At 53.6% G+C, this 221,935-nt stretch overlaps 15 protein-coding genes, 1 long non-coding RNA gene and 2 pseudogenes across 51 annotated transcripts; 10 read left to right on the top strand and 8 right to left on the bottom strand.

Moving 5' to 3' along the window:
- Positions 1–17,537: 17,537 nt before the first annotated feature.
- SPACDR (sperm acrosome developmental regulator) lies at positions 17,538–20,489 on the bottom strand. Its single transcript, XM_059037463.2, has 3 exons — positions 20,349–20,489; positions 19,754–20,080; positions 17,538–18,003 (listed from the first exon to the last, which is right to left on the bottom strand). Exons 1-3 carry the CDS (start codon positions 20,400–20,402, stop codon positions 17,770–17,772), a joined length of 615 nt encoding a protein of 204 aa, XP_058893446.1. The 5' UTR covers positions 20,403–20,489; the 3' UTR covers positions 17,538–17,769.
- A 1,112-nt stretch (positions 20,490–21,601) lies between these two features.
- TSC22D4 (TSC22 domain family member 4) lies at positions 21,602–32,323 on the bottom strand. The gene is made up of 5 exons (XM_059037459.2): positions 31,647–32,323; positions 30,175–31,216; positions 27,704–27,870; positions 22,720–22,768; positions 21,602–22,284 (listed from the first exon to the last, which is right to left on the bottom strand). Exons 2-5 carry the CDS (start codon positions 30,934–30,936, stop codon positions 22,075–22,077), a joined length of 1,188 nt encoding a protein of 395 aa, XP_058893442.1. The 5' UTR covers positions 30,937–31,216; positions 31,647–32,323; the 3' UTR covers positions 21,602–22,074.
- Positions 32,324–34,928: 2,605 nt separating this feature from the next.
- NYAP1 (neuronal tyrosine phosphorylated phosphoinositide-3-kinase adaptor 1) lies at positions 34,929–45,856 on the top strand. Of its 4 annotated transcripts, XM_067012546.1 has the most exons (8): positions 35,209–35,320; positions 35,674–35,805; positions 36,337–36,488; positions 38,006–38,361; positions 38,831–40,351; positions 41,199–41,417; positions 41,647–41,756; positions 42,242–45,856. In XM_067012546.1, the coding sequence occupies exons 3-8, from the start codon at positions 36,421–36,423 to the stop codon at positions 42,497–42,499; spliced, it is 2,532 nt and encodes an 843-aa protein (XP_066868647.1). In that variant the 5' UTR covers positions 35,209–35,320; positions 35,674–35,805; positions 36,337–36,420; the 3' UTR covers positions 42,500–45,856. The 4 variants fall into 4 exon arrangements, with proteins under 4 accessions (XP_066868646.1, XP_058892858.1, XP_066868647.1 ...); XM_067012545.1 differs by lacking the exons at positions 35,209–35,320; positions 35,674–35,805 and adding an exon at positions 34,929–35,084; XM_059036875.2 differs by lacking the exons at positions 35,209–35,320; positions 35,674–35,805 and adding an exon at positions 34,929–35,084 and having other exon boundaries at positions 41,202–41,417; positions 42,242–45,855.
- Positions 45,857–86,146: 40,290 nt separating this feature from the next.
- Positions 86,147–110,138, top strand: AGFG2 (ArfGAP with FG repeats 2). Of its 2 annotated transcripts, none has more exons than XM_059036467.2 (13): positions 86,147–86,558; positions 94,944–95,037; positions 95,882–95,997; positions 97,110–97,263; positions 97,830–97,995; positions 98,683–98,808; positions 99,452–99,484; positions 104,271–104,391; positions 104,578–104,660; positions 104,851–104,931; positions 105,781–105,909; positions 106,252–106,337; positions 106,638–110,138. In XM_059036467.2, exons 1-13 carry the CDS (start codon positions 86,338–86,340, stop codon positions 106,695–106,697), a joined length of 1,470 nt encoding a protein of 489 aa, XP_058892450.1. In that variant the 5' UTR covers positions 86,147–86,337; the 3' UTR covers positions 106,698–110,138. The 2 variants fall into 2 exon arrangements, with proteins under 2 accessions (XP_058892450.1, XP_066868247.1); XM_067012146.1 differs by lacking the exon at positions 86,147–86,558 and adding an exon at positions 94,652–94,842.
- On the bottom strand, positions 94,915–108,205 carry LOC131740549 (uncharacterized). The gene is made up of 4 exons (XR_010836332.1): positions 108,077–108,205; positions 104,528–104,720; positions 96,774–99,220; positions 94,915–95,968 (listed from the first exon to the last, which is right to left on the bottom strand). It is a non-coding gene; the product is annotated as an uncharacterized lncRNA (long non-coding RNA).
- A 79-nt stretch (positions 110,139–110,217) lies between the features above and the next one.
- Positions 110,218–114,472, top strand: LOC131740542 (insulin receptor substrate 1-like). The gene is made up of 3 exons (XM_067012140.1): positions 110,218–112,336; positions 112,559–113,697; positions 114,092–114,472. The coding sequence occupies exons 1-3, from the start codon at positions 111,847–111,849 to the stop codon at positions 114,152–114,154; spliced, it is 1,692 nt and encodes a 563-aa protein (XP_066868241.1). The 5' UTR covers positions 110,218–111,846; the 3' UTR covers positions 114,155–114,472.
- A 148-nt stretch (positions 114,473–114,620) lies between these two features.
- SAP25 (Sin3A associated protein 25) lies at positions 114,621–116,384 on the bottom strand. Of its 4 annotated transcripts, none has more exons than XM_067011971.1 (6): positions 115,994–116,384; positions 115,686–115,786; positions 115,489–115,610; positions 115,245–115,389; positions 115,071–115,168; positions 114,621–114,989 (listed from the first exon to the last, which is right to left on the bottom strand). In XM_067011971.1, the coding sequence occupies exons 1-6, from the start codon at positions 116,137–116,139 to the stop codon at positions 114,696–114,698; spliced, it is 906 nt and encodes a 301-aa protein (XP_066868072.1). In that variant the 5' UTR covers positions 116,140–116,384; the 3' UTR covers positions 114,621–114,695. The 4 variants fall into 4 exon arrangements, with proteins under 4 accessions (XP_066868072.1, XP_058892455.1, XP_066868070.1 ...); XM_059036472.2 differs by having other exon boundaries at positions 115,489–115,595; XM_067011969.1 differs by having other exon boundaries at positions 114,621–115,168.
- A 100-nt stretch (positions 116,385–116,484) lies between these two features.
- Positions 116,485–129,323, bottom strand: LRCH4 (leucine rich repeats and calponin homology domain containing 4). 10 transcript variants are annotated; one of them, XM_067011963.1, is made up of 18 exons: positions 128,918–129,323; positions 125,330–125,474; positions 125,048–125,174; positions 124,748–124,853; positions 120,914–121,050; positions 120,679–120,794; positions 120,439–120,538; positions 120,101–120,191; positions 119,930–120,006; positions 119,760–119,821; positions 119,542–119,655; positions 119,362–119,430; positions 119,170–119,273; positions 118,958–119,041; positions 118,650–118,735; positions 118,338–118,475; positions 118,168–118,245; positions 116,485–116,859 (listed from the first exon to the last, which is right to left on the bottom strand). In XM_067011963.1, exons 1-18 carry the CDS (start codon positions 129,135–129,137, stop codon positions 116,755–116,757), a joined length of 1,959 nt encoding a protein of 652 aa, XP_066868064.1. In that variant the 5' UTR covers positions 129,138–129,323; the 3' UTR covers positions 116,485–116,754. The 10 variants fall into 10 exon arrangements, with proteins under 10 accessions (XP_066868064.1, XP_058892442.1, XP_058892443.1 ...); XM_059036459.2 differs by having other exon boundaries at positions 116,485–117,847; positions 128,918–129,319; XM_059036460.2 differs by having other exon boundaries at positions 116,485–117,847; positions 119,170–119,270; positions 128,918–129,316.
- On the top strand, positions 121,593–122,212 carry LOC131740547 (dihydrofolate reductase pseudogene; annotated as a pseudogene).
- Positions 129,324–129,486: 163 nt separating the features above from the next.
- Positions 129,487–138,959, top strand: FBXO24 (F-box protein 24). Of its 2 annotated transcripts, none has more exons than XM_067011968.1 (10): positions 129,487–129,692; positions 131,883–131,981; positions 132,082–132,265; positions 133,244–133,482; positions 133,722–133,956; positions 134,910–135,068; positions 135,338–135,459; positions 135,729–135,860; positions 137,856–138,026; positions 138,349–138,959. In XM_067011968.1, the coding sequence occupies exons 1-10, from the start codon at positions 129,654–129,656 to the stop codon at positions 138,712–138,714; spliced, it is 1,746 nt and encodes a 581-aa protein (XP_066868069.1). In that variant the 5' UTR covers positions 129,487–129,653; the 3' UTR covers positions 138,715–138,959. The 2 variants fall into 2 exon arrangements, with proteins under 2 accessions (XP_066868069.1, XP_058892447.2); XM_059036464.2 differs by lacking the exon at positions 129,487–129,692 and adding an exon at positions 131,560–131,637 and having other exon boundaries at positions 138,349–138,949.
- Positions 138,960–139,760: 801 nt separating this feature from the next.
- Positions 139,761–145,015, top strand: PCOLCE (procollagen C-endopeptidase enhancer). Of its 2 annotated transcripts, XM_067011953.1 has the most exons (10): positions 139,850–140,074; positions 140,948–141,056; positions 141,386–141,644; positions 141,845–141,919; positions 142,537–142,661; positions 143,223–143,359; positions 143,704–143,975; positions 144,255–144,332; positions 144,467–144,637; positions 144,782–145,015. In XM_067011953.1, exons 1-10 carry the CDS (start codon positions 139,977–139,979, stop codon positions 144,943–144,945), a joined length of 1,488 nt encoding a protein of 495 aa, XP_066868054.1. In that variant the 5' UTR covers positions 139,850–139,976; the 3' UTR covers positions 144,946–145,015. The 2 variants fall into 2 exon arrangements, with proteins under 2 accessions (XP_058892449.1, XP_066868054.1); XM_059036466.2 differs by lacking the exon at positions 141,845–141,919 and having other exon boundaries at positions 139,761–140,074.
- Positions 145,016–146,510: 1,495 nt separating this feature from the next.
- On the top strand, positions 146,511–149,713 carry MOSPD3 (motile sperm domain containing 3). Of its 8 annotated transcripts, none has more exons than XM_067011954.1 (6): positions 146,511–146,587; positions 147,092–147,346; positions 147,542–147,617; positions 147,845–148,074; positions 149,201–149,342; positions 149,482–149,713. In XM_067011954.1, exons 2-6 carry the CDS (start codon positions 147,142–147,144, stop codon positions 149,588–149,590), a joined length of 762 nt encoding a protein of 253 aa, XP_066868055.1. In that variant the 5' UTR covers positions 146,511–146,587; positions 147,092–147,141; the 3' UTR covers positions 149,591–149,713. The 8 variants fall into 8 exon arrangements, 7 of the variants coding, with proteins under 7 accessions (XP_066868055.1, XP_058892452.1, XP_066868057.1 ...); XM_059036469.2 differs by having other exon boundaries at positions 149,201–149,365; XM_067011956.1 differs by lacking the exon at positions 146,511–146,587 and adding an exon at positions 146,592–146,678.
- Positions 149,714–153,516: 3,803 nt separating this feature from the next.
- Positions 153,517–166,166, bottom strand: TFR2 (transferrin receptor 2). The gene is made up of 18 exons (XM_059036386.2): positions 166,131–166,166; positions 165,636–165,888; positions 165,349–165,535; positions 162,361–162,501; positions 162,170–162,281; positions 161,944–162,066; positions 161,434–161,550; positions 161,165–161,304; positions 160,644–160,807; positions 159,837–159,956; positions 159,319–159,401; positions 159,176–159,239; positions 159,020–159,087; positions 158,861–158,937; positions 158,683–158,767; positions 158,367–158,594; positions 157,868–158,008; positions 153,517–154,725 (listed from the first exon to the last, which is right to left on the bottom strand). The coding sequence occupies exons 1-18, from the start codon at positions 166,161–166,163 to the stop codon at positions 154,444–154,446; spliced, it is 2,418 nt and encodes an 805-aa protein (XP_058892369.1). The 5' UTR covers positions 166,164–166,166; the 3' UTR covers positions 153,517–154,443.
- Positions 166,167–167,671: 1,505 nt separating this feature from the next.
- On the bottom strand, positions 167,672–180,862 carry ACTL6B (actin like 6B). Of its 2 annotated transcripts, none has more exons than XM_059036387.2 (14): positions 180,722–180,851; positions 180,198–180,274; positions 179,838–180,003; positions 179,433–179,533; positions 174,085–174,182; positions 173,310–173,404; positions 173,138–173,244; positions 172,358–172,447; positions 172,144–172,205; positions 171,910–172,024; positions 171,716–171,796; positions 171,519–171,614; positions 171,223–171,309; positions 167,672–167,853 (listed from the first exon to the last, which is right to left on the bottom strand). In XM_059036387.2, the coding sequence occupies exons 1-14, from the start codon at positions 180,744–180,746 to the stop codon at positions 167,713–167,715; spliced, it is 1,341 nt and encodes a 446-aa protein (XP_058892370.2). In that variant the 5' UTR covers positions 180,747–180,851; the 3' UTR covers positions 167,672–167,712. The 2 variants fall into 2 exon arrangements, with proteins under 2 accessions (XP_058892370.2, XP_058892371.1); XM_059036388.2 differs by having other exon boundaries at positions 167,678–167,957; positions 180,722–180,862.
- Positions 180,863–188,799: 7,937 nt separating this feature from the next.
- GNB2 (G protein subunit beta 2) lies at positions 188,800–194,328 on the top strand. The gene is made up of 10 exons (XM_059036750.2): positions 188,800–189,251; positions 191,511–191,656; positions 191,873–191,911; positions 192,028–192,134; positions 192,445–192,508; positions 192,592–192,754; positions 192,853–192,919; positions 193,261–193,462; positions 193,554–193,770; positions 193,850–194,328. The coding sequence occupies exons 2-10, from the start codon at positions 191,600–191,602 to the stop codon at positions 193,954–193,956; spliced, it is 1,023 nt and encodes a 340-aa protein (XP_058892733.1). The 5' UTR covers positions 188,800–189,251; positions 191,511–191,599; the 3' UTR covers positions 193,957–194,328.
- A 297-nt stretch (positions 194,329–194,625) lies between these two features.
- On the bottom strand, positions 194,626–210,043 carry GIGYF1 (GRB10 interacting GYF protein 1). Of its 9 annotated transcripts, none has more exons than XM_067011943.1 (28): positions 209,966–210,043; positions 206,530–206,663; positions 204,833–205,076; positions 203,949–204,100; positions 203,594–203,703; positions 203,373–203,502; positions 203,177–203,272; positions 202,923–203,034; positions 202,702–202,810; positions 202,316–202,356; positions 201,928–202,098; positions 201,436–201,689; positions 201,197–201,305; positions 200,594–200,731; positions 200,284–200,384; positions 199,897–200,068; positions 199,612–199,778; positions 199,393–199,493; positions 199,193–199,312; positions 198,987–199,087; positions 198,773–198,855; positions 198,525–198,671; positions 198,220–198,447; positions 197,794–197,978; positions 197,538–197,698; positions 197,289–197,452; positions 197,072–197,201; positions 194,626–196,617 (listed from the first exon to the last, which is right to left on the bottom strand). In XM_067011943.1, exons 5-28 carry the CDS (start codon positions 203,626–203,628, stop codon positions 196,499–196,501), a joined length of 3,174 nt encoding a protein of 1,057 aa, XP_066868044.1. In that variant the 5' UTR covers positions 203,629–203,703; positions 203,949–204,100; positions 204,833–205,076; positions 206,530–206,663; positions 209,966–210,043; the 3' UTR covers positions 194,626–196,498. The 9 variants fall into 9 exon arrangements, with proteins under 9 accessions (XP_066868044.1, XP_066868046.1, XP_066868045.1 ...); XM_067011945.1 differs by having other exon boundaries at positions 197,794–197,975; XM_067011944.1 differs by having other exon boundaries at positions 199,193–199,309.
- A 58-nt stretch (positions 210,044–210,101) lies between these two features.
- LOC131740675 (small ribosomal subunit protein uS2 pseudogene) lies at positions 210,102–215,730 on the top strand (annotated as a pseudogene).
- Positions 210,205–220,428, top strand: POP7 (POP7 homolog, ribonuclease P/MRP subunit). Of its 2 annotated transcripts, none has more exons than XM_059036749.2 (2): positions 210,205–210,513; positions 219,745–220,428. In XM_059036749.2, the coding sequence occupies exon 2, from the start codon at positions 219,755–219,757 to the stop codon at positions 220,175–220,177; it is 423 nt and encodes a 140-aa protein (XP_058892732.1). In that variant the 5' UTR covers positions 210,205–210,513; positions 219,745–219,754; the 3' UTR covers positions 220,178–220,428. The 2 variants fall into 2 exon arrangements, with proteins under 2 accessions (XP_058892732.1, XP_066868051.1); XM_067011950.1 differs by lacking the exon at positions 210,205–210,513 and adding an exon at positions 219,221–219,507.
- The last annotated feature ends 1,507 nt before the right edge of the window (positions 220,429–221,935 follow it).

Raw genomic sequence — 221,935 nt, 5'->3', positions numbered from 1 at the left:
GACTCAACTCTCTGCAGTGGTCCCAGGACCATCTGCCAAATGCCAACCCAACAGGAAAAGACAGGGTGGGGGCGGGGGAAGGAGAGGAGGGGGAACGCTGGAAGGGATGGGAAACATAAAGTTTCCAGGTAGGGGTGAGAGGTGCTCTAGGCGAAGAGGAGAGACAGGGGGTCAAGTGGGGCAGAGACAAGGTATTGGGGGCTGGGACATCATTAAGTGACCAAGAGGCAGGGGCCACGTTCCCCAGCCATAAGGTCAGCTTGGGCAGCCGTGCAGAAACTTGAGGAGGGACCAGGGCCGGGGGTAAAAGGGAGAAGGCCTGAGAGGGAACTGAAGCTCTGAGGTCCTGCCTTGGTCCTGAGGCTGCAGGAGGTTCCAAGATGGTGGAGAAGGAACCCTGGCCCAGAGCCCACTGGTGTCCACCGCTGCTGAGGCTATGGGAAGCTTGGGTGGGGCAATAGGACTCTCCTCCCCCAAAACTACTGGGACGGGGGGGTCCCAGCCTCCGCAGACCACCACTCTCCCTTGTCAAAGCCTGACCCAGCCCCCGAAACTCTTCCCCTTTATCTCAACCTGTGTCTCTGCCTCCATATTCTCCCCACCTCCCCTAAGCTGCCCCCAGGAGGTACCCAGGCCCGGACTGAGCCCTCTCCCAGGACCTGCAATGCAGAGGGGATCTTAGAGTCTATGAGAAAACTGGCCCAGGGCCAGCAGCTGGTAGGTGCAGAGCCAGGGCCTGAGCCCAAGGCACCCTCCTCTGTGTGGTGCCCAGCCTTCGTCTCCCCACCCGCCATTTATGCTCAGGCAAGAGGGTGGCCGTGTTCCCCGGAGGCCAGCACAGGCCCACCTCAGAGAAGATAAATATTTGCCAAATAAGAAAAAAGTATTCTTTTCAGGTTTTAAACACTATCCCTGATTCTGACAATTTAGGATTTGACTAATATGATGACTTTTGTTTTAATTGGCCCCAAATTCTTTGACATTCCTTCCACTGAGAGGCGCAGTGTACGTCCCCCTCCCCTGGAATCTGACTCACATGCGCCTTCACTGAAACAACTCTGCTTCCTACACGCCAACCACCGCACTAGCTAGGAACTGGAGCTGGAGGGAGGGCAGGTGAGATGGCCAGCCTGGGGGTAGCCCTGCTGAAGGTCCCCCAAGGAGCCAGGTGGTCTCCTTTTGTTATGTAAATTAAGCAGCTCTCCAAGTAGCCATCACTTTTCCTCCTTTTCTGTGGCTGCCAGGGACCTCAATGCTAAAGTTGGGCCAGATTGCAGTAACTGACATTGGCCTAGGTTTCCAGCACATTTAGCTCTTTTGAGACTTTAAAAAGTAAATGTAACACCTACATCACAGGATTGCTGGGAGGATTACAAGAAGACATTTAACATCTTTCAGAACCCACTGTATGCTAGGGGTTATGCTAACTGCTTGAAACAAAACCCTGGGTGGTATTATCATCCCCATTTTGCAGATGGGGAAATAACATCCGCATATAAAGAGGCCAAGTGATTTGCTCAAAGTCACACAGCAAGTAGGTATAGGAAATGGAACTATACTCTAAGGCTCTTTTCCTAGACCTAAAAAGATAATGCATATGTGAAAGCATCTAAGTCAACAATGGTTTCCTTCCTTCCATCTTTGGGCTCCCTCAGCACATCTGACCAGCCCTCAGCTGGGGCATTTCTCACCCCGCATTGAGACTATCAATTTACCTTCTCTCAGTTGTGTGCTAGGCTGGAGTAAATCACCTTCAAAACTGCCCCAGGCAGTGAATGAAAACCACACCACTTGTATGTATTCCATTATTCATTGTAAAGCTCTTTCATTCATCCCACAAATATGTACTGAGCACCTACTCTGAAAATTTAGGGCTGCAGTTAAGTCCTCTGTGGACACAGCTTTGTTTAATCCTACCAGTCACTGTGTGTTTGCCGTGGGTGCTATCATGTACGTTTTTGAGGGGTCTAAGACAGTGGCTCTCAAACTCCAGCACGCATCAGAATCTCCTGGAGATCTTGTTGAACACAGTGCTAGGCTCCACCATAGAGTTTCTAATTCAGTACGTCTGGAGTGGGGCCCTAGAAATTGTGTTTCTAATAAACCCCCAGGAGATGCTGATGCTGCTGGCCCCTGGCCCACACGTTGAGAACCACAGCTGGTAAGGGGTGAGGTGTCGGTCTACACGCAGGTCTGTGTGACTGTCCAGGCTCTTACCCACAATCCCTAGTGCTTCCTAACCTGAGAGCAGGGCAAGTGGCATGAAGGAGGCCTTTAGGCAAGTTCTGTTTGCACAACTTGGGGAGAAATGCAGCCGCCCTTCTGGTCTTTTGTGCCCCTCATCCCCACCCCCAGGTGAGCCTACCTGGAAGCTACTGAGAGTCTGGCCTAGAGCTGGTCCTGGGTCCTCTCCTCCTTACTTCTCAACTTCTTTCCTGGCTGATTCCCACAACCTGTAGACTAAGCCAGGGCTCCCTAACCCCCAGGCCGCAGACCGGTAACGGAACCGGGCCACACAGCAGGAGGTGAGCGGCGGTTGAGCGAGCAAAGCTTCATCTGCCTCTCCCCATCGTACCCCATCGCTCATGTTACCTCCTGAACCATCCCACCCGCCGCTGGTGGAAAAATCGTCTTCCACGAAACCGGTCTCTGGTGCCAGAAAGGTCGGGGACCGCTGGAGGACTAAACGATCAACACTTACGTGTGTATTTGGCGAAAGGCTGGTGTAATAATTGACCTCTCTAAGATGTCAGGTTCAATCCCAATTACTCTTAAAAGAGGGAGGCAGCAGGACACTTGATACAGAAGAAAAAGAGACAATGTGACAAAGGCAGAGATGGGAGTGACAGCACCCCCACCAGAGGCTGGGAAACAAGGAATGGATTCTCCTTTAGAGCCTCTGGAGGGAGCACAGCTCTGCTCACACCTTGATTTCAACTCAGTGAAACTGATTTTCAACTTCCGGCCCCCACAACCCTGAAAGAATGGATTTCTGTTGATTTAGGCCACCGAGTTGGTGGCAATTTGTTACTGCAGCCTCAGAAAACTAATATAGCTGAAGGAAAGGTCTGGGCTGCACCTCAGGCTCAGGCCACCATGTCCCCCAGGATCTCCCCCACACCTTCACCTTGGCAGCATCCCCATCCTTGGAGGGCTGGGATTGGAGGCCCTGTGGTGGGAAGGATTTGGCCATGAAGGACCATATTTCCTTTGAGGGCTTCTCCAGGCTCCAGAGAGTTGCCAAGGGAAACCAGGGCAAAGGCAGGAGGAGAAAGGGTGGGTGGTGAGAGACAGGTGGAGTGTTGGGGGCGCTGGGGAGGGGAGCCTGGTGTTGGGATTACAGAAGAATGACTGGCCCCCCTGTGGGTCCCTCTGTGCGGGGAGAAGGAAGCAGGAGCCATGACAGCACAGGGGGACAGGTGGCCATGGGGCGGCCTGTTGTGTGGAGAAGTTGATGGGGTAGGTCTACATCCAGCCATGCCCACCCAGGGGCCCCCAAGATCTTAAGCTTCTGGGGGTGGCCACCCAGCGGGTCAGCAATCATGCTCAGCAAGTGTCAGGCTGCCGTGGCAACCAGAAAGGGTACTCAAGAAACTGAAGCCTCAGACACTAAGTTTTAGGAAACGTAGGCTGCTAGCAGAGACCTAGGAATCAGGAACCAGCCCCCTGCCTGCAAGTTACTCCCCACACACATGGTGTCAGCCCTTCAACCTGAGAGAACCCCCAAATGCCTGGTACATTTCCTGCTGGCATCCCAGGCCGAAGAAAGGCTGCTACCCGGGCAACAAAGGGTCGAGGCTGGGTTGATTCTGGGCTGGAGGGACAGAGGAGGCTGCAGGCAGGGACTGGGTAGTCTAGCAGGAAGTGAACTCGGTGGAGAAAGAGGCCTTTTGACACCAATCAGCAGTGTGCTGTGACCGTAGCAGTGAGACCCCATCTACAGTCCCTCCCGGGTCCAAAGTCTGCCCCTGGGGGACAGGGAGAGAAGTAGGAGGGACTCACATCGCACAGAGGACTGGGCCTGGGACCAGAAATCAGAGGATCCCCGGGCCCCCCGCAACACCATCTTTTTCCTCGTTGGGCCTCAGTCTCCTCATCTGAGGGGGGAGATGGAGCTATACTAGTTGATCTCTGAGCACCTTCTGTTCCAGACAATACATCCCCTTCCCCAACAACACACACACACACACACACACACACACACACACACACACACACACACTTATTTCAGTCCTTTGCCACCACCAGGGGCTAGTCCCCTCTCCTTGGCATCTCCTGCAGCCAGCCCCTTCCTCTCTCCTATCCAGGACTTCCACTTCTCCCCAGGACTCCAGCATCCCCCCATTCCCCATTGGCCGAGGCAGCCTCCCCATCCAGCCTCCACCAGCCTCACTCCCAGCAGCAGCAGCTCAGGTTGACTGCAGAGAGAGAGCATGCCCACAACAGCCAGGCCTACCAGACAGAGCAGGAAGCAGCAGGTCTCCTGATACAGCTCAGAAGTGGCAGGTTTGGGGGATGCTGGATGCTGAAGATCAGCTGCTCCTTGGCAGGAGAGAAAACCCTAGAAGCATGAAGTGGGTGCAATGAGAGCTAAAGGGGTGGATGAGGTCAGATCCCCCACCAGGAACAAGTTCTGTGCCAGGGAGAGGAAAAAGAAATGTGGGGAGATGGCTGCAGGGACAGCAGGGCATTCTAGAAGGCTACTCTGTGCAAATGAGAAAAGTGTGCCCCTTCCTCAAAGCTCTTTACTGCCATCTGATGGAAAATTGCCCTAATGGTTCTATACGTCTGTCGACTGTGGAGTTGTGCGGTGTATAACCTACACGATAGCAAGCGGAGGGATGGAGGAGGGGGGCTCCGGGGGAGAGAAGGAGGGACCCCTGGGTCCAATCAGAGAGGTGGGGAAAGCAGTGGTCCATGACAAGGGCACCGGCCTGGCAGACATTTTTTCACTCTCATAGCTGGAAACTTGCCGGAGTTACTGAACCCCTCTAAGCCACAATTTACTGATTTGTCAAATGGGGGTGATGACTTTAGGGCCTAAGGGACGGCCTGCCCTTAGGATTAAATGAGAAGCTGATACAAATCTCGCTCGACATGAAGTAAGTGCCCCGATGGTGGTGTACTTGGCAACAAGAGCAGGACACAGAGAGGGAAAGAGGGAGAGAGAGGCCGGCTGTTCCAGGCCAAAGGACATGGTTTCACTAGCTTGTTGAGGAGTTGTTTTAACTAGAGATTAGCTGTCCCAGGAAACCAGTGTCTCCACTGGCCCGTGTCACCACGGGTGACCCTGAGTGTTTAAGGATAAGGGGTAGGAGCTCCTCCATAATCCTCCATCGGCTAACGCCGTCGGGGCTGCGAGGGGGGCGCCGGCCCCTCGACCGGGGCTCAGGGGCTCACGATGGTACGCCTCGCTGTTCGCGGACACCGCCACGAGGCCACCCGCATCTCCGTCGCCGTCCCCGCAAGGCTGCTGCGAGCTCCCAAACCTGAGGCCCAGTGAGGCGAGGCGAGACGGCCATGGAGCCGACGCGGGAGTAACGGCGTCCGCGCACCGCAGGGCCCCCGGAGCTCAGGACCGCGAGGCAACCGGTCTTCCAGGTGCCCCAGCCTGGCGGCCGCCCCGCTCACCCCTCCGCCCCCACAGGTCCCACCCTGCGCTCGGTGCCCTCGGGCCAGGCCTCTCCCCACCCGCACCCACCTGTCGTGGAGGGAGGTCCGACTAGACCGAGGGCAGAGGTGGGAGAGACCCCACCCCTTCCCAGAGGCCACGCCCCTTCGGACGGAGCGCAAGGGGTCGCGGCTCGTGGGGTGACGTCACGGCGTTGGGCCACGGAGGGCACGCCCTTCCCTCATTGGGCACTACTCCTTCCCGTTCCACAGGGACTTTAGGGTAAAGTCCAAATTCCTCCCTTCTCCAGATTGAAATCCCCTTCTCCACCCTTGGGAAGCCCTCAGCTCCCCAGGCTGGAGCCTTCTATGACTCGAAGTGCCTTCCATGACCTCCCCCCAGGGCAGCCTCTGGAGCAGGGTCCCCCATCAGACTAATCGCAGGTTAAAATATAGATTCCCAGGTCCCATCTCAATCTCTGGCTTTGAGGCCAGGAATCTGTATTTTTAACGAGCTTCCAGGTGGTTCTGATGTCTCCTAGGCTTCAGAATCTCATTGTCCACATTCTCATTCGAAGTGTCAGCAGTTCTCAAACTTCAGTGGGCTTGTTAAAATGGGTTGCTGGGCCCCATCCTCAGAGTTTCTGATTCAGGAGGTGTGGGGTCTGAGGGTCTGCACTTCTACCTGTCTCCGGGGATGCTGATATCGCTGGTCCAGGACCACACTGGGAGAACCGCTTCTTTAATGATACATTTTGGAGAAGAGTTTTCACCTGTTGTCAGTTCACTGGGTACCAAGCCCTGTGCAAGGCGCTTCACATTCATACAGCCATGTGAAATAAATATTTCCCATTTTTCCCGGATACGGAAAGTGAGATTCAGACAAGTTAACTCACTTGCTCAAGGTCACACAGCCGGGAAGGGCAGGATTTTAACCAGGTCTTTCTGAATCCAAAGGCTGGGCTGGCTCAGCCTCCCGTGCACTGCTGAGAAGTGCAGGATGGGGCTCTGAAGCCCCCTCTCCTGCATTGCCTTAGGTTCAGGAGACTGACTTTGCTGGGTACCAGTTTTTCTGCCCAGAGAGTTCTTGAAGAGAAGCCTATTCCTCACGTGGCCCTGACCCCTCGTTCCTTTGCTCCCACTCACGTTGGAGTGGAAGTTGCCCTGACTTCTCTCTGATTGGCTCCAGAGTCTCCTGGTTGGATCACGGGGACTGGGAGAAGGAAGGACACTTGGGTGTTACAGGAAGAGCAGGAGGGAGACAGGACCACGGGGTCCTGAGAGGAAAAGGGGGGGGGGGTGCCACACAGGTGCCCGGGCACCTGGTCACCGCTGCCTGGAGGTTTTGCCCTGACAGGCCCCAGGGGGGAAGCCTTTCCTTGGGGGCAGGGACACACAGGTCAAGCCACAGCTGCTGACGGGGTGGAGAGCTGCATAGCACATCTCAGGGGGCCCTCAGGTGAAGGACAGGGTGGTGAGGAAAGCAACAAATCTAGGTGTGCTGTTAGGGATGAGGGGTCGCACCTGTGACTTCCTACTCCTGTCTGCTTCAGAGGCGGGTTTCTCCTTTGTCATTCCCTAACCCCTACTTCTGCGGACTGGGCCTGACCCAGGGGTCAGCAGCCCTTCGGGACAGTGCTCATTCTCCTCTGCCTCTTCCTCGCAGCCCCCAGCTTGCTGCCTCTCCTCACTGGCCCCTGGGTCTTAAAGGTTCCCTTGGGCAGGGGAGCACAGCCTGGAAAGGGAGCACAGTTGGGGAGCCAGAGACAGGACGCCAAACGGAAGGAGTCTGACCCCATCGGGTGAGCGGACTAGGACCCAGGGGTACATACTACCTACCTGAGTTATCCTTCCTTACCCCGAACCCCATTGCCCTGCGCATGCCCGGCACTGTGCTGGGGTGAGCGCTGGAACACAGCCCTGAACAAAGCCCAGGGGACAGGGGGACAGGAATTCAGGGAAGGCACCTCTCTCTGAGGTAGCTAGAGACTAAATCCGAAGGAGGAATGAGAGCAAGCCAAGTGAAAAATGTGGGGGTACCACTTTCAAAACAGAACAATCAGCATTTGCAAGAGGAAATGAACTGAGACTAGCCAGGCACAGCAGAAGTGACTGCAAAGGGACACCTGGAGAGATGAGGCCAGGCAGGTGGGCAGGGGCCACAGCCAGGCGCTGAGGCAAGCAGTTTGGATTTCATCCTAAATGCGACACGATGCCCTGAAAAGATCTTAAGTGGAGAGAGGACATGCTCCAAGTTACACTGAAATCTCTATCTAACCCCATAAAAATTTTCAAAACTATATCTGTGTGGTAAAAAAATAAAATAAAAGAATGTAAAATAACCTCACCCCTGTTGGAATGGCTATCATCAAAAAGACAAGAAATAACAAGTGTTGGCAAGGACATGGAGAAAACGGAACCCTTGTGCACTGATGAGAATGCAAATTGGTGCAGCCACTGTAGAAAAGAGAGGTTCCTCGAAAAATTAAAAATAGATCTACCAGGGAACTCCCTGGCAGTCCAGCGGTTAAGACTTGGTGCTTTCACTGCCGTGGGCCTGGATTCGATCCCTGGTCAGGAAACTAAGATCCCACAAGCTTCGTGGCGTGGTCAAAAAAATAAAATTTAAAAAAAAATAGAACTACCATATGATCCAACAATCCCACTTCTGGAGATCGGTCCAAAAGAAATAAAAACACTGGGCTTCCCTGGTGGCGCAGTGGTTAATAATCCGCCTGCCAGTGCAGGGGACACGGGTTCGAGCGCTGGTCCGGGAAGATCCCACATGCCGCAGAGCAACTAAGCCCGCGAGCCACAACTACTGAGGCTGCGCGCCTAGAGCCCGTGTTCGGGAACAAGGGAAGCCACCGCAATGAGAAGCCCGTGCGCTGCAACGAAGAGTAGCCCCCGCTCGCCGCAACTAGAGAAAGCCCGCGCGCAGCAACGAAGACCCAATGCGGCCAAAAATAAATAAATAAACAAACAAACAAACCAATGCGGCCAAAAATAAATAAATAAATAAATTGCAGCACTATTTACAATAGCCAAGACATGGAAGCAACCTAAGTGTGTCCATTGATGAATGAATGGATAATGAAAATATGTATATATTATTCAGTCATAAAAAAGAAGGAAATCCTGACATTTGCAGCAACATGGATGGACCTTGAGGGCATTATGCTAAGTGAAATGTCAGACAGAGAAAGACATATACTGTATGATCTCACCTATATGTGGAATTGAAAAAGAAAAATACCAAACTCATAGATACAGAGAACAGATTGGTGGTTGCCAGAGGCAGAGGGGTAGCGGGTGGGCAAACTGAGTGAAGGGGGTCCAAAGGCACAAACTTCAAGTTATAAAACAAGTCCTGGGGATATAATGTACAGCATGGTGCCTATAGTTAATAATACTGTATTGTATATTTGAAAAATAAAATAACAGCTAAAATGAATAAAGTGGGAGGAATCACTCTACCCAGTGTTAGGGCTTACTTCAGTAATCAAGGCAGTGGGGTATTGGCAAGGGACAGACATATGGATCTATGGAACAGAACAGAGAACTCAGAATTAGATCCAGCTGATTTTTGACAAACGGGTGATAGGAATTTAGTGGAGAAAGGATGACCTTTTCAACAAATGGTGCTGGAGCAGTTGCACATCCATAAGCAAAAAAATGAACTTTGCCCTAAACCTCTCACACCTTATACAAAAATTAACTCAAAATGGATCATAGACTTCAATACAAAACTATAAAATATAGGGGAAAAAATAGATGAAAATCTTCAGAACCTACACCTAGGGGAAGAGTTCTTAGACTTGATGCCAAAGGCACAGTCCATAAAAGGAAAACTTGATCAATTGGACCTCATCAAAATTAAAATTTTTTACTTCGTGAAAGACCCTGCTAAGAGGATGAAATGGCAGCTACAGATGGGAGAATATATTTGCAAATAACATCTCCAACAAAGTACATATCTATATAAAGAATATTTTTTTAAACTCTCAAAACTGTAACAAACAAACAAACAAACAATCCAGTTAGAAAATGGGCAAAACACATGAACAGACATTTCACGAAAGAGGCTATATGGGGACTTCCCTGGTGGTCCAGTGGTTAAGACTCCACGCTTCCACTGCAGGGGGCACAGGTTCAAGCCCTGGTCGGGGAACTAAGATCCTGCATGCTGCGTGCCACAGCCAAAAAAAAAAAAAAAAAGAGGCTAAACGGATGGCAATTATTTGAACATAAATGAAAAGATGTTCAACAGCATTAGCCTCTAGGAAAATGAAAATGAAAACCAGAATGAGATATTACTACACACCTGTCAGAATGGCTAAAATTAAAAATAGTGATAAGAGCAAATGCTGGTAAGGATGTGGAGTAACTGGATGACTCACACTGCACCACCCTTCTCTGGATTTCTCTCCTCCCTTCTAAGTTTAAGACCCAGTTGTTTTTCTTATACCGTTTATTATCCATCACACTGGATGGGAATGTAAAATGAAACAGCCACTCTGGAAAAGAGTATGGCAGTTTCTTTTTTTTCTTTTTTATAAATGTATTTATTTATTTTTGGCTGCATCGGGTCTTCGTTGCAGTGCACAGGCTTTCTCTAGTTAAGGTGCGCGGGCTTCTCATCGCAACGGCTTCCCTTGTTGCGGAGCATGGGCTCTAGGCACGCGGGCTTCAGTCAGTTGTGGCACGCGGGTTCAGCAGTTGTGGCTCGTGGGCTCTAGAGCACAGGCTCAGCAGTTGTGGCACACATGCTTAGTTGCTCCGCGGCATGTGGGATCGTCCCCAGCCAGGGCTCGAACCCGTGTCCCCTGTATTGGCAGGCAGATTCTTAACCACACCACCAGGGAAGTGCCTGGCAGTTTCTAACAAAATGAAAAACGCACTTAATTTGTGACCCAGCAATTGCACTCTTGTGCATGAAATGAAAACTTACACCAAAATCCGCATACAAATGTTCGTAGAAGCTTTATTTGGAAGAGCTCCCAACTGGAAAAACCCAAATGTCTTTCAATGGCTGGTTAAACAAACTGTGGAACAACTATACCATGGAATACTAGTCAGCAATAAAAAAGAATATGTTATTGATACATGCACAACTTGAATGAATCTCAAGGGAATTATGTTGCATGAAAAAAAGCCAATCCCAAAAGGCTATGTACTACAGGATTCCATTTATATTATATTCTTGAAATGACAAAATTATACAGAGGGAGAACAGGTTAGTAGTTGCCAAAGGTTAGGGAGGGGAGAGGGAAAGATATGGCTAAGGACATAAGAGGGCAGCACAAGATATCCCTTTGACGGAACTGTTCTGTATCTTGACTGTGGTGGTGGTGGTCACAGGAACCTACATGTCATAAAATTACATGGAACTAAATACACACACACACACACACACATATACAAATAAGTACCTGTAAAATGGGTGCAATCTGAATAAGGTCAGTGGAGTGCATTAATGTCAATTTCCTGGCGGTGATATTGTACTGCAGTTATGCAAGATGTTATCACTGAGTAACATCTAGATGAAGGGTATACAAGAGCTCTATTATTTTTGACGACTGCATATGAATCCACGTTATTTCTAAATCAAAGTTAAAAAAAAAACAGAGGACTGTTAAAATATTTGCAACTCATATCATAAAGGGCCAATGCCTCTCACATTTAGAGTTTCTAGACAAAGAAATAATAACAAAACCAAACATGTATACAGCACATAATATGTAGCAAGTACTGTTCTAAGTTTTTTCGATGCATTCATTCATTAAATTCTCACATCATTCCCAGATCATCTCAATTTTATAGGTGAGGTGACTAAGGCACAGAGAGGTTAAGCACCTTGCCCAAGGCCACAGAGCTAGTGAGTGACAGAGTCACGATTCAAAACCCAGCAGTCTGGCTCCAGAATGCAAACTCTTAAACTCTGTGGGTCTCTAGAAAAGACTAGAAAAATTGTCAGAGCATATAAACGGTAAAAGAAAAACAACTGGGTCTTAAACTTAGAAGGAGGGAGGAGAGAAATCCAGAGAAGGGTGGTGCAGACCTCCCAGCACCCTGGGAACCAACCTTAAGGGCCCCATCTGCCCCAGCTTGGACAAGCCCAGCCCACCACACACCTCATTACACGAGGCACAGACTCCTCCTTCAACACAAAAAGACCAATCCCCACCTTCTAAAACCTGCCCCTCTGCAGCCACCTGCTCCAGGAGGAACTGAGGGAAAGGGAGCCGGGCAGAAGGCCAGGACTCAGCTTTAGCAGGGAGACAGACACGGCATCCCAGGTGAGCTGGGAGACAGGTGTGGGGCAGGTGGGCTCAGCTTTTGAAACAAAGAGGACAGAGAAGGGAAGAAAAGAGCCCCTCCCTTGGAGGTCTTACCAGCCAGTCTACCCTGTCCCCCAAGACTGACCCAGTGAGCAGATAGGCAGCTCCAGTAAGGAGTAGACAGCGCTGGCAAATTGGGCAGCAATGACCCAGGGGACAAAGGACTCAGCATGAGGCCACCACCAGAAACACCTGCTCCCAGGCCTGCAGCCCTCCTGGCCCCCTGGAAGAGCTCCAGCCCTCTGAATCCCAAAGGTGCTCCCCTCTCATCCCCCTCCTCCCTCAAGTCCTGGGGAACCATGTGCCTATTTTGGGGGGAGGGGTAGACAACGGCAGCTAGCCCTACAGCAGTCCTAGAGACTAACATCTCATTTGACAGGTGACATCTTCCCTTAGGTAGAGGGTAGAGAATGCCAGCCCTGCCATCCTACAACCTTTTCCTCTAATCAATCGCAGTCCCGCCACTCCTGAGAGGAAAGAGGAACAAGTTAAAATATAACTACAGAGACCCACAAGTACACAGAGGCACATCCACGTGTGTACCTCCAGCTGTACACACACCCTGCCTGCGTGTCTGAGGCCAAGACCTTCATGCCTTTGTCCAGCCCACAGTGGGGCTCAGGACTGGCTCTCCTCCCCCAGGGCTCAAACACGAACGTGGATGAGGCCGAAGGGGAGGGAAGGACAGGGGTAGAAAGATGATCCGGTGTCCAGGGCTGGGACTTTGTCTCTGGGTTCAAAGGCTTAAACCAAGAATATATTAATTACCCTGGGTCGACTCTCTCTGTGGCAGCTTTGAACTGTTAGCAAGCAGAGCTGAGGGAGCTAGAGGCACCATGTGTCCCCAACCCTGAAGGGCATGCAGCGGATAAAGGGAGCACAGGACCTGACTGGAACCCCCTGGAAGCTGGCTGGGGACAGATCAACCAGTCGCTTCAACCCATCATTTTATCTGAAGAGCTTGAGGCCTCAAGAAGGAGAGGGGTGGGCTTCCCTGGTGGCGCAGTGGTTGAGAGTCCGCCTGCCGATGCAGGGGACGCGGGTTCGTGCCCCGGTCCGGGAGGATACCACGTGCAGCGGAGCGGCTGGGCCCGTGAGCCATGGCCACTGAGCCTGCGCGTCCGGACCCTGTGCTCTGCAACGGGTGAGGCCACAACGGCGAGAGGCCTGCGTACCGCAAAAAAAAAAAAAAAAAAAAAAAGGAGAGGGGTTCACCAGAGTCCCACAGCAAAGTGGCAGCATGACTGAGACCAGGACCAGGATCTCCCGACTCTCTCTCTCAAGTACTCTTCCTGTTCCTCATGGCACACGGCATTCTTTGTCACTTCCAAAACTGGCGTTCCCTCCACCAGAGAGCTGTTTGGAAAGTGCTTCCCACGCACTAGGTGAAGGTTTACTTTCTGATTCATTCAGCACCGTTTTAGGCCACGGAGATAATAATCATAAACCATAGATCATAACCGTTAGCATCATAATAGCACATAACATTTACTGAGCCCTTACGGTGTGTGCCAGTTGTAACCTCCCTGACCCTCATGACAGACCTATGACACCAGTACTACTACCATGTCCCACTTCACAAACGAGGAAACCGAGGCTCAGAGAGGTTAACCAATTTACCCAAGATTACACAGCAAGGAAGTGTTCGCTTAAACCACCTCCCATGCTCTTAACTACTGCATTCCACTGCTGCCACCCAAGTATACTGGTAAACAAATCAGTATGCTAATTTCAGATACTGTTAAGTCCCATGAAAAAATAAAACATGGTGTGAGAGATAGAGGATGACCTTGCCAGTGGCTCTCTCCCAATCTGTAGGTCTGGTGGTCGGGGAAAGAGTCCACAAAGACATAGCGACGTCTGTACAGAATCCAGAGGGGCAAGGAGCCCACCGTGACGAGATCTGAGAGAAGGGCATTTTAAACAAAGGGGACAATTTGGGTTTTTCCCCAAGGGCGATGGAAAGCCATTGGAAGGTTTAAGCCAGGCAGTGACGTGTTTTGCTGTGTGATGAACAGATTGTAGGGGGATCCCAGGGAAAAAGAAGAGATCTGACATTTTCAGGAAATCTGATGATGAAGGGGTGGAGGGGAGATGAGGCAGGACTGAGGACAGAGCAGGGGCATCTGGAACCAGCACTCTCCTTTGCTCCTCACACTTCCAGGGCCCCCTGCCCCATTAGGATGGGTGGGAATTGAAAATCAAGACCCCTGGTCCCAGCTGGGCCCACCTATAGCCCTACCACCTCTGCCTCATGGAGTCCAGCAGCCTTGGGGGAGGGGAAGTGCTTGGGGTCTGATGGGGACAGGAGGGCAAGGTGGGCAAGGTGTCCAAGGCGAGCTTTTTTTTAAAATTAACATCTTTATTGGAGTATAATTGCTTTACAATGTTGTGTTAGTTTCTGCTGTATAACAAAGTGAATCAGCTATACATATACATATATATCCATATCTCCTCTCTCTTGTGCCTCCCTCCCACCCTCCCTATCCCACCCCTTTAGGTGGACATAAAGCACCGAGCTGCCAAGGCGAGACTTTTTTTTTTTGGCTGTACCACGTGGCATGCAGGATCTTAGTTCCCCAACCAGCAGTTCTGCACCGCCAGCAATGGAAACTCGGATTCTTAACCACTGGACCACCAGGGAAGTCCCTTTTTTTCTTTTTTCTCTTTTTCTTTTTTTTTTGGCCAAGGTGGGATTTTTGCTCAAGGCTCTCATCAGGGGACTTCCCTGGTGGCACCGTGGTTAAGAATCCATCTGCCGGGCTTCCCTGGTGGCGCAGTGGTTGAGAGTCCGCCTGCCGATGCAGGTGACACAGGTTCGTGCCCCGGTCCGGGAAGATCCCACATGCCGCGGAGCGGCTGGGCCCGTGAGCCATGGCCACCGAGCCTGCGCGTCCGGAGCCTGTGCTCCACAACGGGAGAGGCCACAACAGTGAGAGGCCCACGTACTGGGAAAAAAAAAAAAAAAAAAAAAAAAAATCCATCTGCCACTGCAGAGTACACAGGTTCAAGCCCTGGTCCAGGAACTTCCCACATGCCGTGGAGCAACTAAGCCATGTGGCACAACTACTGAGCCTGCATGCCACAACTACTGAAACCCTTGCGCCTAGAGCCCATGCTCCGTAACAAGAAAAGCCACCACAATGAGAAGCCCACGCACCGCGACAAAGAGTGGTCCCCGCTCTCCGCAACTAGAGAAAGCCCGCGTGCAGCAACGAAGACATAACGCGGCCAATAAAAAAAAAAAAGACCCATCAGGAGGAAGATTTCCCCAGGGGTCACACTGTCCCCCACTGCTCTCTACCAAGAAAGGGCTGGGTAGGTAAGAATCCCACCCCCCACACAAATCTCCACCCCAGGAGATCCTATATGCTTTCCCCCCAGTTGGGAATTTTGTCCTCACGTCCCAACACGGGCCTTCTCCAGGGCTCTGGACTAGATTACCTGGGATGGGGAGGAAGGAGGCTGCCTGGGTGCACTGGGACATCTAGGAAAAGCAAGTTCTATGGACTTTCCCCCTCCGTCCCGTCGATTTCTCTCCCACGAGTTTGAGTTTCCTGCCCCCACTTGGCCAAGCCCAGACAGGACTCCATCACGTCTGGGGAGGGAGAGATGGTGGAAGGTGCCAGCAGCTCCCCTGGCTGCTGGCTGAACTCACCTTCTTCCTTTCCTCCCCTTACATCCTGAAGACGCTGAAGAAGCCAGAGAAAAATGGGAGGTGTATTCCTTCCCACAAGCCCACAACCTCAAGCCCATTGGCTCCTGGGCCTGTAGCTACTTACAAGGCTATTTACTAGTGACCATCAGGGGCACCCAGCCTTCCTACCCTCCTCTCACTGAAATTTCCTATTAGGTCCCAAATAGGAAGAGGAGCATATCTCTAAGGATTTGGAGGGGCTGATTCTGGACCTTAGACAGTGAGGCACTACTCCAAAACACTGGGACCCCTTAATCCTCCAGGCTTCCTGGGACAGACCCACCATGGCCTGTTCAGCCCCAGAACAGTTCCCGGCACACAATGGAGATGTGGTGAATAATTGGTGATTGAAAGCCCCAGAATTGAGCCACTGTGTATTAAAATGTTTTGAGGGCCTGACTGGCTTCAGGCTAACCTCAGAACTGACTCCTGGAGAAGCCACCACATTCATGTATTGAACACCTGCTATGTAACATGTATGTAACATGTCCTGTGTGAGCTAGACATTCGTTGGATGAATGAAAGCTGCTCGACCTTAAAACATGACTTTTCTGTCCCTCGGTTTTCCTCTCTAAAAAATGGAAGTGATAATACTTCATCAGAAAGCCACTGTAAGAATTACAGTACTTAGAACAAGACATAAAAATAGTCACAGTAGGTGTTTAATAAGTGGTGGGTGGTATTACGAGAGCTGTAAATGTTGGGGTGCGGTGCACAGCTAACAGGCTCAGGGTAGCAGAGCTGTAGGGCATTGGGCAGGGCAGCCGGGGGCTGCTCCAGACTTCTGGGAAAGGTCACTCAAATTCCCAGCAATGGTGTCCAACTTTGCCGGAGCTGCGGGGGGTGGGGTTGGGGGCCAGGAGGAGAGTTTGCCGACTTTTCTAGTGAACTGGGCGCTTCCAGCAAACCATCCCTGCTGCTCCCCACCGGCTCCCAGCTTTGCTCACGCCCACCGCCTCCTGCTCACACCTAACTTCTTGGTGAGCAAGACCCAGTAGCACAGCCGTCCCGCCCCCGCTCCCAGGGCCTCTGCTGCCCCCTAGGCTCGGGCGCGGCTGTCAACCCTTACACCTTTCCCCACCTCCAAGCCCTGTGAATTCTGACATCCCTGAATTTTACCGTCTCGTGAAATATCCCTGCTTTTCCTCGGGGAGCCACCTCTGCGCCCTCGCGTGGCCTGGCAAGAGGGCAGGCTAAGGCGGAGAGGGGACTTGAGGCTCCACGGTCTCCCCTCGTGTTGCCCCCGCCCCCCAACCTCGCACCAGATCGCCACGGTCTCCCGCCGCTGCTCCCGCGGCGCCAGGCAGACACCCTCCCGCGCTCTCCGACCGCGACCCTGCCGGCGCCAGGCCCGGGCCCTCTGCGCCCAGCGGCCCAGCCTCACCGCTGGGAACCCTGGGAGATGTAGTTTTCGGTCGCCCTCGGCAGGGGCGGGGCCCACAGAGCCTGATGCGTGTCCGCGTCCGCCAAGTGAGGGACCCTGACCCTCGCCATGGCCGAGCCCAGGAGCGCCAGAGAGGCAGGGCAGTGGACCAGCTGCGGAGGCGGAATTTCCAGCGAAGTCTCGTTCTCCGTAGGGCCCTGGACAAGTCCCGTAACATCTGCAACAGTCTGTCTTGTAGGATTTCCAGCGAGAGCCCGGGCTCAGCACCTGGTACCCAGCATGTCCTCAATGAACCGGTGCCGATGAGGATGAGACTATCGTTACTGGCCCGGCACAGTTGCCAAAGGCAACGCAGCCCCTAAAAGTGGGGGGTGGGGGACCTGCCCGCCACCACCCCCTGCCCCGTTACTCCCACACATATTTGGGCCGGCGCCCCAGATGCCCCTCCGTATCCCACCCAAGTTCCCCTCAGTACCTCGGGCCATCCACAAACACACTCTACCTCTACTCAGAAATATCCGATATTTATTTCCCAACATTTGGGTAATTTTTTACAAATTGAATAAAAGGAATGAAGGGGAGTACGTGGGACCTCAGGCCAGGCCTTGGGGTCCCGATGAGAGGTGACGGTATGAAAACTCCTCCTCACGCACAACTCCTGGCCTGTTGCCCTAACCTCTCCTATCAACCTTACCTAAGAGTGAGGTGGGGGCTTTCTGAGGATGTGGGGTTCCCCCCTAGAGGGGACTCTGGGAATCCTGTTTCAAGCCCTGAACTGGGTCAGGTTGGGGACAGGTGTGGGCCCGGATATGGTGCCGTCGCCGCCTCTCCTGCCTGCGCGCCAGCTGCCGCAGTTGTTTCCGAACGGCCCACAGCACCAGGTACACTTCCTGCAGTATCTCAGTCCCTCTCGACTCCAAAGGGGACCCGGTCTTCATTTGGGAGGTGACTGAGGTAGAACTCACAGATGACTGTGAAAGAGAGAAGATGAGCACAGATGAACAGCTTGCTCTAGGGGGAAACCACTGGTGGAACCACCTGCAGATAAAACGGCAAAGGCTTGTCTAATTCCACCTGCTCTGTCAAGCCTCAGCTTGGGCAACGCCTCCTCCAGGAAGCCTTCTCGGCCTGTCTCTACTCTTGTGTTCACCCTGTCATACCACATTTTATGCACTATTTGTTCTGCGGACTCATCTGTTTTCAGTACCAGCATGCAAGCTCCTGGAAGACAGGGACCATGTCTGACCCACCTTTGAGTCCCTACTAGGGTTCCATGGAGAGTGCATTAAAATGAAGGCCAGAATGACACCCCCAACTCTGTCTCCAACCCAAAGCTCTCGCCTGACCTCCAGGCCTGTATATCCCACTGCCTCCTAGACGTCTCCCTGCAGATGTCCCTCTGACACTTCAACTCATCCTGTCCCAACGCCCTGAAGTCGTTACTTTCTCCCCTAGGTCGGCTCTCCTTCCAGTGAATGGCTCCAGCCTGTTTTCACGCCTGTCTCTCCCTCGCCCCTCACCATAATGCAATCAACCATTTGGGACAACACTTCTACCTCTTAAATATCACTCCAATCCATTAACTTGTTCTACCTGATGCCTCTCTCCCGGCCCAGAATATTTTATTTTATTTTATTTTTGACCACACCGCGCGGCTTGTGGGATCTCAGTTCCCCGACCAGGGAGTGAACCTGGGCCTCGGCAGTGAGAGAGTCAAGTCCTAACCACTGGACCGCCAAGGAATTCCCCAGGTGAACTTTCAAAAATTATTATTAATGCAGTAATACCTAATTCAAAACCAAAATAAACGGACTTGGTAGTGATCTAGACACTTCCTTCTTTAAATTAAAATTTTGACTAATTGTAGGTTCACATGCACTTGTGAGAAATAATAGAGTACTTATACTCTACCTATTTTCCCCCTATAGTAAAATCTTCCAAAACTCTAGTAGTATCATAGAATATTGACATCAATACAATCCACTGATCTGAATTTATTCATATGTCTCCAGTTTTACTTGTATTCGTGTGTGTGTGTGTGTGTGTGTGTGTGTGTGTGTGTTGAATTCTTCCCAATTTTACATGATATGTGCAGGTTCATGTATCCAACTACCATAGTCAAGATACAGGAGATTTCCATCATCGCAAGGATCCCTCATGTTGCCCTTTTATAACCAACCCACCTCCCCCGTCTCTCCCTCCATGTGCAGCCCCTGGCAACCACTAAACCACTAATTGGATCCCCACTTCTCTAATTTAGTTATTTCTGGAATGGTATATAGTATAAATGGAATTGTACGATATATAACCTTTTGGGATTGGTTGTTTTTCACGCAGCATAATTCCCTTGAGATCCATCCAAGTTGTGCCTGTATCAATCGTTTGTTCCTTTTTATGGCTGAGCAGTATCATTCCACGATACATCACAGTTTAACCACTCACCCATTGAAGGACATTTGGGTTGGTTTGGGCTCTTATGAATAAAGCTGCTATGAATATTCACGTACAGATTTTTGTGTGAACATAAAATTTCATTTATCTGGGATAAATGTCCAGGAGTACAATCACTGGGCCATGTGATAACTGCATGTTTAGTTTTAAAAGAACTGACCACACTGTTTTTCCGGAGTGGCCACACCATTTTACATTCCCACCAGCGTGAATGAGTCATGGGGGATAGGAGGGGGGTGCTGCTGGGGACAAGGGGGACAAGGTGCTGACCTTCCAGCCGCACAGCTGCCAGCCAGACTGCAGGGCGGAGACCATGAGCGTGGAGACAGATCTGACGGCAGTCCGGGGCAGCTGCAACAGCGATCTCTGCCCATGGCCCGCCTCCACTGCAGCCCCATCCGCGGTGGTCTTGGCCAACATGCAGGGGTCAGCCACCCTGGAGGACACATCCATCTTGGAGACCTTAGCCTCCTTGGGGGACTCCACCAACTTGAAAGTCTCAGACACCTTGGAAGTCTTCTCCACCTTCAACTCATTTTTCTTGGAGTCGGTGTGTTCTACGATGGTTGACTTAGCTTTGCGTTTCCAGAAGAAAACCTAAGAACCGAGACAGGGAGAGGAGAGACAGAAGAGAGGGGCAGAGCAAAAGATAACAGTCAGGAGGAGGGAAGGCCCAGAGGAGAAGGGGCCTCCTCCCCAGCTGTCCTGTCCCTCACCACCTCCCTCTCCGTCTTGTTTGGCCACAGGTAGCCAGGAGAGGAGGGAGGCCAGGTGAGGAAGCGCGGGTTTCTGTGACCTGGAGGTCATTGATCAGCACCTCCCACCCCAGCAGGGCAAGAGGAAGGGGCTGATCCCTGAAACTCACCCAGCGACTAATCTTGCGCCAAATCCTTCGGAAGAACCTCACGACCACAACCATTGCTCCCGATACCCAAGCCCCAAGTAGGGGGCAGAACCAGCAGTTATTTCAGTGGGGAGGAGGACAGGCTGCAGGCCAGTGGCCGCCACCTCAGGGGTCTCTGGGGAGCCTCTAGCACAGCAGTGAAGACATAGAGAATCCAGGAGGAAAGATCCCCCCAGTGACTCATCCTAGGCCCTTCCTCCCCTCCCTGGGACAGGGAGAGGAATCAAAGTGGATGAGAACCCAGAGGGAGGGAGAGTTCTAGCCCATTGTGAGAGCCTGCCTGGCCCTGACCCCAACCCCCAAGACCCTTCCAGGGTCCCCGGAGACAATGCCTGCGCCCTCGGCCCTCCTTCCCCCGAATCCAAGGAAGGCAAACTAACATTTATGGAGCGCCTGGTACTCCTTGGGCATTTCCCATGTCTGATGTCATGTAACCCTCCCAGTTGCCCTCCAAGTAGGTATCATTGTCAGTACCATTTTACCCAGGAGGAAGCTGCGATTCAGAAAAACCAAAGAACCTGCCCGAGTCATAAATCTAGGGAGCCACAGGGCGGGGAGTCCAAACCAGGTCAGCCTCCAGGATCCCAGTCTCAGCAGGTCCCCCCTAGTGGGGCCGGGGGTTCTCCTAAAGTGGAGACTGCTGCTTTCCCCGCTTCCCCGCTAGATGGGGTCCGTCTCCCTACCTGCCTCTTCCGCCTGGGCCGGAGCCGAGGCTGTCAGGGAGGGGCCTGCTCACCCACAGAGCCCCGTCCTCAGCCAGCTGGGGGTGGAGGCCACAGAGGCCGGCCAGGCCTGGCGAGGGCACCATGTGCCCAGGGAGCCTGGCCCACACCCAGCGTTGAGACAAGGGGCCCATTCAGGGCCCCCCGCCCCACCCCCAAGCAGCCACCCGGATCTAGCCCGCAGAGGGGACACGCTGGGAAGCTGGGGGTGGATCCTGCACAATCACCAAAGGCTCCATTGTTCTCTTGTCCCCCACCAGCACGTGGGCCCACGGCCCCCGCCCCCGCCACCTTGCCTCGCCTGCCCCTTCGCAGGACCCAGGCCGCTGGCTCGCTTTTCCTTCCGCACCTCCACCCTGAGCCACATTAAACCTCCGCAGTCTGGACAAGTTCTCCAGGGAAGCCCACAGCCTCACGTTTGTCTCCCACAGGTGGAAACTACCGGTGCCCGTCCCGCATCTGGACACAAGCAATGAGATGCCAACCTCCAGATTCAAGTTTCTTCGGATTTTTTAATTATAATTATTATTTTAATAACAACCTGAATCCCAGAACTTGCAGATACTTTCCGTACTCCCTCCCCTGGGCAGAGGAGAGGGGGGCACTCCAGGGAACAAGGTGGGGATGTCTGCCAGGCAGCCTCCAACAACCCCAAGCCACCTATTGCCGGGAGGGGGGGGCGGGTCCCAGAACACTGACCCCTAGGGAGGGAGGAGGGGGGCTCCATCTAACACCCTGTCCTGATGCCCTCCCTCCTCCATCAATGTCTAGGGATGCCCCAGCCCAGTCCCTGGGCACTATGGGGAGATCAAGGAAGGGCGGGGGACAGGCCACTTCTGAGCCTTCAACTCCCATCCCCGGGGATCAGGGGGCATTAAAGCTGCATAGGAAGAGGGGGCAGGCAGCTGGCTCAAGGCCTAGCAGCTGTGGCGGCCCCCAAAGGCACATTGTGAAGGAAGGGAGGCTCAGACTGAGGGCCCATTGGGCGCTGGGGGCCCCAGCCGCGGGACCCCCGAGGAAGGCAGCTGGGCCAGCTGCTCGGGGCTGGCCAAGGCACGCAGCAGTCCATTCTCCTGCTCCAGCGCGGCATTCCGCTCGGCCAGGTCCCGAATCTGCTCCTTCAGCACCTCCACCTCCTCCCGGACCGCAAACATGAGGTGGGACTTCACCAAGTCCTGGGGGTCCAGGGACAGGCAAAGCGTCAGGGGTCCCAGGCCACCCCAACCTCATCCCCTGCCCTGTGCCTTGAGGAGCCAGGCGTGGGAGGTCCTCCTGCTCCCAGAGGACGGGGGACCACTGGGGAAGAAGTCAAACAGGGAGGGTGCAGGGGAGGCGGTATCGGGATGGGCAAGGATGCCGGACAGAGGCAAGGTCAGGGCTCAAAGACAGAGACAGGGGCCAGGGGCAGGCTAGGAAGCAAGGTATGCCAAGGGTTCAGGAGGGGGCCAAGGACCCCAGGGAACCCAGCTGGGAGCAGGTCGAGGAGTGCAAGTCAGTATTCCCTAATAACGAGGACAGCAGGGATGGAGCACTGGGCCGGCCAACGGAGGCAGGGGCCTGGGCATCAGCACATGAGCGGGACCTGCTGGGACCAAGATGGCTTCTCTTACCATGGCTTGTTCGATCTTGTTGTCAATGCCAACCAGGCTTCCGGAGCCACTGGAGAGACACAGGGAGACGAGAGGTAAGGAGGAGGAGCAGGTGCCAAGCCAGGTGTCTGGACACCCCAGCCTGCTGCCTTCCGGGTGCTTCTCAGAGCAGGCTCTGGCCTCCTCCACAAGCCCCATTTGCCGCAGCCTCCCACCCACACCCTGCCTGTACCTGTGACAGTAGAGAATCAGGGAGAGGAGGGTTTTGTCCATCCCCCGGCGGGGTGAGGGCCGCTGCCCGGGCCCTCCCAGGCCCCGGTGGGGTGGGGGTCCAGACGCCCCTCGGATGGGGGATGCTCCCCGAGGGGAACAGGGAGAGGAGACACAGCCCCTCTTCCGGGGAGGCCCCGGAGCCATCCCCACCACTAGGGTCTCATACGAGGACACCAGGGACTTGACTGAGACCCCTGGCTGGGCCATCCCCAAGGGGAAAGGATCCTTGGGCCTCCCCAGAGGGAGAGAGCTGTATCATAAGGACTGCCTGGGGGGCTCAAAGCCCCCCGGGCAGAGCAGAGTCTGGCTGGTGCCAGGCAGGCAGAAAGGAGACAGTGCCTAGGGGGTGCTGGCCTGAAAGCTATATACCACTCCCCAGGGCAAAGCCTGGCTGCTATTGGCTCCTCAGGGACACGGGGACCCCCTCCCGCCGGCTCCATGGTGGGCGGGAATTCCCAGACACGGTCAGCGCCAGTGTCCCCTTCTCACCCTGGCACCAATCCCAGAGCGGAGGGGAGGGGGGCCGGCTGAGGACAGTCAGCTGGGGGGCCGAGTCGGGGAGGGGCTGCAGGGCCAGAGGCCTGGGGCAGGGAAGGGTGTGAAGGGTGAGGGACAGCCTGGCCCCGGGAGCCCTCTTCCCACCTCTGAGCCCATCCTGCCCCCTCTGGGTGAACACTGGCCTCCCTCAAGGCCTCAGCTGCTCTCAGGCGGGAGGTAAGAAAGGGAGTGAAGGCGATGGGGTGGGGTGTGTTCCCTGGATTACGAGCACCTCCCTGAAACACAAAGCCCACATCAGGGATGACCCCTGGGGCCTAGCCAGAGAGTTCCCCTCCTCCCACACGCCGCCGGTGAGGAGGAACGGGAAAGTTACCATGGCAACAGAAACATAGCCTGAAAGACGAGTACAGCCTATGGACCTGGGACCCGAGTCTGGTGTCTGGGATCTTGGAGGGGGCGAGGGCATAAGGACAGGTGAGAAGGTGAGGCTGGAGGTGGGATACTGGGAATAGGTGCAGGCGCTTTGAAGAGTCCTGGGAACGGAAGACAGGGAGGGGAGAGCAGGTCTGGCTGCAGTTTATCAAGTGGCCACCAGAGGTCGACTCAGGCCTGGCTCCAGGGTCCCCAGGCCCAGGCTTTGGGTCCCAGAACCTGCGCCGTCCTTCGTTCGCACCCTGTCCTCTCCTCCAAAGCTCCCTCTCCCCACCACTCAGGCCCCAGGCTCCTGCCTCACCCTGCGGCTCACCAACCACACCTGTCCAGCTTCTGCCTCAGCTGCCTCGGTCCGGTCCCGGGGCCAGCCCTCCACTTACGCCTCCCAGTACCGCAGGATCACCAGTCCTGACCTCCAGCGCCCAGTTTCGCCCCTCTCAGGGAAGATGGCCCCAACATGCCGCCTCCCTCGCCCTTGTGCTCCCTTGGCCAGCCCTCTCTCCTGGTTGTCAGTTCCAACTTGCTTTCCTGTGGGGGGGAATTAGCGCTCAATCCAAGGTGACCCTTGGATGAGGCCCTGCAGCCAGGAAGGGAGCACGAGGGCACTGGGAATTTTCCATTTCCCATCCAAGCTCTGGGTGCAGAAGGCGCTGACAGGTGGAGTAACCGAGAGGGTGACCAGGCCCGAGAGGGCAGGACAGGATGGGCTGGGGGAGGACACCTGGGACTCCTGGGGGTTGGGGGAGGAAACAAGTTTGAGAGCAGAGGGAGGCCAGCCAGCTGGAGCGCCAAAGCAGTTTTCAAGCTATTTCGAACCGAGACACCTGGGTGGAGACTGGGCCACCACAGAACTCTCCCCCCAACCACCGGTACGCACAGGCACACAGAGACCAAAGAGGGGCACATTCACACGAAAAGGGACACTGGCCTTGCCTGGCGAACACTCAGTAAAGATGCCAAGTAAATTGTTCCTTCTTGCCAGAAATAAAGGAATAATACAACAATAAACATTTGTCGGCTGATAGATGATTATCTCCTGTTTGCCTAGCGCTGGAGTTTTTGACGGCACTTTCCACTGGCACATTCTAACATTAACACTTCGAGGGACCAGGACTCTGGCAACCCAGGCCCTCCCTTTGAGAACCCCTGAGAGAAGGACTGGAATCCCTGAGCAGGGTCAGGAGTGGGAAGCTTGGGGTTGACTGGATGGGATCAGCCTTCACCACAAGCCCCCAAAGCAACTTTGTATGAGTCAGAATAAAATTTTCAAGACTTACTGTCATCTTCTCGAAAACTGTCATGACTTCAAGTGTCAACAGTGACTTCAAATGTGAGTGGCGCCCCCTGGAGTTGTGCAGAGCACGACATGCACACCTGGGGACTCCGGCCCTGCAGGACTCTTACGTCCTGGGGCAAGGACGGCTGTAGAGGCTGGCCTTCCTTTTTCAAGGTCAAATGAAACAGCCTCAAACTGAGGATCAGATGAAGAAACAGGACATCTGGGAGAGGTGGGGAGGTTCTGATGCCGGGGACAAGGGCCAGCCCTGCTCCCTCACCGTGTTTTGATGAGCCCCCAGGAGCCTGGCTGCCCCGTCTACACTCCCTCCTGGATCTGTTGAGGGTGGGGGGAGGATGGCTCTTTGCCCAGATTGGGAGAGCTGTCCCTGCCTCTGTCCTGGAGACAAAGGGCATCCCAGAGATGTTTGCTTCCTCCTCTTCTCTTGAGACACAGGCATTCCAGTAGGAGAGGGGAGAGAAAGTGGCTTTGGGGTCCGACCCAGGCTCCAACAGCAGTCCTGCCACTTACTAGCTGGTGACGGTGGGCAAGTTTCTAAAAACCTTCCTCCTCTCTGTTTCTTCATCTGGAAGGTGGGGATCATGGGGTTGCTCTTAGAATTATGTGGGATAAGAGGTAACATCTGACTCCAAGGAAGCACTGGATAAACATATCTTTTCTTTCCTGAGTTCCTGGAATTCATTCCCTGTAATGCCTGAATCCCACATGCTGGCCATCTACCCACCTATGCAACCATCCCCTCATGCATCCATCCATCCACTTATTCAAGTACCTCCCAACTGCCAGGCCCTGTTGGGGGCATGAATTCACCATGTACCCTCTGTTCTCCCATCCCCAGATTTAGGATTGGTCGGGCATCCCCAACTCCCCATCTGGGATCCAGGCACTTAATACCCCAGCCCACTTTCCCTCTCAAAAGGGAGGTCCCATGCCACTCAGACCTTGTTCTGCCAGCTCCCGGCACACCAAGAGAGGTGAGGTGGGGGCTACACGCCCCATTCCAGGGGGCCAAGGAGGTGGCCCAGCCCAAACACGCTGGCCCAGCAGGGTGGAGCACGAGGGGTTGGGCCTGAGCCCCAGAGGCTTGGAGCTCAGCAGAGTAAAGTGGAGGCTGGGAGGTGGACCGGTCAGACTGGGGTGTTTGAGGGGGTGAGACAGAGGGAGGAGGAGAAGGAGGGGACAAGCCAAAAGAATAGAGTTCAGGAGGCTTCTAGAGGCAGAACTCTCTAAGAGAAAGCTGGAAGCTGGCCTCTCAAATCAACAGGGGTTGGGGAGGGACAGGGAGCCCTCCCTGCCAGGGAACCTCCCAAGTGGGAGGGGGAGCAGGTGGGAAGCGCTGAGAATAGCAGCGATGGGGGCAGGTGACTCTCCCGGGCCTGGCCGACCTCACACCTCACACATTCCTTAGAGCAGAGAGCTCAGATGCGGCCCTGCCCACCCCTGCTCTGTCCCTCATTCTCCAAGTGCCTCCACCAGGCCCCTCGGCCCTCCATCCCACCGACCCCTATCCCCCCTTCTCTTTCCTCTCTGGCCACCCCCAAGGCCTCAGTGCCTGACTGGAGATGGGGGGGGGAGTCGCCACGTGACTGGAAGGCAGGAAGGAGAGACTCCGCTGAAATAAGTCCCCCTCTTCCCACTAAGCCCCGCCCCCTAGTGCTTTCCAAACAGGAAGTCCCTCCCCCCCCAGGCTTCGAACCGGAAGTCCCACTCCTCCCTCCAAAATAAAAGTGGCGACTCCCTGGTCCCTCTCCTGGTCCCTCTCCTACGTTCCTATCAGTCCACAGCCAGAAGGGAGCAGCTTGGCCATCTGACTCGCGATTTTGTTCCTCCCCTTTCAGCTCGCTGACTTTGCTACACTGAAATCTGGCCCTCAAAACAGGAAGTTCTGCCCACGGTGCCATGAACAGGGCATTCTCCCCTGAAGGGCAAACCCCAGGAGATCCTGCTCTCCTGTGCCTTCCCTGTGACCAACAGCCAGCCTCTCCACGGCTTTGGCTTGGCCTTGGCCTCCAGGGAGTGCTCAGCCCCCATGGTGATCCTAGCACAGAGAACCGAACCTTAAGGACATGCTTTCTTGGTACCAGAGGTCCCGGGATCCTAAAGTAGTCTGCGTGGACTCTGCAGGAGTCCCATTCCCCTCAGTAGGGAGAGGGAGAACTGGGAGGAGACCAACTCCCTATTCTGGTCTCCTGAACATTTGCCAGTAAATTCTTAGAGTTGGCCAGATGATCGCTAAATCTGCAAGAGCTCTGGAATTTGACAACAATGACTCCCTTCAAACTCTAAAAAAGTCTACCATTTGACAGTCCTAAGCCAGGGAGTCCCACCCAGCTCTCTCCACAGAGAGGGAGTAGGTCTCAAATCAGCTTTGCCCAGTGTGTTATACCCAGGCCAGGCTTCTCAGCTTAAGAGATCCTCCCCAAGTTCACGTAGGGGGAAGGACACCTACCAGGCAGTTTCACTCAGCTTTCCCAGGTGCAGGGTGGGGAACCGGAGCCCACCTACCTATCGTCATCACTGTCCAGGTGGCCACTGATGGCCAGCATGGAGCGGGCGAAGCTGAGGCTCTGGGCAGCCGCTGTTCCAAAGGGGTCTGGAGACTTGTGAACCAGACTGGCATCGGGGAAGAAGTAGAGGGCTGGGGAGCTGGGGCGAGAGTCGAGTGGGGTCACCTGGAGACAGACAGGTGGGAACTGTCACACTGAGTGAGAGAAAGGATCCAGCCACCTTACAACTTGCCTAGCAGTCTTCCTCCCTCCCCCACTCTCCCCACACACCCCCTGTCTTCTGAAGACAAGGGACCCAGGCATCCTGCCCCCGCAGCCCCTCTTTCCCCCGGCTCTGGGAAAGGAGGTACTAGAGACAAGGGAAACAGCACCCATCCTGAGAACTGGGTGAGTGGCTTCCAAAAAGTGGCTCATGGGGTATCGGAGAGGAGCTCTGGTCTGCACTCCAGTACCCTTTCACCACCTGAACTAGGACCCCTAGTCAGAGGCCAGTCAGAGACTGTGCCTTCTGTTACCTGACTTCTTAAGGCGACTCAAATGTCACTTCCTCAGAGAGGCATCTCTCCATCCTGTGACTCGTGAATTCCACTGAACTGTTCTATTTTTTTTTATAGCCCCTAATATTATCTGAAATTAAAGTATTTTTGCCTCCCTGCTGCTGGAAGGTAAGCTCCAGAGGGCAGAGCTTGTAGTTTGTTCAATAGACATTTGTAAAATGAATGAATCCTCAGAAACTGGTCCTCCACCTCCTCCCCCCTCCTCCCTCCTCTACCCATTCTAGCCTCTCCTCTCAAACTTCTAGGGACTCAGGTGAAGTTCTGCTCCTGAGCTTGGCTCTTGGGAGTTGGGGACCGGGGAGCAGTTACGGAGATGGAGAGAGACGGAGCCTGGGCGTGGACCCACACAGCCCAACAGGCGCTGGGGGTGGCTGCAAAAGGGCGGGGGCCACAGGAACAAGACGCCTCTGTGAGGCCCCAGGAGGCCCCAGCTTCTCGGAAAAAGCCAAGAACAGAGAGTCCAGGGTGGCTGACGGGACAGAACAGAGGAAGGGGGCCCAGGTGGTGCCCCCGGCCCTCCTCCAGGCCCCTGACAGAGGCAACCCGGGGAGAAGTGGCATGGGGGAGTGTAGGAGGAAGACAAACTTTGCGGCAGGGAAACAGCAGCACAGAGGTAGGGGCACAGGAAGGAATCAGGATGTGGGGGAAGGAAAGGGAACTAGGGGCACAGAGGGGAGAGGGGCAGGGTCTGTGGGCCTAAGGGAAGCTCAGGCAGGGCTTAAGGATAGAGAGAGCTGAGGCTGGGAGCAAAGGGAGCTTGCTTTGGAAGAATGTGTGGACAGGGACCAGTAAAGGAAACGCATCTTCTCCCCTGGGGTAGGAACTGAATGAAAGAACTCAAGAAAAGTGGGGGGTGGCATGAGAGATGTGAGTTTGAGGCCAGGAGGGGGTGAGGGGAGCCGGTCCTGACCGGTCCTGACAAGGCCCAGACACACAGTCTCAGGTTATTTTTATACTGTGGTTTGTGCCCAAGGCCAGGAAGGGGAAAACTTCTCACCCTCACACTACCTGCCTTCCCTCCTGCATCCAACGTGTTATTTTCTCCTTCAGGACAGACACATCCAACATCCCTTGCTGCCCACCCCCCACCCCAAGGACCCAGGCATCCTGCCCCCCAGGCCAGACTTGTTCCTCTTTTGGAGGCAGGAAGCAGAATGAGCAAAGGATTTAACTCTTTCTCGGCTGCTCCCCACCTCTCTCCCACTGCATGGTGGCCACCCCCAGTGACTGATCCTGGAGAGACCCAGCCGCAGGGAACTGAGACTGACAACTGGGGGTAGAAAGGACAAACCAGCCAATGTCCCGTCCTTGTAATGGGTTCCCTCACCCCCACCCAATTCTTCAATGTCTTGGAGAAGTTTGTCTTGGGACAAAGCTGGAGGTGGGGCTGGGGGGGTGGTGAGTGGAAAGAAGACCCCCCCACACACCCCAACTGGAGACGGGACTGCAAAGGAGAGATTTACAGTGGAATGCCTGCTTTTTGTCCTTCCCTCCCAACCCCAGCAGGCCCAACTACCCCAGCCCGGCCTGGGGCCTCCACCCTCATGCGTGAAGAAGCGAGACCAAGACAGAAGGTGAAGGCCAAAGTGAGGAGGTCTCATCTCCATGATGGAGAGACAGGACTGGGCCACCTGGAGATGGAGGCTCGGGCCAAAGGCAACAAATGAAAGAGCAAAGAGAAAGAAAGTGCAGAACGTGGGGAAGAGGGGGCTAAGAGAGAAAACAAGGGCCATGTGAGGACCAGGAATGGACTTCCAAGTGAGAGGGCAGGAAGAAAAAAGACGGGGCTGTCTGATGCGACGGACAGGTGACAATGGAGTGGGGAGAGGTCAGTATGGAAGTGGGGGCCAAGGTCGAAATGGACAAGCACCACCCCTCAGTTGTCTCCCCCAACCCTGAACCCAGCTCTTACCTGCCCCATCTCCTCTGGAGCAACCAACTCCATCCTCAGCCGCAGAGCTCCATCCTTCGCACGCGACAGTGGAGGGGTCCCCGCTGTTGAGCCCCCTGCCTCCACTTCTACCCTCAAAGAGGGCAGGGGCGTGGGAGCCCGGGAAATGCCCGCGCTATCCCCCGTCCCGGCCTCTGGGGGGCGCTGCTGGGGCAGGGAGGCTGACAGGGGGGCTGTCTCCAACTTGGCCTTGCCGGGCACTGCCAGCTGGCCCAGCCCCCCGGTGAAGGAGCGGGCCTGAGGTCCAGGGGAGGTGGGGGGCGGGCGGAGCCAGGAGGTGGGGCCCTGAGACAGGCCTGACTGTGGGGTAGGGGCGGCCAGGCCCAAGCTGGCCAGCTCCAACCTGGAATCCAAAGACCTGCCCCCGTTGCCCCCTGAGGCCCCTCGAATCCCTTCCAGGAGCCGGCCAAAGCTAGGAGGCTCCAGGTCTCTCTCGTAAACATCCACACATGTCCAACGGCCTCGGCGATAAGGCTCTCCCAGGCCTTGGGGCAGCTTCACCACCCGGAAACGGGAGGCGGGGGCCCCAGGCGGTGGGGAGCCATTCCGGGGGGTGCCCTTGCCCCCTGGCTCGGGGTTGGGCTCCTCATTTGGCAGGCGGGGCGGGGGCCCAGTGGGGGCCGGCAGGGCAGGGGTATCTGGACCCCCTGGGCTCCCCGGACCCTCGTAGTCCGTGGTGACGCTGGTGATTTGGAAACTACTCTTCTTCTTGCCCCCACTCATGGTCCCTGGGGCTCAGGACTGGGCCAAGGTGGGCAGGGGGGCGGTGGTGGCTCTTCGAGGGGCTCAGGCACCCCTGGAACAGGGGGGCCACATGGTGGGGACATCAGGGCCCCTGGGAATGTCTGGGTCCGACATGGCAGAAAGGCCTTACGGGAACTGGGGGTGCCTGGCTGGTGAAGGGAGAACAGGGTAGGGGAGGCGGCGGGAGCTGGGGGGTCAGGGGCAGGTTTTCCCTGCTGCTGTCGCTGCCACCGCCGAACTCCAGAGCTGAGTTTGCAAACTGGAAAGAGAGAGAGACAGAGAGAGACAGAGAGAGAATGTGTGAGAAAGCAGTGGGCAGGCCACCTCCGGGGCTTCCTCTCTGGGGAGCGGAATGGGGGGAGGAAGGGGAAACCGCCAGAGACAAAGAGACAGAAATGACAGAGACCAGAGCAGAGGGCACAGATCCGGGCGGGCGCAGAGAGCAGGAAGAGGCGGCCCAGACCCAAAGTTGGGCATTTCTCGCAGGGATTCAAACTCACGGGACCCAAGTCGTCCCAAGTGCAACGGCTCCAAGGCCTGGGTGAACAGGAGTGAAGCCGCTCCTCAGCCCGGCCAGGCCGCCGGGAGGCCTGTGCTGGGCCACCGAGGCCCCCCGCACCCCAGCTCCCCCATCCCTGAGGCAGGCCCTGCCCCGCAGCCCCGGCGCTCCGCCCAACCCAGAGCCCTACCTCTCGGCCGCGGCCACCGAGCTGGGCCGGGGGTCCCGGCCGCCTAAGATGTTGGGTTGTCCCTTCCCCGGGGCCTCCTGGCCCCAGCAGCTCGCGGGCGCAGGAGGCAATTAGAGGCTGGCCGGTCCTCTTCGGGGGCCGCACCTCGCCCCGCAAGGCATCTCCGCGGAAAGTTTGCTGTCCAGAAAAGAAGGAACCCCCGCCTCCTTGGCGGAGCCCAGGCGCGGCCTCCGAAGCCCCAAGGGTCTGCGGACCGATGCGGGAGGGAGCGGCTTAGACCCCGAGCCTGCAGGTGGAGCCGCCTCGGTGGTCGTCGCGGCGAGTGGCTCTCCCAAGTCTCCTCCCGCGTGGCACCGCTGGGTCTCTCTCCGCTCCTCTCGGTCTTTCTCTTTCGGGGCTGTTGACAACCCCCACGCCAGGAAGTCCTGCCTCCTCGGGCCTGCTGACTGCTCCTCTCCTCCTCCTCCTCCTCCTCTTTCCCCTCTTCCTCCCCTTCCTCCGCCCTTTCTCGCTCCTGGGGCTCCCAGCCAGCTGGCCCGGGGCCACGTCTGCCCCCGCCACTGCTCGTGCAGTTGCCGCTGCCGCTGCTCTTCCAGGGGCCCGGGACAGGCCGCCTTAACCCCACACCTGCTGGGCCCCAGCCCAGCTCTTCCTCGGAGGGAGGGGCCGCGGAGGGCGGAGAGAAAGGGGAGGAGTTTGCGGGGAGGCCCGGGATTCCCTTACTTGTAAGCACTTGCTGCCATTGGCCTACAGACGCACGGAAGAGTGGGGAGGAACTTACCAGGAGCCCGCTGGGTGCCTGCCACTCCATAAGCGCCCAGTAAATTGTTCTGGTGCCGCTGCAGCTGTTATTGTCATATCGTCGCTGGTTTTCACAGCAACCGTACGAGGAAGATACTGTTTTTCTCCCCGGTCCTTATTTTTTCAAGTGGATCCTTATGACACTTTTCAAACATGCCCCAAACTAGAGAGAATGGTAAAATGAACCCCTAGGGACCCAGCAAGGGGTTTCAACAATTGTCAACTCACAATTGAAACTCAATCTTGTTTCGTCTATACCCCAAATATCTTTTGTTGTAGTGTGCTGGAGTATTTGAATCAAACCCCAAACATCCTCTTGTTAAATGTGGAAATTGAGACCCAGGACGTTCAGAAAGGCTATCAGTGGTAGAGCAGGGACATTTCTCACACTCAGGTGTGTCCTCGTCTGGCTCCCTAGATCGGGATAGAGAAATAACAGAGACACACTTAGGAAGGTGCTGACTTGCATTTTTCTCTCCAACCGCGGGTCACACACAGGCACCCGTACAGATGTGCCCGCCGGAGGAGGAGACTGGCTGGCCACAAGCCTGGACCCTTCCCCACACACCCACCTCTCACCCTTCCCACCTCTCCATCCCATCCCCTGCTCACTGTGGAGAATCCATACACACTCTTAAAGGGCCTACTATGTGCTCGGCATGAAAGAATAAAGCTCCAACTGCCATTTTCTCTTTTTTGTGCCCCCCAACAACATTCTGAAAAGAATTACTTTGGCAAAAGCAGCGTCTAACGATCGTATCTGCCTTCACTCCCAGGTTCAGAAGGAAATGGATTCTAATTAATTTGGGTCATATGGAACTCTTTTCAAGCATATTAAAATTCTTCATATTTGTCCACCCTACATAATTATCTCATGGATTCTCAAAACAGCCTGGGCAGAAATGGGGTGGGTTTTGAGCTCCAGTGTCTCTGCTAAGGAAACTGAGGCTTGGGTTACTTGCCCAAAGCCTCAGAGCTAGCATTTGATGGCACTGAGACTAGCTCTGGGCTGTCTGACACATCCTTCCTTCCTCAGCTTTAGCTCATGGAAATTTTTAACCATTCTTTAGGATTAGACAAAAACAAAATAATGCAAACCCCCTTGCCCCCAGTTTATATACTTCCTTTTTATCTCGTTGTTAAAATGCATCTGCACTCCTGTCTCTATCCCTTCAAATGGTAACAATGACTACCGCAGCCAAATCCTGAGGCCTCCCAAGTGATGAGGTACAGGAGCCCCACCCCCAGCCCCTCTCCCCTCTGGCAATATTCAGAACACAGCCCCGCTGCTCCGCCCCCAGATCCTCCTTCCCTCGGGGATAGCTCGCTACAAACTTTGTGTGTGTGTGGTACGGGGGCCTCTCACTGTTGTGGCCTCTCCCATTGCAGAGCACAGGCTCTGGACGCGCAGGCTCAGCGGCCATGGCTCACGGGCCCAGCCGCTCCGCGGCACGTGGGATCTTCCCGGACCGGGGCACGAACCTGTGTCCCCTGCATCGGCAGGCGGACTCTCAACCACTGCGCCACCAGGGAAGCCCCAAACTATTCAAACTTATCTTTGCATCCTCCCCTTCCCACCAACTCAGACAATCAACATCAACTTGGACTCCTCCGTGTCTACAGTCCCAGGGACATTGTTGGTCTCTGTGGAAATGTTTGTTGGATGAATAAATAAAAGTTCATTCACACTGTGTAAATGTGAAAGGACAGTTATGTATTTTAATGTGTTAACTCTCCCAGGGGCATTTATAATAGCCTTTTAATATATGGGGCCATTTATGACTTATTCTTTATATTCATTATTTTGCGGAGTCAAAGGTTACTGGGAGGATGACTTGGGCCGCGGCGGCGAACGGGCAAAAGATTCTGAGCCCTGGCGGTGAAACAGGTCTGGACCCCCCGGGAACCTGCAGGGATTGGCAACGAGCACCAAGAGAGCCAGCTCCGGTGCCCTCCCTGTACCTGGGGGGCGGCTGGAAGACGGGGCGCGGCCCAGGGAGCTCGCCCCCTGCTGGACAAAGACCCGGATGGTCCAGCTCCCGACTCTCAGAGCCCCTCAGCCCGGAAACCGGCCCCCCCTGCCGGCGTCGCCGCCTCACTGCACCCCGGGCCCCGCAGCCGCAACCTCGCCCGGGCCGGACGTGGTGTGCGCACCCGGGGAGCGCCGGCTGCACGGGGTACGCGCGTGGGTGCAGGCCCCGGGTCGCCGCTGGGGGGCGCCGCTGCGCGCTGCGCCCAGCTTCGCTCCGCCGGGGCCTTGGACACCAAACCCAGCACGGCCCTGCCGGGCAGGGGTGAAGGGCTGCAAGGAGCGGACGCCCCAAAGCGGGGGCGGGCTGGCGCCGGGTCCCCTGCACCCCACGACGTTTCTCCTAGTCCCCCCGCCGGCTCCGCTAGCCCGGTGCCCCCACCCCAGCCTAGCGGCGCGGCGCAGCACGGCCACTCCCGCTCCGTCCTTGGAGGGTGTGGAAGGGTGGGTTTGGGGCCGGGGGCGGGTCTGGGGGCGGACCCGGAGGCGGGGCTGTCTCTGCGGCAGGGCCCTGTTCGGCTCCCCCCCGGTCTCTCTCTGTCTCTCCTCCTCCCTCCTCCTGCTCCGGGCGGAGCCCGGCATGGGGGGGCCGGCGCCCGGCAGGCCAGGTACGGTGATGTAGAAATTGGGGAGGCTTGGTGCTGGGAGGTGGGATGGGGGGACAAGGGGTAGGGAGGATTGGCGGGGCGAGAGACGGAGAAACCCAGGGTAGCAGGACAAGGGGAAGGGGAGGGGTGCCCGGGAACCTGGGGCCTTTGGATGGAGAGGGGGATGAAGCCGGCCAGGTTTGGAACAAACAGGGAAGGGAGCGGACGGCAGTGAGGAGGGGCGCCTAGAAGGAGAGGTGAGGCAGAAAGCGCAAAGGAGAGTGTGTTTGGGGGAAGGGAAACCAGGGCAGGTATGGAGGCCGCAGCTCAGAAGGTAGCTATGAGGCCAGACTGGAGACCCCCGGGTGGGATGGAGGGGCGGGGACTGCAAGAGGGAAGCCGGGAGCCTCCCAGATCCCGGAGGAGGAAGGTGATTTGGGCCCTCAGCGAGGGAGGCGGAGACCATCGCTGAGGGGCCAGGGTGCAGGAATAGGGGTGGACGGAAGCCCGGGCCCAGGAGAAGGGCTGGTGAGGGGGTCGGCAGGGAATGGAGAGATGGATGGGTGGTCTTGTAGCTGCCCATCTCAGAATGCCCCCACCCTTTCTCCAGCATCCCCGCCCTGACCTCATGACACCCCCCAGCCTCAGGCCCCAAAAGGGGGTGGGGAGTCTGACTGTCTCCCCCTTCCCCAGCGGGGTGCAGTGTAGGCAAGTAGACCCCGGCATAACTCCTTGTCTATAGGTACGTCCAGCTCGGTGCAGCCGATTTGTGTGTGTCTGGAGGTCTGTGTGTGCTGTGGGTGTGTCGGGGTGTTTATGTCTGTGTGTCTGGCTGTTCCTAGGTTGTGTTTACCTATGCCAATCAGTGTGTCTGGTCCTCTGTTGGTAGATATGGGTCTGTGGCCCGGTGGTTTGTGGGTCTGAATGTGTGTTTGTGTGGCTGCAGGGTTGCTGTAGGTTGGTGGGGCCTGTCTGTGTGGTGGATCAGGATGTATTTACAGGATGGGATTCTGTGTCTGTCTGATCTCTCCAGAGTGTGTATCTGTGGCTCTGAACACCTTTGTCAGAGTGTGTGACTCTGGATACATGTCCGTCTGTGTCTGTACGTGTGTGGGTCCTGGAGGCGGTGTTGGGTTTTCTTTGCCTCCATCTGTTTTCGTCTCTCTGAGGACCCGAGTCACATCTCTGCTCCTTTCTCTCTCTTTCTCATTCATTCCTGGCCCCGACCACCCCACATCTTTCTTTTTTTTCCTTTCCGTTCCCCCCCACCAAGTGGATCCGGGACCCAGGGAGGCTCGCCCCCCGGGCCTGGTGGTGCTGAGCAGGAATCCCCAGCACCTGCCTCCTGCCCCACGACATGAACCTCCTCTACCGAAAAACCAAGCTGGAGTGGAGGCAGCACAAGGAAGAGGAGGCCAAGAGGAGGTAAGGCCGCAGTCCCCGACTGCCCCCTCGCCTGTCCCACCTCTGCTTCCCTCATGGTGGGGCCACATCCCTCCGCCTTCCTGACTCCAACAGCCTGGTCATCAGTCTGATCTCAGAGCCCGTGCTCAGTACAGAACTGCTGGAATTGCACACGCCCTGTCCCTGCCCGGCTCCTGGCTCCTGGCTCCAGCCCCTGCCCTGGCCTCTCAGGGGTCTTCCAGCCCAGGGACACCCTGTTGGCTCTTCCCCTTCCCCAGAGGCCCAAGACACTCCTTCCCGACTCACCTCTGGCCTGTGATGTCCTCCTCTCTGTCAGAGTGGGCCTGGCTCCTGGTTCCCCTGTCACCTGACCTTGGAAGGGGCAGGCCCTGCTGCCTTCATGGTCCAGGGATGGGTCATTTGAGGGGTGCCAGAGACAATCCATGTGGCCCCCTCCCAGTGACGGGGCTGTATGTGTATGTGTGCGGTGGGGGACAGGCAGGCTGGCCCTGCAGAGGAGCCAGGGATGGGAACCACCACCACCACCACCACCACCACCACCACCACCCCACACACACGGCTTGCCCCCTCTCCTTGCCCTCCCGGGGACCTGGCACCTGGCCTCTTCCATCTTCCTCCCTTCTCTTCTTCATTCCCACTGACGGCACAGCCGCTTGGAGCCTGAGTCAGAGCCACCTCCCTGCTCCCTTTTCCCTCCTCAAAACTGTGGAGTTTAATTCTTGTTAATTAGATTAATCAGAGCTATTACTGCACTGATCTCTCCCTAATGAAGGGTTAGTGGACTGGGCCTTAATGAGAGCCCACCCCCCAGCAGCTCTCCCCTCTTCTCTGCCAGCCGCGCCCCCCCTTCACTCACACAGAAGCTCAGAGACAGTGAAGGGGAATGGGGGGCGAGCCTGGGAGGGTGACAGAGAGAGGACAGCGCCGAGGGAGAGGGAGAGAGAGGGAAAGAAAGAAAGAGAGAGAGAGAGGCAGGGAGGACGAAGGATCAGCCGGGGGAGGCTGCTCTGAGGATGCGGCGGTACAGGCTGGGTCTGGGAAAGGAGGCGGTGTGGGAGTGGAGGCCACAGCAGCCAGCCATGAAGGGAGGCCAGAGGCCAGGTGTGGGCCAGCGTGAGAGAGAAAATGAGCAGAGCTAGGGTGGCAGGAGCATGTGCCAGGCGGGGCTGCGCTGCCTGGGTTTGCATCTCTATGTACGAAGTTGTCCGCACGTGTGTGTGCACCAGAGATGCCCAGCCTGGGGTCGGCCAGCTCCAGCAATGCTCCCTTGCACACAGGCTCGCCCCTTCTCTCATCTCTGCCCTCCATATCCTTGCCTTTTTCAAAACCTAGAAATTCAGTCTGAAGCTTCTACTTTAGTGCTGTGGACCCTCAGCCTCCCCCCACCTCCACCCCGGCCCCCCTCCTCCTACCTGGGAGGCCACAGGGTTGCAAACCCCTCTTGGGGTATGGGAGCGGGGGGGGGGGGCCCAGGCCTGAGGCCCGACCTCTGCTCCATCTGGCCCTTCTCTCCCCAGCTCCAGTAAGGAGGGGGCTCCCGCAGGCTCCGCGGGGCCCGGGGCCGGCCCAGGGCCGGGGGTCCGCGTGCGGGACGTCGCCTCGCTGCGCCGCTCGCTCAGGATGGGCTTCATGACGATGCCCGCCTCCCAAGAGCACACCCCCCACCCCTGCCGCAGCGCCATGGCCCCACGCTCCCTCTCCTGCCACTCGGTGGGCAGCATGGACAGCGTGGGGGGCGGGCCTGGGGGGGGCGGGGGGGGTCTCACAGAGGACGGCAGCATCCGAAGACCCCCGGCCAAGCCCCGGAGACACCCCAGCACCAAGCTCAGCATGGCAGGGCCGGGGGCAGAGACGCCCCCCAGCAAGAAAGCAGGTGAGACACCAGCACCCCTGCCCAGAAGGAGCCGGGAGCCGGGAGGATCCATTCGAGGCCAGGGGAGGCCTGCCGGGAGGGTTCATTCAGGGAAGAACCAAGGAAGTGGAAGGTTCCATTCTCAGAAGGAGTGGGGGGTGTTCCTTTTTGGAAGGGCCTGAGATGAACCATTCAAGGGCAGGGGAAGCTCTTTGAAAAGTTCATTCTCGGGAAAGGGGTGGCCTTGGAGGGCCTTGAGGGTCGGGGAGAGTTGAGGGTGGGAGCTGCGGATTCTGGCGCGTTCATTAGAAGGATGGGAGGCAGACCGGTAGGAAAAGAACCCACTGGGGCTGTAAGTTGAGGGACGCGGGGGGGAAAATGAAGAGGCAGAAATGTCCTTGCCGGGGAGTCAAGAGGTCACAGTGGGTCTCCGCACTTCCTTCCCCAACTTAGAGCCCGGTTTCTTTCTCTCTTTCCCACTCCTGCCCAGGCTCACAGAAGCCAACCCCCGAGGGCCGCGAGTCCAGCCGGAAGGTTCCTCCACAGAAGCCCAGGCGAAGTCCCAACACCCACCTCTCTGTCTCCTTTGATGAGTCCTGTCCCCCAGCCACCTCTCCTCGAGGGGGGAACCCGCCCCTTCAGCGCCTCAGTAGGGGGTCCTTTGCAGCTGGGGACCCTGAGGTGGGTGGCCAGGAAGAAGAGCCGGTGTACATCGAGATGGTGGGGGATGTCTTCAGGGGAGGAGGGCGGAGTGGAGGGGGACTGACTGGGCCCCCTCTTGGGGGTGGGGTGGGGCCGACCCCAATGGCTGGCGCTGACTCGGACTCAGAAGAGAGCGAGGCCATATACGAGGAGATGAAGTACCCGCTGCCCGAGGAGGCCGGGGAAGGCCGCGCCAACGGGGCCCCTCCGTTGACGGCAAGCTCCGCACCGCACCAGCCTCACGCCCTTCAGCTCCACACCCAGCGCCGTCCAGCTTCTGCCCTCCCGAGCCGGAGGGAGGGGACGCCCACCAAGACCACTCCTTGTGAAATCCCGCCACCCTTCCCCAACCTCCTCCAGCACCGTCCTCCACTCCTGGCCTTCCCCCAGGCCAAGCCTGCGTCCCGAGCCCCTGGCGATGGGGTCTCGCGGCTACCAGTCCTCTGCCACTCCAAAGAGCCAGCCGGCTCCACCCCAGCTCCCCAAGTGCCTCCCCGGGAGCGGGAGACGCCTCCCCCGCCGCCCCCGCCTCCGGCTGCCAACCTGCTGCTGCTGGGACCCTCGGGCCGAGCCCGGAGCCACTCGACACCGTTGCCGCCCCAGGGCTCTGGCCAGCCCCGGGGGGAGAGGGAGCTCCCCAATTCCCACAGCATGATCTGCCCCAAGGCGGCAGGGGTGCCGGCAGCCCCTCTTGCCCCGGCTGCCTTGCTCCCCGGCCCCCCCAAGGACAAGGCCGTGTCTTACACCATGGTGTACTCAGCAGTCAAGGTGACCACGCACTCCGTCCTGCCCACCGGTCCGCCCCTGGGTGCTGGGGAGCCAAAGACGGAGAAGGAGATCTCAGTCCTGCACGGGATGCTATGCACCCGCGCGAGGCCCCCCGTGCCTGGGAAGTCCAGCCCCCATGGCGGGGCTATGGGCGCAACAGCTGGGGTTCTCCACCACCGCGCCTGCCTGGCCTCCCCACACAGCCTTCCGGACCCAACTGCAGTCCCCCTGACCCCTCTCTGGACCTACCCAGCTGCGGCAGCTGGGCTCAAGAGACCCCCTGCCTATGAGAGCCTCAAGGCTGGGGGGGTGCTGAATAAGGGCTGTGGAATGGGGGCTCCAGCCCCCATGGTCAAGATCCAGCTGCAGGAGCAAGGGACCGACGGGGGGGCCTTTGCCAGCCTCTCCTGTGCCCACGTCATCGCCAGCGCGGGGACACCAGAGGAGGAAGAAGAGGAGATGGGCGCCTCGACGTTTGGGGCAGGCTGGGCTCTGCAGAGGAAGGTCCTGTATGGCGGGAGGAAGGCGAAAGAGCTGGACAGTGAGTGAGGAGGGGGTGAGGGGAGGCGGACCAGGGATGTCCGTGATGATTTGGGGGAGGTGTTGAAGGGCATACTTGGAAGCCACAGCCCATTGTCCTGAACTGGGAACTTTTCTGGGAGACCAGAGGGATGGGGGCATGCAGCAGACTGAAGGGATGGGGTCCCCGTGTGTGCTCTGGAGGGGCAGGAAGACCTGGGATGGGGATGGGGTAGAATCTGGTCTCCTCCTCCTGCCCTGTCCCGCCCTACTCCCTGCCCCTCCCTTCGCTGGGCTGCAGGGGTGTGTGTTTGTGAGTGTGCGCACACTAGGAGCTAAACACAGCTGCCTCCCAGCCGTTACCATGGCAAACCATCCAGACAGGAGGGAGAGGAGAGGGAGGCCTCTACCGTTGCTTGGCAACGCAATGCTCTGCCAGGCTTACTCTCGGAGATGAGCTTAGTTCACATGCAGCCCTTCCCCCAATGCCCCCCTTCTCACTTCCCGGCTTTGGGAATTCTCCTCCTAGGGAACAGCCCCCCTGGTCTCTGTTTCAGACAGTGTTTATTCTGGCACTGTCTGGGGCTGGAGGGGCTCTGAAGTTAAACTGGGGTAGGGGAGACCCCTCTGAACAGGGAAAAGAGTTTGGCAGCAGTAAATATCTATGATTCTCAGCCGGGGGGTGGTGCCAGGACTGGCGGCCCTCCTTCTGTGTATGTTCTGTGTGAAGCAGGGCCCCTCCCTTCCCAGCTGTGACCTGGAACGGGGCACGTTACTTCTCCTGGTCCACCCAGGCCGCGGTGTGTGTAGCTGGGGGGACAGCAAGACCCTTCCCATTGTACAGTCGCAGAGCTCTCCTTGTCACCCAGCAGAGGTCGAGGACAGTGTCCAGGCCTGGAATGGCAGTGCCGAGGGTCCAGGCAAGGTGGAGCATGAGGACAAAGGCTCTATGGCATCAGGGATCCCAGTGAGGAGCCAGGGGGCAGAGGGCCTGCTGGCCAGGATCCACCACGTAGGGGACCGAGGAGGAAGCCGCACCGCGCTGCCCATACCCTGCCAGACCTTCCCCGCCTGCCACCGCAACGGAGGTGACACGCTCTGCCCTCGTACACCAGCACACAGATGGGCGGGCTGGGGGGAATCTCCCAGGGTCCTCATCCTGGGCCCTACATTCTAATACCACGTCTCCAACCCCTTTCCTCCTCTAATGAGGCTGACGGGGGGGGGGGGGCGGCCTGGCAGGGGCTGTCCTCAGGGAACTGGGAGAGGGGGACGTGGAGGCCCCCTCCCTTCTCACCCCTCCATCTCCTGCCTCAGACTTCACAGGAGGCTACCGCCTGGGGCGCTCCGCCTCCACCTCGGGAGTCCGGCAGGCCGCGCTCCACACCCCTCGGCCCTGCAGCCAGCCCAGGGATGCCCCGAGCCAGGTGAGGAGAGCGACGGGGTTGGGCGTTTTATTTGTGAAGGAACAGGTAGGCAAGAAGGCCCAGGTGAGGGAAGAAAGGCAAGACTTCAGGCTGGGGGCTGCCACAGGCTAACGGGGACGGCTGGAGAGCGAGGGGGGGTGGGGGAGATCCTGGGTAGCCAGCCAGGGCCGCCACTGGCCGACGTGCGCCTTTGTGCGTTGCGTTTAGAGAGAGACATCCCCTCTGGGTGGAAAAATGCATCCCGCTGGGAAGACGGCTTTGAAAAGGCGCCCCTTCCTGGGGTGAGACACGCCCCGCCTGGCACCGGGGCGCAGGGAGAGAGGACGGAGGCCTTGGGGGCAAGAGAGGACTTGTTTCTGGGCGACGCATTGGCCTCGGCGCTCGTGGGTAGGGACAGGGCCGGGTGACTCTGAGGTCCTTGACCCCCTTATTCCTCCCTCCCCCCCCATCCCCGTCGGGGCCGGCGGCGGGAGGAAGGGGCCCAGACCCAGCCTGCGCTGCCGCCGCCGCTGCCCCTGCCGCCCCAGGCCGCCCGCGAGCGCGACGGCAAGCTGCTGGAGGTGATCGAGCGCAAGCGCTGCGTGTGCAAGGAGATCAAGGCGCGCCACCGGCCCGACCGCGGCCTCTGCAAGCAGGAGAGCATGCCCATCCTCCCCAGCTGGCGGCGCGGGCCTGAGCCCCGCAAGTCCGGCACCCCGCCCTGCCGCCGGCAGCACACAGTCCTCTGGGACACCGCCATCTGAGGAGGCCGGGGCGCCGGGACCGGGGAGCGGGGCGGGGGAGACCGGCCTCGAAAGAGGGACGCTTGAAGGACCAGGTGAGAGAGAGCCCGGGAGAACACCTGCTCTCCACCCTAGCCCCCGAGACGGGGAGTCGGCCGGGCCCATCGGGCTCGGGGCGCCAAGCCACACCCCCAGAAACTTGGGGGAGGGTTGGCTTGAGGTTGGGAGTAAGGCCCCCCGCCGCTCTTCCCATTGGGCCAAGCAGACCCCTCCTCTTGAGAGGTCGAAGGCCAAGCGCAGGTCAGCGTGGGGGAGGAGGGAAGGGTCAGGGAGGAAGAAGGGGGGGCGGGTCAGCGAGGGACAGGGACCCAAGAGTGAGAGGTAGAGGGGCGCTTTTAGAGAGTGGGGAGTGGGGGAGGTGCTGTTTATTTTGTTATTTATTTTGGGCTGGGGGGCAATTCTTGGCCCTTCTGGCCTACTCCTGAACAGGGAGTGGGGAATCGCAGGCAAGTAAAGGGAACCAAGCTGGCACTGTCCCCAACGTCTGAGGGCCCTGCCATCCCGCCAAAGCTAGGGACAGGTCTGGAGTGGGGAGCGGAGCAGGAGAAGGGAGGCGGGGGGCCAGAGGGCTCATTTACAGTATTTACAAGTCGCCAGTATTTGGTAGTGAGCTTGGCCTGCTCTGAAACAGGCATCTTAACTTAGCTCCGGGGTGAGGGTCTGGCACCTGGGATGGGGGGGATGAGGGGGAAGGAGGGAAATTTTCGCGGGTGGGGGGCGGGCAGGGTATTTATTTAAATTAAAAAGCAAAAAAACAAAAAACCCAGAAGAGATGTCAGGAACTTTTTTTTAATTCCTTTCTTTTCAGAATAATATATTAAAAGACTAACGATCCTAGAACTGGCTTCTTAGTTTCAGCGCGCTCCGCCTTTCTTATACCTTTCCCGTTTTCACTCTTGCCCCTGGTTGGTGGGAGCCGGAGGTTGTGCAGGGCGGGTTACTATGGCACGTGAGAGGGAGAGGTGGAGTTGGAGGAAAGTCTTTGGGAACGCCACCGTGCAGTGACTCAGCAAACCCTAAGTGAGCATCTGATGTGTGCGTGGCCGTGCGCCGATGCGGAAGGAACGTTGCGACCGAAGCCTGCCCTCAAACGGCTTGTAGTCTGTTCAGGGAGGTGAGATACCTGAGCCGACACCAGGCAGTGCTCCAGGAGTAGGAGAGGGAGAGAGCTGGACTCCTCCGACAAGGCACAGTGAGCCTAAAAGTACAGGTAAGGTTTGGATGAACTGGGGGAAGGTCCCAAGCTCGTGTCATGATTATCTGCCGTGGTGGGATGGGCACAGCTACTGTGTGTAACTAATGCTGAGGGCAGTGAGTCAACCCTGATGAAGCTGGTGCAGGAGGAGGGGCCTCAAAGCAAGAGGCTGGTCCTCAAGAAGGAATCCTGGGAGGAGGATAAAAAGAGTGTCTGGGAGAATGGAGGGTAAAGGGACAGTTTGCAAGATGCAGCTGAAAGAAAACATCCTCCGACGGGGGTGAAGGAGCCAAAGCGCCCAAGTTTGGCGCTCAGGTGACTGAGGAAATGACCAGCCTGACATAGCACGGAAAGTGGGGTTGAGAGGGGCTTTGAGGGAGGCATGTTGACTCTGAAGCAATGGTGCATATTCAGGTTTGTTAGCAGCTAGACCAGAGATTCAGAAATGCAATGGATGATACCGGAGATGTCTTTTAGTGGTATGAAGAACATTTTTTAAAAGCTTTAATAGTTTTGTGTTTATATTCATGCATATTAGAGAAATTATGATCAGCACATCAGAATACTACTTGTTATTTCATGGCAATTCCTGCACAAGATAAGGCTAAATTTATTTTTAATGAATTGGTTTAAAGAAAAACAGTAAGCAAATAACAGTACAGGTGGAATACAGGATATGAAAAATTATGACAGTGGTGTGAGAATTTTTGAAATGTAGGAAATACCAAGTTAGAGGTAAGACGATGCTGGTTTGGGAGAGCCGACCACACTGTGGATGTTAGGAGTCAGCAACGTAGAGATGGTACTCAAGGCCAAGACTGAGCTCCATAGAGAGGGTGTGGACAGAGATAAGAGTTAAGAACAAGGAATAGCTTCTAAATTATTTATGTTTTTTGAAAATGTCACTATACATATATAGTGAAATGGTCACCCTGGTAAGTTTACTTGACATCCACTACCACAAATAATCACAATTTTTTTTCTTGTGATGAGAACTTTTAAGATGTACCCTCTTAGCAACTTTCAAACATAGAATATAGTATTGTTAATTATAGTTACCATGCTGTACATGACCTCCCCAGGACTGACTTACCTTATAACTGGAAGTTTGTACCTTTTGACCACCTTCTCCCATTTTTCCCCACCTCCCACCTCCCACCTCTGGCAACCAATCTCTCTGTATCTATGAGTTTGGTTTTCTTTCTTTTTTACTTTTCAGATTCCACATATAAATGAGATCATACAGTATTTGCCTTTCTCTGTCTGACTCATTTCACTTAGCATCATGCCTTCAAGGTCTATCCATGTTGTCGAAAATGGCAGGATTTCCAATAGCTTTTTAATAATTAGTTAGGGAATTAATGGAAGGAAATATCTCATTTATAAGAGCAACAAGAATCATAAAATATCTAAGAGTACTTTAACAAGAAAAGAATAGGACCTCTATTCGATTAATCAATAAAACGAAAGGACTTTGAGTTACTCAACCAAGGAAGACTTGAATAAGCAGGGTAATAACCAGTTCTTAAATAAGAAGACCGTAATGTAAAAGATGTAAGTCTTCCCTAAATCAGTAAATTCAATGAAGTCTCTAAATCTCAAAAGGATAATTTGGGAAACTTGACAAAACAATTCAAAAGTTCATCCGGAATGATAATGAGGAAAACCAGAACATTCTGAAACAGATGAGTAAGGGGGGGAACCTGGCCTATCAAATATTGGAAGCACAGTGAGCTGGGATTGGCACAGGGATGGCGCAATCTATCAGAACAGAGTCCAGAAATAGCAGCAAATGCACATGGGACTTTGGCACGTACACGATAAAGGTGGCACTTGAATACTGGGGAAAAGATTATTTGATAATTGTTTCTTGAACAGTTAGCTAGTCAACGGAGAGTGTGGGAAGCTGGATTTCTATTTCATTCATTCCACTGAAAGATTTAAATGTAAAAACAAAATATTAAAAGGGAGAAGTGGGTGAACATTCTTATAACCTTGGGAGGGAGGAGGCCCTTCTAAAATGATATGAAAACCAGTAACATGTAAATCAACTATACTCCAATAAAAATTAGAAAAAAAAAAAAAACTAACAAATAAACCAAAAGGCATTTAAATTTGATCTCATTCACAGCTAAAACTTCTATATGGCAAAGCCAAACGAGAAACATTAAACTAGGGAACCATTTCTAACACCTATTAAAAAGATTGATACAATATATAAGAAAGATGTGTGAGTTGATAAGAAAAAGAAAAAACCCCAGCAAATGCAAACAAAGGACATGAACAGACAATGCACCAAAGAAAGAAATTACCAACGAACGTATGTGCCCAACCTTAACAATAAGTAATGCAAAATAAAACCATAATAAAACGCTTTTCACCCATCAGACAAAACTGAAAAAAATTCGTAACGTGAGTCTGGCCAGTATGTGCAGAAGATAGGCATTCATTGTGTAAATGTAAATTAATACAGGCTCTCTGGAGGGCGGTTTAAAAATATTTATGAAAATCTTAAATGTGCATGGTTTTGACTCAGAAATTCCATTTCCAGGAATGGATCCTCTGGAAATAGTTACACAGGTGTGCAAAGCTAAAGGCACAAGGGTGCTCATTGCAGCACTGTTTGAAATAATGAAAAATTGGAAACAACCCCAAAGTTCATCAGTATGGCACCGACTAAATAATTACGGTAACAATGGAAAACTAAAACTGTTAAACAGAATGCAGGAAATATAGATGTTCCAAACACAAGAAGCAGTTCCCCACAAATTAATAAGTGAATAAAGCAAGGTGCAGAAAAGGACATACAGAGAAAGCCCATTTTTAGAAAAATTAGTTACTCATAGATGTTTATGTAGGTCTGGAAGGAAATACACCAAATAGTTGATGGTGATGATTTTGAGGTCTGAGAAGAGAGGGGACTTAAGTTTACTTTTAAAAAAATAGTAAAATTTATAGTGCTTGAATTTTTATGTGTATGTCTTCATTCTGAAATCAGAAAGTAGCTATTCTTTTCTAAAAAAGACAAATAAGCAGTGCTCAGTGACGAGAAGCAGAGGCGGGCGCGAGGTGTCAGGGACTGGAGCTGGCGTGTGTGGGTTCAAGTCCCAGATCAGCACTAACAGCTAAGTTTCTCACTTTCCTTATCTATAAAATGGCAATAATTCGAGGGTCGTTGAGGAGATTGAATAAGATAGCACAGTGCCTCCTTTGAGGCTGAAGAGAGATGGGTAGGGATAGAGACCAAGATGGGGGAGATGAGAAAGAGACCAGAACCTCAGCAGAGCTGGAGTGACAGAGTCAGGGTAGGAGGGGCTCAGGCAAAGCCAGGCAGCTGAGGCTGCCATGAGTCAGAGGTACACAGCCCTGCTAGGTGTACAAGATCAAAGGCCTGAGAAGAGTTAGAAGTTGAAAGAACAGGGTGTGCTGGAATAATAGACCTCACATAGCATCTGGAGGGGTAAGCATCCCCTGGGAAGTCAGCCTGGACCCAGCCCGGCCTGTCTGACACCTGGTAAAACTCGCCTGGGACTCCACATCCCTTCCTTGGGGTCACCAATTACTTCCAACGCTGACTTTCTACTTTTTGAAACCCCAGCAAAGCAGGGAACTCTAGGGCAGCACAGCCAGAGGTGAGAGGGCCCTGGAACGTTCAAGTCAAGAGGGAGACAGGAGCTGGGTCGGGGAGACCTTTACTGGGGAGGGAATGCTTTTCGAACCAAAGGGGAGAGAAAAAAAAAAGACCTCAGAAATAACACCTGCCTTATCTTTCATGGCCCATTTTACCCATTGAGATCATGTTTCAGCTCTGATGAGAGATTTCTATCAAAGATTACTAGGATCACATCAAAAAGACTCAGGAGCAAATGTGAAGAGACTCCCAGTGGCCAAAGGATGGGATCATTGGAGCGGCAGGAAGGGTAAGAACTGCAATGGACTGAGTTAAATTCATGAGTTCATAATGGCTGAAAAACTGCTCGCCTTTGGAGGATGCCAGAGAATCACTTCATTATTTTGAAAACTCGTAAGTAAAGGGAAAAATCAAGCATCTGTCTGCCTTTATCAGATCACCGATGAAGGGAAGTTTTTCTTTATAGAACTCTTCCAGCTAATGAACAAAGATAGAATTTTAGAATTCGAGCATCACCCTGAAGGAATGGATCCAGGTATTGAGTTGCAACAGCAGCTGACATCACATATCACATTATAAGAGACAACCAGACATTCTATGCCTCCTGATGGAAGAACGCACCACCACCTATGAAGTGTTCTTGCCCCCTAAAAATCCAACCTAGGAATATGCTCAAGCCTCTAGATGCCACTACCAATTACAGGAAATACAGAGGAGAGGAGAACACACTGAACACCAGCAAAATTAGGACTGTGGGAAACACCTCAGGGCAAACCACCTGGATTCCTCCACAAATATATCACCAGGGAAAATAGAGGTGGAGCAACAACCCATAGATTAAAAGAGACTGCAAACGACATATCATGCACTGTGATTTATGGACCTTATTTAGATCCTGATTCAACCAAATAAACTGACTTCTTACATTTATGAGACAATTGGGATTATGGCTACTGGCTGGATATTTGATGATATTAAGGAATTATTATTAATTTTTTAGGCATGATAATGTATTGTGGTTGTGTATTTTTGAGTCCTTAAAGAGATAGTACTGAAATATTAATGGGATCAATTATGTGAGGTCTGGGATTCACTTCAGAATAAAAAGGAAAGGGAGAAAGTGCATTGCGTCGGGAGGGGAGGGGGGATGAAACAAGAATGGCCATGAGTTGATCATTGTTGAGGCTGGTAGAATGTTTTGTCTACGCTTGGGTCCGTTTGAAATTTTCCACAATAAAAAGGGTTGTTGTTTTTTTAAAGGTCAGTGTGATGAATCAAAAATTTTCCTCCTTTGAAAAAAAATGAGGGTTGGGATCAAACAATCTACGAAGCCCCTCCCAGACCACACTCCCTCTCTAATTAAAAATAACCTTTTATTTTTACAAAGCAATATATATGCATTGTAGAAAGTCATCAAATATTGAAAAGAAAAAAATAAACACCATATTTCCACCACCCAGAGGTTACCATTTCACAGCTTACTGTATAACATTACAGGACTTTTCCTATGCATATATATTTTTTTTAACAAAATGAGATTATCTTGCACATGCTGTTTTGAAAGCCACTATTCTCCGTTAATGGTGTCTACTTCCCCATGTCAATAGATTTTCTTTTGTTGTTTTTTAAATAAATTATTTATTTTGAGGGGGGCTGCTTTGGGTCTTTGTTGCTGTGCACGGGCTTTCTCTAGTTGCGGCGAGCAGGGGCTACTCCTCGTTGCAGTGCGAGGGCTTCTCATTGCGGTGGCTTCTCTTTGTTGAGGAGCACGGGCTCTAGGCGTGTGGGCTTCAGTAGTTGTGGTGTGTGGGCTCAGTAGTTGTGGCATGTGGGCTTAGTAGTTGGGGCGTGCGGGCTTAGTTGCTCCGTGGCTTGTGGGATCTTCCTGGGCCTGGGCTCGAACCCATGTCCCCTGAGCTGTCAGGCGGATTCTTAATCACTGTGCCACCAGGGAAGTCCCAATAGATTTTCATTTTATCTAATATCCAGACTGTATATACATTTCCCTAATTGTGCCCCAAAGTGTCCTGGTGTCTTAATCAGCATGGGCTGCCATAACAAAATACCATAGAGTGGGTGGCTTAAACAACAGACGTTTATTTCTCACAGTTTTGGAGGCTGGGAAGTCCAAGATCAAGGTGCCGGCCAATTCCGTTCCTGGTGAGAGGTCTCTTTCTGGTTTGCAGCCAGCTAGCCACCTTCTTATTGTGTCTTCACATGGTGGAGAGAGCGGCTCTAGTCTTTCTTTCTCTTCAGAGGACACTAATCCTCTTAAGGATTAGGGCCCCACCCCCATGACCTCAGGTAAACCTAATCACCTCTCAAAGATCTCCCTCCCAAATGCTATCACACTGGAGCATATTCAACATATGATTTTCAGACTGGGATTCTATCCAGAACCAGGCATTGCAACTGGTGGTTATTTCTTTGTCTCATCTAATTTGACACATTATCTTTGCTTCCTTTGTTCCCATAACTCACACTCCCTGCACTGTGCTTGGTTGTTTCCTCAGGGTGCCTCTAAGGTTTATAGGCACAAAGAGTTAGAGTCGCTTGCTATTCAGACTCAGGTGCCTTTAATAGATGCACCTTTAGAGAGGCAGCCTGTTCTGAGGGTCCAGCTTCCATTCTTGCTTGCTCCTCTGCCACGTCCAAACTGCCCCCAGGATGAAGTGCGGAGCATTGTTGGCTGGGGACTCATCCAGGCCACCCACTGGCCTCTACCACCACCCCAGGGCAATCTTTTGCCACCAAAAATGGCTGGGAGCCAGAAACCGCAGGCTGGAGGCACCAGAGATTGGTGTCACCACCATTTCAAAAAATTTCCACTGACCAACTGATGACCTTATGCCGATTGTGTTTGACATTCCTGCCTTAAAGCCCAGGGATGGGTGGAACGTGAGATGTACACATTCCAGAAATTTCAGAGTCATGAGGGGAGACTTTCTGGAAAAATTAGCAACCAGAGGGAAAATTTTAAATATATATATTACTTATTTCACTGCCCATTCAGATCTGAAGTCACTTTGCTCGTTTAGTAACATAAAATGCATCCTTGCATTTGGGTCATAAAACCGTCATGGTTGGTCTACTTAGAGATAAGGAAATCTAAAAAAATGGAGGACACCTCCCCCCTCGATTTTGAGGTTGGGGTGGGTGAGTGGAAAGGTCTATGGGGAAAAGTTCCCCTCCTCTCCTTGTTTTTCTTTCTTCCTTTCCCACCTAGCAGGTCCTAAGGCAAGAGAAAGAAGACGGCTCCTAATAGGAACTTCTTATAGAGGCAAAGCCATACACCCGGGGAGGGAAGGGCCCCTGACCACAGAACAGACCTGAACAGGGAGAGTCGGCTTCTAGAATTCCCTGCTGGGGTGGGGGTTATCCACATCCTTCCCAAGAAGAGAACAGATGGCTGCCTACCCGACACTGCTGCCCTCAATCATTGCTTTGAATGAGGCCTGCCCCCAGCCCACCCTTCCCATGGTGGATGGAGGATTGCCTTTCCATTGCCATTCTGAAGTGCAGGGGTGCCTCTCTGGGAGAAGGGGCATTGCCCCGTCCACCAACAGACCACTGCTCTTTACACCCTGGAAGGGGAGTCCACTTGGGCTTTACAGTGTATGCAGTGGGGACAGGTACAAGGGGACAGCAGCGAGGCCAGCCATTGCTGGTGCAGATGAAGAAACAGCATCGAACCACCAGATCAATTCAGGGAGAGGATGGACGGGGTGCAGCTGTAGAGGCATCCAGCCAAGGAGGCAAGCAACAGCCGTCCCTCCCAGAAGGGTGAATGGGATGAGCTCAGGTGGCCAGAAAAGTGACTGGGGCGCCCTGGGTAGGCCCAGTGGACAAGAGTCCCTGACTCTGGTGGTACTGCGGCCCAAGAGGAGACTCTACCACCCAGGTGATGTGCTAATTGCATGGTTCTCAACTGGGTGCTTTTGCCCCCCCAGGGGACGTCTGGCAATACGGTTGGTTGTCTCAACTGAAAATGCAGCTGCTCCTGGCATCTAGCAGGTAGAGGCCAGACGGGCTTACCTAAATATCCTACGATGCACAGGACAGTCCCCCTACCAGCACCTGGTCTGAAAGAAGCTTCTGGTCTGAAATGTCAACAGCATTGAGGTCAAGAAACCTTGTGTCTTGGGACTCCCCTGGTGGTGCAGTGGTTAAGAATCCGCCTGCCAATGCAGGGGACCCGGGTTCGAGCCCTGGTTCGGGAAGATCCCACATGCTGCAGAGCAACTAAGCCCATGCGCCACAACAACCGAGCCTGCGCTCTAGGGCCCGCGAGCCACAACTACTGAAGCCCGCGTGCCTAGAGCCCGTGCTCCCCAACAAGAGAAGCCACTGAAATGAGAAGCCCACGCACCGCAACGAAGAGTAGCCCCCGCTCGCCGCAACTAGAGAAAGCCCGCGTGCAGCAACGAAGACCCAACACAGCCAAAAATAAGTAAATTAAATAAAAAAAACAAAAACCTTGTGTCTTGTGGTTAAGAAGCCCTGAGTTAGAGGATCTTAACCTTTAGAATGTGGTACCTGGAGATTCCTGTGGTAAAACCTAACAACTTTATTTCATCCACCAGTTTCTGTATGTTTTTGAGTGTGCCAGTAAGACTTCTTATTTCTAACTCAGATTGGGTGGGGGTGGGGAATTGCACAAAATCTTCCTTGAGTTCTAACCTTTATCACTTGCTAACACTTTATGTTTATATTCTGTTCTGTTAACAACTGGTTATTGACCCCTGATGCATGCCCAATGAAAGCTCTGAAATCACATTTCTATTTTTTTTTTTTTTTTTTTTTTTTTTTTGCGGTATGCGGGCCTCTCACTGTTGTGGCCTCTCCCGTTGCGGAGCACAGGCTCCGGACGCACAGGCTCAGCGGCCATGGCTCACGGGCTTAGTTGCTCCGCGGCATGTGGGATCTTCCCGGACCGGGGCACGAACCCGTGTCTCCTGCATCGGCAGGCGGATTCTCAACCACTGCGCCACCAGGGAAGCCCACATTTCTATTTTTTTAGATCAGTTTTATCGAGGTATAAGTTACATATAACAAAAGGTACCCATTTCAAGCCTACAGTTTGATGAGTGTTGACAACTCTATATGCCTGCATCCACAAGTTTAAAAAAAAAAAACACCAAAACTATGTTTAGATTTATGGAGTAAGAATTAAAAATGTGGACTTTGAAGTCAATCAGACCTCAGTTCAAACCCAGCTCTGCCATCCACTAAGCCTGTTTTCTCGTCGGTAAAATTGGATTAATGATATCCACCAAAGGGGTTATCCTGAGAATTAAACTGACTCACTTGAAGCATTTAGCTCAGAGCCTGCCCGGCTCATGGCGAAGGGCTTCGGCAGTGGTCATACTAAGCATGGTCATTAGCATCCTCACCGTTTCATGATATACTTGGCTAATAGAGTCTCTTTCTTCTGCATCCACGTGTCTTCCCAGAATGATCACGCCCTTTCCAAGATGACAGGAATCATATACAAACATGTGATTCCCAAACCGGTATTTCCAACCTCTCTCCTGAGCTCCGAGAGAACAGGTCAGTTTCCTGCACTCGTTATCCGCCCCCCAAGCCACCTGTGGTGTCTTAGGCTGCCGGCTCAACAGCATCCCATCCAGTCTCCCGACGCAGATCCACTGGCATCCTTTCTCTCTCTCACACACCCTTTATTCATTAGGATATCAATTTAACTGCTTCAAAATAGACCCAAACAACAATGGTTTAAATCTTTTTTTTTTTTTTTTTTTTTTTGCGGTATGCGGGCCTCTTACTGTTGTGGCCTCTCCCGCTGTGGAACACAGGCTCCGGACGCGCAGGCCCAGCGGCCATAGCTCACGGGCTCAGTCGCTCCGCGGCACGTGGGATCCTCCCGGACCAGGGCACGAACCCGCGTCCCCTGCATCGGCAGGCGGACTCCCAACCACTGCGCCACCAGGGAAGCCCACAACAGTGGTTTAATTTCTTGCTCATATACGCATCTAGACATAAGCAGTCCATAGCAGATCTGAAGGCTGCAGGATATCCAAGGCCAGGCTCTTGCTCTTTCTGCTTGGTTGCTCTGCATTCCAAGGGTGGTGCCTTTGTTCCACAAGGTCTGAGTGTCTTACTACCAGGTCCACATTTCGTGCAGCAGGGTGGTGCTTGCTTACGATTCAACAGGCACTGCATTTTTTTTTTTTTTTTTTTGCGGTATGCGGGCCTCTCCCGTTGCGGAGCACAGGCTCTGGACGCGCAGGCTCAGCGGCCACGGCTCACGGGCCCAGCCGCTCCCCGGCATGTGGGATCTTCCCGGACCGGGGCACGAACCCGTGTCCCCTGCGTCGGCAGGCGGACTCTCAACCGCTGCGCCACCAGGAAAGCCGTACAGGGACTGTATTTAATCCACATACCACCAAGAGGCTGTAGTTCTATTAGGTTGAACCATATAAAATTGCCATTTTTGTTGGTCAACTATGGTAGAATATTGGCAAGATAGTATAATTTAACCCCATACTAGCTCTACTTTACAGATTTAGGACCCTGACGCACAGTGAAGTCGAGTAACTTGCCCCAAGTCACACGGCAAGTGAATGGCAGAGAAGGTATTCCAATTCAAAGCCTCCCTGGGAGCTGGGCCTGTGGCAGATTCCTCAGTGAGTAAGGATTGGCTCCTCTGTCCGCCATATGCTTATACCCAAGTTGAAGAGCAACATGTGAACATTGGAAAGCTAAACAGCAACAGCTTAATCTAGCTATGTTACAATGTCACAAGGCCATCTATGATGTTTTTCCCCCAAGTGAGTGGTAAGGCAAGACCTTCTTTCTCTAGAAGTTGAGGAGACAGAATAGTGGCTCCAGACGGGTGTGGCCCGGAAGCCTCCCAAGAAGAGGACTCCTCAGCTGAGTCTTGAAAGTGGAGGAGTTTCAGTTTCATGGTGGTGGTGGAAGTGATATTTAGTGGTAATAATCTAATTCTGTGCCATTTAACAAAAGCTTGAGATGTTACCTGTGAAGACTTGGGTTTCTGTCCTTACTCGGTTGTGTGCTCACATGCGGGGTATACACTCCAGTAGCGTACTTGTGGATTTCCTCCTGCTGTACCTCTTCATGGTTCTCGCTTGTGTATGTGCATCTGGGTATATCTTTCTGTGTCTTAGCATTTGTTTCTCTCTCACCCTCCCCTTCCTTCCTTTCTTTCTTTCTCTGTCACTTGCTCTCTCTCATCATCTGTCTCTCCTCATCTTTGCTCTATAATTGGTCCCATATAAATCCTATCTTTTATTCTGCATTGCACATATTATATAGTTTGATGTGCCCTGCCCCTACTTTAAAATGCAAAGGGACAGAATGTTCCATGGCTCCACCTAAATCTTTCATTTTATTGCTCCTTCCCCTGGCCTTTGATTTAATTAATTTGTTTTTATTTTTATCAAGTTAGACACATACATCATTTTAAAAGTCAAATACCCAAATACAAAGTCAAAGACTAATCCCGAAGAAAAACAACCCCAGGGAACTCCCTGGCAGTCCAGTGGTTAGGACTCTGCTCTTTCACTGCTGAGGGCCTGGGTTCGATCCCTGGTGGGGGAACTAAGATCCCACAAGCCGCGACCAAAAATAAATAAATAAAGGCAACCTCACCTCATTACACTCTTCACCTGCTTCTCAGATTCAGTCATTTTCAAGTCTTTCAGCTGTTCCTTCTGATATGTACCTCCCTGTTTCTAAACAGCGTGCTTGTGAAGCTATTTCTCCATTTTGTTCAGTTTTAGATATGATTTCTTTTTTTTTTTTTTTTTTTTTTATATGTCCCTGCCACTCCCCCACTTCATCACAGCCCACCCCTCCCCCTAGATATGATTTCTTAACACAGAAAATGAGAGCTTAACTCTGACACCTGAATCCACACATATACACAACTCTTCCCCTTCCCTCATCCTCCCTGAAAAAAAATATATCCTAATTTTTGGTCAGAGCAGAATACAGTGTTTATAACATTATTATTATTATACAAATATTATTTACAGCTGAGCCATGTGATAGACTATGATTGTATTTTCTTTCTTGGAGTTTTCTTCCTCTGGAGTTAATTGTCAAATTAACAAGTTTTTGTTTGTCTAGTTTTCCAGGTACCTATCGCAAAGGTGAGCGATCAGCCTAATCTTTTTTTTTTTAATTTTTATTTTTGGCTGCATTGGGCCTTCGTTGCTGCACGCGGGCTTTCTCTAGTTGCAGCGAGCGAGAGCTACCCTTCGTTGTGGTGCGTGGGCTTCTCATTGCGGTGGCTTCTTGTTGCAGAGCATGGGCTCTCGGTCTGCGGCCTTCAGTAGTTGTGGCACATGGGCCGAGTCGTTCCGAGACATGTGGGGTCTTCCCAGACCAGGGCTCGAACCCGTGTCCCCTGCATTGGCAGGCAGACTCTTAACCACTGCGCCACCAGGGAAGCCCCAGGTCATTTTTTTTTCTCTCTGTTGCTTTGGTTTCTGTCTTTTATGGTCAGAGGCTGGTGTGACCTTCAGCTCTCCATTTATATGTCAGTATCCGAAGGTCTTTCTCTTGAGCCATCAGTTAATCCAGAAAGGACTCCACAGATCATCAGTGGGGGTGTGGGAGTGGGAACAGAGGTCATAATCTTAGCTTCTAGCACTAAGAAATGTGAATGAAGGGACAGGGGCTGCTGGAGGTCTCGCTGGCCCTGTTAAGACCCCCTGCCCTCAGCTGGCCCAGAGTTCCTCTTGCTTAACCTCTTCAGAGAGTCAGCATCACATCTTCACCCTCGATTGGAGGAGGGACCGCCATCTTGTTCAGGGTGAAGAAGGGGAGCTAAGAATCTGTTTCTTTATCAACTTAATTTCAATTGGGTAAAATACACTTAACAAAAAATTTATCATCTTAACCACCTTAACCAGCATACAGTTCAGTAGTGAAAAGTCCATTCACACTGTTGTGCAACCCATGCCAGCTTTCTACTGAGCTCCCCCATTGCTAGCTTAGGTCTTAGCTTTCTTTGGTCTGCTGTGAGTCACTTGCCGTGGTCCATCTGCTTTTCAATTTCAAAACATTTTGTTATCATTTTCTCCTTTTTGTCTTCTTTATCCACGAGGGTTCATATCTTAAAAGAAATTTTTAAACTATTTTTTCAGTGGGGTTTCAGGAAGGAGAAGAGGTAAATGTGAGTGTACCTCCATACTTAGTCTCTAAATTGTGTTACTTCTGAGTGATATAATTTCTGATTATTTTTCCCCTTGTGGGTAAGTGGCTTTCAATCTTTAAAAAAGTGTTATTTCCTCAATGTAAAAATATACATGATTATGAAAAAAAAAGTTTGACAGTTCCTCAAAAAGTTAAACAGAGTTATCATATCACCTAGCAATTCCACTCCCAGATGTATACGCAAGAGAATTATAAACATATGTCCAGGGAATTCCCTGGCGGTCCAGTGGTTAGGACTCCGCATGCACTTTCACTGCCAAGGGCCCGGGTTCACTCCCTGGTCAGGAATCTAGGATCCCGTAAGCAAATAAAAAGAAATAAACATATGTCCACACTAAAACGTATACATGAATGTTCATTGCAGCATTATTCATAATAGCCAAAAAGTGGAAACAATTCAAATGTTCATCAGCAGATGAGTGGATAAACAAAGTGTGGTTTATCTATACAGTGGAATATCATTTAGCCATAAAAATGAAGTACTGAGGGCTTCCCTGGTGGCGCAGTGGCTGAGAGTCTGCCTGCCGATGCAGAGGACATGGGTTCGTGCCCCGGTCCGGGAAGATCCCACATGCCGCGGAGCGGCTGGGCCCATGAGCCATGGTCGCTGAGCCTGCGCGTCTGGAGCCTGTGCTCTGCAACAGGAGAGGCCACAACAGTAAGAGGCCTGCGTACAGCAAAAAATAAAAAAAGAAGTACTGACACACACAACACAGATGAACCCTAAAAACACGGTGCTAAGTGAAAGAATTCAGACACAAAAAGGTTACGTATTGTATGAGTCCATTTATATGAATATGCTAGAAACCACCAAACTGTATACTTCAAGATGGTGAATTTTGTGGTATAGGAATTACATCTCAATTTTTTTTTTCCGGGCCCCGCTGCGAGGCTTGTGGGATCTTAGTTCCCAGATCAGAGATTGAACCAGATCCTCGGCAGTGAGAGCAAGGAGTCCTAACCACTGGGCCATCAGGGAACGCCCTCAATTTTTAAAATCTGTGGCCGAGAGGAAGAGTGAAAGCTAGGACACCAAAACAAAATTTTTTTTCTTTTTTTTTGGCTGTGCCGCGCGGCATGTGGGATCTTAGTTCCCCGACCAGGGATCAAACCCATGTCCCCTGCAGTGGAAACGAGGAGCCCTAACCACTTACCAGGGACAAAAAAATTTAAAGTAAGAGACCTAAAAATTTAATAGTATATCAAATTCTCTTTTTGTTATGGATTGTGGAGAGGCAGAATCACGTGAATATCAAGATCTACCTTGTGGGCTAAACCTCTGACGCTCACACAATATTTAACACACAGCTGGGTTGGCCATGATGCTGAGAAAGGAAGAAACTCTGGTGACAGCAGAGGAAGATGGCAGCAAGATCACAAACAAATGAAAAGCCAGGATTCGAGTCTCAACTCCGTCCCTGAGTCTTTTTTTCTTATCTGTAAAGTGAGAAGTTTGGATTAAATCCTGAGCCCTACCCAGATAAGATTTAGCAGCTCTGGGCTGAGGCCCAGAAATCTGATTTTTTAAAAGTTCCCACGTGATTCTGATGCTTGTCTAGGTTCAGAAACCTCTTTTGAGAAAATGAAGTATCCCAATGGTAAAAAAAAAAAAAAATTATGTCAAACTGTGTATAGTCTGAGACTCTTGAACTTCAGAAATTCTTTGTATGAAAGGTCAACAGATTTAAAAGGTCAGAGCCCCAATCGTATGCTAAGTATATTTGCCAATAGGAAACTTGTAACAAATACAGTTATTCTAGAGCAGAACCAGGTATCAAGCCCATCCATTTGGGACCCTATTCGAAGGGGGTAAGTTATGTAGCCCAGCCCCACGCTCCATTCCTTTAAGCCTCCCTGGCCTTTACATGTCCTGTCCCCCTATGCCTGAATACCCTTCCAATCTTTCTGGACAATTCTTATGCACCCTCCAAGACTCAGTGCAAATTTCCTTCCCTTCAGAAAGCCTCCTTGACCTCCCTTCCCATTCTGTGTGTTCCCTTAGTGTTCTGTGTGTCCACCTGCCATCATTGTATATGAGCTATAACAAATTACCTCAAAACATAGTGGCCTGAAACAATTATAATTTATTATCTCCCAGTGTCTGTGGGTCAGGAATTCAGGACATGGCTTGTCTCTGCCCCACAGTGTCTGGGCCTCAGCTGGAAGACTAGAAGAGAAGCCTGGAGGGCTGAAGTCACCTGCAGGCTTGACTGAGGCTGGAGAATTCATTTCCCAGATGGGTCACGGCCCATGGCAGGCGAGCTGGTGCTAGCTATCAGCAGAGGTCTCAGATCCGCCCTGTGCGGGCCTCTCTGCAGTCTGCTTGGATGGCCCCCGGATAGGGCAGCTGCCTTCCCCCAGAATGGGTGGTGCAAGAGACAGCAAGGAAGCCCAGAGTCTCTTATGACCCAGACTCAGAAGTCACATACTATCTTTCCATCACATTCTATCTGTTGGGAGTGAGTCCCTAAGGCTAGCAAACCTTCAAGGGGAGGGCAATTAGATTCTACTTTTGGGAGGGAGGAGCATCACAGAATATGTGGACATATTTTAGGACCACCACAACCATTTCGCAGTACGTAATATTTAATTACACGTTTCTCTGTGGGCACCCCCGTAACAGGGCTCTGACACAGGGCCTGGCACCAAGGGAGCACTCAGAAGATATTTAGCTATTGCTTGGATATCAGAGAATTTAATCACCCCGATGACAGAGCAGTTGAACCTTCTCTGGCTTCTGAGAATGGACTCAAGAAACTTGGATTCAGTGGTCCAGGCTGTCTGACGTGTCCTCCAAGTGCCCTCCACACTCTCCTAGCAAATCCCTCAGGCTTGGCTAGGATGTTCCAAGGTTTAGGGTGGGATATGAGTACAATGCTATAGAGCTTAAAATATAACGTGCGTGTTCTAGAGGCATGTGTGCCTGTCTCTCTCCCAAACCTGCCGCTCCCCTCGTGTCATCATTCCAGTGAAGGACACCAAAAGCCTGGGCACCATCCTGTATTTCCATCTCGGCTTTTTCCCCCCCAACCACTCAGATGTCAAGTCCTACAATGAGGGGCAAGGACCCAGGGGGAAACACTCAGTTAGTGCAGGGGGGGGTGTTTGGATCCACATGTACACTGAGTATCGTCTATGGATTGGGGAAATGATACCTCATTTATACATAGTTTCAAATTTAAGTAACATGTTAAAGTACAAATTCACCTGAAAGCATCCCTGGGCTGCCCTGGTGGCACAGTGGTTGAGAGTCCGCCTGCCGGTGCAGGGGACGCGGGTTCGTGCCCCGGTCCAGGAAGATCCCACATGCCGCGGAGCGGCTGGGCCCGTGAGCCATGGCCGCTGAGCCTGCGCGTCCGGAGCCTGCGCTCCGCAACGGGAGAGGCCACTGCAGTGAGAGGCCCGCGTAGCACACACACACACACACAAAAAAAAAAAAAACTAAAGTATTCCTGAATTCAGAGCAGTCTTTGGTAATACGTTTTTTTTTTTTTTCCATCAACAGGTATCTTCGTAGGGATCCATGAAACTTTTTGGTGTTAAAGAGAGATCCCTAAAATTAGTGCCACAGATATACTTGTACCTGTGAAAAATGTAAATGAATTATGGAATAACCAGACAATGGAATACTAGATAGCCATGAAAAAGAATGAATAAGTACTTTAGGAACCGATACGGGATGACCTCTAAGAGATATTGTTAACTGGAAAAAGCAAATTGCAAAAGCAGCGGGCTACAAGTTGTATACATGCCCTTAACAGCACTGGGGACTCTGGTACACATGGTTTCCCCCAGAGAAGAAAGATGGAAGCAGAGCTGTAGACCACACAGACTGGAGATGAGGGCTAGGCAGAGACATTTTTCACAATGTACCCTCCGCATCTTTTGTATTTTGAATGGTGTGACCGGGTTGCTTTTCCTCTTTTTTTAAAAAAAAAATATTTATTTATCTGACTGCTCCAGGTCTTAGTTGCGGCATGTGGGATCTTTAGTTGCGGCATGCAGGATCTAGTTCCCTAACCAGGGATCGAACCGGGCCCCCTGCATTGGGAGCGTGGAGTCTTAGCCACTGGACCACCAGGGAAGTTCCTTGCTTATTCTTCAAAACCAAATGGAATTGAAATTTTAAGAAAGGAGAGTCCTCCAAATAGGTTGGCATCGATGGATTTAGATTCCATCTCCTTAACAATCACTCACAGGCATCAAAACTTCTCTCACAAAATCCTTGAGCAGCTCCTCACTGCTTTTTGCATCAATTTCAAATTCATCAACACAGCATTCACAGCCCTTGTGATCCGGTCCTTTTCAGCTCTCTCTCTCTCTCTCTCTCTCTCTCTTTCTCTCTCTCTCTCTCTCTCTCTCTCTCTCTCTCTCTCTTGCCTTCTCTTCCAAAATCTCTGGTTCAGAACTGTGAGAAATAAATGTCTGTTGTTTATAAGTCTCCCCAGTCCAAGATATCCTGTTATAACAGCACGAACAAACTAAGACACCTCCCATTCCATCCATCTTCTAAACCACCACCATAGTTTCCTTCCTAAAATTCAGACCTAACTGTGTCACTTACTTTCTCACAATCTTTCAGATAATCTGAAGCCAGTTTACCTCTGGTTCAGGACTGCTGGCCTCCTTCCAATTCCCCGAGGGGGCTGGGTCTCTCATACCTCCATGCCCTGTCACGTTTCCTCTACTTGGACCCCCCTTCCTCCCTTAACCTCCGGGGGCTCATCTCCACCCACATTCCAGGATCCAACCCATGTGTTACCTCTTCTAGGAAGTACTTCCTGCTCCCTCTCCAAGGGGAGTTAGACAATCCTTCTCATTCATTCAGCCCTCTGTAAACATTTCTTGTCACCAGTAGCCTAGGACCCCTACTAGATGCTGTAGGTACGGAAATTAAAAACGCAGCCCTTATAGAGATTATCATACTAAGTGAAGTAAGTCAGAAAGAGAAAGACAGACACCATATGATATCACTTATATGTGGAATCTAAAATATGGCACAAATGAACCTATCTACAAAACAGAAACAGACTCACAGACATAGAGATCAGGCTTGTGGTTGCCAAGGGGGAGGGGGGAAGTGAGAGGGATGGAGTGGGAGTCTGGGGTTGGTAGATGCAAACTATTACATGTAGAATGGATAAACAACAAGGTCCTACTGTAGAGCACAGGGAACTGTATCCCATCTCCTGGGATAAACCATAATGGAAAAGAATATTAAAAAAATGAATGTGTATACGTATATAACTGAGTCATTTTGCTGTACAGCAGAGATTGGCACACCATTGTAAGTCAACTATACTTCAATAATAATAATAATAATTTTTAAAAACATCGGCCTTACTCTTAAGAAAATAGCAGATTAGTGGCAAGGTATCCATTAGGATTAAGTCAATGCCTCCTCACCGAGTTCTCAGCCCTTGGACTGGGAAGTCAACTTGAGTGTGGAATTTTCAGTCTTTCAGCAGATGGAACAGTTTCTGCCCTCCTCCCCTGTCCTCCTAAGACACATTGCTCACAGCCAGAGTCTTATCGCCTGGTAATACAGAACTCAATTGTCTCCTTTATCTCCTCTACCAGATTGTGTGCTCCAAGAGCAGGGAGTAAAATGAAAAAAAAAAAAAAAAGTTACATGAAGGTGGTGTAATTATAACCAGGCCTTGAAGAATGGAGAGCATTTCCACCCTTGCTGTAGATGTGGAAGCAGAAGAACATTCCTACTCGAGGGAACTGGGGGAGCAGAGGAGGGATGTGCCAACATCAAAGAAGTCACGTGGCTCGCTGTGGCTGTAATGAAAGACGCGTGCACGGCAGGGGAGGGGAGGTTGTGGGAGAGCTGTGTGAGATAAACTGGGTACAGGTTACTTGAAAGATTCTGAGAAAGTGTTATAGTTAGATTTGAGTTTTAGGAAGGAAACTCTGGTTTAGAAGATGGATTGCATGGGGAGGGGGTATCCCTTAAGGTCTGTCCCTTATATTATAACGGAATCCCATAGAGAGGAAATTTATTTCTCACATTTCAGGAGACTGGAAGTCCAAGATCAAGGCGCTGGCAGATTCGGCGTCAGGTGAGGGTCTGCTTCCTGGCTCGTAGACAGCTGTCTTCTCACCGTGTCCTCATAGAAGGGGCAAGGGAGTGCTCTCATAAGGGAACTATCACGTCGATGAGGGCTCATGCCAAAAGGCCCACCTCCCAAAGGCCCCGTCTCCAAGTGCTATCACACTGCAGGTTAGGATTTCACTGTATGAATACTGGGGGGACACGACATCCAGTCAACTGCAGGGGGAGAGGGAGGCAACAGGGACATCTGTTGGGAGCCAGCAGGACAGGGTAACTAATCGAGCGTGGAGAGTGAACAAGATTCTTACTGGACCAGTTCCTTTTCTCAGTCCCCACGTGCATCAAATCACCACGTTGATGGTAGCACGTTCATTGCTAAGGCCTCAGCTCAGTCTTCCCCGTCCTGGTCTCTTGCCTGGGGCAGGCTGTAAACCTTCATGATACCTTCCAGTTACACTGCTCCCCGCTGCTAAAGAAAAGCAGCCTTGGGCTTCCCTGGTGGCGCAGTGGTTGAGAATCCGCCTGCCGATGCAGGAGACACGGGTTCGTGCCCTGGTCCGGGAAGATCCCACATGCCGCGGAGCAACTAAGCCCGTGAGCCATGGCCGCTGAGCCTGTGCGTCCGGAGCCTGTGCTCCGCAACGGGAGAGGCCACAACAGTGAGAGGCCCGCATACCGCAAAAAAAAAAAAAAAGAAAAGCAGCTTTGCTTCTCAGTCGTTTTTAGGGTATTCACAAAGTTGTGCAACCAGCAATTTTAGAACATTTTTATAATCCCCCAAAGAAACCCCATACCCTTCTCTGTCACTCCTCAATGCCTCCATCCCCTCCCAGTCCTGTACAACCACTAATTCACTTTATGTCTCTATACGCTTGTTTATTCTGACATGTCATATAAATGAAATCATACAATGTGTGGTCTTTTTTGTGTCTGGCTTTCTTCTCTTAGCATGATGTGGTTTTTTAAAATTAATTAATTTATTTATTTTTGGCTGTGTTGGGTCTTCGCTTCTGTGCGCGGGCTTTCTCTAGAAGCGGCGAGTGGGGGCCACTCTTCATCGTGGTGCGCGGGCCTCTCACTGTTGTGGCCCCTCCCGCTGCGGAGCACAGGCTCCGGACGCGCAGGCTCAGCGGCCATGGCTCACGGGCCCAGCCGCTCCGCGGCACGTGGGATCTTCCCGGACCGGGGCACGAACCCGTGTCCCCTGCATCGGCAGGCGGACTCTCAACCACCGCGCCGCCAGGGCAGCCCTGGGAAGCCCCTCTTAGCATAATGTTTTCAACCATCATCCATGTGGTAACGTGTATCAGTACTTCATTCCTTTTTATTGTCAAATAATATTTCATTGTTTGGCTGCCCCACATTTTGTTTATTCATTCATCAGTTGATGGACATCTGGACTGTTACCACTTTTTGACCGTTGTAACTCTTTGACTAACTTCCAGACTCTTTTCCAAAGCATTTTACATTCCCATCAGCAGTGTATGAGAGTTCCAATTTCTCTACATACTTACTGATACTTCTTTTTTTACTATAGCCATCCTACTGGGTGTGAAATGGTATCTCATTGATTTGCAGTTTTAATTTGCATTTCCCTAATGACTAATGATGTTGAACATGTTTTCGTGTGCTTATTGGCCATTTGTATATCTTCTTTAGGGAAATGTCTTTTCAGGTCCTTTTCCCGTTTTTAATTAGGTTATTAGTCTTATTAACATTGAGTTGTAATACTTCTTTATATATTCTAGATACAAACCTTTTATCCTTTGAAAAATATATGATTTGCAAAAATATTCTCTCATTCTATCCTGTGTGTTGCCTTTTTGCTTTTTGATGATGTCCTTTGAAACAAAGAAATTTTTAATTTTGATGAAGTCTAATTTGTTTATTTTTTCTTTGGTTGTTAATGCTTGTGGTGTCTGTCATATCTAAGAAATTTTGCTGAATACAAGGTCACAAAGATTTATGCCTATATTTTCTTCTAAGAGTTTTATAGCTTTAGCTTTTACATTTCTGTCTTTGTTCCATTTTGAATTAATTTTTGTATACAGTATGAGTTAGGAGTCCAACTTCATTCTTTTACATGTAGTTATCCAGTTGTCCCATTACTGTTTGTTGAAAAGTCTATTCTTTCCCCATATAGTTTTCTTGGCACCCTTATCAAAAATCAATTTACCAGGGCTTCCCTGGCGGTGCAGTGATTGCGAGTCCGCCTGACGATGCAGGGGACACGGGTTCGTGCCCCGGTCCGGGAAGATCCCACGTGCTGCGGAGCGGCTGGGCCCGTGAGCCATGGCCGCTGAGCCTGCGCGTCCGGAGCCTGTGCTCCGCAGCAGGAGAGGCCACAACGGTGAGAGGCCCGCGTACCGCAAAAAAAAAAAAAAAAAAAAAATCAATTTACCAAAAATGTAGAGTTTATTTCTGGACTTTCAATTCTGTTCCATTGAACTGTATGTCTAATCCTTATGTTAGTACCACATTGTATTGGTTACAGTACCTTTGTCACAATTTTTTTTTTTTAACCTTTTAGGCCACACCGTGCAGTATGCGGGATCTTAGCTCCCCAACCAGGGATTGAAACCGCGTCCCCTGCATTGGGAGCGTGGAGTCTTAACCACCGGACCGCCAGGAAAGTCCCTGTCGCAATTTTTGAAATCAGAAAGTGTGAGTCTTCCAACTTTGTTCTTCTTTTCCAAGATTGTTTCGGCTCTTCCGAGTCCCTTGAATTTCCATATGAATTTTAGAATCAGGTTGTCAAATTCTGCAAAGAAGCTACCTGGAATTTTGATAGGGATTGTATTGAATCTGAAGATCAATTGGGGAAGTATTGCCATCTTAATATTAAGTCTTCCAACCCATGAATAGAGAATGTCTTTCCACTTATTTCATTCTTTTTAAAATTTCTTTCAACAATGTTTTGTAAGTTTCAGAGTATATGAAACTTACACTTCCTTTGTTAAATTCATTCCTAAGTATTTTATTCTTTTTGATGCTATTGTAAATTGAGTTGTTTTCTTAATTTCACTTTCAGACTGTTCATTGCTATTGTATATAAATAGTTCTTTATATAGTCTAGATTTTTGTTTATTGGTCTTGTATCCTTTAACCTTGATGAACTCATTTATTAGTTCTAATAGTTTTTTAGTGGATTCCTAAGGACTGTCGATATACAAGATCATGCCATCTGTGAACAGAGATAGCTTTACTTCTTCTTTTCCAGTCTAGATGACTCTTATTTCACTTTCTTGCCCAATTGCCCTGGCTAGACCTCCAGTATAATGTTTAACAAAAGTGGTGAGATAGGACATCTTTGTTTTGTTCCTGATCTTAGGGGGAAGCATTCAGTCTTTCACTATTAAGCGTGATCCTAGCTGTAGGTTTTTTTGCAGATTTCCTTTATCAGATTGAAGAAGTTCCCTTCAATCCTAGTTTGTTTAGTGCTTTTATAATGAAGGAGTGTTGGATTTTATCAAATGCTTTTTCTGCATCTACTGAGATGGTCATATTTTAGTTTGGGGTTTTATCCTACTGATACGGTGTATTCCATTAATTGGGTTTTGGATGTTAAACTGATCTAGCGTTCCAGAGATAAATCCCCCTTAGCCATGCTGTATAATCCTTTCTATATGTTTCTGGATTTAGTTTGCTCATATTTTGTTGACGATTTTTGTGTCCATATTCATAGTGGTCTATAGTTTTCTTTTCTTTGATGTCTTTGCCTGGTTTTAGTATCAGGGTAATACTGGTCTCGTGGAATGACTTGGAAAGCATTCCTTCCTATTCTATTTTTCTGAAGAGTCTGTGAATAATTGGTATTAATCCTCTTGTCTATATGGGTAGAATTCACCAGTGAGGACATAGGGACCTGGGCTTTTCTTTGTGTGTAGTTTGTTTTGCTTTGTAATTCAATCTCTTGTTACAGGTCTTCTGAGACACAGAAGAGACAGTAACCAGACCCCAGCCCAACCTCAGATTCTGGGTAGATTTCCAGTTCCAGCCCACCTATATCCTCACAGTATACGCACACACTCTTTTTTCCTAAAATTTTCAGAGTTAGCCCTATTTCTTGCAAACAAAATACCAAACTACCCTAACAAACATAGAAGTTTATTCCAGGAGTGGAGTTGCAAGCAACAGAATCTCGGAAGAGCTATGGAATCTTCTGTAGCAATATAGTGGAGGAAGAGACAGAGACAATTTCTACATCCCTGAATGGGAAGTTACAAGTCCATAGATTAATAAAACAGTTAATGAAGTCTTGATAGTCAGATATTATGTCCACTGGAAGTAAAGCTTTGGTGGACGTTATGGCCGATCCTTTAAAGCACATTAGATCACCGAAAGTATTTTTAAAAGCATGGGTGCCTGAGTTACATCCATAGATATTCTGATTTAATTGTTCTGGGGCAGGGGCAGGGCATCAAGACTTTTCAGATCTCCCCAACTGATCCTAAAGTACATCAGAGTTTAAGAACCACAGCTTGAGAGACATTCTAAGGGAATAAGGAGTGTAAGGACTGTCGGGACATTTTTCACAGCATTAGGTGATTTGAATCAAGAAGCAACAAATTTTAGACCCAGGGTACCTGGATAGAACCATATAACAATATTCAAGGCTACTTTGTGGCCCTGTAACGAGAAGCCATTTTACTATTGGAAACCACTGAAAATTAAATTTCAGTGAATTTTTATCATATTCTCCCTAAAGTGAATATTGATCATATTCTATTTTTCAGCTTGAGTGGCAGGTTTACCAGTGTTCATTTATTTTAATGCATCCTAGATAATATGTGTAATATGTATTCTTTGCATATTTTCAAATATGTTATCATGAAATTTTCCTGCCAAATATTTTACAGTAAAAAAAGATATTGTAAATTGCCAAAGTACAGCATTTGCTAAGTTCACAACTGTCCTGGGTCTCTGTGGTTAAAATTAAGGTCTTGATTATCAAAGATTGAAATCCTGGCCGTTGGAATCGCAATATCTTAAGGGATGGAACTCCCCAGTCTCCTGGGCCCCTCCAAATAATTTCTACTGCATTCGCCACGATTGCCAAGCAAATGTGATGAGTCACCTCTTAATGAGGAACATCTGGTCATAGGAGTTTGGAAATACTGCGAAACCAAGGATGGTGTGCAAAATCTGAGGAGGAAAAAGAGGAATTACAGGCAAAATGAATTGTAGAAATTTTCTAGGGCGTTGTTGCAGGAGTGACTGTGTGGAATTGAATTCTAAGGGCTCATAATCAAGAAAGATGGAATAAAGGAGGCTAGACTATGACTTCATTCCCTTCCTGCCTCCTTCCTCCCTTTATTTCTGTCTCTGTCTCGGTTCCCTCCTCCCCACCCCGCCCCCATTTCCCTTCTCTTCCTGCACAGAGTTTGGCTGATGATACTTTGTTGAGTTGACACTGAAGAGCTTGGGGGTTCTTGGTACACCATCCTAGATGAAAAAAATACCAAGACTGAAGGAGAAGGAGTGACAATATGTCACCAGTGACCTGCTGATGGCTACTTCCCTCCCTCCCCACAACACACAAACCTCGTCTTCTTCAGAAAAAGTCACCACTGATGAAAACACGAATTAGTACAGCCTCTCTGTTGGGGGGGGGGGTCAGGGTGGCACACCAGAAGAGCTGTCCCAGCCAGGAACCTGGAAGGACAGTGATTAACCACAGTGAAAGCACTGAGAAAGCACCTCTTGTCTCATGGAGTCAATTTCCAAGATGTCATCTTTCCAGACACTCAAGAGAACAGAAGGATGTCCTCCAGCCTCTTCCAGTTTTCAAACTGTTCCCAAGGGCAGCAACTGGCAACTTTCTCCAGAGACTGGGAGGTCCAGGAAGACACTAGGACCATGACAGATTTATTGAGACGTCGCCTTAGGAGCCTCTGGGGAAAGGCTTACAAAGAACCCGGAAGTCTGATGCCTGGGTGGAGGATTCACTTTCTGTGCTGGAGACTCTTATGGATGGGCTGTCACTAAAAACGAACTCTTAATTTGCTTCATAGAACGCAATGGTTTCTCATGCAGAGTGAATGCCAGGCCGAGTCCCACTTGTGTGGGGTCTGCCTTCTCCATGTGGCACTTTTACAGCAGCTTTCTCCCCGCGGAGAGCCAGCGTTGGGTTCTGTTTTGCATGATGCCTCCTTCTAGCAGGAAATTCCCACACTGGTAGCATCCAGGAGTCAGTGACTCAGGATCACAGGAGAAAAGCAGCACTAACAATAAGCAACAGACCACTGCCTGGTTTATATTCGTAGACTACGGTGGCTGATCGCTTGATTTTACTAAGATAAACTGGTAAGAGTCAACACCATTGGAGTTTAATAAAAAGAGAGTATATTTGCAAAAAAAAAAAAAAGGGGGGGGGGAGGCAGACTCAAAGGGAGGCAGGTGTAAAAAGCAAAGTGAGGGGCTTCCCTGGTGGCGCAGTGGTTAAGAATCCGCCTGCCAGTGCAGGGGACACGGGTTCGAGCCCTGGTCCGGGAAGATCCCACGTGCCGCGGAGCAACTAAGCCTGTGCTCCACAATTATTGAGCCTGCGCTCTAGAGCCGCGAGCCACAACTACTGAGCCCACGTGCCGCAACTACGGAAGCCCGCGCGCTTAGAGCCCTTGCTCCGCAACAGAAGCCGCCGCGGTGAGAAGCCCGCGCACCGCAATCATAAATAAATAAATAAATAAGTAGCAAAGTCAGTGGCCCATCCAGTCTCTGTTCTCTGCTGAGGCCAGGCTGACCCTCTGCCTGTGGCCACACTCGTTGCTGATGGATTGAAATGCTCTCCCATCAGTTGGGAAGTTGCAGCCTCGAGTCCCCTGATGCCTCACCCCCATCTACCTGCCTCTAGGCCACTGGACCTCCCTCTGATCTTGCTTCTAAAGGGTTAACACCCAGCACAGCTCTTGGCCTCCTGGAATCTATCTCCGAGCTAAAGTCAGTATCTATTCTAATTGGCTGGTGGCCATGTGGTAACCAGCTGCTAAATATGTTGAATATCACCCCTGGCTGTGGCCACAAAAAAAGGCCAAAGCCAAGTAGGTGTGGTACGTTTGCTTTAAGAAATGGCCTAACTCACTGAGTTGAGGTTTTGGCTTCTGCTTGAGGCATGGGAAGGAACAGGACAGATGGGCAGGTCTGGGTTCTGCTTGATTTGTACAGCAAACTAATTCCTTAGTTTAACAAACAAAGATGTAACTCAAGCCAGCACACTGCACAGTCACATGCCCTCTGACCATAAACATCCCTGAGTCACTTATTGACCTAGAGCTTGGGAACCTTGGAGGAAGGCTGCTAAAGCATAATTCCATTCTCCAGGCTGGTTGGTACCAAAGGTTGACAGGACTTGAAAAATAATGGAGGGTTACCTCAAGCTTAATTAGGTGGGTACTTGATAGATGATAAAAAAAATTTTTTCCTGATCTCTTTATCCATACCAGCAGAAGCTGTTTCTCTTCCACTGGCAGGTAGAACAGCATATCTTCACAGGGACCTAGTCCACCTTACCAAAGATGACCAACTATCAGGTTTGCCCAGGACTGTCTGAAAGTTCTGCATCCCAGGAAACCCCTGGGTCCCTAGCAAACAGGGATGCTTGATCACACTAATTTGCTCTTCCATGAATGTCACCTTAATCTGCTACGTTGATGATATCATGCTGATTGGCCTGGGACATTACGAAGGAACAAGCGTCTTTGCTGTCTTCTTGAGACATGAATGTAATGGGGGTGTGAGGGAAAATTTGCAGAAATAAAAGGACCTGACACATCAGTGAAGTTCTTAGGAGGTCAAAGTATAACGGAATCTCTCCTTCAAAATGAAGGGGCAGGGGGAGACCATGAAGGACAAGTTGCTACGTTTTATCCCCTTTCATCTAATAGGGAGTTTTGGAAGCAGCGCATATCTCTATTTTAGCAGGGCTTTTTTTCATTGCAAGAAACAAAAGTTCACAAAGCTGAAATAAGGGAAATATTGATGAGAGAGACAAAGTCTCCCAGATCTGAGGCTCTAGTGGGATCAGGCTTCATATAAATTGAAACCCAAGGAAGCGTGGAGTCCAGGAGAACTCTGGGAATAGGAATTTGTGGATTTTCTTCTAACCCAGATTGTTTGTGTGGCTTAGCCACTGTCTACCACTCCTGTTAGTGTTTGTCTCCTACCATCTGATTCCACATTTCTCACCTGAAGAGCCCGAGAAAGAGAATCTGATTACCTTTTCTTTTTAAAAATTTATGTTTTATGTTTAATAAAGTTTGGCGTGTACATAATTTAAAGAGTTATATACTTCCAAAGGCTTGTTAGAAAAAAAATGGAAGAATCCTTTCAACCCTTCTTTATTTCCAGCTCTCCGGAAGTAAGCACTTTTTCAGTTCTTTAGCTGATTATTTTGGTACTTGGTATTTATCTCCATATTTCTAAATAATACGGTTATATTTAGAATTCTTGATTTTTCCAGTTTTAACCATTATCTATTGACTTACCACTGTGGGACAGTGAGATCTAGCTCTCTTCCATTACCCAGTCTCCACGCCCACACACCCCCCCCACACACCCCATGTCACCATGCTCCAAATATACATTTGTGATTTTAGTTAGAAAGATATTTAGGATTATAACTTTATAGCTATGTAAATGCTATTCACAACTGAGCCATATGTTATAATGTTATTACTTTCCCACATGTTTGCCTTGGAGTTCATTGCCTTGGAGTTCATAACTGCCTCATCTTTTTGTTTGCCTAGTTTTCTAAGCATTTATTCCTAATTGAACCCCGGATACATACATGTCTTCTCATGATATTCAAACATATGGAGTAGGCTGTCACGGAAGTAAAGGTATGTTGCTGTGCCTGCCAGGTGAAAGTTAATTATGAGGTCGTCTGTCAGTTTCATCTTCTTACAGAAATCCCTACTAGAACCATCTGACCTTCTTTTTTTTTTTTTTTTTTTTTTGCGGCACGCGGGCCTCTCACCGCTGTGGCTTCTCCCGTTGCAGAGCACAGGCTCCAGACGCGCAGGCTCAGCGGCCACGGCTCACGGGCCCAGCCGCTCCGCGGCACGTGGGATCTTCCCGGACCGGGGCACGAACCCGCGTCCCCTGAATCGGCAGGCGGACTCTCAACCCCTGCGCCACCAGGGAAGCCCCATCTGACCTTCTTTACTCTGGGCTGGCTGCCATTTAGGCCTGTAGCTCAGCTGTCATCTTGAAATCTCCTTTGGTCAACACCCAGGGGAGCCCCTTTATCTTTCTGGTTTTGGACCCTCACTCATGGATCCCAAGTCTTCCTCTTTCTCGCTTTAGCCCTTCACTTTGGTCAGTTGACCCTGTACAGAACCCACGGATATGGAGGGCCAACAATACTATGCCATTTTATATAAGGAAATTGAGCATCATGGATTTTTGGTAGGGACGGTTCTGGACTGAATCCCCTGCAGATACTGAGGGACGACTGTATACCAGTAACTTCTGAAAAAGAGTGCTCAGGAAATGTTCAAGACTGTGTAGCAGAGATTGCTACTTATTCCACACGTCCGTCTTCTGTTTTTCCTTAGTAATAGAGTTTTTAGCTGGGCACAAGATCATCCAAAATCAAGTCTTTATTTCTACATTCCCAGCCTCCCTTGCAGCTTCGTGTGGCCACGTGGCCAAATTCTGACCAATGGGATGTAAGCAGAAGTGTTATTTAGCAGCGTCTGAGAAACCTCCTAAAGACATAGCTGGCAAATGCCCCTTGCTCCTTCTTCATCATCCCTTTCTCCATCTGGTGGCTGGTACTCAGATGCTACCATCCTGGACCAGGAGGATGAAGCCCACACTCTGGGCATGGCAGAGTGAGGGCTGGAATGACCCTGAGTTGCTGAGAGTGTCATGGAACAGAGCCACTCTAGTGACCTGGATTTTTATGTGAGAAAGAAAGAAAATTGTAACCATTGTTTCGGGGTTTTCTGTCACTTGCATCCTAACCTTGAATTAATGAATATGCCTTTATTCCAGAGTAATTCATAATTGCAGGTTAGCTGTGTATGGAATTACAGGTTGGAAATTATTTTCCGACATAATTTTTAATGCATTGCTCCTTTGCCTTCTAGCTTCCAGAGTTGCTATTATAAATACTAATTTGGACCATTTGTTAGTATCTTTAGAAATATATATGTATTAAATACATATATTTAATCTCCACTATTTTCAGTTTCACAAGGATGAGCCTTGGTGAGGTTCTTGGTTTTTCTCAGTTGTGTTGGGACACTTGATAGGCCCTTTGTATCTAGAAACTCATGCCCTTCTATTCTGGGAAATTTCTTAAATTTTTTCAGTTACACTTTTCCCTCCGTTTCTTTCTCTTCTCATGGTTTTTCGTACTTTCAATTTCCAACATTTCTTTCTCATTCTCTATGCTTTTTTAAAAAGCGTCTTATTTTTGTTTCATGAAAGTAGTATCTTATCTCTCTAAGGATATTCATTATGGTGGGGTGTTTTGTAAAATCTTCTCTCCGCGTTGTAGCTGTTTCTTTCAGGTTGCTTATTTCTGTTTTTGGTTTTGGTTTTTTGGTTGTTTTTGTTTTTGTATCTATGCCTTTCATACAAGGGGTTTCCCTCAGAAATACCGGCGATCCTTAGCAGGGCACCACAGTGAGTACTACGAGGTGTCTGGCAGCTCTGTGTGCCTGGGTGGAGCTTTGTGCCTGTGGGGTTCAGTGCAGGATGACCCACGTCAAGCATTTCCATGGAGAAACTCCAAACGCAGTGTCTTTCAGTCTATTCTCTTTGGCTAGTCATATTTCAGAAAATATTTCTTTTAGGCTAGTCATATTTCAAAATACACTTTTAAGCTTCTACCTGGAGGAGAAAGGCTGGCTACCAGCATTTTGGGAGCTGAGGTCGGGAGCAGAGGTGGGTTTGGTGTCCCAGCATTTGGTGCACTTTAGCTTTCTTTAAATCCCCGTATTTTCAATAAGGTACTTTCACCTTCAACTGGGCTTGGATCCCACAGTCCAGAAACCTTCTGTTTTACCTCCTCCAGGAATAAACTTCCAGTGTTCTTTCGTGGTAGAGAAGGGGCAGTCACCTACCTGTGTGGGGGCCCTAAAGGGGAAGGGAACCTAGTTTGTCTAATGTCTTTTTTATGAATTGAGGTGAACTTCACATAACATACAACTAACCATTATAAAGTATACAATGCAGGGGCATTTAGTACATTCACAGTGTCTATCTAGTTCTAAAGCATTTTCCTCACCCGCAAAGAAAGCCTCACAGACCTTAAGCAATCACTCCTCATTCCCCTCTCCCCCAGACCCAGGCAACCACCAACATGCTTTCTGTCTCTATGGATTTACCTATTCTGGATATTTCCAATAAATGGAATCATACAACTTGTGCCCTTTTGTATCTGAATTCTTTTACTTAGCATAATGTTTTTGAGATTTCTCTACACTGTCACATGTGACGGCACTTCATTCCTTTTTATGGCTGAACAATATTCCATCGTATGTACCACAATTTCTTTCTCCATTCAACCACTGATGGACATTTGGGTTGTTTCCACCTTTTGGCTATTGTGAATAATGCTGCTATGAACATTTGTGTACAAGTATTTGTCTGAGTACCTGCTTTCAATCCTTTTGGGTGTATACAGGCATACCTCATTTTACCGCACTTCACAGATACGGGATTTTTTTTGTTTTGTTCTATTTTGTTTTACAAATTGAAGGTTTGTGGTAACCCTGCACTGAGCAAGTCTATCTGCATCATTCTTCCAACAGCATTTGCTCACGTCATGTCTCTGTGTTACTCTAAACTCGAAATTACAGGTTAGTAATTCTCTAAATATTTCAAGCTTTTTCATTATTATTATATTTGTTACAGTGTTGTGTGATCAGTGATCTTTGATGTTACTATTGTAATTGTTTTAGGGCACCACAAACTGCGCTCATGTAAGACAACAAACGTAAGCAATAAATGTTGTGTGTGTTCTGACTTCTCCACTGACTGGCTATTCCCCCACCTTTCTCCCTCTTTGGGGGCCCCTCTATTCCGTAAGACAACAATATTGAAATTAGGCTAATTAATAACCCTACAATGGCCTCTGAGTGTTCAAGTGAAAGGAAGAGTCACATGTCTCTCACTTTAAATCAAACGCTAGAAATGATTCAGCTTAATGAGGAAGGCATGCTGAAAGTCAAGACAGACCAAAAGCTAGGCCACTTGCATCAGTTAGCCAAGTTGTAAATGCAAAGGAAAAGTTCTGGAAGGAAATTAAAAGTGCTAGGTCAGTGAACACACGAATGATAAGAAAGCAAAACAGCCTTACTGCTGTTATGGAGAAAGTTTTATGATCTGCATAGAAGATCAAACCAGCCACAACATTCCCTTAAGCCAAAGCCTAATTCAGAGCAAAGCCCCAACTCTCTTCAATTCTGTGAAGGCTGAGAAAGGCTAAGAAGCTGCAGAAGAAAAATCTGAATTTAGCAGAGGTTGGTTCAGGACATTGAAGGAAAAAATTGTCTCCATGGGCTTCCCTGGTGGCACAGTGGTTAAGAATCAGCCTGCCAACGCAAGGGATACGGGTTCGATCCCTGGTCCGGGAAGATCCCACATGCCGCAGAGCAACTAAGCCCGTGCGCCACAACTACTAAGCCTGTGCTCCGGAGCCCACGAGCCACAACTACTGAAGCCCGCGCGCCTAGAGCCTGCACTCCGCAACAAGACAAGCCACCGCGTTGAGAAGCCCGCGCACCACAACGAAGAGCAGCCCCCGCTCGCCGCAACCCGAGAAAGCCCACGTGCAGCAACGAAGACCCAATGCAGCCAAAATAAATAAATAATAAAAATAAATAAAGAATTAGGCTAAATCTACTCGGCTCTATAAATGGAACAACAAAGCCTGCATGACAGCACATCCGTTTACAACAAGGTTTACTGAATATTTAAGCCCACTGTTGAGAACTACTGCTCAGAAAAAAAGATTTCTTTTAAAATATTACTGCTCATTGACAATGTACCTGGTCACCCAAGAGCTCTGATGGAGCTGGACCGCAGATTCATGTTTTCATGCCTGCTAACATAACATCCAGCCCATGGTTCAAGGAGTCATTTTGACTTTCAAGTCTTATTTTCTTCCCTTTGCTTTCTTTTTTTTAAAAATTTTATTGAAGTATCGTTGATTTACAATGTTGTGTTAGTCTCAGGGGTATAGCACAGTGATTCAGATATATATCTTCTTTTTCAGATTCTTTTCCCTTATCGGTTATTACAAAATATTGAGTAGAGTTCCCTGTGCTATACAGTAGGTCCTTGTTGGTTATCTATTTTATATATAGTAGTAAAGTCTTATTATTTAAGAAATACATTTCTTAAGGTTATAGCTGTCACAGATAGTGATTCTTCTGATGGATCTTGGCAGTTGAAAACCTTCTGGAAAGGATTCACCATGAAGAACATTCATGATTCATTAGAAGAGGTCAAAATACCAACATTAACAGGAGTTTGGAAGAAGTAGATTCCAACCCTCATGGACGACTCAAGACTTCAGTGGAGGAAGTAACTGCAGATGTGATGGAAACAGCAAGAGAACTAGATTTAGAAGGGGAGCCTGAAGATGGGACCAAATCGCTACAATCTCATGATAAAACTTTCATGGACGCGGCGCCTTCTCTTCCGGATGAGCAAAGAAAGTGGTTTCTTGAGATGGAAACTACGCCTGGTACAGATGCTGTGAAGACTATTGAAATGACAACAAAGGATTTAGACTATTACACAAACTTGGTTGATAAAGCAGCGGCAGGGTTTGAAAGGATTGACTCCAATTTTGAAAGAAGTTCTCCTCTGGGTAAAATGCTATCAAACAGCATCGCAGGCTACAAAAAAAAATCATTTGTGGAAGGAAGTGTCAATCAGTGTGGCAAACGTCACTGCTGTCTTACTTTAAGCGACTGCCACGGCCACCCCAGCCTTCAGTAACCAACACCCTGATCAGTCAGCAGCCATCCACACTGAGGCAAGACCCTCCACCAGCAAAAAGATTATGACTTGCTGAGGGCTCAGATGATGGTTACCATTTTCAGCAATAAAGTATTTTTTTAAATGTTGCTCACCCCCTTTTTTTTTTTTTTTTTTTTTTGTGGTACGAGGGCCTCTCACTGTTGTGGCCTCTCCCATTGCGGAGCACAGGCTCCGGACGCGCAGGCTCAGCGGCCATGGCTCACGGGCCCAGCTGCTCCGCGGCACGTGGGATCCTCCCAGACCGGGGCACGAACCCGCGTCCCCTGCACCGGCAGGCGGACTCTCAACCACTGTACCACCAGGGAAGCCCTCACCCCCTCTTTTTAAAAAAAATATTTATTTGGCTGCGCCAAGCGAGTCTTAGTTGCAGCATGTGGGCTCTTTAGTTGCAGCATGCAAACTCTTAGTTGTGTCACGTGGAATCTAGTTCCCTGACCAGGGGTCGAATCCAGGCCCCCTGCATTGGGAGCGCGGAGTCTTAGCCACTGGACCACCAGGGAAGTCTCAGCAATAAAGTATTTTTAAATTAAAGTATATACATTGTTTTTTAGACATAATGCTATTGCACACTTAAGAGACTACAGTATAGTATAAACATAACTTTTATATGCACTGGGAAACCAAAAAATTTGTGGACTCACTTTACTGTGATATTCGCTTTATTTCGGTGGTCCAGAACCAAACCCACAATATCTCCAAGGTACGCCTGTACCTAGGAGTGGAACTACTGAGTCGTATGGTAATTCTATATTTACCTTTGTGAGGAACTGTCAAACTGTTCTCCACAGTGGCTGCCCATCAGCACTGTACAAGGGATCCAATTTCTACATATCCTCTCTGACAACTGTCACTTTTATTTTTCCTTTTTTTGAAAAATTATAGTCATCCTAGTGGGGGTGAAGTGGTTTTGATTTGCATTTACTAATGACTAATGATATAATGACCATCTTTTCATGTACTTATGGCTTTTCATATATCTTCTTTGGAGAAATGTCTAATCAAGTCCTTTGTCCATCTTTTTAATTGGGTGGTTTTTCTTTTTGCTGTTGAGTCTAATGCCTTTGTAAACTGACTTTGAATTAAATCTCACATCTTATTTTTAGTCTCTATATTAACCCCACTTCCAGAGGTACCTGCTGCCACCAGTTCCTGAGGGGTGCCCTTGAAATTGTGCCACAGCTTACTGGGGTTCTGTTTGTTTGTGGGTTTTTTCCCATCATTTTTCCCCCCCAAATTTCATTTTCAGTAGTTTCTATTGGTATGACTTCAAGTTCATAATCTTTTCTTCTGTAGTGTCTAGTCCACTGTTTACCCCATTCACCATACTTTTCATCTCAGATATTTTATTTGTCATTTCTAGAACTTAGAGTTGGGCCTCTTTATATCCTCTTTATCTCCTTTTATCATGCTCATACTTTCCTCTACCTTCTTCAACATAAGATATATATTTTTAACTGCTGTTTTGCTGTCCTTGTCTACTAATTCTATCATCTGTGTCATTTCTGGGTCTGTCTCTATTGTTTGATTTTCTTGCCTCACTGTGGGTTGTTTTCTTGCTTTTTTTTGGGGGGGGTGGGTTTTTTTGTTTTGTTTTGTTTCCGGTATGCGGGCCTCTCACTGTTGTGGCCTCTCGCGTTGTGGAGCACAGGCTGCGGACGTTCAAGCTCAGCGGCCAAGGCTCATGGGCCCAGCCGCTCCGCAGCATGTGGGATCTTCCCAGACCGGGGCACGAACCCATGTCCCCTACATCGGCAGGCGGACTCTCAAACACTGCGCCACCAGGGAAGCCCTTTCCTGCTTTTTTGAATCACTGATTCCTTTTTTTTTTCTTCTTCGACGCTTCATGGCTTGTGGGACCTTAGTTCCCTGACCAGGGATCGAACCCACACCCTTGGCAGTGAACGCGTGGAGTCCTAACCACTGGACCGCCAGAGAATTCACATCTGATTCTTTTTATATTAGATGCCAGACACTGTGAATTTTACATCTGGGTGCTGAATTTCTTTGTATTCCTTTAATTATTTTTGGCTTCTCTGTTGGGATGCAGCTAAGCTATTTGAAAATAGTTTGTAATTGTTTTTCAAGGCTTGCTTTTAAGTTTTGTCAGTGGAGACCTAAGCAGCCTTTAGTCTAGGGCTAATTTGGCTACAGTACTATTTAGCAAATACCTTTCAGAGTACTCTCAATGCCTTGTGTATTACGAGGTTTTCCATTCTGGCTGTTAGGAATGTGAAAATTCCTAGACTTGCGCGCTCTCTAGAAAGTGTTCCACCTGTTCCTTTCTGGTGGTTCATTATCCAGCCTTGAGTAGTTTCTTCATCCACATGTGATGATAAGTACTCAGCCAAAGACTCAAGAGGAACCCTCTGAAGATTTCAGGACCTCGTTCTGTCTCTGTGCGGCTCTCCTTCCAATACTTTGCCCTGTAAACTCAAGCTCTCTTGGCCTAAGCTCTATGTCCTCAACTCAGGGAACCCAGTGGGCTGTGTGTCAGGTCCCCCTTCTTGCACTGCAGCCTGGGAACTCTACCCAGACAGCAAGCTGGGGCAATGATAGGGCTGACCTCGTTCTTTTCCCTTTTCTCGGGTATCAATGTCCTGTGCTGCCCATTGTCCAATATCTGAAAACAATTGTGTTATATACTTTGCCCCCCCTCCTTTTTTTTTTCTTCAATTTGGCTGCACCGCGCAGCTTGAGGGATCTTAGTTCCCAGACCAGGGATTGAACCCGAACCCTCAGCAGTGAGAGTGCGGAGTCCTAACCGCTGAACTGCCAGGGAATTCCCCTTTGCCCATTCTTAAGTCATTTAAAGTGGGAGGGTGAATGCAGTCCCTGTTACTCCATCATGGGCAGAGCTGAAGTGTCCTCGCCTGTCTCATCACAGGAGACAACTTTAAAGGCCGCAGGTCATGGTATGATTTGTCTGTCTTAGGATCATGGGTCTTCCCACCCTTCCCATCAGTTGCGGTCAGTGACCCTAAGTACAAAATTCTCCTGCTACAGTGGGCTGCCCACTCAGTGTGGGCCATGGGAAGACGGGGCTGATTTCCTTAAAAGAATCTGTGAGCCCGGATACGCCCATGGCCAACTTGCATAGAGTGAGCCTGCTTAGGACACCTTCTTTGACTCATTTACTCGTTGCCTAAAAATATGTCCATTCGAGGGAGGAGAGGACAAAAAAGGAAGTTTTGAAGCTAGTCCAGGCTGCAGAGCAAAATGCCCTTACGGCCTTGCCAACCGTAGTGCTGGAGGTGTCTAGTCCACTGAGCTTTGGCATGGCCAACAGAGCATCACAGTGGGGCTCCTGCGGGTTTGAAGCAAGATGACATTTCAGCAGATAACTATTCTCCTTTCAGGAAACATCTTCTGTTGTGCTCCTGAAGCCTGGTGTAAATATCAGGGATAGAAATTTACCGGGAAACCTGAACTGAGCATTGTTTATCCATCTCGCCTCAGAATGGGGCAACCCAGAGCTTTCCCTAACTAAGTAGACTCCAGATTCTGAAGGCCTAAGTAAGTTACCTGAGACATTGTTTACATCTTTGTATGCTTCTCCCCTCCCCTGTCACAGATGCTTTCACTTGGCCCATTTAGGAGGGAGTCCCCTATGACGAGGTAAACGAGGGTAAAAAGACCCTAGCCAGATTTACACATGGTTCCTTGCAGTATGCTAGTACTACCTAGAAGTGAACTGGTTCAGCATTATTCAATCAGAAGCCCATAGACAGTTTCATTTTGAAGATGGTAGCATAAAGGCAGCATTTCCTCTCTACCTTCTTGCAACCATCCAAGAGCAATGGAGAGAATAAGAGACAAAAACACAAATTCCAATTTCAGCAAAACAATGAACTAGCTCCAGCTTCAAACCACAATTCCAATGGAATGGCTGCCGAAAGTAGTGAAGTTCTAGAGGAGGTGTGTGTGGAAGGAAGGGTAGCTAGGTCACTGCTATTGCAGATCTCAAAAAGAGCCAGGACAATACATTTCTCAAGGGTGAGGGGCATACCATGGTGCGCAAAAGCCCCTGAGGGTCTGTCTCAGGTGTTTGAGATGGGGAACTGAGTAGGCCAGACAGGTGCTTCCTAGACCCAATTTAACTCAGAGAAACAGAAGAGTTGGAGTGAATGACAATCAGACTGGCAAGTCCTGGCGTGAGGGCCTCTCTCTCTCTCTCTCCGGGGCAGCAAGGTAAAAGAGGGACTTTACCGGACATCCCTGGTGGTCCAGTGGTTAAGACTCCGCCTCCGCGCTTCCACCGCAGGGGACGAGGGCTCGGATCCCTGGTCGGGGAACTAAGATCCCGCATGCTACATGGTGCAGCCAGAAAAAAAAAAGAGAGAGAGAGACTTTACATTATGAAAAATTCTACAAGTAAGTAAACAGGGAGTTGGAAGAACTCAACAGCATAATAAGGCAGGTCTGATATTATCAAACACACCTTAGTTTCAGGTACCCAGAGAAAATTCACAAAACTTGGCTATATATTAGGCTACAAGGAAAGCATTGTTAAGTTTGAAAAAATAGAACTAATACACATACATCATTCTCTGATCACTGTGTAGTATCACTAAACATTAAGATTAAAACTAAGAGAAAAAAAATGTCCCTATCACCTGAATATTTTTTTATTGTTCTCTTTTAAAAGAACTCTTTTTTTTTTTTTTTGCAGGCTGAAGGCAAAGGGAACATGAACCGGCTGGTGAAGAAGGGAGGTTATTCATACCAACTACAGCTTTGTTGTAGAAAAGTTCTGTAGCTTCTACATATATTTCTTTAAAAGAAACTCTTGAGTCAATAAAGAAGTACAAATCAAAATGCAGAATATTTAGAACACAGCAAAACCACAACCTTACAGAATCTATGAGATACAGCTAAAACAGTGCTTTTAAAAAAAATTTTTTTTTTTTTTTTGGCCACACCATGCAGCTTGCGGGATCAAACCGGGGCCCCCAAAGTGAAAGCACCGAGTCCTAACCGCTGGACCGCCAGGGAATTCCCTAAAACAGTGCTTATATGAAATGTTTTTAGCCTTAATTAATAAAAAATTAAAATAAAATAAGGAAGCATCCAACGCAAGAAATTAAGATCTTTAAGACGTTGACTGGTGTGTGGGTCACCGTGGAGGCACGCCTCTCCACTGCCTGCTGGGCTGTGTGCCCCCTCCTCACTCTGCAGCCAGCAGTAAGCACGCCCCACCTCACATTCTGCCTATGGCCCACCTGCCAGCTCCCAGCCCTTCCCAAGGTACATCAAAGGACACTGGTAATACTTTGTGAAGACCCCTTTTAAAGCTTTACACCCTTTGCTCTAGTCCATGCTATTACGATCCCAGTCAGCAAAGGAGAAGCACCAAACCACCAGAACCCAGGCAGACGGTCACAGCCGGGGCAACTACAGCTTTCTTGTAGAGTTTCTTCTGACATTTCTCTCCTTAAAGAAGGACAAAAGATATCCACTATTATTTAACTAGTTCTAGATGCTCAAAAACTAAATTACACAAGAGAAAGTAACTAGAGATTTTTTTTTTTTTTTTTTTTTTTTTTTTTGCAGTATGCAGGCCTCTCACTGCCGTGGCCTCTCCCGTTGCGGAGCACAGGCTCCGGACGCACAGGCTCAGCGGCCATGGCTCACCAGCCGCTCCGCGGCACGTGGGATCTTCCCGGACCGGGGCATGAACCCGTGTCCACTGCATCGGCAGGTGGACTCTCAACTACTGCGCCACCAGGGAAGCCCGTAATTAGAGATTTTAAAAAATCAAAAGAAGTTAAAACTATCACTATTTGAATATCAGGTGGTCTCTACCTAGAAAAAATGAAGACAATAACCGAAAAAAAAAAGTATTATAAACAGTAAGTGAAATCAGTAGGAGGTTGGCTACAGTCCTGAGGCCCGAATGGAGCACCAGGTTTCTTGGGAAACTTTTAGGAATGTAGTGGCAGGTCATGTCTACCAGACCCTTTCTGTCACTGAGGGTGTGGTCATTTAACTATTCTGGAAGAAACACTTATTCTGTATTTGGGTTTTCTTTCCCAGCAGGTCATGCCTCTGACTATTTCACCAACCCTGGAATTACTGACTTTGCATAACACAGGGGGGTCCAGACAGAATAGTCTCCAACCAGGAAACTCATTTCCCAGTGACAGAAATAAGACAGTTGGCCAGCCATGCGCCATGATCATATTTCCCGTCCACGAGAAGCAGCTGGTCCTATAGAACAATGAAATGGTGTTCTGAAAACAGATCTAGCAGTACCCAGGAGACTGCACCTGTGAGGCTGGGACACTTTCTTGTAGAAAATGATACGTGGAAGAGAAAAGAAAAGAAAAGAAGATGATATGTGATCTCACACAGTGACAGAAATGCAGTGTCAATTCTCCCTCGGCCGATATTAGAGGTTCAGAAACCAAGGGCTGGGGTTGGGGGTGAAAGGTGGCAGCTCTATTATCTTGATCTCTAAAAATATTTCCTTTCTGTCCCCCAAATCACTCATGTTCTGTGGACTTAACTGTCCAAGTGGGCAAGGTATTTTCGCCAGGGAACCCGGTGAGGGTTCCACCTGGCCATCTGGGACCCCTCCCGCTGCAGGCCAATGGCAGAAAAGGGTGTTCCCGTGCTAGCTGTGCTCTGATTACACAAGGGAAATGGGGTTGTTACTCCCCGATAGGGTTTGGGAGGGGCAGAGGAGGTTGCCTCCTTGCACCACCACACCCAGTGGTACAAATTAACCGAAAACGATCACATAACGTTCTAATTTTCCTCCCCCACGACTATCCTGTACACCAGGGTTTGTGGTAGCTAAGATTACCAATTTGTTCAAGGTTTCAGGATAGTAAGCAATAACCCTCGGCTAACAGGAAACACAGGAGGAATGGGCGGCGCTTGGAAACTGTGAACTCGAGAAGGAATGTTAAAAGTGGTCCGAGATGTCACAGCTGCATATCTGGATGTGACTTGGTGTCATCCTTTTTTTCTGGGGGGGCAGGGTGGGGGCAGTGTTTAAGTGCATTTGCGGCTGTGATAACTGGAGAGATGAAACCAAGTGCACATCGGGGTGCCCAGAGCTTAGTTCTGGGCCCTCTGCTCTGTCTACATGCTGCGCCTAAGCAACCTCACCCAGTCTCATGGCTTGAAACAGCTCCTGTGCACTGATGACTCCTAAATCTTCCTTTCCACTTCTGGCCTCACCTGCAAATCCAAACTCTATATCCACCTGCCTACTTGATCAACTACTTGGAGGCCTCACAAGTATCTCAGATCAACACATCCAAAGCAAAGCTACTGATTTCTGGCTATCAGCATCCCCTAACCTTCTTCTGCTACAGTCTCCTTTTTTTTTTTTTTTTCAATAAATGGCACCATAAGCACCCAGTTGCTCAAAACAAAACTCTAGAGCTGCCCTGTCCAATATGGTAGCCACTAACCACATGTGACTACTTCAATTTTAATTTTAATTAATTAAAATAAAGTAAAATAAAAATTTCAGGTTCTCAGCTTTATTAGCCACATTTCAAGTGCTCAACGGCCACATGTAGCTAGTAGCTACCATACTGGACAGTCAGATGCAGAACATTTCCATCATCACAGAGAGATCTATTTGACAGTGCTTCTCTAGAGACGTTGCCATTGATGCCTCTTTCCCTCACCTTCCACATGTAATCCACTGACAGATCCTATGGATTTTACCTCCAGAACATTCCCTGAATCAATCCATTACTCTCCAACCCATTCCTACAACCCTAGTCTCTGACATCATCACCTTTCACCCAGACTGCTGAACTCACTTCTTAATTGCCCTAGTTTCAATCATCCCCACTGCAACCATTTCTGCTAGAGCAGACAGAACGATTTTTTTTGAAACTGAACATCAGATCATCTCTTGCTCCTGCTACAATCCTTCCAACGGTTTCTGTGGCAGAGGCTATGGTTTTATCCTAATATCCTTTCTCCCCTTCCACTTCGGTAATAGAACCTCTGAAGTTTAGGTGAGCACATAGAACCCCCAAATAAAGAAAACATTTTCCAGAGTCCCTCCTTGCACTTAGGTGTGGTCATGTGACTGAATTCTGACCAAGGTGAGCCAATGAGGTTGTGTGTGTGTCCTTAAAAAGAGCAGGTCCTTCCTGCTGCTATAACAGACAGGATGGCTGAAGCTGGAATAGACCATGAGGTGAACTTGGGAGGGGAGGTAATGCACTGTGGAGCAACAAGATAGTGGGAGTGTGGGTCCCTGACACAGTGGAGCAACCCACCAGCCCTGGAACACCTACCTAGACTTTTACATGAGAGAGAAATACACTTCATCTTGTTTAAGCCCCGATTATGTGAGGCATTCTGTCATAGTGGGACTTAATCTAATACAGCTTCCCATCACACTTAGAAGAAAATCCCAAATTCCTTACTAAAGTCTGGAAGGTTCTACATGATCAGGTCCCACTCCAGTATAATCCCCCCCCATCCCCTCCCCACTCCAACCTGCTTTGTTCTTTGCTGCTTCCACACACCAAGCTTCCTCATGCTTTAGGGCCTTCGAACTTGCTTTTCCTTCTGCCAGGGTTGCTCCATTTTTGTTACTCAGGTCTTAGCTTTAAATATCACTGCTTCAGAGACGGTCCCCTGACCAATCTGAAATACCCAACAAGTCACTCTCTTTTACAATACCTTACTTTGATTCTCTGCATAGAACTTATCAGAGCTGATTATTCTTTGTTTATTGTCTGCCTCTCCTTCTAGAATGTAAATTCCATGATAGGAATTTTGATTGGTTGGTTCACTGCTGTATTCCAAGTGTCTACAACAGTGCCTGAAACCTAGTAAACTACTCAATAAGTGTTTGTCAAATGAATGCTCAAATACTGTTCCACGGATGGATAGGGTGGTGGTTAAAAGCAGGGCTTCTAAAGTCAAACGTCCCAGATCAGAACCCTGGCTGGGCCACGAATCAGTCGTGTGACCTACCCAAGTTGTATACCTAAGACTCTGTAAAATGAGATTTCCTACAGCATAGGGTAGGAGTAAAAATATATATACATATATAGCGTTTATAAAGCACTCCCTCTCCTTCTCCCTTCCTTACTCTGAGAGCTCCCATCTTTTCTCCCTCTCTTTGGCCCCTCACTCGGCCACTTCCCTTCGGCTTTGCGTTCCTCTCGGCACTGTCTAGCTGAAACTAGTCCTTTGAAATTTAGCGGGAATTACCATCCCTCAGGAGGACCAGATCTGCGCACGCGCAGGACACCCACTCTTTCTCGTCAGCGATCTTTGCAGCCTCGACAGCCAATCAGAGTTATCGTCGGAGCCGAGTTCCGAAGACTCACCAATCGAGTGTGGGGGGCGGTCAGCCCTGGAGGCAGTGGCGAGAGGGGGCGGGAACAAGGAGAGAGCACGCACAGTTCTCGCAGCCAGGGTCTCAGCAGCCCAATCCGAGAGGCCTGAGGTCTGAAGGCAGTGGGGCGTGGCGTTGGCAGCTCCCGCAACTCGAGGCCGTCCAATGCAGGGCCAATCAGAGTGAGGAGGTGGAGGAGACTAGCTAATCAGCGTGCAGAACAGGCGAAGCAGGGGGTTGAGGAGTCTCGCGCGGTTGCCGCCGGCTCCCTAGCTTCTGTCAGGGGAGCCGGGCGTGCGGGGGCGGCGGAGGAGGCGGGAAGGCGGCAGTGGTTGAAGGGGCGATTGCTGACTTGCGGGGAGGAGGTCCGGGGGGTTGAGCAGCCATGGTGATGGCAGCGAAGAAGGGCCCAGGGCCGGGTGGTGGGGTCGGCGGGGGAAAGGCGGAGGCGGAGGCGGCCTCGGAGGTGTGGTGTCGCCGGGTGCGGGAGCTGGGAGGCTGCAGCCAGGCCGGGAACCGCCACTGCTTCGAGTGCGCCCAGCGCGGGGTCACCTACGTGGATATCACCGTGGGCAGCTTCGTCTGCACCACCTGCTCCGGCCTCCTGTGAGTGGACCAGCGCGGGGGGAGGACCGGGAAGGAGCGGCGGAGAGTTGGCGTTGAGGACAGCGGGGACCCGGGGCGAAGGGACAGAGCCGAGGTCGGGGGCGGCGGGGAGGCCTGGGACGCTCCGGATGTGCCGAGAGGGTCGTCTGCTGCAAAGGTGTCACGGGGAAGGCGAAGGGTCGGGGGCGACAAGAAACGATTGGAGTCGCGATGCAGGGGAAAGGAAAGACACCGTGAGAACTGGAGAAACTCCCTAAAGGAGGCGAGGCGATCCGAAAGTGGGGAGAATTGAAGGAAACTGGGGTCGGGTGGGGCTTAGAGATTTAAGGGGCCAGAGAATCATAGACACCTTGAAAGGGAACTTCATGTAGGTGGAGGGCAAACAGGAAAGAGGTAGAGCAAGCTAGACTCAACATGAAGGGGGGGTACCTTTCTTCCTTCTGGCTTGTGCCCATCCTGGATTGTGAGACGGAGAAACCAATTTAAAATAGGTAAGTTAACCCAGGTTGACAGCACAACGATCATGGCAGGTAAATAGCCACGTTCCAGTGTTCAGGAACAGATCCTAATCTTGCAGGGCTTTAGAATGCTACCCAGAGGGAGATTTCTTACAATTCTAAGAGATGAATGCTGATGGGTTGCCCTGTTAGAGAACTTAACTTTTCCAGAGGTTTGGGGATCTGGATGAGCCATCCTTAAGTGTAGTAATTTACACTTTTAAGCTCCTTGTTGCCACGGCTTGCTCCTGGTAGTAACATCTGGTGACTCTTTCTAGATTTGGGGGGAGGGAGGGTTGTTGAATAATCTGCAGTGCTACCTTGGCACTGGCACTGAATTTGGTCATGCCTGAGCTAATTTAGAGCCACAGATTTCTAGCCCAGATTTCTGGTTATATAGTAAGGTTCTTTTTCCCCCCTTAGGGAATTATCTGGTTAGATGCATGACTAACATTTGATACCAAGCCTGCATGTCTATCTTTATAAGTTTATCAGGGGCTTTATTTTGACTTTTTTAGTATTAATACATTAGTTTGGTTGATTTCACTTTTAACTAGGAGCGCTTTCCTTGTCTCTTCTTACATCTTTAGGAGCTGAGGAGGGAGTGGTATTGTTCTTGCGTGACAGATGGGAGAGCGGAAGCAAAGAGAGGTTTAGTAACTTATCCAATGCCAGATGGGGGTTGCTGTTTTCAGCATTTGTTGTTCCATATCAGTTATGATCATGGCAGACCAGAAATGAGGGTCCACGTCTCCTCATGCAGTTTAGGATTATTTCTCTATTCGATTCTTACTTCCTTAGCCAAACTTCTGTGTTTTAATCAACCTTACTTTTGTGTTGTGAGGATAGACTTGACTTTGGTCTAAGTAAAAGCATGTGGCTCTTGGGATAGTGGTTTAGAACACCAACAGTAATGTGTCAAAAGTTGAGATAGAGGCTCAAAGGAAGTCAAAGGATAGAGACTCGAGACTGGGACAAGTACTTTGAGGAGAATAGGAGCAAAGTTTAGGAATATTTATAGTGCAGAGTACAAAGAGAGCAGATTGCTGAAGATCCTGTTATGAAAAGGCAAATCTGATTACAGAGTCTGGAGAGAAGTCAAAGGAAGCAGGGGGATAACACTGATGGCATATCAGAGTCTAGGTCCCAGGAAGAAAATGTCAGGAAACAGTGTTAACTCATTCTCCTAGTTAGCTGCCAAGGCATGAAAGCTAAAACGCTGAATAAATGGAAAGTGCTGACATCATTATCATTATTTTATAGATCTTGGTTTAAAGTATCCCATAGACAACACTTCCCTTCTATAATGAATGTCCCTCAATCAGGACAAGGAGGGCCAAGGGATCTGGCTCACATTAAAAACCTGGTTTCTTTTGCTGGACAAGTTAACTCCTTAAACATCAGTGCACAATTTGCAGAAACTTTACCACTTCCCCCTGTGGTCATTATTGTTGAGCTCACTGGTGAAAAGTCAAACACCTGTGATCTGGACAGACAGTGGGTGGGGCTGACGATGGCCTGAGGTTGCTTAATAGAGAAGTACCTCAAGAGGCCTGTCTCTGTCTGTGGCGCACGTACTTCCAACTAGGGGCTTAGCTCCTCAGGAACTTCAGTTCCTATAGGACCAAGTGGTGGGAGTCTACCAGCCTCCCCCTTTTCTTTTAGTTTCAGAAGATTCTCGAAAGGACATTTTTGCTTAGTATTTTGGTAAAGCATTATGAGAATCACTCGGAGTGACTCTCGAGGTGGTAGACTTTAGAGAACGCGTTTTGGTGGTTGGGAAATCAGAAGCTAGGCCAACTGTTTGTTAGCAGGAAGTAAGGGTGGAGTGAAGGGTCAAGAAGCTGGACCAATAAATGAAGCTGAACTGAAGGCATGTTGAGATTATAAAGAGAAAAATGTCAGAAGAAACTCTACAAGAAAGCTGTAGTTGCCCTGGCTGTGACCATCTGCCTGGGTTCTGGTGGTTTGGTGCTTCTCCTTTGCTAATTGGAGTCGTAATAGCATGGACTAGGCCAAAGCATGTAAAGCTTTAAAAGGGGTCTTCACAAAGTATTACCAGTGTCCTTTGATGTACCTTGGGAAGGGCTGGGAGCTGGCAGGTGGGCCATAGGCAGAATGTGAGGTGGGGCGTGCTTACTGCTGGCTGCAGAGTGAGGAGGGGGCACACAGCCCAGCAGGCAGTGGAGAGGCGTGCCTCCACGGTGACCCATACACCAGTCAACGTCTTAAACATGGTTGATTGCCCACAGATTTGGATTTTGTGGTGCTAGCAAAAATCGTAGTAGTAGGCCAATATCTTGCATCAGTCTATCAGTCAACAAATGTTTGTCGAGTGTCTTTGAAGCCCCAGACACCGTTTTAGGCACTGGAGATGTGGTAATGAACAAAACTGACAAAGTCCCATCTTCATGTAGCTTGCATCCTAGGGGAGGCCTTGGACTCTAAATAAATCATGAAATATATAATTGCAGGTAGTGATAAGTGCTATAAAGTAAACTAAAGCTCAGCATGGGCTAGAGTTTGATGAGAGCTCATATTCAGCTATGATGATGAAAAGAGAAGAAATATTCTTTCTTAAAATAAAGAGGATACTGAAGGGGAGGAAATTTAAGTATCATACTTCACACCATAGCCAGAGAAAGGAGACAGAGGCTTGGCTTTCTTTTGAAAGCCGGTTTTCTGTTGAGTGTGTTACAAATATGTCGACCACTTAGGGGGCTGGAGTGTTCTGAGGCAGTGAGCAGAATTGCCACGGTTCCCATCTGGCTGGATTGACTGATAATAACAAAGTTGACTGTTCCAGCCAAAGTTGAATTTCCCAAGATCTGAAGAAAAATTGAGATTTTAATAGTAGAGGGGGCGGTATGGCTGTGCCTTCAGCTCTGCATGTGCGAGCTCATTCTTGCTGTCTTTTTCAATGAGAAATTTTTTCTCAGCTCAAGCAGAAACCCACAGTGTTGGTGTGAGGGCCTGAGAGAGAGGCTGCTAATTTCTGCCGTTTCTAAATTTACATACATGCTGCCACAGTGATAGGTCCCAAATTTGACCTAGTTTTATTCATTTGGTTTTCTTCCAATACCTAATTTCCTTAACCTGGATAGAGATCCTTTTACTCTCCCCAGTCTATTCGTGCGCTTGTCTGTTCAGTTATACTTCTAACTCTTCGACTAGAAGACGAATCTACCATTTGAAGCTGGGGGGGTAAAAATTGCCACTGAAAAGGGATTCTTTCCAAAGAAGTGCCTCAGTGTTCCTTCTTGTTCTGGTTTGCTTGGATGCCTCAATGGATAAAGCACTTTTCTTTAAAAAGGAAATAGATGGCGAGGCCTGAGATCTCATTGGCATCTGGGCTAGGCACTATCTTTGACACCCAGTTTTTCAGCCAAGTATGTGACATGCTTCCCTTACCTGTCTGTTTGAGTCTATCCTTTAATCCATCATCTTTCAGGTCTCAGTAGTGGCTATTTGTCTCTTCTACTTCTTTACAACTTTATTCTGACAGTGGGATTAAGTCAGGATTGAGGTGGACGGAGCCCTGGACTGGATGTCAAGAGATGTGCTTGACAGCTCTTTATTTGTGACAAGTTGCTACCCTCCTGGTGCCTTAGTTTCCCTGTCTCGCTTGCTAATAGCTGTTCCTAACTGAAACACTTTTATCTCCATGGAAGGAAAGGTATAGTATGTTGTTCAATAATTCAGTACTTTTCCATCTGTCTGGGCTGGAGAGGTAGACGTATGCCTTGCCCTTATTTTAGTCCTGTCCCTCCATCCCCTCGCACCTCACCTTTCTTTTTTAAAAAAAATTATTTTATTTTATTTATTTTATTTTATTTTATTTTTGGCTGCGTTGGGTTATTGTTGCTGCACCTGGGCTTTCTGTAGTTGCGGCGAGAGGGGGCTACTCTTTGTTGCGGTACGCGAGCTTCTTATGGAGCATGGGCTCTAGGCGCACGGGCTTCAGTAGTTGAGGCACGAGGGCTCAGTAGTTGTGGCTCACGGGCTCTAGAGCACAGGCTCAGTAGTTGTGGCGCATGGGCTTAGTTGCTCCATGGCATGTGGGATCTTCCTGGACCAAGGATCAAACCTGTGTCCCCGGCATTGGCAGGAGGATTCTTAACCACTGCGCCGACAGGGAAGTCCGCACCTCTCCTTTCATATTCACTTCTGCCAGGCAGAGATGGACAGAGTCTCTAAAATTACAGATTTAGGCATTTTATTGTATAGGACCTTTGGACAACTTGAAAAGCTCCTAAGAAAATAATAATTATTTTTATTATTTAGAAGAAAGGGGCAAAATGTGAAAGGATTGAGATTGAGCCTGAAGAGGAAGGTAGCTGGTAGTATCAGGATTCCATGTGTCTCTACATGAGGGCAGCTGTTTATTATTGTCACTGAGGAAGAACTTCAGGAAATGGGTCGAAGCAGGGGACTTTCAGTTAGGAAGGAATTCCCTAAAATTAGTGAAATTGACCCTGGAGCAGGGTAATGGGGAGACTTCCTAAGAGGGACTCTTCTTGGTAATGTTTGGGTCCAAGATAAGAGCTAACCTGCTTTAGCTGAGCCCTGCTCAGAGGCAGAGGAATGGAATCCCAAGGGCGGAGAAACACAATCTAGGGTGTATGAATTTGAACACAAATATTCAGAGGTAAGGAATGCCCGAGTCCAAATCTGGCACAAATGAAGGAACTTGGGTGCTGGGTAGAACTGTTTTTTTCCACTGTCGACCTGGCAGAACCCTTCTTATCTGAGCAGCTGAGCAGGTTTGAGGCTTCTACGAAGCAAGATAGAAGCAAAACGTGGGCCAGTTTGAGGGTGATGACCACAGAGGAACAAAAGATGTGGTATTTGCAGAAATAGTAGTATGCTTAATAGAAGCAAAGGGAGGGGAGAGAGGCAAGGAGAGGGAGGATTGGGCAGACTGTAGGATCTCTGCAAGTCGCTTCACTTGCCAAGTAATTCAGAGTGCTTCAGAGAGTGAGTCAGAGTACTTCAAGTGCCATTTAGGTGCCCTGTGAAAAAGAAACTGAAGTAGAAAAAGACATCATGACTGGGCTGAAGGCTTGAGCCCTAGTAACGTACTTGCCTTCAACTAGAAAAACTTGCCCTATTCTGGGCAAATACCTTTATCTCTATTTCCCCAGCTCCTCCTGGTTAGAAATAATAGAATAGATTTGCTCTGATAACCAAAGAGCAGTGCCTCCTTCGAGCTCTCACTTCTTGTTTTGGGGAGAACCTGAGAGTTATGTTGGGGAGACTGGCTGCAAGTTGGAGAGTTGGGTCTGTTTAATTCCAGGCCAGTGATTCCCATCTGGCCCAGTGCGTGACCCTGGTTTGTACCCTGTAACACACAACACTCCTAGACCATTTGAATTCGGCTCCTGGGAGGAGAGGGGCTCTCACTTCTAAATTGCTTCTCTCGGCCAGCAGTGGCCTCTCTACGATTCAGAGACAAACGCTCTGACTCATAGGCCATGTAACTAGGCCCTCTTCCTGGGCTGCAGTGTTGCCTTGTAGACTCTCCCTGCCCCCAAACCGTGGTTCTGGTTATACATGATCCAGTCTACAGACATCAAGGTCAGAGCAGTGCTTTTTGTACTGTGCTATGGAAACATCCTGTTCCACCAGATTCATTTGGCCCAAAGCACCTAAATCACTTCTTTTCTCTGCCTTTCCTTTATCCTATCTCCACCCCGCCTCAAAACCCCTCCAGTCCAAGCTCAGCCAGAGGAAGTTCTGCTGCTCTAAGCATCCCCTCTAGACTGATGAGTGGGTCAAGTTCCCCGCCCCCCCCCACCCCTCCCAAGGAAGCACACCTCCCTGTTTATACTTTGCTAACAGTTCCTGGTTGTCCTGTCAGGAAATGTCAATGACCTTTTTGTGATAGGCTTAGAATCTGTTTTTCTAGTGTAAACATAATACATTTTACTTTTCCCGTGACCATTTCTCTTCCCTCACTGCTGCATCCTGGTGCCACGTCCTCCCCCATCTGACTGTGTGCGCCTGCTGCACTGCGAAGTACCCTCTCCGGGCTCCTTGGCTCTTTCTTGGAAGCAAGTGATCGAGGACGAGGTCCTATAATTTTTGCATCCCCCACAGTGCCAAACACAATGCCTTGTGTTGTATTTAGCAAAGTCAATATTTGTCAGTGGGAGGTGATAGGGCAGCCCGGGCGAGACCTCCGAAAGTCCTGGCATTCCCAGGGGGAAGCGCACAGTGGTTAAGGTGCGAAAGGGCAAGGGACAGAGTATCAAAGTGGGGTGTCTGGACTGCGGGAACAAAACAGAACCAAGCCACTGGTAAGAGGGGCTTTAGGAGAGAAAACTGGAGTCTCTGAAATGCAATCAGAAGAGAGTCTTCAGGTCAAATTACGTTTAAGAGCTATGGTTTGACACCGAGTTACAAAGCGAGGCTTTTGGTTTTCCCGGCTCTCATCTTTCCTCAGGGCATCCGTCCTCTTTGATATTGCTTACCTTTTAAAGGGGTATTTTGAGACCCATCCAAGTCTAGTAGCAGAATTGCTGAAAATGCCCCCACTTGTAGCCTCCAGTGTCCTTCCTGTCCTTGGTTAGAATCCCATAATCGGTAACTTGTCCAGAAGAGCCGCTGCCCTTCACTGTTTACCTTGTACTCTGTCTTCTGTCCATTCTTCCCGCCCGGGCTGCCTTCACTTACGCTAAGCCACTCGCTGCCATTCTGCCAGGCTCGCCCCGGCACCTGTAAGCCTGCGTGTGTGCTTTCTCCACCTTTCCCTCAGATTTCCATCTGGTCAATTTTGTTCACTTTCCTGCGGGCATCAGCCAGGACCGTATTCTAGAGTTACTTTTATTTTCACGTCTTGCTTTGCCCATTTTTTTCCAGGGGAGTGAAAACCAGAAGAGGCCTTAGCAGTTGAGACTGTCTTTCTTGCGTGTTCCCGTGGTCTTTCACTCCTGGCCCCAGGGTCTCATTTATTTGTTTTGGTTCAGCCAGTTGTGTTTTCATGTGATGAGGGCCAGAGGTTCAGACTAGAGTAAAACTGAAGGTAAGGAAAGGGGAACCTCTGAAAGCCTGCCTGGCTTGGCCCCAGGCTCCCGCTGGAGCACTCTGGAGGGCAGGGGAGTGGGGGCGAGGAAGCCTTCTCAGCTGCAGGCTCCACAGGGCATCTGTGGGCAGAGCTGGACTCCCAGGGAGTTAACAGAACACACAGAGCTGGCACAAAAGCATCCCTACGGGGTATATGTTCCTGACTCATGCCCGTCTCATACTCATGATTGAACCTGACTTCCTCCTGCTTCGCTGAAAGATCTATAAGTGAGAGAAAGTCTGGAATACTTCTTTTCCCAGAGATGACTTCCTAAAAAGAGGGGCCCACTCCATCCCTCCAGCACCCACCCTCCTGTGTAGTCAAGAGGAGGAGCAGCCAGCCTAGGGACTCTTGTCTCCAAATCTTATCTGTGTCGGTATTATCAGGGATAGTCATAGGCCTTCATGTTTGCTTTCCCTCACGAGTGAGGGATTTGTGTCTCCATGGGCTCTGGGACCCTGAGGATGTGCTGTAGGTCTCAAACAATGGTGAAGCAGGAAACGGGAAGTGGCCCCATGCCAGAGTTCCCCGAAGCACCCCTTCAGCCTGAACGCTCGGCTGCTGTGGTCTGAGCCGAGGTAGAGGAGGCTTCTGGATGGGCAGGCTCTACCGTCCTCTCCAGAATGACTGGGGTTCCCTGCCTCTCATGAGAAGCCTCCAGAACATTCTTGCCTCCCTTCTTTCCTTGAATTAGGAAGTAGCTTCAGTCAGAGAGTTTCATGTACGTGTGGTTTTATCCTTTCCCCCTCCCTCGCCTCCCATAAACAGACCTGCAGTGCTAGTGGCACTCTACTTCTCTTTTTTTCTATTTCTCTCCCACAGGAGAGGCCTGAACCCCCCTCATCGTGTCAAGTCCATCTCCATGACAACTTTCACTGAGCCTGAAGTAGTGTTCCTGCAATCCCGCGGAAACGAGGTGAGCCACCCCAGATGGAAGGCTTCCAGGCTGCAGTTGCCCTGTCTATCGGTGGAGCTTTGCCTCAAGGGTATAGAAAAGCCCTACAGTTTTCTTTTTTGTTCAAGTTTCCCTTATTTTTTACTATGTAAGGTATCTTAACTTATGTCCAGGTGTACATTTACAGAATCTTAGTTATAAAATTTGAGGTTTGTCCAGGCCCCTTGTTGGAAGAATCAGGGGAAGGAGCAAAATCTGGTCGGGGGTGGCCCCTGGGCCCTCGAGGGGGGAAATGCTCCACAGTGATGAGCGTTCAGGGTTGACCGGGCCGGGCCCTCTGAGCAAGAGCTCCTGGAGCCAGCTCTGCCGACTGGAGCCTGGCAGCCGGATCTAAGCCATGTCATTTCCTTGAAAGTGAGTTAAACCCCTTCTCCAGCCAAATCTGCTGGTGGGAAGATGCCAGCCTCGGTGTCAGCAGTACCCCTAGCTTATGGATGACGGACTTACTTGGAGGGTGTGAACAAGGGCCTCTAGGGGGTGTTCTGGAAGCCACAGTTCTGAAAATTGCTCCTGACCCCACCTCCATCCAAGTGTAGTCCCCCTTAGTTCTCATGGCCCTCTGTTTTCTTTCACAAGATGTGTCACAGTGTGTCATTATAAATGTATTTTTATCTGTCTAAGGCATGACCTCCCCATTAGATGATCCACTCTGCAAGGACAGGGTGGTGTCCTTGTAGTTGTACCGAGATCCTTACGTTGTGTCCATGCTCCATAAATGTCTATTGATGAATGAGCTGGAAATGGTTTGACTCCCATTTCACGCTTTCTGCCCCAGTTCCTCTGCCACCTGACTTCATTCCTTTAGGTTTGCAGGAAGATTTGGCTGGGTCTTTTCGATGCTCGGACGTCTTTAATACCAGATTCCAGGGATCCTCAGAAGGTGAAGGAGTTTCTCCAGGAAAAATATGAAAAGAAGAGATGGTAAGGAGGAGGAAAGAGATTGCTCTGGAGACCTGTGTCCAAGACACACTTGATCTTACAGTCCAGCTGCCAGAGCTGAACTGGGACTTCTCTCAAAGGCTAGAAGAGGGTTGAGTGTGTTCCCCTCAGATTCAGTTAGGGCCGAATTCTGACTTCAAAATAACAAAGGGACAGGAAAGAACAACTTGCTCTTGGTCACTAACCTTGCAGATTTGCTGTCCCCTCTTTTGGGGAGACAGTAGGCTGGTTGGAGGGGAGAGCTAGGGCCCCCACTAGGGAGTTTGGGCTCATTTTTATAGCTCAGCTGATCTCATTTATGGAGAGAGGTGGCTGGGAGCACATGTCCTCTAGCTTCATGCTTTTAACCCATGATTCATGTGTCCCCTGTTTTCCTGCTGAGGAAACAGCATCTCTGTTGTCTCTTGCCTTTTCTCTCCCCAGGTGTCACTTCCTATTATTCGATTTCGGGGGGGGGGGGAGGTGCACGGTTGGGGGTAACTCTGGGGTGGAGAAGAGAATTCAGGGAGCAAGAAGGAGACTGGTGTGGATAAAACAGAATTTTGGAGTCCCTTCGGGGGACAGTCCTCGGGATAAAGAAAATACATCCGGAGCAGAGACCACATCCACTGGAGTGGCAGGGGATTTGATCAGAAGGCACAGCAGCCAGCAGGATAGATCGTGAGCACTTAGAAGATGAGGCGGCAGAGGAGGAACCTGAAGACACTCCCAGGAAATGAAAGGGGGCCCTCGAGTAGGAAGTTGGAAAATAGGATCACCTGTCGCTCAGCATGATTGCAGGTGTTACTACTTGAAACCCAGATGGTTTGATGTGTCAGAAAGAGGAGGGAGAGACGAGGGGAAGGCCGGCACAAGCCGGAGCCAACTGAACACATCCCTGCAGGAAAAAAATGAGCATCCGACAGTAAAGGGGAAGCTCAAGTTAGGCAGAACTTTGCTAAGTTGCTAAATTCCCTTTAGTTCAAAAAAGAGAATCAGTAGGGAAAGTGAGAAAGGACTTTGACTGCCGTAACCTGTGTTTTCTCAAGCACCTAAGCTGAGCAAGGTCCAAGGTTTCACCCCTCTCCTCTTAGCCTAACTATTCTTTCTCCAAGGTATGTCCCCCCAGACCAAGTCAAAGGGCCCACTTATACCAAAGGCGGCGCCTCCACCCCCGTCCAGGGCTCCATTCCGGAAGGGAAGCCCCCGCGGACACTTCTGGGGGATCCTGTGCCATCCCTCTTGGCTGCGGCCTCCACCTCCAGCCAGGTAACTCTCAGATGTGCCCTGCAACTTATTTCGGGATTTGGGAGACAGGGGTATCAGTTTCCTAAATCCAATCCCCTGAATTTAGCAGACGACGGTCCAAGAGGTGTGAGCAGGTTCTCAGCCCTGCTGTTCCCATGTCTTGCATCTCTCGCCTTGGATCTGTATGTTTTGGAAGAAAGACCCCAACAGGAAGTGGTATTTAGGGAAGTCAGAGTATCAGCCTCAAACGTGACCATTCCTCCAAGGAAAAACGGGCCAGGACACTGCTTCAGGCGCCTAGGAAAGATGAGGAAGGGCTGTTGGGCGACATCCCTGTGTACCTCAGGCTTGCCTTGACTAACGTGCTCTAAGATACGTGGTTCCGGGAGCTGCTGCGCTGAGAGGACAGAGGAATTAGGGATGAGAAGGGCTCAGGCACCTTCCGCCCGGGAACCCTCTCGGTTGAGGGTAGTTTCTGCCTCTCTTCTCTCTCCACTTTCCTATCTGGGGGCAGCCCGGGGAGCCATGCAAGGGCCTGGGTCATGGCTGGGATTCCGAGTGCTATATGTACTGCCTTCTCCTCCAAGTCTGTCAGTCAGTCTCAGCCCCGGACGTCCCAGCCCCGGAGCTCTCAGCCACCTCCCCCCTCCTCGGTCAAGAAAGCCAGTACTGACCTGCTGGCCGACATCGGCGGAGACCCCTTTGCTGCTCCCCAGGTGGCACCAGCTTTTGCTGCATTCCCAGCCTTTGGGGGTAAGTGGGACTTGGGAAGAGAACCTTCCTACAACATATGTCCACATCACACAAGGAATTCACCCGGCCCTAGCTCTCTGCACAGGAATGAACGTGACGGTAATTCTGAAGTATAACGGCTGGGAGGGCGGGGGTCAGCTGAGTACAGCGGAATTACAGCCGGGATTAGTTTGGGGAGTTTGACCAGAAAGCATGGCAGCTGGGGGCTCCCAGCCCTCCCTCTTAGAGCCCTGGAAAGAGCCTTTTTCTTAGCTTCTCTCTCTGTTAAAATGGGGCAAGGGCATTGTCACAGGTTCCATTTCCCCTGCCCTCTTCCCGAAGGTCAGCAGTAGCCAGTAGAGGGTAGAACAAAGTGATGATCTAGTTTCCCTTTTTCCTTTTTAAAGCCCTTGCCCCCAGCAAAATCGTTTTCCATGATTCCGCCCAAACTAGGCCCTGACAAAAACGTTAATGCCTCACGGAGTAAGGATCAAAAATGGGGAGTGAACTTGGAGGCCTCTGACATACCCTTTCCCCCTGCATGTGTCTGGCTCTCTGCCCCAGGCTCCTGCCAACTCCCTCTGAAGAGGACCCTGCAGGAAGGCAGATGTCCCATTGAGCGGCCCTTGGCCCTCAGAACTAGTCTGTGTGATATGGATTACATATACATCATATATAAACATAACCTTTTATTCTCTCCACCTGTAGGCCAGACGCCTTCCCATGGGGGCTTTGCCAACTTCGATGCCTTTGGCAGTAGCCCTGGCTCTTCTGCATTTGGAAGCATGCCCCCAGCTGGCCAAGCCCCGTTCCAGGCCCGGCCAGCACCCCCAGGTAAGCTCTGCCCCTCTGGCTTCCTTGCTTGCAACCGTGACCCACTGTCCACACCCATACGTCACCCTGCATTCACATCCGCACCCACCCAAAGTACCGCACAAAGAGGAGAAGCTCCAGCAAAGGATGAGAGGAGTCTGATGAGGTTCTTGTCAGGAAGAAGGGGCTCTGTTCTCTTTCTTCATGTAAGGAAATGGCTAAAACCGCATGAGGAGTTGCGCAGGCTGTGCACTAGGAGGTCACTGACTGGGAAGTAATGGAGACCCGAGTCCTAGAAAACATGAGAATGGACATAACCTTTCCCCGAGAGGGCCCCCAGGGCAAGGGCTGGGTCAGCGTCCTAGGTGGTCTCCAGAAGTCCTCGGGCATCCCTCTTAGAGAAGAAGCCTGCCAACTCTGCATCGTGTTGTTCCTGTGGGATGGAAGGAGAGTTAAAGGCCCCGAAAGCGCTCGGTCCCTCGCGAAGCTCCCAGACGTCAGTCAGGCTTCAGAGCTTTCGGGCTGCCTCCTTCCTTTGGACACCCTGCACACAGGGGGGCAGCCGGAGCCCTGAGAGGACAGGTGTCTGGGGACGGCCCGTGACTGACACTCTCTCTCTCCTCCCCACCTACCTGCCCTTTCCCTGCCCCACCCTCACTGCCAGCCAGCCGGATGCTAACTGCAAGTCACAGCTTCGGTAAGTTGTTCTTCCCGCTCCACGGCCGACCCAAGGCAGCAGCCTCTGTCTCAGGGCCTCTGACCCTAGAGTTCTGAGGTCTGGAAGGAGCCCCTCAAATTTAGCCTTTAACAAAGGAGGCAGGTAGCAGTTTCCCTAGTTGTGCAGCCCACAGCCCAGCAGAGCGCAGCCCACAGCGCAGGCTTCCTGACTCTCTGCTCTGCCCACAGCGCCCCCGCCTCCCACTGTTGCTCTTGTCTTCAATTTTGTGTGTGTGTGTCTTTAATTTTTTGAGTGGAACAAGAAGAGACATTTTATATTGACAGAAGTTAAAATTCACAACAGAGTTCTCACATTGTGAACTTAAAGTAACTGACAGAGTAGCCTTGAAATGCATAAAACAAAAACTATTAGACAGAAAATCTGACAAAGCAACAGATGGAGACTATAATAGATTCTCTCACAAGATTCATAGGTGGACTAGATAGACAAGGAGGGAAGAGAGTCGACCATTCGAGGAACACTTTAGCAAGTTTGACCCAAGAAGTATAAGTAGAACTTTGTAACAAAATTACAGAATATATATTATTTTCAAACATATAACCCTTTTATAATTTGACCATATACTGGGAAACAAAATCTCCATAAATTCTAACAGGAGAAATTGCATAGGTCATGTTATTGTATATGGTAAAAGATGTCCTAAAAAATGTCCCCACACAACGTTTCATGTCCTTAAAGGCATGAAGCAGATAAGGAGAAGATACTTAACTTACAACATGGAAAACAGACAAAAAGCTAATAACCATAATGTGCCTTTTTAAACTCCTATTAATAAAGAAGACTAGAATAATGGACAAGGGATAGAAGCAGATAATACCCAGAAAAAAACACGAAAATGTCCTCAACCTAACTAATCGGGGAAAACACAAATTAGAATAAGATAGTAATTTCGTACATTATATTCACAAAATTTTTAAAGATTAATAATGGCCAGTATTGTGTGGGCAGACGGGCCCTTTTGTATGCTGTGGGCAAACATGTGTACTGGTACAGGAATATTCAATTTAGCAAGAGGGAACTATTTCCAGGAATGGGAGCTGGAAAGGAAACAGCCTATTACAAGGTGGTTATAAATTGGGTGGTTCAGAGATGCATTCCTAGTGCAACTGATTAGTTTAAAGAGAGTGCTTAAAGTGCCACGCTTTCAAGGAGAGAAGGGAGGCGTCAGCCCTGCAGCCATCCCAGGCTGAACCTGGGATGGACCGTTTGTCCAGTGTCTGCTCATCTCAAGAAGCAGATGGCCCACGGCCGGACCCAGAGCCCACCAGCGCTGAGTGTGCTTGGGGAACACCCCCATATCATCTCCATGAGGCAAGAGAGATCTCTGTGTTGCAGCTGAGGAAACTGGCTCAGCTTGGCCAGAATCAAACGTGTGATCAGTGGCAGATCCCGTTCATTCCCAGCCACACCGTGACCGCGAGGGTGTTTCTGTGAGTGTGACGTGAGGAACCACTGGGGAGGAAGTAGGAAGATTTGGGTGAGAGGTGGATGTCTCTTCTGACAAGGCTGGTCGCATTGTTATGTATCTGAGGGGGAGTATGGAGAAGGGGGGTTTCCTAAAAGTTCCGTTTCCCCTGAAACTGTTAGAAGGCAAGTCCCCTAATGCAGCTGTGTGGGGCGAGGCCCTGGCAGTGGATAGGAAGCAAAGGAGCACAGGTATCGGGGGCGGCGGCCTCCTTTCTGAGGACGCGCTCTCGGTGCGGGGAGCCCAGGCTGCCTGAGCCAGGGCCAGCTCTGCCCTCTGGTGGCGGCCGGGAGGCTCACAGCGCCCTCTCCCCGCCCTTGGCCGAGAGCCCGGCCCTCACTGAGGGCAGCACCCTGACCCACGGGCCCAGAGCAGGACGGAGGAGTCGGACCCCGGTGAGGACGGGGAGCTGTGTCCACTGGGAAGGTCCATGCACCCCGAGTCCGTCGGGCAAAGGAAGGGCCTGGGGTCTGAGAAGCTGAACATGCACCACCAGCCTGGTGGCCTCCCAGCCTTCCTCACAGCCTGTGGGTGCGGGAGGGCCGAAGACCAGGCTCGCAGCGGCTACAGCCTAGCGCTGTCCCTCAGGAAAGCCCGGGGCTTGGGGAGGGAGAGGGGCTGAGGGGAGCACCGTCCCCTGAGTGCTGGCTCTCAAGACGCAGCCCATCCCTGGAACCTCGCACGCAGGCCCTGGCCACTCGGCTTCCCTGCTGGCTTCTCGGCTCTTCTGCGTCACAGCCGGTCCCCCGTCCCCGTCAGGTGTGCTCCGTGCCTGGCACTGGGAAGATACCCTTAACAGAGGGGTTTGGATAAACACAGCAGCCCCGCCCTTTAGGAAAGGAAGATCCACATTACAGTTCTGAGGTGCTCAGAAGAAAGCCCCAAACTGTACTGACAAGAAACCAGGGCTGAGGTTTGAGGGGACCAGGGAGCAACGCAGATTTGAGAACCACCCCGACCCTGCCATTTCCTTCCTTGCCTTGTGTCTTTATCTTTTCCTTTCCCTCTTCTTCCTCTTGTGTCTGAGAAAGAGAAATATCTTCCCTTGTGAAGGTTACCTCCCTCATCCTTTCCCACTTTCTGTAGGGCTTGGTTCCATCAGCTTTCCTATCTGAATTTCACCTCCACTTTCTCCACCTCTACCGGCATGTCCCCTTTTCCCCACAAATACACTTCAAGTTCCCGTCCTACAAAATGTCTCTGCAGCCTGACCCACGCTGGTCTCTCGTCTCACCTCTCCACAGCTGTGCCTCTGGGGAAAGGGGTCAATAGCCTTCACTTACTCATCTTTTATTGTCCTGTTTCCTCTCTCTCTCTTTTTTTTTTTTACTGAGCATTTTATGGCATAATATACAAGCTGTTCTGAACCTTGATTTTTCTTTAACTTAACAGTACTGTTAGGGACTTCCGTGGCGGTCCAGTGGTTAGGACTCCACGCTTCCACTGCAGGGGACATGGGTTTGATCCCTAGTTGGGAAACTAAGACCCTGCAAGCCGCGTGGCGTGGCCAAAACAATCAATAAAATAACAGTACTGTTAGACTTTTTTTATTAGTACATTAAGAGCTTCCTCATTCTTTTGTATAGCTGCACCACTGTCCAACTTAAGTCTAGACCACAATTTATCTACTCAGTTCCCTGTTGTTGAATATTTAGGACGCTCCAGTCTTTTGCTGTTAAATAACGCTGCAGTTAATGACCCTGCCTCGGCACATTGGCAAGTTATATCCATAAGGGAATTCTTGGCAGTGGAATTGGTCTAGTGGGGACCCAGCTGATACAGAAATAAACAAAAATACATCACTATCAATATGTCAAGTGCTAGGAAGGAAAAGCACAAGGTGCTAGGAGAGGAAAACCAGGATCAAACACTGGGGTCAGGAAGGCCCATGGAGGACATGGTTCTGTTAAGCCTGCAGGGTGAGTGGGAGTTATCAGGCCAAGGCCATGGGCAAGGCCGCTTGTTCAAGGCAGCATGGAAAGGCCAGAGCTGAGGGCTGTGGGTCGGGCCCTTTCCACTCGTGTTTACCATCTGAGCCAGCCATCCTGTGTTTCCTTTGAGACCTTGTCTTGCTTCTCTGACCCTGGAAGTAGTATCTTATATCATAGGTATGATAATACTTCACATTTGTGTTATGCTTTATAGATTTCAAAACACTTGATCTCAGAGGGCCTTTACAGCCCCCCTGCAGGGGGCGGGGCTGGGGAGCAAGAGCAAAAGTGGGCTCCGGGGAGTGAGAGAGATGGTTTGCTGAAGTCACAGCGGTTAGCAGGTGGCAGAGCCACAACTGGAATCCAGTTCTTGTCCCTCTGCCTGTTCGGCTGCTCCTTCAGCAAACCCTTCCGGAGCACCGAGCACCGTCAGGAGGCGGGCACCTTGTAAAGCGCGTTTCCCTGAGGTAGCGAAGTCTCCCAGCGCTCAGGAAAGTCGGGCTTTTCCCCTTCTGCAGCCTCATTTTACCCTCACTGTAGCCCAGAGTAGTTGGCGGGACCCCACACTACAAATGAGACATAGACACTCAGATAAAGAGCCTTTCTTAAAGTGACAGGGCCTCAGGCCTCTTCCCGCGAGACCAGGTTGCCTTGCCGACTGGACCCGAACCCTAACTCGCCCCGAGGGCTTTTCTGTAAACTTCCCCCGCGAGGCTCTTCCTTGTTGACTATGAAGACCAGGGAGGGCAGGAGAGCCCTGCCGTCGGCCCTGCCCCGTGGGCGTCCCAGCCGGGATCTGAGGGCAGCAGGCGGCTCGATGGGAGTGGGAAGGGTGCTGGCGAGGGCGGAGATTTGCGCTTTGCACCTCCAGGGCCATCTCCGCGGTCCCGAGTCACCCAAGTGTCCCTGAGCCTTTCTGCCCTTCACAGCTCCTCCCCCACCCCTCTACCTGCCCCTTCGTATGATCTATTCATAAATGGAAATGCTGGTTTAGGCAAAAGACTGACGTTTCCATCTCTTAAGGAAAAAATGGGAAGTGTAGGCCAAACTAGAGCAGGAGGGACGGTGACCTGGACGAGGAGGAAGAACTGCTTTTCTCTCTGCGGTGGCGGTTTTGAGCGCTAGGGAGATCGAGAAGGGCTGAGTCTCATGTCGCCTAGAATTCTCGGGGGGAGACAAACCCTCCTGAACCGGGCGATCCGACCCGGGGGAAGAACGGGCTGCCTCAGAGGACCCCGCTGGTGCCATCCCTCCCGTCCCCCTCCACGGCAGCCCCGCCTCCCTCTCCTGCTGCCCTTTCCGTCCTGTCTCACGCCAGCACCCCGTTTTACTCCCTGTGCCTGCCCAGGGAGCCGCCAGGGGACCGCATTTGGTGCCTCTCCTCTGGCAACTGCCAGTCAGCCCAACAGCCTTGCAGACACGGGCAGCCTCCTGGGACCCGGGGCGCCAGCTGGAGGCATCCCTAGCAGGTAGGTCCGGACGTTGGGGAGCTTGCCATCGGGCACGAGAGCCGGCCAGGGAAGCCTGGCCTTGCTTCCACCAGCCCGCGCGGCTCCTCCCGTCCGGCAGCACGGTCTGCCGTCTCCTAGGCCCTGCCCAGCTTACCTCCTTGGTGCTGGATGATGCCCATGCCGACTTTTCTCCCCGTATCACAGCATCTTCGGGGTGGCCGGCCAGGCCCCCACGCTCCAGTCGGCCACCACTGGCAGAGGTGGAAGCACAGGGCTCTCCTTTGGAGGTGAGTCTTGCGTGTAGAGACCCAGGGAGGGTATCTAAGGCCCAGAGGAAACTGGGGACTCTGGAGGGAGGGGAGTGGGGAGAGATGCACACCAGGATTTAGAGGAATACTCAGTTATCATGATATTAACCAAATGAGAAAAAAATAACCAGCTCTTCATCCCCCCTCTACCCCATTCCACCCTGAGCAGCCTTCAACCCTTTCACCACACCTGCTGCTCACGCCCAGCTGCCTTCCACCAACCCTTTCCAGCCCAATGGCTTGGCCACAGGTAAGCCTCCCAGACTGGCCCCTGGCCCTGACTCTCTCCAGAGTCAGCAGCCCAGGCCAGACCGGTTTAATTTCCAGTCCACCTAGTGGGCAAAAACTAGAGGCCCCCAAGTCACTGAATCAGAATTTCGGACTTAGAAAAAGGCTCCTACTTCCCTGAGCCAGTTCCGAAGGGTTAATGCTGACTGGTAGTGGTGGTGATTCTTTTTTCTCCAACCCTCAGTTTCCCTCTGAGAGCCCAGCCTCCTTCCCTTCTGCGTCCCACCTGAAACCATGGCCCTGTGCCCTGCCCTCCTCAGCTGGAGTCCTGTGGTCTCCTGCCCCTCCCCAGCCCCTGCCTCTGCTTTTCTCTCTCCAAACTCACACTCACACCCCCCTTCGTTTTTTGTTTGTTTGTTTTTTGGTTGTTCTCTAAAAGCTTCAGGCCAGGAAGAGAGAATAATATTTGCTACCAAGCTGACCCACATGGCAGGCCCAACGCTTAGGGCTTTACATCCGTTATTTAATTTTCACAGCAGTCTGAGGAGATAGGCATGGTGCGTGTTCTAGAAACGAGGGAACTGAGGCAGAGAGGGCTGGTAATTTGCTTTGATTTATGCAGTTTAAGAGGTGACAGAAAGCTGACCCCATGATCATAACTACCCAGCTGTCCAAGCAACAGGCCACAGGCCGGAGAGGGCACGGTTGGCAGGATGCTTGGACGCGGAAGGGTTTCGTGCTCATTTCGGGTACTTCCACCGGGTACTTCTGGGTAGCGAAAAACTATATCCCATTTCTGTGTCTTGGAGGGACTTAGGAAGAACTGTTCTCCAGCACCTCACCCACCTCATGTCCCTCCCTCCCTCCACAGGGCCAGGCTTTGGGATGAGCGGTGCCGGGCCTGGCTTCCCCCAGACAGTGCCACCCACTGGGGCTTTTTCCAGCCCCTTCCCCCCACCGCTTTTCCCCCCACCGACCTCAGTGACTCAGCAGCAGAATGGTAAGGGATTCAGACCACGCCCTCCTTTCTTACCCCATTCCCGCCCCCAGGGACTCTGGTGTGGGGGGGGGGGGCGGGGGGTGAATATGAGAAATATGTATTAGGGAGCCAGACATCTGAGCTAGTTCCCTGTTGGACCAGCAGGGGGAGACCAGGGAAACAACAGACCTGCCTGTGTCCTCTGACTGTTCCACAGGTTTCTTCCTGACTTTGGGGAGGCCCCCGCTGGCTGCCCACCTCGGGATGTAACTGGGCCTGCCCTGCAGGGCGGCAGGCGAGCTGGGCAGCGCCAGCCCCAAGGGGCAGGGCTCCCGTCAGCTGAGCTTTTGCTCTTCCTGCCAGGCTCTTCCTTCGGAGACCAGGGATCCACCAAGCTGGGGCAGAGGCCACTGAGCCAGCCAGCTGGGATCTCCACCAACCCCTTCATGGTGAGTGGCCGTGCAGGGCCCAGGCCTGGTGTGGGTGTGGCCTCTCACTCTGGGGGTTGGGACAGAATCCTTCCAGGAGAAGAGGGCAATGTGGGGCAGAGCCACGCCCCTTCCTCGTGAAACTGCCTTGGCCCAGCCAGGGATGATTGGGCTCCTTAAGCAGCCTCCTCGCTCCCTTATTTTCCCGCTTCCCTCAGCACAGTAATTTTGAGGGAGAAAGGAATCCTGAGCTGCATTTCTTCTGTGGCCTCCAGCTTTTCCTCCCTAATCTAACCATTTGTGGTGACTGTTTCTTTCCAGACTGGATCCTCATCAAGCCCGTTTGCCTGCAACCCTCCGCACACCAACCCATTCTTGTAGCACTGTGTCCGGGGGGCTGCTCTCTGGGGCCCCTCTACTCCCTGGAGCTCCGATGGCCACTTGCCTGTGGCATTGTTGCGGGTCTGAGACCAGATGGGTCTTGCTTCGCAGGGTAGGGGTCTGGGGATGGTGGAGGTGCTAATGCTTTGCTTGGGGCTTGCAGATAAAAGGGCAGCTTCCCGGGTCAGCCACCCCGAGGGTTCCTCCTTCCTCCTCCAGCCCCGACCCAGGCAGGGGGCCCGGGAGGCAAGCTGGCAGAGCCTGGCCTAGAGGAGGCTTGGTGTTTAATTTTTTCAAATTACTAATTATGATGACAAGAGTCCTCCTCTCCTGCCCCCAGCGCTCCCTTCACTCGGAACCCTGTGGGCGGGGGAAGCTGGGGGCACAGGCTGAGCTGTGCTCCTTGTGGGAACAACTCCCCAGTGCCCAGCTGTCCAACACTGTTCCCCTCCCGCGCCGACGCACAGCGGGGAAAGCAGGCCGCAGGTGGGGATGAGGCGTGCATGGTGTTGAAGTGGGATGGATGGCGATGAGACGGGATGCGGAGGCCCTGGGGGGCCAGAGTGCCCTTGGTGCCCTGGCTTGGGGCAGCACCCCTTTCTCCATGTTTTTGCTTCCCCAGCTCCCTCAGGATGAATAGTTTTACCTACATACTTATACATGCCCAACTTCCGTCAAGCACTTTAGTTAGCTGTGGTGTCATGTTTGGATACCAGTGTTTTATATTTATACATAGAGAATTTTCTAATATAGCCTATTATATATATATCTATATATATGCATACACACACGTATCCAGATGCAGCCATTCTTCCTCCCCCAGAGAGCTCTTTCACACCGGAATGGGTTGAATCCCTATCTGTGCCTCGCAAAGCCAAAGCCCGCGCTCCAGGAGATGTCGGGGAAGGAGGCACACTTCTCGAGCGCCCGAGCCTGGGCTTTTCCAGAGAAAGGCTTTGTGCGATTGGCTTTTTTTTTTTCCTTTCTTTTCCCCACGTGCCTCCCCCGCTCCTCCCCCTGGCCCCAGATCTCTGCACCAAAGCTGTTGCAGGCAATGTTGGAAAAGAACTGCATTTGAAAGAAAAAAAATGGCTCTCGTGGTCTTGCTTTGGGCCAGCTTGAGGGGCCTCATGTCAGTCAACGTGACTGCTTGGGTCGGTGCCCGCACTGCTGTTCGCCAAGGACAGAGCCGGTCCCTGTCTGAACTGGAGTCCAGCTTCAGCAATGGAGGGAGCGGGGGAGGGCGTCGGGCAGGGCCTAGTCAAAGTCCAGCTCTCCCAGGTCAGCTGCCTCCTCAGCCCCTCCCCAGCCCCTTACCACCTGGGGATGTTGTGTCAACAGTGTCCAGGCTGTGTATGGTAACAAGACAGCCACCTCACCTGGGGGAGGAGAGGCCCCAAACGCAGCCGTGCTGTGAGCGCCTCTCCCTTTCCTACCGCTGCCTGGGAACTCTGGCCCTTCAGTCGTTCCTTCTTGGGATTTCTCTGAGTCTTTCCACCCGATGACCTTTAACCTGACAGCAAGGAGAGGCAGGGACAGTCTTATCACTGATTTACTTTGAGGACTTTTCTGTAAATACCTTCAGCTGCTGCTCTTTGCCCAGCCAGGCGTGGCCTCCCACCTTCCCAGGGCTCAGTCCCCATCCTGTCTTGTGTCTGTGTTCCCGTTCTCCAGCCTGTACCCTCCTTCCGTCTCCCGGTGGCGCTCCCAGGGTGGACCACCATCTTTTTTTTCCCTTGGTATTCTCCTCTGTCACCCTTGATTATCTCTCTGTCTCTTCCCCATTCTCTGCTCAGAGCCAGGGACGGGAGGGAAGCTGGAATCTTGTGGTGGAGAAGGAGGGGAAGGAGGAGCCGCCTTTTCCCCCAGCTCCCCGGTGCCTCCTTTCCTAACCAGAAACACTGAGGTTTGGAGGTGAGATTGAAAGGACCAGCAGCTGCAGTGCTTCTTACTGTTTGAGTCACACTGCCGCTGTTTCCCAGGGATCTCCCTAACTGCTCAGTGCCTGGGCGCAGGACCTCCCTGCAGTCCCCCCCTCCACGCTTCCCAGTCACTCTGTCCGACACGGACCCCCGCCAGCTCACTGGCCAGGGCAGGATGACCAGTCAGAGAAGTTACGACGGGTCAGCGTCCAACTCCAGGGCAGAAAAATCAAGAGTTCGCAGGGCGTAGACCGAGACTGCGACTGCAGCTGGTCTCGGTGTGGAACAGCCTAGTGCTGCCTCCACCCGGCGCCCTCTCTCCAGGCAGGCAGCAAAGATGGAAGAATCCCTGGCCTCAGGAAATGTCTAAATGACTGGGCTGTGTTCCCCCGCCCCATCGCCCAGGGCCTCCCTGCAGGCCCTGCCTGGCGGTTACGAATCTGGACCCACACCGTGGGGCTGGAAGGACTCACCCAGACTGCCACCAGGCTTCTGACCAAGTGCTCACGTCCGTCCTCCTGGCCAACGCTGTGACAGTGCTCTGCAGGCAACCTCTCTCTGGCTTGACCCCAGCCTTCAGCAGGTCACCAGCGGCTGCCTCTGCGGGTGAGGAAGCAGGAGCCAGTGCCCAGGACCTCTGTCAAGCTCTCCGATGGAGGAAGGGGGTGGCGCTGTCCCTGCATCCCCCTCCAGAGGAGGGAGAACCTGGACGGAGGAGGGAGGGGCACACGGGAAGAGCCTGGCCCTAGTGCCTCAGCCTCCTCCCTGGGGGCTCCCCTTTGGTAACAAGAGTCTTCCATAGGCACTTAGAATGTGGAGAGCCCATCCCGCTGCTGCCCTGCACCTGTTAGCGGGATGCACACGTGGACCCCCTCAGGTTGGGGGAGGTGTTCTCACCCAACAGAGCTGAAGTTGTTACTTCCTGTCCCGGGGCAGCAACACGAGTTACCGGGGCAACAGGCTCAAATCAATCTTGTCTGGGTAGAGCCAAGGGTAGTGTTGTTGCCAGGGCAACTGATTAAGTCAGTCGTTTGGCTCCAGGCTTTTCCTGGTACCCAGCAGGCTAAATCACCTGGCATCGATTACCAACCCACTCGACCACGTTTGCTTGCCCAGGACCTAGGTGCTCCAATCCCTGCTGCTTCCTGCTTTATCTTTGCCCAGCACTTAGGGGTTCAATGACATAAGGCAGTCTGGAGCTGGTCTCTGTGACAGCGGCTGTGATTTCACAAGGACTGGGGTGCTCCAAGGTGGACTGGTTGGTGGGGAGCGGGAAGGAGCAGATATGAAGAGACCCTCCTGTGGGTAGCTTCAAATCAAACCTGGGGAGTAAGGCTCCAGGCAGGGGCACAGCAGGTTACGTGGCCCCCATGGGTGCCCTGCTCCTCAAGGCAGCACCAAAACTAGGAAGGGAAAAGGCCTGCAGATGTCTTTTGTGTCCCTGCCACTTCTCCATGGTGCATATGTCGAGGCCACACTGGAGGCTATGACCTTGAATATACTTCTGGTGTCCACTTCAGGATCTCTCACATACCTGCCTCTCCCTGGCCAAAACCCATCAACGGTGGAGGCTGCCGCTGGCCCACATGCACCACCTGAGCTGCCGCCACCTCTCTGGCACCTTGGAGAGGCTTTGGCTGACCTGCGGGGGGTGGGGGGCAGGGGGGGCGGACACCGGGAGCAGAACCTGGGCACTGCTGCCTGCTGGCCAGATGCCCATCCTCACGATGCCAGGTGGTGCCCTGCACCACACTTTCAGCATGACCCTTAAAGGGCGTTCAGCAATCTGAGACTTCCTGCACACCGCTCGCACTGTTGGCTTCTCCAGTATTCCAGCTCAGAGACCAACCCCTTCCTCCCACGCCTGGGAAGTGGAGGAGCCGGAGTGGGAAGCCCAGCCCTCCCTACTCAGGCTTTCCTGGCCCTTGGACTAGCCGGAGAAAAAGAACCAGGTGGCCTTGCTTCAGTACTCCTGGTACAGCTCCTAACTCATCTGAAGGCACTCCTCCCCAGATACCGTCTTTAATAGGGGCCACAGCTGACCTCTCCCAAACCCTCAGCTCCCGCACTGTAGGTGTCCTACTTGCCACGACAGTGAAATCACAAGGTCCTCTAAGGCCCCCCCACCCACGTGTTCAACTACCGGTCTGTCTCGCAGAGTGTGCACTGACCGGCACCATCGCCCCCAACGTGAGTCGGTGGTCCTTGGAAGGATCAGAAGTGGGGTGTAAAAATGTCTGAATCCCAACCCCATTTCAAGCCTCCCGGGATGCAAGGGACAAAGGGTACCTGCACCAGTGCAGAGAGTCTGCACTTGTGTGATCAGAGCCTTCAGCTGGCCTGGGCAGCGTTATTTTTGAACAGAGGTGGTGAGGAGGGGCTGAGGGCAATGGTGCAGCAAGAGGGCAGTGCCCCTGAGAGATGGTCTCTTCCTCCACTGGCTATCCTTCAGTGCCACTTGACTGGAACCCTGGTGGGTATGGTCTGTGCACAGGGACCGATCCAGAAGTTAACTTACCCCAAGACACCTCCTATGGCCCCAACCCCGCAGAGAAACTGAACCCCCAGCTCCTCCAAGATCAGCATAGCCCAGTGCTCCGTAGCCCTGGCTCCTGGGATTACTTGGGAAGGCAGAGGACAGAGCCATTCCTGGGTGGGAAGAGGGGACACCATTCCTAGTGGGGAGTGGCGGAGGCGGGAAGGGGGTGCCGCTGTAAGGGTGGCCCGGCTCAGCGGCCCGCTCACCTCCAGGACTGCAGACGCCGCCAGCGCGGTCACCACACAGGTGGCTCCACGCACACTCGCTCACCTCGCCGCTTTCTCGGACGGCCGACATCTCAGACCAGTAGAGACGCCACCCCACCCCCGCCCCTGCAAAAGCTCAGTCCCAGGACACGGGGTGGGGTGACGCGGAAGCCGCCTCTCCTGGATTTCCCCACTCACACTCCACTCCCACCGCCCGCCGGCCGGCTCCGGGACGCGCAAGGGTTAACCTCGCGTGGGTGGGGACTTCGGCGCGATCCGCGCTAGGAGGGAGGGGAGAGGACAGGAGAGGAGGCGACGGGAGGCGCAGGGGTCAAGCCTCAGAGTCTGTCGGAGCCTCGGGCGTCTCAGGCCACCGGGCAGCCACTGGCGCACACGCTGCGGAACCCCTGCCACAAACTTCAAGTCGGGAGCGGGGGCGGGGGGGAGACGCTGGGCATCAAGACGGGTGGTCGCCTGTCAGGATGCCGCCCCCCTCCCCGGGGACCACTACATCTACCCCAACTCTGCCGTCCCAGCCCCTGCTCCGGACACTTTACTGCTTTGGGTCCGGGATGAAGCCCGGAGGCCCCACGACGAGTCCGGAGTTCGAGTCGGCCGACGTGGCCCTGGGTCCGCCGCGGCCCTGGGCCTGCCCGGCTGACGTGCGGCTCTGCGGCCACCTGCGGAAGCAGAAGTCCCAGCGCCGCCGCTTCTTTGTGCTCCGCGCCTACCCGCAGCGCCTCGAGTGTTACGAGAGCGAGAAGAAGTTCCGCGCCGGCCGAGCGCCGCCCAAGTTCAGCGTGAGCCTGGAGGGCGCGTGCACCATCAGTAAGCGCGTGGACGCGCGTCAGCGACACCTGATCGTGCTCTACACGCGCGACCGCAGCCTGGGCGTGGCGGCGGCCAGCGAGGCGGAGCAGCAGGCGTGGTACAGCGCCCTGCTCCAGGCGCGCGCCGCCGCCGCCGCCGCCGGTGAGGCCCGAGCCCCGGGCTGCCTCAGACTGAGCTGGCGGGGGCGGGGGCGGGGGGGCGGTGTATGATCGTGGATTTGGTTTATCTGGAGTCTGTCCCTTCCCCAGGTGTCCGAAATCAAGTCCAAACGTGAAGGGTTTACACGTTTTCACTCCCCGGGCCACAGTGACTCCAGCCTGCCGGCCAGGGGGAGCCCCTGTGACCAGACCATTGTCTCTCCAGGTCCCGACTCCCACGAGGACCCCGGGGCCTGGATCCTCGCTCCATTTCAGGACGTCTGGCCCGTGACGCTGCGGCCCAAGGGGCTGGGGCGAGCACGAGGCCTGGGCAGCGGCAGCTATTGCCTGTGCCTCGGTTCCGGGGTACTGAGCCTGCTGCGGAAGCCCGGGGGCAGAAGCTCCGGGGCCTCCCGGCCATCTCCGCCGCCGGCCCTGCGCTTGTCCCTGCTCAGTGTGCGCCGCTGTGGCCATGCCGACGCTTTCTTCTTCCTGGAGCTTGGCCGCTCGGCACCCACGGGTCCCGGGGAGCTGTGGCTACAGGCGCCCGACGCCATCGTGGCCCAAAGCATTCACGAGACTGTCCTGGCCGCCATGAAGGGAATCGGGGACAGTGGTGCCGGTGGCAGGGCTGAGCCACTGCCAAGAAAGCCCCCGACGAGCGCCTCCACACTCTCTGTCCCCCAGTCTTATGAGACCCCAGCCGATGCGGCCCAATCAAGCGGCCTGTACCGTCGGGGGCGCCTGAGTGAGAGAAGGGAGCAAGCAACCCTCAAGACCCTGGCCAGGCTGGGGTCGGAGGCCTCACACCTCGAGGGGTTGGAGCGGGGCGGGGTCTCCATAACCAAGGGTGCCAGGAGTGACTACGAGCCCATGGGGGGCGGCCAAGCCAGTGGCTACGTGGTGATGGCAACCCCGGGCCTTCCTGCCTCAGCCAAAGCCGCTTCCCGCCAGCCGCTCCAGGATGGAGGGGTCACTGAATATGTGTCCATGAGCCTCTGCGCACCGCGGTCCTTCTCCTCGAGCTTCTTGCCTCTTTCCTACACGCCTGGGGCCGGGGAGTCTGGACCCGGGCTCCAAAGCCCTCATCTAGGCGTGGGAGACGAGTGGGGACCCGCAGGGGCTCAGCGTTGCTTGCAGCCGCCGTCAAAGTTAGCCAGGGAGTACGTGTGCATTGAGTACGCGGCCGCCAACTACATAGGAATGGGCACTGACATCCCGGAGCCCCCAGACGGCGACGGCAGCCTCAACTATGTAGACCTGGACCTGGTCCCTCCCCTGGAGGTGCGAGGCGACGCCCCCGGGCCCAGGCACCGCCCACAAAGCTACGCACACATCGAGTTCCAGAACCTCGGGCAGGCCCCGGTGAGGAGACCCCCGTTGCCCCTGGGTATAGCTAATGGATGGACAGACAGACCGGAGTGGAGGAAGGAAAAAAAGGGCAAAGTTAGGAATGCCTTCCCGCCCACCCCCCTGAACCCCACAAACCCCTTCCGCCCGATGGACAGGCTCTACAGCCCAGATGTCCCCTAGGATGTGTGACCAGCAGAAGCGCTGAGCTGCCCCTTAGGACGGGCTGCCTAAGGGCTCTGCCCCTTCCAACTGTGGCGCCTGGGAAGTCTTCGGAAGGAGGTTCCCCAAGAAGTTGGATTCTTTTAAGGGAGAAAATTCTAGAACTCTTTCCCCCTTAAAACAAAACAAAACGCCTACAAATTTCTGGACCTTCTCAGCCAAAGCCCTGACCTCTGTTTCCCCACAGAGTTCCTGCAGCATCGCTCCAGAGTCTCAAGTCAGCCTTGGCCCCGCACCCCGCCTCCAATGATGACACCACAAAGAGAGAGATCTGCCCCTCCCCCACACACACACCTGCTGTGCTTGCCTGGTGTCGGCTGAACTCCTGGGACCCCAGAGCAAGAAGAATGAGAGCAACAGGTGTCTTACACTAGTGCCCTTCCAAAGTGATGACACCCCCTACCCCCTACTTTGCCTCTCCCAACACCAGCTATGTGCTCACACAATTCTCCTTCTCCTCAGCCTGGCAGAACTGATGGAGTCCTTGCTTCTAACATACTTAATCTAGTCTAGGGGACTATACTGTGCACCCCACCCCCATTAAAGTTTCCCTGCTGGGTGAGCCTGGAAAAGTCTTAGGTCCATGGATTCCCCTGCCTGACTGCAGGGGGGATGAGTAACAAGAATCTGAGGGGAGAGCAACCAAAACCGTGGTGGAAGAAGAGACCCCATCCCTGCCTCCACGCCCCACTCCGCTATCTGCCACAAGGAGCCTGTTTGCAAACCAACACTGTTTTATTGTCAACAGAACCTGCCTGGGGAAGTAGCGGACCCACTCTCTACCAGAGGGGCTATGGACCTTGGCTGTCTGGGGCCCGTGGGAGAGAAGGGTCCGTGCAGTGAGAACAGCTCTGGCCACCACTGGCACCTGGGTGGTCAGAGGCAGGGTCTGGGGGGCCAGCAGGGGGCATGGGAGCCCCCGGGGAGCTGGGTCTTGGCTCCCCCTGGCTCATCTGCAGGAGGCCAGTGAGGGCGATCAGCTCAGGCCCACTGAGCCAGGCGATGGAGCAGCCAGAGGGCGGGGTGGGGAGGACCCTGGGGGACATGCCTGGGGGTGGGAGCGGCGGCTTCCGCGAGCCCATCACCTGAGGAGAGAGCAGAGGCAAGTGGCCCCTCCCCACCCTGCGTGAACGCTGGGGTGAGGCCAGGGCAGGAAGAGCGCTCACCTGCTGACGGGCCTGAGACAGGTACAGGGGCACACGCTGCCCACAGGGCAGCAGAGGGTCGGAAAGAAAGACATCTTCACAGCACATCACCGGGAACCCTGGGGAGGAGAAGCTGCTAGGGTGGCACGCGCTGCACTGGTTCTCTGCGGAGCCCGAGGGGACCGAGGGCCGTACCTGCATCCCTGGGTGCCTGCTCTCCACTCTGACGTCCTTCTCGACTGGGCCTGAGGCCTCCGCCTGAGGCTGCCTCGTACAGAAGGCAGAAAGAGGGATGGCGCAAGGTCTGGCCTGAGAAGGTGCCTGACTCCCGGCTGAGCCCCTGTGGAGGGACAGGGAAGATTTCTGGAGCTTCACACAGCCCCCTCCCGAGGCATCCCTGCCCCACCCGAGGCTGGTGCCGCAGGTGCCCCCAACTCACCCACACCAGCCGAGGTCCCGGTTTAGCCTCACAGTTGGGGTCCCATGGCGCCAGCAGGGTCATCCTTGACGGGGCCACCTCCCGGGTCATCTGAGGGGAAAGGGGAACTGGGCGGGGGAGGGCTTGAAGAGATTAAAATCGGCTCAGGAATCGGTAAAAGGGTCTTGGGGGTAAAGATGGCAGAACCCTGTACCTACCTGGGACTCCCGGGGACCTCTCGGCAGCCAGGCCTAGGGGCGGCCGAGGCAGCAGCTGTTCTTTCCGGGTCCAGGAAGGCCTTCGAGACCAGGGCTGAGGACTGGGAGGGGGCGGTACTGAGATGCTTCGGTCACAGCCTCCCGCAATCACCTCCCCGCTCCAAATCTGAATACTTCCAAAGCAAGGCCAAGGGTGCCCGGTGCGGGGAGACTGATCATACCCTTTCTTCGCTAGGCACAACTGAGACCTTCTCACACTGTGGGCCCCCGTCGGGTTTCGCCCAAGTGCCGCCGGCAGAGCCCCTCACCTGTCCTGTGGGGTTGTTCTTGGCTCCCGCAGGGCTTCCTCTCCAGAGTCCCAGGCCTGGCCGGGGTCGCTGCCTGCCGAGGGGCCTTGTTCCTCGGGCACCTGCTCCTTGCCCGCGCCACACCGCCGGGGGGTCCAGGGCAACATGCCGCGTCCAGGGGGAGGGCAGGTCAGGGCCCCGCGCCACCCGCCTGGCCCCTCCCGTCTCCCACTCGGACGCAGCCTCCCTCAGCGGCCCGCGCGGCCCTGCGCGCCCAGCTTGCGGCCCACCTCGCAGGGCTTCGCGGCGCAGGCGTCCAGCGCGTTTCCGGGCCACGTGGCGCACGGTCCCGCCGGGGTCCCGCGAGCGCCCCCTGGCGACACGGACGGCGGGGCCGCACGGAAGGGTGAAAACGGCCAGAGGGAACTGCGGCGCCCGGACGTGGAGGCTACCCCGTCCCCGGCACGCACCGCTCTCGTTCGCAGACACACACACACACCCGAGGGGCAACCTAGAGGGCTTCCGGCTTCCGTTTATTGCACGTGACACAACACCCAGCCCCCAGTCTTCCATCCCAGACCCTCGACCACGCCCAGAGGCGGCCTCGCGCCTTGCTGGGCCAGCCTGCTTCCAAGCTCCCGGGCAGACAGGTGCCCGAGGCACAGGGCCAGGCCCGAGGCCGCCCTCACCAGTCCTCACTAGAGAGCAGAGCCCAGGCGTGGCTGTCTTCTCTGTTCCTGGGGTTCCCGCCGGGTCGGGCCCCTGCACCCCGACCTCAACCCCTAAGGCCGTTCCAGCAGTGCATGGATGACAGCAGCGATGTAGGGGAGGCCCCTTCCCGGGGCCCCCTCCTCTTCCAGGATGTGGTGGGGCTGGCACAGGGACTCCTAGGGGGAGGGGCCCAGGTTAAGTTCCCCTTGTCACCTCCTCCTCTCAGCTGTAGGGTGGGAGACACCCTAAAGGAGCCTGGGCAAAGGGAGCTGACAGGATGTAGCAGGCAAGGGTCAAGGGCACCCTGGACATGGCTTGGGGACAAATGAGATGCAAGGAAGCTGCCAGAGGATAACAGAAGGGAGATGACACAGGGGGCCAAGGCTCAGAGGGAAGGACAGACCTGCCACTTCCAGAGGGAAATGCTGGAGTAGGCAAGCTGGCACACAGAGCCCAGGGGACACGGCCAGGGATGGGCCCCTGGCACGGCAGGAGCAGACGCAAACACACACACGCACACGCACACACACAGGCAGCCACGGTCTGTACAATTTATACAAGAGACAGAGACCCAGCCTGGGCCCCTGCATCCCCTACAAATATAGAGTTCTCTCTACAAAATATAGATAATTTAGCCCCCTATAGCAGCTGGGGGGGGGTGGGGATGGTGCAAGGAGGAAGGTTAAGACCCACCCTCTAGGGAAGCAGAGGGCAGGGCAGGGAGAGGACTTAAAAGGCACCATCAGCACTGAGAGGGGAGGGGCTACAGGAGGGTGGCCAGAGGCTGGGGGCCCAGGGTCTGGGGGCACCAGAGTGGGGCCTCTGAGGTCAGTGTTTATGAGGGGAGGGGGGTTCACTAGTGTCTTTGGTAGGGGCTGAAGGCACCACCGGTGGGGAAGGGGGTTTGCACGGGAGTCTTATAAATAGAAGTAGGGCAAGGGGGAGGGGGAGGGGTGACTTCAGGTCCTAGGAACCCAGGAGCCGAGTGTAGACGACACAGAGCAGCAGCATGAGGACCACGTAGAAGAGGATGAAGCCTCCCAGACCAGAGGGGGGCCAGAGGGGCGGGGGGGACCTGCCCCCCGCCCGCTTCACAGCCTCCAGGGTGGTCCACAGCCCCTGGGCAGTGCCCTGGAGGAGATCTGAGGGCGAGCACAGGTCAGCCTGGGAAGGGAGAGTAGGACAGATGGACAAGGACAAAGGACAAGAGACGTCAGCAGCAGCAGCAGCAGCAAGACAATCCTTCCCACCCCCCTGCCCTCACGTGCCAGGGCCAGAGCCACGCCAACATGCAGAGTGCAGGGAAGGGAGGCATGCCGGGGAGACACGCGGGACAGGGGCTGGCGGATGTGCCTCCTGCTGAGGAGCAGACACCCCCCGTGAATGGAGCGCTGCCATCCAAGCAGGGTGCCCCGCTGAGCCCAGGACACTGCACCCTTCGTAGGAGAGCCCAGCCCTGGGCCCCTGAGAACACACCCCCATACCTCAGGCACCCCCATTTTTCGACAAGCTTCTAAGAAACTCTCCACATTCTTCCGAGACTTGAGGGCACTAAGTTTTGGCTGGGGGTGGGTAAGAAAGGAAAAAGAGAGTAAGGGGGAGGCCCCAGGCATCCCCGTCCCAACCCCTACTTCCTGCCTGGACCCCAACTGACCACAGCAGGTGAGGGCACGTGAATGAAGGGCACGGAGCGGGGCCGCAGCTGGTTGGCCAGCTGACAGAGGATGACCCCGTTGGCCAGAGCCTCTGCCAGGTCCTCGGGCAGGGGCCGCTGCAGCTGGGACTCAAGCACCTGGGAGGCAGGGGAAGGAGGGGGAGAGCTCAGGGTCAGCAGGAAACGCCCTCCTGCCCCTTCCGTCTCCAGGGGAGGTACCAGGGTAGGCAAAGAGGCTGTTGAGGGAAGCCGGGAACCTCCAGGCACCACGCGGAGCCCAGGCTCCACCCACGCAGATCCCACCTCTCATACCTGGCGCAGCTGAGCCATCACCTCCTTTTCATCCAAAAGCTGGGGGGATCGCCGAGGTCTCAAGACAGAGTCCGGTGAAGAAGGGCCTGGAGAGAGAGGACGGTGTGGGGCCGCCTCCACTACGCACCATCGACTGTGTAACCCGGTCGCAGGGCCTGGCACCCACATCACCTGCCTCTGCGTTTGTGGGATTTTCAACACAATGGGACAACTGACCAGAGAACTCCCAGGCCAGAAGGGACGGCCCCAGCGCCGGGGTTAGTGCTGGATTAGCACCGGGTTAGTACTGGGGAGGAGGGAGCACCCACCTGAACTGCTCTGAGAGGAAGAACGGAAGAGGAAGCTGTTTGGCCTCTGAATGGAGCTGAGCGGCCGCGGAGCAGGTGCGGTGGCTGCGGGCCGGAGCCAGGGGGCGGGAGAGGCATCCCCCTCAGTGTCCTACTCCTCCCTCAGGCCACCAGGTCTCACCCCCCCCTCACCTACACAGGCCCGCACCCTCCTCCCAGCGCCGCCGTCCCACCTGGTCCCGCTGTGGGAAGGGGCTCCTGGCAGGCGGAGGCGGGGGTGGGAGCACGCTGCCCCCCCGAGGCTCCCAGCTGGGTGGCACTGGACTTGGGCGTGCTGCTGAGACACAAAGGGAATGGAGGGGATGCTCAGGGGAAGGGCGTGTAGGGCGAGGACCGAGGGAGGCAGGGTCCAGGAGGACACATACTTGTAGGTGGCCTGACCGGACGAGGCGGCAGCACCCCCACCAGGAGCCCTGACCGCCAGCTTCGGAAAACTGGAAGATGAAGGTGTGGGGTCAGCAGTGCCAGGCGGGGCTCCGCCAACCCCGAGAGGCAGGGAAGCTCAGGAGGCCTCACCGCCAGGGCAGCCGCTCCCACGCCCGCACCTGTCCTTCCTCGGGGAGCCCCACGCTCCACTCTGCTGCTGCCGCCGCTCGCGCTCCTGCCACAGCTGCAGGGTGTCTGGGCGCCGCCGCTCCTCCCCTGCCGGCTCCTCCCGCCTGCGGGGCAGAGGCAGGATGAGAGGTGGGGCGGCCGGGGCGAGGACGGGGGGCGGGGCGACGGAGTAAAGGGAGGAGGCGCCGCCTCCGGTGGCTCCAGGTACCTGCTGCTTGGTGCCCTCTCCCCATCCCCTGCCACAGGGCTCGATTCTGGTGGCCGCTGCTCCTGAAAAAAGAACAGTAGAGGGGCTGAGGGGGTTCCCCGAGCCTGCACTGGCTCCCCTCCTCCAGCTCTCTCATGGTGGATGGACAGGCGGACGCGGGCTCCCCTCACCTCGCCAGCACCTCGCTCTTCGTCCTCCCCAGGGACGTGGCTGTCGATGAAGTCAACCTGCTCAGGGTCTCCGTCAGCTGGAGAGAGCAGTGCGCATCAGCGAGCCAGTGCGGGCGCTTAGGCCCTCGTCCATGCCCCCCGCCGCCCCTAGCCCGTGACCCCACTACACACCAGAGCCATCCTCCCTCCGCTCCCTGGGTCCCCGAGGCTCCCGGGCCAGCTCTGAGATCCGGAACGACAACTCGGAAAATTCATCCGTTGACTGTAAATGCAGAAATGCAGAGGTAGGAGACGGCCTCTCTGGAGTCCCGGGGCCCATGGGGTGCAGGGCCCCGGGCTCTGCTGCTGAGCCAGCCCTCCCCCGCGAGATACTTGGGTGAGCGAAGGAAAAGGACTCCAGCCATCACCAGTCACTCTGACCTTTAGAGGTAGCAGGCAAAGGGTCCTGGCTCTGAGGTTCTCCCCTGGGGCTGAGATTCCCCCATGATCCTTGGAAAGGAGGCCCTTACCTCATTTCCAGACCACCTCTTGCTGCCACTGTCAACGCTGTGGAAGCCCGAGTCCAGCCCTCCGTCATACCGACGTCCCGGAAACAAGTCCTCAGCGGGGCTGGGGCCAGCCAGGGAGAGCCGGTCAGCCCCATTCTGGGCAGCAACCCCGTCATCCGCCCTCCGGAAACCATGGGGTCCCTGGTACTAGGAAGGGGTTTAAGTATCCAGGGGCTTCCTTCCTTCCCACTTGGAACTTACCAGGGGCTGAAACTCGGGGGGCGGGAAGGGGCCAGGTCCCCCAGTGCAGACCCCCCGCGCCGCCCAGCCTCTGTTGACAAATACTTGAAGATGTGAAGTTTCCCCTTCAGACAGATCTAGGTGTGGAGGCGCATAGGGGATAGTTAGGGGAAGACAGGGGGGCCTCCCAGATCCTGCTTGGCTACCAAAGGGACCTATGCCCCCAACTCCTGCCCATTCTCGGGCCCGTCCTCACCTGGGCAGGCGGGCTTTGCAGGGGGTTGCTGTCCAGCAAAATGACCTGCAGGTGCCTGAGGCGGCAGAAGGAGACCGGGATGCGGGAGACACGGTTACAGGAGAAATCCAGGCGGACAAGAGGAAGGTCTCCCAGCTCTGGGGGTGGGTGAGGGAAGAGTTAGAAGCAGGCCCCGGGGCGAGGCCTCGTGCTCACTTCCTCTGGCCCTGCTCTGGCTGGTGGGTCACCCTGAGGTCGCCGCCGCGCCTCCGCCCTGGTTGGCTGAGGGCGCTCCCCAGGACCCACCTCCCTGCCCCTCTCCCCGCTCAGCCCAACTTCAGCTGCTGCCCACCCCACGAGCTTCCCTCGTCTTGTCCTCCCACCCCACCGCCGCTGCCTCCTTCTCAAGTGTCCGTCACAGGGCCCAAACCAAACTGTGCCACCGCGTTGCTCAAAAGCCTTCCAGGATCTGCAGCCGGGGCTGCTGCAGGTGAGCGGGCTGCACCCTGCACAAAGGCACGGGGAGAGGGGGCTGCTGCGACCGTACAGCGCTCCACTAGCCAAGCCCTGGGCCACCCGCAGGACAGGGTACCCTTCTCCACTTCTCAGAAAGGCACAGCTGGATTAGTGGTGCCCCGAGACACAGAATAAGAATAAAAATCACTGCTCTGAAAAATTTCGCACCAAGCTGGCAGGTAATCCCCGTGTTAGTGTGACATGCTAGCTCGGAAGTGTTTTCTGCCGCTATCATGGTTCGTCCGCTAAACTGCATCGTCGCTGTGTCCCAGAACATGGGCACTGGCAAGAACGGGGACCTGCCCTGGCCCCCACTCAGGAACGAATACAGGTATTTCCAAAGAATTACCACAACCTCTTCAGTAGAAGGTAAACAAAATTCGGTGATTATGGGTAGGAAAACCTGGTTCTCCATTCCAGAGAAGAATCGACCTTTAAAGGACAGAATTAATATAGTTCTCAGTAGAGAACTCAAGGAACCTCCACAGGGAGCTCATTTTCTTGCCAGAAGTCTGGATGATGCCTTAAAACTTATTGAGCAACCAGAATTAACAAATAAAGTGGACATGGTCTGGATAGTGGGAGGCAGTTCTGTTTATAAGGAAACCATGAACAAGCCAGGCCATCTTAGACTATTTGTGACAAGGATCACGCAGGAATTTGAAAGTGACACATTTTTTCCAGAAATTGATTTGGAAAAAAATAAACTTATCCCAGAATATCCAGGTGTTCCTTCTGATGTCCAGGAGGAGAAAGGCATTAAGTACAAATTTGAAGTATATGAAAAGAACAATTAATGTGAGAGTTTTCTATTTCAAGCCTCCTCCTCCTCCCCCCCGAAAAAATTATGTATTTTTTGTTGTAGAGACTTTTGTTGACTTTAGATCTATAGATAATTATTTCTAAGCAAAATACTTTGATTCCCCATTAATCTTAACTAGACTGTATCAGATACCACTTGTGAAACGTTTCTTGCGGTAACTTCCTGAATGCCCATCAAGATCAAGAAGAGGTGGCCAGCACTTGCCTAGGGCAGAATATCTACCAAGACAGCCCAGAGTGGCAGCGTGAGTTGAAACCGGGGCCTATAGAGCTATAGGAGCTAGGCAGGTGGGTCCAAGGCCAGAAATGGATTATAAACAGAAGAGCTAGCATTCAGTTATTAAAATTAGATCAAAAGAGGGACTGTGAATTACTTTATATCACACTTCTGAAAAAAATTCTCTTCACTCAGACCAGGAGTCAATAAGTTGAAAAATCCAGGATATTCCACAGGGATAGTAAAGAGGCAGGTATGAGACTACCTTTTTGGTGGTTAAAGGAAAAGGTCTGAGACCTTCAAAAACTTTTGTTTCTGATCTTCAGTGAGATTGCATGGGATGTTACAATGAGAGAACAAGAATTGGCTGCTCTTTACAAAAAAGAATAATCTAATATCAAGCATAATGGCTAAAATTAAAAATTCAAAGAGGTAATAAATTGAGGATGAATATTGCTAGAAACCAAAATTAGCAAGTTAGAAACGAAACTTCACAGAATTAAAAAATGAAAATTAAAACATGTCTTACCCAACACATTAGCAAAGATTCAGATTAAGTATCCAAAAAACAATAGCATTTTCTGCCTTATAAATTGGTACAAACTTTTTAGAGTATAAGTTAGCAACATAAATTAAAACTCAAAGTATTCTGGGTTTGGACCCAGAACTTCCACTTCTAGAAATTAATCCTGAACAAAGAAATGGACCCAAGAGTATCTGTTGCAACTTTTTTTTCAAACTTGGAAACGGCCCAAATGTTGATCAATAAGAAATAACTAACCAATATGTCTATAAAATGTAACATCTACAGCAGTTAAAAAGAATGAAGTACTGACAGGAAAATGCCAAAAATTGCTAAGTAAAAGAAGGAAATTGTGTATAATACTCAAAATGATTAATAAATGTTCATGTGTGGGGAAAAAGCAAAAAAAAAAAAAGAAAAAAATCACTGCCCCCTGGTTAAGGAGTTCATGATCTGGCTCCGCCCATGTCTCGCACCTCGCTGCCCACCCTCACACCATATCAGACAACCCTCCACACCCTTTGCTCTGGGCCTCTCCACATGCTGTCTGCTCAGGTAGGAGAACCCCATTTTTCTGTCCATGCATCTTTCAAGGTTCAGCTCAAGGGTCATTTCTTCTATGAAATCTTTCTAAACACTAGGTTGGAATTTATTGCTCCTTCCTCTGGGCCCCCAGGGCATTTTGCTGGGGTCTCTTTTATGGCCCAGAGAGAGCCCTGATCAAATGCTTATTTGTACCCCTACTGTCTTAGAAGGAAAGAAGGGGTGGGGGGGAGCCTAGGGAAAATGGATGGCCACCTGACTCCCCTCTCTTGTTCTTCAAAACCATGGGTAGCATGGCCCCAGCCTTCCCACCTAGCCCTGGCTTGCCTTTCTAACCACGTTTGTGCGGGACCTCCGTGCTTTACACACAGGGTTGCTTCTGCCTGGGTTGCAGAAGGATGGAGAACTCTCCTTCACCGGTCAGCGCCTGCCGCACCTCCGGCCTCACTGAGGTCTCCCCAGGCCCCTGAGCAGAGCCACACGGCTCCCACTACGGCGCCAAGTTTCCTGTTCTAGCGCCTCCCTCTGCTTGTCTCTCCCCATTAAGCCATTAAATCTTAAGAGTTGGCCCCAGATCTGAGTGACATCACTCACATCTACCTGGTGCCCACCTAAAACACAGGAAACACACACACACAACAATGCTGGCTGAATAAAGGAAGGTGTGCCTGCTTTGGAGCAAAGGCTATCAAGTGTCGGGTGCATCACAATTAGTTCATTAAAAAGGGGTTGCCTGAGCTCCAGCTCACTGGTTCAGAATCTCTGGGGAGGCAGCACAGGACCTCACCTGACTCAGGTTTTGAGAGCTTCGTGGGCACTAAGTGGTGACACTGGGTGACCTTGAGGGCTCCTCTTGACCGTGAAATTCTGCAGGGTGCCGATGCACTCGCCACTCCCCTTCCTGTACCTTTCCCCACATTTGTCAAGCACAGCTAATAACCCATGCCTTGCCAGCCTCAGAGGGTTGCTGGTCAAGAGCAAAGAAAATAATTTACAGTGTGTCTCATACATTGCAAAACCCTGGGCAACTAAGGCATTATTTTTCCTTGAAGATTCCTTGTCTGTGACTCCTCCAAGGTAGATACACACACACACACACACACACACACACACACACACACACACACACACTCTCTCTCTCTCTCACACACACACACACACACACACACACACACACACACTCTCACACACACACACACACTCTCACACCCCTCCAGTTCTTCCTTTTCCTCACCTTCAGGCAGGGCGCTGAGCTGGTTCCTCCGAACATTGAGATCCCGCAGGGAAGGGAGGCCACACAGCTCCGCGGGGAGGGATGGCAACTCATTGCTGCTCACATCCTAGAATGAGGAAAGAAGTGGGGAAGGAGCCACAGACCCCGAGCATCAGAAACTACCTCCTGGACCCGGCCGCCTGCTTTAGTCTCGGCTTTTCCTCTAGGGCGCATCCCTCCTTCCCCTGCCCTCCCCCGCCCCCCAAGGTCCCCAGTGCCCGGCTCATCTGTCCCTCTTGCCACCCCGCTCCCCATCCTCACGAGCTGCCGCAGGCTCCGCAGGGCGCGGACGTCGGGAGGCAGGGCCCCCAGTCGGTTGTTGCTGACAATGAGCACTCGCAGAGGCAGCTGGCAGACGGAGGGCGGCAGCGATGACAGCTGGTTCCGGCTGGGGGAGAGGCGAGGGCAGCGGGCTCACCCTCCAGGCACGGCCTCCCAGCGCAGCTGTGCTTTCAGGGCCACCGGGTCGCTCAGGGCGCCCTTCACTCGTACTTGGGGCCGAGGAGGACCACCCCCTACCCTCCGGTGGCCCTGCCTCCCTACCTGAGGTTGAGGTAGGTGAGAGCTGTGAGATTCCCCAAGGCTGGGTTCAGGCATCTCAGACAATTGTGGTAGAGGCTCAGACCCTCCAGGGACACCAGCTGGCACGCTGCCTCTGGCACCTCGGGGAACCGGTTCCGGGACAGGTCTAGGGGAAGCAAGTGTCAGGGGAGAGCTTGCAAAGACCCAGCCCTGGACAGGAAGACCTTGAACTTCCCCAGAACCAAGGAATCAGACCCATAACCTGGACCCTCTAGAGTGAGAAGAAAGCCTTCCGTAACCTGGAGCCCATTCCAAGCACAGCCAGAGAGGCAAAGGGAAGGCAAAGGCCTTGGGGTCACTGGGCTGGAGAAGCCTAGGCTTGGGGGAGGCGGGACGAGCCATGAACACCATCTTCAAACACACAAATGCAGGGCTATTCCGTAAGAGTGGCTAGATTCTATAACTCTTGTGGTTTCTGTTGTTCTGTGATGCCTGCAGAGGTGGAAGGCAAAGGTCATAGGAGAAGGTTGGTGCTCCAAAGGAACCAGCAAGGTGCTGGGGTGGGAGGTTCAAGGTAAGAATATGAACAACCCCTGGGGGACACGACCAAGAAAGCTCATCCCTCCTAGGTGCCCTGTCTCTCATCCTCTACCTATTTTGCACCAAGGGTTATGAGAACCTGGCCCTAGAGACCTGACACTGGCCACCGGTTTTTCACCAGCCCCTGAGATCAGCAAGCCAGGTCCAAGGGACTATGAAGTTACAGATTCCCAAGGACCTGGAGGGAAAGGCAAGTGCACCAGGCCGGAGGTGGGAGGTGGACTCCCAGGCACACCTTCCGCAGAGCTGGCCTTCCTGTCCTCTTCCAGTCTCAACAGCCTGCCTCTACTTCCTCTCTCGCTGACCCGGACTTCAGACCAGCTCCTTTGCCTCGAGTCTTGGGCATGGGCGAGGAGTGGAGAGGGTGGAAGGACGGGAGAGTCTACTACCATCCTTTTATCTCAACCAGCGGCTTGCGAGACCAGTGCAAGGAGCCCGGTACGGGGTCCCTGCCAGTCTTGGAGGCTCCCACTGCTTAGACCGCTACAAGCCCGGGTCTCTGCTCTCCCTGCCCAGCCTGTACTGGGAGGAGCCCAGGGCCTGCTGGGGAAGTCCCAGGGAACAGAGCTCGGGTGAGCTTCTTAGAGGGCCCTCTCCACGGAGGGGCAAGCAAAAGCCGAGGGGAGGGGAAGCTGGGGTATATCCCCCAAGGAAATGAGTCTTGTGACAGGAAATGAAGTAGAAATAACCTGTCACGTTCTGTCTCTGGGCCCTGTGTTTACCAGGGCAGATGACAGCCTGACGCCCCAGGAACCCTCTCTGCTCCCAACCCTGGCATGCACAGAAAAAAGACCCGTCACAGGAGGAGACAGTTCCAGAGAGGGTGGGAGGATGAGATGCATCCTCCGCCCTCCCCCTCCCCCTGCCCGCTTTCTCTGCATCCACAAATGTGTGTGCTGCACGCGCATGTGGATGGGGGGGGAGGGCCAGCTGTGGTGGGGCGAGCCAGGGAGCAGGGGCAAAAGCTCAGAGCGAGCGGAAGGCAGCGGGCCGAGGAGCGGTGCACAGGAGGCACAGGATGTGGTCTGTGAGAGAATGAGCTGCACTTCTCTTTCGTGAGAGCAGCCCTTCCCCCCACCTCAGGATTCATCCTACTATCAGGGCCCCGGGACCGAGTCCAAGGGACATCAGGGACCTGCGCCACAGCACACGTGCAAGGAAAACGCTGGTTCAGAACGAGCTGCGGAAGCAGGAGGAGAGGTTCCACATGATTCAGTCAGCAGAGCTGAAGTTTTCAGTCTGTCAGGGTTGAAGGGCAAGGAAGTGTGGAGAGCAGGGTATGGGCAACAGACTGGGTTCCTGTCACTTCCTCTTTCCACCCGAAGCTATAGGCACCCTGCTTGGGGAGAGGGGCCGGAGGAGAGAGTTCTGGATGAGAGACCCACCTGGCCTAGAACCTGGGCCCTGAAAGGACTGAGGAGTCCTGTGTGGAGAGCAGGGTAGAGAGGGGTTCTCAGGAGGCTGGGATTGTCCCGCTTTCCCAGGAGAACGGGCTGCACCCTGAGCCGGAATGCTGGGGGAGGAGACGGAGACGGGGTGGGAGCTGGGAGGGGGCCCGGGAGGTCTTGGGAGTTTTCCCCAGGAGTCCACTCACACAGACAGAGCCCTAAGGAAGTAAAGAATAACATTTGGTCTTTGTCAAAAAACAAGCAAGGGGGAGGGGAAAGGGAACAGACGGCAAGTGTCACACAGCTGCTGAGGTCAATCTGGAGCTGGGGGGTTAGGCGGCTCGGGGAGACTGAGAGGGACAGCAGCGGCTCCCGGGTGCCCTGGCGAGTGAGTTTACCTAGCAACCCAAGACAAGGGGAGTGGTTTCAACTGGTTCTCTCCAGAACAGTCGAGGAAAGAGTGTGTCGGCGCCCACTAGGGTGTTTGCGGGTGAGCGGGCACCTGCTAGGGGGACAGTGCAGTCCCGGGGCAGTGTCATCAGGGGGACACTCTCATCCGGCCCCAAGTCCCACCCTGGGCTCGGCTGGGGTGGGCCTTTGGGAATGCAGTCCTCCACCCCTCTCCCAATCCCCACCCACCAGCTGCCAGCCCAAGGTCAGAGTTTGCCTCCTGAGCAGCTGAGGCCTGACTCACTTGTCACAGAGGAGTCCCTGAACCCTACCATCAACAGACACCAGGCTGGAGGGAGCATGACAGGGGGGATCCTATGGGTGGGGGACTAGGAAAGACAGCTGGACCGTCTCTAGCTTCCCAGCACTCCTAGCTGGGAGATAAGATTTCCTTCCTTTCAGCAACTGCCTCAAGTCCCTCCCCCCTGAGGAAAGCAGAAACTGAAATGGGAATTCTAGGGTCTCTGTGAGATCACAGGCTCCACAGTGACCTCACACACGCAAGGAGGAGGAGGAGGAGTCGCAGATAAAGGAGTCAGGAATAATAGGAGGAAGAGCTCGCGGAGAAAAGAGTTGGGGGAGGTGGGAGATTTGCTTTTTTCCCACCGGCTGGCTGGGGGAAGAGTGGAGAGAGTCAGCGGCCTTAGAAGGCGGGACTACAAGCACAGGAAACAAACTTGGGACTGTCAGGGGCAAACGCATGGAAGCGGGGGCCTGGGGCTGCTCTTATCTTGGTGGAACAGAGGAAGGAGTGGGAGACGAAGTGGAGAAAGAGAAAAGAGTCATGGTGGGGGACTCGTGGGGGCTGCTTTATGGAACGATCAGAACTGAGGTTGAAGAGATCACGCAAATGAGCCAAGCAGGTGCGGGGCAGGACCATTCTACAGGTGCGCAGATGTGCAAATAAAGAGAAGCGGGGCGGGGTAGGGAGACGCTCACGACGTTCGGCAGAGGCTCTTGAGTGTTCCGTACAAACGAGAAAAGCGCTCATTGTCTAGTAGTTCTTAAAGTGGGGAGGGGGTGGTAGCAGACTTATGCAAATCAGCAGAATCTAGAACTCCAACGGCCAGGTGATGGGGCGGGCCAGACTCCCGGGCCCGGGAAGAAACAAGCGAGGGGCGGGGCTATGCAAATGAGGGTCCCGGCCGGGCTCGGAGCCGGGTGCACTCACCAGCCTGGGTGATGTCTGACAGGTCGTAGCTGCGGGCCGCGCCCCGGGGGAAGTGCTTCAAACGGCGGTTAGACAGGTTCAGGGTGCCGGTGGCCACGGCCTCCTCTAGGGCCCGCTCTGCACTGCGGCTCCCGGGCAGACCCGGAGACCCTGGGACGGAGGTCGTGGCCGCCGCCTCCTCACCCCCGGCAGCGAGAGGGGCCGCTACCGCCGCCGCCATCCGCTCCCGGCGGCTCCCGCTGCCTGACTGACGGGACCGGCCGTCCCTCCTTGCCCCTCCCCCTCCTCGGAGCCGCCGTAGTCGCTTCCAGGGGGAAGAAGCGGGCTCAGGGACCCGACGGACCAATCGGGATCCCGAGACCCGACGGAAGTGGCTAATCAGAACCCGCCGGCGGGGTGGAGACTCCGGCGCTGGAGTGAGGCGAGAGAAGGGAGGGGGACTAGAACAGAGTGCTCGCCAACGGCCTACTCTCCAGGCCGGCCCGCCCCGCGCAGCCGCATCCAATCACAAATCCGAGGAGTGGAGATGGAGCCAATCAGGTCCAATCAGGAGGCGGGGACGTCGGCCCTCCACTAGAAGGGATAGAGGCCGAGAAACGCAATCCCTGGTCCTCTTCCAACGACAACCAATCGCAAGCCAGATACAGGCGAGTGACTGTCAAGAAGGCCAATTAGACCCTCCAGAGGGAACCTGGCCCGGCCTCTTCTCTGAGGGACCGCTCTACCTACCAATAGCATGGGCGAGAAGTCTGTCCCTTCGCGAAGGAGGAGGCGGGTGAGTTAGAACTTTGAGGTTGAGGTAAAGAATGTGAGTGCGGCACGCTGGGCTGGTTGGAAGCAGTGCAGGGACTGCAGTAGTGTGTGCGAGCTGGACGTGTTAGGGAGCGAGCCAGCTTTGAGGGCGCCAGGGTGATCGTGGGGATGGGGGGAGCGGGAGGCAAGGTGATGCCTGAGGCTAGTGTACGGGGGTGGGGCGTCCGAAGGGACCGTGGATGCCATTCTGGCTACGGAAACCGAGGCCCCGCGACAATCTCCGGAGTCCGGGCGGACCTATGGCTTCCCAGGGGCTTGAAAGGCCCAGCTCAACTCCTCGAGGGAGGGTTAAGGGAGACCGGGAAAGCCTCGAAAATACCGCCCGGCCTACACCCCTGCCCAAAGGAGCGCGCCTGGGCAGGAATTGTGATGATCAGACGTGGGGGGGTTAGTCTAGAAGGGACCACCTCACCTAGAAGAAGTTCTCCGTTTTACAAATGAGGAAACTGAGCCGGAGAGAAGTCGATGAACTGTCAAGAGCAAACAGCAGGTTACTGACAGCTCGCACTAGAAGCCAGGCTTCCCCCCACATCAGCTTTTGCGGTGGACTTTTTTCTGTTCGTACCCTCTTCTTTGCCTCCCGAGGTGAAATGGAGTGGATCGACGGGACCCAGTTACAAGAGGAAGCTGCAGATACTTGTTCCGTCTGCTAAGAGATCTTAGCATCCTGTTAGGTGGCATAAGGACCTAATATAATCCACTTCATTGGTTAATAGTTGCCAAGCCACAAATAGCTGAAGGTTCTTTCCCATAAGTCACATCTCACACGTTGACATTCCGAAACATTTATCGAATTATTAAAATTCCATCCTACATGTCCCAAACGGGCTGTTTACTAGTCCCTGTGAATAAGGGAGTTTGATTGGATGGTTAACTGTCTTTTAGCTAACACAGAAAACAAATGAGTCTATAATACGATGCAGCTGAGGGCTGGTTGTCCAGGCCTGGATTCCTCAGTTCCTGGGAGAGCCAGCTACCCCTTGGATGGATTGGTGTAGATCCTCTGCCCCTACGTGGACAGACACAGCACCAGCTCCTGCTGTTTCTCATCCATGTCATCCCCCTCCCCCCATAAGAGTTAGTTAATAGCTTAGACTCCGGGAGATAATCTGAGCTTTCAGAGTAAATCCATCCCTTTCCTCCACCTTAAGAGGCTGCCCTTCCTACATGCAGTCATGTTACTGTCCCAGGAAAGCAGTCTGCTTTTGGATGTGTTTTTCCCGAGTCTGTGCTCAGCTGTGCCCACTTTCATGTGATGCCTGCTTTCATGAGATAGATGGTCTAATTAGCAGGGTTACCTTGCCCCCTCACCTGTCAAACTGAATTTATACTGTTTGGTGTGGTTTTTTTTGAGTTTATATTCTTGAGCTACAAATCCCCTGGAGGCTCTGGCCTGCCGAGATGTGAAGAATTCACCAGTGTTTCTCTACACTTAGTGCTAAAAGGGTATCAAGTGGAAAAACCTCCTACTACTCCCTGAAAGTAAAGGCCTTGTCTACCAGTAGCTCACACTTTATTGCTCCTGTCCTGTGCATATCCCATGAGCCACTGGATGGCTAGAACTGGGCTAGAACCAAGGAGCTAAGAGAGAAAATCCCAGGCAAGGTTGGGGGAAATAAGTCACAGTGGCCGGGTGGTGAGGTCACAGAGAGGTTTGTCTGACCCAGACTCCATGGGGGAGGGGCCTAGGAGGCAAAGGGGCCCCAGAGGTTCCCCAAGCCCAGGCAGGGAGCATGGTGTGGGAAAGGCAGCAGGGACAAAGGCCGGGGAGCTGAGTACAAGGGGCCAAGGGGCCCGGAGAGATGAGGGCAGGAGCGGGCGGGGGCGCAGTCAGGATGGTGAGGAGAAGCCGGAGACGGAAGCTGCCCAAAGTCACCTGGCTCTGCGGACCGGAGGAGGGGCTCAGGGTGAGGGGGCAGGGCCGAAGCAAGGGAGGGGCAGCAAGATGGCAGCCAGAGATCAGGCGAGGGGTTATGTGGAGAAGTTGGACAGGGAACAAGGCAGACAGGGAAGGGTAAACCCACGGACCTAGAGAGAAAGATGGGAGAATTTGACAGCCCAGAGCCCCCAAGGTAGTTGTTAATAAGTAGTTAACAGAAGGAAGAGGCATGACCCTCATGGAACCCCTGTGCACCCCCTTCTCCTTGGGTAGGTGAAGCGGAGCTGCCCTTCAGGTGACCCAGAGCCTGGGGGTGAAGAGAAGAAGGGGAGAGGAAACCCTATATCTGTTCAATTGTTCCCCCCAGAGCTGGTGAGTCCTTGTGGGGGGGGCGGGTTGGTGCTGAGAATAAAGGACTGGGGGCCTCTGAGGGGCGCTCATAACCCCTGTTTTCCCCCTCCTGCCCCCACAGGTGGAGCACATCATCTCATTCCTCCCAGTCAGAGATGTAGTCTCTCTAGGTCAGACCTGCCACTACTTCCACAAAGTGTGCGACTCTGAGGGCGTGTGGAGACGCATCTGTCACCGGCTCAGTCCTCGCCTTCGAGAGCAGGGTTCTGTGGTCCAGCCCTGGAAGAGAGCTGCGATTCTGAACTGTATACCTTCCCAGGAACCTCTAGTTCTCTCTGCTTCTGTCCTACCTTATTCTGGGATCCCTCCTGCTCCATAAAATTGCCTGATGACCTCAGTATTCCCAGCCAACCTTCCAGGGCCCCTTTCTCTGGAAGAAACTTGTTAGATTTAAACATACTCCAACAAGGACTTACTCCGAGTCTCTAGAGCTGCTCTCGGACAGACACTGTCACCCAGAGCCCCCATTCCTAGCATCCCTGCCGAGTTGCCCACCATATTCAAGCTCTTCCAGATCTTACCTTGAGACATCCTCCTCTCCCAAAACCTGGAGTTTTCCCTCCTCTAAACCAGGATTTTTCAACCTTGTCACTATTAAAACTTTGAGCCAAATAATTCTTTGTGTGGGGGGGTGCTGTCCTTTGCATGGTACGATGTTTAGCAACATCCCTGGCCTCTACCCACTAGACGCCAGTAGCACCTCCCCCAGTTCTGACAGCCAATGTCCCCCGAGGGACAAAAATCACCCCCAGGTTGAGAAATATGCTCTATTCCCCTCCCTTCCCAGGGATCCCTTATCCAATAACTTTGTCTCACACAATGGAGATGAAGGGAGATGCAGATAGCAGATCCAGAGCTAGGGGTGTGGAAGGGTTACTGGCCTTTCCCAGTCATTCCTTTTCACACCTCTTTCTGCTTTTCTATGCATTCTTATATTTCCTTTGATGTCTCTGATGCAAGTTTGGGCCAAAGAAGTGCTCACTTAGAAGCATGTGTGTGGCCCTGGGCTGAGGTGGGGCAGAGAACTTTAGTTCAGACATGGGGCATAATTTCAGATATCTTCTGAGCTTTCCACGTGCCCTTTGGAAGGGGTCTTCCCCGAGGCCTGGGGATGGGGGGGAGCTAAACACCCACCCATTGAGAAATCTCGCTTGCCCAAGCTCTGTTTCATCTCCCTTGTGCCTCCCCGACCCCTTAAACCTCCCTCTCCTTCCCTTCTGCAGACACGAAGGGCCTGTATTTCCAGGCATATGGGGGCCGCCACCGCTGTCTCAGCAAGAGTGTAGCCCCCGTGCTGGCCCATGGCTACCGCCGCTTCTTGCCCACCAAGGACCACATCTTCATTCTTGACTACACGGGGACCCTCTTCTTCCTCAAAAATGCCCTGGTCTCCTCCACCCTTGGCCAGGTCCAGTGGAAGCGGGCCTGCCGCTATGTTGTGTTGTGTCGCGGAGCCAAGGATGTGAGTACCAGGACCCCGGCAGCCGAGACCCCACCTCTTTTCTGGGAACCCAGGGCCCACACCAGTCCTGAGGCGGCATCCTCAGGACAGCCGTCCTCCAATACCAGGAACTGGAAACCAAGTTCGTCTTTCCCAAGACCGGGACCCAAGTATCTCATCTCCCACCCCAGGATCCAGCTGCCCCAGCCTCATCCCACCGCAAGGCTGGAGATCCGAGACACCTTCGTCTTTTCCTACAGTTTGCCTCGGACCCGAGAGGTGACACAGTTTACCGTAAATACCTCTATGTGTTGGCCACTCGGGAGCAGCCGGAAGTGGCGAGCACAACCCACATCCGGTCCGGCGACTGTGTCGAGGTCTACCTGCAGTCCAGCGGGCAGCGGGTCTTCAAGATGACCTTCCACCACTCCATGAGCTTCAAACAGATTGTGCTCGTTGGTCAGGAGACCCAGCGGGCCCTGCTACTCCTCACAGGTGAGGCTTAGGGCAGTGGTTTGCAGACTGTTTCCTGCAGCTTCTTCAGGACCCGCGGCAGTGGGGGGGGGGGGGGGAGACCTCTCACACCGGGCTCTGCATGCCGCCTCGTCCTGGTCTCAAACCAAATAGCTCCGCTTTGGTCTGTCTGTCTCCTAGTCTAGGATTCTGCACAATGTGTCAGAGGAATAAAGGGCCCCGCTGCAAAAAAAGTGGTTTGGAACCCACCCATCAGTAAATGCCTGACTGTTCTGTTTTGTTTGTCCTTGCCTCTCGGCTTATGGGATCTTAGTTCCCAGACCAGGGATTGAACCTGGGGCCACAGCAGTGAAGGTGCCGAGTCCTAACCACTGGACCCCCAGAGAGCTGCACTGATTTAAAAAATTCTAATCTCCCCAACCTCCATGCCAGGCACCGTACTTTATATGCCAAACTGTCCCTGTTTTCTGTGTTCCCTATACACGACCACACTCCCAAGCCCCCAAGCCTGAGATCTTCTGGACTTCTTTTTGTTTTGGCCTCACCACGCAGCTCGTGGGGTCTTAGTTCCCCAACCAGGGATCGAACCCAGGCCTCCCGCAGTGGAAGCTTTGGACCGCCAGCGAATCCCGCCCTTCTGAACTTCCTAATGCTAGGCAGGGCCCTGGATCCCCAGACATCATCCTTCCCAACACTCGAGGTGGATTCCACCAAATCCAACTGCTCGGTTTTCTCTGCACTCACCCCTCACACTGAAGAGCTCCCCTGGTTGATTTTCGGTGGTGAAGGCTGGAGGCTGGGGTACTTGAGGTCACTTCCCCCTTATTTCATCTCTACCCTTTTCCTTCCAGCCCCACTCTGGGGCAGCAAATGTCTCATCCTGTATGGCTTAGGGAGTCTCTTGGGAAGTTAATGTGGTTATTGGAGGGTTCCCTCCCCCACACAGTTGTCTGCCTCCCTGCCCCCTCCCCCAGAGGAAGGAAAGATCTACTCTTTGGTAGTGAATGAAACCCAGCTGGACCAGCCACGCTCCTATACAGTTCAGCTGGCCTTGAGGAAGGTGTCCCGTTGCCTCCCTCACCTGCATGTGGCCTGCATGGCTTCCAACCAGAGCAGTACTCTCTACATTACGGGTAAGAGCCACCTCCCTCCTTCTCCAGACCCCAGCCTTGGACAGACCTTCCAGATACAGAACCCTCCCTTATCCTTATTCCAGCTCTGTGGGGGACCCACACTAGAGCATCCTAGTCAAAAGAGGTGTTTAAGTTCCCAGACATCATAGCTGGTGCATTTCTAGTGGGCGTGAGACTCCCCAGATCTTACATCTTTCATCCCAGGTAGGGCCTGATCCCTAGGAAATGGGTGCCCAAAGCTGCTGAGCTGAGGGCTCCCAACCCCCCAGACCAGGGGGGAGTGTATTTTGAGGTGCATACCCCAGGGGTGTATCGTGATCTCTTTGGGACCCTTCAAGCCTTTGACCCCATGGACCAGCAGATGCCGCTTGCGCTCTCACTGCCTGCCAAGGTAGGATCCTGAAGGGGTGGGGCAGACCAGAGGGGGCGGGGCCTTAGCACCCCCCCACCCCCCCGCAAGGTTCTGAAGGTCTGAAACTGGAGCAGGAATCAAATGATTGATCAGGGAGGGGCAAGGGACCCAGGGAGAGGGGTGACATAGAGGGCAAGACCAAAAGCGATCAGCTGGGTGTGGCAGGTTAGCAGTTGTGAGATTCTGGAGCTTAGAGTTCCCCTGGAGACAACTGAAGGCCCACTTCTCCTTTCTACCTTACCTCCTAGGTCCTATTCTGTGCTCTTGGCTACAATCATCTTGGCCTGGTGGATGAATTTGGCCGAATCTTTATGCAGGGAAATAACAGATATGGGCAGCTGGGAACCGGGGACAAAATAGACCGAGGGGAACCCACACAGGTGAGATTGCCTCCGAGCTACTCCCATCTGCCCCCCTTCCTCTAATTCCCTGACCCCTGGATCTCTCCACATCTCTAATTTCCATAGAATCCACTTTCTACTCCCTAGGATGTTAAGCCACCCAGTCTGTAATGCTGTGCTACTGTATCTCACCCGGGGTTGGCACCACGAGGTGCATTCTGTGTGGCTCGTGCTCTAAGTGCAGTAGGAGTTTAGTGAAGCAGGGAGACCTGAGTGGGTGAAGTAACTCCAAGAGGTGAGATGTAAGCAGGGCCTAGTGGGTTAGATAGGATTCGGGTGGGTACAGGGAAAGACATCCTATGTAATGGGGATGGGGACGAAGCTTGCACATCCCTGGGACGATGGAAGGCCCGGCCTGACCAGAGCAGAGTGTGTTTTGGAATTCGGTAGCTACGAGGTGGTACAGGTGTTTGCGAGCCTACAGAAGTATCAATTTGGGAAAGAGCTGTTGCGGGTTCTGGAGCAGGGAGCAGGAGAAGGCAACCCCCTGGATGATGGAGAACGGGTCACATGGCCAGAAGGCACAGTGAGAGGCCCACCGGGAGGCTGCTGAATGACACCAGCATTTGAGACAAGGGACTGGGGCTGGTACAGTGGCAGCGGGAACAGAGGGGAATGGAGACGTGAGGTGTAGTAGCAGGAAGTGAACAGCCTCTGGAAACTGACTAGCTAGGAGGACAGTGGGGTGGGACAAAGGTGGCTCTGGCCATAGACACGGTAGACATGTCAGTGGGTGAGGAATGCTGGTTTGAGGAGAGAATGTGAATTTAGGCTTTTTCTTTGCAGTGAGAGTAAAACACTAGAGTAGAAATGTCTAGCTGGATTCCAAGCTGGAACAAGGTTGAAATGAGAAAAGTAGAGGCAGAGGGGCAAAGCTGGGTGGTCGCCACGACCGTGGGTGGAGGGTCTGAAAGAGTTGTCTCTGAGAGAGAGGCACACCCGCAAATGCCACATCTCCCAGGCCACGGGCACAGAAAGTTTCACCCAGGAGGGGGTGATTAATGGTGACAGTGATAGTGTAGGAATATGCTCCCTGACACGGAAGGATGGCTATGCCATATTTTTCAGTGGAAAAAAAAAATTCATGAAATGGTTGACACAGCACAATCCCATTTTGGTCTAAAAATGCACAACTTGCGTGTATATATTTGCTGAGGCAACAGTGAGGAAGAATATCCAGCGAGATGTTAACAGTGGGTGGTGGGGCTTCCAGTGATTTTTAAATGAAGTTTTGCTTGCCAGTATTTTATAATTTTCCTGTAATGGCCGTGAAATTACTTATCTATGTCTTCAGAAGGAAAGCGCTCAGAGTCTCAGGAGCAAGCGTGCAGGAGAGGCCCTGGGATTTGGCTGCTGGGACGTCCAGTGCCTTTGGAGAGAAGTCGTAGTGTAGTGGGGAGAGAAGCCAGATCACAGAGGGTTCAGGCGAGACTGGCTGTGGTGAGACCAAGAATGTGGTCCACTTCAGACTGATCACGTAGTCAGTCCTACTGCCTAAAAGACAGAGGTAGGAAGCAGCAGAAATCAGGTGGAAATGCTTTTCCAAAAGAGTGGCCATTTTGAAAGATAAAGACATGACAGACTGAAAATGCTAGAGACGGAAGGAAGGACTCAGTGGGAGGCAGGTCCTTCCAGGGGCCTAAGCTGGAATTACACAGGGACAGGCTGGAAGGCAGAATGAGAGACTGGACAGGCCCAGGCCTGGGGGATGAGAGCAGGGAGCCACGAGGAGGAACCGACAGTTGTGCTAGCACCCCTGTGGTCAGACTGGGGCTGCAGGAGAACCGAGGAGGAGTGATAGCTGCCCGTCTGCGGTCGGCAGGGCAGACCTCGTGGGGGAGGCGGAGGGCACGCTGGGGCCCACCTCCTTTCCCCCCTAGCTTCCCTAGGGGAAGCTGTCACCCTACTCCAACTCGGCCCCTCCCCACGGTGCCTTGGTGTTCCCCACTTAGGGACCCTGCCCTGTGTTCTCAGGTACATTATCTGCAGCGCCCCGTCGCCCTGTGGTGTGGCCTCAACCACTCCCTGGTGCTGAGCCAGGCCTCAGACTTCAGCAAGGAGCTGCTGGGCTGTGGATGTGGAGCCGGAGGCCGCCTGCCAGGCTGGCCCAAGGGAAGTGCCTCCTTCGTTAAGCTCCACATCAAGGTCAGAGCGGGGTCCGGGGAGCGGGCAACCAGGGAGGGCCAGAGCAGTAGAGCCCACAGGGGGCTCTGTAGCTGGGGCTCCCACAGGGACCCCATCTCCCAGCACCACCCACCTCCCTTTCCTGCCACGTACCGTGGCTCCCGGCTCTCTCCCTGAGCTGCCCCTGCTGGCCCGCTCCGACCTCACACAGCCTTGGGGCTCAGCCAGCCAGCTCGCTTGCCGGCTCAGGGCTGGTCTGAGCAGGACCAACGCAACAGCTGGGGCTTCCTGGGAACCCCTTCCTGGGGCCCCACTCAGCCACTCCCCCTGTCTCTCCTCCAAGGTCCCTTTGTGTGTCTGCTCCCTCTGTTCTACCAGAGAGTGCCTCTACATGCTGTCCAGCCATGACATCGAGCACCATCCCGCCTACCGGGACCTACCAGCCAGCAGGGTGGCGGGGACCCCCGAGCCCAGCCTGGGGGCCGGAGCAGCCCAGGACCCTGGGGGGGCGGTGGCCCAGGCCTGTGAGCAGTACCTCAGCCAGATCCACAGTTGCCCCACATTTCAGGACCGCATGGAAAAGTTGAAGGAGATTGTGGGCTGGATGCCACTGATGGCTGCACAGAAGGATTTCTTCTGGGAGGCCCTGGACATGCTGCAGAGGGCTGCTGGAGGGGCTGGCCAAGGCCCCCCAACCCCTGACAGCTGACCCCCCTCTCCTGGTCTCACCCCTGGAGGGAGGGTCTGGCCCTGGGCCAGGGGCTAAGGAGAGGTGGAATAACAGCAACGAATGCTGTGTGTGTGCGCGTGTGGAGGGGGATGCAGTGGGCTAGGGCCTGCTACACAGGCCAGGGTGGGACTGTTGTGTAAAACGTTCAGGGGGCTCCCCAGGAGAGGCTCCCAACCTGACTATCATGGACAAAAGATTTGATGGACAAATAGAATAAAAGGCTGAGTGAGGCCCGGTTTGTAAGCCTGGGGCCTGGGAGGAACGTGGGGCGGGGGGTAGGGTGGGCAGACAGAATGGACGCAGCTCAGGCTGTCAGCTGCTGCAGAGCTCACAGCACCTGGATCCTTCAGCTTCCTTTTCCCTCCAACGCCAAGACCTGATGCCTACTTGGTTCCCCCACTTGGATCCTCTGTCCATCAGACTGAGAAAGGCGCTTCCTCTGACTTCAGGATGCTTCCTACCCATGTCCCTTCATCCCTGTGAAGCCACCGCCCCCCCCAACCCTGCTCTCCTCCTGTTTCCCTTCCAGATCTGATCTCACATGTTGTCCTTTCCCTTACTTTCTACTCCATCCTTCTCTTCCTCAATAAGGAAGACACTCCCTTTACCCACATAGCATGCCTCCCTGCCCCCACCCATACCTCCAAATATTTGGGAGAGAAGATGGGTGAGGAGAATTCTTCCTCCGTGGCCTAGTCTGGCCCGGGTATGGAGAGGACAGTAGACATCTGAAGTGGAAAATAAACTGGAGCAGAGGGTGGTCAGGAAGTGGGTAAGTGATTAGAGGTTGGGAGTCCAGGGAAGGACTTCCTCTGGGTGCTGAGGAAGCAGGAATGGGGAGGATCAAGGGTGGGCGGGAGAGTCCTCAGGAAGGACCCGAGGCTGTGTTGGCAGGACGCTCGGGCGGGCACTGGACAGAGTGGGCTTGCAGATGACATGACTGGACAGCCTGGGTTATGCTGAGAGCCTGATGCTCTCTCTGCCCTCCATTGCTCCACCCCCGCTCCCACACTGGGTCAGTATTTATGTGTCCTGGACCTAGAGAGGCCCCTGGAATCGCCACTGTCCCGGCTCTTCTCTCCCTGTCCCGCCTTCCCCGCCGCCCGCCCCACTGGCCAGTCCCCACGCCCACACGCCCAAGGCTGCCTCATCTGGCACTGATTATCCCCGCTGCCGCTGCGCTGCCGCTACGCTCAGCTGCTGCCTCTGTCTTGAAGACCCCAGCGCCTCTCCCTCGGGCCATGCCGCCTACTACCACAGCCTCCCTCCTGGGGCCCCTCCTCACTGCCTGGGCTCTGCTGCTGCCTTTCACCCAGGGCCAGAGCCCCAACTACACCAGGTAGGTCTCTCGGCACCTTCCAGATGGCTTGAGGGGGAACTTCAGATTCCTGATTCCTGGGGGGCTATGCCTGTGGATCTTGTAGATTCTTTTGCTAACACCGCCCCCCACAGATCTCCCGCAGCCCTCACCCTTCCCTGGCCCCCAAGTCCTCCTTCCCTGCTGCAAGACCACTGTCTCCTGCGGGTCACCCGTGCTCCCCACTCCTCCACCCTCCGTCCTCTGCCCTCTAAGTCTCCCCACCTATCCAGACCCTTGGCCCCCCCATGGAACCTGAGAGCACCAAGACCTTGAACTTGCCTGGTAGCTGTACATCTGGATTCCAGGAGGGAATCAGAGACTGCGGGGGGAAGAGGGGGCTGCAAGTGGGAGACCTGGGAGTCAGTCACCGCAGTAGTTAGCTGGAGCCGGAGCAGGGCAAAGGTTGGGAGCGCAGGGCCCTGGCTGCTACTTCTCCCTCATCTCCCCGCCCCCTCACCCCCCCACCTCGAGGCTGTGTCCACATCTGGAAGTAGTTAGGCCGCTCCAGGCCCTGACTGCCAGGCAGGGCGAGGGGGGAGAATGACGGAGATGGGCAGGGGGGAGAATGACGGAGGGGGGCCGAGGAGGATTCCGGGAATTCCTGCTGCGGTGGGGGTGGGAACTCTGAGGGGCTGGAGGGACAGCCAAGTTGCTGGTCCCACTTTTTCCTGATTCTCTGCTGGAGTATTTCCCACTCCAGTCCAGTCCCGGCTGGCTGAGGCCACCTCGGATCCTTTGGGCCTCCCGCCCTCATCCCCCTGGCTGCCCTCCTTGGCGCCCCCATGCTCATTGCCCTAGCCCAGTCCCCACACTACTCCCCCACTCAGGCCTGACCTCTCTTCTGTCCTGCAGACCTGTGTTCCTGTGTGGAGGGGATGTGAGCGGGGAGTCGGGTTACCTGGCAAGCGAAGGTTTCCCTAACCTCTACCCCGCCAATAAGGAGTGCATCTGGACGATAACGGTGAGAAGGCCCCTCTGGCTGCCGTCTCCCCTCTGGTCACTGACAGCACCAGTGCCCACAGTAACACGTAGCAAGCATCCTCACACCTTAACTCGGAGCCTGCTTCTCCATTCCACATTCAGCCCCATCCCCTCCGGTCTCTCCGCAAACCTCAGGTCTTGTCCCCTGCACAAGCCACAAGCCACAAGCCCTCTGCTCTGCATCCTGATGGGGTCCCCTCCGCTTCAGGCCCAGTTTCTGTAGGAAATGCTTCGGGGAAAGAGAGGTGCCCTCTGCCTCGTTGTGTCCGGCCTGACTTTGCAGGTCCCTGACCCTGTCCCCACCATCAGGTCCCTGAGGGCCAGACCGTGTCCCTCTCCTTCCGAGTCTTTGACCTGGAGCTGCATCCCTCCTGTCGTTATGACGCTCTGGAGGTCTTTGCCGGGCCTGGAACCTCAGGCCAGCGGCTCGGACGCTTCTGCGGGACCTTCCGGCCACCGCCCTTAGTCGCCCCCGGCAACCAGGTGACCCTGAGGATGACATCGGATGAGGGCACGGGAGGACGAGGCTTCCTGCTCTGGTACAGCGGGCGGGCCACCTCAGGCACTGGTGAGACCTCCCTCACCTCCGCCGTCCCCCCTCTCCTGGCCCCGCCCCCGGCGCAGGCCCCACCCCAGCCTTAACCTCCACCCCAAGAGCCTGGGACCCCCATTATCTCCCTTACCCTTCTTCCTCACTAACCGCCCCTTCAGTCCCTCCTCCCCGTCTTCTCTCCCCCCGTTCCCGCTCCCACCCACCCCCTCTTCCAGGCCCCCGCCCAGGCGCGAGGCGGAAATGGGTCACCGACCCGCGGGTGGAATGGGCGGCCTGGGGTTACTGGGACGGTGAGTAACTGCCCGCCCCCGTCCGCAATCGGGCTCCCTCAGACGGGCGCGAGGGGGCACCCCCGGGCTGGGGGACTAGGTTCCCCCGACCCGGAGCCCCCTACACCCAGCCCGGGGGCTCCCGATTGCGGTCCCATCACCTCCTCCTGGCGGCAGAAGTCTCCCCTAAAATGTTTAAGGAGGGACCTCCCCAAAGGGGCCTCGGGGCTGTGCCCCAATTTGAGGGCACCCTCGCAACATGGGGACTCTCCAGCTGCGACGGAGACTTTTCTGCCGGGCCGGGGAGATGGGATCTTCCAGGGGAAGAGGAGCGATGTGGCCTCGCGATGTGGCCTCGGGTCAGGGGGAGGGGCAAGAAGGGAGCGTGTCAATTCCTCCTCCCCCTACCACCGCCCGCCTGGGTGCCCGGCGGTCCAAGACTTACCCCCCCGCGGTCCAAGACCTCCCGAGCCCCATCTCTGCTAACCTACCCCCCTTCTTCCTCCCTTTCTTCTCGCCCCATCATCCCGAGACCCAGACATCTGAGCTTTCTGCACGGGCTCCCAGTCTAGAGTTCTCCTCCAGCTGACCGAGGGTCTCCACCGCCCCCCACCCCCACTCCTCTCTCCCCTCCCCAGAGCACCAATTTTGCGGGGGGCGGCTGGAGAAGGCCCAGGGAACCCTGACCACGCCCAACTGGCCCGAGTCCGATTACCCCCCGGGCATCAGCTGTTCCTGGCACATCATCGCGCCCCCGGACCAGGTACTGACCCCCTGCCCGGGCTGTCCTCGGGGACCCAGGCGGCGTCCTCCAGTATGCAGCCTGCAAAGATTTATTGAACATCTACAATGTCCCGAGCACTGAGCTTGCCATGGTGGGGAGCAAAAACAGACCCAGACCTGCTCGCACCCAAACAAAAAATGTCAAATTACGACTGTGACGAACCTTACGAGAGCGAGGTACCCGATGCTGATATGTAAACTGATCTGTGCGTGTGGGTGTGGGTGTGGGTGTGGGTGTGGGTGTGGGTGTGTAGTGGTGGTGGAGGTGGATTCTGGGTCTGTTCCTTGAGAATGAGCCAGGACTTGACCTTGCGGACTACGGCGACCGAGGCCACTGCAGGGCCCCCGTGGATGTGTGTGTTCCTCCGAGCTGTGGTGTGAATGCATTAAGAGGGGGGTTGGAGGGCACACGGGAGGTGAGCGAGGAGGCCGCGGCGAGCGTCCCGGAGGCGGCGGCCAGGCGGAGGTGAGAGGCGAGAGCTCCGCTCCCTCGGCTGCCCGGGGTCCCGCCGCGCAGCCTCCGCCTCTGCCCCGCCGCCAGGTGATCTCACTGACCTTCGGGAAGTTTGACCTGGAGCCCGACTCCTACTGCCGCTACGATTCGGTCAGCGTGTTCAACGGCGCCGTGAGCGACGACGCCAAGCGGCTGGGGAAGTTCTGCGGCGACACAGCCCCGGGGTGAGGGGGCGGCACCTGGGTGGGTGACGGCGTCCGGGAGTCTCCGCCGCGCCTGAGGCGGGAGCGGGGGGACAGCGCTGCTGGTGGGAGGGGCGGGGCTGAACTGAAGCTGCAGGCGGCGAACCTGCCGGCCCCAAACGGGTGGGCGGAGCGGGTAGCGGCCCAGGCAGAAGACGAGGCTTGACGCCAGGCCTGGGGTCCGTGGATGGAGAGGCGAGTGGGGCTTGCGAAATCGGGAAGCTAACGCAGACAACCGAGGGGCAGAGGTGAAAAGGCCGCCGGCCCGGGTAGGGGGCAGGATGCGCTGCCCGCCTGACACCGCCCCCAATGCCCCGCGCCCGCAGTCCCATCTCCTCCGAAGGGAACGAGCTCCTCGTCCAGTTCGTCTCGGACCTCAGCGTCACGGCCGACGGCTTCTCGGCTTCCTACAGGACCCTGCCGCGGGGTGCCACCGAAGGAGGGCCAGCCCGGAGCCCGGGTGAGGACGCCCGGCCGAGTCCCCCGCTCCTCGGCCCGGGCCCCAAGCCCGGAGCCGGGCCCAAAGTCAAGTCCGAAGTCCCACCTGAGGAGAAACCGAAGGCCGCGCCTAAGGCAGAGGCAACTCCGGTGGGCCGCGGTGAGTTTGGAAAGGCAGAGGAAGCGGACACAGACCGAAGGGAGTTGTATCCGAGTTCCCTCCTGCGCTCATTCATTCATTCAGCGCTCACTCATTCATTCAATACAGCACCCACGGGTGCCGCTTCTGTGCTAATGGCTGGTACTGGGTGCTGGGACATGAAGCTGGATAGAGCTCTGAACAAGTTCAAAGCAATGAGGCTTTCGTGGGGAAAGTGGTCCTTCCTACATGCTGGGTAGGTTACCCTCCACCAACAGTGTGCCCCTCCCCCTCCACCAGATGCACCCAGCGTCTCCTGCCCAAAACAGTGCCGGCGGGCAGGCACTCTGCAGAGCCACTTCTGTAACAGCGACCTGGGTAAGCAGCCCCATCCCCCAGCTCTGCCTTTCCAGCTCCTCTAACCTCCCCTCCTGTCCCCAAAGCCCCCCTCCGTCTGGTTCCAGCCCTGCCCTGGCCTCCTGTCTCCTCACCTCTCCCTCTCTCTCCCACAGTGGTGACGGGAATGGTGAAGTCCATGGCTCGGGGCCCAGGGGGGGGCCTCACAGTCACTGTCAATCTCACTGGTGTTTACAAAACCGGAGGCCTGGACCTGCCCTCTCCCCCCACTGACACCTCCCTGAAGTTTTATGTGCCCTGCAAGCAGTGCCCCCCCATGAAGAAAGGTAACAGAGATATGGGAAAATGTAGAGGGAGACTTAGCCTCATGAAAATGATGGAGGCAGTAGAATCGGAGGGACTGGGATGAGGGGAAACATCTATAAGGTCTCAGTTACGCAAACTCTCAATCCCTTCCTCCTCTTGCCTAGGAATCAGTTATCTGCTGATGGGCCAGGTGGAAGAAAACAGAGGTCCGATCCTTCCTCCAGAGAGCTTCGTGGTTCTCTCCCGGCCCACCCAGCACCAGATCCTCACCAACCTCAGCAAGAGGTGCCCCTCCAAGCCTGTTCAGCCTGCTGGATCCCAAGCCTGAGCCCAGGCCAGCCTCCGGACCCTGGCCCTAGGGACCTCTTTCTTATCCAAATAAATATTTCTAGACTTGAGGAAGGGGTCAAATCTCCATTTGTATGGTTTCCGTGCTCCTCTGGGGATTTGTTTTCATTCATTCATTAAACTCAACAGTTACTATACAGAAGAATGTAAGTCGAATCTTGTCACCCCTTCGCTCAAAATTCTCCCGTATTCTCAACACACGCAGAAAATGGTAACTATGTGGAGGTGATGGATACGTAAATTAGTTTTCACAATGTCTACGTACATCAAAACAGCAAGTTGTACACCTTAAATATATACAATTTTTATATGTCAAAGATATCTCAATAAAGCTGTTTTAAAAAAAGAAATTAAGGAATTCCCTGGCGGTCCAGCACTTTCCCTGCTGAAGACCGGGGTTCAATCCCTGGTTGGGGAACTAAGATCCTGCAAGCGGCCTGGGGCAGCCAAAAAGAAAAAAAAAAAAAAAAAAAAGGAATTAAAACAACTCTTCCATAGTTTCCCATCAGTCTCAGCATAAAATCTGAAGTCCTACTGTGGGCTCTAGGGCTCTAGGTGATCTGTGTCCTCCCTCCCACCTCATCTCATCTCTGAATATTGTCTCCCTTACAATCTCTTCCATCACACTGGCTCCTTAGCCATTTCTAGTACACACCTGCTTCCGGGCTTTGCCTTTGCTGTTCTCTCTATCCGGAATTCTCTTCCACAGACATCTCCTGGCTCACTTCTAACTTCAGTCAGATCTCAGCTCAGAAGTTCATCCTAGTCACTCATTCATTTGTGCATTCCAAATGGCAGGCACTGTTTTCCGGTGCTGAAAATACAACAAAACAAAGTCGCTGCTCTTGCGGACAGGAGAGTAAATTCTACCTGAGCAGAGATAAACTAAAATAAACATGATGTCAAGTAGCTCTAGGAGTGCTCTGAAGAAAACAAAAGCATGATAAGAGGACAGGCAAAGGGAGATTCTACATTTGACAGGGTGCTTAGAGAAGGCTTTCAGGTAACTTTGTTTTGCTCCGCTGCTAACCAAATGCGTGTGATTCTTCACCTTGTCGAGGCTGTTTCCTCGTCTGTAAGGGAAGCTGAAGATTCTGAATATAATTCCCTCTGCAAATATGAGTGATTTCAAATATGAGTTTCGTGCGGGAAGGAATCAAGAGAAGTGCCCTGGGCTACGAACCGAGTCCAACTGGGAGCAACCTCCAACCCGTACTACAGAAAACGGCTTTCGTTGCTGCGGAAGCATCTAGGAGAACCTGGGACTGAAGTGGAGAAAGAGGGCTCCCTTGTGGGATGTGATTCTAGTGATTTGGACGGCCTCAGAGTGGGGAGGAAGGAACAAAGCCTGACTCCCACCCTCGCCCGGGTGCCTCCCCACGACATCGCCGCCCGACTTATTCCAGGATTAGCGTTCTAGCCAGAGACGCTCGTAAAGTTTTACGTCACTGGCATCAAGCCAATCACCTCTTTAGGCGCACCAATCGGTGTATACTTAGAGCTGAAACGAGGCCGCCCTGGCCAATGACAGAGGCCGTACGGCGGAAGAGCAGAAATGGTCTGCCGGGAAGATGGCAGCCCTGGTCCGGCCACAGGTTGATTGGCAGGTGCTGTGACCAGAGGTGAGCTTCATAGCGCGAGCGGCCGTTCGGAGGCGGAAGCCCGAGGAAGCGTGGGCCCGAGCTCAGGGAGGGAGCGGAGGCACAGATACAGGTTTCGGGAGAGCAGGAGCCGGAAAGGGCAACTCCGGAAGAGGGCGCGGCGGCCAGCGGAATTGGGCCGAAGAGAGGGGCGGGTGCCCTGGGAGGCCCGGAAGGGGCGGAGCGGAGCTGGGCTTATGGAGATCGGAAACTGGGGCTGTGAAGACTAGGGCCAGGGCTGGGGGCCGGGAGGGGCTGGGTTTACGGGGTGGGCGTGACCCTCGAGGTAGGGCTTGGGGGCGGGGCCTAAAGGGAACTAAGGCACAGCTGTGGAGAGGAAGGGCTTGGGGGGCCTGGGCCTGGCCTGAGGGGCCCTCATCTAGGGGGATTCCGAGGCGGCGGCGGCGGCGGCATCAGTCCAGGCCCTGCCCTACGATCTCATCCTGTTCCCTTTCGCCCCTCTCTCCCCTCGGCTTTATACTCCAGGCCCTGTCCCCTGAGCTCTGCCCTCGGATGTTCCACCGCCCAGAGCTTGCATGCGCCGTGGGGCGCCCCAGGACCAGGAGCTGGTGGGTCCGGGGGCTCCTGGGCGGGGGTCCCGGGGCGCCCCTCCTCCCTCGGGACCTGTTGTCCCGGTCCTCGTCTTTCCCCTGGATCTAGTATTCAGGGCAGACCAGCGGAGTGGATCTCGGCAGCTGCTGACCCTCTATAACCCCACGGGAGCAGCGCTTCGCTTCCGAGGTGATGGGGATGGGCGCTTCGTGCTGGGGATCTGGGGGCTGGCGGTAGAACGCTGGGGAGCTGAGCGGGCTGGAGCAGTCAGATGAGTACGGTCGGATGTCCAGCCCTGGGGTAGAAGGCAGGGGGGACTCCATGGGCGGGGCTTGTGCAGGTTGTCTGAGGCAATAGTCGGTCTTGTGTGCCTTTTCCCCTCAGTCCTGTGCACAGCACCTGCCAAATACACAGTGTTTGACGCGGAAGGATATGTGAAGCCTCAGTCTTGCATTGACATGTGAGTTGAGAGGGTGGGGAGGCTGATGAAAGCCAGGGGTCGCTGCCACCTTTCTCTGATTTACTGTGCCTTGGCTTAAACCTCAGACCAGGTCCTCTTCAACCTGTTTACCCCACCCTCTGTCTGTGTCCCTAAGGGAAAGTTTCCTGGGAGGGTGGGGCCTGGATCCTCTTGGATCACTGCCTCTCACTGCCCTTCAATGGGCCGCTCTCCTTTCTTGGGACCAGTGTGATTCGCCACGTGGCCCCCAATCCCAGCCACTATGACGTCCAGGACCGCTTCCGCATTGAGCTGTCTGAGGAGGGAACAGACGGCCGAGTGGTGGGGCGCAAGGACATCACCTCGGTTCTGAGGGCCCCTGCGTACCCCCTTGAGCTTCAGGGACAGCCTGACCCAACGCCGCACCCAGAGCCTCCTTCCTGGACAGCACCACCCACGGCTCAGCACTTCCCAGAGAGTGAGTTTAGGGATGGGAATTCTTGAGTTCTGTAAGGAGGGAGGACCTAGGATGACCCTAGAGATGAGCTCAATTGGAGTTGAAGAGGTCTTCCTGTTCAGTCTTTTTTTTTTCTTTTTTTTTTCTTCTTTTGGCTGTGCCTGGTGGCTTGCGGGATCTTAGTTCCCCAACCAGGGATCAAATGCAGGGTCCTGGCAGTGAAAGAGTGGAGTCCTAACCACTGGACCGCCAGGGAATTCCCTTCCGTTTCAGTCTTTTGCTTTTTGGTGGAAACATTTCTAGGAGTTGAGATTTTATATCAGGTTAGGGAAAAAGCAGACTTTGCAGTTTCCTTGGTTTCTGGCCTCCACTTAAAGAGAAAAATTCTTCCTTTAGCTCTGACTTCAGTACTTCCCATCATGTGTCAGCTCAGTTCTGTTCAGTAAGAAACCGGGGGCTTCCCTGGTGGCAGTGGTTGAGAATCCGCCTACCAATGCAGGGGCCACAGGTTCGATCCCTTATCCGAGAAGATTCCCACACGCCACGGAGCAACTAAGCCCGTGCGCCACAACTACTGAGCCTGTGCTCTAGAGCCCGCGAACCACAGCTACTGAGCCCACGCGCCACAACTACTGAAGCGTGCGCACCTAGAGCCCGCGCTTCGCAGCAAGAGAAGCCACCGCAATGAGTAGCCCCCACTCACCGCAACTAGGGAAAGCCCTCACGCAGCAGCAAAGACCCGACGCAGCCAAAAATAAATAAATTTATAAAAAATAAATAAATAATAAGAAACCGGGTTGAGCAATTATGTACCAAGTTGTGGGAGACAGAGAGGTCCCTGCCTGGCACACAGATACACAGGAGCCCGTACTCAAGGCAGAGTTGAGGAGAGAAAACGAATGATGAGGGACCAGAGGGGAGAGGGTTTCCTGAGGCTGTGGGGACGAAGGTTCTAGGGAGGAGAGGACACTTCCGGTGTCCAACAGGAAGTGGGTACACCTTCCATCTTCAGCCTCCTCCCTGGAGGGCGTTGGGCTGGGCAGGAGTGGAGGCCGGAGCTCCTGATGGGCCTTGTTTCCCAGACCCCCTCCCGCACCTGGCCACCAGCTCCTTCCTCCTCTTCTTGCTGATGGGCCTTGTTTCCCAGACCCCCTCCCGCACCTGGCCACCAGCTCCTTCCTCCTCTTCTTGCTGATGGGCACAGTCTCCGTGGCCTTCCTGCTGCTGCCGCTCCAGGACGAACTTGGCAGCCAGCTGCCCCAAATCCTTCACGTCTCCCTGGGACAGAAGTTAGTGGCAGCCTATGTCTTGGGTGAGCACGGTGGTGGTAGGGGATCGGGGCCCAGAGAGAGGGGAGTGGGGGCTGGAAAGAGGGCGTCCAGAGCTGGCAGGCTGCACATATGACCTCGCTCCTCCCCCCCTCTCCAGGCCTCCTGACTATGGTGTTCCTCCGGACCTGAGCTCCCTGCTCAACCTCCGCGCCCCCTCCCCGGGCAGGGACGTGGCCCTGGACGCGGACGTGAGACGGCCACTGTGATGCTCGTAGCCTTGCCTCAACTCCTACTCCCTTCTTCTTGCCCGTCCCCTTCCCCCCCAAACCCAGGGATTTGTATTCATCTTCCAAGCTGAATAAAATAAATTTGTAAAACGGAACTGAGAAGTGTAAGGAGCAGGCCCCCTTCTTCCCACTTCTCTCCTCCAGTACCTCCTACTCCCAGGGGACCTCAAACATCGGGGAGCGAAGGGACCCAGGGAGGGTTTAGAAGACCAGGGTCTTAGGCCTGGTGCTGCACCGAGAAAAACTGTGTGACCTTGAGCAAGTCATTTAATTTCTCTGAGCTTCAGTTTCTGCCTCTAAAATGAGGGAATTGGGAAAGTGAATTCTTAAAATCCCCCTTAGCCCTATCCTAGGGATAGGATCCCGCCCCTAAGCCAACATACCTTAAGCTAAAAAACAAACCCCAGTACCACCTACTCCCACCTGCTATAGAACTCAGGTCCCGCCATCTTGAGCCAGCAGAGCCTCTTGCCAGGGTTGCCTGGGGGCTTCCTCCCGACCCCATCCCCGGTATCCTCTTCTGCCTTTTTGTCCCTTTACCTGCTTTTATTTCGTCTCTTCCTTTGACCTCAACCCCTGTGGGTCAGAAACACCAAGGTCTCAGACAAGATGGGGACAGATGGCACTGCCTGCCATAACCTCAGCCTAACCAGGCAGGAGAAGTTAAGGCAAAGGAAAAGAATAGGTTCCTTGAGAGGCAGGCTTCCAGCCCTCCTTCAGATGTAAGGCGAGAGGGGAGGAAAGGAAGAAAGGAAGCCAATGACACTGGCAGTTTGTCGATTGGGAACAAAAATCAGCAAGATAACGTTAAGACAGACTCGGTCTGTTATGCTGCTGGAAGGTTATCAGTTGTTCCAGCTTTACTTTGGGGGCCTTGGGAGCTGCCCCTCTGCCCTGGGGACCTTGCCCTTCCCACACCCAGAACTGGCCCCGGTGACGTGAGCCTGATCCTGTGCAGAGAATGGCAGCCTGTGTCTAGGATGTGAGGAGGGCTCTCCCCGCGGCCCAGCAAACCCCTCACAAAACCATCCACACTGGGCTGTCTGTGCCCAGGACCCCAAAAGGCACCTGAGTTATAGCACATTAATGATCTTGCGGATATCTGCTGGGAAAAGGCCTTGTTGCCAGCAGGATCAGGAGGCTTTCTGACACAAAGCTATGAAGGGCCGCTATAGGGGTGGGAGGGGCTTGGGTCACAGACATTTTTTTAAAGTAAATTTCTTAGAAAACAATACTGAGCTGGCAGTAATTGGAGTGGGTGGGTGTTAGTTTCCTGTGGCTGCTGTAACAGGTTATCACAAACTAGTGGCTTAAAACAACATAAATTAATTCTCTTACGGTTTTGGGGGTCCGAACTCCAATATGAGTCTTCTGGGGATGAAATCAAGGTGTCAGCAGGGCTGGTTCCTTCTGGAGGCACCTGGGGAGGATGTTTCCTTGACTTTTCCAGTTTCTAGAGGCCATCTGCATTCCTTGGGTGGTGATCCCTTCCTCCATCTTTAAAGCCAAGAGTGGAAATAACAAATGATCACTGTTTTAAGTCACTAAAAAAAAAAAAAAAAGCCAGGAGTGTAGCATCTTCAAATCTCTGACTCTGACCCTTTGCTTCTGTTGTCACATCTCCTTTCTCTATCTCTGATCCTCCTGCCTCCTTTAATATGGACCTTGAGGACTTCCCTGGTGGCCCAGTGGTTAAGAATCCGCCTGCCAATTCAGGGGACACGGGTTCGAGCCCTGGTCCGGGAAGATCCCACATGCCGCGGAGCAAGTAAGCCCATGTGCCACAACAACTGAGCCCACGTGCCACAACTACTGAAGCCCATGCGCCTAGAGCCTGTGCTCCACAACAGAGAAGCCACCGCAATGAGAAGCCCGCGCACCGCAACGAAGAGTAACCCCCGCTCGCCCCCCGCTCGCCGCAACTAGAGAAAGCCTGCACGCAGCAACGAAGACCCAAGGCAGCCCCAAATAAATAAATAATAAAAATAAGGACCCTGGTGATTACGTCCCCCACCCCCACCCCCAGCATAATTACCCTCTGTCACTTTGCTAAGGCTGCCACAGACTTGTTGGCTTAAAAAACATAAATTAATTTGATCACCATTCTGGAGGCTAGTGTCCAAGACAAGCTGCCAACAGGTTTGGTTTTTCCTGAAGCCTCTCTCCTTGGCTTGCAGGTGGCACCCTTCTCACTGTGTCCTCACATGGTCTTTCTCCCGTGCACGCACATCCTTGGTGTCTCTCCGCGCATCCAATTTCCTCTTCTTATAAGGATGTCAGTCAGATTGGATTAGGCCCATTCTGACGGCCTCATTTTAACTTAATCACTTCTTTTTTTAAATTTCGGCTGCGTTGGGTCTTTGTTGCTGCGTGCGGGCTTTCTCTAGTTGTGGCGGGCGGGGGCTACTCTTCGTTGCGGTGCGTGGGCTTCTCATTGCGGTGGTTTCTCTTGCTGCGGAGCACAGGCTCTAGGCGTGCAGGCTTCAGTAGTTGCAGCATGTGGGCTCAGTAGTTGTGGCACGCAGGCCCTAGAGCACATGGGCTTCAGTAGTTGTGGTGCGTGGGCTCAGTAGTTGTGGCTTGCGGGCTCTAGAGCACAGGCTCAGTAGTTGCGGCGCACAGGCTTAGTTGCTCCGCAGCACGTGGGATCTTCCCAGACCAGGGCTCGAACCTGTGTCCCCTGCATCGGCAGCCGCTGAACCACCAGGGAAGTCCTTTAATCACCTTTTTAGAGGCCCTCTCTCCAAACACAAACACATTCTGAGGTACTAGAGGTTAGGGTTTCAACATATGAATTTTGGGGGAAACAATTCAGCCCCAAACACTCCCCATCTCAAGATCCCTGACTTAATCACATCTGCAAAGCCCTTTTTGTCACATAAGGTAACGTTCATTCACAGATTCTGGGGATTAGGATGTGGACATCTTTGTCCAGAACTTTATTCTGTCCACTACAGGGAGCAAATGGACAAGGTGGGGAAGGGCTGAGAAAGGACTTTGGGAAATTCGTTCTGGACAGTATGTCAGGGAAGTAAGGGGTCGAGGAGGATTCTGACCCCTAGTCCAGGCTCCTGAGAACCCACCAAGTCAGACTCAGGGAGGTAAGGAGGAGGCAAGTTCATCTTGGAACCCAGGAGCATCCCAAGCCATAAACTAAGAAGACTTCACTTCCCAGCATCTGAGGAGCAGCCTAGGACCTCTCACACCATACTGGGAGCAAGAGAGGTCCAGGAGCCTGAGAGGCGGACCCTAGGATTTACACAGCTGCCGGGAAGAACAAGGGCCATAGCCCCCTGAGACCATGATTAAAGGTAAAGTGGTGCCAGCAGCACCCGTAATTCCCTGTTCTCCTGCAGCTTCCACCTCAGTGGACAACAATTGGCCAAAGGGGACCCAATAGGGGAGAGAGAGCCCAGGCTGGGCTAATATAATGGCTGTGTAATCACTGCAGTCTCACAGGGCTCTGTGCTCCAAATGCGGCCCTGTGCTTGGGGGTTAGTGCTCTGCGGTCTGTATCTTGAAATTCCTAATGATTTCACCTCTGAACTTATGCTTTAGAAGTGCAGCCCGATGAGACAGTGGAGCACGTGCTGGGGGTCCTGCCTCCCCTGGATGGGTTCTCACCTGTTGGCTCCCTGCCCGCACCCAACCACAGCTGCCACCCTCCTTCCCCAGTAGGGACCTGGGTGCAGGCACTCGGAGGGTCCACGTCTGGGTCTGGGTCAGGGTTGGGCACATGTGCTATATCTGTAGCAAGTCATGGGGCAGAACCCCGCGTGCCTATGGGGATCTGTCCCGGAGTATTTCCTTGTCTCAGGGACCTGGATATTAAATAACAACTTAAAAACCACCACGACAGGTTGAGAGACTGTGGAAGAAAGAAAAAAACTTTGTTCTTGCTTTTTAAAACATAATTATTATTATTTTGGGGCTGCATCTTATAACATGCGGGATCTTAGTTCCATGACCGCAGATTGAACCCACGCCCCCTGCACTGGGAGTGCGAAGCCTTAAGCACTGGACCACCAGGGAAATCTTGCTTTTTGAACAAGAGGCCCCACATTTTCATTTCGTACCAGGCCTTGCAAATTATGTAGCCGTCCCTGGTCCCAGGAGAAGGTACAGAGCCAGCCCCCGACCCGTGGTGGTCTTTGGAGAAGGGCCCTCCTTATTTCCTCAGGCAGTTTCCTTAGTTCCTTAGGTAACAGGAACAGCTCTTTTCCCCATGGAGACAGCATTCCCACTTGCATCCTCTCTGGCGCCTTCTGCCCGACCCTTCCCTAGCTCTCAAGGGAGGGATGACTGGGTGAGGTGAGGGTGAGGAAGATGCATAAAAGTGCCTGTAAACAACAGATGCCACAGGTGGTTTATTGAGGTTCAAACCCCAGCCCCTCCCACTGCAGGACACGGGTTGGCCGTAAAGTTATGGTCCCAGTGGAGCTTTCCCACCAAGAAGGCTGGCCAGGTCCCAGGGCCTAGGAAACCTTCCAGAGTGGTCTCTAGCTGTAGAGGGGGGGACCCTGCTCCTGAAGAGGAAGGGGACGTGACTGAGAGAGCAGATGCTGCTCCCTGATTAGCTGACGGTATGGCCATCCCATTATGGAAGGCACTGCTCACCTACACCTACATTGCAGGGCCTGTGGTGTGTGGGTGTCCACGTTGGCGTCATTGCTGGGGCCCTTGCAGGTACAGTAAGGGCTAAAAATGAGTCAGCAATGGGAGGTGGTGCACAGGCATCTGGGTCACCCAGAAATCACTCGAGGGGACAGCAGGCGGTCTCGGCAGGGGGCAGAGGCAGGGGCATGTGCCCCGCCCTCACCTGCCCACGGGGCTCAGAAGTTGTTATCGATGTTCCAGACGTCCCCGCTCAGCGCGTTGGCTGCCCCCTGCAGCGTCCAGGTGAGCAGGGCCAGCTGGCGCCGGAAGCGGCTCTCCTGGAAGCCCGGGCCCCGCGCCACCTGGGCCTCCTCCCCAAGGGCCCCGGGGCCACTCGAACGCAGCAGCCGCACGTGGTCCAGCAGGGCACCCAGCGTGTGGTCTCCGCGACCCAGGAAGATGTGGCGGAACGGTGAGTCGGCCGCCGACACGTACTGGGACAGGAAGTAGAACTCCACCTGCGCCGAGAAGGGAATCAGTTTGGAGCTCGAACAGCAGCTCCAGACCAACCTTGGGACCTCAGGCGCGCTTAATAAATATTGTTGAGCAGCCTCTTTAAGTCCCACCTCCCTTCGGCTACCCAATCAGGAATGGTCGTTCTGTAACGTCATCAGTAGTCAGGTAGGATGCGTCCTCCCACTGTGTTTTGGGTTGGATCCCTTTCTTTCTACCCCTTGAGCTTCCAAGTCTGCATCTTTCTTCCTCACCCATTCACTTCCCTGCCCAAAGCCTCAAAGAACGGTCTATCGTCCTGCTGTTCCTCACCTCCCCATACCCCAGTCATTCCTGCTCACCTGCGTGAATGCCCACAACCCAGAGTCAAACGACAAGGGGACAGGCCGGCCCTAATGAAGTGCCTGACTCTGGGCCCTCACCCTCCTGGCTCAGATGCTGTCGGTCTTTCCTGAGATGGCCGCGCTCCTAGCCCAGTTCTCCCACCTCTCTGCCAGCTTCTCCCGTTCCGTCTGCTCCCACCTGTGGGCGGGCGCAGGCTTCGACCTCTACTCTCTCCTCTCCTCATTACCTACAATCCAATGGTTTTCAACCCTGCCTGCACATCAGAATCACTTGAGGAAGACTTTTAAATTACCATTGCATGGGTGCCACCCCAGCAGAATCAGAATCTCTAGGGGTGGTCTCACACACTCATGTCTTCTTAAGTCCTCCACCTTTCACTCAGAGAGCTCATCCACACCCCTGGCTTCAACTGGGGCCTCATGGGGACAATTGCTAAGTCTACTCCACAAATCATCGCCTGGAATCCCGTCCCCCAGTCTGCTGGACCTCCCCACTGGGGTAGGGGGTACCCAGCCACAGCCTCACACACACGTGGACACCAACTTCTTCCAAAACCTGACCTTCGCACCCACTTTCCCTCATGAGCGTACCCCAGGTGCCAGGCTCTCAACCTCAAAGGTGAATAAGAGTTGGGTGGACACAGGGTCAGACTTTGGTTTCCAGTTTCTCTTTGGGGTCAGACTGCCTGGTCCTTAATTTCAGCTTCACCACTTACTGTGTGATTTTGAATAAGTCACTTAGCCTCTCTGAGCCTCAGTTACTGTGTACAATTAATAGCAAACTCACAGGATTTGGAGGAGTCCTACGGGAGAAAGTGAAGTAAAGCCTTAGCACATGATAGCCCTCAATAAATGGCAGCTGCTATTATTATTCTCCTCCTCTTCCCTCAACATCCAGTCTGTCCATTTTTCCTTCCAAATGTCTCACATCAGTTCAGTCCCCTCACCCACCCAGAGCTCAGCTATCACTAACTTCGTTCCCTTTTCAAGCCATTTACACTCTGGCCAAGTATTTCCTAAAATTCCACTTTGCCGACATCCCCGGCCTGCTCAAAAACCTTCCAAATTTCCTTGATGCCCAGACCCCCAAAACCCAAACATCCTTTTTTTTTTTTTGCCTTGCCGTGTGGCATGTGGGGATCTTAGTTCCCTGACCAGGGATCGAACCCGTGCCCCCTGCAGTGGAAGCTTGGAGTCTTAACCACTGGACCACCAGGGAAGTCCCAGAACCCAAACTTCTTATACTGGCATTCAAGTCTCCCCATAGTGGATCCGTAACCCACTCCCCTCTGCTCCTCCACAGGGCTTCTGTTCTGGCTCTGCTGGTCTACACACTACTCCCAAGGAAAGCCAGGCCTATTGCACTGCCATGCCCTTATTCTTGGTGTCTCCATCCTGAAACATGCTCTTTTTGCACCAACCCAAGTTCTGTCTGTTCCTCAAGACCCACATTATAGTCTAAAGCAGGGGTCAGCAAACATTTTTTTGAAAAAGCCAGATCGTAACTATTTTAGGCTTTGCAGGCCACACTGTTTCTGTTGCAACTACTCAACTTTGCTGCTGTAGCACAAAAGCAGCCACACACAATGGGAAAATCAACGAGCGTGGGTGTGTTAAAATAAAACTTCATTTACGAAAACAGGTGGCAAGGCAAATTTGGCCTGCTGGCTAGTTTACCAACCTCTGGGTTAGAACCACAGAGTTCCCTGGGTCTGGCCCAGCCCTGTTTGAGGTTCTGAAGCCCTGCATCTTTTACTCTCCAGCCCTGAATCTGAATCGTGTCCCTTACACACAGATGCCCTTTATCCCTTGGGGCGCACAATGCAACTTCAGGGATAGGGTGAGGGGGGTGTCTTTTTTTGTCTATGGAGTCTGGCACAGCGGGGGTTAAAGCAAGATCTGTGAATGAGAATGAATCGCCCATTCCAGGAGAAAGGAGCCAGGACCAAAGAGCAAGATGAGTGGGCTTGCAAACAGAAAGACGGTATGAGTGATGCCAAGGGAAGCAGGCAGGGACACAACAGGAAAAAGGAGCGGGGAGAAAGAACAAGACCTTGCAAGGGCCAGACATATCATCCCCAAACCGCGCATGTGTACACTGCGGGGTCCCGGTGCACCCCACACTCACTGAGGATGGCCCTGCTTATCATTTTGCCCTATAGACTTTTCCCCTCTCCTACAGTGCCTACCTACCCATTTCCAGAGATCAAAGGGCTGCAGGGTTGAGTTCTTGGGGTAAGGAAATGGAAGGAAGAGGATGGGTTGGAACTGGAGCTGGGGTGCAGGTTGCAAAGCATTCAAAGCTAAGCAGGAGGGAATAATAATCTTGTATAACTTTCACATGACACCTCCTCCAGGCAGCCTTTCTGGGTTTCATCCATCTCACCAGAAGTGAGAGCTCTCTACGCTCTGAACTGTTTACACCATTTGCACCTCCCAAGCCATAATCCTGTGCCTCTTGGACCATGGATCACCGTGGACATGCTTATTCTCTCCAGAAGAGAGAGAAGCCGGTGGGGAACCGGAGGGGGCGCGGTTGTCCCAGTTCTGCCATTCGGTGGCCTGGCGACTATGGCTAACGGGCTGACCCTCCCTGTCTCATCACTTTGCGGGCCCGCCTCTGTGGTCGCTCCAGCTTGGCGGGTCTGTGAGTCCAGGACTGGGAACGCCCAGAGTGCAGGGACAAATGAAAGTGGAACGAGGGTAGGACAGCGCACTAGCGCAGGGCCCGAGAGGAGGGGCCCCACGCCGCCGGAAGAGGGCTGGGCGGCGCGGCCGGCGGCCGGGCTGGGCGGGGCCTCACCCGCATAATGCGCACGTTGTACATGCGCGTCAGTCTTTCGTCGTTCTCCTCCGAGCTGTAGATCTCCTTCCGCAGCTTCTCGGCCGCCCGGATGTAGTCCCCCCGCGCCGAGTACACCCACTGGAGGGTCAGCCCGCGGGCCTGAGGGCGAAGGCGCGGGCTGGGGCCGGCGGCAGGGGCCATGACCCTGGCCTAGGGTGGGTGTCCAGGTGCTGGGGGACGGAGCCGGGACCCCGGGCCTGGCAGGAGTGGGGAGGTATAGGGGGACAGAATGCTGGGGGCAGAATGAAGGGAGAGAGAAGACCTGTGCGGTTGGGAGGGTACCAGCTGGGTCCTAGGGGCTTAGTGACTGGGGCAGGGGTAAAGGGGCCAGGTTGCCAGAGGGGCCCTAGACCAAGGGGAGAGGGGCCAGATCCCCTGGCCCGGGCAGCACTTTAATGGGATATAGCGCGCCCCCCCCCCACTGCTAGAAGCCGGGAGCCCGGTTGGCATCTTGGACCTTGAGGTCCCCAGAGAACTCATTGAGGCTGCCGATGTGCCTGAGGACCACATCCCCATAGCGGCCGAAGTCGAGGGGCAGCAGGTGATCGTGGCTGAGCCGGATGAGGAGCTGCCCGGCGAGCTGGGCCACAGCCTGGGCCACGGCAGGCAGGCGACCCCGCAGTACCCTGTGCAGGTTCTCATAGGTGTCGTCCTTCGTGTGCAGGAACGGGTACACCGGGCCATCCTGCCGGGACAGGGCGGAAGCTGGCGCGCGGGCACGGTGCGAACAGGCCCAGGGGCTGCCGCTCTGGGGCAGGGCCCGGAAGTCTCACCTCCATGAAGGAGAACTCAACGGCAGGGACCCCCGCAAAGGCCGTGAAGGAATAGGCACTGCTGTCCATGGGCAGCGGCCGGATCCTGGGGATGGGCAGGTTGGAGCGCTCTGTGGGTTCAGGGTCCCCCCACATATCCCCCCCCAGATCTCTTCCCTCCCCTCCCTGCCCAACTTACACCTCAGCTTCCCAGCTGTGATCGTTGAACACCACCTGCTCGAAGAGGGTCTGCCCACTGCGGTTAGGAGAGTCCACCTGGGGGCAGGGTGGGGGGCACCGGTCAGGCTCTGGCGGCCACCAGCTTCCCTTCATCCCCCACTCCTGGCCAGGCTCTTGCCTGCTTTAGGATGTTCTCGATGAGGCTGATCAGAAGGGGGCTGGTCTTGGCGTGGAACTTGTCATCCCCTGCGGAGAGGGATGCCGGGCTCAAGGCTTGGCCCGGAGGGCAGGGTGCACCGGAGGGGGCCCAGGTGGTGGCACTGCCCCCGCTCACCCAGCACTGCGTTGTCCAGGCTCACATAGACTACGGCTTTGAGGTGCAGCACGCTGAGGTAGCCCTGTGGGTGAGGGGCGTGGAGTATGAAATCCTCCTGCATCTCCCCACTGTCTGACGACCTGCCCAGGACCCCAGGTTACCTCCAGCCACTCCATGGAGCCCACACTCCCAAAGTCACCACCATCCCAGCTGATGAAGAGAAGACTTCTGCGGGGCCGGAAGCCTGGGGGCAATGGGGGTGCGGGGGGGGAAGGAGGGAGAATGGGCTTGACTGGGGGCCAGGCAAAGACCCACCTCTTTGTCTTCCTCTGTCCTGGTCCCCTGGGGTCTCTCCTTCCCTCCCATCAAGCCACCATCCCAGCGCATCTCACTTGGGTCTGCCCCGACTCAGCTGTATCAGTGATGGCGATTGCTTACACAGGGAATCTCCTGCTTAATCTTCACTCAGACATGGACTGTTAGTACTTTCACGTTTAAATGAGGAAATGGAGGTGAAGTGACTTGCCCAGGGCCACACAGCCAGGACACGGAGGAGCCAGGTTTGGAGCCCAGGTCTCAGTGGCCACCCTCCAGCCTGTGCTCGTAACTGGCTCTCTGCCCTGTCCTAGCTCAGACCACAGCCCCAGCTGCCCAGCCCAGGCCCAGGCCCTGACCTTACCATTGCTCACCATGGAGGAAAAGGTCCGCACCAGCTCCAGCAGTATGGCGGTCCCCACGGCGGACTTGGCTGCTCCTGGGCCCCATGCGTCCCTCTGGGCCCCAATGACAACATAGTGATCTGGGGGAGGGGATGTTGGGGCCCACCTCTTACATGGGCAGAACCCAGAGGCTTCTCCCTCGACCCTGGGAGGGTCCATTTCTCCAGGACCCTCACATTTCTGCAGCCCCGGCCCTGCAATCCCTGCTGCCCCTGAAGAGAGCTCCTCTCCTCCCCTTGACCCTTCCTGGGTGGGCTGCTCCTTCATCACATTGCCTGGGGTCATTCTGGGCTCCATTACGTCCCTGATTGGTGTGCCCCTCTGTTCACCAAGTCCTGACGGGTTTTAAATCTCTCTCTAACCCTTCCCACTCACACCCCCCCCACCAGCATCCTCATCTGAGCCGCATCACAGGCGTCCCTGTGCCTCTTCCTTCAGTGCTTCTAGGTACCACACTCTTTGGCTCGAGAACCCACTTTGACTCCCCACTGTTATCCACAACAAGTTATGCTTGAAAGGCTCATCTATTTAGTCTGACCTCCCTTTCATGCTGTAACATCACCCAACTCATGCTTGCTCACCTCTGGTGCTAGGGAACTCACTACTGTGCAGAACTGCCCATTCTGTCTCGGGACAGCTTCAACCGTGAGGCCTCCTCACTGCCACCCGCCTCAGTCCCAGCCCACCTCCAGCTTGCCAGCCTCCCTCCCTGCTAACCCCAGCCCCCCCGCTGCAGGGCGTGGGTGATGCTGGGTAAGCACGCACACCTGGCTCTGAGCGGCCCTCGATGCAGCCAAAGATGTTGCTGATGGGGGTGGAGGCCCTGTGGTTGTTGACGCCTAGGTGCAGGCCTGGCCCAGGGCCCAGGCGATACGGGGAGACTGGGAGGTGCCCCTGCCATTCCTGGGGGGCCACAGGGCCTTCAAGCTTCCTGGGGAGGGGTAGAGCAGAAAGGGTTAGAAGTGGCAGAGAGTCCCAGGCTATAGAAGAGCCCAAAGCCCCCGCTTCACTCTTTCTCTCCCTCCCCCTGCTCTGGCTCCAGCTCTCTGCATCTGTACTCTGCCTGAGGGGCCAGTGCAGCCAGGGCTGCCTTGGACAGTTGTGCAGGTTGTGTCCTGCTCAAGAGTGCCCAGCAGAGGTGGGTGTGATATCCAGCTGGAGCTCCACTCGCCAAATGGCAAGAGGCCGTGCCCACCCAGAAGAGCCACCTTGTTCTAGCTCACCCAAAGGCACCTTATGGCCTACCTCTCCCTGCCTCCTCCCCTCCTGGTCCCTACATGGCCCCCACCTCAGTAGGAGGGAGGCAGTGTCCGCGCTGATGGGCTGGGCTGGGATGCTGGGGAGGCCCGAGGACTGGACCGGAGGGAACTGGGTTTGATTGAAGGAAGGGAAGCCAGGTGTGTAGGGGTCTCCCGTTCCCAGGTGCACCTGTGGGGAGACGGTTGCCCACGCTGAAACTGTGAGCCGGGCTCCCCAGAATAGGGCGCCAGCCTCATCCTAGGCAGGCTGTGCAGCCCTGGGCCCACAGGAAGGCACCACTGGCTCCCCGAGACTCACATGTCCATACACAGCCCGGTGGCCGGACAGGCTGGGCTTGTGTGGGCCCTGGGAGAAGTCTGCCGGGTCCGGGTACATGAGCACTCCTTGGGCCCCAAAGTCCTGGGCACTGGCCACCTGGGGAAGGGAGGTGGCTAAGGACCCCTTCTCCCAGAGACAACGGATTTATAAAGGCTGAAGGAGCAAGTAAGAGTGGAACGGCACAGCCTCTGATCTGCAGCTGTGCATCCACAGAGAGGCTGTGGGCACCCCCCGGACCTCGCCTTCTGCCCTCCCGCAGTGCCTCGGCAGCCCCCAAACCTCCCTGTACCCCACATTCCCTCCCGTCTCTGTTCCCCACCCCAACCTCCTGATTTTGTTCCCTGCCAACGGTTTCTTACGACCCATTTGGTTCTCCCTTTTCTCTCTGTGACCGCCTCCTAGACGCTTCCTATTTGCCGCCATCCGCTCCCCGGACTCCCCAGCCGCACCCTCCCCGCTCCGCCCCAACCCGCATCCAGGGACCCTCACCTTCTGGGCAAAGTTGATCACCCCCAAGCGCACCAGCAGGAGGCGCCCCTTCAGCTCCACGCCCCGGGCCCGCAGGTCCTGCAGGTCCTCCGGCCGCCCGTAGTGGGCGTACACCAGCTCTCCCTGGGGGAGGGGAGCGCGGGGAGGACAGTGAGGCGCGCCCCTGCTCCACCGCCAGGGAGCGCGCACGCTGCCCCATCCTGGGGCGCCGGCAGGGGGCGCTCACCGTGGCGTTGCCCGTGGCGCTGTAGGGGCAGTAAACGTCCGGGTCCTCCAGTGGCAGCTGCTCCCCACGCTTCCCGGCGGCATCCACCCAGTGCAGCGCGTTGGGGTGAACCCTGAGGAGCGGGGGTGGTGAGCGTCCCCTCCACAGGCTGCCCACGCCTCCTCGCCCCCACCCCCACCCCCTGCACTCACGGGTCCGGGAACTGCAGCCCCACGTAGTGCGTGTCCATCCACACGTGGTCCAGCTTCTGGCGCAAGAGCACCGCGCGGAGGTCCTGAGCCAGGGCTGCCATCCCGGCCGAGCCGGCTACCCTTTCCCGAAGGCTGGTTTGCCTGCGCCAGGGAGAGGAGGGATTGGGGCGTGGGAGGAGAGAGGGGCAGGGACTTCTGGGGACCTGGAGGAGAGGGCGGGAGCGGGGGAAGGATGCCAGAGGTGTGGGATGGCCCCAGCCCCGGGCGGTGAGGGGCTCTTAAGGCTCTCCTGCCATCACTACCAGGCTCGCCATGGAGGGTCTCCAGGGCCTCTTTCTGCTTAAACCTCAGCTTCTGACAGCCAGGGGTCCTGTCCACCACCCCTTAGGTTCTTCACAGGTCAGGCCAAACTCACCAGTCTACCTACTGTCCCCTCCACACATACACACACTGGCCTGTGCTTTGCCCCCGGCATGAAAACACTTTTCTTCCAAAGGGCTGTCTGGGCAGAGGTGAGGGGCCCTGCATCTCTCTCATCCTCCAGCTGGGCCTAATGGAGACACCTTACACCAAGTTTGCCGGTGGAATCTGGGGTCACTTGTCTGCTTGGAGACCTCACCCTGTCTTCTTCCATAGTCACCACCTAACTAGCCAGCCTGCTGTCACCGGAACTCTCCCTGATCTTCCATCTCGCCTGTGCCGGCATGGCCCCTGCATAACCTCTCTCCCAACCAGCTCCACCTGTGCTCTTTCCACCGCAAACAAACTTCCCTTCTCAGCATCATCACCAAATACGCCTTCTAGCTTTTGCCTTGGCAGAGACCTGGCTGTCCCTTGGGAGGCCAGGTCTCCTTCGGGACATGTGAAAAAGGCAGCTCAGGCTCTCATACCACCCAGGCCCAGAGAGGAGGTGTGCTTCTGGCTCCACTGTTCACGTTTCTGACCATGAAACTCTCTTCCGTCCAAGTCCGTGCTGTCCGGCAGTCCCACCCTCTGTCCTTCCTCGCTGCTGTTATCTTTTAGCCAATTGGTCACTTATCCACTCTCAGTGAAGACTTTGGCATCTGGCCAGCCACCTCCATGGCCACATCCTGGATCTTGTCCCCAGAACTCCATCTCTGGAATACTGATCCAATTTACCGAACACCTACTAAGTGCTAGGCATGGTGGTAGGTGCTGGAGACTCCAAGATAAATAGGACACAGTTTATCATATAAATCTTAAAAGTCCCAGAATCTCACTCCCTGACCGGAGCTTTTCAGGTTGGAACTCACTCCCTTAGGCTCACTATATCTGTTTTTCAACCCCATGGAGCGCTCCACACTGTCCAATTTCTCCATGTTTATCAGCTCCTCCCTGGTTTCCCTTCCTTCCCCATCCAACCCAGAGTCATACATCACCTCATTGCCCGCTCCCTCTCACTGCTCCCGTCTTGCCTCCCTGCCCTTTGATGGCATCCACAGTGCCACCCCCCACCCCCCCTAGATCTGTCAAACCATCCACTTGCTCAGGCTGTACCCAGACTACTAAGTGTTGCTCAACGGAAAAACAACAACAACAAAAAACACCATGCATGTAGGGACTTCCCTGGTGGCGCAGTGGTTGGGAATCCACCTGCCAATGCAGGGGACACGGGTTCAAGCCCTGGTCCAGGAGGATTCCACATGCCGCAGAGCAACTGAGCCCATGCACCACAGCTACTGAGCCCACACCCCACAACTACTGAAGCCCATGTGCCTAGAGCCCGTGCTCCACAACAAGAGAAGCCACTGCAATGAGAAGCCCATGCACCACAATGAAGAGTAGCCCCCGCTCGCTGCAATTAGAGAAAACCCACGTGCAGCAACGAAGACCCAACGCAGCCAAAAATAAATAAATTTAAAAACAAAACCAAAACAAAAAAACATGTATGTTGTTGATGCCACAGATTCAAGCAAAGTGGATCCTGCAGTGTATCAACAAATAATAATACACTTCGATCAAGTTTATGTTGATCCCGTGAAGACAAGGAAATCTATTAATACAAATGACTACATAAACGTTAAAGAGGAAAAATCATGTGCTCATCTCAATACACTCTGGAAAAGTATTTGAAAAAAATATTGATTCTTGTTCCTCCTTTCCTGATCATTTGAAAAAAAAAGAAAAAGTCTTAGTAAGTTAGGAATAGAAGGAAACTTCCTTAATTTGCTTTTAAAAACCTAACTGGGGGAATTCCCTGGTGGTCACTGCCGAGGGACCGGGTTCAAAAAAAAAAAAAAGCGACAATGACAAAGTATTAGAAAAATAGTCCTATGAAAGTTCAGAACTAGGCAAGGATATTTACTATCTCATCACCTAAATTTATGTCCTCTCCAATGCAATACGAAAAAGACATAAAAGATACATGCATTGGAAGAGAAGCTACGCGTCTCTCACTAAATATAGATTATATAATTTTCTACTTAGGAAACCCAGGAAAATCCACTGAAAAAATGATTCCTGACCTCTTCTCTGGACCTTCCCCGGGCAGCTCCGTCCCGGTAGGAAAAGGTGACCTCAGCAGGACCAAAGAAACGCTAGCCTGCTCACGCTGGGCTGGCAGACCCCACAGATTGCGGGATGGTCTTTGCCCACGAATGCATTTGCTTCTTTTTCTGATTCCCTAAGTCCCCCCTTCTCAGAGCCCCCCAGACCTCCCCACTGACACAGGTCAAAATCCAAGCTCCTCAGTGTGGCATTCAAGACTTTTCCGGGTCTGTCCCACTTCACATGTGGATGCTGGACCCCTCGGTGCTCATCCAGTCAGCTCCCCCAGCTTCCACATGGGTCATCTGCTGCCCTCCCTCCCCTCAGCTGCAAACGCCTTCTATCCTTCCCAGGGCCACTGAACAAGGAGGCCAGGGCAGCAGGTGGAAGGACTCAGGGTCCAGGCTGCAGAGGAAGGGAGGCTGGGTCTGAGCAGATGATGGTTTTTGAGGGCCTGGAATGGGACCGGCTGATCCTCACCTGATGGTATCTTCCAGACGCCCCTCCCCCAGGTGCCGCAGAAACATGGCCTGGAGGTCGCTCCAGTACAACGTGCCCTGGTGGGAGTCCGGGCCCAGCTCGTGGTTCACGTCCTCGCTGACCACCATCACGTCATCCCCACATGCCTGGCAGGACCCCCGGAAGACCACGTAGCCCAGGAGGAAGGCTGGTGGGTGGCAAGATGGAGATTCTCCTTGTGCCCCTCTCTGGACCCCAGATATCCCCCCCAGCCCAGACCCTCCACTGGGGGTGGGGATGACTCTCACCCCCAGTGAAGATCAGGAGGGCTGTCAGGACCAGGTAGGGGGTGGCTCTTCGTCCCGCTGCTGCCCAGAGTCTGGGGTTTTGCCGAGCTGGTCGAGAGCCCAGGGGCTCGGGGCCCCTCAGCTCCATGGGGAAGAAGTGGGCCGGTGGCTCGGTCCCCTCCTCCCTGTCTTCCTCTTCCTCCTCCAGGGGCCCCTGCTGGGTGCCCTCCACACGCTTGTAGATGGTCTGAGAGGGTCCTGGGGACAACCTTTGCTGTAGGGGGCGTGGTGGACATGAAATCGGGGAAAGAGGCCTGGAGGATGGGGAGGAATCTGGCAATAACAGGGTCAGTGACTTCGGGGTGCCATAAGCACAAGGCAGGGGAGAGGGTCCCAAGAGGCAGGCTGGAGGGGAGAGTAGGAGGTGGGAAGGGGAGGGGCCAGCCTTGAGGTTTGGGAGGGGACTGAGGACCTGGAGAGAAGGCCTAAGGGTCCCCCAACCCCACTCTATCTTACCGCTCTCTGGAGTAGACCCCAAAGCCGCTCCATGCTCGTGCCCCCTCCTGAGCCCTGCAGTCTGGCCCCCACCCCCGGTGATAAACCGTTTGTGGGAGCCCCAAGAGGCCCCTTATCAGCCCTGGCAGGCAGCCTGAGCCCAGGCCCTTCTCTGCCTCCGCCGTCCCAGGGTGGGGGCACAGTCCAGGCTTCAGTTCAGCCTTCCAGACACGGCCCCCAGCCCAGGCTAGAGGATGAGGGGCTGTGCCCTCCCCTGCCAATCCCTCTGCAGTCCCACTCCTGCCCTCTTCTTGCAAAACAATCAGTTTTTTGGCCTTGGGGCAGACTTTGGCCTCTAGTTCCCGTCAAGGCTGGGGGAGGAGGGCTGACGGCTGGGGGAGGTGGAGATATGGATGCCCCCTCCACCCTCTTGCTTCCTCCCCTCCCAACGTCCTTGGGGACCCCTTCCTAAGCTCCCCACCATGAACACCTCTGCCCCTTCCTCATCTGGCCTGCAGGCTCCCCAATACCCAAGCCCTGTAACACATTAGCTGCCCTCCCAGTGGGATCCCTAGCTGAAGGGGCCACAGTGGTGTGACCTGGGGTTTGGCCTGGCCATATGGGTGTCTGTCCCATTGGAATCAGGCTGCAAGGGGGGTGCAGGCTCCTGCTGGCTGCTGGGGAGGGAGGTGCATGGGTGGGAGCACATGGTCAGGCAGGACCGGCGAGTGCACCCGGATGGGGATCCTGCCTGGAGTCAGGGATCTGTGGGTCAAGGCCCACCAGGCGTCAGTGGAAAGAGTCCTGGCCAAGGCATGGGCAGAGCTGGGTAACGTTGGACGAGTCACGGTCCTCCCTGGGCACCTGTGCCTCTTTGGTTACCAAAGGACTTGGACCACACGGGTATCTATCTCTTTGGGGTCTCGGGACCTCAGAACACAGGCACAAACTACTAAGTTTTACCTACAGTTTCAGGCCGGGGGCAAGGAGCTGTGGAATGGAAGGGCTCAAGGGCCTGGTGTCGGGGTCTTCCTGGGAGACCTCAGTTCCTACCCAAGTTGGGAGAGAAGTTCTGAGCTGCTGGGGCGTACCGGTGTCACAGTCCCTGCCCCACTGTTGTCACCGCCTAGCACCCCGGAAAAGACAGCGCAGTCCCATCTCACCTGAGCTGTGGGTCCAGGGGTGCTTAAGTGCGGCCTCTCGGGAGGCCCGAGGACCCGCCCACCCAAGGTCCCCCCTCCGGCCCCGCCTCTGGGGCGGCTCCTCGGCTCCGCCCCGCCCCTACCGCCGCATCCTCTCTCCCGCTCCCACTTCCCGCCGCAACTCAGCGCCTCGCTGGGCGCCTAATTGAGCGACTCTCCCGGGTTTTCGCTGCGTGATCCTCCCCGGATTGCGGCCCCTTTGAAACCTGATGCATCCGTGGCTCCTACGGCTCTGCCCCCGCCCGCAGACCTTGCCCTGGCGTCCACCGTGCGATTCCGAATGGGTATAGGTGTGGTCCTCCCTTCTCTCTGCAGACCCCTGCCCCCACCGCCCACCCCCAAAGAGGCCAACCTTTTTTTTTTTTTCTTAAAACATTTTTACTCCTTTCAACCCAGAAACATCACAATCTAAGAGGACGAGTGGGGAAGGGAAGAAAAGCGGGCGCTGGGAGCGCTGGGGGCTTCGATCTGCGCTGGCGGAGCAGAGGTGGGGGAAACCATCTCCTTGCTTTCGCGTTCCTCCCCCGCCGCTGCAGGCGGGCCTGTGGACGGGGAGCGGGCGCCCTCAGGGGCACTTCCGCTCCACACACTGCTTCCCGCCCTCCTCATATTCCTGCTTGGAGATCCACATTTGCTGGAAAGTGCCCTGGGTCGGGGGGGTGGGGGCGACATCGGCGGTCTGGGAGGCCCTGGAGAGAGGGAGAAGCGCCTCCCCACACGCCTCCCGCGCAGGCTCGACCCCTCGGAACCTCCTCCTCTCGAGCCCACAGCCCTCCCGCAGCCACCAACTGGCTCCATCTTCCCGTCCCCTCCTTCGTATTCAGAGGGCGAATACCCGCTTCATATCGTTCAATCCACGATTCATTCATTCAACAAGTATTTATTGAGCACCAGTCTGCCCGGGGCCCAGGGCTGTTCTCGAGCTGGGAGGTGGAGCTTACAGTCCCAGGCCAGCCCACCGGCGCCCCAACACTCCACATCCCTTCTCCACCAGATACCCTATCACTCCATCAGGCCTTCCGAACACGCCAGGTCGCCCTCCTTCCCAAGAGAAATCTTTCCTCCTCCCTCCCCACCATTCCGACACCACCTAACGTCAGACTATTAGGATGTCGTCACTTTGGCGCCCCACCTCCACCCTCCCGCCGAAACAAGCGCCTTGAGGGTCTTCAGCCCTGGCATTTCAGACTGCACCCTCTCTGTGGTTGTCCTGCCTCTGCCTGAAAGTTAGTGTGTGTGTCCCTGCTTCTGTCCCTTGGTGTGTCCAGGAAGGCGGGCCAGGTCATTCCGCTCCCTTCTGCTCACGTGCCAAAGCCCCACCCTTCCCACCATGTCTGGTTTCCAGTGCAGATCTCCGCGCTGAGTTCCAGACCCAAATACAGTAAGCCCCCTACATACCAACGAGTTTCCTTCCGAGAGCATGTTCTTAAGTCCAATTTGTTCCTAAGTCTAACAAAGTTAGCCTAGGTACCCAACTAACACAATCGGCTATACAGTACTGTACTGTAATAGGTTTATAATACTTTTCCCACAAGTATGTTATGTCTGCTGAAATAAATATAGATACTAGGGATCCAAAGAAATCATAAAGACCACACATAATACTGAACGCAGTTTTAACAAATGTGGTGACAGTGAGGTAACTGGATTAAAAAGATGATATCTGATTTTAATCTATCATTCCAATATCTATAATATCTAATGTACATTCCTATTCAAAATTCTTCAGAGTGAAATTATTTTATGGGTTTGAAATATAATTTTTTTTTTTTTTTTTTTTTTTGTGGTATGCGGGCCTCTCACTGCTGTGGCCTCTCCCGCTGCGGAGCACAGGCTCCGGACACACAGGCCCAGCGGCCATGGCTCACGGGCCCAGCCGCTCCGCGGCACGTGGGATCCTCCCGGACCAGGGCACGAACCCGTGTCCCCTGCATCCGCAGGCGGACTCCCAACCACTGCGCCACCAGGGAAGCCCCTATAATTTTTAAAGAAATATTTTATTCTAAGGTTGCTTATTCTAAGAAGTTCTGCACTAGTACCAATGAAATGAACACTTCTATTTTTTACTAGTACTGTACTACTGTACTCTATACAGTACACAAAAGCAAATCACTTGTGGAGGATGCACGTGTGTGACGATGTATGCCAGACACGTGAACTATGTGATTGGACATGTGAACGCACATTCGCATCTTTGAAAGTTCGAAACCCGAAGGTTCGTAAGTAGGGGACTTACTGCACTCAGCTGTCTTTGGACCCCTCCTCCTCAGTATCCCCTGGGACCTCACCCTCAACATGTCCACAACTGTGTTCACTATCTTCGCCCACACCCGCCCCAAACCTGCTTCTCCGGCCTTTCTCACCTTCTACAGTTGCCCTGTCCAAATCCAGTGGCCATTCGCTACATGGAACACTTGAAATGGAGCTATTGAGCACTTGAAATGTGGCTAGTCTGAAATGAGATATGCTCCACGTGTCGAATATATACCGGATACTGAAGACTAAATCCAGAGAAAAGAATGTAAAACATCTTAACTTTTATATTGATGACATATTGAAATGATAATACTCTGGATATATTGGATTAAATACGATATATTCTTAAAACTTAATTTCACGTGTTTCTTTGGACTCTTTAAATATGGCTACTAAAAAATTTTAAATGACACATGCGGCTCACATTACATTCCTCTTGGACAGCACTGACGGGAGCTAGCATCCTGGGCCTCATCCTTGACCTGGTTCCCTCTTACCTCGCATATCCAAACAGTGTCCACATTCTGTCAGTCAGACCTCTGATAAGCTTTCAATTCCACCCCCTGATATCTGCTCCGCCGTCAAACGCAGGTCACAGTGGAGACCACAGCAGCCCTCTCCAATCCACTCTCTGCTCTGCAGCCCAAGTGAGCTCACTCAACTCAGATCTCACAGAATCTGTCCACTGCCTTTGGCCTTGCCTGGCTCCCCCCAGGAGCCAAGCACCCTCTCTCCCACTTTGCCTCATGAGTTCTTACTCTTTCATCTCAGCTTGAGCGCCCCTTAGAGGCCCTTCATGACCCCTGAACGAGATCAAGTCTTCCTTTGAAGGACCACCCCACACTTTGTGATGACCTCCTGTTTAATCGTCTCGGCTTCCAGACTGTTCCCACGCACAGAGGCGGGGACTAGGTAGGGCTGTCTGTCCACTTCAGGTGCACAGGAGGCCCTCAACAACTGTGTGACTGACACACTCTCAGCCCTGAGCTAACTTCAGGGGTTCAGTCTCCTGTCACTCTTACCGTTGTTTCTGTCTCCTTGGGGGCACCCACTCGAGTGGATATCCTCCTTGTCCTGTCGTGGCCCTGCTATCCCCCTCTGTGTGGCTGACACCTGCCCCCGCAGATGCAGTTTGAATCTTCACCTCCCGCTCAGCGTCTTGCCTCTAGCCCAGCAGCTGGTCCAGACTGAACTCCCCACCTGCCGCCCCAGAACCAACGTGCCAGCCTCCTTCCGTTTGCCCCTTGCTCACCACCCCATCCCCACTGCTACCCATTCCATGACTCCGGGACAATAGGAAGAACCTCCTGGCAAGGTCCCCTCATATCCAGCTCATACCCCGATCCCCAAAGACTCATGTCTGACGTAACCTTCCCAAACGTGCCTGTGGCCATCACATCACCTTGCCCCAAACCTTCAGGGTCTCACCCTGGCACACAGGACCACCACCGTCTCATCCCAGCCAACCTCTCCGGCTTCCTGTCCTCCGCTCGCTGATTTGTGTCCCGATGTAGGATTCACCTTTCTGGGAGCACTGGCTGCCCTTTCATAAATGTTTGTTGAATGAATGAATGAGGAGGCAGGCAAGGCGATGGGGGCTGTCTGGGTCTACCCTTCCCCACATTCGGCGCTAGGCCAGGCCCCTCCCCTCTCACCAGTGAGGCCAGGATGGAGCCCCCGATCCAGGGGCTGAACTTGCGCTCCATGGTGCTGTTGCTGGCGATGAGCTTCAGTCTCATGCTCTGGGGAGAAAGAGGGGCTGCGGGAAGCAGACACCTGGCTTCTGGGAAGGGACGGGGCTGGGGACAGGGAAGACTAGGAAGCCGCGGCAGGAAGGGGCCACTCTGGTGGCCAGAACATTTGCCCGATGTGCGGGAAGGAGGAAGGACTTGGTCCTGAAGGGCTGAGCCAGGACTGGAGTCCAGGGCCCCGGCCAGGGGTGGGTTCCTACCGGTGGAGTCTTCTGGGAAAGCTCTCGATTGAGCCTGTCAGTGAAGCCCTGGAGCAGCGTGTTCCCACCAGTGACAATGACACTGCCGTACAGGCCCTGAGAGCGGGGAGGAGGAGCGGGCGGTCACGGGACAGCCCCTCCCGCCCCCACCCCGCTTCTCCTGGGCCCCTCTGCCAAGACGCAGGCTCGGGCCTCACCGGGCGAATGTCAATGTCGCACATGCCGATGCTGGTGGTCACCACGTGGCCCACACCTAGCATGGTGTTCCCCGAAAGGCCCTGCAGAGAAAGGTGACTGGGCTTTGGGCCCTCTGTCCCCTCTCCCAGACCTCTGTGATCCTTCCCAGCTTCTCCCACACCCCAGGATTCCGGGGCCCTCCACCCAGCCGCACCTTGACGTTGGAGGGATCGAACAAGCCCTCAGGGATGCGGAGCCGCTCTGCTCCGTAGTCTGTGTTGTAGCCGTTGGGCATCTCGTAGTGCACTGTGGGCATCTGCGCGGCCACCCTGCCCAGGACGGAGCAGGACTCTGCTTGGGGGTGCTCCCAAAAGACCAGTGGTCCTCCCCAAGCTCCAGGCCTGCCCCCTTTCCACACCCCGGCCCCCCAGCCACGGGCTGCACTTACTGCTCATCATAGGGAGAGTCTGAGACCTGCAGCACGGAGGCCTGGAAGTCCTGGATCACCTCCTGACAACCCAGGGAGGTGGTGAGGGCTGCGTTCCCACCTCAGGCCCCGCCCCACCCCGCCTGCAGGGCCTCTGTCCCTCCCCGCGGCTCATGGCAGGGGACTAGGAGGTGGGGGGCGCGGGGGTTTGGGGGGAATTTCTCCAGCGCCTCACATTGCACATGTAGTTATGCCAGGATTTGGAAACCTGGGGCAACTTCTCCTTCTTCTTCCAGTTTGGGGGGGCGCCCTCCCGTACGGGCTCCTGTGGGGACACGGCCTGTGAGCAGCCTACCCCATCCCACACTGGCCCAGCCCACCCTGACCACACCTGCCAGCTCTGCAGCTAACGGGCACTGGGTTCTCTGCTCTGCTGCCCAGAAAAGGTGTTTCTCCCCTTTCCCTGTTAGAGGAGAGAGAACGGGGAGAGCCCATCCCCACAGATGCCATGTGTGCAGCGGGTACAGCTGACCTGAAAGGCTTTGGTCAGAGAACCTTGAGGGCCTGAGGAATCCAGCAGGTGGACAGACCTTAAGGAAACAGCCTTTTACAGATCCATGTTCCACGTGGGGGGTCCCTTGCATGCAGTGTCTCATTTAACACTCGCGGCAGCGCTACGTGCTGTTATTCCATTTTACAGGGGAGGAAACTGAGGCTTGGGAGCTTCAGTCTCATGCCCTAGGTCACACAGCTCTTCTGTGGCAGAAGCGGACCTTGAACCTGGGTCTACTGGACACCAGAACCCACCTCGCTGACCCTCACATTACACATCCTGCTAGCAGTTGGCTGTGGGACCTCGGCCATATCCCTCAGCCTGTCCAGATCTCTGATGCCTCAATTGCACATTGAGGGCTGAGGGTCCTTCTGGGGACCGGCTGCTCCCCACCCTGGTATCTGATGGGTCAGTGGGTCGACAGTCATAGGGTCAGTGCCCAGGACATCCCAGAGGCTCCACCTTGGCTGCAATCATGTAAGGCGGGATGATGTCAATTGCCATTTCCTGGAAGAGCTCCCGGCACTGCATGGAGATGAAGTCCCCTGCCAGGGGTGACTTGACAATGCCTGGAAAGGAGGGGGTGTCAGGGCCTGGTCCCTCAAGGCACCCCCGACCCCTGCCGAGGCCCCACCTTGCTGTAGCACGTAGCCGTCGTGCACTGGAATGGCTGTGGTGTGGGTGGCCCCACTGTCCAGCACCAGACCTGTGGAGCGTCCATTTGCAAAGCTGGTGTGGGATGGGTAGGTCAAAGAGACAGCAGCAGCAAGAGGGGGCTGAGAGCCGAGTCTGGCCTAGTCCCTCTCTTCTTTCCTGGATCCAGCCCATTCCCAGTCTGCAAATCTCTCCTTCTAGTTTGTGACCCATCTGCTAGAGGAACGCAGCTGAGACCCTTGTCACTTTTTTCTTGTCTGAATCACACTCTCTTCCTCTATTCCTTCCTTTTGAGGTCCCAGCCGCTCTTTAGGTTTAGTTCTATGTTAGGTTTAGTTCTATGTCCCATGGGCTCTCTGAAATTAGGGGCTATATCACTCCACTGCCTAGCATAGGGTTCAATGCAAGGCAGATCCTTAAGTAAAATAAATGCTGATTGGCTGCTTGGGAAGGGAACAGACACCTCAGTATCATACACCCTTCCCTCCTCCCTCCAGCCCCAGCCTCTGCTGTCTCCTTGTCCCTACTCTCAGTGCTCAGCCTGACCCAAGGAATGGGAAAGGGCCGCTGAGCTGGCCACTCCAAGGTCCAAGGCACTTAGCCCCCAGGGGCCCGCTGCACTAACGGGGCTCAGGGGGCTGCCTGCCCATCCAGGATATTACTCTCCATAGAATCAGGCCCAGCCTCCAGCTGAGCACGCCACACACCCCACCCTGACCCTTCACTCTGGCAGAGTAGCTTAACCCAGTGGATACGCAGTAAGCACAGCTGTCTTGCACAAGAAGAAGGCAGGAATGTTGTACTGCTCGAACATCAGCTCCGTCAGCTTCTCCCTCTTGGCCCGTGTGTTCCACTGAGGAGAAAGTGCAAGAGGGGAAGATTCAGGAAGGGAAAGGCACCGATCCATGTACATACCCACCACCCCAACACGTATCTTGCGCTGAGGACAGAGGTCAGGTCCCCTGACCCTCGTAGATCTTCAGCATGTGAGAACTATAAAGAACTTTGAAGATCACAATTCAAACTCAACTGAAGAAAACGAAACTCAGAGAGGGAAACTGGCCAAGATCACACAGAAAGCTCTTGGTAGAGCTGGATCTAGAGTCACAGTCTCTTCACTCGTAGCCCAGTGCTCTTGATTGTGCAATACACACTTCAGCCCCCCTACCCCCAGCCGCCAGTACACCCTTCTTCCTCACTCTAATCATCTCAGAGGCAAGAAGGCCGAGGAAGAAGATTTCTGGTTTAAAATGTTGGATTGAATACAAACATCTACTTTTATTCCCTCCCAAGATCCCAGCAAAACTATAATAGAGGGGGAATTAATTTAAAAAAAAAAAAAACAAAAAAACCCCCCAAACTCACAAAAGACAACAGGCACATAAAAAGATGCTCAATATTTTTGGCCATTAGGGAAATGCAACTCAAAAGCACAATGAGATTCCACTTCACACCCACTAGGGTGGTGATAATAATTTAAAAACAAGACAAAATGAAAAAACAGAAAATAACAAGTGTTGGAAAGGATGTGGAGAAATCAGAACACTTGTCCATTGCTGTTGGGAAGGTTACATGGCTCAGCTGTAGAAAGTGACTGGCAGTTCCTCAAAAAATTAACATAGAATTATCACATGCCCCAGCAATATACCCAATGGAATTGCAAACAGGTACTCAAACAAATCCTTGTACACAGCTGCCCACAGCAGCACTATTCACAACAGCCAAAGTGGAAATAACTCAAATGTCCATCAGCAGATGAATGGGAAAACAAATTGTGGTATATCCATACAACGGAATATCACTCAGTCAGCTACAACATAAATGAACCTTGAAATCATTATGCTAAGTGAAATAATACAGACATAAAAAGTCACGTACTGTATGATTCCATTTATATGAATGATCCAGAATAGATATATCCATAGCGACAGAAAGTCAACTGATGGTTGCCAAGGGCTGGGGGCAGGGGGAGTGGAGAGAAACTACTAAATGAAAATGGGTCTTCTTTGGGGGTGATGAAAATGTTTTGAAACTAGACAGAGGTGATGTTTGCAGAACATTGTGAATGTATTAAATGCCACTGAATTTTTAACTTAAAAAAGGTTAATTTTATGTCATGTGAATTTTACCTGAGAGAGAGACAGAGAGGCATAAACCCTTAAAGCTTGAGAAGAATAAGAAATGAGAAAACAGCAACAAATTATTGAAGGGTGGAAATCAGTTAGGTGAGCAGTAACTGACTTAACAGATTCAAGAATGCTGACTCCTAAACTGGTAGTGGAAAAAGTCAACAACAGCCTGTGTTCAATGGCAGAATCCTCGCAGGGACTGGGAATTGGTAGTTTCAGGTACCTCTGGAAGTAGAAGGAAAGGGATAAGAAACTAAGATTGTTTAAAGCTATTCAAGTAACAGATCCCTAAACCCTCATCCTAATTCCATGTCACTAGGCTATTCCATGTCATTTTTGTCACTCTCAGTACCAAGCATAATGATAAAATATGTAGGTACACAAATATTTCTTAAATAAATAAATGAAATTAATTAATATACAAATATGCTCTCTTCCAGGGTGAACTAACCTAGCACTAAGCCTTTAAATATGGCAATTAAAGACAGGTATGACTCAGTCACCTTTTCCCGTCAATTATTTCTCTAAAATCAGTCATTTTTTATTTCCAGGACCAGCACCCTAGTTCAAGCTTTATCTCCTCAAAGTAGACGTATATATCATGGATTCTTCACTATTCTAAACTGCATTTTACATAATATACTGCCAGCTTAATCTTCCTAACGCAAACCTCTGCTCATGCCATGCCCGAGCTCAAAATCCCTCTAAGATTCCCCACTGCTTTACACAAAGTCTGTGCTGTTCAGTGTTTCTAGGGAGATTCTCCAAGGCCTGCTCTCAACCTGCCTCTCCAATCTCACATTCACTGTCTCCTAGGCATACTGAAGATTCTGTTCATGTCTGTACTTTTTGCTTTCACATATGTCAAAATGCTATGCTTCTTACTTTCTACTCTTGCAAATCCCACTAACTCTTTCAAACTTTCCCAGACTTGGTCATTTGAAAATGAATTGAAACTAGCATTCACCGGAGACCCACTGCATGGAACTCTCTGACAGACCCACAAAGATGAGTAAGAATTGAGCTTCTCAGAGGAATTTACAGTCACTAGGAAAGAGAAGACACATGTAACTATGATTTAATATGGAATATCATAAATGACACTAAAAATGTGTAAGTAGAATTATAGTGGAATTCTGTAGTCAGGGAACAAGAGATTACTTCTGACTGGGGATAAGTAGAGGTATCATGAGAAAAACATCATTTAAACTGATAGCTGAACCTTGGCTTCAAAAGGCAGAGATGGGAAGGACTTCACAAGTAATGGAAATAGCTCAATAAAAGACACTCGAAACCTACAGCAATCAATGCTCTTATAATTCATATGGAAATTCATCACGTACTGTTTTGAAGTTGTCTAGGTCATTTTTTGGTCCTTTTTTTTTAGAATTTAATTTTTTTCCAGTTGTATTGAGATATAAATGACATACAGTACTGTGTAAGTTTAGGTGTCCAGTATCTAGGTCATTTTTTGTTTAGCTAATACTGCATATATTTACACCCTTGGTAGGGCCTGGTCTAATAGGAGAGATGAGATATAATCTTGTAAAATAAGGGGAGTAACAGTAATTATCTTGCATGGTTATGGTAACAAGTGAGGTAACATGTATGCACAAGTGGCTACTACATAACAGATGTTTGAAAAAGGATAGTTTCCTTCATTTCTGGTACCTAACTCTTTGTTACAGGCAGTTCTAAAATGACCCCTAAGATTCCTTCCTCCTGGTATAAACACCCTATAAAGTGGGACATATGAATATGATGGATGTCATGACTGTGATCACATTGTGTTACATGGCAAAGGTGAAGGGATGCTGCAGATATAAAGTCCCTAACCACTTTGGCTTTAAGTTAATCAAAGGGAGTCTATCCCAGATGAGCCTGACCTAATCAGGTAAATCCTTAAAAGAGGCCTTGGGCCTTCCCTTAGAGAGATTCTCCTGCTGGTCTTGAAGCAAGCCCCCATGAGTGCTACAACTGCAAAGAAATGAATTCCATGAACTCTGAAGGGAACCCCAAGTCTTAGATGAGACTAAAAAAAAAAAAAAAAAAAAGAAAGAAAAATAAGTTACACCAAAGGATCAGGAAATAAATGTTTTTGGCCTTCTTGATGGTAACAGTAGATGCTAGAAGACATTGAAGAAGTGCCTTCAAGATTCCATAGAAAAATGATTTCCAACCTGGAGTGTTATACCTAGCTAAACTATCAATCCAAGGTTAGACATGCAAAGTCTCAAAAATGTTACTTCTTATGACCTTTCTAAGGCAGTTAGTGGAAGATGTGCCCCATGAAAACAAGGAAGAAAATCAAGAAAAGCAGTCATGTAATACAGGAAACAGGACTTCTAATACAGGAGAGGGGCAAAGTGTTTCCTTAAGATGATGGTGAAGGGAGATGTCAGGATGATAGCTACATCTTCTGCGTAGAAGGTAACTAGTCCAAAGCAGAGCAGGTTAGTGGGATCCTGAGGAGATTTCTTGAAGATGAAATTGATAGAACACCTTAAGGAATTAATGTCTTCAGAAAAGATATAGATAACCGATGAATAATTTAGGGCCACATTATTAAGTAGATAGAAAAACTAAGGAAAACAGAACCAAGACAATTTTCAGTGCTAGAGAAAACAAGAAGTTGCACAGGAAAGGAAAACAAACCACAGTTTATTGCCTGGTTCAGGCCTGATTAGCATACATAATAATAAGAATGTAAATACTGAATATTGATCTTAAAAAAAACCCCAAAACCTAAACTACAACTGTACTTTAGGTAAGAAGTAAGAAATGTGTGTGGTGTGGGCTGGGGAGGAAAGAGAGCCAAATGCTCATTTTCTATAGTGGGAAATCCACAGATAATGTTTAAAGCTTAAAAATTCACAATCAGCAATTTAAGTGTGATATTTAGAGATATAAAAGGTAATGGCGGGACTTCCTGGTGGTCTAGTGGTAAAGAATCTGCCTTACAATGCAGGGCACATGGGTTTGATCCCTGGTCTTGGAACTAAGATCCCACATGCTGCAGGGCAACCAAGCCCACGCGCCTCAACTAGAGAGCCCACACGCCCAGGAGCCTGCATGCCACAATGAGAAAGAGAAAATACACACACCACAACTAGAGAGAAACTGCGGGCCACAACGAAGAGCCCGCACCACAGTGAAAGATCCAGCATGCCACAACTAAGATCCGACGCAGCCAAAAAAATAAATTAAAAAAATAAACAGAGGCTTCCCTGATGGCGCAGTGGTTAAGAATCCGCCTGCCAATGCAGGGGACACAGGTCTGAGCTCTGGTCCGGGAAGATCCCACATGCCGCGAGAGCAACTAAGCCCGTGCGCCACAACTACTGAGCCTGCACTCTAGAGCCCGCGAGCCACAACTACTGAAGCCCACGCACCTAGAGCCTACGCTCCGCAACAAGAGAAGCCACCGCAAGAAGCCTGCGCACCGCAACAGAGAGTAGCCCTCACTCACTGCAACTAGAGAAAGGCTGCGTGTAGCAACAAAGACCCAACGCAGCCAAAAATAAATACATAAATTTATTAAGAAATAATAATAAATAAAATTTTTTTAAAGGTAATAGCAAAAAAAAAAAGCTAAAAGAGAGAAGAGCAATTGCCTCTGGAAAAGGGGCAATAGAAGGAGGAGGCTATGAATGGCATTTTTTTTCTTAACATACTTTATAAAACAAATTGGTTCTTTACATGTATATATAATATTGACAAAGAATGTAAGTTAAAAGGTCATAAAAGGACTTGGGGTGGTGGGGCAGTGTATAAGGTTGACTGGGGGAAGGGCAAGTGGATAGAGCTGGAGGAGAGAGGGAGGCATGGAGACTAAACCAGGGAGGAAGGAAAGTGGTTGAAGATGATGGAGTTGGAAGGAAAGTTTGAAAAGCGAAGTGGAGTGAGTGATGGCTTGAGGAGAGAGGTGAAGGGTGAGCCCCAGGGCTTGACTAGCAGCTCGATGAGGCACTTACCGGGGCCTCGGACATGAGCACTGGGTGCAGATTTGGCTCAGACTTGACGTGTTTGCTGTAGGTGTGATCCAGGATCGCACGGAAGCACTCCCAGTCCTCGACTGGGGCCAGGAGACCAGTGGAGAGATGAAGGTGGGCAGGCAGGAGTCCAGGGACAGGAAGGAAAGGAAGGGGGGAAGGAAAATCCGGGGGAGGGGAAATAAGATAAGCTCCAGCAGAAGTCCCCCCTTCCCAGGAATCTGGTGGCCCCTGGTTAGGAACCAGGCAGCTGTGGGAAGAAGTGAGGGCATCCCTGGGACTTGGGCCGCTGCAAGGAAGACTCTGTGGATGTGGGGTGCTGTGCCCCAGGTTGTTGGGTGTGGGCTCTGAGTCTGTGTCAGGAGGCAGTGGGTGGGGGCCCCGTACTCATGCCATTCTTGAGGGGTGACATGACCTCCGCTCCATCCCGAGGCACGTGGAGGGCATTGGTGTCGATGTGAAAGATCTTCCCTTTCTTCTCCTTCTCCCCCTCCAACTCCAGCCCGCCCCCCTCCTCCGCGGCCAGCAGCCCCACTGTGGTGGGGAAGTCAGCCTGGAGGGGGGCATGGGCGGAGAGAAATCAATCTCTTGCCGGGTTCCAGGCCCATGGCAGGGCCCTCAGCCCACCCCTGGGTTTACTCCCGCATTCCCACTCAGCAAAGCTTCTCTCTGGGCTCCGAGAGCCCTGGATCACTGGGAAGCCTGGAGGGGAGCCCTAGGTTTTGGGGAGGGGGCTGGAAGGCTCACCTTGGGGCAGTCCTCCCCAGCGTACCCAGCGCGGACTGAGAAGGAGCCAATGTCAAAGACCAGCGCCCCCACCTCATCTGTGCGGGGAGACAGACTTGTGAGGGGATCTCTCCCAAACTCTCTCCTCTTGGATTGTTCCGAAAGGAGGTCAGGGCAGAGCCACCTTCAACGCCGGACGGTGCGGGTGGGAGCTCGGCCAACAGTTTAGGGTCCTGGGAGTGGGGGTCAAGACTCCAAAGTCCCTTTCTGCTCAGTGGCCGTTTTCAGGCCACTCTCCTTGCTGGGCTGGGGGCCGGGCGGTGGTGGGCTGAATGGTAGAGAGGTTGGGCCCGGTGCGCGCGAACGTCCGGGGGCGGGGGTCGAAGGTGGGAGTGGCGCAGGACACAAACCAGGGGCTAGACCTGCTCGAGCGCCGAGGTGCCAGGCCCCAGGGTGCCCAGAGCTTGGGTCTCGCGGGTTCGGGGCGCTGGGATTCGGGCGAGGCCGCGCCAGGCTGGAGAGCCCGAAGCCCGAGGCTCGCTCACCTCCGCCGTAGACGCCCCCGCTCATAGTGCCCTCTCAGCGCTGCTCGCGGCCCGTGGGCGGCGGCGGGATCAGCACCGAGGCTGCCGGACAGCTCCCGGGACCCCGGGCGGGGCGGGGCGCGGGGCGGCCAATCGGGAGGCCAGGTTCCCCGCCCCCAACGGCGCCGCCGATAGGCTGAGATGCCAGACAATAACCCGGCAGGGGGCCGCTGCTTTAAAGGGGCAGACACCTCAACCTTAGGCGCCGGGAAGGGGATTAACAAGGACCTCGAGGCCGGCCCTAAGGGATAGGCTGGCAGAGAGCAGGGGTACGCAAGAGATGGAGACCTTGTGCATTCGGAGACTGTAGGGTGACTGACGGGGCCCCTGCTGCCTTACTTTCTAAAATGGGGTCTAGAAAAGGGCGCCATAGTCTCCGAGACGCGTCCATTCTCAGGCTCCTAAGCAAGCTTCTGCCATACCCAGGACTGAATGAAATCACTGGGAGAGGGAGGGAAGGGAAGGAGAGGGAGAGGTACGGGAAGGGGTTGTCTCCATTTTCTCCCCGTTTCTTGCCACCCTTGTCTTTCTGATGGTCCCTCTTTTCCTCGATGGTTCTCTGGTGCCTGGGCCTTATACATACACACGTGTATGCACATGTACACACGTTCACCCATGGCGCTTAGCTAACCCAGCTTTAGCTTCCTTTTCCTCTCTCTCTCTTTTCATCTGTTCTTCTCAGGAGTTATTTATCAAGCAAGTAGATTTTCCCCTCATAGGCTCCTAGGTCCTTCTTGGCTCCTGGCATGAGGCCATCTCCACAGCAGTTTTGAAAGAGAAGGCGAAGGAGTGGCTCTGACAGCCTAGCTCAATTGAGAGACTCTTATGTGAGCATATGGGTAGGTTTGTGCCTGTACATATGTGAGTGTGTCAGCATTCGTCTGCATATGCATATGTGCATGTGTTGGGGGCACTCCCCACCTACTTGTTTAGGGGTGGGGGGCAATAAGACCAGAGGTAGCATTGGAAGAGGGTTCTCTGTGATGGCTGGATGGCCCTGAAGGTTCTCAGCTCAACAGATAATCGTTATGTAAGGGACTCCACCCTTCCTTAGCCAAAGGACAGATGGTTTGAGCTGGCTTATCCGTTACCCAGTGGCGACAGTGGCATTTCATATGCCCAGGGTTGTTTCTGAGCCCAGGCCTGGCTCCCCAGACTGGAGACTTCAGTGGGGGGGGGGGGTTGAGCTGATTCAGGAGTTGGGAAACAGAAATATCCCAGAGTGAGCCTAGGTCAGTCATTGTCCTCTATAAATTGAGGCCTGGATGAATTGGAACAGCCCCTTAACCTCTCAGCGCCTCATTTCTTCATCTTTCAAAATGCTGAGGTGAGAAAGGAGAACACTGGAGGGGAAAGTGATTCTATTCATGGTCTGCACCTCTCCTTTTTGTTGACATCGAATGATGTTGCTTCACTTCCCTTGTAAATTCACTCTGTCGATTCCCACTGTCCCCTCCCCCATCCCAGTCAGGATCTCATATTCAGAAACTACCCCAGTCAGGGGAAACCTTACTGATCATGGATACAACTCCTAGATTTTATAGGGATTTCCCCAGATAGAGGCAGGGCCAAGTCTTGGGTCACACAGCTCACTGGGGCAGAGCCAGGACGAGAACTCACATCTCTCATCAGCCAGTTGACAGATGACCTTGTTTCATGACACCTCTGTGTCCCTCTGCAAGCTTCACTGTCCCCATTTGCAGGACAGCTGGTGGTGAGGACTCAATCTGATGCCAGAATCGAGTTCCTGGCTAAGAGCTGGGCACACAGGGCTATTCAGCAAACACTGGGTCTTCAGAAAATCCCTAGGGCATTTTTGAGACTTTAATATTATTATCCATTTATTCATAGAAATCTGTAGTCTATCTGGTAAAATGATTTTTCCTCTCATGGTTGGTGGAAAAGCTAAAGTCAGCAAACTACCGACTAGACTTGATTTACCACCCAGTCAACTGTGGCCAATTTCCATTTGTCATAGGATGTGACATGATATTCTACTGCATGATGGAAGTGGTTAAGGTAAAGTTTATTAATATATTTCATTCATCCATTCATTGATCAACAAACATCTTTTATACCTACGGTGTGCCAGGCATTGTACAAGGTATGGGAATACTAAGGTGCATAAGATATATCCCTGCTCTCAAGGCGTCTTGGTGCAGTGGGGAGCTCAGACAGGCATGAAAGTGGGGGTGAAATGGAGGCCCAGAGGAGGGAGGGGCTACCTGTCTCTGAGAGTCCAGGGAGACTTCTAAAAGCGAAGTTTGAATTGTGAAGGATAAAAATGGGTCACTGGTGAACAAGGTGGGAAAGATCTTCCACCCAGAGAACAGTGGGAGCAAAGGTCCAAACGTGGAAATAGGAGAGTTGGAGATGAGCTGGTGGCAGAGACCAGCGTCAGGGGAAGATGAAACTAGAAAAATAGTCAAAGACTGACTCGTTCATGCCTGAACCCTGTTTTTACTTAGCAAACACAAAGCATCTGCTATGTGCCAGGCACTGTTATAAATGCTTTACAAATATTAAGTAATTTAGTCCTCATAATGACCCGATCATCATCCCCATTTTGCAAGGGAAACAGAGGCATGGAGAGGTAAATGACTGGCCCAAGTTCACTCAGCTGGTAAGGGACAGCTGAGATTTGACCTGTGGCATGTGAAGATGATTGGTCCTGGGGAAAATGTTGCCATACTTCTATTCGTTTCCTAGACGTTCTCCAGGTGCCTGAGAGCCACTGGGAATAAAATGGCTCATATAACTTGATGTGACTCTCACTGAGTTTAATGTCTATTTTAGAAGATGGATGATTAAACAATTAGCTCAATAAAGTCATCTGGAGGTTCTCACATTGGCCAAACCTGAGCACCTGGTAATGATATTGAAGGTGGTAGGACCATGACCCCTAGACCCCACACCTTGGATAGGATTTAGCATCTTGTTTGGGTCTGTTCTTTGCTTGGTGAGCTCTCACCCAGACCTCTTCCAGACAAGCCAAGTGCCCTGACTTCCCAGGGATCCCCTAGTGCAGGTGGCAAGTGCCCAGAAAGAAAGTCCAGTAAAGACTGCAACAGGCATGGAGCCCGCACTGCAGTGGGGCACAAACAGTGATGTAGTTAGGGAGGCAATATTTAAACTAAGAAAATGAAAAATTTCCCAGCTGACAGGAAGTAGAATTGGAATGGGGGGTGGAAGGCATTCTTTTTTTTTTTTAATTTTTTTTTTTTTTTTTTTTTTTTGCGGTACGCGGGCCTCTCACTGCTGTGGCCTCTCCCGCTGCGGAGCACAGGCTCTGGATGCGCAGGCTCAGCGGCCACGGCTCACGGGCCCAGCCGCTCCGCGGCACGTGGGATCCTCCCGGACCGGGGCACGAACCCGCGTCCCCTGCATCGGCAGGCGGACTCTCAACCACTGCGCCACCAGGGAAGCCCCTAGGCATTCTTAATAGAGGGGAAAAGACCCGGCCTCTGTGTCTTGCAAAGAAGTTTGGCCCTTCTCATGGAGTCAGTGGGAAATTACTGCATGGTTTTTTGTTTGTTTGTTTGTTTTGCAGTACGCGGGCCTCTCACTGCCGTGGCCTCTCCCGTTGCGGAGCACAGGCTCCGGACGCGCAGGCTCAGCGGCCATGGCTCACGGGCCCAGCCGCTCCGCGGCATGTGGGATCCTCCCGGACCGGGGCACGAACCCGCGTCCCCTGCATCGGCAGGCGGACTCTCAACCACTGCGCCACCAGGGAAGCCCTACTGCATGGTTTTTGAACAGCAAAGTTATATGATCCAACTTGCATTTTAGAAAGATACCTTCTGGCAGCTATTTGGTAGGTTGATTAGAGAGGGACTATCCTGAAAGGCCAGGAAATAGGCAAGACCCAAGGTAATAGCAGCCGGCGTACAGTAGAACGGATAGATTTAAGCAATACTGGAGAGGTAGCACTGACAAGATGTATTCACTGATGACATAGACTGCTAGCCTTATATCAATAGCCATCTCCCTCCTTTTTTTAAAAAAATAAGTTTATTTATTTTATTTATTTTTGGCTGCGTTGGGTCTTTGTTGCTGCGGGCGGGCTTTCTCTAGTTGTGGCGAGCGGGGGCTACTCTTCGTTGCGGTGCGCAGACTTCTCATTGCAGTGGCTTCTCTTACTGCGGAGCATGGGCCCTAGGCGCGTAGGCTTCAGTAATTGTGGCTCGCAGGCTCTACAGCACAGGCTCAGTAGTTGCAGCGCACAGGCTTAGTTGCTCCGCGGCATGTGGGATCTTCCCAGACCAGGGACTGAATCTACGTCCCCTGCATTGGCAGCAGACTCTTACCCACTGTGCCACCAGGGAAGTCCCCCTTCTTCCTTTATGAGCAATATTTTAACTGGGTATATGGCTACAGACTACATTTCCCAGCCTTCCTTGCATCTGGCCGACTTCTGAATAGAAGTTAGTGGTGTCCTTAAACAGGAAAGAACTCATGCTTCCATGCCACCCCCTTTCCCAAAAGATGGATTCAGATACAATAGTGGGAAACTCCTGGGCCACATTGGACCCAGAGATGGAAGCCACAGGTTGAGGATGGCTGAGATGCCCCACAGTCCTGGAGGATCTATTCTGGGGTTGTCACTTAAGCCACTGAATTTTGGGGACTCTTTGTTCTAGCAGCTTGGACTGTAGCCTAACTAACTGACAATCTTTTGGATATGAGGAAAGCTCTTGGGCAGATGGTTGTGCTGTTAACTGGGCCAGGAGATTCAGAGGAGAAGTAGGGTTGGGTAGGATAGGGTGGGGTGGAAAAGGATTACTTTAGGTTGTTTGTTTGTTTTGTTTTTTTGCGGTAGCGGGCCTCTCCCGTTGCGGAGCACAGGCTCCGGATGCGCAGGCTCAGCGGCCACGGCTCACGGGCCCAGCCGCTCCGCGGCACGTGGGATCTTCCCGGACTGGGGCACGAACCCGTGTCCCCTGCATCAGCAGGCGGACTCTCAACCACTGCGCCACCAGGGAAGCCCCATACTTTAGTTCTGAATATGCTGAATATGAGACATCTGTAAACAGTGGTGTGCAGTCACTGTTTTGACAATCAACTCTTTGGGGAAGGGGAATTTTGATCTGAAGCATTTGCTGACTTCCATGGTGTATATACTCTCATCACAACGATGACAAGTTACTACTATCAACATGACATCATTGAACAAGGAGTTGGGAAGAGAGGTATACAGTGGCCTCTTGTGAGCTGGTCGAAGCTATAGCACGAGCTGAGTCCAGTGCATCACTGTCCGTGAACGTCCAGGTGGAGATGTTCAGGCTGCAGTTGGACAGACACCAAGTCTGCACGTGGAGACAGAGATCTGAGAGTGATGAGCAATTAAGGGGTAATGAAAGTCCCAGGAGTGACTGGAGTCAGCAGTGAATAACATGGAGAGTGAGAAGAGGAGGCTGAAGCTGGGATCCTGAGAAAATCAATGTTTCCAGAGTGTCCTGAAGAGGAGGAGAAGGCTGAGGAGAAGCCTGAGAAAGAACAGTCAGAGGGAGGAGGAAGTGACCCTTGACCCACCAGGGCCAGGTTTTCCACATGTGCTCCAGGACTTCTGCCTTCTCAGAGAGATTGGTCATCATCTACCTGTCTCTATCTTCACCTCTCTCTCCACTCTGTCCTTCTCATTATTATCTTTTTAAAAAAAATTTTATAAACAAGGTTTTTATTTTTTAAATAAATTTATTTATTTACTTTTGGCTGCACTGGGTCTGTTGCTGCACGTGGGCTTTCTCTAGTTGTGGCGAGTGGGGGCTACCCTTCGTTGTGGTGCGTGGGCTTCTCACTGCGGTGACTTCTCTTGTTGCGGAGCACAGGCTCTAGGCGCGCGGGCTCAGCAGTTGTGGCTCACGGGCTCCAGAGCACAGGCTCAGTAGTTGTGGCGCACGGGTTTAGTTGCTCCACGGCATATGGGATCTTCCCAGACCAGGGCTTGAACCCGTGTCCCCTGCATTGGCAGGCAGATTCTTAACCACTGTGCCACGAGGGAAGCCCTTCTCATTATTATCTAAACAAGCTCCAGGAGCTCCCATCAAAACACAAATTTCTTGACTCCACATTCTCCTCCCATTGCTGCCCCACCTTTCTATACCCCCCTCCCAGCCAAGATTCCCAAAGCCTTGGCCACCTTGGTCGTCTCCACCGCCTCACTTCTCACTCGCCCTCAGCCCACTGCAAGCAAAGCATCGATTGCAAATGCTCCAGACCAAGCCAGCAGCAGCCTCCACGGTAGTCAATCCTATGCCCACGTCCCGGTCCAGCCTTGTTTCACCTCTCTGCAGCATTCAGCACAGTTTACCATTCCTTTCTGGGGACAGAATTTTCCAAAAATTCTGTTGGGTTCCAGAATTCCACGTTCTCCTGATTTTCTTCTTAGCTCTCTGGCTTCTCCTTTGGCAGCCTGTACTCCTCTGCCTGACCTTTAAATGTTGGAGTTCCTCAGGGCTTGGTCTTAGGCCATCTTGTCTTTTCCCTGAACCTCTTTATGATTTCATCTGCTCTATAATGCCACTCATTCTCAAGGCTCTATTCCAACCCAGACTCCTGCTGAGCCCCAGACCTGCTTCGACAGCCACTACTGAGCATTCTGCCTTGCACCTCTCCTAGGCACCTCAAGTCTAACATGTCCCAACTTCAAACTCTTGATCTTCTTCCCCAAATATATCCCCTTCCAAGTGCTTTGCTCTCAGTAAATGGCACTTCCAAGCCTCCAGTACTAATAGTTATTTCCATGGTTGTCTACCATCTGTCTCCTCTGTAGATTGTAAGCGCCCTGCAGGCAGAGGAGGGTGCACAAATTCGAGGTTGTATCACCAGGGCCTAAGACAGTGCCTGATACATCTTTGGGACTCAGTAAATATTTGCTGATTGAGTTAAAACAAGGAAGCATATTAGCACAGAACCCAAGTGAGAGGAAGCAGTGTAGATGCCCTAGAGAGATTAACAAAATTGGGTTCTAGTCATCGGCTGCTAGTTTTCTAAATGGCTTTGGGGAAGTCACTTCGCCCATCTGTAGACTGAAACTGAAGTAAATATAAGGTCCCTTCCAAATTCTAATTGACATCTCTTATCTACTGCTAATATATCACTGAATTGGTGAGTGCACATACATGGAATTTGTGCTTAAGTAAGAATGACTTTTTTTCTTATTTTCTTTAAAAATTGGTGCTTTGACGTGAATTCCCTGGCGGTCCAGTGGGTTAGGACTCAGTGCTTTCACTGCTGGGGCCCGGGTTTAATCCCTGGTTGGGGAACTAAGATCTGCAGCACCCCACCACCAAAATTGGTGCTTTGAAAACTATTTGTAATGCCTTCAACAGAGGTTACATGAAAAGTGTCTTTTTTGATACTTTTACTTTTAAATTTCATGAGGACTCGAAGGCTATTCATTGACTTGAACTTACCAAAACATTTTCACAATCTCTGGGGATCTCATAACAATCCAAGGTGACTTGTAGGGCAGTTAGCTATCAATAGTCTCAGTTTGTAAATGTGGAAACTGAGGCTTATACTTACATTCTCATCCCTTTACAGGGATGGTCCAGGGGTTCATCAAGAGGCTAGCACTGCACACAGTAAAGTCGATAAAGCTGCCCTGGTTCATATCTTAACTCTGCAGCCCTAGGAATCTGTTTCCACTACTATAAAATGGGAACAGTGCCAGTACTTAACTTCATAATATTGTCGTGAGCATTAAATAAGTATGGAAATCAATAAATATGAGTTGTTATTACGGTGTCATGCAGCCCTGTAAAGAGTTCTACAAAAGCCCACTGGGCAACGTGGGGGCACTGCCTGGGCAGGACTTTTCTCACAGCACACCTGAGTTCCCAGGGGCCGGAGCTGCCCCCACTCCTTCCTGCTCGGGTACCTTCGGCATCGCTGCCCTTTCCTCTACAGCGCTGAGGCCTGCGGGTTAGCCCTGCGCGGGTCAGGATCTCTCTAACTCCGCCCCCTAAGTAGGGGCGTAGTCTCACATGCAGGGGGCGGAGCCAGGGCGAGAACTGGGGCGTCGAACTCCCCTTCCCAGTCTGGAGTCGCCCAATCCGGGAGGGTAGATCACGTGATCATCCAGCGGTTTCACCCTCCCCTATGCCGGTACCATCTCTGCCAGTCCCGGGGGAGATGTCTTGCGCCTCTTTGGGAAGCAAAGCATCTGTTTTGGTCCGTTTTGCGTGGAAATAGTGTGGAATAATATCTTTGATGTGACAGGGTCAATATTTTCCCCTTAGGTGGTATTTTCCCTTCCGTGCTCCCCCCACTAAGTAGTTGGTCTCGCCCAGCCGGGCCCTGGGCGCGGCGGCGACGGCCGCGTCACTGGCGGGCGGGATCCCTCCGCTCTAGGGAGAGCAGAGCTGGACGGTGAGTTGTGGTGACTGAGGAAATCCATCCGCGTCTCCGCCGCTGCCGCCTCCGCCGCGGAGGAAGACAGGACCTCCCGCGCTCCTCTACGACCCTTCGCAGAGTCCCACCGCCACAGGTACCTCCGCTGATAAAAGGAGTCCTCATCCCCCACCCCCAGCCCCAAATTCCCATGGGGGAATCTCTCTTCTGTCTGTCTCCCCGGTCTGGCCTCTCGGGAGCGGACGTAACTCTCCAGACCTCCCCTCCCTTTTTCTGGCCCCGTCGCTCCCAAACCCGGAAGGGAAACTGGGGGACCCTCGCCTCCAATAACGCACGCTCTCGCTGCACCATCGGGGTTATTTTGCCAGAGCCCAGGTCCCAGGCCAGCCCCACCTACCTCTTGTTCCCTGAGAAGTTGGGGGGTCTCAATTCGGGGCTTCCTCTAAGCCCCGCCCCGCCCCCTTTCCCCACCTCTACCACCCCCTTGCCTGCCCCTGGATAGCACCCCTCGTGCCCTCGCATTTCGCACCCCCGCCGGCATTCGCCTTGCAAAACTCCAGAATCCTCAGAGGCAGGCAGGGCCGTGAGGCTACCCTTCTCGTCTCCACCTCGATTTGGGGTTGGCCCGTGTTTCTGGCCCCATTACCCTAGACCGGAGACCTCGGCACCCTATTCCCTTTAGTAGTCCTAACCCCACGCTTAGCTCCCAGGCGGCCCCCCCCCCGCCCCGCCTAGCTTTCATTTGGGCAAAATGGAGGTCGTGGGGGCCGGAGGACCAGGCCCACTGCGCTTCGCAGCGCGGCACCGGCCCGCGCCTTCCAGCTGCCAGATCCGGAGACCCTCCCTTGTCCCCTCCTCTTCTCCCCACTAGACCTGCGGAGGTGGTTGCACCCCCATTTCTCCGTGGTATCCCCGGCTGCTGTATGCCCAGAACCCGGGTCCGCCTATGGGGCCCTGGAGAGTGATGGGGATTGAGGTCTGGGAGCGTCGCCCCCGCCCCCAGCGGCTTCCTCCCGGCCTGCTTCCTTCTGCCCCGGGCGTCTGGCGTTACCGCCCCTCCTGGGCTGCCGGCAGCTGGAAGGAAGGGGCTTTGTGCGGAGCTGGGGAAGTGGGGTGGTGGGCTTTGCCCCCTCCCGTTTTTGGAGGGGCGTCCTCTGGCGCTGGCGTAGAAAAGCTGAACAGAGGGGAAATGTCAGTGGGGAAGAGGAACGCCCAGGGTACGGGGGAAGTGGGAGCAGGATGGGGGACGCCTGGGTGGGCAGAGTGCAGTGTGCATGGCCAGATCACACAGGTGTCCAAAGGTGGGAGGCAGGACTCCGGGCCCTGGAGCGGAGCCAGCCAGACCCCTGGGGCCCCGGCGCGGAGCCAGCGGGCTGGGCTCTTGGGGGAGCCGGGCCGCCTGGGGCCGCCCGCTCGCCCGCCCGCCGGCGCCTGGCAGAGAGCAGCTCCGCGCCTCGGGGCCCGGGACCTCTCTTTGAAGCCCTAATTACTCGAGAGCGGCTCCCACGGGCTTTCTGCGGGCGCGCCGGAGCGGGCGGCCTAGCAGCTGGAGGGAGCAGCGGCTTGGGGCTGGCTACCTCGCCACTCTCGCCTCCACCCGCCGCGGGCGGCTAATGGGGCGCAGCCGGCCCAGGGATAATCCGGGGTGAGCCGTCCCGAACCTATTAGTGCCCAATCGGCTTTTCCCAAATCCTGTAAACAGCCACCCTGGCTGGTTCTGGGGAGGGGCGGGAGGCTGGGTCGGGCGGGGGCGATGGGGCCGGGGGTGGGGTCATCCACCCTACAGGTCTCAGCCGTGGATGCGGTTGCCTCGGCAACCAGGCTAGGGTGGGGGCACTTCACCAATGAGGTGCTCTCAGTCCGGGTGACGGTTGCCTAGGCAACCCCACGAACAGCCCAGTTTTCCCCTTTGGTCTCCCCCACCCCCAGTCGAAGCTGGGGATGTGTGTGTGTGGAGGGTGTGCGGTGTATGGGGGTGAATTTAAAGAGGCACCGTCCCTTTTAAAACTAGGTGCTAGGAGGGCGGTGTCTGTGCGGGCCGGGGAGCACGCCCGGTCTGTTTTCGAAGGGACTCTCCCCGCCCCTTCCCGCACCCCAGTTCCTGCCGCGGGTGTCCCGCCCGGGCTGCTGTCCGAGGGAGGGGTTTCCCCTGCGCTTCCTCTTGAGCTTCCCGCTCCGTTTCCGGGGGGCGGGAGGAAGATTGGGGAAGTCAGCTGTTCCCCGGCTACGTCTTTCCCGTGCCAGAGGGCCGTGCTCTGTCCGGGGGACCGCGGCCACCGCTGGCGCCCCCTCCCCCTCCGACCGGTACTTACCCCTTCCGGGCCGCGCTTCAACCCCGCCTTTCCCCCTTCTTCCCCGGCGGCCTTGGGCCTGACGTCAGCCCTGCATCCCCCAGGCCTCGGGCCAGCGGCGAGGAGCTGCCTCCCCCAGCCCCCGTCCCGCGGCCCCCAGCCGCCCCCAACCCCGCCCCACGGGCCCGGCGCCATGAGTGAGCTGGAGCAACTGAGACAGGAGGCTGAGCAGCTCCGGAACCAGATCCGGGTGAGGGCCTGGCTGCCCGGGCTGGGGCGCCTGAGCGGGCAGGGCCGGGTGGCTTGTGTGCACCGGGCCAGGGGAGGGGTTTGTGTGTGGCTTGTGGTGGGGGTACCCTAATATTCTCCTGTCTCATCCTCTCCATTTCCCTGTTTCCTGTTCTCTTTTCTCTCTTCCTGTCTTCTCTTCGTACCTTTCTCTGAATGGCTCTGCCGTCTCTTACAGGATGCCCGAAAAGCATGTGGGGATTCAACACTGACCCAGGTGAGGTGAATCCAGGGCTGCACTTGGGTTTAGGGAAGGAGCACGGGTTGGAAGCATACTTCTCAGAGGGCCCTGCCGCCTGAACTTTCCTGAGCCCGTCCTGCCTCCACCTCCAGATCACAGCTGGGCTGGACCCAGTGGGGAGAATCCAAATGAGGACACGGAGGACCCTTCGTGGGCACCTGGCAAAAATCTACGCCATGCACTGGGGGACAGACTCAAGGTGGGTGCGGCTGGGGCTGTGTGCTGAGCTGTCGTGTTTGCCTTGGGCCGAGTTTATGGCGGGCAGGGTGGGCAGGGGTAGCCTTGCACATCCGGTGCCAGAAACAGGATGCCCCTGTTGCCAAGTCTGTTTGGGAAGCCCATGACTCCCAGACATCCCCAGGGGATGGGAAACGGGGCCATACCGACAGGAACTTCTCAGCTGCTGCTGGGAGTTGTCTGCCACCAGATGGGAGAGGGGGAAGGGTGTCCTGCCTCCAGAGGGGGCTTCCCACCCTGACCCCTCTGCGTCTCCATCCACTCTCCGACAGGCTGCTGGTCAGTGCCTCCCAGGACGGGAAGCTCATCATTTGGGACAGCTACACCACCAACAAGGTAGAGGTGGCACCTGAGGCTGGACGGGGCTGGGCTGCAGGCCCTGGCTGGCTCTGACCCTGGGCACTGCCCCTCATCCACAGGTCCATGCCATCCCGCTGCGCTCCTCCTGGGTCATGACCTGTGCCTATGCGCCCTCAGGAAACTTTGTGGCCTGTGGGGGATTGGACAACATCTGCTCCATCTACAGCCTCAAGACCCGTGAGGGCAATGTCAGGGTCAGCCGGGAGCTGCCTGGCCACACTGGTGAGAGGCGCCTGGCAAGGCACAGGCACTGTTGCGGGGCGGGCGAGGGGCTGTGCTGCCCTCCCTTAAAGACCCGGCTGACCAGCCCCTTTCCCCAGGGTACCTGTCATGCTGCCGCTTCCTGGATGACAACCAAATCATCACCAGCTCTGGGGACACCACCTGGTGAGGCCCTGCCAGGGCTAGGCCGTGGGGACTCACCTGCACTTGCTGCCGGGGGGAGGGAGCACCGCCTCCGTGCTCGGGGGGTAGTCCCCACCTTGCGCAAGCACCGGCGGAGCCCTTGTCCTGAACACTCAGCCTTCTGCTCTGGTGGCAGGAAGGAGGGGGAAGTGGGGGACCCCTCCTCACCTGGGACAGGAGCAGGCTTCTGTCACCCAGTGGTTCCCGGTGCGCCTTGCGTGGAGGCTTCACTGGGCCTGGGCTCACAGGGTGGAGGGGTAGGGGAGAGGGAGTCTGTCCTGCACCCGTCTCTGATCCATTCCTTCTTCCTGTCACCCCTCCAGTGCCCTGTGGGACATTGAGACAGGCCAGCAGACGGTGGGTTTTGCTGGACACAGTGGGGATGTGATGTCCCTGTCACTGGCCCCCGATGGCCGCACCTTTGTGTCAGGCGCCTGTGATGCCTCCATCAAGCTGTGGGACGTGCGGGATTCGATGTGCCGACAGACCTTCATCGGCCACGAATCCGACATCAATGCCGTGGCTGTAAGTTCTGGGGCGAGCTGGGCTGGCCCGTCTTTGCCAGGCTCCCGGCCATGCCCTGCACCTTCACCCACTCTGGTCTTGTGTCCTGCAGTTCTTCCCCAACGGCTATGCCTTCACCACGGGCTCTGACGACGCCACGTGCCGCCTCTTTGACCTGCGGGCCGACCAGGAGCTCCTCATGTATTCCCATGACAACATCATCTGCGGCATCACCTCTGTTGCCTTCTCGCGCAGCGGCAGGCTGTTGCTCGCTGGCTACGACGACTTCAATTGCAACATCTGGGATGCCATGAAGGGCGACCGTGCAGGTGAGAGCTGGGAGATGAGCAGGGGGTGGGCGGGGACAGGGAAACGAGGCTGGAGTTCTGACGTCCCCCTCCGTCCCAGGTGTCCTCGCAGGCCACGACAACCGAGTGAGCTGCCTTGGGGTCACTGACGATGGCATGGCTGTGGCCACAGGCTCCTGGGACTCCTTCCTCAAGATCTGGAACTAACAGCCCCGACCCCAGCTGGGCCCAGGCTAGGAGGGGCCCTGCCCACGCCCACACTACAGGTCGGGAGCTCTGGGGCTGGGTGCACACCGAGCCTCCCTCCTCGGGCCACGGGGCCTCGGGTCCCTGCTCCCCTACCCAGGTTTGGTTCCTCCCGGGGCCCCCACTGTGGAGATTAAGATGGGAATAGAATGGGGGAAGAGGAGGGGCAGAAAGCCCTCATCCTTTTGCTGCCCTGGGGTCAGGGCCTCATCCCTCTGGAGGGCCAGAGGCAGGAGGTGGAAACTCCAGGGGCTGGCTTTTTTAAAACTGGTTTTATTTTAATTTTTATTATATTTTCAGTTTTTCCATAAAGGAACCAATTCCAACTCTGTACCTGGCCTCTACCCTTGCTTGTGTCTTCCTCGCTCTAGGCCTGTCCCCAGCGGCAGACCGGCTGGGGGGACGTGGGGCTCCAAGTAGTGGGGCGGGGACTACCGCTCCTCCCCGGCCGGAAGCGGAGTCACAGGTGGGAGGACGTTCTCAGGCCCGCAGGTCACAGGTGTTCCACACACACAGCCCTCCCATTTCTAGTCTGGCCTGGTTAGGCTGGCCGACCACAGCCGCCCCCTGCCTGTGGCTCTTTCAGTTCCCAGCATCCCCTTACCCCAAGAAACAACTCAGACGCAGAAGGGGAGAACACACACCAAGTTTTATTGGGGGGAAGCGGAGTATTTACAGAGGCAGGTAGACGAGAAGGGAGTCACACAGGTTGGGGAGATGGTGGGTACAAGGCAGACAAGGATACAGAATGACCCCTGCACCCACCCTGACCCTAGGAAGGGCGAGGGAGCAGCCGGGGCCCAGGAAGACGGGCTGGGGAAGGACAGCAAGGGGCCTGAGTCCCTGGGCTGGGGGGCTCAGGGTCTTGTAAACATTGACCACTCTCAGAAGGGGATGGGGGTGGGAGAGGGCTCCCCCTACACTTCCTCACAGGGTTAAGGCCTCTCCAGGCTCAAGGGCCCCCTAAATTCAAAGTCTCTTTAGCTGGGGGGGTGGGAGGGGAAGGAAGAGACGGGGAAGAGTGTCATCCCCCCTCCCCCTGCATTGGCTGCGGCAGGGGTGGGGGCAGTTACATTCAGTCACAACAGTACTCCCCCAACACCTCTAATGCCGCCAAATACTGGCTCGAGGAAAGGGGGAGCTGGGGGGCCAGCAGCAGCAAGACATTTCCCCCTGGCCCGTCACCCCCTTATTGCTTTAGAGAGAATATTGTCTTTTCACGGACGCTAACACTGTTGAAACCAGGGAGAAGCAGGTGGAGGGGGCCCCTCCACCCCCGAGGCCAGCTTTATCCCCCAACACTGACCCAGTTGCCACTTTGGTGCAAAAAAAAAAAAAAAAGTAAAAAAAAAAAAAATCTCTCTGGGGATAGATGGGGAAAGAAAACTGGGGCCACTCCCCATCTCCCCAGGGCAGGAAGAATAAATACATTCATGGAGGGGAGGCAGTGGCAGGATCTTGCCCTAATACTGCGCTCTGAGCAATGAGGTCCACGGGAGAAGTTAAATGAGAAACCCCAAAAGATAGAACCAACCTTAAAAAAAAAAAAAAAAAAAAAAAAAAAGCCCAAATGGAGACAAACCCAGGTAGGTGATTGGGAACAAGTTGGTGAAGGGCAGCCTACCCCCGACCCAGGAGAGACAGACACCCCCATTCTTGACACCCCACCCTACCCAACATTTAAAAACATGAGGGGAGCGGGGGGGGGGGGGGAGAGGCCGCTTGCTCCTCTCCCATTTGGTCAGTGGAGGGGTCGGGGCCGAGCTGGGTGGTCCATATCCCACACAGCTGGCTGCAGGTGGGGGGCTCCCTTCTGACAGCCCCGCCGCACTGCAACCCGAAGCCCCAGGTGGCCCACTCCCGTGGCCTGGTTGGCCCCTCGCCTACCCCCTTCACAGGAGGAACAACAGTCATTAAGTGGCGCCTCTCTCTCCAGCTCCTGGAGGAACTGCTCCGCCCCCACCTCTCGCGGGTTGAGGCAGCGGGCGCAGCAGGGGCTCGTGGCCCAGAGAATACATTCACGTGGCAAGGCAGGGAGCTGGGACCTTCAGCTTCACACCCAGGCCGGCCCCCCGAATGGCAGCGGAGGGGGAAGCCCCTCACCAGGGCCAGAGTGGAAGTTCCGTTCCGCCGGCCTGGCAGCCAGATGAGGGGGGTACTGCCGGCCCTCTCCCATCCACCGTCAGCCGGCGCAGGGTGGCAGCCCGGCCCCATTTGTGCAACTTTCCCCAGAAGCAGCAAAGCCAAGGGGCTACTTCGGCCCCCACCTCAGACGCCTCTGCCACAGTCACAGCAACAAGGGAGCCGTTCACAGCGGGTCCGGCCGGCGGGGCTGAGGGGGCCTCGCTGTGCAAACTGCTGGCACCCCAGCTTCCAGTTACCCCAGTGGCCCACCGTGTGGGGCAGGGAGGGTAAGTGTAGCCTCGGGGGCCAGGCAGGACAGGTCCGTGGGGCCCGTGTCCCCACTGCCCCAAAATAACAGTGTGATTTTTCTTTCAGTCTCCTAACCATTTTTTTTGTTTTTCTTTTTTCTTAAAAAAAAAAAAAAAAAAAAAAAAAACAGGAAAAGAAAATAATGAAACAAAAACCTCTGTGGATCTTCCACTGTCGCTCCCCCTATCCCTAAAAGGGAAAGGGAGTGCTTAGAGTCTACTTCTTAACAATTTTTTTTTGTCTCTCCTAATGTTTTCTTCAATGTTGTTTAAAATTAAAAACAAGAACAAAACAAAACAAAACAACCCTTCCCCCCAATCTGTAAAGTGCCTCGTGGTGGGTGAGTTAAGGTGCATCGTGTGGTTTGTAACAAGTGCTGGGGACCCTGCCCCTGCTTCCTCCTAGGCTCCTCGTGGGGAGCCTGCAGGCCGGGGACCCAGGGGTCCAAGCCGCTGCTGCTGCCCCTGGCCTATAGCCCAGGGTGCTGGTGGGATGGGCTGGTCAGTAGTCATCCACGCTCTCGATCTCACCAGAAGGTCCATGCAGGGAGTACCCTGAAGCCAGGGGAAGCTGGGTTTGAGCTCACCCACCCGGGCTCCTGCCCAGTGCTGAGCGAGGAGCCTCCTCCCCACTCCAAACTCACCCAAGATGCTGGGGTCCGAGTGCAGCATCAGTGCCCGCCTCTTGGCCTTGCTGCCCTCCCCCGAGCCAAGTTTGGTGCTGTGGTTGGTCTGAAAGGCTGTCTGCAGGGAGCCACTGCTCAGCCAAGCCTCCTGCAAAGCAGCAGAGAGGGAGGGGGGGGGGTCAGGGGAGCACTGGGCGCCCTCACTGCCTCTGGCCAGGGCTCTATGAAACCTCACCTGCTGCTGCTGCCGCTGCTGGCTGGCCTTCTGCTTGGCCCTCCGCTCCAGGAATTGTTTGGCAAATTCTTTGGCTTCCAGCGTGTCCCCCAGGCAGGAACGGATATAGTCATGGACATCGTAGGGGGATTCCACCTCCTTGAGGATCGCTACAGCCATGGGCACTGAGGGGCAGGATGGGGCTGTCAGGGCCCACCTGATGCGGGTCTGCAACCCCCAGCCTGGCCTCCCGGGGAAAGCCGCCTGTACCGTCCAGGCTGCCCGTGGCGCTCAGCGTGTGCAGCATCTGCTCACACCACTGGGTGAAGCCATCCTGGGGCCGGGGGATGCCCTGGAGCAGCTTCAGCAGCTTCTCTTCCTCCTCCGTCTTTTTGCGCACGGGCCGCCCTGACAGGTGGCTGTACGAGTCACTGAGCGGGACGGAGGTGAATCGGAGACAAAGGCAGCAGTGAGCTCAGGAGTCCCGCACCCTTCCAGCCCCAGCCCTGCAGGCCCCAGCGCCCACCTGAGAGAGGGGCTGCTGCGGCTGTTCTTCAGGCCCAGGCTGCGGGCCAGGCTTCCGCTGCTCTTGAGGGTGTCCTCCCAGAGCCCCAGGCCGCTGCTGCCCCCGCTCTTGTCGGGCCCGCCCCACAGCGGCCCAGCCTCAGATACCCACTGGTTCAGGGGGGCGGCGCCCAGGCCCCCGAGCTGCTACAGAAGGCAGTCAGTCAGGCCGGCCCAGGCCGGGACACACGCTCGAGAACGCTGAGTGGGAGGTTTGTTCAGGTGGCACGTGGGGTGGGTGAGGCGAGGGCCTCACAGAAGAGAGCGCCTCCAGGGTCACGTGGGGCCCGGTGTGCCCCCCATCCCGGGTCATCCCAGGAGCTGACCGAAAGGGGTTCCCGGGGTCCCCAAAGTGCCAGCCGGCAGGGGCCGGGCCCAGCCTGCTCACCACACGGTGGTTGGGAGCCTGGGCCCGCGAAGGCTCCCGAGGCGGGGGCTGCTTATGCATCTGCCGCTCGGCCTCCAGCTGCAGCTCCAGCAGCGTCTTCATGGACAGGCCCTGCTTGGCCAGGCCGGCCCACAGCGGGGGCGGGGAGCTGGGCGCAGGAGGCACGGGGACGGCAGCCACCGCCTGCTGCTGCTGGAGCAGCTTCAGCAGGAGCTCCTGCTGCCGCACCTGCGGCAGAGACGCGGTGAGGGCGGCGGGCTCCCCCCGCACGGCCGGGCGGCACGCGCGCTCGGCTGGGCCCCCACCTGCTTGCGCCGGAACAGCTCCTCTTCCTCCTGCCGCCGCTTCTGCTCCTCCTGCTGCTGCTGCTGCTGGCGGCGCTTCTCCTCTCGGCGCTTGCGCTCCTCCTCCTCCCGCTTCGCCCTGAGCTCCACTTCTCTGCGCTCCTGGAACTGGAGCGGTCGAGATCAGACCTGATGTCAGGCCTTCCCTGCCGTGGCCCGGCCCCCGACACCCCGACACCCGAGGACTCCGGCCCCGGACGCCCACTCACTTTCTGCTGCAGCTGGAGTTGTTCTAGAATTGGACCCTGAGTCGAAGAGTTAATTGGTATGTCCCAAAGACTGGCCTCACCGCCTGCAGGGCGCAAAGGCAGCTGCAGGAGGGAGCTCAGGCCTCAGGGCACCCTCCCACCCGCAACTGTTGGGGACAGGGCGGGGACTTCAGGACTTAGGACGGGGCGGGCGGGGCAGTGGCTGGCCACACACCTGACTGTGATGAGGCTGAGGTATGTATGTCCCAGAGGGGGCCCGAGTCTGGCACTGACAAGGACCGGTTCATCGTCGGGAGCAAGTTCTGGTCCCCACCCCTGGGAAGCGAAGCACTGACACTCAGCACACTAAAGCCATCTCCAGCCTTCACCCCACCCCCACACGACCCGAGGGCCGTGCGCGCGGCCAAGCATCCCACACACCTGGGGGGCTTGAGAGCTTGGAGCTGCTGCAGGAACGCGGTGAGCTGCTGCTGCGGCGGCGGCGGCAGGTCCCCCAGAGCCGCCTTTTCCCGGAGCGCACACTGCGGGAGCTGGCGGCTGCTAAGAAGTGGGCGGGCATGAGGTGGGCCGGCCACAGGGCCAGCGCGGCCCTACTGACAAACCCTGCTAGGACCCCATACCTGCCGACCAGCTGCAGAAACTGCTGGTGCTGCAGCTGCTGGTACAAGGCGGCTGCCGCCAGCTCCTGCTGCTTCTTCAGCCGCTCCTGGTCCATGTTTCCCTGAGTGAGGGCCAGAGAGTTCCGGCGGCTCTGACCTTGGCTTGCTCTGCAGCACCCGCTGCCATCCGCCAGGCTCCCACCTCCCATCCCTGCTCTGTGCAAAGGGGGGTATGCTCACCAGCAGTGGGGGTGGTGAGGGCCCAGGGGCAAACGGCACACGACCCCACATCTTGATCACCTCACCCAACGGCTGGAAGCCCTCATCACAGCCCCGCTTCACAAGCAGGGCCATGGAGAAATAGCCCGCCTGGAACCACTCCGCCATCTCCTGTGTAGTGAAGGGGCCTGGGCCAAGGGAAGGGGGGCTGCAGTCAGAAAGGTGCACCAGAGGAGCCCTCAATGAGAACGGTGCTGTCCCCACGCCCCAGCAGCCCCTCCTGCATGCCCTGCTTCCCACAGGCACCTTGGATCTCCCCCTGCGGGTCCTTGTAGAACCACTTCCGGGCCGCGCCATGGCTGAGGGGGAGGGCGGTGGCAGCTGCAGAGTGGCGCAGGCCCTGGGCCTGGATGGCGGCTGTGAACTGCTCCTCCTCCAGGGAGCTGTCCTGCAGGGAGGCCACGAGCTTCTCCGCCTCCTGGGAACCCAGGGAGAGAGGGGAATGCTCAACCGGCCAAGCCCAGCAACATCAGACGGGGCTGGGGCTAAGGTGGGGTGGGGTCCAGAGAGCAGGTCCTAACACAGCAGGACCAATGGGGAAAAGCCTGGAACCGGGGCAACGACAGACGTTATAAAGACTCTCTAACCCCCCGGAGGGGAGGATCCCCAGAGCCTTCTCAGGCCCCCTCACACCTGCTGCAGGTGCTTCAAGCCTTCATCATCTTCCAGATCTCCAGGTGGGCCAGGGGGTGAGCCCACCCCAGGACTCAGCTGCATTGCCCTCATGTCGTCTCCTAGAAAGACCAAAGAAGGGAAGGTGGAATGGGTGAGTCCAGAGAAGGGGATGAGACAGTCCCCCCTTCTACCACCCTTATTCCAGAAAAGTCGGAGCTGACTCTGGCCCCCCCCAAACACTCCTTGCACCCCCTTCCCACAGGGAAGGGGAGCATCTTCCCCACCAGGCCCAGGCTCCAGGGAAAGGGGGGCCCTGCCCTCTGGCTACCTTCAGCTGCCGGCTGGTCTTTCTCCACAGCATCATCGCCTTCCCCGTTACCTCCCCAGAGTGGGCCCAAGCTGGGCAGCGGGGACGGGGAGCTGGACTTCTCCTCCTGAGGAGGCAGTGGGGTCAGTTCCTTCCCACCTGAAAGGGAAGGGTAATTACCAGAATTCAGAACCAAAGAGCCGAAAGGCCTTAAAAAAGATTTAACACAAAGCCTCCATTTGTGGCCAGAAGGATCCCTGGGTATTGAGTCCACCCACGTATCTTTGGTCAACACAACTAAGGTTCGGTGAACTGACACCATAAACGCCACTTTGCACACTTCCTCTTTTGCCCCTTCGCTAATGGACATGCATCCATATCACCGTCCAGGGCTGTACACTCAATACCACTGGTTTAATACCGTGTTCGACAGATTCGAGGGGCTATCAAAGGTCATTTTGATTCTGCTTTGATTTTTATCTGACACTCGGCCTTTCGGACACAGCCCTGCTGTTTCCAGGCTCCTCCCCACACCGTGTCGGCACTGGCCTCCCTCCGTGCTGCCCGCGGACCCCGCTCGCTCGAGGCTGCAGGCGTCCTCCTTGCCCCACCGCGTAGGCTTACCCGCCTCAGGCCCCTCCTCGTCCAGCCCTTCGGAAGGCTCTTCCTCCTCTTCCTCCAGACCCTGGAAGTCGAGCTCCTGCTCCTCAGGAATGGGCTCCTTGGGGCCCTTCTGCACAGGTTAGGGGATATGACAGGGAGGTGAACGGCAGAGGGAAAAAAGGGTGGCGTGAGAGGAACCCCTCAGGGCCGGCTCCCACCAACCTCTAAGAAAAGTCTCCCCCTCGCCGCCTCGCAGATACCTTGAGAGGCAAGAAGGCCCCGGAGGCATCGAAGGTGCCCATTTCTTCATCCTCATCGTCCAGACACCACTCCGGGAGCCCATCCTTGTCGTCATCAAAGCCGTCAGGCCCTCGGCACCTCCGGAGGTGCGAGCTGGCCCCCCCACCCCTCCCCTCCTCTTCACCACACCCTCCTCGATCCCCTCGCAAATCAAATTCAAACTTGCGACGCCGGTCCCCGTGTTCCCGCCAGCCAGCAGAGCGGGGGCCGCCATCTGGGCAGGAAAAGTCGGAGAAGGAGAATCGGTATCCCAGTCAAGCCAGAGGCCCCACTCTTCTGCCGCCCACCGGGAGCCCCGGCCCGGAACCACCGGCACTTCCGGGACTGCACTCCCACCCGCCCCGCTCCAGAACCCTCTGCTCCCTCCCTCCGCGTGGCCGCAGGCGCCCCCCCTCACAGGACGCTCTCGCCGCCCGCCGCCCCCCACAGCGCCCACCCGGCCCCAATCTCACCAGGGCTGGCAGAGCGCCAGCGGTCGCCATCTCGCCGGGGTCCTGCCCCCAGTCTCCAGCTGCCCTCCTCCTCTTCCTCTTGCTCCTCTCGGAGAGAACGCCAGTTCTCGCTATCTGAGCGGGCGTGCTCCTTCCTCGGGCCAGCCCCTCCCTCATCAAACCCGGATCGCGCTTGGGAGCAGGGGAAGACACAGTCAGCGGACGGCGGCCACGGTCCCTGCAAGACTCTTACTATACACCTTGCTGGGAAAGAGGAGCCCAGCTCTGGGCCCTCCTGCCCCTTCCACCTCCCCCAGGAAACATCCCCCAACCGGGGCCACCCATTTCAGTCCTCCCCCACCTCTTAACGACCTCAGGGCCTGGCCACCACCCTCACCACTCTCCATACCTCCATCCCTCCTGGCCGACTTCTCAAACCGCCTCTCGCTTCTGTGGGAGGGACAGGTGTGGGTCAGAGGACAGTTCCGTCCCCGACCGCAGGATCTCTGCTCACCTTGTCCATTCTGCCCTTAGAGGTGCGGTAGGGGCGGGGGACGGCGGGGGGGGGGGGGCCTTGGAAGGAAGCCCAAGGGCGTGCCCAGAGAATCGGAAGGAAAAGGGCAGGGTCATAGGGGGTCAGAGGGCACAAAGAGAGTTCTCTGACCAGGGCTGATCTGGCAGGTCTCCTGGTGCCCTCTGATGACAAAGACCCAAGCCTCCCTCCATAAGACTCTGGTCCCTAACCCCGGGGCCCCTCTCCGCTCTGCCTTTACGCCACCTTCTCCCAGCCTGCACCTGTCATCCCAACTCTGGCTACGCTGGATCTCCCGGGGGTTTCGGCCAAAGGCCCCATCGCCTTCTTCAATGCTTCTTTGGTAAAAGCAACTGTCACCGCGGCCGCGGCCTGGAGAAGAAAGGAGGTGCGCGTGGGAAACCTGCCGGCTCACCCCTCCAAGTCCTCAAGACTGCGAATCCCACCGCCGCCCGCCCCAGAACATGCCATCACCCCCCTCTACCTCGGCTCCGCGTGCTGCCCCTGCCACGGGAGGCGCCACCTAGCGGGGGACCAGCCCCTTTCCCCATCAGCCTCAGCACAGCCACACTGTTCACTGACAGGGAGAAGTTTCTCTGAGGAGGGAGCCAGGGGTGGGAGTGAGGACCCAGGCACCTGCCCGCTCCCACCCCATCCACAACCGCAACTCCACTACCCGCCTTCCCGACTCCAGCCCCCTCCACGGTGCAGACGCGGCACCCGCCGGCAGGGCCCCACCTGCTCCTCCTCAGTCAGAGGCTCCAGCGCCAGGGGCTGCAGCGGCTCCTCCTGCAGCACCGCAGCAAACTCCTTGTCTTGCAGCTCATCAGGGACCTGTCAACCGGGGCAGGAGGTATCACATGCTCCTGGGCCCTCTCTACTGGCCAAGGCCAAGCGGGCAACTGGGCCCCACCCCACCCCCACCCACCCCTACCTTGCTCTCCTTGACATAGAGGGCCAGCATCTCCTCTCGCCCATAGCGATAGTCGGCCAGCTTGTATTTGGGCATGGCGGGGGATGGGGGTGGGGAGGCCACACTGCCACCACTAGAAAGGGCCCTCAGCCTGCAGAAAGGGCACGAGAAGGAGAGAGACAAATCTGAGCAGCCCTGTCCTTCCCGGCTTCTCTACACCACCCAAAGCACACCTGACTTACCACTCAGGCCCAAAGTTGAGGGTCTCTGCTGCCATTGTGGAGCTGGGCGTGTCCTAGAGGTCGAGGGGATGAGCAGGGGAGGGGGTACCTGGTGTTCACTCTGCAAACACCTGTGGAGACGTGGGGGACACCGGGCCTTGGAGACAGCACACCCGGAGAGCCCGAGAGGAGGAGGACCAGGTGGGTACAGTAACGGGCTCTATAAGGACTCGCCTAAGCCAGCCACGTGCCACTCACACCATGAGTCAACCAAAGAGTCACGGTGGAGGAAGGCCTTGGGGAGGGGAGGCAAACAGGCAGCCAGAGCCCCTTCCAGCTTCTGCAGGGGGATGCCCTCCCTGTGGCCCAGACTCACCTGGCAGCCTTGCCCAGGGAAGCAGGTAGGGCAGGGGCCAGGCTCTCTCCAGGCAAGGGCCTGTGCTGGAGTGAACCAGGGTCCCCAGGCAACTGGATGTTGGTCTGACCAGAGCAGTGCCCAGGGAGCAACCTTCACATCTGGGAAAGATCCTTATTGAGGGGCGAAGAGAAGAAAGTGGGGTTAAATTAATAGTCAGACCTCCCTGCCTCCAGCCCTCCTCCGTCTTGCATAACAAGAAGGCCCACAACTGCCTGGAGGCTGCTGGTTACGGAGCACAGGAGACCCCAGCCCCTGCTCCTCCTCATCGCTGCCCTCCACTCATCCGGGCTCTCAAGCAGTCGGTTCACTCGGCAGGGCCCGGTGGAGGTGCTGGGGGTGTGGCAGAGAACGCCAGGCACCTCCCGACAGCTCAACACTCTCGCCAAGTGGCCCAGCATTCAGTAAAGGGGTGCCTGAGGTACACGCGGATGTTTAGGACAAAGATAAAACACACGCACAAACAAGCAAAAAACCCACTGGAGGCCCAAATGTTCTAGAGAGAGAAAAGGCCAGTTATTAAGAGGGTTAGAAGTTTATCTGGGAGCAAAATGACCTCTCCCCTGAAAACACTCAGGTCTGGCCACTTGGCAGCTAGAATCCAGAGACTCAGTTTGGGGAGAGACCCAGTACAAGAGGAGCTGGGGCTATTCCAGAGCCCGAGGTGGGGCGCGCTGAAGGCCGCGGCCAGCCACTCCAGCCAGCGTGCCCAGGGCTCACTCACCAGACCGGAGTCAACATCGAGGCCCGGTCCCTGGGATCAGGAAGAGCCCGATCGTAAGGACAGAGAGCCAAGAAGGGAACGACGTTACCGTGATACAAGCTAGGGAATAAGGCTCCCTCACCACCAAGCAGGAATAAGGTCAGAGTTACTGCGGCTGACAGATGCGGCTGTGGTGGCGGCGGCGACCCGTCCCTCTAAGGAACAGCGGAGGCGGCTCTCAGGAGGCAGCGCATCCCTGGTGGTTCCAAGCAGAGGGTGGGAGGGCAGGGTCTGAGGGAGCCGTGCAAGGGCTTCCCTCACTGGCTGGGGTGGAGGCTGGACCGGAGCACCTCCACAGTTCCCATCGACTCCAAGACTCCACAACTCTGGGAAGGAAGGAGGAAGAAGGGTTTCCACCAAAGGGGCCAGGGGAAAGCGGCTCTCCTCCACAGCTGCAGCCCAGAACACGGAGCAAACTCCACGACAGACACGGGACCCACTCCCAGAATCCCAGCATCCTAGGGGGAAATGCAGCTTGCGAGACCATCCAGAGCCCGGCTGACCTCCCCCAGCACGGGCATCTCTTCTACAACAGCCTCAGCTGGCCATTTCTGGAGCTGGAGCACGCCACAGGCCACCCCAGGAGAGCCCCATCCCAGACGGATGGGACAAGGAGTCCTGCGAGCATGGAAAGCTGCTGAGGGGTGAGAGGACAGGCCTGTTGAAAAGCTCTTCCTGTCACTGAACTCGAGTAGGCCTCCCAGAACAGCCGCGCCTGGTGAGTTCTGTCTCTGCTACAACCCTTATGTAATTTGGCCAACGAATGACTCTTGAAAACATTAGCTAAATAAAACATACCAGTCACGGAAGAACAAATATTGGATGATTCCTCTCACGTGAGATTACCAGGGGAGTCAGATTCAGAGGAACAGAGTAGAACGGTGGGTGCCAGGGTTGGGGGGGCACGGAGAGTGGGGAGTTGCTTAACGGGGACAGTTTCAGCTGAAATGGGGCAGATGAAAAAGTTCTGGGGATGAGGTGGATGGCTGCACAACGTGATGAACGTATTTAACGCTGCAGAGTTGTATCCTTAAAAATAGCTAGGGTGGGGGCTTCCCTGGTGGCGCAGTGGTTAAGAATCCGCCTGCCAATGCAGGGGACACGGGTTCAAGCCCTGGTCCGGGAAGATCCCACATGCTGCGGAGCAACTAAGCCCGTGAGCCACAACTACTGAGCCTGTGTTCTAGAGCCCACACGCCACAACTACTGAAGCCCGCGTGCCTAGAGCCCGTGCTCCGCAACGAGAAGCCCGCGCACCACAACAAAGAGTAGCCCCTGCTCGCCGCATCTAGAGAAGGCCCGCGTGCAGCAACGAAGACCCAATGCAGCCATAAACAATTAAAAATAATTTTTAAAAAATAGCTAAAATGTTATATTTGACCATTTTTAAAAGGTTTGTGGGGGACTTCCCCGGCAGTCCAGTGGTTAGGACTCCATGCTTCCAATGCAGGGGGTGCAGGTTCGATCCCTGGTCGGGGAACTGGAATTCCACATGCCGCGTGGTGCGGTCAAAAAATAATAATAATAAAGTAAACATGACTGGCAAAAATTACAAAAAGGCTTAGGGGGAAAAGAAGACATTTGGGGATAGCTATCACATACTAAGTCTTCGTCACTCCAAGAAAAACACCCCACTTCCTTCAAACAAACTCAGGAGAGGCTGTTCTGAGCCTCTTCCAGGCCACCCCAGAAGAGCCCCGTCCTAGACGGATGGGACTAAGAGTCCTGCGAGCATGGAAAGCTGCTGCGGGGTGAGAGGACAGAAAGGGGACAACTCACCCTCCCACCCCTCCAGGGAGTGGCAAAGGTGGCTGGCTGCCAGGCGCTTCCCACTTCAGCCGTCGCCCTTCTGTCCCGGTTGTAAGGAGCGAACTGAGAAAAAGCGCTGGCTCCAGGCGTGAGAAGCAGGGAAACTGCGGAGGCGAGAGAGAGAGGCAATCAGGCGAGAGGAAGTGGAGGAGCAGCCGGTGAGAAAGGTCAAGCATCTGGGCGGGCCCAGCCAGGGGAGGCCTGGGTCCCAGAAGCCGGTGGCTGCCTGGCCCTTCGCCTGCGAGCAGCACACACGCGCCCCATCGTTTCTAGCTCCAAACAGGCGTGCGTCTTTCCCACGTGCTTCGTCAAAGCCACCACTTCCCAACTGGGGGCATCTCTGCTCCCCAGGACACATCCGGCAATATCGGGGGACATTTGTGGTCAGCGTGACGGGGAAATGCTACAGGCATCCAGTGAGCTGAGGCCAGGGTTGCTGCTAAACATCCTACGCTGCACAGGACAGCCCTCACCGCAAAGAGTTATCTGGGCCCAGATTATCAACAGGGGCGCAGTTAAGAAACCCACCTGTGTGCCGCAGGCAGAAGGTAACCATGCAAGACAAGAGAAACCAAATTTACTCCAAATTTATTCCTGCCTCTGAAGAGCAAGGAAATCATTCCCTAATTACACTGTCCATGAAAGAAATCTGCAATCCTGCCAGGAGGGAAATCCTCAGGAAAAGAATAAACAAAATTGTTCCAAGTCTATCACAAAGTTTGAAAGCCCAGCATTTGGATCCCCTTGCAGTGAAGGAAAGAGCAGGAGGTGGCAGGCAGCGGACGGAGACAGCATCCCTCCCTGGCTACTTGACCTAAGGGTGTTGCGCTTAGGCCCCACCTCCCGGCATCGGTCGGCCTCATCTATCCACAGCCCGCCCCCTTCCCATTCTCCTTCTCCAGCCTCAGCATACCCTCACTCCCCAAGCACCTGAATTACTGCTCCTAAAAGACCGCCCCCTGCTGGAGTCCAAGGGAGAGGACACACACTGGTCCTGGGTGATCACGACAGGCTTGAGGAACACGAGGGGAGCCTATTCTCTGGGGTTCAGAACTCACAGGAGAAGGAAAAAAAATCCAGAGAATAGGCAGTCCCAGTACACACTAAGTTAAGAACGTTATTTCCTCATTCCATCACAGCGAAAACTAGCCCCAATCCAGAGCAATGTGCTTTGGCACTGGAAGGTACCACTATTAACAGAAGTACAATACCAAATTCCCCAACATTTCAGCAACCACCCAGCCCCAGGCCTGTTGGAGGTGACTCCGCCCTTTCTCAGGATGGAAAGATTCTCCATGCGGGGTAGGAGAACTCTTGAGGCTTAAAAAGAGGTGCAAGCCCACGTTCCTCCCAGCTGGTCAGTTTTCCCAGCTCTGCCCTCTGAGCCATCGTAACAACGCCCCGCAGCATGTCTAGTAGTTAACAGTTTTCTAAACACTTCCACACTTTACCTCATTTGATCCCTTCTGCCCATTTGTCCAGTCTTGGGCTCCAGGCAGAGAAAACAAGGAAGGCAGGCTGCAGCTGCCCTGATAGGAGACGCTGACGTCTCTGACACCCTACCTGAGACTGGAGAAGGGGCACATGTGCAGCAAGAACCACCCCAAACTCACAAGCACACTTTGTGAGTTTTAAACCATTTTTAATTTCTCATTAGAATTTTAAAAATTCTTCCCATTGGGACTTCCCTGGCTGTCCAGTGGTTAAGACCTCACCTTCCAATGCAGGGGCTGTGCGTTCCATCTCTGGTTGGGGAGCTAAGATCCCACATACCTCGCGGCCAGAAAACCAAAGCATAGAAACAAAAAAAACCACAGAAGCAATACTGTAACAAATTCAATAAAGACTTGAAAAATGGTCCACATCAAAAAACAAAACACAAACAAAAAAACCTTAAAAAAAAATTCTTCCCGTAGCCACTTCTTCTCACCTCCTCTGCTCTAAAGCGGGTTTTTTTTTTTTTTCCTATCCCAAACTCCAACTACAGATGTAAAAGCCAGGGCAAACTGGGGTCCTTTAATCCATCAAACCACAGACAACACTGACACATCCGCTGGCTGAGAAAGACAGGCCAGGAGTCTAAGAACAGAACTCACTGGACTGTACTCACCATGTGGGACCCCTCGAGGTCCCTGGTCCCCCCCACGGCAGCCACACAAAGTCCAGATCTGTTCCAACCCTGCCCAATGACACACCAGACCTACCATCTAGGAAATAAAACTGAGGCTGGGGTGAGGGCGGGTGGCCTGGGACTGCACAGGGAGCGGGACCGATGAAGGACCAGAGAGCAAACTCCCACACAGTGAGAAGCCAAGGGGACCAGCCTGTTGGTACCCAAGGTGTTTCAGATGCAAAGCCAAGGGGCGGGGGCTAAATTGCAACCGCGTGTCAGCTCTCGGGCAGCAGAAAGGCTGTGGAGGCAGATCTCTGGAAAAGCAGCAATGAGAAGCAAGAGGGGAGTGAGACTGGGGTGGGTGGAAGAAAGAGCTGGCCAACAAGTACTGGTTGAGCATCTATCCCCGGGGCTAGGCCCGGCCCTATGATGGACCAGACCTGTACGCTCACTGGGAATTCTAGTAATGGCTGGGTAAGACGTGCGAGATGAGGGTCTTTTTAAAGTTAACTTGGAAAAAAAAAAAAAAAGGCAAAGTGTGAGGGGCCGTGACTGGGGAGCTGCTGCATCAGGGGAGATGGGCTGGGAAGGGCCCAGCCTGGCGACAGGACAGACTAAGGTGTTTCACACGGCCGGGCAACCGGGAGGAAGACCCCAATGACCAAGCACTAATGTCGCTCGCTGAAAGGAAATTTAGGCGAAGACCCAGGCGAAGTGCTGTGGTTAAGAGGAGAGGCTTCCACGTTAGCCAAAAGTCACGGAAAGCTTGGACTTTAAGACCCGCCGGGCCCAGCTCAGGCCGATAAGAAACCGGAGGCGCGTTGGTGGATATCTCCGGGGAGACCCGGGCATTAGGGTCCCGGGCCCCCGGGCGGAGGATGAGGGCGGGGGTAGGTGGGGGGCCTGGGCCGGGCTTCCAAGGGCCGGAGAGCTACCGTTAGGAGCGCGGGGGTGGGAAGGAGGCGGGCCGGCCCGGGAGGACAGCGTGCCCTTCAGGGAGGGGGCGCCAGGTGCAGGGGCGCGGGCGGCCACCCCCGGGAGGGAGCCGGCCTCCCTCCGGGTGGCGCGGGGGCCCAGCCCGCGCCGGGGGAGGGTCAGGCGGGGAGGGCCGGAGGGCGGGCACACCGGGCGTCGGGGGCGGCGGCCTCGGGAGGAGACGGGGGAGGGTCCGTGCCGGCGGCCCGCGCTCCCGCTTTGGCTCTCGCAGGCTCGGCGCGGCCGCCTCGGCGTCGGGGGCGGGCCTGGCCCGGGCCCGGCCGCGGGCCGGGGTCCGCGGGGCCGCCGGGCGCTTACCGCGGCGGGCGGGCGGCACGAGGCTCCGGTCCCGGGGCGTTGGCGACGCGCGGCGGGCCGGGGGGCGGCGGCGGCGGGGGAGGGGGCGCTGGCGCTCCCGCGGCGGCCGCTCCTCTCTGTTTGTGTTTGTAGCAAGATGGCTGCCCGCCTCTCACCACGTGACGCGGACGCGGGGCCGCGGGGCCGCCCCCTCCGCCCCCGCCGCGGCCGCCGCCACCGCTACTGCCCCCCTTTGCTGCTCCGGCCCGCTCCGACCCGCACGGCCAAGCGCGCTCCTAGCGTGCCCGGCGGGCGCGGCCCGGATGCCCGCCGCCCCCGACACCCCCCCCCGGCACGTGACCCGGGAGCCCGGTGCCTCACGTGACACAGCCTGCTGAGGGCCGTGGGGGTGGTGAGGGTGTCCCCGGGGTGCTCCCCGGCTGCCCCCCCGCACGTGATGCGCGACCATCGCGACTAAGGCCGCCGCTAGCGGCATCGCCCGCCTCCCGGACGGTCGACTTCCTCCGGGAAGCCCGCCTGGATTGAAGGAGACCACGTACAACCCAGAGGTGTGTTCATCAGACATCCCCGGGGTATATGAAATAAACGAGGAACCTAATGGTTTAGAAACAGTCCGAGGCAGCAGTGGCTGGTGAGACCTGGAGTTTCTATCTGGCTTCGCCACCGACTAGCCCCCTAGACATCGGGGGCGAAGGAGTTGACGTTGTCGGGCCTCAGGTTCTGTTTTATAGTAAGGTATTGATGCTCTGCTCCGCCCCATCCCTGGCCCCCATTCCACTCCCTTCCGGAGTGCTGAAAGAATTAAAATAGGTGAGTGTGAAAGGCTTCGGAAAGAGAGAAACTACTATGCAAATGTGAGAAGTAGATTGACACCGCCTTTGTTTAAAAAGGAGGTTTTCAAGAATGACTTTTCCGATTCCCTGAACTTCCTGGATGAAAAAGTCTTGTGTGTGTTTTCACCGTTTTCTTTGGAAGTTACGCCAGAATGTATACTCTACTTCCCAGCTTCCTAAAACAGCCGTTACCAAAAACAGTATAATCCTCAGGACAGGGAAGGGTAAATTCAGACTTGGAACTTGAGTCCTCTGTGTTTCGCCAAAACGGAGCGCCGACCTCCGGAGCTACCAGGAAGGCCCTTTGTTCTTGCACGGAGCACACCCCCAGGTTTCTATGCACTTATAGTTTTCGTGTCTGCTTTTTTCAGTTCCCTTGTCTTTCTTGCAGTCAGGATTCCTGCCTCAGAGTTGTCAGTGAAGCTACTTGTTCACAGGCTGGAAAAGGCAATTGTTTAAAGCGAGGGCTTACGTGCTGGTTCCATCCCATACTGACCGTGGCCTTGGGCAACTTTACTCATCTCTGAGTCTCTGGATTGTATGGTAAAGCACTTAACACAGTGCTTGGTATAGGGCAGGCACTCCACAAATGTTAGCTAGTGGGGCCTTCTGGGTCCACAATATTCACATTGTTAACTGTATGAAAATGTATCAACAGAATCCAATCTCCAATCAAGTTCTTCTAGAACAAAGTTCTCAAGTTTACGACAGCTGTTTTTTTCTTACTCCAAAGCTTTTGTTGTTGCTTTCCCCCCCCCCCACTTTCATAGTTTGTGTCCTACCCTCTGAATAAGGTCTTAGCCTTTTGGCCTGTTTTAATGATTAATTAGCAAATGTGAGATTGTAAATTACGGTGGAGAAATGGTACAGGGGGAAAAGGGGGGGAATCCCTGTGAAGGGGAAGCAGTCAGGGACAGTGGTGGCCTGTGCCGAGCAGGAAGGAAGGGCAGGATTTGGGTAGATTTAAGAAGTGAGCGTCAGCTTTAGAATAGTGACAAGCCAGGCTGATGGGAGAAGAGGACCTGGATTGCTAGTTGGATGAGAAGTGAAGTGAAACTTAAGTTGAGGGCTTCGAATGCTATCATGAAGATGTTTTTGATTGGACAGTAGTACCTACCTACCTATCAGATGCTTTGTGTCAGGGAGAGCACGCTGGACTCCAAGGTAGAAGATTGGAGTGATTGATCTATCACCCTGGGTTTCCTTATCTAGCTTGTGATCCTGGCCAAGTAATCTCCCCCAGCCGTCAAGTGAGAATGCGTTTGCTGCTGATGACACTGTGGAGATTGAATTGTATAAGCACCCTCTTTGAGAAGGGAAACAAAGCAGAACTGTGAATCTCCCGTACAAAATTAAAGAAAAAAATTTGAATGAAGAAAATCACTTGGACCTAAGATATTTTTGTTTATTTAGGCTTATTCAAGACTATGCTGTAAAATGTCTTGGTCTGTGTTATTTTAAATTTGGAAGCTTTTGAACTAAACAAAGAGATGTGGTTAGATGATTTCTCGAGATGAAAGGGAAGTCTCAAGTAAGAGTAAACAGCCAAACTCTCTGCCTTTGTTTCTAATGGCAGATTCCCCTGCAGAGTTTTCCTTCGATGAAATGCAAAATGGTAAGGACCGTCTGAGTGTCAAATCAGGGTATTACAACGCCTGGCTTCACCCACCTAAATTGCGAACCTTTAGCTGTATGTCAAAGTTTGGAAAACATTTTAAATATCATGAAAAGACACACAGCCGGAGTAATGGAGTGATAGCTCATAAACTGTGCTTATTGTTGATTATCAGACAGAATGGGCCTTACAGTTAATTTATTGCATACAGAATTCCTTTCCTCCATGAGCTAAGTTCTTTGGTCAACCAAGTGTAAATGCTTGTCAGGTCACCAATGCAAAATCACCACATTGCTAAATCCACTGGTTTGTTACCTTATGTGGCCTATCAGCATATGACACAGCTGGTCACTACCTCCTCCAAGAAATGCTTTCTTCACCTGGCCTCCAGATTGCCACATCCCTTGGTTTTCCTCCTACCTCATCAGCTGCTCCTTCTGAATCCTTTGCTGGTTCCCTCCTACTTGCCTATCTCCCAGGGCTCAGACCTTCCAGACCTCTCCATCGTAACAGGAGGGACTGCACAGGATCTGAGCCCAACTGCTGGACATCACTGCCTCACCTCAGCCATTGCGTCCTTTGGAAGACCTTGCACCCCCCCAAGGTCATATTGGCTGTACCTCCTTGGGGGCCCATGAACCCTATACGTGCTCCATGCTGAGCGGTGGTCACACGGTCCTGCTCATCTTGTTTGCCCTCCACAGGAAACTCTGAGCTGCTCAGCACAGTATTGTTCTAGGATGTATCTAGTCTTCCAGCAGCCTGATGGGTCTCCTTGATCCAGCTTTTATCGCTGAGTCGTATTCCATGGTATGGATGTACCACACTTTAACCAGTCACCCATTGAAAGACACATGGGTTGTTTCGTGTCTGGGGCTTTTACAAACACTGCTATTACAAAAACTGCTATGGACATTTGGGTACGAGTCTGTAAATTCCCATGTGTGCTCTTGCTGGGTCATATGGTGAGTGTATGTTCAATTTTAGAAGAAACTGCCAAACTGTTTTCTAGAGTGGCTGGACCATTGAAACTTTCCAGAAACAGTGTATGAGAGATCCAATTTCTCTGCGTTCTCCTAAACACTTAGTATTGTCAAAGTTTTTAATTTTAAACTTTCTAATAGGTGGGTAGTGGCATCTCATCATGGTTTTAATTGCATTTCCATAATGGCCGTGGTGAACATCTTCTGTGCTCATTGGTCATCCTTATACCCTCTTTGCTAAAGAGCCGTCTGTTCAAGACTTTTGCCCATTTTCTAACTGTTTTTGTTTATTTGGTTTTGGTTTTTTTTTTGGCTGCGCCGGGTCTTAGTTGCAGCACTCAGGATCTTCGTCGTGGCATGCGGGATCTTTCAGTTGGAGCATGTGAACTCTTAGTTACAGCATGCGGGATCTAGTTCCCTGACCAGGGATGGGACCCGGGCCCACTGCATCGGGAGCACGGAGTTGTAGCCTCTGGACCACCAGGGAAGTCCATAATTGAATTGTTTTCTAACACTTGAATTTAGAGAGTTCTTTATCTATTCTGGACACAAGTCCGTCGTTGGATATGTGATTTGCAGGTATTTTCTCCCAGTCTGTGGCTGGGTGGTCTTTCACAGAGTAAAAGTTTTTAATTTTGATGAAGTACAGTTTATCGATTTTTTTCTTTTTTTTGTTAAAGCATATATTACTTTTCACATATTTATTTGTTTATTTTTGGCTGCATTGGGTCTTCGTTGCTCTGCATGAGCTTTCTCCAGGTGCGGCGAATGGGGGCCACTCTTCACTGCAGCGCGCGGGCCTCTCACTGCAGTGGCCTCTCATGCTGTGGAGCGCGGGCTCCAGGCACGCAGGCCCCAGTAGTTGTGGCACGTGGGCTCAGCAGCTGTGGCTCACAGGCTCTAGAGCGCAGGCTCAGCAGCCGTGGCACGCGGGCTCAGCTGGTCCACGGCAGGCGGGATCCCCCGGGACCAGGGCTCGAACCCACGTCCCCTGCACTAGCAGGTGGACTCCCAACCACTGCGCCACCAGGGAAGTCCCCAATTTTTTTCTTTAATGGATCGTGCCTTTGGAGTTGTATCTAAGAACTCTTTACCTGACCCTATGTCATGAAGACTTTTTTCCTTATATTTCTTCTAAAAGTTTTATAATTTTCCATTTTATGTTTAGATCTACCATCCATTTTGTGTTAATTTTTTGCATAGGGCTGAGGTTCAGTTCTTTGCCTTTTTATTCAGTTGTTTTAGCACCACTTGCTGAAAAGACTCAGTCTTTACCTATTCAGCTGCTTTTGCACCTTTGCCAAAAGTCAGCTGGCTGGCTTTTCTGCACCAGCCAGACAGGGGTCCATACGGCGTTATTCTGGATTCCCATCGCAACTTAAAGGGAAACTTTCACAATTTCCAGAGCCCTTGATGTCCTGCAAATGAAGGAGGAGGATGTCCTCAAATTCCCTGCAGCAGGAACCCACTGAGGTGGCACCGACCTTGACTTCCAAATGGAACAGCACGTCTACAAAAGGAAAAGTGAAGACATCTACATCATAAATCTGAAGAGAACCTGGGAGAAGCTTCTGTTGGCAGCTCATGCCACTGTTGCCATTGAAAACCCAGCTGACGTCAGTGTCATATCCTCCAGGAATACTGGCCAGTGAGCTGGGCTGAAGTTTGCTGCTGCCACTGGAGCCACTCCTATTGCTGGCCGCTTCACTCCCGGAACCTTCACTAACCAGATCCAGGCAGCCTTCCGGGAGCCAAGACTTCCGGTGGTTACTGATCCCAGGGCTGACCACCTGCCTCTCCCAGAGGCCTCTTACGTTAACCTATCATTGCCCTGTGTAACGCAGACTCTCCTCTGCGATAACGTGGACATTGCCATCCCATACAACAAGGGAGCTCGCTCAGTGGGTCTGATGTGGTGGACGCTTGCCCGGGGAGTTCTGCACATGCGCGGCACCGTCTCCCGTGAACACCCCTGGGAGGTCATGCCTGATCTCTGCTTCTACAGAGATCGTGAAGAAATTGAAAAGGACGAGCAGGCAGCAGCTGAGAAGGCTGTGACCAAGGAGAAATTTCCGGGTGAACGGACCGCTCCAGCCCCTGAGTTCCCTGCTGCTCAGCCGGAGGTGGCGGACGGGTCCGAAGGTGTGCACGTGCCCTCTGCGCCTGTTCAGCAGCTCTGCGCCGAAGCCTGCAGTGCTCAGCCCGCCACTGAACACTGGTCTGCAGCTCCCCCTGCTCGGGCCGCTGAGTGGCTAGGAACAAGCGCTGAGTGGTCTTAAGCAGTTCTTCCACAAACTCTTAAAATGGAAATAGGTTGACGGAAAATGAACAGCTGGCTTTACTTGTGTGAATCTACTTCTAGGTTCTCTATTCCATTTTATTGATTTTTGTGTCTGTCCCTTGGCAGATATCACGCTGTCTTGATATTGTGTTTACACAGTAAGTCTTAAAATCAGGTGGTGTGATTCCAACTTTTTGTTTTTCAAAATTGCTTTAACTTCTCTTGCCTTGCCATATAAATTTTACAATAAACTTATTTACAGCTACAAAACTTCTTGCTGGGATTTTCATTAATTTCCAGGGATTTCCTTAATTTCCTAATTGCATTAAATTTGGAGAGAATTGACATCTATACTATGTTGAATATTCCAATATGTGGACATGGTATATCTCTCCATTAATTTAGATCTTTGATTAGCATTTTGTAGTTTTAAGCAGAGTTTGTACATGTTTTGTTACGTTTATACTTAAATATTTTTTGCTCCCCCTCCTTTCCTCCTCCCCCTTCCCCTCTCTCTCGGGAGTGATTGTAAATGATTTTAAATTTTGGTTTCCAGTTGTTTATTGCCAGTATATAGAAATACAATTGATTTTTTTTAAACTTTTTTTTTTGGCTGCCTTGGGTCTTTGTTGCTAAGCACGGGCTTTCTCTAGTTGCAGCGCGTGGGGGCTACTCTTCGTTGCTTCTCATTGCGGTGGCTTCTCCTGTTGCGGAGCATGGGCTCTAGGCGCGCAGGCTTCAGTAGTTGTGGCTCGCGGGCTCTAGAGCGCAGGCTCAATAGTTGTGGCGCACGGGCTTAACTGCTCCGTGGCATGTGGTATCTTACCAGACCAGGGCTCGAACCCGTGTCCCCTGCATTGGCGGGCAGATTCTTAACCACTGCGCCACCAGGCAAGCCCTACAATTGATTTTTGTATGTTAATCTTGTATCCTGCAAACTTGCTAATAAGCTAATTTATTAATTATATGTTTTTTTGTAGATTCCTTGGGACTTTTTATGTATATACAATCATGTCATCTGCAAAATAGAGACAGGTTTTTTTCTTCCTTTACAATCTTTTCTTTGCTTTATTGCACTGGCTGGGACTTCCAACAATGAGAGTGGTGAGAGATGACATCCTTCCCTTGTTCTTGGTTTTAAGAGAAAGGTGTCCAGTCTTATACCATTAAGTATGATGGGAAGCTGTATTTTTTTGTAGATGCTCTTTACCAGGTTGAGGAAGTTCCTTCCATTCTCTTTTTGCTAAGAGCTCTTATAAATGGGTACTAAATTATGTTAAGTGGTTTTTCTGTATCAATTGACATGATCATATGTGTTTTTTTCTTTAACTTGTTAATATGGTAGATAATACTGATTGGTTTTCTTATACTGAACCAGTCCTGCATCTTTGGAATAAACTCTGCTTGGTTGTGGTATATCATTCTTTTTATATACTGCTGGATTCAGTTTGCTAACATTTTGTTGAAGATTTTTGTGTTGTTCATGAGAGGTATCCATCTGTGGTTTTTCTTCTTTTGTATTATCTTTGTCTGGTTTTGGCCTCATAAAATTAATTAGGAAATGTACCTTCCTCTTCTGTTTTCTGGAAGAGATTGTGTAGAATTTGTGTTACTTCCTTTTCTTTTTTCTTTTTTGGTAGAATTCACCAGTAAAACCGCGTGGGCCTAGATATTTCTTGTTCTAAAGTTTTGGGGTTTTTTTAAACTATGAATTTAATTACCTTAATAGTTACAGAGTTATTCAGATGATCCATTTCATCTTGGGTTAGTTTGGTAGTTTGTTTTCTAGGAGCTGGTCCATTTTACCTAAGCTGTGGAATTTATGTGTGTAGAGTTGTTTGTGTGGTTTTCTCCAAGTATAATTTAATGTTTATGGGATCTTTAGTGCTATCCCCTCTTTCATTTCTGATAATCATAATTTGAGTCTTCTTTTTCTTGTTCTCTCTTTTTTGTCAATCTTGCTAGAGGTCAATTTTATTGACTTTTTCAAAGAACCAGCTTCTGGTTTGAGTTTCTTTGTTTTTCTGTGTTCAGTTTCATTGATATTTGCTCTTTATTATTTCCTCCCATCTTCTCCCTTTGGCTTTACTTTTTCTAGTTCCTTTGAGGTGGAAGCTTAGGTTATGCTTCCATTCTTTTAAAAATACTGTTCAGTGTTTCCAGAATACTCCTTGCTTCCCTGAAGAATTCCTGTTTGTCCATCAAAACTCTGTTCAGATGTCATTTCTGACATGGAGTAAGGTTGTAGCCAGCATTTCCTCTTCAACCCCAAATAACCCCCCAAACTTGTAAGAATCTGAAGCTAAATTACGAACCACAGGATTTAAGTGGTGCTGGGAGAGAAGTTCTCAGGAGCCTGGCCTCCTTCCAACCTCCAGTCAAATGGGGTCAGACTCTACCCCAGGCAGCTAGAGAGGTCTGGGGGTGGGGGGTGTTGTGCATTAAAATGCCAGCTCAGGGACTTCCCTGGTGGTCCAGTGGTTAAGACTCCTCGCTCCCAATGCAGGGCACCCGGGTTCCATCCCCGGTCAGGGAACTAGATCCCACATGCTGCAACTAAGAGCCCGCATGCCACAACTAAGACCCAGCACGGCCAAATAAATAATTATTTTTAATTTAAAAAAAAAGCTAACTCACGTGTAGGCTTACAGTTTGTAAGGTTATATTGGGTTTTGCAACTCAGTAGCAAGACAGGAATTCTCATCCCCATTTGAGTGATGAGGGAACTGAGGTCCTCACCGCAGGTCTAACTCATTTTCAAATGGAACTCTACAGAAGCTAAACCAATCTGGGCAGAAAACCCCTTCCCCCTGGCCTTGGGGAGCCAACCCCCAGGTGTTGCCCTGCACTTTCCCGCCAGGGGGCGCACGTCCGTACTCCCAGTTGGCGGGCAGTGACGGAAGAGCTGGTGGCGGGTGGGGGGGGAGGAGGGGTGCGAGTGGTTCAGGGGGCCCCAGGGGAGCTGTGAAGGCTGGGCCTGCAGCTCATAGCTCGCGTCCCCAGGGGCTGGCCTGGGAGGTCAGCCCTGCCAGGCGCAGGGAAGAAGGACGGGTCCCCGTGAACTGCAGAGGAGTCCCGGAGAGATGTCCTCCGCCAAGGGCCGGGCCTCGCCACTCGTTACCCGCCCTCGGTCTTTGGGCAACAGGAACCTTGGGCGGGAGGTCAGTTCTGCCAACTCAGCCACACCTCCTCTGACCCGAGGAACTGCGATGGACGCGAGAGTGCAGACTTGACTTCAGAACCCTTCGCGATCACGTTCTATGGAACTCGCCGCCCTCCCTGCCATCTCTGGAAGACCCTTACCCCCAAATCCTCCAAAGCCCCTACAATAGCCTCCTCTCCTCCCTTCTCCCCTTCGGGACACCTCCGCGAACCGGGGACTCGGATTGGCCCAGGAAAGCTGACCTCCCCTTTCCAGACCCTCCCCAGCTCCAACTTGGTACACGCCTCCCGCCTCTGCGCCCCGCCTGGGAGGTGTACACGTGGTAGATCCCATCACCCCCGGAAGCCTCGCGTTACTCAAACACATCGCGCGGTTTTGCGAGCGCTCAGGAAAGGGGCGGGAGAACGGAGGCCAGGAAGGCGATTCGCGGATCCCGCGGACTTGGCAGCGGGGGACGAGGGCGCGTGCGCACTCGTCACCCTTTTCAGGAGCTAGGCGCAGGCTGGGTTCGAGCGTTCGAGCGTTCCGGCGGCGTTCACCTTCTCTTCCCTCTTGGGGCCTGTGGGTCGCGGGCAGCGCCCTCTATTCCGGCCGGTCGGCGCAACGCTTGAGTGCCCTGGCAGGGGAGCAGGCCCCGGCGCGTGGAGAGCACTGTGGACCGGAGAGAGTAGGCGCAGAAGAGCTGGGGAAAGGGGGCGGTGGAGGGGCCTGGAGGTTGGGGGCGAGGTGATGAATGAGTAGGAACTGGGGGTGGGGGAGATGCGGGAGCGTGAGGTGAGTGGAAGGGAATACAGGCGTCGAGTGCGCCTTCTCCCGGCTTCACCCTTTGGGCAGGAAACGGGGTGGGAACGGAAGCGTTGGTCGTTCGTCACCCCTGGCTGATCTTGTCTCTTCCTCGTGCCAGGGCACACAGCATGGCCGAAAACCGAGAGCCCCGCGGAGCCGTCGAGGCTGAGCTGGACCCGGTGGAGTACACCCTGCGGAAGCGTCTCCCCCACCGCCTGCCCCGGAGGCCCAATGATATTTATGTCAACATGAAGACTGACTTTAAAGCCCAGCTGGCCCGCTGCCAGAAACTGCTGGATGGAGGGGCTCGGGGTCAGAACGCATGCAGTGAGATCTACATTCACGGCTTGGGCCTGGCCATCAACCGAGCCATCAACATTGCCCTGCAGCTGCAGGCTGGCAGCTTCGGGTCCTTGCAGGTGGCTGCCAATACCTCCACCGTGGAGCTTGTCGATGAACTGGAACCAGAGATCGATACGCGAGAGCCACTGACCCGGATCCGCAACAACTCGGCTATTCACATCCGTGTCTTCAGGGTCACACCCAAGTGATTGAGATGAGGCTGGCCCACCTTATCCACCCACCCCCGTACAGCTAGGCTCAGATGTGGCTCTTTCTTGTACTGAGTACTGTCATGGACCTTCTACCAGAGCCATGTAGGAAAAAGCCTGTTCCCTCGTAGCCCAGAGGACTCTGAATTGAGAGGGCAAATACTGTCTTTTGTTGGGCCCAAGCAGTGGGGCTTCCTGAATCTTTGTGGTCTGTAACCATTGTCATATACAATAAAAAGTATCAAGTTGTGTTGGTGCCTGGCCATCCCGCTGCACTGCCTCTCCCCTGTATAAATTCTGGAAAGGAGAGTAGGAGAGAACTTTACAAGGATTTAGGTACAGTAGGGGAACCCCAGTGTGTCCTGCCTTCACAGAAAGAGCATAAATTGTACTACGGACACTGCACCCTAAAACAAACTTTACTACAGTGCAGAAGCCTGACAATTCCAATGTTTGCTTTAAAATATTTCATCCTCACAGAAGAAGGCAGGGAAGATAAGTGATATACTCACACCCGCTGGAGTGTAGCTGGGGTGTAGTTGTATGCTAGGAAAGCATCAGGTTCTCTGCCGGCAGTTCCCAGGCACAGGAAGGGTGAGGGTTTAAGGGTGAAGAAGGCAAACAGAGATGGGGGCCTCCTTTGTATCAGCCTGTGGTAGGGACTGAGACACTGCTTCATTTGATTCCTGGTCCTGTGGGGCCCAAATTGTTCTAAACAGCTGTGGTCCAGAGCCCTTCAGACCCTTGTGGCTGGGCTGTTCTAAACAGGAAAGGATAGCCTTCCCTTTGAATTACTGGGCACACAGGTCATAAGTACTTTTTGTTTAGTTATTTGTAGGAGGATCTGATTTTTCATGTTTATCAAACAAGTCACCTAAAGCAGTTTTTATCAAAGTGGGTGGTGACCGATATGTGGGTCTTGAAATCAATTTACTGGGTCAAAGCCTTTTAAAATGCAAGTAAAAAAAAAAAAGTATAACTTCAATGATAATATTTTGTTGATACTGTTTCAGTTATAGTTGTGTATGTGCTAGTTATGACATCAGTTTTACTGTTGGGCGTCAATTTTACTGTTGGGCGAGGTCACAGGAGTTTGAAAGCCTTTGATCTAAAGGTTAGTAACAGAATTTGGTTCTAGTTTGCTTGAAGGCAGTTTGGTTTGGGGTTCGGAAAATTAGCCTTCTCACTTAACGAAACGTCTCCCTCTGCCTTGAGTATTCCTGTTGACGAGGGATTCGTGCTACGGAAGTGACTGCCAGCCACTCAGGAAAGTGACCTCCTTACAGAAGGACTAGCGCTTCATTCTAACAACTAAATACATGCTGAGTGCCTACCATGAGTCAAGGCCTGGGCTGGGCCCTGGGGGTACAAAGATGGGTATGAAATGGCCCCTGCCTTCAAGGAGTTCACCACTTAGTTGGAAAGGTGGATATACGAATTTTTTTGTGAAATGAGTAAGATGTGTTATGTAAGAAGTAAGAATAGCCACGATACGGAAGTGTGGAGAAGGAAGTGGCTAACTTCCCGGTGAGGTCTCACATGGTTCCACCTTTTGACCTGGGTTTTGAAGGATGAATAGGAGCTTGCCAGGCAGAAGAGAGGGGAGAGGGCATATCAGACAGGGATCAGCATGCACAAAGGGGATTCACGAACAAGCAGGGTGTGTTCTGGGACTGGAGGGTCACTCGGGCAGCTAGAAAGTAGGAAGCACTGGGGAGGTTTGAGGGAGACAAGGCTGGAGACGTTTCTATCAGGTAC

This window comes from Kogia breviceps, chromosome 14, assembly GCF_026419965.1.
Source record: "Kogia breviceps isolate mKogBre1 chromosome 14, mKogBre1 haplotype 1, whole genome shotgun sequence".
NCBI classification, from domain to species: Eukaryota; Metazoa; Chordata; class Mammalia; order Artiodactyla; family Physeteridae; genus Kogia; species Kogia breviceps.
This window is presented reverse-complemented; position numbering and strand designations above follow the sequence as displayed.

Coding starts and splice junctions, on each gene's coding strand:
- SAP25 (XM_067011969.1), bottom strand. CDS start 116,139: ATGTTGCCCTGGACCCCCCGGCGGTGTGGCGCGGGCAAGGAGCAGGTG. Junction 115,787..115,993: donor AGAACAACCCCACAGGACAG/GTGAGGGGCTCT, acceptor GCCCCCTCCCAG/TCCTCAGCCCTGGTCTCGAA. Junction 115,611..115,685: donor GAGGTCCCCGGGAGTCCCAG/GTAGGTACAGGG, acceptor AATCTCTTCAAG/CCCTCCCCCGCCCAGTTCCC.
- ACTL6B (XM_059036387.2), bottom strand. CDS start 180,746: ATGAGCGGGGGCGTCTACGGCGGAG. Junction 179,534..179,837: donor ACCCCTCAAGAATGGCATGA/GTACGGGGCCCC, acceptor TCCTGGCCCCAG/TCGAGGACTGGGAGTGCTTC. Junction 171,797..171,909: donor TCGATCCCTCCAACGTCAAG/GTGCGGCTGGGT, acceptor CTTTCTCTGCAG/GGCCTTTCGGGGAACACCAT.
- GIGYF1 (XM_059036742.2), bottom strand. CDS start 203,628: ATGGCAGCAGAGACCCTCAACTTTGGGCCTGAGTG. Junction 203,273..203,372: donor TCTATGTCAAGGAGAGCAAG/GTAGGGGTGGGT, acceptor CCCGGTTGACAG/GTCCCTGATGAGCTGCAAGA. Junction 201,306..201,435: donor GGGCCTTCTTGCCTCTCAAG/GTATCTGCGAGG, acceptor TAACCTGTGCAG/AAGGGCCCCAAGGAGCCCAT.
- POP7 (XM_059036749.2), top strand. CDS start 219,755: ATGGCCGAAAACCGAGAGCCCCGCGGAGCCGTCGAGGCTGAGCTGGAC.
- TSC22D4 (XM_059037459.2), bottom strand. CDS start 30,936: ATGAGTGGGGGCAAGAAGAAGAGTAGTTTCCAAATCACCAGCGTCACC. Junction 22,769..27,703: donor CTGGACAGTGATGACGATAG/GTAGGTGGGCTC, acceptor GTGTCTCTCCAG/TGGCTCCGGAAGCCTGGTTG. Junction 22,285..22,719: donor ACAAGATCGAACAAGCCATG/GTAAGAGAAGCC, acceptor CTGGACCCCCAG/GACTTGGTGAAGTCCCACCT.
- NYAP1 (XM_067012545.1), top strand. CDS start 36,421: ATGAACCTCCTCTACCGAAAAACCAAGCTGGAGTGGAGGCAGCACAAG. Junction 38,362..38,830: donor GCCCCCCAGCAAGAAAGCAG/GTGAGACACCAG, acceptor ACTCCTGCCCAG/GCTCACAGAAGCCAACCCCC. Junction 41,418..41,646: donor CGCCTGCCACCGCAACGGAG/GTGACACGCTCT, acceptor CTCCTGCCTCAG/ACTTCACAGGAGGCTACCGC.
- FBXO24 (XM_059036464.2), top strand. CDS start 131,566: ATGGTGAGGAGAAGCCGGAGACGGAAGCTGCCCAAAGTCACCTGGCTC. Junction 132,266..133,243: donor GAGAGCTGCGATTCTGAACT/GTATACCTTCCC, acceptor TCCCTTCTGCAG/ACACGAAGGGCCTGTATTTC. Junction 135,069..135,337: donor CAGTACTCTCTACATTACGG/GTAAGAGCCACC, acceptor CCAACCCCCCAG/ACCAGGGGGGAGTGTATTTT.
- TFR2 (XM_059036386.2), bottom strand. CDS start 166,163: ATGGAGCGGCTTTGGGGTCTACTCCAGAGAGCG. Junction 165,536..165,635: donor CCTCCTGATCTTCACTGGGG/GTGAGAGTCATC, acceptor GCCACCCACCAG/CCTTCCTCCTGGGCTACGTG. Junction 158,768..158,860: donor CACAGCTGGGAAGCTGAGGT/GTAAGTTGGGCA, acceptor GCCCATCCCCAG/GATCCGGCCGCTGCCCATGG.
- LOC131740542 (XM_067012140.1), top strand. CDS start 111,847: ATGCCGCCCCCCTCCCCGGGGACCACTACATCTACCCCAACTCTGCCG. Junction 112,337..112,558: donor CGCCGCCGCCGCCGCCGCCG/GTGAGGCCCGAG, acceptor TTGTCTCTCCAG/GTCCCGACTCCCACGAGGAC. Junction 113,698..114,091: donor AGAACCTCGGGCAGGCCCCG/GTGAGGAGACCC, acceptor GTTTCCCCACAG/AGTTCCTGCAGCATCGCTCC.
- MOSPD3 (XM_067011954.1), top strand. CDS start 147,142: ATGCGCCGTGGGGCGCCCCAGGACCAGGAGCTGGTGGGTCCGGGGGCT. Junction 147,347..147,541: donor AGCAGCGCTTCGCTTCCGAG/GTGATGGGGATG, acceptor TTTTCCCCTCAG/TCCTGTGCACAGCACCTGCC. Junction 147,618..147,844: donor CCTCAGTCTTGCATTGACAT/GTGAGTTGAGAG, acceptor TCTTGGGACCAG/TGTGATTCGCCACGTGGCCC.
- SPACDR (XM_059037463.2), bottom strand. CDS start 20,402: ATGGTTGTGGTCGTGAGGTTCTTCCGAAGGATTTGGCGCAAGATTAGT. Junction 20,081..20,348: donor GGCGCAAGATTAGTCGCTGG/GTGAGTTTCAGG, acceptor CTCGGTTCTTAG/GTTTTCTTCTGGAAACGCAA. Junction 18,004..19,753: donor GGCAGCTGTGCGGCTGGAAG/GTCAGCACCTTG, acceptor TCTCTTTCACAG/TCATCTGTGAGTTCTACCTC.
- LRCH4 (XM_059036459.2), bottom strand. CDS start 129,137: ATGGCGGCGGCGGTAGCGGCCCCTCTCGCTGCCGGGGGTGAGGAGGCG. Junction 119,822..119,929: donor AAGAGCGAGGTGCTGGCGAG/GTGAGGGGAGCC, acceptor TTCTTTTTTCAG/GAGCAGCGGCCACCAGAATC. Junction 118,736..118,957: donor TTCCTCTCAGAGCAGTTCAG/GTGGGTGCTCCC, acceptor CTCTCTCTCCAG/GCCCTTCTTCACCGGACTCT.
- PCOLCE (XM_059036466.2), top strand. CDS start 139,761: ATGTGTCCTGGACCTAGAGAGGCCCCTGGAATCGCCACTGTCCCGGCT. Junction 140,075..140,947: donor CAGAGCCCCAACTACACCAG/GTAGGTCTCTCG, acceptor TCTGTCCTGCAG/ACCTGTGTTCCTGTGTGGAG. Junction 142,662..143,222: donor TCATCGCGCCCCCGGACCAG/GTACTGACCCCC, acceptor CCCCGCCGCCAG/GTGATCTCACTGACCTTCGG.
- AGFG2 (XM_059036467.2), top strand. CDS start 86,338: ATGGTGATGGCAGCGAAGAAGGGCCCAGGGCCGGGTGGTGGGGTCGGC. Junction 95,038..95,881: donor TGCAATCCCGCGGAAACGAG/GTGAGCCACCCC, acceptor TCATTCCTTTAG/GTTTGCAGGAAGATTTGGCT. Junction 97,996..98,682: donor TGCATTCCCAGCCTTTGGGG/GTAAGTGGGACT, acceptor CTCCACCTGTAG/GCCAGACGCCTTCCCATGGG.
- GNB2 (XM_059036750.2), top strand. CDS start 191,600: ATGAGTGAGCTGGAGCAACTGAGACAGGAGGCTGAGCAGCTCCGGAAC. Junction 192,755..192,852: donor GGAGCTGCCTGGCCACACTG/GTGAGAGGCGCC, acceptor CCCTTTCCCCAG/GGTACCTGTCATGCTGCCGC. Junction 192,920..193,260: donor AGCTCTGGGGACACCACCTG/GTGAGGCCCTGC, acceptor TCACCCCTCCAG/TGCCCTGTGGGACATTGAGA.